The sequence below is a fragment of the Mesoplodon densirostris genome, chromosome 1 (genome assembly GCF_025265405.1).
Source record: "Mesoplodon densirostris isolate mMesDen1 chromosome 1, mMesDen1 primary haplotype, whole genome shotgun sequence".
NCBI classification, from domain to species: domain Eukaryota; kingdom Metazoa; phylum Chordata; class Mammalia; order Artiodactyla; family Ziphiidae; genus Mesoplodon; species Mesoplodon densirostris.
In genome coordinates this window covers 183,120,374-183,408,731 of record NC_082661.1, presented here as the reverse complement: position 1 = coordinate 183,408,731, position 288,358 = coordinate 183,120,374, and the positions used below count along the sequence as shown (strand labels likewise).

General features: G+C 36.0%; 1 protein-coding gene and 1 pseudogene across 1 annotated transcript; one reads left to right on the top strand and one right to left on the bottom strand.

Annotated features, from left to right (window-relative positions):
• Positions 1–17,752: 17,752 nt before the first annotated feature.
• Positions 17,753–19,011, top strand: LOC132485829 (LIM domain transcription factor LMO4-like). The gene has a single exon (XM_060092434.1). It carries the CDS (start codon positions 17,753–17,755, stop codon positions 18,248–18,250), a length of 498 nt encoding a protein of 165 aa, XP_059948417.1. The 3' UTR covers positions 18,251–19,011.
• Positions 19,012–139,380: 120,369 nt separating this feature from the next.
• Positions 139,381–142,892, bottom strand: LOC132488825 (DNA topoisomerase 2-binding protein 1-like; annotated as a pseudogene).
• Between the last annotated feature and the right edge of the window lie 145,466 nt (positions 142,893–288,358).

Sequence of the window (288,358 nt, the reverse complement as noted above, 5' to 3'; positions counted from 1 at the left end):
GGTGGGGTTGTGTTCCCATCTTGCTAGTTGTTTGGCATAGGTGTCCAGCATTGCAGCTTGCTGGGTCTTAGCGTTGAGATGGAGATCTCCAGGAGAGCTTTGCCATTTGATACTGCGTGGAGTGGGAAGGTCTCTGGTGGACCAATGTCCTGAACTTGGCTCTCCCACCTCAGAGACACAACCCTGACACCTGGCCGGAGCACCCAGACCCTGTCAGCCATACAGCTCAGAAGAAAAGGGAGAAAAGAAGAAGGAAAAAAGAAAGAAAGAAAAAATAAAATAGTTATTGAAGTAAGAAATTTTAAAAATTATTAAAAATATAAAAATAAAAGGTAATATAAAAATAAAGAAGAGAGCAACCAAACCAAAAAACAAATCCACCAATGATAACAAGCGCTAAAAACTATACTAAAAATAAAATAAAATAAAATAAAAGGACAGAAAGAACCCTAGGACAAATGGTAAAAGCAAACGTATACAGACAAAATCACCGAAAGAAGCATATACATACACGCTCACAAAAAGGGAAAAGGGAAAAAAAAAATATATATATATATATGTATGTATATTTTTTAAAAAGGAAGAGAGCAACCAAATCAATAAACAAATCTACCAACAATAATAAGCGCTAAATACTAAACTAAGATAAACATAAAAGCAGAAACAAATTAGATGCAGAAAGCAAACTCCAAGTCCACTGTTGCTCCAAAGTCCACCACCTCAATTTTGGGATGATTCGCTATCCATTGAGGTATTCCTTAGATCCAGGGTACATCAACTTGATTGTGGACACTTAATCCGTTGATCCTGAGGCTGCTGGGAGAAATTTCCCTTTCTCTTCTTTGTTTGCACAGCTCCTGGGGTTCAGCTTTGGGTTTGGCCCCACCTCTGCACGTAGGTCACCTGAGGGCATCTGTTCTTCGCTCAGACAGGACAGGGTTAAGTAGAAGCTTATTAGGGGGCTCTGGCTCACTCAGGCACGGGGTAGGGGAGGGAGGCGTATGGAATACGGTGTGAGCCTGTGGCAGCAGAGGCTGGTGTGACGATGCAACAGCCTGAGGCATGCCGTGTGTTCTCCTGGGGAAGTTTTCCCTGGATCACAGGACCCTGATAGTGAAGGGCTGCACAGGCTCCCAGGTGGGGAGGTGTGGATAGTGACCTGTGCTTGCACACAGGCTTCTTGGTGCCTGCAGCAGCAGCCTTAGCCTTTCATGCCCGTCTCTCATATCCATGCTGATAGCCAAGGCTCGCGCCCGTCTCTGGAGTTTGTTTAGGCAGTGATCTGAATCCCCTCTCCTCGCGCACTCCGAACAAATGGTCTCGTCTCTTAGGCAGGTCCACACTTTTTCCTGGACTCCCTCCCGGCTAGCTGTGGTGCACTAGCCCCCTTCAGGTTGTGTTCTTGCAGCCAACCACAGTCCTCTCTGGGGGATCTGACCTCTGAAGCCCCTACCTGCCCCGGCAGGTGAGCAGAAAAGCCTCTCAGTCTGATGAGTGCTGGTCAGCAGTGATCCTCTGCAGAAATCTCTCTGCTCTGCCCTCTGCACCCCTGTTGCTGCACTCTCCTCCATGGCTCTGAAGCTATTCCCCACCCACCCCCCATCTCCACCAGTGAAGGGGTTTCCTAGTGTGTGGAAACATTTCCTCCTTCACAGCTCCCTCCCAGAGGTGTAGGTCCTGTCCCTATTCTTTTGTCTCTGTTTTTCCTCTTTTGTTTGCCCTACGCTGGTATGTGGGGAGTTTCTTGCCTCTTGGGAAGTCTGAGGTCTTCTGCCAGCATTCTGTAGGTGTTCTGTAGGAGTTGTTCCACACGTAGATGTATTTCTGATGTATTTCTGGGGAAGAAAGTGATCTCCGTGTCTTACTCCCCACCATCTTGAAGGTCTCCCCTAAGAAGACTGTTTTGAATGTTAGTGAGAAGGCAACGAGGGAAATGATAATGGCCTGAACTACATTAAAATTTTTGGAGATGGAGAAAAAAATGTTACTCAGAACATAAAGCTCCTAACTATAACATTTTGGTATCAGGTGTAAATCACAAAATTGGTTCTCAGTAAAGCAAGGATGACATGTTTCTAAATGCATTTACCATTTAGAAAGTAGAAATGCTAAGCAGACATAACAATTCAGGCAGATATTAATGCACTGCATGTTCTATAATTGCTTGTCATCTCACTAATGATATTTTTTAATTTATTAATTTCATAAGCTCATGTTAAATGTATATATATGCATTTGTATATATGTCACCAAAATTTATATATATATATGTGTGTGTGTGTGTATATATATATATATATATATATATATATATATATATATATATATATATATGACAAGAGAGCCATGTGCTCCAACACAGGTAACTTACATATTTTTCCTACAAAGTCACATTTTTCAGATGGAAAAAGGTTAGTTTGTCTCCCTTGTCAGTTTCACGTATATTCACCTCATACATATGCAGCAGTAAACAGTCTCTGATCTCATGAAAATTATATTCTACAAATCCACGTTAGTAGAGTGCACTTACCAAAATATGAAATGTTACGAGAAATTTAAATGACAATAAGTGTTAAAACCAGATATTTACATTTTAAATTATTTTTAAGTTGCTCTTGTGAACTTTGTATAAAAGTGAAGTAGGGGCTTCCCTGGTGGCGCAGTGGTTGGGAGTCCGCCTGCCGACGCATGGGACGCGGGTTTGTGCTGCAGTCCGGGAGGATCCCACGTGCCGCAGAGCGGCTGAGCCTGTGAGCCATGGCCGCTGAGCCTGTGCGTCTGGAGCTTGTGCTCCGCGACGGGAGAGGCCACAATGGTGAGAGGCCCGCGTACTGCAAAAAAAATTAAAAAAATAATAAAGTGAAGTAAATGGTGTTTATATAAACTGTATTTACAAATATCATCATTGATTCTATTAAATGTCTAACCTCTGAATTCACTGTAGTTGTATAATGAACAAATTAAAGACCTATTGGCAATAAAATTTGAGTTGGCATTGCAGGGTGATTGTTTGCAAATACGGCTACAAAAATTCCTCCCCTCCTGCAAGCACTTCTGCAAGGTGTGCCATATGACTCTACCTCTTGCATCTAGAAGTAGAGTCTGTTTCTCCAATCCTGAATCTGTGCTGGCCATGCAACTTGCTTTAGAAAGTAGAAAATGCAGGGGAAGTTGGACTGTGGCACTTAGAAATTAAAATTAAAGAAGCCTTGCAGCTTTCATTTTTCTCTCCTGCAATCATGAGCCCACCATACTATAAAGAAGCTCTGCTAAATTCCTGGACAATGAAGGACCATGTGGAGAAAAATCAAGGCACCCCAGCAGACTGTAAGCACTGAAAGGAAGAAATGTGAGTGAGGTCTTCCTGAACCTTCCAGCCCAGACAACCCTCCAACTGAATGTAACTACATGAAGGGGTCCAGAAGAAAATGTAGAGAAACCACCACAGCATCCACAGAATTATGAAACATAATCAGTTATTGTTCTAAGTAGATTTGGTGTAGTTTATTACATCAATATAGTAATAACTATTGCTTTTAGTCATGGCTGGAACACTCTAAATCAGTATTAAAGTACCACCATTTACAAAAACCTAAAACATTTGGCGTTGGCTTTGGGACTGGGCAGAAATGGAGATGGGAACATGGCAGGGAGATCATTATTAGAAGCTGGAAGGGCAGTGAGAAAGCTGATAAAGAGACCAAAGAGGCCAAAGAAAAGGAGACCCATGCCATATATAGGCCAAAAAAATGGTAAAAAAAAATGTCACCAGTGGTAATGAAAATTATAAAATGGATGTCTGGAACTTGTATATTTGGTTAAAGGGAATTTCAGGTAGACTTTGGTTTTGTTTTCCCTTTAAAGATGCATATTACAAGGTATGAGAAAAGAATGATGAACTAACAAAAGAACTGTTCAGTTTGCAGTTAGAACTTTTAGAGAAATGTGGAAATTCTAAGGCAGAATTGTGAGAAATCAGAAATTGTTGTTTAAGCCAGTGTGCTTTGGGGTGTTACACAGAAAAGGATAATTGCCACAGCATCTAACCTTGTCTATAACAAAAGAAGAAAAAATGCATTTGTCCTTAACTAAAATCATTTGTTCAACTTAAGGTTTTTTAAAATTTGAGTAAAATATGTTATTTGCATTAGCTTGAACCACATGAACTTGCACATAGTCAACCATTCTATTCCACAGAGATGGCAATTTCATATGATTCACCCTCAAAGGTATTTCTTATTTTCTCCAACAATTTATTTCATTTTAGTACGTTCCTCTTTCTTCTTTCCTTCCTTCCATTCCACTAAACAACAAACATTTAGTCAGTATCTATAACAAAAAGTACTGTGATAATATAAAAATGCATCAGCTTCAAAGTTTCCCATAAGGTATTTACAATAGAGTAAAATATAATAATTTAATGATAGTGTGTCTTAAATCTGTAAGATATTTTATAGTATACAGCACATTTCTTAATTTTTTTCAGCATTATTTTTATATTGTCACTATGAGGTAGATGGGGACAACAAAGCACAGAGTTCCACAGGACTTACAATCTAAATTATATTATAAACGTTGCATAATTTACTGAGCTCTGTTTCCTCACGTGAAATTTATATCTCCCCCGTGTAAAAATGGAAATAATATTTCCTTCTCAAACTTAATAATGATTAATGAAAATAATGCATGTAAAAAACTTAACTTAGAGCCTAGATCTTGTTAAGTCCTCAAAATGTTAGACAGACCAAAATTTCTGCCAGTTATTATTAGTGTTATTACTTAGTATTATTATTTCATTCTTATCACCATTTCACTGACAAGGAAAGCAGGATCCAGTGAGTTTAACTAAAAGTCATAAAGTAGCAAATGTAGGTGTGAAAACCAAATCTTTTTATACCTGTCCAGTTTTTTCTCCATCATGAGAGCCACCCTGGCCTTTTGAAAACTTTAAATATTGTACTTAGATGTATTATCTCCAGAAGAGACTCTTTAAATTTGTGTGCACGTGTCAGAGCCTCTACCATCTGCCTCCCTAATTTTGAAATACATTTAGTTTAAGAAAAATCAAGATGAAGTTTGTCTTTGATGGACTTTTAAATGATAATTGCATTTTTTATAGGAAAAACAACGGATTAATTCAGGTTTTATAGGGGTTTTTGGACACTCTGAGAAAAGATGAATAATGAGTTTAGACATAACATTTCTAAACATTTTACTATGTTACAATTTGGTCTCATCATGGATTACACCCTTGATTTTATAGATTATCCTAGTAAAACATTTAAAAATAAATGCTTAATATAGATTTTCTGAGATTAATCTGGTATTTTAGTATATCAAGACTAAATGCGCCAGAGCTTTAACGGGTTTTCTTTTCTCTGATTTTATTATAAAGCCTTAAAAGCGAACTAGAAATATATATTAATAATCTATAAAAAAATTCTAGATTTTGCATTGGTTTGGCCTAATTCAGTTAACAAAACATAAAAACAGGGGAAGGCGGGGGGCTATCTCTTTCACAATATCTTCTTCGCAGCTGCTTTTTTCTCTTTGCAATTTCATCTCTATCCAATTATTCAAATACTTTAAACTTCCTGTATGTTTGAGTTAATTACCTTAAAATTTCCCTCTGCTCTAAAATTTGGTAGATTCTCTGACAATACTGCTTTTACCACTCCCTTGCTCCAAAACACTTTAGTGGCTTCCTAACCTTAACTGCTTTAGATAGAATCTCCTCTCACTGACTTTCAAAGCCATCCATGTGTATTCCACTCTTACCTAATCAATTTTATTTTGAATTCCTCCAAAATGGACCATATGCTTGGATAGTGCCAGTGTCATTACTGTTGCATAAGTAGCTTACCACTTTTATTTTAGTTCTGGATGTTGATTCCTTCATTCCTGTTGCCTTCCCCTCAAATTCCTTCAACTAAGAGGCACACTCCAAATAGCGCTCTAAGGTCTCCATCCACTCGCTGACAGTTGTGTCATTATTATTTAATGCTTTCTAAGACTGACTTCACATTCTACATTATACTTCTTTTTCTTTTTTTTCAGTAGGAAGAATGGTAATATAAAATGCAGTGTCTGACTGTGAGCCAGGGTCACTGCAAATACAGTGCTCGTTTAGTTGTACCTGGGAATCCATCCAGCTAATCCAATGTAGTCTAGTCTTTGCAGGGGTTTGTCTATAGGGGTTTGTCTGTTGGGTTCTTCTAAAAGAGAGATGTACTCATGTGTCTGCTACTTCTCTTTCCTTTCTTTTGTTTTATGGTGTTCTCTATTTTTCAAATCTCTGCTTCTTTTATCTAATTACTTATGTATCTTCTTCCCATGAAATATTAAACTCATTTAAATATTTTAGCAACTATTACCTATTCCAACATTATCCAGATTATACCATAAATATTTTATTCCTGTCATTTGTCATTGGATAAGTGTTGCCTTTTATTGTTAAAAAATAATTGGAGAATTTTTACTTTTTCTTGTAAACTATACTGTAAGATACTTCAAGTAAAAGACTTCAGCTCATCCTCCATAGTTTAATAAATGCTTAAATATTCAGACTTGACTTTACTTCTACCCCAATTTATAATTAGTAGTCCAGTTAAGAATTTTGGCAAATACATACTGCCTTGTCACTTGTTCTTACATTATGTCTTAGAATCTCGAAGATAAGGACAATGCCTTAAAATCTTTCTATACTGCCCTAAAGACCAGTGTTATGCATGTATTTGATACTTGCAAAAAACCTTGGTAGTTGACTGACTGAATTCGGTATAAATTATCTGACTAGAAGTGAGATCCTTGGAAGAATATTTAATTAAGCTTGATGCCAGGAGCTTGACACAATTTTTGACTTATTAATTTGATATGGACCTTTGTGAATGACTAATGTTTCCATTTTAAAATAATAGGAATGCCTACTAATTGGTTTGAGCCTGAGAACATTAAATTAAGTATATTATTGGAACATTTATCTGGCCACCCACATGTGGGCATCCCCAGAATCACAACAGACTTGGGTGGAAACCACATAGAAACAGTCTTACTCGTATTATCTCACTCTGTCATTCTCCACTGTGCTATTACATGCTTTACTCCTTTATCACATTACCTAGGGCATTTATTCCTTACTCTTTTTATTCTTCTTGAAAATCCCACCTTGTCTCTATCTCTTTCTTGTAACTATGCTCCTCATTTCACCTGTCAGTTATTAACACTCTTATGTTAGACATGTTTGCCTTTAACTTTATCTGTATGTTCAACCACCGTAGCATCTATCCAAGTCAGAGAAAGTAATATTCAGATTTATATCAAAGAATTTTAATTTTATCTTTGACTTTCAACTTCTCTTCCAAAATACTCAGCATCCTTATTTCATGAAATAGTCTCTATCTTCCTCTACATTTGTTTCTTCCTCTATGCATATTAGTATGTTCAAAATTTTTTCTTCCACAAAATATGCCATTTTTACATTCAGTTCCTTCTACATCCCATCACATATTTCCATCAAACTTTTGAGAATGAAAAGCCTATGCTTTAGTTAAGTCCCCAAATTACTACCTCCAATTCACCCAGTGATTTATTTTAATCTGAATTTTGTCCTCATCAACTCACAATTCTCACTAAATATCTACTATAGAAATCCAGTGATCATCCTTAAGATTCCAGTTTTCCTGATTTCATGGCAAAATTTGTCAGTGCTGACCATTTTCTCCTTTTTCAAACATTTTTTCACCCTTGGTTTCTGAGATAATTTCCCCTCTCCATGTACATTACACACCTCTGGCCTCCTACTCTCAAACTGCTTTGTGAATTCTCTTTTGCTATGCATCTCATAAGAGTTAACATTCCGAAGGTTTCAATATTTTAATTCCTTTTATCACACTACATTCTTCCTGGGAATTGATCTATATCCAGCGAGTAACTACAATCTATATTTTTAATAGCCAAATAAATTTAATCTCACTTGCAAACACTAACTGATTAGTATATTTTCTTTATTTCATTTACCCTAAAAATCAATACATGATCGAAACTTTAAATATCTGTTCAACCTATTAAGTCCTAAATATCTAATATCTACTTCAGCAGTTTAGATATTCACTATATCTTGGTTTGAAATTTTTAACAGTCTTTTCATCATACTTTTTACTTCTCTAGTCTCATCTCCTTCAATCTAGTCTCACTCTGCTGTGAGTATAGTGCTTCTTACATCCAACTATGCTCTTGCTCTCTCCTCAGTTTTTCAGTTGCTCCCTTGGCCTTCAGATAGAAATTTAAATTATTAGGTATGGCACTGAAAGCCCTTTAAAATCTGATCTGCTGTCTCACCGCCTCAATCTCCTATGGCTTCACATTCTATACTATGTAAATCCCAGTTCAATTTTGCTCTCTTGTGCTTCTATGTTTTCACTGAAATGCTCTCCATTCTCTTAGATGAAGCTGTCCCTGAGGCTCCCTAAACATCCCTTCTCCTATATCCCCCTACTCTCTATTCTTAGCCCTTAAAGTAAAAAAAAAAAAAAAAAAAAAGTTTTGTGATGTTATAAGGTTATAATATTATAACATATTTTATGTTCATCTGTCTTTATCTCATAAAATATATCCTTTAAGTCCATGTCTTATCTCTTTTAATCCATAAGAATGAACTAATTCTATAAATGGTATTGCATGCAGTGACAGTTTTAATCAACAAATACTAAAAGCACAACTATTATTATGAAGAGTGATCTCTATATTCTTTTAATCCTAAAAATGAATCCACTTAAATGCTCAAAATATTTGAGACTCAAGTACAATAGAATAAGCCTGAGTTGAGAAACAAGGAATTTGGATTAGTTGTATCTTGCCCTACTAATTTACTGTGTGATTTCCAGAAAATCATTCATCATTTCTCACCTTAGTTCCCTCCTCTGAAAAATGATGGATATATATTAAATGCCAAGAAGAATTATTTCACTTTTTTCATTTAAAATGAGAGCATGTCTATGCATAATTATCATCTTTAACCAAAATGTTCATTTATAAAGAAGCTTAAAACATATTCTCAATAGTTCTCAATTTTATATTTTATAATAATATTTTTCATTCCATGAGAATTATGGATTTTTTTAAATGAAAAAGGATAACCTCTTTTTGGTTTTACATCTAATTCTATCCAGAAGCTTTTTTGTAGAAATATAAAGGCATGTGATGACAGACTCCTTGGATGACATATATTCCATTTTAGAACAAAGAAAATGTTCAGGACTGCCTTTATTTTATATGGCTGTGCAAAGGTCAAAATATTCAGAATTATCTTCAATATTTTTCTAACCTGATATCATCTTTTTTTCATATGCAATTCAATTGTTTACCCATGAAGTTTTATAATCGAGCCAAGTTCATCTGATCAAGGGCTCATATTCTATTAATCATCCATTTGATTGCCTTTTTGTATTTTGTGTGTTCCTCACATTTCAACAAATATGAAACACTAGTCTAATGATAGAATAAAAAAGATGACAGAATAACAAAAGATGCATAAATTGAGTGTATTGGATTTAAATTATAATTATTTTGCCACTCATTTTTGTTACAAATTTTTCTAGTAGTCACTGTGATGAATCTTGTCATATACATATACTTGGTCTAATATCAGTTAGAGAGACATAGTATTTTTAAAAAACTATAATACCTGATGAAATCATTTAAATAGTTTTATACTTAGTATAATTATTAACAGAGTTGAACAATCTTATTGGGAAGAAGCCTGAATCACAACTCAGTAACTTGCTGATGTTTAAATGGTTTTGTCTGTTAGTAGTAAATATTAGATAATGACAATTTCACCCTGGAAGGTCAGAATTGTGCTCTCCCATAACCTTTATTTTTATTATAATATTTTAAATTTATTTTCAATGATTACAATTTATTAAAATATTACAGACAGGTTCTATAGTGCTATATACACACTATTTCTTGGGGTTAATTGCTCATTTTTTGGTTTGATAATTTTTTTGTCAAAATATAAATTTCCTCTTAACACATTCAAATGCATGAAATGATCTATAAATTACCTTGCTTTTTTTTTTTTTTCTCCTTGGCAACATCTCTTCCCAACCTTCTTTCTTTTTTTTTTTTTTGCTGTACGCGGTCCTCTCACTGCTGTGGCCTCTCCCATTGTGGAGCACAGGCTCCGGACGTGCAGGCTCAGCGGCCATGGCTCACGGGCCCAGCCGCTCCGCGGCATGTGGGATCCTCCTGGACCGGGGCACAAACCCGCGTCCCCTGCATCGGCAGGCAGACTCTCAACCACTGCGCCACCAGGGAGGCCCCCGACCTTCTTTCTTGAATGATTTTTCTCTAGGTCTGCTACACAGTTGCTGTTCTATAATCTGTCTTCACTATTATCCTGTAAAATCCTTTCTTATTTCTGTGTTGGATCCCATGTTTCCTAATTCCCTTGACTTCCCTTTTTTGGATTCATTCTCTTGTTTTGGTAGGGCACAACCTTTCAGTAGCTTCTAAGGAATGGGTGTACACATGGTGACATTTTTGGAAGCCTTCATGTATGAGAATGTCTTTGACAACCCTCAGTTTTCATTGCCCAGGTATGGAATTCTGCATTGGAAGTCATTTCCATTAAATTTTCAGGTATTGGGCCATAGTCTTCAAGCTTCCATCTTGTCTGTTTGAGAAAACTGACATTTTAAAGCCTGATCATTTTATAATATGTTGTTTTTATCTCCCATCTCAGGAAGTATTTAGGATCTCCCCTTAGGCACAGATGTTCTGCAATTTCACAGTAATGAGACTTGGTATAGCTCTTTTTCATACATTTTATTGGGTGGACCCATTCGGTGTGAAACACTCACATGCTTTAATTTTGTATTGTGTGCCTGAATTGTTTCATTAAAAATTCTTTGTCTTCTTTTCCTCTGTTCTCTATTCTTGGTAATTTTATTATTTGGTTATTGCGTTTTCTAGATAGTCCTTTAATTTTATTTTTCTGTTCTCTTCCAATCTATATATTTGCCCTTACATTCTCTTTCTGATAGATTTCCTCCATTTTACATTTTATTAAGGTTTTTATTCCTGCAATTGCATTTTAATTTTAAAGACATAAATCTATTCTTTGAGATTGAAGAATGTTTTCATTTCATGGTTGCAGTATCTCACTGAAGCTATCTGATGGCACTGATTTTAGTTTTTAAAGTTTTCTTTCATTACCAGTATTGTGTTTATTTTAAATTCTTTATACCATCTTCACAATTGTGGGGGGAGGGCCCACCTGTCAGTTTTTAATAGGTCTTTCTTTTTGACTACTCAGTTTTTCTAGAGAAGATACAGCAATCTCTCCTGCCTGGCAGCAAGGGGAATAGATAAGTCTGGCTGCCACCTTTCTTAACAACAAAAGGAAAAAGGAAGCTGAGCTTTTGCCAGTTAGTAGCTAGATGAATACCTAAAAATTAATAAGTGAAACAAATGAAAATAAATAATTTGTGTTATTTATGCATTTTTTTCTTTTTACCTGATATTTTGTTAAAAGGACCAACAAACCAATGGTGCCAATCACAAGGATAAGAGAAATGGTGCAGATTTCAACTAGGAAAAATATAAGTAGGTTTTTAACTTACTAGACCAATCTGTATGTGACCTCAATAAGCCTTACAGGACAATAGTTCCTCTATAAGGGCAAAGTTTTTAAATAAATTAACTATACAATTTGGATGATGTTAGCAGTGATCTTCAACTATATTTGACCATACTCCCTCCTCCAGTAGTGCGTGTGTGTATCATATACATATGATATGAGATACATATACATGAGATGGATTAATTATAAAACATACAAATAAACGAGGAAAGATGGATGCATTAGTCAGGGTCTTTCCAGAAAAGAGACAATTTTGGAACTCTGAAAACAATGAACATATTATTTACAGAGTTATGAATAAGGCTAAGGGAACCAACAAAGATTGTTGATGGAAGCATGGACTAGCAACACCAGAAAAGGGATCACTCCACTCTCTAAAGGGATCAGGGAATTAAATAGGGTTCCTAAAGCCAAGGAGGGAGCAGAAACCTTGGAAAACAAGCTGTCTAATAGCATCTGTAACTATAGAGGAAAGCAGCCACTTCCATGATCCTGGTGTCCAAGCAGAGAGCAAATAGGAGCTGGGAGAGAAATACATTAATTTCACTCTCATCTTCTGATCTCCTTCTGATCTCTCCCATTGGCTAAACCTAACTAGAATCCAAAGGGCAATGAACCTAGATGACTATGCCCTTAGACCACAGCCTACCTAAGGCACACAGCAGGACATAAAAGGATGAGGAATGGATCTCGTGGTACAAAGAGAGAATGACCAATTAAATAGAATCCAAAATTATATATAAATACAAGTTCCACTATTTTCTTCCCATGCCAAGGAAGACTTCTTACTCTAAGCATCTTACTTTGGTGAACATTGTTTTAGAACTCAGGAAGCAAAGCTGAAACTGGAAGTGAGCTGTGGTCATTGTGAGAAATCTCCTTCTACCTGAAACTTTTCTTAATGAGAAGTGATTTTACACTTTAATCACCAGGGATTTACTAAATTTAATGAATCACCAGGATTTTACTAAATTATACAATCTGATTCAGTAAATCTGGAGTGGTGACTGATTCTGCATCTCTATCCAATGTCCAGCTGATGTCAAATCTTGTGGTCAGAGGACTACACTTTGAATAGCAACTTTTAATAGGACAAAGAGTACAGGTTATCAATTACCTGCCTTATCTATTACTTTCAAAATACTTTAGCCTTAGGCAAAAATCTTAAGCCTGGCAAGTCTGCAGGTTTCCCTGTGAAATAAGAAGCTTAACCAGATAATCTCCAATAGCCTTTAAGACTAAAAAGTGTGATTCTGTGAAGTTTATAGGTAGTTTTTGTACTTTATGATTCAATCACAAATTAATAATGACTTTCCCATGTTGTGTATTATTTTAAAATAATTCAAGGAACAAGTTAACAAGGAATAGAACAATTTTAGTGAAACAATTTGAAAGACAGGCCTCATAGCTAAGAATAAGTACTAAATGAAGGGTGGTAAGAAATATATTATTTTCTTGTCATATATTTGCCATATTAAGATCGCATGTAATTAAAAATTCTATTGTTCTTTTGAATATTAATACACATTTTGGAGCAATGAAGTTACTAATATAGTATGTACATAACAATATACTGTTTGTCTAAAGAATTAGTGACATGGAAATATTATTTCCATAGTTATGGATATGGTTAAACTCTAGTGAGCTTCCACTTAAATCACAATGAGCATTTATTATATGATTCTAAGTAGACCTGTACTTGAATAAACCTATAATCTCCGTGTTTACTGATGTCTACCTCCCTCTTCTAACACTGTGAGCCTTTAGAGTCCTGGAATAGTGGAAAACACACATATAACCACATCTAACTTAAGGTATCTTTGGCTATTTTATTGGCGCCTTACATGACCTCACAAGGAATTCAGTAAAAAAGAAGAATGGGTCAGAAACTATTCATCCATTGTACTATTTCATTATATCTTCCTCATTGTCTCTTTCATTCCATAGCCATAAGAATTCACATCCTATACCATATGACAAGGCCTTTTAAAGCAAAGATGGAAAGAATATGTCTGCTAATAGGAACCCTGTCTCCAGTTTTGTCTTATAGACTAATATTATCTTCTTGGATTTTGCGACTTCTTAAAACCCACAATATTTGCCTCTGACCCCATAAGGTTTACTGTGGAATTAGGTGTTTTTTCTCTGTTTTTCATGAAAAGTTTTACTTGGTGAAAGTAAACATATACATCCTCATAGATAACCAGAATACAACATTTAGGGTCATCCTTGGTATATTGCTTCCAGGAACCCCTGCAGATACCCAAATCTGTGGATGCTCAAGTCCCTTATATAAAAGAGTGTAGCATCTGTGGATTCTGAGGGCTGACTATATATAGATCCTACCCATGAATTTGGGAAAGGTAAAATTTTAAATTAAACAAAATGATAGTATATGTTGTCCAGAGTGAATTCATTCATTGTTAAGGAATTGAATGAAATTCATTCATTGTTAAGGGTGATTACCAATAAAATCATAACAATTTTTTCTGGAAAAACAGATAATAGACATCTTTAACTTCAACAATCCAGAAGAGCACTTCTAATTCTGATCAATGCCCCTGGGCTTTGATGACACTGATTTTGGTTTTTGAAGTTTTATTCTATGCCCCTACTCATTCCATCCCTAATATTTTTCACCTTAATGTCTTCATTTGTAATATCAGAGGATTAAATGAGAAACAAAGAATCCTTCTGAAATGTATCCAATATTTTTATAGATCTCTAAATTTGTGCTTCTCTTATTTGTCAGTTAAAAATAAAACAATAAAACACTATACTCAAATAAAGGCAAGACATTTAAAGATGACCACACCTGGATCTAACCTGATCTCTTTAATCACTCTTTTCCCTTACCAAAACATCTACTGATTTGCAGTTGTAGCTTGTTTTCTTTCTTTTTCTCAGGGCCATTTTATATATAATGGCCCTGAGAAACATATATATATATATATATATTTTACCTTCTGCAGTAAGGGTTTAAAAAATACAGGTGTAAATTAATCCACTACTTAAGCACTTTTTTAAATTTCTCATTACGGTATTTCAAATAACTGTTAATTTGCATGGGGAATAGTCTGCATTTCAGATTATCATTTTGCTGTTAGCAATAAAGGAAAGGCATATACTATATATTCTGAACTTGAAGAAAATTTCCCTGAGCCAAACTGAGTCTTAAAATTATGTGTTGCCTTCCCTATCTGCCTTTTAGAGATAAATCGCAGTTAGGAGAAGTGACTTGCTCAAAGTCACAGAGTTTGCTAGTAATCGTTTCTGGACCAGGACTCAGGTATCTTGACTCACACTACCTGATGTGCTTGTGATTATCCAGTGTGTCACTCAATTTTAGTTTGCCAGCTGTAAGCATACAATAGGCATGCATACACATGGGATTTATGGCAAAAATAAAACCAGTAAAATTTGAACATCTGTTCTCAAGCTAGTGTGAGAAAAATTGCCACTTAGAACTGTAGTGATCATACTTAATGTATGTTTTTGCTTGCCACTTAGTGAAAATGATCTCTTAACCGTTTATTTCTAGTTCCTTGACTTAATCTATTAATGCCTTAGCTGTGAACTGGCATCTGTGATTTGATTGGTGTGACAGAATATAGAATTTGGTGACAGAGTGTATCAAATGCTCTGCATGACCTGACTAGATTCCTATTATTTGGTTGGTATACCACTCCCCAGCTGCTGCAACTCTATCTTCCTAGAGGCTTGAGCATATCAGATGGAAGTGGTCCCCATGGGAGATGCCTGAGAAGCTGTGGCTTATCCCCAGTGGGTGACATTTAGCCAGTCATTGACTCTGGTAGGGGCATAACCACTTGGCTTCCTTGTCTCAAGGTAAGACAAACTTTGTCTTGCAGCTCATACTGCAGATTCCCCCATGGGATTATACATGAGCTAGATTTCTCTTGCAACCGTATCTTATTTACCTTTTCTCCAACATTAGCCTGCTTTACTCACTCCCTTATCCTGGCAGAACCCCTCAATAAATGATTGGTTCAAGAATCCCTATCTCAGACTCTAGCTTTTTTTTTTTTTTGGCCATGCCATGCGGCAATGCAGAATCTTAGTTCCCTGACCAGGGATTGAACCCACACCCCCTGCACTGGAAGCGTGCAGTCTTAACCACTGGACCGCCAGGGAAATCCCTCAGACTCTAGTTTTAAGGAACCTGTGTCTCAAGTAGTGACGTGTGACATCAGTCCACAGCTGGAGAAACATGAAGGCTTCCATGCATTAGAAGTGACTCTAGCAACAATGAAATCTAAATTGACTAGACTGAACCAACTCATCCACTTAAATGGCCTGACAGAAGATATATGTCCGACTTCCGGGTAAGATGGCGGAAGAGTAAGACGCGGAGATCACCTTCCTCCCCATGGATACACCAGAAATACAGCTACACGTGGAACAACTCCTACAGAACACCTACTGAATGCTGGCAGAAGACCCCAGACCTCCCAAAAGGCAAGAAACTCCCCACATACCTGGGTAGGGCAAAGCAGAGAGATTCCCACACAGAGGATCGGTGCCGAGCGGCACTCACCAGCCCGAGAGGCTTGTCTGCTCGCCCGCCGGGGCAGGCGGCACTGGAAGCTGAGGCTCGGGCTTCGGTCGGAGCGCAGGGAGAGGACTGGGGCTGGCGGCGAGAACTCAGCCTGAAGGGGGCTGGTGTGCCACAGCTAGCTGGCAGGGAGTCCGGGAAAACTCTGGAGCTGCCAAAGAGGCAAGAGACTTTTTCTTCCCTCTTGGTTTCCTGGTGCGCGAGGAGAGGGGATTAAGAGCTCTGCTTAAAGGGGCTCCACAGTCGGGCGCGAGTCACGACTGAAAGCGCGGAGCCCAGTGACGGGCGTGGGACGCTGGGGCTGCTGCTGCCGCTGCCGGGAGGCCTGTGTGCGAGTGCAGGTCACTGTCCACACCGCCCTTCCGGGAGCCTGCGCAGCCCGCCACTGCCGGGGTCCCGGGATCCAGGGGCGGCTTCCCTGGGAGAACGCACGGCACGCCTTGGGCTGGTGCAACGTCACGCCGACCTCTGCCACTGCAGGCTCGCCCCGCACTCCGTGCTCCTCCCTCCCGCCCGGCCTGAGTGAGCCAGAGTCCCCGAAGAGGCTGCTCCTTTAGCCCTGTCCTGTCTGAGTGAAGAACAGACGCCCTCCGGCGACCTACACACAGAGGTGGGGCCAAATCCAAAGCTGAGACCCAGGAGCTGTGAGAACAAAGAAGAGAAAGGGAAACCTCTCCCAGCAGCCTCAGAAGCAGCGGATTAAAGCTCCACAATCAACTTGATGTACCCTGCATCTCTGGAATACAAGAATAGACAACAAATCATCCCAAATTGAGGAGCCAGGAGTCAGTGCTGTGCCTCTGAGGTGGGAGAGCCAACTTCAGGACACTGGTCCACAAGAGACCTCCCAGCTCCACATAATATCAAACGGCGAAAATCTTCCAGAGATCTCCATCTCAACACCAGCACCCAGCTTCACTCAACGACCAGCAAGCTACAGTGCTGGACACCCTATGCCAAACAACTAGCAAGACAGGAACGCAACGCCACCCATTAGCAGAGAGGTGGCCTAAAATCATAAAAAGTCCGCAGACACCCCAAAACACACCACCAGACGTGGACCTGCCCACCAGAAAGACAAGATCCAGCCTCATCCACCAGAACACAGGCACTAGTCCCCTCCACCAGGAAGCCTACACAACCCACTAAACCAACCTTAGCCACTGGGGACAGACACCACAAACAACGGGAACTACGAACCTGCAGCCTGCAAAAAGGAGACCCCAAACACAGTAACATAAGCAAAATGAGAAGACAGAAAAACACACAGCAGGAGAAGGAGCAAGATAAAAACCCACCAGACCTAACAAATGAAGAGGTAATAGGCAGTCTACCTGAAAAAGAATTCAGAATAATGATAGTAAAGATGATCCAAGATTCTATTTCCCAGATCCAAAATCTTGGAAATAGAATAGACAAAATGCAAGAAACAGTTAACAAGGACCGAGTACCCGAGCTGAAATTGTCAGCGGCGGTGGGCGCTGGAAAGTTGAGAGGAGCTCGTGGCCCCAGAACAAAGCTTGAGAAAAACCATGGTGAATCCGGGCAGCAGCTCACAGCCCCCCCCGGTGACGGCCGGCTCCCTCTCCTGGAAGCGGTTTTCAGGCTGCGGAGGCAAGATTGCGGACCGCTTTCTGCTCTATGCCATGGACAGCTACTGGCACAGCCGGTGCCTCAAATGTTCCTGCTGCCAGGCGCAGCTGGGTGACATCGGCACGTCCTGTTACACCCTGAGCGGCATGATCCTTTGCAGAAATGACTACATTAGGTTATTTGGGAATAGCGGTGCTTGCAGCGCTTGTGGACAGTCTATTCCTGCGAGCGAACTCGTCACGAGGGCCCAAGGCAATGTGTATCATCTGAAGTGTTTTACATGCTCTACCTGCCGGAATCGCCTGGTCCCAGGAGATCGGTTTCACTACATCAATGGCAGTTTATTTTGTGAACGTGATAGACCTACAGCTCTCATCAATGGCCATTTGAATTCACTTCAGAGCAATCCACTACTGCCAGACCAGAAGGTCTGCTAAAAGGTCAGAGTAATGCAGACTGCGTGCCTTCATCTCAGATCTTGTTCATCACAGGTGGATCCCATGTGTCTTCAATAGACAAGTCACCTTTGTAGCTAGCACCAGTGCCAGCTCCATGCCATTGCACCTTCTTTAGTCTTGATTGCCCTTCTTGCATTTATTGGTGTATTAAAATGACTGAATATGAACATTAAGGACTCCATGAACCTGGGCTAATGGGAGACTGTAGAGAAAATGAAAAAAGATCCACCGGAGGACATCTTTGGGGGGGAGGGAGCTTGGGAGGAGGGAAATGACTAATGAAGCTAATTAAAAGAAGCATTCAAATCTGCTTTCTACCCTCATTAACAATTAGCAGGGCACTGGCCAGAGTTTGTACTCTGTGTTTATACTTTAACAACATTCTATTTGCTCTTTGTATATTTAAGTGTTATAAGGAAATGTGTTTCAATCAAAACTGAACATGAGATAAAGGAAAGAGATGTGGCTTTTGTGATATTCTATCACAAACACTTTTATTGTATCTCTGTAAAATACAATGTATGTATGCATGTAAGTGTTTTCGTCATAATGTTGCTACTCCCATGGCAAAGAAAAAAAAAAAAATGAAAAAAAGAAAAAAATTGGAAAAAAAAGTCAGGCTCATAGAAGCTACTGTGTAGAAATTCCCCCCTACTTCTAATTTGCTGAATGAAGAAAAAAATCTTTTATTTGTGATATTTTCAGAGACATTTGCTCTAGTATGGTGTATTTAAATAATAAAAACTTAAAAGAAAAATATTCGATGGAAGAAAAAAAAAAAAAACAAGGACCTAGAAGAACTAAAGATGAATCAAGCATCAATTCAAAACACAATAAATGAAATAAAAAATACTCTAGATGGGATCAATAGCAGAATAACTGAGGCAGAAGAACGGATAAGTGAGGTGGAAGATAAAATAGTGGAAATAACTGATGCAGAGCAAAATAAAGAAAAAGAATGAAAAGAACAGAGGACAGTCTCAGAGACCTCTGGGACAACATTAAACGCACCAACATTCGAATTATAGGGGTTCCAGAAGAAGAAGAGAAAAAGAAAGGGACTGAGAAAATATTTGAAGAGATTATAGTTGAAAACTTGCCTAATATGGGAAAGGAAATAGTTAATCAAGTCCAGGAGGCACAGAGAGTCCCATACAGAATAAAGCCAAGGAGAAATACGCCAAGACACATATTAATCAAACTGTCAAAAATTAAACACAAAGAAATCATATTAAAAGCAGCAAGGCAAAAACAACAAATAACACAAAAGGGAATCCCCATCAGGTTAACAGCTGATCTCTCAGCAGAAACTCTACAAGCCAGAAGGGAGTGGCAGGACATAATTAAAGTGATGAAGGAGAAAAACCTGCAACCAAGATTACTCTACCCAGCAAGGATCTCATTCAGATTTGATGGAGAAATTAAAACGCTTACAGACAAGCAAAAGCTGAGAGAGTTCAGCACCACCAAACCAGCTTTACAACAAATGCTAAAGGAACTTCTCTAGGCAAGAAACACAACAGAAGGAAAAGACATACAATAACGAACCCAAAACAATTAAGAAAATGGGAATAGGAACATACATATTGATAATTACCTTAAATGTAAGTGGACTAAATGCTCCCACCAAAAGACACAGATTGGCTGAATGGATACAAAAACAAGACCCATATATATGCTGTCTACAAGAGACCCACTTCAGACCTAGAGACACATACAGACTGAAAGTAAGGGGATGGAAAAAGATATTCCATGCAAATGGAAACCAAAAGAAAGCTGGAGTAGCAATTCTCATATCAGACAAAATAGACTTTAAAATAAAGACTACTAGAAGAGACAAAGAAGGACACTACATAATGATCAAGGGATCGATCCAAGAAGAAGATATAACAATTGTAAATATTTATGCACCAAACATAGGAGCACCTCAATACATAAGGCAAATACTAACAGCCATAAAAGGAGAAATCGACAGTAACACAATCATAGTAGGGGACTTTAACACCCCACTTTCACCAATGGACAGATCATCCAAAATGAAAATAAATAAGGAAACACAAGCTTTAAATGATACATTAAACAAGATGGACTTAATTGATATTTATAGGACATTCCATCCAAAAACAACAGAATACACATTTTTCTCAAGTGCTCATTGAACATTCTCCAGGATAGATCCTATCTTGGGTCAAAAATCAAGCCTTGGTAAATTTAAGAAAATTGAAATTGTATCAAGTATCTTTTCTGACCACAATGCTATGAGACTAGATATCAATTACAGGAAAAGAGCTGTAAAAAATACAAACACATGGAGGATAAACAATACACTACTTAATAACGAAGTGATCACTGAAGAAATCAAAGAGGAAATTAAAAAATACCTAGAAACAAATGACAATGGAGACACGACGACCCAAAACCTATGGGATGCAGCAAAAGCAGTTCTAAGGGGGAAGTTTATAGCAATACAATCCCACCTTAAGAAACAGGAAACATCTCGAATAAACAACCTAACCTTGCACCTAAAGCAATTAGAGAAAGAATAACAAAAACATCCCAAAGTTAGCAGAAGGAAAGAAATCATAAAAATCAGATCAGAAATAAATGAAAAAGAAATGAAGGAAATGATAGCAAAGATCAATAAAACTAAAAGCTGGTTCTTTGAGAAGATAAACAAAATTGATAAACCCTTAGCCAGACTCATCAAGAAAAAAAGGGAGAAGACTCAAATCAATAGAATTAGAAATGAAAAAGGAGAAGTCACAACTGACACTGCAGAAATACAAAAGATCATGAGAGATTACTACAAGCAAGTCTATGCCAATAAAATGGACAACCTGGAAGAAATGGACAAATTCTTAGAAATGCACAACCTGCCAAGACTGAATCAGCAAGAAATAGAAAATATGAACAGACCAATCACAAGCACTGAAATTGAAACTGTGATCAAAAATCTTCCAACAAACAAAAGCCCAGGGCCAGATGGCTTCACAGGTGAATTCTATCAAGCATTTAGAGAAGAGCTAACGCCTATCCTTCTCAAACTCTTCCAAAATATAGCAGAGGGGGGAACACTCCCAAACTCATTCTACGAGGCCACCATCACCTTGATACCAAAACCAGACAAGGATGTCACAAAGAAAGAAAACTACAGGCCAATATCACTGATGAACATAGATGCAAAAATCCTCAACAAAATACTAGCAAACAGAATCCAACAGCAAATTAAAAGGATCATACACCATGATCAAGTGGGGTTTATTCCAGGAATGCAAGGATTCTTCAATATACGCAAATGAATCAACGTGATACACCATATTAACAAATTGAAGGAGAAAAACCATATGATCATCTCAATAGATGCAGAGAAAGCTTTCGACAAAATTCAACACCGATTTATGATAAAAACCCTGCAGAAAGTAGGCATAGAGGGAACTTTCCTCAACATAATAAAGGCCGTATATAACAAACACACAGCCAGCATCGTTTTCAATGGTTAAAAACTGAAATCATTTCCACTAAGATCAGGAACAAGACAAGGTTCCCCAGTCTCACCACTCTTATTCAACCTAGTTTTGGAAGTTTTAGCCACAGCAATCAGAGAAGAAAAGGAAATAAAAGGAATCCAAATCGGAAAAGAAGAAGTAAAGCTGTCACTCTTTGCAGATGACATGATACTATACATAGAGAATCCTAAAGATGCTACCAGAAAACTACTAGAGGTAATCAATGAATTTGGTAAAGTTGCAGGATACAAAATTAATGCACAGAAATCTCTGGCATTCCTATATACTAATGATGAAAAATCTGAAAGTGAAATCAAGGAAACACTCCCATTTACCATTGCAACAAAAAGAATAAAAAATCTAGGAATAAACCTACCTAAGGAGACAAAAGACCTATATGCAGAAAATTATAAGACACTGATGAAAGAAATTAAAGATGATACAAATAGATGGAGAGATGTACCATGTTCTTGGATTGGAAGAATCAACATTGTGAAAATGACTCTACTACCCAAAGCAATCTACAGATTCAATGCAATCCCTATCAAACTACCACTGGCATTTTTCACAGAACTAGAGCAAAAAATTTCACAATTTGTATGGAAACACAAAAAACCCCGAATAGCCAAAGCAATCTTGAGAACGAAAAATGGAGCTGGAGGAATCAGGCTCCCTGACTTCAGACTATACTACAAAGCTACAGTAATCAAGACAGTATGGTACTGACACAAAAACAGAAAGATAGATCAATGGAACAGGATAGAAAGCCCAGAGATAAACCCACGGACATATGGTCACCTTATCTTTGATAAAGGAGGCAGGAATGTACAGTGGAGAAAGGACAGTCTCTTCAATAAGTGGTGCTGGGAAAACTGGATAGGGACATGTAAAAGTATGAGATTAGATCACTCCCTAACACCATACACAAAAATAAGCTCAAAATGGATTAAAGACCTAAATGTAAGGCCAGACACTATCAAACTCTTAGAGGAAAACATAGGCAGAACACTCTATGACATAAATCACACCAAGATCCTTTTTGACCCACCTCCTAGAGAAATGGAAATAAAGACAAAAATAAACACATGGGACCTAATGAAACTTCAAAGCTTTTGCACAGCAAAGGAAACCATAAACAAGACCAAAAGACAACCCTCAGAATGGGAGAAAATATTTGCAAATGAAGCAACTGACAAAGGATTAATCTCCAAAATTTATAAGCAGCTCAGGCAGCTCAATAACAAAAAAACAAACAACCCAATCCAAAAATGGGCAGAAGACCTAAATAGACATTTCTCCACAGAAGATATACAGACTGCCAACAAACACATGAACGGATGCTCAACATCTTTACTCATTAGAGAAATGCAAATCAAAACTACAATGAGATATCATCTCACACCAGTCAGAATGGCCATCATCAAGAAATCTAGAAACAATAAATGCTGGAGAGGGTGTGGAAAAAAGGGAACACTCTTGCACTGCTGGTGGGAATGTGAATTGGTACAGCCACTATGGAGAACGGTATGGAGGTTCCTTAAAAAACTACAAATAGAACTACCATATGACCCAGCAATTCCACTACTGGGCATATACCCTGAGAAAACCATAATTCAAAAAGAGACATGTACCAAAATGTTCATAGCAGCCCTATTTACAATAGCCCAGAGATGGAAACAACCTAAGTGTCCATCATCGGATGAATGGGTAAAGAAGATGTGGCACATATATACAATGGAATATTACTCAGCCATAAAAAGAAATGAAATTGAGCTATTTGTAATGAGGTGGATGGACCTAGAGTCTGTCATACAGAGTGAAGTAAGTCAGAAAGAGAAAGACAAATACTGTATGCTGACACATATAAATGGAATTTAAGAAAAAAAAATGTCATGAAGAACATAGGGGTAAGACAGGAATAAAGACACAGACCTACTAAAGAATGGACTTGAGGATATGGGGAGGGGGAAGGGTAAGCTGTGACAAAGTGAAAGAGCGGCATGGACATATATACACTACCAAACATAAGGTAGATATCTAGTGGGAAGTAGCCGCATAGCACAGGGAGATCAGCTCGGTGCTTTGTGACCACCTGGAGGGGTGGGATAGGGAGGGTGGGAGGGAGACGCAAAAGGGAGGGGATATGGGAACATATGTATATGTATAACTGATTTAATATAAAAAAATTAATAAAAAAGAAGATATATGTCCATTTCTAGATGTAAGCTTTGCGTGCTTCAGTTTCTACTCTTATACACGATAACTGGCATTCAATAAAAAAACCATGAAAAAAAACAAAACAAGAAATAATAATAATTATTATTATTAAAGAAAACAGAATCAGACTCAGAGACAATGTAGACAGTGGAGCTATCAGACAGTAAGTATAAAATAACTATTACCAATATGTTAAAGGTTTATAAAAAAAAAGTCAGACAATGTGCATGAACAGATGAAGTATTTGAACAGAAATATGCAAATTATTAATAAGCATCACATAAAAATTCTAGGAAAAAAACACATCTAGAGATAAATAATGATAAATCATTAGCACACTCAGTAGAAGAAAGGAAAAGTTAACTTGAAGATAGGTAAGTAGAAATTATCTACATTGAGACACCAAAGAGAAGAAAAGAGTGAAAAAGAAAAGACAGGGACTTCCCTGGTGGTGCAGTATTTAAGAATCTGCCTGCCAATGCAGGGGACATGGGTTCAAGCCCTGGTCCAGGAAGATCCCACATGCTGCAGAGCAACTAAATCCGTGTGCCACAACTACTGAGCCTGCGCTCTAGAGCCCACGAGCCACAACTACTGAGACCACATGCCACAGTTACTGAAGCCTGCATGCCTAGAGCCCATGCTGCACAAGAGAAGCCACTGCAATGAGAAGCCCGTGCACCACAACGAAGAGTAGCTCCCGCTCACCACAACTAGAGAAAGCCTGCATGCAGCAACAAAGACCCAACGCAGCCATAAATAAATAAATAAATAAATAAATAAATAAATTTATTTTTTAAAAAAGACAATAAAACAGAAGAGAGCATCCAAGAGTTAGGGAACTATATCAAGTAGTATAACATTTGTGTAATTTGAGTTCCAGAAAGACAATCACTCACTCACTCACTCAATCAATCCAAACCTAAGATGAAAGAGCTCCAGTGAGATTAAAATAAAATAAAATAAAATAAGGCAAATTCTTTGCTCTTAGCCTTGGTGTTGAGATGTTTGACTCAGCATTTTTGTCAATCCTTTTAGAAACTAAACTTTACATTGTGTTTGCGGTGGTCTTGAGTGGGAGAAATTTTTCCACTTTTCCCCAAATGGTAGCACACCTCCTAAGTCTAAGAGGTTTTTCTACCCATTGTCTGGAGGCCAATGTGTTCAGTTCTACCTCTTCCTGCACCCCAACACCTGCCCCAGAAGCAGTAGCTCTTTTCTAGAAGCCTGAGGACCATAATGTTTCTTTTTTTCTTCCAGCAGTTTTCTTTGATATGAAAGAACAGTCCCCAGATGTGGGTAGTATTTTTTTCTGGTCTCTAGGAACAATCAATATCCTCACAGATACTTGTGACACCAAGGGATTCTCTCTAGTCTTCTATTTTCCCCCCAGTCTCTCTCATGAGCACCCAGTGAAAGTCTGTAAAAAAGAGTTTGCAAGTGACTCTGAACTTCCTTTGTGTCTGAAGGTCACAGTTTCTCTTCTAAACTGACATGTTAGTCCAATCTCAGCCTTTAATGGTTTATTGACATTTTAGCTGAATTCTCTCTTACCTGCTTCCGTGGCAGACACCTCTTCCATACCGCCAAATGTGAAAAATTTGCCAGTCCTCATCTCCTTTTAGAGAAGCTTGTCATGGTTTCGAAGTCAGTTAACCCAGCTGACTTGAAACCTTGGCTCTCTAATGGATACAAGAAAATGTATTTATGATTTTTGTATATTTTCCAAGTTTTACTTGTATGGTAACCATTTGTCTTGTGGCTTTCTATGTCTTAAATGAAAGCAGAATTCACAATGTGCACTTTGATTAATAAAATAGACTTATTTCCTACTAGGATACTGCATACTTCAGTACTTGATCTTTGTCCATGCCACTTTGGGAAAGGAGTTTTATTTACACCTTCCTACTCTGGTCCCCTCTTCTCTGTTTGGTCTATTGGGAATTGGTTGAGGACAGTGTGTATTAGGACTATCTAATGTTTACTGATACTTATCTTCCACTGGACTATAAGAAGTTGAAATTGTATGAATGTGTGTGTGTGTGTGTGTGTGTGTGCATGTGTGTGTGTTTGAATTAGAACAGGACAAATAGAATGTTGGAGAAGGATGGAGTATACTTTTGGGGTGGGATTGTTAAACTGGAATATTGTCATTTTAAATGAGAGAAGATAAGTAACACTTTGCAGCAGGGTTTAAAAGTGGGAAAGAACTATAGTGATATTCTGGAGATCGGAATCTTTAAATTCCTTCCTTAGGATCTGGGAAAATCAATTTCTATATCACAACATTTACATCTGAATAATTATCAGAGTTTATATAATAATCACATAGGCTAATATTCCAGTCTTACTTCTTTTCTTCTCCCCCTGTGCTTAGAACATGGCTGATGAAATAGTTAACTGCTCTGAAACTGTCAGTGCTGGTTGAAAAACATTAAGAAATTTATTTTAAACAAGGAGTGAGATATGTGTTTTTACAACTATTTTTATGTTTAATTGTCAATAATTTTATAAATTACTGAAGATTTTAAAACAATTTATTGGAATAAAATTCACTATGTCTATAGGAAAACTCATTTACTGACCTCATTTGCAATCAGGATGAAATGGGAAATGTAAAATAAAATAAAAATAGTTATTTATGCTATGCATTTCAAAGTTTATAATCTGCAAAATAAATTAATCTTCTGCTCAGCTTGTCTTCCATTCTGTATAATAGGATTTTAATTTATCATTTCTCCCAAGTATCTAAACGGGCGGGAAAATAAAAGTATCAGTTAACCTATCACTAAATCATTATACAAAATATCAAAGAAAAAGGAAAAGGAAATGTGATATGAATAAGACACAGTTTTAACTAGCATGCTGCAACTCTATTTACTTTATCAAGCACCTATTAAAGTCTTCCATGAGGTGAGGGGTTCTCTGCAGTGAGAGGGAGGGAAAACATTCTCTTCTGGAAATAAAACTCATTCCTGAAAGACATGAGAAACATTGAAATGCTCAATTTCAACAAATCTCACAGGGACTATTGCTAAGTACCTCAGCAAGAATTTGGGGGTAGGCAAAACCCTTTTGCCTCAAGGGAATGCTAGGAATCTCCTCTGTTTCCAGCATACAGGCTTCTGCCCCTCCCACCCCATCCCCCAATGCTTTGATGGGAGGGTAAGTTAAAACCCTCTGTCTCCCAGAAAAGGGGAAAACGACCCCTTCTTGGGATCAGGATTTGTTTCAATACAGACTAGAGGTCTGCTATTATTTAGGGAGGTACAAGAAACTCTTTCCCACTCAAAACCCATCACAGACATCAAGTGTTTGGTTGACAAACAAGAAGCATGGCAGGGATTCAGAGACTGTACCAAATCCAAGGTCTGGGCTCACAAAGCCTATGTAAGGCCAAGTCTCTACCAGGAAAACTGAGAGCCCACCTGGTCAAGTACCAAGTACCAAGTATCAAGTACCAAGCAGGAGGCTACAGCTCTGAGAGGGGCAAAGAGTATAGGGAGACACCCTTCTGTGACTAGCACAAGCTTGCAGGGACTCCTAAAAGCTAAGAGTAGAGTAAAAACACAGAGAAAAACCTTTCACATACTCAGGCACCACACTAAGTGAAAGGTTAAGAGCAGCCCATATACATCAATGGAACAGCATAACAATCCAAGAAATAGATTCACACAAATATATGAACTGATTTGTGATGAAGATACATAGGGGCCATTTTCTTTTTAATTTATTAGAAAAAGGATAGTTTTTCAAACAAACAGTGCAGAAACAATTGGATGACCCTTTGCAAAATGAGAACTTTGACTCATACTTCATATACACAAGTTTTAGCATGAAATGGATCACAGGCCTAAATGTAAAAGACAAAACTACCAAATGTCTTTGGGGATATCTGTGTGACACTGGGGAGTCACTGTGACACTGGAGTGTCACTGTGTGACACTTTGGGGAGATCTGTTTGACACTGACTCAGACAAATGGTTTTTAGATAAAACATCAAAAGTAGAATTTATAAAGAAAAAATAATAAACTGGACTTTATAAGAATTAAACACTTTATAAGAATTAAACACTTTTCATCTGCAGAAGATACTGTTGAATGGAACCACAGGCCACAAACTGGGAGAAAATATTTTCAAATAAAACTCAATAAAACTATAAGAAAACAAATAACTCAATAAAACATAGACAAAATACGTGTACAGACACTATACCAAAGGAGATATGTGGATGACATATAAGATGTTCAACATTATTAGTCTTTAGACAAAAATAATCACTGTACAACCACTAGAATGCCTACATTTTTTAAAAGATGGAAAATACCAAATTCTGGCAAAATTGAGGAGCAGAAGAAACTCTCAGTGAGAGTGGCAAATGATATAGTCAATTTGAAAAAGAGTGTGGTAAGTTCTTATACATTTAAACATATACTTGCTAATACATCATAGCAATTTCACTCAGGTATTTAGTGAAGTAAATGGGAAACAGGTTTACATAAAAATCTTTATATGGAAGTTTATGACATCTCTATTTATAGTCACCCAAATCTGGAAACAACAAGATGTCCTGCAACAGGTGAATAAATAAACAAACTGTGGTACATCAACACATAGAAAGATCATCAATATATCAATACATGAGTAGACAACCATTCAGCAATTTTTAAAATGTCAAACAAAACACAAACTGCAATGATAACAACAACAGCAACAACAAAAAAAATTTGAAATATTAATTTACTCAACTGCATTTTGCTTAGTGAAAGAATTCAGACTCAAAGACTACAGGTCATTAATTTTCCATTTTGGAAAAGGCAAAATAATAGGAACAGAAAACAGATCAGTAGTTGCCAAGCACTGGGAAAGACAGGAAATGCTGTGTATAAAGGAGTCACATAAGTTGCCAAACTCGTCTGTATGGTATTGTGTTGGTGGACGTTTTATGCATTTGTCAAAAATCCATAAAACTGAGCAACACAAAGAGTGAATTTTACTGTGTACAGTGTGCAAATTAAAAGAAAAAACCAACCAAAATGCCAGGTGATCACATGATGGATGGCAGACTGTAACGAATAAATCTATTATAAATGCATGGCACACCCTTTCTAAAAGAGATGCCAAAGTAGCTTAGCTAAGTAACTTTGGAAACCAATACTTTATTTTGCTATATTTCAGGATAATGTTTATATTTGTATTATGCTCAGAAAGAGGTATTTTTAAAAAAACTAACCTACTTAAGTCTAAAAAAAAAGGAAATGTACAGAATGATTCAATTGCTTGAAAATGAATATTAATGAGGGAACTTATGCTAAGTGTATTTTGGTATAGTGTAGAAGGAAACTTTCATCTATGCCTCTTAAATATTAAACTGTTTAGGGCTTCCCTGGTGGCACAGTGGTTAAGAATCCACCTGCCAATGCAGGGGACACGGGTTCCAGCCCTGGTCCGGGAAGATCCCACATGCCATGGAGCAACTAAGCCTGTGTGCCACAACTGCTGAGCCTGTGTGCCACAACTACTGAAGCCCATGCACCTAGAGCCTGTGTTCCACAACAAGAGAAGCCACTGCAGTGAGAAGCCTGTGCACTGCAACAAAGAGTAGCCCCCTCTCGCCGCAACTAGAGAAAGCCTGCGTGCAGCAATGAAGACCCAACACAGCCAAAAAAATAAATAAATAAAATAATTTTTTAAAAAAAATTAAACTCTTTAAATATATAATATCATATGTTATTTGTTTGAACAGGTATTTAATTGTGGAAGAAAGCAACCTAATATGTAAGGTAGTCATTTTACTTTCATGTAAGTTATCTGATAATTTTTAAATGGTTTATTATATAGATACTTCATAACTGAGTTTTAGCTGTCTCCTTAATTAGTTTGGGCTGCTATAACAAATTACCATAGACTGGATAGCTTAAACAACAAACATTTATTTCTGATAGTTCTGGAGGCTGAGAAGTCCATGAACAAGGTGCTTTGAAATCCAGGATCTGGTGAAAACCCACTTCCTGGTTTGCAAAGGACCATATTCTCCCACGCAGATATCAGAGTGACTAAGCAAGCTCTTCTGTTGTTCTGTCTTATTTTTTAAAGAATGGCAATGATTTCAATTATTATTATGGCTTTATTGAGGTCTAATTGACAAATATAAATTGTATATATTTAAGGTATATTTCAGGTATAGCATATATATATACACATTGTGAAATATAATTACTATAATCAAGCTAATTAACATATTCATCACTTCACATAGTTTCCTTTTCTTTTGTTGTGAGAACACAAGGTCTACACTCAGCAAATTTCAAGTACATGGTACAGTATTTTTAATTATAATCACATGACTTCTAGTTCCATTCTACTGTGGTCAGAAAAGATACTTGGAATTATTCTGATCTTCTTAAACTGGTTAAGACTTGTTTTGTGACCTAATATGTGATCTATCTTAGGGAATGTTCCATTTGTACTTGAGAAGACTGTGTATTCTCCTCTTGGGTACAAAGTTCTGTATATATCCATTAGGTCCATTTGGTCTCAATATATAAAGCAAATATTGACAGATCTGAAGGGAGAAATCAACAAGTAGACAGAATAGGAGACTCTAATACCCCACTTTCAATAATGGGTATAACATCTAGACAAGAATCTTCTTTTATTATAATTGCTTTCATGAGGGGTGCATCTACATGACTGAATTACCTCCCAAAGGCCTTACCTCTTAATACCATCACATTGCAGGGGGGGTGGTGGCTATGATTTCAACATTCAAATTTTGAGGGTACACAAACATTTAGGCATAATACTTGTTCTAATCATGAAAATATGGCTCAGTTGAATATACAAAATCTAAAAAGACTTAGCAAATATCTAATAGTTCTTAAAAAGATGGATTCTCTCTTAAAATCTACTGATAAAGATTTCCTTGTTTCCTAAAATTTTAAATCAGGGATGATTTTAAAAAACATTAGTACAAAAATAGGTGGATTCATTATAAGACTATTTGATAATAAGCAGTTTGAGAGTTCTGTTTCTCATTGGCCAGGTCTCAAAGCTCATTTTACCTGAATGAAAATGAAATCAACTAGGGAGTCTATTCTTTACATATAAAGTAAGTTATAGTAACTGAGGAATAATTTAAAACTTTTAATTAACCTTTAATGAAAAGAATGTAAAGAACATTTTCAAGTATCTATCCTAATTTCTGTCCCATGCAAAATACAGTATGTTAGTTTTTAGTACTATGTAATCATAAATCATAAAACTTGTAATGTCATGTAAAATCACCTTGATGGGATATAATGGCATTATAATGAAATTTAGGAACACAGAAATTTAGAAAGAAAATATTCTATCACTTTGAGTACTATTATGTATGTGTGTATATGTGTGTGGGAGGTGTAAGAGATAAGGACAAGCTGTTTTATCTTAGTTACTTCTTTAAAATGATTTGGTTGTACCTGATATTCTCTAAGATCTTTTCCAGTTACAAAATTGAGAGATTCAGTGCTTCTCTTGTGATACCTCAGTAAATTTCACTAAGTGAACATTGAAAGCTCTAATTAAAACAGAGATAATTAGGATCAAATTAGGATCATTTCCCTCTAAATTCCCCAAAGTCTTATTACACACGACAATAGTAAAACCATTTCAATGATATTAACTTCTTTGGTAATGACATTATCCTAATAGAAGGCATTTTATATGTAGTGTCAGGTCATTTTTTCCTTCACTTCTCTAAAATTTGTGTAGGTTCTAAGGTGGGATTTTGGAGCCAAAATGAGCTACAGACTGCTCTGAATACATATACTGTCTAATTCAGAGGGACAGGATAGGGGCAAAAGAAAACAGTGGTTACTGAATATCAATTGTATAAAAAAGGAGTCTAACCTGACTTCAGCTGCTCTTTGACTCTCATTCTGGTCTATATTTTGGTAATGCCACAAATGAATTTATGTCCAGGTTAATTTTAGAAAAGAATAAATTTATAAAATATAGTATTCCCTTCCACACTTATATACTCTGACTGTGATAGCTGGCCTTAACTTTCCTCTCGGCTTTACTAATTTTAGATAGATTTCTTCCTGACTATTGGCCCCTAATCTCTCTTCTCTTAGAGGATTTACTTTCAAAAACTTACAACTGTAAATTCTTTCTCTGCTTCTTTGAGATGCAAATCTTCTCGCAGCCTCTTGCCAGTTTTACAGCCCAGAAACATCTTTCTCAGTGACCTAGGAGCCATCCTTCTGAAATACAATCATCAAGAAAGATGGGGTCCAGGGCTTCCCTGGTGGCGCAGTGGTTGAGAGTCCACCTGCCGATGCAGGAGACACGGGTTCGTGCCCCAGTCCGGGAAGATCCCACATGCCGTGGAGCGGCTGGGCCCGTGAGCCATGGGCACTGAGCCTGCACGTCTGGAGCCTGTGCTCCACAACGGGAGAGGCCACAACAATGAGAGGCCCGTGTACCACAAAAAAAAAAAAAAAAAAGATGGGGTCCACATCTCCCAATCTTTGTGGGAGGGTAGTGGCCTAACTTCTAAAAGTCCTAATTAGCAAACACAGTTAGTCTAATTATATTGACTAACCTCCCCATTACTGTTCTCTAGTAGTTTTCTGCTAACTAATCCCAGCATTTAAAAACTCTCCTGTCTTTTATTTCTGTGGGATTGATTTTAAGCTCTTGGCCCTTTTGCAATTTTCTTAATCCCTATTGCAAGAGTTTTGAATAAATTCTTCCTTGTCTGTTTAACTTGCATGGTACAGTTTTCTTTCACAATTCCAAAGTGGAAAAAAGTACAATGCATGTTAAATTCCAATTTCCCATAGAAAGATAAAACCCAATTAATAAATTATAGGCGTTTCAGTTTTGACAAAAGTTATGATATGTAGTATGATTCCAAACTTAAAACATTCTTAACTATGTGTATTACTACATTTTCTCTAAGTAAATAATGCTATGTTATATATGTATATACACATGTAGTTGTTATTTATATTAGAAAATATATAATATAAATATATATTGTTATTTATATAGTCTATCATGTATACTGTATATTATACACATGAATAAGAACAATTTTTCTTTTAAATATCCCAAGTTTTTTCTCTCTTACTTCATAGAGCAATAATATAACTATTCAAGCATATTGACTATTTTTAACATTAGCACAATAAGGATATATGTGTTTATGTATACATATGTATGTATATATATATAAATTTGCACATTAATCCTATTATATGGTCTCTGTTGTTGAAGTCATGATGCAAATGAATAAGGTATACCTTTGAGCTTTTAAAGAGTTCTGTCTAAAGAACAAGGAGAAATTTTGAGAGAGTTAGGAAGAAAAAAACATAAATAAAACAAAGTAAAAGGATTAGATGGCAGATAGGAGCATTTATTTTGCAAAGAAGTCTTGAAGGCGTGAAGTCTTGAAGCAAGTGGCTTTGGTTTTGCTTTGATTGGGTGGGTGGGTTCTGACATTTATGTATAGGGTTCATCTAGGCTCCTTAGAGCTGTTATTTTAGGGGTACTCTGGCATAACATCATGTGGGTGAGCCCAAACCTGCTTTGAATTATTTTATTATTCATTTACTCACTTATAATACCTTTTGGAAAGTAATATATGTGGCTTTTGGAAAGTAAAATATATGGCTTTTGGAAAGTAATATATGTGGCTTAGGTTTCATGAACACCATTTTCTCATCTGACTGAAAAACTGCTTGAATTTTCTGTGTGTTTGTTTGTTTTGTTTTTCACTCAATTCCATTAGAGAATTCAGGTAACAACATGGATAATATCAAGTATTACCCCTTGGTAAAACAGTCTTTTTTAAATATCCCACAGCAGACAAGCCAAGCCTCCTTGAAGGGATGAATCATGTAGAGACCATATTTGTTTCAACAAATGACTTGTCATCTAGTGCCTATTGCACTTTTCAGGGGAAGAACAGACTAATTTTTAACCACAGGAGAGTTGGATATACTATGTATTACTCACTGACAGATATATGAACTCTGTTTCCAGCTTTTCTTTGAAGAATTGCACTTAGGAACTCCTAATTATACAATATGTCAGCTAAGAGATATGAAATGACAACTTAAAGGCTTTCTTTCAAACTATGACTGCCATTTATTTTTTTAAGTGATATTATTTATTGTAGAGGAGTAGACATTCATAGCACTTTGCACTTCTTAAAACTGAAGGAGGGTTCCAAAGACCTAAAAATCTGAGAACGTATACTAAGTATTGGTCAAGCAAATGAAAGTTCTGGTAGGTGGGAAACGAGTGTAAGAAATATCAAAATTAGTGACCAGTGACTATGCAGGAAGAAATGAGCTACAAAGACAATCTGAAGAATGTGAAAACCAATATTTAATGTGTGCTAAGAGATAAGGATGGACATATTTTGCTCTATAAAATAAGTAGTTTGGTAGATGACAAATGGTGCAACAGGAGGTAGATTGCAAAGAACTCATGGTAATGGATAGAGACCATTTGAAAGGTAAATTTTGAGGGCTGTGAGTTTCTTATTACAGAGTTCAATATTTTGGTCTTCCTTTTAGTACTGATTCTTTTATTTACCATCATGATATTTTACAGTATTCTTTATTTGGAAATTATTAATAGTGTTAATTCAGTATTTCTAGACTTTTTTACCTCTACATTTCAAATGTTACAAATGTGTTAAATAACAAAAGCATATGTGTGATTTATTATAAAGTTGTAATAAAATACATTAAAGTTTCTGAAGCACACTTACTGGTACCATATCTCCTTTTCTCTAAGTAAAGGTAGAGTGAAAAAACACCATAGCCTTTAGAACCAGATCTACTTGGGTTATACTACTATAAGGATTCTTGCTTCACTAATCTAGTGGGGTTAATTAGACTCTTTGGGTTTTATTCTTCCAATTTTTAAATATTAATTTTAATGTCAACATATTATTATTAATGAAGATGACATGTATTCCTACAGTAGAGGAGATGATCAATAAATTGAAGCTGTAGCTGCCCTTTTTCTGTCAGGTAACAGGACTAGTGATTAGGATAGCATAAACTTAAGGATGGTAGTACTCCTCAGGAAAATCTTTATAGTTTTATACAAGTTGATCTTCAACATAAAGTAAAGGAAATGTTACATATATCCATGTACTGGAGTTTCTATGCAAGCAATTTATGTTGTTTTAATTCTGCTCAAAACAGTACATAGTAACTTGTCTTATTTCCTTAAAGGAAGAGAGAGTTTAATGCATATTTTCACTGAGCTTCCTTAAGAAAATCTAGCATGTGAATTTTTCTTCTTCATCCCTTATGTTTTGTCCCAACCTGCTGATGCTCTGTTTGCCCACGTTAATTTTTTTAGTATTGATTTTTAAAGAAAAACATTGACCTAGTGGTACTATCCTTTTTTATTTTCTATTATCTCATGTCATTTTAAGTTTATCCCATTTTAAATTTTTTAAAGCAACAAATATCTGTTATATCACAGTTTCTGTGTGTCAGCATCTGAGTCTCTGATGTGGTTGCATTCAAGCTGTTGGCTGAGCTGGAGTCATCTTAAGGCTTGAGAGGGAGGATTTGCTTCTTAGCTCATTTATGGTGCCTGTTGGCAGCCCTCAGAAAGTCTGCTATCCTTTTTATAATGATCACTGCATCACTGGATAGAAACAATTGAGCTTTATTTTTTATTCTTCCAGAAAAAAAAAGTCACATGCTTGAGTTTGTAACAGACAGTACTGCTTAGCTGCTCCAATATCTGTTCCTAAATTTGTTTCTCCTAGCTACATTTTGGCTATTTGTGCATACTATTGGCCAAACGAAGTGGAAGTCTGTTTCTGTGTTCCTAGAAAAGCTTTGCTTTCTTGACATAGGTGCTATTCTACCTTCACGTTCCTGCTTCCGGCTGGAGACTGTTGTATTGACAGGAGCAATAAGTCATCAGTTCTGACAACTCAGAGCCTTTGAACCAATCCAACAGCTGACTTGATCTATACTTCTTGTTATGTAAACAAAAATAATCTATTGCTTAAGCTTGTGTTGTAAATGATGTTCTGTTACCAGCAGCTAAAAACATGACTATCTGATATATTTTGCAATATCATTTTTCCTTTCTGGCCTTGAATTTTCTCACAGATAAAAGTAAATGTAATGGTTAACTTTATATATTAACTTGAATGAGCTAAGGATTTCCCAGATAGCCCATGAAACATTATTTCTGGTGTGTATCTGTGTGTGTGCTTCTGGATGAGATTAACATTTTCATCAGTGAACTCAGTAGACTATCCTCCCCACTGTAGGTGACATCATCCAACCTATTAAGGAACTGATTAGAACAAAAGTCAGAGGAAGGAGAAATTCACCCCTTTTTCTTCTTGCCTCCATTCCTGAGCTAAATCATCAGTCTTCTCCTGCCCTTGAACAAGGATTTACACCATCAGCTCCCCTGGTTCTCTTTTTTGGACTAGGGCTGGAATTATATACCACTGGCTTTCCTGGATCTCCAACTTGCAGATAGCAGATCGTGACACTTCCCAGCCTCCATAACTGCGTGAGCCATTCCTCATTACTTACTCTCTTCCATATATATATATACATATATATATATATATATATATATATACATACACACACATACACACACACACACACACACACACATATATATATATATATATATATATATATATGGAGAGAGAGAGCAAGAGAGAGAGAACCAATACAATAAGATGTGTGTATATATATATATATATATATATATATATATATATATATCTTTCTCTGGAGAACCCTAACTAATACAGTAAGGATCTAAGGATCAGATAACAGAACATATATAGGAATTATAGTCCCAAACATCTTCATTCTTATTCTCTGTCATGTTTGCCCTGATCAAGTTATGGAAACTATCCGGAAATTGAGAAAAAGAAGCTACTCTAAAAATGAATTTTAGTTTTGATCTTGCCAACTGCATTCATCTTCTATGCATTAATGGCCAATTTTAGCAAATTTTTGTTTTGAATCAGGTTTTCTAAAAATTGAATGAGAATAATTATTTTAACTATTCTGATATGTTTCCCTGGGTACCGCATCTCATAAATTCATCTTCATGTGTGAGTTAGTAAAGAGAAATGTCTTGTAAATGAAGGAAATAATTTTGCCATCAATCTCTAGATCAATTCAAATAATACATATATAAGTTAATAGAAAATGGCCTATTGTATATGTTTTTTTAAATTTCTTCCACATCTCCATCTCTGAATTAATTATCCTTTCAAGTTAATCACATTAACAGAGGTTAAAAAAGGCACTGTTGGAATTACCTTACTTGTGCAGATTATAAAAACTTGGCAGAGAAGTTTCTATGTGATACCTCTACTATAATAATTACATATCTTGTATGCAACTCTGCTATTTTTATTACCAAGAGAGTACGATTATAGATTTACAGGAGTGAGAAATTAGACCCAAACTAAGGAAGAAGAAATTATAATGAATTTGTAGCACCAACCTCATTGAGGTGGAAAAAGAAGAATTCTTCCTTGGATTCTCTTGGCTAAATACAAGAAAAAGCTGTGAAATGTGAAAAAGAAAAATAAGGGAAACTAGGGAAGAGATATAGTAACTTATCTATGAAAGGTAGATGCCTAAGGAACAAGTGAAATGTATAATCTATGTCCCAAACAGATTAAATATGAGCCTAAATGGTTAACACAATTGCCCTGAAATATACAACATGCTAAAGATAAAGGCTGAATCACCCAAGATGATGAAAACACCATAGCAACTTGACAACTTGTTAATATAGACCTACTGAATTTGGACTAAACTTGTCTGAGGCTTAAATCTCAGATGAATTCCATCCTTTCCTCTCACATCACGCTCTTCACTAAAGTGCATGTATCTAAGGGAAACGTGTACTACAGATACCGTCTCCTGAGGCAAGAGTCAGACCTAAAGCACTCTTATGATAGACTTTTTTTTTGAACTATAGTTTTGAACTCTTTTTTGAACTACAGTTCTTCACAGTTTGAACCTTATCACCCTGCCACATTCTGCCTCACTCGATACACCTCCTTGGACCTGAGGTAGGCATCTAGATTCTTCTGTAGTTATGAAGTAGTATGATTAAAAACCTCTGCCATAAAGGAACTCCTTACACTGGTTACATATCAGCCTTTTTGGTGAGCGTTTGAGAAATACAGAGAAACTCAGTAGACAGTGGGATGATATAGAATAATGACATAAAATGAGATGGTAGCAAGCAGAACCCATGATTAAATAGAAGTGTTATAATGGTTACAATGGTATAGAAAAGAGCTATAAGTGGAACAGAAAGTGACCAAGTCACCATAATGGTGATTCATTAGATTTAGGTTTTATCACAGAATGCCATTTCAATTTCTATATGACATGACTGCACAGTCATTGATAGAGTTTCCTGTTTTCTTTATTTCCTCATGCATCCTTATCATGTCTCCCTAATTATATTAGCTTGATTATGATTCTACAGCCTGAAAAATTCTAAGTGGTGAGGTGTACTAGCATGGATCCTTATATTCTGGTCTGGGTCTAACATTTTTCTGGATGATGAATTGTACTGAGGTCAAATCCCAGGCCAAAATTGAGCTTTGCTCAGAGAGGAAATAGAGTTGCCTCTTTTTGTTGTTTGCTCTCTCTGCTCATTTGTTGGAGAGTAATATTTGTTTTGCTATCTTTTAACAAATGCTCTATTTGAAAGTCTAAGCAAAGCCACAATATTTGAAACAGAAAATATAATTAAGTTTTGATTAGTACCACTTGTTTCTCTTCCTTGGTTGACGTAATTACTATTACATGACAATTCAGATACATAGTTTAACCAAAGCAAATAGTATAATATCCCTCAGGTCTGTCATCCTATATTGTCCCCCAAATGCAAGTCACTCCTGTCATCTGTCTCTACTCCTCTCTCACCCCTTTGCTGCTATGTATTTCTTCCCTTCTGATTTAATTTCTCACTATAGGCATCCTTGCCAACCCATTCCACTACACCATCTGGAACAGCAATGCACTGTTGAAAACAAAGCAAAACAACACACAATTACATGACATCAGCATATTCACTGAATGTTCTTTACCCCTTGCTTTAAATAAAATCTTTCTCTCCTCTAAGTGTACCAGGGTCCTTACAAACCTTCTGAGTGAGTAAAGAAGATTCATTCATTCATTAAGTATATATAGAAAGATCAGAGATGATGGGGGAAGAGAAGAAGAATGGAAATTTCAGCTTTTTTCTGATTATTCCTACTGCCACAAAAGTAATCCTTTTCACATTCATGCAAAGACAATTCCATTGTAGGGTGATGAACCATCACTGTCTGCCTGGAACTGTTCTGATTTTAACACTGGAAGTCCTGCACCCTGAGAAATCCCTCAGTCACAGGCAAACCTTACAGTTAAGCATCCTAGATTTTCAAGTAATGTCACCCTACATCCCTTCTGTAAACATAATTCTTTCTTTATGGGACAACACAGTCAAATATGGCTTATATTTCTACTGCTTGACTGAAATTATTGAAAGTTTGAAAGTCTTCCCATTTAATGAAGTGCTCTCTTTCCAGGTTTATAAGACAAAATTCACTTCTGGTTTTCTCCTGTCTTTCTGGAAACTTGACAAGCACTTTAAGATTTCTCTGACTCCATGTATATTTAAGTGTTGGCATTTCCCATAAGTCTTGTCCTTTACCCCTTATTCTCATTCCACATGTTCTCCATGGATGGATTCATTTAATTCCATTTGGATTTAATTATCAGTTATATCCTAATGATCGCCAAATCTATTTCACATGTGAATTCTCCCATTTACCTATTACCTGTTAGACATCTCCACTAGAAGATGCACACTCATATTAATATGCCCTCAAATTAATTCTAATCTTTCTCCTGCTATTCTATTTCTCATTTTGGTGGGAAACACAAGCATACACTCAAAGGCTTAAGCAAAATCCATTTATCTTCCTTACAGCTACCATCCCCACTCTCCCAATCCAGTGTCCAGTCTGAAATATTCCACCTCATGGATACATTTCTTATATTCCATGCTTCTTCACATAATTTATCAACCAAACTAAAATATATTTCAAAGCAAAAGAAGAAGCTAATCAGACAAAACACTGGAATAAGAAGTGTGTCAGCTGAGACCTTTCATGGTCTTTGTGTTAGTTGACCTTTTACGGTCTTTGTGTTAGTTGAGGTTTATCAAAAAAACCCAGAACCAACAGAAACTGACAAGATTTGTGTTTCTGTGTGTTCCTGTGTGTGTGTGTGTGTGTGTGTGTGTGTGTGTGTGGAGAGGGAGGGACAGAGAGAGAGTCAGAAATTTTAAATTGTGCAGCTAAATAAAAAAACTATAAATACCTATTTCATCATCTCATTTTTAATTTGAATTCCACAGCTAACTATTGCCTTGTAGAAAATCACAGGATATACTATTGCTCATAGTGCCCTATCATTCGCTGAGAGGAGGGATTTGGTTCTCTGTTTTTTTCTTTTTTTCCCCTTGGTTCCATTTCCTTATTTATAAAAAGAAAAATGGGCTAAGGTCTCCACTGGGAAAAAATAACAAATGATCACAGATTATTGGTTATTTTTAGAATAACATTTACAGAAGTTTTACAGATGGCAATCTGTAGGAGAAATTGAAGATGATTACAGTCTGAAATACAATAGACACATTTAAATTCCAAAGAGAACACATTCTATTTCATTAAAAGCATTGAAAATTGATGGTGCTAGTACAGTAAAAACTCAATTAACTGATACCTGACTTGCCTAGAATTTTAATTAGCCAATGTTCCCCATAGAATTGATTTTCAGAAATCATAAATAAAAGGGGGAAAATTCCACACTGATATAAACTTGAACAAGGCCTTTAATCATGTCCTTTTCACATTTAAACATCTTCAGTTAGTCTTCTTGACTTCCAATTTCTTCTTCCCAATAACCTTGCACTTTTCTAATTTCTGCACGGAACTGGAGTTATCTTGTGAAATGCAAATCTCCTCCATGCCCACTGTAGTTTAAATGTTTGAAGGCTGCTCTATCATCTTAGACTCAAGACAAAAGTCCTTGAAATAATCTACAGCCTCCTCATGCCCGGCACCCCATTTCGTTTACATCATTACATTGTACCATGCACTTTGCCTTCTTCTCTTACTGCATTGGCTTTCTAGCGACCCTGAACTATATTCATGCTCATTCTTGCCAAAGGAGTGTTTTATCTGTCTGGAAATTTATTTCTTCCACCTAGCCTAGACAATGCCTAGACACTGTATACCAAGAGGAATAAAATCTATTGCATGAATAGGCTCCAGCTTAATCTGTACTTCCTTGGAGAAACTTTCTCTGCCATCTTTCATGCAATTAAACTCCACCTTATCTGCTCTCTTACTATATATTTCTCTTCATAATAATTATACTAGTAGCAATTTAACAAACATTTTGAGATTATTTTATTAATATATGGATTCCTCATTTATAACCTCACAAGGACATCCAAATGCATTTTTATTCACAATACTGTCTCCAGGACTTAACACAGTATCTGGTACATAGTAAGAGTTCAATAAGAATTAGTTGAATTCATATAGATTTCTTATATAGAGACATAGTCTCCAGAAACAAAATAAAGCTCTTGTTGTGAGGTGTTCTGAATTTCAGATATCTTAATAATGCTATTTGAGATCAGAGTGGAAGCCATTCACAATGCACCTACCCACATGTATTTATGGGACCAACTCTCATATACTCTAGACACCTACAGCTCAGAACTCTCCACCCTAACAAGTCAGATAAAATTTGGTAGAAAAGAAAAAAGAGTAACACATAAGAAGTCTACGCTTATCTAATGTGTGAGTTGTAAAAGACCTATAAATGGATTACTTTTATAGGGAAAGTGGGTAGGCCCCAGGAAAGAAAGAACAAAGGAATAGAATGGTGGGTGAAGTTGAGGGAAATGGTCAGCAATAGGTGAAGGTGAAAGGAAAGAGGATGAGATGTGAGGGCGTGACCCTGAAACCATGAGTCAAACACCATCAGCTTATGCCCACTCCCACTCCCCACACACAGCTGGACTTTGTAAGATGTTAAAACAACTTCCTTAACACTTTTGTATAGACCTCTGAGAACTTCATTGGGGACATTTTTGGTCAGGTGAAATACTGTATAGAACACATAATGACCTCTCCATAGCCAGCATTGATGGCTATTAGTAGTACAGTTATTGAGAATGAAGGATCAGAAAGGAATATCTATTCACATAGAAAAACCTAGAATATATCATATATGTATACATATATATATATTCAAATAAGATAAATTTGGCCACCTGACTCCTTTCATGCCTTATAAAAAATAGTTCTGTGGGCCTGCCACATAAATATTTTGTGCACTCACACACACACGTTCACACACATAAACTATGTACAAGCATGTATGTATTTTCACATACACACACACATACACATAGATGCAGAAATCAATATAAATACATATTCATTGAGAGACAGAGTGAACAAACCGTGATAAAATTTGATTAATCCAAAGAAAATTTTGTGATACATGTCATATATGCAACTCAATGTGGTTTATGATGAGACTAATAAAATAGATTGATTAATTTCCTGTTCTTTAATATTACTTTTTGTCCAATAGAAGCATGGGTTAAAGATGAAAATTAAAGTCTGACATAATTTTTTTCAATTTTTCTAAGGTTATGATTTTCTGAATCATATAGTTTAAATCTGAACACTAAGAAATATGTAATTAGATATTTTAAAAAACATATTTACTTGCAAGCCTAATGTATTTTGTTCTCATGAACAACAATTACTAGCTTGAGATTTAGACAAATATATTTGAAGTTTCAGAGCTGTGACAAGACTTTTGTGACTATTCACTCATTTGTTCATTCAAGTAATATTTATGGGTTGTCAATCCTATGACTGATAAAAATTAGGTAAAATATTGTATCTTTAAAGAGTATCTACATCTTAATCAAAATGTTCTAAATTGCTAGCAGGATCATGGCAATTAGTTTGAGAGTAATAATTCAGAACAGGGAGTGTCTGCCTCTAAGAGGGAGAATCAGAAAAGTTTCACTGAGTTAACAATTAGCTGAGCCTTGGAGAGTGGGCATGATTAGTGAATGCAAAAATGGATCACCAATGGATTTTTTAATGGCAGTGGAATTATTTCTTCAAACACAGTAGATCACTGGACCCTAAGAAATAGAATTGATAAATGTAGTTGGAACAGAAGTGGATGGTTGAGAACCATGATTAAAGGCTGTATCACCCAAGAGACTTCTGTAAAATCCAGATTTTCTCATCTACAGCACTGCATTTGCACATAAGGAAACTGAAGCTAAGTGTCTTAACTTGTGATCATGTAATCAGTTAAGAGTTGACAGTTAGTTAACAGCATAAAAAGCGGTAGAACTTAGATCTCCTGACATCTATTTATCAATAGAATGGAAGATGTAGAAAAACAAACAGGGATTTTTGGCCTCAGATTTTGCCATGACTCTAAACTTTGTTACTGGTTGTATGCTCTTAAGTACCATGTTTAACAACTCAGATATCAGTATACTTATCTGATAAATCAAAAATAATGTCCGGTACTGTTTGAAAGCAACATAGAAAGAGTTCCAAAATTATTGTAAAAGGCCCCTGAATTTAAACAATCTCTATTCCACATGTGAACACTAACATGACTAAATTTTTCTTAAATGAAGGAGGGTATTATATATCAGTTAATAAACACACATTTTCCCATATAATATAAATTCAGTTTGGCAGGGACACAAAACTCTGCACCACAGATGATTTGTGTTATCATTTGAATATTGTGTTAAATCTTGTCATTTTTTTAAAAAGGAAATTGATTAAATAAAGATTGAGGAGAGCTGAAACTAATGACAGTACAATTGGGAGCTGGCTTGGGATAATTAGGCATGCTGAAAGTAGTGATTTCCTAGCTGTAATCAAAGACTGACAGATGTAAAGCTGACCATATGTTCCAATTAAAGAAAATACATGAAATTCCAGAAAGCAATATGAAAGAGAATATCTCGAAGTAATATGAAGTGATAGAAAAATCAAAGAAATCTGTATAAGGATGTGAAAAATAATGATCACAAAAAAATACATTGTCTCCAAATGTAAAGAAAGGTGATCAGGTATACAGAGTGATGGTTCAAGAGAGCGTTACACAGATTTCTCTATGTAAGAAAAAATTAGTTTTCATATTTATCTTGACAAATTTTCCAAAATATAAGTGAGATTCTATCAAATTTCTCCTCAAAATTCTCCTAAAATATTATTTTCAGTCCTTACATGATAAGAATATGCATCTACAAATGTCAACATCCATTATGAAATATTACTTTAAGCAAGAAGAACTAAAATTTGAAAATATAGGTTAATTTAGAAACCTAAATAAGCATTCAAATATCTTATTTAATCATATATACATTACTATCCTGGATTGAACCTGCTTACACACCCACACACGCAGATATACACACTTGCACATGCATTTATACTTAAATCCACACTTACAAGATAGGTGTTCCTTTATCAATTTTTATAATTTCAGTATTTATACATATGCCCAGGAAATATTTAAGTATGAAAGTGGAAGATAGCTTCTTTACCTCTCTAAAAATCATGATTAATATGCAATAATTTGGTTCCCCTAAAATGCTATCACAGCAAATCATCTAATGAAGCTAGAAAAGAAATATACCTTGAACATCTTATTCTAGTTATTGAATGGGGACCCACAGAGGATAATTCCATGAAGACAAGTTGAGTGATTTTTTCATTCTGAGAAAGAATTTATTTTGAACATTTGTTGATTCTTGCTTTTAGGCAGATGCTCTGCTGCCTGAGAAGAGAGATGACCAAAGGTTCTGGGATATACATAGTATTAGTCTCACCTTCAGCAAGGCTGGACAAATCTTGTAGTGTAATGACTTTAGTTAATCTTTCACCTGTCACTTATATGAAATATAATCATTTCTTCTTGAGGGTACAGCTGAGGAAGAGTATCTCTTCACCATCCTGTCTTTACATTTGATGGAAAAGAGATGGAAAAAAAGTCAAAACAACTCAAAACAAAACAAAAGAGTAGCCTGGGACTCAGAAATTTCTAATAGTCTGGTAGTGATTCCTAATTTTTCTCGGTCTAAGTTTACCTTTCATTAAAAGGATGTGAAGAAGTGCTCAACCCTACTTTAGGGAATTGGCATTAGAATCATGTGAGTTTATATGTGGGGACATTTTGAAGAGTATAAAGTGCCATACAAATGCACTTAATACCTCTAAGTAAGAGATCCAGCACACAATAGGCTACTCCAAGAGAACTGCTTTCTGTTTTAAGAAGTACACAGACTAGAACATATTCTGAGGTTAAAAACTTGAGGTAGAGAGGATCTACTAACCAAGCCACAAGATAGTGAAGATTTAATGTGTTTAGTGAAAGGTGTTAGAAAGGTTTATGATAGTGGACTATAGAGAGAGATGGAACTAATGAGCAAGGACAGGAAAGAGATCTAAAAGATGAATCAACTGGTTTAACAAGTGGTGAGTTTACTGACATATTTGGAGCTTAAGTAGAGGCTAAATTGCCACCTGATAGTCAATAAGATCTCAGATGGGTAATGAGACTGTATGGCTGCTATGGTCCCTGCCATTCTGATTTTGAAAGGCTGTTATGAAAGACTATTATGATCACTGCATGGTTCAGTATTTTGATTATTTATTGCTATATAACAAACTATCCCCAAACTTAGTGGTCTACTATGATAATTTCTTCTCACAATTCTGTGAGTTGACTGCTGCTGGGAAGGCTGATGTTAACACATATCGGCCAGTTGCTGGTGGTCAACAGCTGGGAGGTCAGCTGCAGCTCAGTTCACCTTCATGGATGCCTTTCCACATGACAACTTGGGCTTCCCTACACACTATGATGACCAAGTTTCAAGAAAGTGTGTTCCAACAGGACAAAGTGAAAGCTCAGATCTCTTAAAACTGAGACACCAGAGTTACACAGCACTGCTTCCAGATCATTCTTTGTCAGATGAGTCACAGGGAAAGCCCAGATTCAGTGTGCCAGGAAAATGCACAAGGGCTTAAATGCCTGGAACAAGGATTATTGGAAACCATCTTGGAAAGTGGCAAAGAGAATGTAGTAACAGACACAATTTTAAACAGAGGTTTTGGAAAGCAAGAAAGGAGCCTAGAAATTATTGAAATTAATTAAAAGATTGAAAGGTAAGTTAAAACATGGATATCAGAGTTTCACTGTATTAACATCTAGATTTTAGTCAAACATAGGATGTGAGTGAAAGCAGTTTAGTCCAATTTAACAATTAATGAGGATTTATTAGGTGACAAATATGGGACTAGTTACTGAGGTAACAAGATGTGCCTTATATAATCTCTGCATTTGAGACACTTCCTGAATAATTGGGAAGCACACTGGAAAGTAGGTACCAATAACACAATATAAATGATATTAAAAAAAAAGATTTAAACAGTACTGGAGAGAAAACATTTGAAGTGACCACAGAGATGAGAAAAGACATGAACTCTTCTTTGAAAGATTAGTTAATTTATTCCAGCAGTCAAATAGAAGGATAAGCAAAGGAACTAACTTTTATTATGTGCCTACTTTGTGCCAGGTGCTATGCTAGGTGTTATTTGTCAATTACCTATTTTGTTTTTTAAATGATTCTCTTGAAGCAGATATTCCAATGCCCATTTTATACAAAGAAGAAACTGAGGCTCCGAGAGGTTAAATAACTCACCCAAGGTTAAACGTATCAAGGAGCTCTGATTCCAAAATCCATTCTCTGCTTATTGCCCCACACAGCTTTACAGTAACAAAAGGAAACCCAGTCAGTATTGACTTGGGGCACACTGAACTTGAAACATTCTCAGAATGTTAGTACCCACGCCATGAAACTGTCTGGGCACATATCATATAAAAAGTCACAATTGCATCTATACATCATCTCAAGAATTCCTCAGATCACCTCCCATGGGATTCTGTAAAAATTCCCTGTGGAAGGCTAAATTAGTCCTGTCCCTTCCTGGGTTATTTCTTCCACGTGGAAGTATCTACTACATAGGAAGTTGGAAATGCTCAAGATTTTGATATGGGTTAGAGTTAAAAGCAGAAATCATAAGCATTTAGCTAGTAGTAGCAACAGTTGAGGTAGAAAGGGCAGTAGTAGCAATATAATAATAATAGTAATAGTAAAATTAAAAATATCATTATAGTGCACCTGAATGATACAGTGGCATTACACATGCTATTCTATTGCTGGGATATTCTTCTGTACTCCTCTAACCTTTTATCTAAGTTAATTCTATACTATTGAATTCATTTGTATTTTAGCTTATACAAAATATCTGTTCAGTATATCATCCCTAATTTCTCCAGCCTAGGTACAATTCTTTTATATTCTCTTAAAGCATCATATTCCTTTCTTTTATAGAACCAACTATAATTTACTTGTATGAACATTTGATTTATTCCTGTATCATCTTCTATTGCAAAAGGTTTATTAAGTCATTTGTGGGGGGGAGCATTTTATGCCCAGCCTGAATTCAGTACCCAACATATAGTAGATATTTAGACATTTCTGAATGAATGAAGGGTCAATTACACTCTGGGCATGTACAGTGTGAACAGGATGCTGAGCAGTATCAACTTTCAAGTAGTGAATTCAGAAAGAGGTGCCCTTGAAGGAGGAAAAATAAAATATTGTCCCCTATAGTTAGAAACCTTTCTCCACAAATGTGTTAGCTTAATGTATCTGCATTTGCATGCCCATAAATTTACTAAATTGCTCTTAATCATGCACATAGGCATGCACACACACACACACACACACTCACAAAACTATTACATCATTACCAGTAGTAATCTCAGGTACTTTGTGCTACTAAATATGTTCCTAAGAAAAATTTTTTATTCAAGAGTGTAAAAAGACCATTTCACTAGCCAAAGAGACAGGTGTTAGAAGTTGAAAGAGCCAGATTTAAAAATCCAATTGAAATTGGCATTTTTTTAAGCTATGAGATGCTTTCTATAAGTTTCAAAATCTAGAAGTTGTGATGAATAATTACATGTGTCAAGTTGGGGATTGTTTGGGGATGAGATTAACACTTAAGTTGGTGAACAATGACTAAAGCTGACCATCCCCCCATAAAGTGGGTGGGCTTCATACAGTTAGTTGAAGACTTGGATAGAACAAAAAGGATGGTGTCCCAGAGCAAGAAGGAATTGTCCAGCATACTGCCTTCAGAATTCATCTGTACCATCAGCTCTCCTGAGTCTTTAGCCTGCCAGTCTTCAGACTACAGCTCGATGATTGGCTCTACAGGGTCTTCAGCCTGCTGGGCCGCATTGTAGATTTTGGAATGCCAGCTTTCATAATGGTGTGAGCCAAGTCTTTATAGTATACATAGTATTTATATATATATATATATATATATATATATATATATATATATATATATTTAGTATTTATATACATATATACATATATATAAAGTCTTATATATATGTATGTGTATATATATATATATATAGTATTGTTCTGTTTCTCTGGAAAACTCTAATACAGGTGTTGGTACCAAGAGTGGTTCTAGAGAATGCAATCTTAAGAATAAATTTTCTGAATTGCTTCTGAATTGGTTTCTGCAATTATCTTTCTAATTTGATTAGATTTAAAGATACTAATGACTCTATTTTCCGTATTAAAAAAGCATTGATAGCCCATGGCACGATCTGGCAAGAGAGTTACACAAAATATTACTAATGGATACTCCTAATCAAACACTTATAAGAAGCAAGGGTTGAGTGATAGTGTTTATGATACTTTAGAACATTTTTGTCAAACAAATGGGTGTAATGAGATTGGTGGGTTACGCCTAGTGTTAATGGAGAAAATGGGGAAAGACAAAAGATGAGCTCAGGGATTGAGATTCTCAGCTCAAATAACACATAAATAATCTAAAAGCTTCTACGTCTGCCCTGAAAGTGACCCTTTTCTCCTGTAGCCGCAGGGCTGAGATTGCTAAAAGCCAAACTCAGAATCTCATCCTGTTAGTAGCTAACAATGCAAACTGAATTCCCAGCCTCACAGGGTGTCTACTATTAAAGTGAGGGCATTCATTGGGAAGGAATGGTGATGTGTGGGAAGACACTGATGAAGGTGGGCCAATGTCCAAAGGCAGGAGTAGATGGATGTCCCAGCTCAGAGAGACCAAATTTGCCCTTCCTCCACCTTTTTGTTCTATTCAGCCTTTCAACAAATTCGATGATGCCCACCCACATTGAGGAGAAAAATTTACTTTATTCAGTTCAACAATTCAAATGCTAATCTCTTCCAGAAACAACCTCACAAACACATTCAGAAAAAAATATTTTACCAGCTATGTTAGCATCCCTTAGCTCAGTCAAGCTGACACATAACATTAACCATCACACCAGGAGACTGTGTATGATGGAAAAGGAAATAATCAGACCTCTCAGGGACTACTGGACACTGGCTCTGTACTGACACTAATTTCAGAAGACCCAAAGCATCATTATGGTCCACCACTCAGCATAGAGGCTTATGGAGGTCAGGTGAACAATGGAGTTTTAGCTCAGGTCCATCTGACAGTGGGTCCCAGCCCCAGTGGGTCCCAGTCTCAGTGGGTCCCTGAATCCTTCCTATGGTTATTTCTCCAGTTCCAGAATGCATAATTGGAATAGATATACTTAGCAACTGGCATAATCCTCACACTGATTCCCTGACCTGTGGAGTGAGGGTTATTATGGTGAGAAAGGCCAAGTGGAAGCTACTAGAACTGCAATATATCAATACCATATTCCTGGAGGCATTGCAGAAATTAGTGTCCCCATCAAGAACTTGAAGGATGCAAGGATGGTGATTCCCACCACATCCCTATTCAACTCTCCTATTTGGCCTTTGCAGAAGATAGATGAATCTTGGAGAAGGATAATGGATTATAGTAAGCTTAACCAGGTGGTGACTCCAAATGCAGCTGCTATATCAGATGTGGTTTCATTGCTTGATCAATTAATACATCTCCTGGTACCTAGCATGCAGTTTTTGATTTGACAAATGGTCTTTTTCTTAATGCTTGTTAGTAAAGACCACAACAAGCAGTTTGCTTTCAGATAGCAAGGCTATCAGTATACCTGCATTGCCCTACCTTAGGGGTGTATCAACGTTCCAGATCTATGTCATAATTTAGTTCACAGGGATCTTATTCACCTTTCCCTCTACAAGATATCACACTGGTCCATTACATTGATGACATCATGCTGATTAGAACCAATGAGGAAGAAGTAGAAAATATTCTAGAATTACTGGTAAGATATTTAGGCGTCAGAGGGTAAGAAATAAACTCAACAAATTCAGGAGTCTTTACCTTAGTAAAATTTCTAAGGGTCCAATTGTGTGTGGAGCATGTTGACATATCCCTTGTAAGGTGAAGAATAAGTTGTTGCATCTGGCCCCTTCAGAAAAAGAGGCACAATACCTAGTGGGATTCTTTGGATTTTGGAGGCAACACAATTCTCATTACTCCTAACCAGTTACTAAGTAACCTAAAAAGCTGCTAATTTTGAAAGGAGCCCAGAACAAGAGAAGGCTCTGGAAGAGGTCTGACTGCCATGCAAGATGTTCTGTCACTTGGGTCATATGAACCAGCAGATCCAATGGTGTTTGAAGTGGCAGTGGCAGACAGGGATACTGTTTGGAGTCTTTGGTTGGCTCCTATAAATGAATCACAGTGTATGCCCTTAGGACTGTGGACCAAAGCCTTGCCATCCTCTGTGGATAATAATCAGTCTTCTGAAAAACAGTGTTTGGGGTGCTAATGGGCCTTAGTAGAGACTGAATGCTTAACCATGGGCCACCAAATTATCATGTCACCTGAGCATCCCTCATGTTTTCTGACTCATCAAGTTATAAAGTTGGCGTGCAAAGCAGAATTCCATCATCAAATGTAAATAATAATTATAAGATCAGTCCCAAATAGGCACTGAAGGCACAAGTAAGTTACATGAAGACTTGGCCCAAATGTCCATGATCTTCCCTCCTGCCATACTATCTGTCTTTCCCAGCCTGCACCTATGGCCTCATGGGGAGTTCTCTACAATTAATTGATAAAGGAAGAGAAAACTCAGGCCTGGTTTACAGATGATTCTGCATTATATGAAGGCACCTGAAAGTGGACAGCCACAGCACTACAGCCCCTCTCTGGGATACCCCTGAAGGACAGTGGTGAAGGGAATTTCTCTCAATGGGCAGAATATCAAGCAGTGCACCTGGTTGTTCATTTTGCCTGAAAGGATAAATGGCCAGGCATGTAATTATATACTGATTCATGGACTATATGCAATGGTTTGGCTAGAAGGTCAGAGACTTGGAAGGACCATTCTTGGAAAATTGGTGAGAAAGAAATTTGGGGAAGAGGTTTGTGGGTAGACCTCTCTGAGTGGACAAAGAATATGAAGATATTTGTTTCCCACGTGAATGCTCACCAAAGGATGACCTCAGCAGATTAGGATTTTAATAATCAAGGAGATAGATAGGATGGCTCATTCTGCAGTAACAGCCAGATTCTTTCTCCAGCCACCCCTGTCATCACCCAATGGGCTCCATGAACAAAGTGACTACGGTGGCAGGGATGAAGGTTGTGCCTTAGCTCAGCTACATGGAAGTCCAACCCCATGCCAACTCCAGCCACTGCTCATGCTCAATCTGCCTGCAGCAGAGACCAACACTGAGTCCCCATATGGGACCATTCTCCAGGGTGATCAGCCAGCTAGCTGGTGACAGGTTGGTTACTTTGGACCCCTTAATCATGGAAGAGGCAGAGGTTTGTTCTTATTGGAATAAATATTCATGCTGGATAAGGATTTGCCTCTCATGTATTCATTGCCTCTGACAAAACTACTCTCCACAGACATAATGTTTTAATACCATCAAGATATTCCACACAGTATTGCTTCTGAGCAAGGGCCTCTCTTCACACCAAAGGAAGTGCAGCAATTGGGTTTATGCTAATAGGATTCACTGGTCTTACCGTGTTCACCACCATCCTGAAGCAAGTAGCTTGGTAGAAGAGTAGAATGGCCTTTTGAAGACTCAGCCAGCGAGGTGGCAATATCTTGCAAGGTTGGAGCAACATTCCCAGAAGGATGTGTATGCTTTGAATCAGCATCCTATATATGGTGTTGTTTCTCCCATAGCCAGAATTTATGGATCTAGGAATAAAGGGGTAGAAATGAGAGTAGCACCACTCGTTAATATCCCTAGTGACCCACTAGAAAAAAAATTTGCTTCCTATTCTCACAAGCTATGCTCTGTTGCCCTAGAGATCTTAGTTCCAAAGTGAGGAATACTTCATATTAATAATTTATTGAACTGGAAGTTAAGACTGTCACCTGGTCACTTTGGACTCCTCATGCCTCTGAATCAACATACAGGAAGGGAGTTATTGTGCTAGCTGGAGTGATTGATCCTGACTACCAAAGGAAAATTGCACTGGTGCTCTACATTAGAGGTAAGAAATGTAGGAATACAGGAGATCTCATAGGTCATGTCTTAGTGTTACCATGCCCTGTGATTAAAGTTAATGTAAAATTATAACAACTGAATTCAGGCAGAACTACTCTGGCTCAGACCCTTCAGGAATAAAGGTTTGGGTCACTCCACCATGTAAAGAACCACAACCAGCTTAGGTAGTTCCTGAAGGCAAAGGGAATATAGAATGGTTAGTGGAAGGAAGTAGTTATGAATACCAGTTATGACTATTTGACTAGTTATACAAATGAGGACTGTAATTGTCATGAGTATTCCCTTGTTATTTTGTTATGAGTATGCTGTATGTGGAGAATATATACATTTGTTTTCTTCCCGCTCTTACCCCTTTATCATATAGGATAGATGTACTGACTTTATAACACAGTATTTAAGTATTTTATCTTTACATCATAGTATTTAAGTTACAGGATATCAGGAAGAATTTACAACAACCCAGGATTTTGCATTCTTTTCTGGGGAAAGGGTTAGTGAGTTTTCAGTGGTACACATAATAGTTGTATTATGTTAGGTGGAAGTATGACCTTGTTATTGTCTTTATCTGGTAATTAAGTATGATTTAAGGAGATGTGTATGGGTGCCATTTATAAGCAGTGGACTCATGATAGCTAATTTTATGTATCAACTTAGAGGGTGTTTTTTGATGAGTTTATTGGCTTAGTATGTACTAAGCCAATAAACTTTGGGTAAAGTATATTGTTCTCCATATGTGGGTGAGCTCACCTAATCAGTCAAAGATTTGAGCAGAAAAAAAAAAAAAAAAGCCTAACTTTCCTGAGCAGGAGAGAATTCTCCAGCTGACCGTCTTCAGACTTCATCTGTACTGTCAGCAACCTGGGTCTTCAGGGTTCTGGGCTTTGGCTTGGAGCCACACTTCATGCTCTTTTGGGTCTCTAGCTTATCAGTGTGTACTGCAGATTTTGAAGTAGTCAGCCTCCATGATTATGTAAGCCAATTCCTTATAGTATATATCTTTCTATATATACACATCCTATTGGTTCTATTTACCTAGAGAACCCTGAGTAACACAAAAGCATACGCTTTTATTTTTTAGTTTATTCATCAAATAAGACAAAGAAGAAATGCTGGAGGAAGTGCCAGGCTTGGACCATAACTATATGTTGGGTTATAATTCTTGCCAACTCTATGATGAATCTATTTACAATATCACTGCTTCACTCACCAAAGCCCAAGAATACATTTTTTTGTTCTGAAATACAAGAAATCTGTTTAGTCTCTTCAAATTCTCAATGTGATTTTTGAAAACTGTGGATAAAAATGGAAGCTTACAGGATAAGAAGCCTCACTGGAACTTTATTCTGATGTATTGTTCCAGAAAGTATAAGGAGCAAGAATTTGATTGCCCATTTCTGGAAAAGAGGTTTCTACATATTGAGAAACTTCTTGCCAAATGTTGGCCTAATTAAGCCTGAGAAAGCCCATTTCTCTGCAGGCCTGGAGCTGCTGGATAAAGGCAAGCAGTGCTGCAGCATCATGAGATTTCATTACTATGTTGGCAAGATTCCTTTATTAGCAGTAGTTGGGAGGACACCTGGCTAACTGGGGTTTACAGGATATATGATTTCTGCAACATTACAGTTGGAATGGTAAAGAGCATAATGCAATTTCTGGAGAAAGATGCTCTGCAGTTGGCCAAGAGCCTTTATATTTCATAAGGATGCCAAAACCAATAACCCTCTTCTTCATGTTTGGAAGCATTCTGCAAAGTACATGAAGCATCTGAGGTGGTGGAGATGGGCTAATTCCTCAAGCTAGTAACAGCAGTTAATAGGATCAAGCCATCAAACTTCCCAGACTGATCTCCATGTATTTACTAAAATAAACAAACAAAAATCTCAAAGTACATACAGCATGATCACACTCTATAAATAACCAAGGCCAATAATAAAAATCCTTCCTCTCTACTCCAATGCTCAAATTAAATTTGGACCAGTTTCAATTTGAACCTTGAAACTAGCTTTGTTTGTCTCTTTGTAAAACACAATAATAATTTTGTTTCAGCATTCTCTAATCAGAGGATATCATCAGCGTGGCTCCTGGATTATTCACTTACTTACAAAGAATTTCATTTCTACTATGCAGATTATCTGGGTCAGTTTCTTATTTTTTTAAAAAGAGAATTTAAACTTTGTTGTTAACCTAAATGAAAAAAAAACCCTGAAATTAATTATATGATTGCTATTATTCTAGAACACAAGTTTTATCCTATTTATATTAAATCTTAGCAGTTTTATACACATAACAAACATAATCTTCTAAGAATCCTGAAAGCAAATCAGTTGTGATTTCTCAGATATTCCTTTGTTTTTCTCTCTGTAAATTCTAGTATGTTCTTCTATAATTTTAAACTAAAGGACTTTTTGAAATGTTCATATTTCATAGGTTAGATTGTGTTTTTGCCACTATATATAGTCCATCCAAGTTAGAAAGCAATGGTACTTGAATTTCTCTTTAAAGGATAACTTTTATCTGCATTTCATACATCTACTTCATTCCTTATATATGTTTCCTGATCCATCATACCCAGAGGTCAATGCTTTTCTATGTTTCCATTCAATGTAGCTTTTTAAGTAAGAGCAGTGGATGAGTATATTATTACTCTATTTATAAAATGAAAATCTTTTCAGTGGGAACCTAGCCTCATAAGAGATATTAAGATATGTGTGCTTATAAAAAATATCACTTTGTTCATATATATATAATTACTTTTAGTGTATCCGATATCCACAATTTTAAGAGAAATCACTCATAATAAATACAGTCCCTTATCATGATAAAGATTGTTTAAAATTTCTTTGCTAGCTCCTCTGTTACTTCTGAACTTCTGACATTTTATCTTTCTCCTTCAATGTTCTTTCTTGCTCATCAATCACTGTTTTCTTTCTGTTCAATGTCAGTGAGAAAAGTAGTGATGCAGTCACAAATAATGAATCTTGTACAAGCTTTTGCCATTTATATCATAAATATGACAGTGCAATACCTGCAGACAACGTTATTTCCGGTCTGCATTCCTATACACTGAAGTCAGTAAAATTGCTACTAGTCATAAAGCATGGACATGAGACATACTTGTGTGCAGTGAATCTTCTGACTGGAGAATGAATTACTGTTTCAAGAAGAGAGAATCAAGGCATCACAGCCTTTGGGTAGTAATCTGATTCTACTATATTTTGAGTTTGTTCCTTACACATCCTCTTCATGATTTCGTCTAACCCCCTAAGATTTGGATTAGTTACTCTATAAATAAAGCTTTGTCTAGATTTTTATACTCCCTTGATTCATAATGGGTTTCCTAGTCAACTTCACCCCTTTGACCACTCTCAGAAGCAAGCATAGCCCATGATCTATTTAATCCTCTTTTAAGTCTTATACTGATGTAATATAAGAAATAGCCAGTGGTTATGACTGACAAAGATTCTCTTCTTGACCAAATTCTACTCAGACTCCTCTGAGTTATCTTCTCAGTTAGGCCCTACTTTTCAGCTTCTGTGTTTCTCGCTACATTGTCCAATTCTGGCTAAGTCAAGTAAGTCAGAATCCCCCATCATTAATAACGAATCACCCTCCGTATCTGATTGGGTATCATCTTTCAGCATCCCCTAGGATGAACATCCTGGCCTGCCTTCAGCAAAAATCTTATCAGCCAGAAACCCCACCCCCATCCTTATCACTGATGCTTCTTCTACGAAGTTTTCTAACTACTAATCTCCATTCTGCTCCTTGAATATAAATTCCCACTTTTTCTTTTTGTATTTGAAGTTGAACCCAATCTCTCTCCCTCACTGCAAAACTCCACTGCAGTGCTTCCCTAAACTTATTCTAATAGTCTCCCTGAATAAGGTTTGCCTTACCATCTTTAACACATCATAAATAACTTTAACAGTTAGAATAATATTTTTGCCTTAACAGAACCAATAAACATTGAAAAATCATTATAAAATCATTGAATCTAAAATCCCAGCTTCCCCAAATTTTTACATAGTCTTTTCTCTCAATTCCTTTCTAAAGCTTATTCAATATCTATATTGACTGTACAAATATAGAAATAGCTTGTGAAAAAAATTTTTTTTGAGGCTTACACATTTTTAAGCCATACACTTCATATTTCTCCGCCTAAACTTTTTAGAACCCTGGACAGCAAGAAAGAGTAGGCATTTAGCATGTTTTATGCACCCCAAGATCAAATGGAATTTATTCTTTTATTCTCTCATTCTTGGTTCTCTCTGTATATGTCATTCCATGTGACTGATGTTCTGGTTATCCTTCCGTTGCTCCCACCCTGACTCACTAGCAGGATATTGTAGGGATGTAAGGAGATCCTCACCCTTTCCTCTCTGCCATGCCACAGTTTTTCTGATCCTGTTCAATCAATTATAACTTCTCTCTAGGGCTTTTCCCATGGCTCCAGATACACTGGTTTTGGATGATACCTTCACCACTCCATGTCAGGACAAAAAATTGCAAGGACTTCATGCTTATTCTACTTCCTTTGTGCTTCATCATTACCCTGTTGATTCTTTTAATGGTTGCCTTAAGTTATTTTCAGTTAAATTCTTTTGAATGTGCAATCCGTATCTAAATAGAACCCACATTGAATTATCTGAAGTGTTCCTCTCTTTGCCTACCCTGCACCCCTTCATATAATTAAATCTTCTTTTGAGTTTAATTTTAGCCCAATCATTACTTTCTCAGGAAAGTTTTGTCCCACCTCTCAGACTAAATATCTTCACTACTAATGCTCCCATGAAACACTGTAACTTTTCTTATAAAGTATTATATTCCTTTCCATAATTATGTTACTGTCTACCTCATTTAACTCTGTTCTCTATGAGAGCTGGGTCCAGGTCTGCCTTGCTCATCTTTCTATTTGCAGGGCCTAGCCATGCCTTCTGGCATATTGTGGGCACTCAATATATAAGTTGAAAGATAACCAAATAAGCAAATAAATTGCTATTTGATTCAAGTTAACACATACTGTACTGTTTTCTCTCATATCAGCAACTCCCCAGGCATTATTCCTTCTTTTTGAATTAGTTAACTTGGGCCATTTGCTGACTTCCCTTTGATTATGTTTCAGTACAAGATATTTCTCAAAATAAAATAAAATTATTTTGAGGAAAAAAATAGGTTTAGGCGAGCAAAGAAATCTTTAACATGATAACTGTACTCACTTGAGTGTGGTAGTTTTGCTGATCAAAATATTTGTCAATATACAAGCATCATTACTTAAAATGGCTAAGGGCACGTCTTGACAAGCCTCAAGAAATTTCTGCCACAGGAGACTGATCTGGCTTCCAGATCACTTGACTTTTCCAGATCCTTGTAAAGGTCAGGATGCAATTCCCTTGCAATTCACGCTTAGCTTAGCTCTACCAAAAGTTTTATCTCTGATTTTGAATTTAGCTAGAATGCTTTCTTCCTTTCTCTTTCATTATTCTAACAAGAGGAACCTGTTTTTGTCTTGACCGCTCACTTTGCTAAAATTTAAAAATTCAGTAAATTTCTGAATAGGTATTTACAGTCACAGCAAACATAGGAAATTCCTGGTGGGAGAAATAGTAATATCAACATGTTGTAGATGCTTACGTATTACATTACTTATTAGCATATTCAAAATCACAGTCCTTATATTGTATTTTATTTCCTCTTCAGTTTCCAAAACACCATTCCTAAATCAATTTTATACCAAAAATAATGAGATGATATTATAGCCTTTCAATAATTATATATTAACATTAAAATGATGTTTTTAAGATAGTAACTATGATTACTAATACGAATTTTTATCTTTCCTCAGACTAAATATTGACTAAACAACAAAATTTAAAAAATTAACTTACACACCATCAGTATCAGCAACAATAGTTACATACAAGTAAGCTCTATATACTAGAACTTATATTCACATTTTTAAAATAAAAATAACAATATCTAGGGCTTATTGTATGTTGGTCATTTTCCATGAATTGAGACAGGTACATTACATTTTTACTCTCTGTTTTTCATTAAAAAATATATAGGAGGGCTTCCCTGGTGGCGCAGTGGTTGAGAGTCCGCCTGTGGATGCAGGGAACACGGGTTCGTGCCCCGGTCCAGTAAGATCCCACATGCCGTGGAGCAGCTGGGCCTGTGAGCCATGACCGCTGAGCCTGCATGTCTGGAGCTTGTGCTCCGCAACGGGAGAGGCCACAACAGTGAGAGGCCCACGTACCGCAAAAAAAAAAAAAAAAAAAAAAAAAAAAAAAATATATATATATATATATATATATGTTTATCTCCACTTTATAGATACAGGAGTAGAGCTTAGAAAACTTAACAATTTGTCCAAGACACACAGCCATAATTAAAATACAGGGTTTCCTCAATCCACAGCCTCTTATGCTGCCTTAGAAGAGTTTGAAGAGCAGAACAAAAAGGTGACTAGACAGGATGGAGGCTAAATAGGTCCTACAGGTTATAGGCCTGTGTTTCAATTGCATCTCTATCAATACTTCGTAAAGTGTTCTTGGATACATTGCTTAAGTGTTGAGTCTCAGATTCTTTTGCTGTGGGGTAGGCACAATATAATTTTTTAAATAGATTGCAATGAAAATGAAATACACACAAAAAAGAAAAGGTACCTGGTATGTAGTAGGACCTCAATATGCTAGTTATCATCATTATTATTATTATTATTGTTATTTCATACTCCTTTCCCCAACCCATATCATTGAGCTATTAAAAACAGCTGCTGTTCAAATGTCAGAAATTTCCCCCATAAGATATTTTGGCTTTAGACTAGATGGAGTAAGCACACTTCAACCCGATTCTCCTGTTGATTACAACTAAAATTCTCTAGACAAGATATACAAAGCAACTACCTGAAGACTCTGAAAAGTACAAAAAAAAAAAAGATGAATTTTGGAAGGGGAAAACTATGAAAAAGCAACTTATACATGGGTAAGTTTTCCATTTTCTCTTTTTTCTCTTGCAAATTTTCCCCCAAGGGTGGGCCCAGTCACAGAGTTAAGCAGCAGTGGTAGTGCCAACGGCTAAAAACTTAGAGAAACCTTGTCTTTTTGGCCAGATTCAGAGAGATACCATTAGAAATATTCTGTTGAGGGTTTTATAATTCATATACACAATGGATACTGTTTTAATTCATTTATTAACTTTGGGATTCCTCAGATTAACACAGTTCATAACCATTTTTGGTTCCTGTTATTTATTTTAAAGCAATTGACTACAGTGTGTGTAGGAATACTGGAGTGTGCAACTACCCTATAAAGGAATTTCCCATTGTTTTAAGGTTATCAAAAGAAACTATCATCATCATCATAAAATGTGATTGTGTATTATTATTATGTTATAGGCCTTGATCTAAGCACTTCAGAAATTTTAACTCACTGAATTCATACAAAAGGAAGTAAGTTTTATTATTTTCCCCAATTTACAGAAGACAAAACACAGACATAGAGAAGTTAATTTAGTTGCTCAGTGTAACCCAGGTAAGTACATGGTGAATGAAGCCAAGATTCAGAACTTCATTTGGAATCCAGAGTTCATCATCTTATCTACTACACCAGATTGACTTAGGACAAGTCTTGAGGTGAAGTCCAGTGTAGCTAAAATGCATTTGTTCTGCCCCTAACATCAGTGTGATCTCAGACAAATTAAGTGACCACTCTCAGCCAAGTTTCATTTTCTATAAAATGTGAAATTGAACTGCAGCAAAATTGATGGCTTTTTTAGCTATTCCTTTTACTTCTATGATTCAGTTTACTGTGTATTGAAAGTTTCTTATGAGCAGGTCATGATACATATACCTTATCCACTTTATCTTGCAAGTGAGTTGTTAAGCACTTAGTAAATATTCCTTTTCTCAGAACCAGGGGGATGAAATATAGGGCAAGTACACAGAAATCTTGATGATCCTCACTTATCCAATGATGAAATTATGTAGTTGATCTGGTGGAATAAGAAAACAGATCTGACTCCCCCTCAATACTATCCTCTCCATCATTCTATCAACTATGATTGGAGAAACCCTCATCATATTTTGCAATACATGTGTATACACACATACTGAAAACACACATGCATACGAACATAAACATAGAAAACTCTAAAAAAGACATACAAATTAAATCAATTTATGGAAGATATCTATAGTTAAGGGTATTATATCAACATTTTTTTTTTCTGATGGCACCACCTTAGGAGTGTTTACAGTGACAGACCAACTACCAAATAAGAGTGGTTTTAATTGAGGTGGAGTTGGAAACATATGACTCAAAAGTTCCACTTAATGTAGAGAGTATAGTTTATTAGTCTCTTAAGTCCTGTCAATCACATGTATGAATAAATAAAACCAATCTCAACTTTGTACAAATTAGAAAAAGGTGCTCTTTTGGTAAAATGACTTCACAACATAGTATATGGATTGGCAAACAGATGGTGGTTGACATTTTATTCCCTAAGTCCACTAAGCCAACCACTTTTGTGCAGGGTGAGTACTGTACAACCACATTTGACAGCCCTAATCAATATTAAAGAGCAGGCTGTTACATTGTCCCCAATATCAAAAGTTGTTTTTTTAAAAGTATAAATTCAAAAGTGAATGCAGTAGCAGCAAATGGGTATCCATCTGTGACTTCAATTGATAAAGACCAATTCCTGTGACACACAGGTGACATGCAAAGGTCTGTTAGGTCTTATCAATTTCCCAAAAGAAGTCAAAGCCAAGCAGAGCCATGCATGACCTGACCCATTTGCTACCATTTGAGAAGAATTACAGAATGTTGGAGTGGGAAAATTGCTTAGAGATATTCATATGTACTCCTTTGTTAAATAGCAGATGAAGGAAATTGAACCTAAATGTGTTTGGAGACTTTCCTAAGATCAGTGATGTCACAAAGGCCTTACAAATGATTGACCCAAGTCTCAGTTATTGTAGATAATACATGGAGAATATAAACTATAGAAACATGAGTAAATTTAGCATCACAAATTTTTCCCCTTTTGTGTCAGCAGAAATCATTTTTTTCTGCAAACAAAAGATACTCCAAATGTGGCTAATGGCTCGATTCATTGATAGATTCATTCAATACATATTTAGTAAGTGCTTACCAGCCCATTCAAATGGCTTTTAATGTTATAGACGTCACTTTAGGATACAGACATTGCCACCTAAGACTGATCGTGTTGATTATACAATATGTCTTCTGCCAACACAATAGAGTATCTATTGAGTACAATGGGCTAATAGATGCCTATTCATCTTATGTTCCCATTCTCTTTTCTCTTTCTTCACAATATAGCATTGCAAACTAGAACATCTTGTCTCTCATATATCAGATATTTCACATTCATCATTTTCTGTTCCTCCCTCAGAGTCAAAATTGACAACTATTTTTCTGTATCTAGACCCAGGGAATTCTAACTATTAGTGTCCTTTCTACAACACAATGCCGTTTCCTAGGAGTCAGATCTTTTTTATTACAACACTTACATTTTTCTAGAAGCTATGCTAACCTAAAGGATACTTGAAGAGAGACTATAAGTGGAAAAAGGTACTTTGTCCATGATGTTCCTCTTTATTCAGGCTTCATCAAGAGGCTCCTTTCTCTCAGAATACTTTTCATTTCCTATCCTACTTTTCAGTTCCTAAAAATAAAGTGATTATTTTTGAGCTGTGGGTAGAAAAACTAATCTTTAGCATATGGTCTCATCACAGATTGTGGCAGTATTACTTCTCAGAAACAACCAAGGCGCAGTAATTACTCCTTCCATGAGTTTGATTATCTCTAGGGAACTAGAATGAAGGAAATTTTGAAATTTCTATTGGCAGTAAGCAAGGTTGCTAGAGTGATCAGAAACTTTAGTTTTTCAAAGTTTAATCCTTAGTTCAATGTTAATCTCTCATTGAGTTACATATTGTCCTGTTCTTTTTATCAGGGTCAGGAAGCTTTGCTGATTTAAGTGCTAGACTGACACTCCTGCAGACAGAAAGTCTCCCTGTTTCCTCTTGCCTCTGCCATCTTCAAGTGCCGGTCTGTACTATGTGAGGATATCCAGTAATTGATTGCTAGGGAACTACTTACATGTGCATGATATGCCATTTTTAGAGGAACTGCCATTTCAAATAAATTTATTCAGAAAATAGATCTACTGCTCAACCATACTGTTGACAAATATTAACTGAAATTACAAATTTAAGGAAATAACAGACACAAATTTCATGGTGATATGAAATAGGATTTATTATTTAAAATATTGATTTATAGAAACTGGTCAGTTCAGATGATTCAGAGTCAGAGGGATTAGCCAGATTATCCATCCTGAGTAAAGCATCCTGAGTTTCATCAGAAGTCATAGTGGTGGGTGATAATGTTGAGGTAAGTGAGGAATATATATAATATATACACTTCTCTAATCATGCCAGTTTCTGTTACGTTCCAGACATTAATCATCCTAAATATATCCACAGACCACCTCATCTGAGCCTAATATAGCTTATCAACCTTAGAAATGATATATCTATATGATATCATATATGTCAGAATTGAGAGGTACAGAATACAAACACAGTCAAATTCTTGATATTCAGGCTAGTTTCCTATAAGTCCCCATTCATTTGTTTTTTTATTTGTGCTTTCCAGCATTTTGATAGGAAATCCTGACTCTGCTCCAGGTAACTTGGTAAGGGTTATAATATGTCTTCCTTATGATTAACAAGCTAAACATTTACTGGACTTCTAGGAAATTGGTGGTTGTGTCCATTGTTTGGCATTATATTTACCTTAAGCACCAACCAGATTTTCTCCATCACTCTTCATAGTATGTGATTTGCTCACCTCCATAAATTCCTTAGATATTTCCCAGTTTTATTGTCTTTGTTTATTCTTCCTCTGGGTTAAAAGTAGTTGCTTATCACCTCCGTGAATAAACCCCACATTTATCTTCTTCAGATGTACCCTTCTCCAATTCTCACCAAGTAGATAATGATCTTTCTTGCACTCTGAAATATCAGGGAAATTTTGTCTCTCATTTGACTTTTATTACTCTCCTTTTTGATATAGCATATTATGAATTTTTCTTTATGACACTTCTCTCTTTCTTCACAATATATTGTATCCTACCCAGGATGCAGCATCATGTCTGCTGTGCTTAATATGTTCTAAATATATACATGAATATATATACATTTATATGTATTTATTCTTTTCATTTATTTATGGATAAATATGATGTCCTTGTGTTTGACAAACCTGGGACTGACTCCTCATAAAATTTCACTATTTTTGTCAGAATGAAATGGAACATTATGAACACCAAGAGACAGACCCAAAGACTCTTCATATTTACTTATCAAATGCAATGGCCAAAAAATGCACATAGATTACTTGTACTGTTCTCATTCTTGTGACTGAAGATGATCATCATCAACTGTCAGATGAAGAGTCTTGTTCTTGCAAACTCGCTTTGTTTCCTCAGTTAATTGTGTGTGGATGATGGAAGAGACTCAAAATGTATTCTTTAACTCTCTTTAGGCTCCACCAGGAAGCTCTTTCATCCAAGAAAGTTGGTCCCCTACCATAAATGGATTTCCCTATAAAATGGATTTATAGAGAAATTCTCCTTCAATGACATTTTGACTTTTATGGAAAACAATGGGACAGACTATATATATGTATAAGACATACATACAAAAATAGAAAAGAGTTTTCATAAACAAGAAAGACTTTAAAGGAGTTAGTCGGTATTATCCAATTTCTCTCAGTGCAGTCATAAAAAGGACACAACCTTGGTTAAATTCAATAGTAGTTGTCAGTATCTTAGTTTATGAGGACCTGTTGCTAAATAGCATTGCTACGAATTCTCAACGTCCCTTTGTGGATTTTCTGGGTGATCCCCAGTAATAAGTTATAATCCATAAGACTAATATCTACCAATTCAGCTTAGAATTTAATAGCACTAGATAAATTTGTCTAAGAAATTGGTGTTTCTGAGAATATTATAGATGTATTTGATACATAATCATCTGAGATATCTATATAAAACACAGCTTTCTAAAATCCATAACAGGTATTGATACAGCATCTCTGGAGTCAAGACTTGGAATTCCACCTCTTTAACAGGCTACCCTCTGATGGTGTGAAGATCACTACTCTAATACCAATTTAATTAAAACACAAATTTTGATGTTCAATTAAATTATCATTTACCTGAAATTTGATCACCATTATTAAATGCTTTTCTACATTTTAGCATGCTAATAATCTTACAACCTTAATGGTATAAGACTTTCTTTTTTAAGACTTTACTTTTTAGAGTAGTTTTAGGTTTACAATAAAATTAAGAGGAAGGTACAGAGATTTTTCCATATAACTTCTGCTCCCACACATGCACAGACTCCCTCATTATCAATATCATTCACCAGAATGGTACATTTTTTTCCAAGGAAAAACCTGAATTGACATATCATAATCACCAAATGTTCATAGTTTACCTTATTGTACACTCTTGGTGTTCTACATTCTACAGATCTGGACAAATGTATAATGACATGTATCCATTATTATGATATAATACATTCCATCACTCATACCATTATTATAGTATCATACATTCACTCCACTAAAAAGCCTTGGTCTGTATCTTTCCCACTTATTGCCCTTAGCAACCATTGATCTTTCTATTGTCTTCATAGTTTTGCCTTTTCCAGAATATCATACAGTTGGAAGCATACAGAATGTAACCTTCTCAGATTGGTTTCTTTCACTTAGTAATAGGTATCTATGGTTCCTACAAATCTTTCCATGGGATTGATTATTTCTTTTTAGTTCTAAATAATATTCCATTTGTCTAGACATACCAGTTTACCAATTCACCTACTTCAGGACATCTTGGTTGCTTCCAAGATTTGACAATCATGAATAAAGCTGCTATTAACATCCATGTGCAGGTTTTTGTGTGAGCATACATTTCAGCTTCTTTGGATAAATACCAAGGAGTGTGATTTCTGGATCTTATGGTAAGGGTATGTTGTTTTCCAAAGTGGCTGTACCATTTGGCATTTCCACCAGCAACGTATGAGAGTTCTTGTTGCTCCACATCCTCTCCAGCATTTGGTGTTCTCAGTGTTCCAGATTCTGGCCATGATAATAGGTGAGTAGTGTTATCTATTTTTTGTTTTAATTTGCATTTTGCAGACGACATGATGAGGAGCATCTTTTCATATGCTTATTTGCCATCTGTATAACTCTTTTGGTAAGGTGTTTGTTAAGGTCTTTGGCCCATATTTTAATTGATTTCTTTGTTTTATTATTGTTGAGTTTTAAGAGTTATTTGTATATTTTGAATAATAGTCCTTTATCAGATGTGTCTTCTGCAAATATTTTCTCCTAATCTGAAGCTTGTCTTCTACTTCTCTTGATATTGTCTGTCACAGAGGTTTTTAATTTTAATGAAGTACAACTTATCAATTACTTCTTTCAGGTAGCATGTCTGTGGTGTTGTATCTAAAAAGAAAACAGCATACCCAAGGTCATCTAGGTTTTCTCCTATGTTATTTTATAAGAGTTTTTCATTTTACATTTAGATCTGTGATCCATTTTGAGTCAGTTTTGTGAAGGGTGTGAGGTCTCTGTCTAGATTCACTTTTTTTGCATGTGGATATCTAGTTGTTCTGGTATCATTTGTTGAACAGATACCCTTTTATCTGTATTGCCCTTGTTCCTTTTTTTAAAGATCAGCTGACTATGTTTGTTGATTCTATTTATGAGTTCTCTATTCTGTTTCATTGATCCATTTGTCTATTCTTTTGCCAACATCACACTGCTTTGATTACTGTAGCTTTAAAGTAAGTCCTGAAGTTGGGGAGCATCCGTCCTCCAACTTTGTTCCTTCTTCAGTACTGTATTGCCTATTCTGAATCTTTTGCTTTTCCATATATATTTAGAATCAGTGTGTTGATATCCATAAAATAATTTTCTGGGATTTTGATTGGGATTACACTGAATCTATACATCAAGTTAGGAAGGACAGACATATTGACAGTATTGAGTCTTCCTTCTTATGTATAAATATGGAATATCTCTCCATTTTCTTAGATCTCTTTTGATTTCATTCATCAGAGATTTGAAGTTTTCCTCAACTAGATAATGTACATATTTTGTTAGATTTGTATTTTATTTTGGGAGGTGCTAATGTAAATGGTATTGTGTTTTTAATTTTAAATTCCACTTGTTCATTGTTGCCATATAGCAAAGTAACTGATTTGTGCATATTAATCTTGTATCCTGCACCCTTGCTATAACTGCTTGTTAGTCTCAGGAATTTTTTGTCGATTCTTTCAGATATTTTTCTGTAGCTGATCATATCAACATAGACAGTTTTATTTCTTTCTTCCTAATCTATATACCTTTTGTTTCTTTTTCTTGCCTTATAATGCATTAGAAAAGACTTCCAGTAGGATATTGAAAAGTAGTGGTGAGAGAGGTCATCCTTGTTTAGTACCTGATCTTAGAGGGAAAGTTTCAAATTTCTAACCATTAACCAAGATGTTAGGTATAGGTTTTTCATAGATAGTCTTTGTAAAGTTGAGGAAGTTCTCCTTTATTCCTAGTTTACTGAGTTTTTATCATGAATGGGTGTTGGATTTTGTCAAATACTTTTTCTGCATCTACTGATAATGATCATGTGATTTTTTTTTCTTTTTTGGTCAGCTGATGTGATGGATTACATTAATTGATTTTCAAATGCTGAACTAGCCATGCATACCCAGGATCAATCCCTCTTGGTTGTTGCGCATAATCATTTTTATCTTTTTGGGTTCAATTTGCTAATTTTTTTTGAAGATTTTTGCAGCTATGTTTATGAGAGATACTGATCTATAGTTTTCTTTTCTTGCAAGGTTGTTGTCTGATTTTGTGTTAGTGTAATGCTAGCCTCACAGATGTGTCAGGAAGTATTTCTTTTGTTTCTATCCTCTAAAAATTATTGTAGAGAATTGGTATTATTTATTTCCTAAATATTTGGTAGAATTCGTCAGTGAACCCACCTGGGCTTGGTGCTTTCTGTTTGGAAGGCTATTATTTATTTATTCAATTTCTTTAATAGATATAGGCTTATTCAGACTTTCTACTTCTCCCTATGTGAGTTTTGGTAGTTTGTGTATTTCAAGAAATTGGGCCATTTCACCTAGGTTATCAAATTTGTGGTCATAGCGTTTGTTACAGTATCCCTTTATTTATCCTTTTAATTTCCATAGAGCTATAATAATGTCCCTCCTTTTATTTCTGATATTATTGTGTTCTCTCCTTTTTTTTCTTAGGTTAGCTAGAGGCTTATCAAGTTCACTGATCTTTTCAAAGAATCAGGCTTTGGTTTCACTGATTTTCTGTATTAATTTTCTTTTTTCAATTTCATTGATTTATGTTCAAACTCTTTTTTCAAGCCTCATCTTCCTTATCTCTAAAATAATATAATGCATGAAAAGCACTTAGCAGTGCCTGGCATGTAATAAACAATGATAAATGTTAGTGATTGTTATTATTATCCCGCCTTGTTAAGAAGAACAGAGTGCTCTGAGGTATTTCAGAAATTAATTTTCCCTCTTCCTCCTGAGAGAAGCAGGAAGGGATTTTTCTTGGATATTTACTGTGAGAATCTGGTCCAGCTCCTGGAGGTAAATCTCACAATATTGTAAGGACCTCCTAATGATTGCATCCCCCTGGAGTTTTTAACAGAGTGTTAGCACTGAGCCTCCAGCAATTAGTCAATTAGAGTTAGATTTTCCTAGCCCCACACTTGTTCCCATAGGGGGTTCAGTTCTGAAGCTCTGCTCTGGTAAGCCATGACTCCCTGTATTTGCCTGCTTGTCTTTCCAATCTTAGGGCCAGGAGTTTCACCTGTGTTCTCCTCTCTCTTATGTATCCAAGTAAAAGTTGTTGATTTTTCAGTCTGTTCAGCTTTTTTACTTGTTGTTAGGACAGACAGAGTGGCAACTTCCAAGCTTTTTATATGCAAGATAGGGAACCAGAAGTCATTACAAGCATTTTAAATTCATTTTTGGGGTCATTTCTAAAAAAAATACTTCTTTCAAAGTACTTCTACCAAATTATGTGTTACAAGCAATTAATTTAATCAAATTTATAACACTCCTTATAAATTTAAACAACTATTTTACCACTGTTACTTTTTTTCCTAGTGGTTAGAATCCCTTTATCTGACTGTTAATCAAATTTGTACATACCACAGCTTTCTTTTCAGTGAAGAATTGGTATTTTGGTGAAATGAAAGGTGAGATGAATCAGTCAGAACTCTACTTAAACCTGCTGCATTTAGTTTTCAAAACCTGTAACTGATTAGATAATAGTGAATTTATAGATACAAGATGATCAAACTAATGCTATTAGCAGATGCCACAGAGGCAAAAGATAATCAATAGCAAACATTATCATTTGGTGTCCCAGCCACAGATCATCTCCATATTTTCCTCAAGGTTTTGCTATTTTTTCTGCATCAGAAGATGCCACTACTCTCTCTCTGATTTCTCCATTCATACCTCATTCTGCATTTTTCCTTTTCACTGTGACTGTCACTAAGAGTTTCACAACTGTATGCAACTTACATTCGTTAGATCAAAGGCCAGGGCAACAGTATGGCCTTCAGTGTGAAACTGTCATCTCTATAATGTATGACAAATGGGCTAAAAGGTCTGTGGTCTTCAATGAAGATTAAAACAAGTAAGGAAAGAAAAAGACAACCACAGTAATACAAACCAATTCTATCTTGCACAAAATACTGCACATGCATAAATAATTATTAAAATCATAATAATGATGATATAAATAATAATAATGAGAAGAAAGAGTGGGAAGCTTGGCTCCTCAGTGAACTAGATACAAAATGATAAAATGGAGCAAAATCAATCTAATGATAATTAAATTATAAGGGAATTGGTTATGAGGTAAAATAGCCATTCAAAAATTATGTGAGAGTCTAGACTGCATAGATGGAGCAAGCTGTTAAACCAGATTATTATATTGGCTTTGAATTCTGACCCTAGTTCACAATTAGTGGCCCAGGTTAAGAGAGTCTGTAATTATTTATAATGCCTTACATTTATATAGTACATTACAGTTTACAAAACATTTTAATTTTTTAAAAATTATATTCTCATTTTACATGTTAAAAGAGAAAGAGAGATGTCAGTTATATTTTGACTTAAGATTCATAGCTAGTGACAGAAGTGGGCCCAGAACTCAGGATTTCAGACTCTCAGCCCAGTATCTGTTACAGTACACCCCATAATCATATGCTTAATTCTTCCCCACCCATCACGGCTAAAACTTCACTAATCTCACCTCCTATAATGGTTGCTGCTTAGAAAGGATCTGGGTTCTTGTAAAGGGATCTGGACCCTGCTTGTCATTTTGTCAAGGAATTCTGATACTATGCAGTCATTGCTTGCTGGTGAGAATTCTGACAGTCTTACTCCTGAGCAGGAAGATTTATTTGAAACTGAGTATCCTGAATAAATTTTTACACTAGTAAATTTTTTACATCCAATAGCTACAAATGTGGAAAAAGTATTTTCCTATTTTTGACAGATTCTAGGTAGATACAAATTTAAATTGAGGTTCAGAGACTAACATATATTTAGACATACATAATTGTTTATCTAGTATAAAGTGCGCATATAAATTCAGCTAAACGTGGAGGAAAGTATTAAATCATTAGACTCTGAAAGAGCATTTTAACTATTCCTCAAACGTCCCTCTTTAATGAGTAAATAAAATAGTAAACGTCATCACAGCAATTTCTTATTCACCAAGGGCAAAAATTCGTAGAACAATTTGTCTACACCTGTCCTTGATTTTCCAACCAAGTTCACAGAAGCAAAAATATTGAAATTAGTGAAACTCTTTCATTAGTTATTTTTAAGGAATACTTACTTTTAGCATTAAAAATCTTCGTTTCCTTTTTTTTTTTTTTTTTTTTTTTTTGCGGTACGCGGGCCTCTCACTGTTGTGGCCTCTCCTGCTGCGGAGCACAGGCTCCGGACGCGCAGGCTCCGCGGCATGTGGGATCTTCCCCGACCGGGGCACGGACTCGTGTCCCCTGCATCGGCAGGCGGGCTCCCAACCACTGCGCCACCAGGGAAGCCCCCAAAAATCTTCGTTTCCTTTTTTTTTTTGCGATACGCGGGCCTCTCACTGTTGTGGTCTCTCGCGTTGTGGAGCACAGGCTCCGGACGCGCAGGCTCAGCGGCCATGATTCACGGGCAGGCTCCAGACGCGCAGGCGCAGTGGCCATGGCTCACGGGCCCAGCCGCTCGGCGGCACGTGTGATCTTCGCGGACCGGGGCACGAGCCCGTCTCCCCTGCATCGGCAGGCGGACTCTCAACCACTGCGTTACCAGGTAAGCCCTTTCGTTTCCTTTTTAAAACCTTGTTAACTAACTAGTTTCTAACAAACCACTTTTTTTTTTTTTTTTTTTTTTTTTTTTTTGCATGTAACTTCTAGTTTCATGAGTCAGCTAGGGCCACCAAACTATAATTTAGTGACAGATGGTTTTCTAAAGACACAAAAGAGATTCAAATTAAGCATAGCAATGAGAGGGCTCTAAAGTTAGAGGAGGCATAATACACTGCAGACACCAACGCGTTGTTCGAATATACTATAATTAAACCTGAGGTAAGGCAGGGGAAATAAAAAATATAGGGAAAGGATCATACAATAGTTCCCTCTTATCCGTGGTTTACGCTACCCTTGGTTTCAGTTACCTGTGGTCAACCGTGGTCTGCAAATATTAAATGGAAAACTCCAGAAATAAGCAATTCACACGTTTTAAACTGCACCTGCTCTGAGTGCCGTGATGAAATCTCGCGGCGTCTCCTAGGACTCCGTCCTGCTACGGGAGTGAACCGTCCTTTTGTCCGGCACTTACCGCTTTCAGCTTAGTCACTGGGGGTTGTGTAGTTCATGAGATTGACTGTTGCGGTAACACTGTGCATGCGTTCGAGTAACTACTTCAGAAGGGCCCAAAGCACACGAGTAGAGATGCTGGCAATTCAGATACGCCCAAGAGAGGCCGTTGAGTGCTTCCTTTAAGTGAGAAGGTGTAAGTTCGTGATTTAACAAGGAAAGGAACAAAAGCCTTATGCTGCAGTTGCTAAAATCTATGGTAAGAACAAATCTTCTATCCATGAAATTGTGAGGAAGGAAAAAGAAATGTGTGCTAGTTTTGCGGTCTTTCAAACTGCAAAAGTTACAGCCACAGTGCATAAGTACTTAAGATAGAAAAGGCAGGATATTTGTACAAGATACATTGAGAGAGAAGGCCAGAGAGGGAGAGAGGGGGAGGCACCAGACTCACGTAACTTTTATTATAATATATTATTATAACTGTTCTATTTTATGATTAGTTATTGTTGTTAATCTCTCACTGTGACTAATTTATAAATTAAACTTTATCAGAGGTGTGTATATATAGGAAAAAAACAGTATATATAGGGTTTTTTACTATCCATGGTTTCAGGCATCCACTGGGCATCTTGGAAAGTATCCCCCTCAGAGAAGGGTGGACTACTGTAGTCACATTATGAATTTTAATAGACAGAAGCATAATTTATAAAGAGAAATCACTTTAGAAAAGAAATAGCTTTATGTTTGTCATTTAGTATGTGGTGACTTTTCAGCTATTTATTATGTATTGCATTAAGGGCATCAGGAAAGAAACTGTCACATGTAACTTATCAGTGTATAAAAGATAAATCAAAATGGTTTTGTGGGATAGGTTTAGTACATTTAAAATCTCATATAAAGTGTTTACAAATGTCACAAGATTGGAGGCTGCTGAAATAGAAGATAAAATATCATTATTATACTTTGGAAGGAGTAGCTCAATAACATATTATAAATGCTAGTTTCTCTGAGTCCTGACAATGTTCCCAAGTTTCCCAAAGATTTTTTTTTTTGAAATCTCACTATGACTCATCTTTGTATTTAAAGGACTAACTTCAAATAATATATTATGACAGTAACTCTTAGATGTAGAAACATAAGTGATAAGAAGACAAACTTGTCATAATATCTAAGATCTAAAGCCAAGAAACATGTGGGAATATATTCTTAACATCCTTATCAGCTGTCTGTTGGGCCTTCCAATTTTGAAAGATCCATTTCCAAGTAAAATGCATTTCTGGTTATTCATTTGGTTATAGTTATAGAAAACTTTCACCTAAAGATGGATTCTTGAGCAGTAAATATCTAGAATTAAATGACTGTGATTATATGATCATGTACCCTGAATATCTAAGAAAAATAACCGAAATTTTTAGAAGAAAAGGGAAAATTCAGAAAAGGTAAATAAATATCTCTTTGTAGAAAAAAAGAGAGTAATATTATTTTATTAAATAACAAACAAAATGTAATAAAAATTATACTAGTGCTAGCAACAAAAACATAAAATACATAAAAATAAACCTTAAAATGTAATATGAAGTTCTTGCATTAGACATTAGAAAATTTGACTGGAAACGAGGTATCTAGATGAAATACAATTATGTAGTGATATATTTCTGGAAAGACTCACTATTGTTTACATGTCTACTCACAGATACATGAAGAATATTTTGAGGGCCACAGGATTTTCTTTCCACTTAAACTGGTGTGTCTGTGATATTATTTATTTATTTACCTGCTGAAGTCCCTGTGGCGTGTTTGTGGATGTAGAATGTCTCAATTTTGTACTTCCAGGAAAGGGTCTTCCCCACTGGAGAGTACAGTCTTAGAAGCTCCTTTAAGGTAAAGAGAACAAATTTCCAGGCCAAAACAAGACTCATGACTGCAAGATACTCTGGCTATTGGGGAAATTATACTAATTCAAAAAATTTTTTGAAGACTCACTCTTGACAAAGAATGCTTCTACCCAAATTCCTAGTCATATAGGTCTGGTCATTAGGAAGAAAATGAATAAATTTGCATATGGTGACAAACTCCAAGAGAGTAAATAGTTAAAACCCTGGTACCTTCCCTTTGGTGGTTCACTATAAGAAATCCTCAGGTTGATTAGAAAAGTTCTGATTGAGGTCCATTGGCAAGAAGTCACCAAGGGCTGCTCACTATGAGAAGATGGACCCTGGTCTAGTAATCCAGACACAACTACAGGATCTCAGGGGTTTGTGGGAAGATGGTTAGCTCCAGGATTATGTCACACTGAATCTGAAAGTTGCTGTGGATTAAGATACCTGATATGGTCTTGTGTTCTGGGGAAAATGTATGAGAAGTTATCTGTGAATTAAAAGAACTGAAACCTTGGAAAATGGCTCAAAAGACAAGGTTTATAACATTTTAAAGCCACTTTGGCTTTGGCTTTAAAAGATCATATCCTACTACCATCTGCAGAACTATTTCTATTGAACTCTAGGATACCTCAAGTTCTATATTGAAATTTCTTTCTATGAAATGAATTAACATTTATTTTAAGGGTACTTTTCAGGATATTATTTATTTATGCTATTCAATAGCTTCTTCATGAGCTTTCATGGGAGAATAGGTATCAATAATATTTATATTTCTCCTTGACAATTAATTAGCCTTTATCTTGTTAGGCTTTGTATATTTCCTGAATGACCAACTTTTTGGTCATTTTACACTTTGGCCCTTGGAAAATTTTTACACTTTGGCCCTTGGAAAATTTATTGCTAAATTTGTAGTCACAAGGCAGATGTTTAGAAGATCATGGTATGTATATTTATGTTTCCCTTTTCCTTTCTCTACCTTTAATATATGCTAGTTGGTGGGGTTTGATTTACCTTTGAAAATCACCTTAAATCCTTCTGTATTTCTGGTTAAATATTAGAAACCAGACACTGGCATTGATCACCACTTCCTCCTAACATTTAATAAAAATGGTGGTAAAGAATGTAAAGATAGCCCTTGACCTTGGGAGTTTATTCTCTGGTATTTAATGTGATTTTGACAGGACAGAGAGATAAATTCATACATTCAGTTTGCCTCGTTTACACAAGTCAGCACACATTTTAAAAAATAATAGGCTATAACTTATCCATTGAACTTTAATTGCAATAAAGGAATTATCACATAAAATTGGAAATAGCAACCAGTAGTAGTAATTTTAGCAACTATTTGTCTCCTGGGTGCCAAGTACTCTGATTTGCATTTTAACATATATTGACCCCAATCCCCATAGCAACACGGTATATAGGTAGTAATATTGCTTTCATTATTTGTGTTTGTTATTAGATAAGTCATTTATGAAAACATTTTTAATATAAAAATTATATTAAGACACAGATATACAGGACAGAACTCAAAGGTCACATCAGTGTCTTCATTTCTACCCTCCTCCCTGGAGATGCTGCCACCCCACAGAATCACATTAAAGAAGCAACCTGTTATTAACTACAGTGGTCCAGATGTGCATCTTGATAATTCAACTTGGTGCTGTTCACAGTCTCTGCTGAAGTGCCCTTCATCCCCAAAAGTAATTTTTTATGTTCACATCTGTTGACTGAAACTAAACTTCCCCTAGTGAGTAAGGAATATTCAAGAGGATGCATTAGCAAATTTTTCTTAGGTAGAATCTCTACTATTAGCTGTAGTTCCTTTGTTCATTTGCTGCTTTAACTTTGCTGTTGCTATTTTCCCCTTTAATTATACAGAAGACTGACAGAAAATGTATAATATTTCCTATGGATTAGACAGAGCTATAGTAACATGAGTGAGAAAGAACAAAAATTGTCCCTACCAAACACTTACACATGATTAAGTATTGCACATTCGGATAGATGATTGCACATGAAAATTGGTGCTTGCCTGTCCTGGAGGCTGCTTAAGAATATAATTACCCATTCTGCACTCAGGGTTGTGTTTTCTCCACAACTCAGACATTACTAAATGCATATTTCCACTTCACAAACTTATTTAAGTGTCCTGTTTTAGCACCTGCATTAGAAAACATTCCTGCTCATGTAAACTCCTATTTATGATAACTTTTCTCTTAGTCTTAAAATTACAAGGACTTACCTGAGTAATTTTTTAAATAAAATTTTATTCCAAAAAACACTAAGAAACCTTATCTTTTCTCTACAGTTAATCACGTTAAATTTTACAGATAAAATGCATGTTTTTAAATAAGAAAACAGTACACCTGACCCTTCTATACTAGAACCAAGTATTTCAAGGAGGATGGTGCAAATTACATTACCTCTCTAATTTCATTTAGAACCTTAACAGAAACTCTATGTGCTCTGTCAGTACACTGAGGAAAGCAATGTAGATAGCTTTGTTCCAGAGTGCCATTTGAAATTTGATGTAAAATATTCTTCAGCAACAGTAAGAAAATAAATAAATATGTTAGGTGTTATGGGCTGAATTGTTTTCCTCCCCAAATTCTTATGTTGAAGTTCTTAACCCCTGGTACCTCAGAATGTGTCTGTATTTGGAGATAGGGTCTTATAGAGTTAATTAAGGTAAAATCAGGTGATATGGATGAGGCCTAATCCAATATGACTGGTGTCCTTATAGTAAGAGGAGATTAGGACACAGAAAGAAAGGAAGACCATATGAAGACACAGGGAGAAGATAGCTATCTACAAGCCAACGAGAGAGACCCACAGAAGAAACCAACCCTGCTGACCCCTTGATATTGGAATTCTAGCCTCCAAAACTGTGAGGAAATAAATTTTTGTTGCTTAAGCTACCCAGTTCATGGTATCTTGTTATGACTGCCCTAGCAAACTAATATACTAGGCATTAAGGTAAACATGAGTACGAGTTACTAGAGAGAAAACAAAAACTAAAAATAATGCAAAGGTCACTGTTCAGTAATTGGGTATATGTTTGTAATCAGATGAATTAATATATAGGGAATAAAATGGTAATGAATTTGAGACAGAGACTATGCAATTGATGTGGAATTCCTTATTTGTTATGTCTATATTTCAAATCTACAGAGATTTCCAGGGCCCAGTTTATTGATGCACTAGCTTTGTTTAATTACTTATGTGATGAACAACATAATAAGGGACTTCTTGGATAAATAAATCTTATTTGTATAATTATAGGGTTAGAAGAGACTTTGAGTCAATTTGGAGCTTTTTCCTTTGACCGAAACTGACTGGAGTATGCTTCAAAATTCACTCATGTGAAAATGGTTGTCTGTAACTTGTGGACATGATTGCCTGTCTTCCCAATAGTAAGCCTCCTCTATTTTCCTTGATTTTATAACACTGATTTCTGCCAAACCATGTCAAATTGGCAACATTTGGGAGCATGTATCATCTGTATCTTGTTAAATATGCTGGTTAGTTCTCTGAGCTTGAAACCTAAAGTGAAGATAATATAAAATGAAAAGTAGTCTTAAAAACACAAATTCCTTTATAGAATCAGTATGTATATTGCAGAATGATCAATGGGTTTCGTACAGATGCTTTTAGTTGGATGTCCTTGGGAAACATACTTAATCTGTAATCTATAATGAATATCAAAAATGCAAAATGGGGGGCTTCCCTGGTGGCGCAGGGGTTGAGAGTCCACCTGCCGATGCAGGGGACGCGGGTTCATGCCCCGGTCCAGGAGGATCCCACATGCCGCGGAGCGGCTGGGCCCGTGAGCCATGGCCGCTGAGCCTGTGCATCCGGAGCCTGTGCTCCGCAACGGGAGGGGCCACAGCAGTGAGAGGCCCGCATACCACAAAAAAAAAAAAAAAAGGAGATGCTAATGTTTATTTCATAAGTATCTTTGTGCAGATTCCATTAGATAATGCTTGTAAAGTGCTTGCTATGGTATGTTTACATTGCTTGTTAGAATTAATACCTTGCAAGTTTGTTTTTAGAATGCAATAAGGTGACAAGTGCCCATCCAAAACATAATGGACACCTGACAGATAATAGCTTATCCTCCTTTTTCAGTTATAAAGAAAAGAAAAACAGGAAGTCTGAGTTTGTGATTTGAGATAGAAAGAGAAGAGGGAGATAGGGATGTTTTTTGGATCTTCATATTCAAACCATCTTTCTTCCATAAAACATTTTGAATTGATTTTTTTTCTCATATTTTGGTGTATTTCAGTGTTTTGCATTTAGACAATATGACTAAGCCATCCCTGACTGATTATTTTTTGATTCTTATTTAGGGGAAGTTTGCCAAGTATTTAAAAATCAGTTAAAGATAAACTTATAATTTCCCTTCATAATTAATTGGAGTCATTTATTATTTCTATACTTAATTATCTGGAAATGCATGTTCACATATAAGCCACAAATATGAAACACTTCTCTGGTATAGTTGCCATTTACCTGTATATTTCCATGTATCCTCTTATATGTTTTTTCCCTGGGGGCTATTTTCTGTTATTGTCCAGTTCAAGAGAGGTTTTTTTTCTTTCTTTGATTATATGTTTGCAAAAAAGCCAGAAATCTCCCTGATCATGGCCTGAAAGACTCTTTAATTATACAAGGAAGCAGAGGTAGAAAATATGTATGATCCCATTGTTGTAAGATATGATCAAGATAAAAATACACCTCTCAACTCAGCCACCTCTCAACTCAACTCAACTCAAGATTACTCTGATTTTTATTACCCTTATCACTAAAATTAAAGAGCTGAGAGTAATTTTTTCCGTGAGTGTAAAGGAGGAGCTAGGGAGGAATCCATGTTGGATCTAAACCCTGCACCGCAGGTAAAGGGTAGATTTCATTGATTTCAAAAGTCACTGTCCAAACCTATGGTCATCAATAAAGCAACTTTTTCCATTCTAAACTTTCAGTAAGCTGAGCAGCAAGCAGCTAACTGGAGCAAATTTCTCATCTAGAGACTGCTGCTTTTTCTGCCTTATCATGTACTCTACTTAGGCAGGTTGCTAATTAGGTAGTTTTGTGACTGCAAGTTCAAAATAATTCGAGAAAATGACAGCTATTTATCAAATCTAAAGCAGGAAGTAAAAATAGCTTCTACACAGTTTATACACTGCAAAATAAAATTCGCTTCTAAGAAAAGAGGCAATTTCTGGCTTTTAAGATGTAAAAATAATTGAGAGGTCCCAATTTCCTTAAGAGGCAGACTAGTTATTGTTGAATGCTAGTTGTGGTTGCAACTCTAATAGAAAGTGAAATAGTGTAAACATATAATGTAAAAAGTGCCTTGGGAAAGTGTTCACTGAATTTAGTATAATCGTTACTATGTTATATAATGCACTTAAATGCAACTGAGTACAAAACAGGCATGCAATAGATACCCCATTGTGAATCCTGACAATTACAGTTAGCTTTATTTTAAAATAGACGTTTATGTTTCAAAAGGAAAGAAGTTATTTGAGAGGCACTAAAATAGTCTTCCTACAATTTTTGTTACACTGAAAAGTAGAATTGTTTGTTTTGCTTAAGTTGAGGTCTATTTAGGGTTTAAAAAACAAAACAGGAATCATCACAAACCAGTTGAAACTCTTGTTTCTGACTCTATTTCTGAACAGCCTTATCTGGAATATCTATTCCATTAAATAATCTTCAAATATGTCTTTGTAAATGTGGTATCATCTGTATAAGAAAATTATAACTACTCAAGATTAGGAAATGTGTTGCTTTTCTGGGTGACATAGTATATATTTTGAGTAGGGGTATGCTCATGCATTGGAGTGCTGTGTCTTGAATGAATTCTTGATGTTGCAGAAGTTGTGGCTGCAATAGCCTCACTTCCTTCCAGCATCTGCCTTAGCTTACTGGTTTTACTAAAATCTAGGATACAAAGTGGTCCTGTGGAAAACAATATTCCTAGACCTAGGTGAGGAATAGGGCTTCTCTAAGAATTGTAAAGGTTTTGAATTTTAGGGCAGTAAGGAAAAAATAATAATGATTTCTCAGTTGCAGATCATGGACCAATATCATTAAGCTGGAATCATTCATTATGACATATAAAAAAATGAGTGATCAATTAGTCTTGTTTTAATCATTTTAATACCTGCCTATTTTTGATAAACCTTGCCATTTTGTGACCTCATTTAATTTGAAATTTCAAAAAACATCAAATAGGATATCTAAGCCTTAATCAGAAAATGAAATAGTAAACTATATATTTAATATTCAAATTACAGTACCTCTTACCCAGGACATTCTGATATATGCATCAAATAACTCCAGCTGAGTGTCACTTATTAAAAGTGAAGAGAAAATCAATATCTGGTATATAACTACCTTATGCATTTAAAAATATAATTTCATATAACATATATGCCATGTTTTATGAAACATACTGTTTAATTAATGCCTTGATATGTTTTAACTATATCATACGTATGTTAAAGTTAAAAGAACAGTTTCTAAGACATAAAATTACACAATTCTACCTTTGTAATAAGTACAAGTGGATTTTAATTAAGTAACAAAAATGATAAGAATCAAAATTATTAGCAGTAAGATATTTCTTTAGATATCAAGGGAAATGAAGAGAAAAGAAATTCTGTACATGGAAGATAGGGAATTTATAAAGATGCATTAAAAATAAAATGAGTAAGAGAAGGGACAATGAAAGAGTTGAATGTGGTGACCTACATCAGTCCCCATGCATCCTACCTTCTTTGTAGCACAAAGTTTATTCATACCTGAGCAGAACAGCCGTGTCTTCCCAGTCACTCTTTGTTTACATTAAGCAATGCATGAAAGAAACCATTCTGTAAAACCACATTCCTACAGAGTCATGCATGTTTTTACTGGTTAGACAATATTATCTGGAAGATTTCAATTGTATGCTATAATATTTAGATAGATATTGGATTGCAAAGATACTTAAACCAAAATTAAGCAGGACTTCAGAATCAGCTCAGAAAATAATTACTAATTAATCTTCTTTTCCCTAAAACCACAGAAGACCTTTAGTAAAGACTATAAATAGAATGGAATAATATTTTAGAATATGTAGCACTGGGAAGCACATTAGTGGCTCTATTGCTTAGAAATCCTCAGGCTCTTCCTGAATGACACTACTCTTTATTTCCATAATCTTATCAGCAAATTAGGGTGAAAGATTGGGAAATGCCAGTATTCCTGTTACATCACACTCTGATACTCCTTTGCATCCTCACCCTGAACAGAAGCTGGAAAGTACCACTGTATCTCTTCTTCTCCCATTTAACCAGCTTCTAATGCAAGATTGAGTAGTGAGGGTTCCCTCTTATGCAATCCTCTTTTTACAGATAACTAACTTAATGTCCAGAGTAGTTACTTCACATTCATCTAGCTGGGGTCAAGGCCAATATTAAAGCTCAGTTCAGTCAATAATTTCATTTCCATGTCAAGTTGCCTCAAGCAACCAAGTAATCAGGCAATGCATTTCACACAGAACTCATTAATAGCCATTTTGTGTATTGTCTGAAGACCATCATGCTATTTTGAGAATTTCTACCCAACAGCTATTCAGATTTTTTAACATTAGAAAATTTACTCTATAATTAAATCCATAAAAAGCATGCATTTATGACTTTTAACAGGTCATTAAAATACATGTAAGTACCACTATTAAAAAATGCTGAATCTTAGAGATACTTTTCTGGGAGTAATGTATTTTTATAAAGTATAATCAAAAATTTGCACTTGCTCTGCCAATTTTTGCTGCACACTTCACTGCACGGGCAGAAGGCATTCTTTCCACCATCAAACCCCTAAAAAAAAAAAATCCTTGCTTCATTCTTTCCATGGCATTTGCTCCCATATGAAATTATCTTGTCTGTTTGTTACTCCCTACAAAAATAGAAACTCTATAAAAGCAGAAATACTGTTTTATATTTTTCAAAGTAGTAAGTGTTATAAATGAATGAACCAGTGAATGAATGTAGGGCCACATGAGAAGAAAGAGGGACATAGCCCTCTAATTTCCTAATAAATTTCTTATGAAACTTTTATAAGATTTTGGATTGTCTTCACAGACACAGTAGAAAAATGAGTAGTAACTAGTATCTACTGGCCCTTTCCTGGAAGGTAAACCTCAGAAAACTAATCACAACTTAGCTGCCTTATTATATGTATTTGGAAAATCCACTTAACTTAACTTTCCCTGAGCTCCAGACTTGAAAAGATTGACACTTTTCTGAATTAATGACAAGATTATTACATAGATGTCTGGTTCCCTAGCGTTTGGTTCTCTTATTCTCTCCTTTCTCCTCCTGGGATCATAACCATAGCCAATTTTGACTTGGCTGCCACCATTTTGCATCTGGTCAGTACTGGGTGCCCAGGAAACATATTGTGATTTCAGATCATCTCAGTAAAAACTTGAATTGGAAATGTATAAGTTCTGTACCCTTTCAGCTTGTCCTGCTTCCAATTATATGGAATTCCTGTACCTCATAGAAACTATTCTGAGGATAGTCCATTCTAGTTTGAAAGAAGCGAGAGATCTCTTTTTTATGCACAGATGTCCAAATTAGAATCTGAGAAGATTATTTACACTGAATTTGTAGTTAAAAACTAAACCAAAACCAAACAAGAAGTCCTCCTAAAAAGAAATAAACATGCCCTTAATAGAGTTGGCATTGACTTTGATCTTACATAATTTTACCTCCAGATTGACTGATATTAGTTAGAATCAAAATTAATTTTTAGGCAATTGAAATACCACATGTCGCCTCTCACTTTTCCTTAATCTTTGAAGACTTTTCAATATACCTATGAAACTGAGAAAGAGTTCTCAAAATTCTCCAAAATAAATATTAATTTACTTTAGCTTTTTTTCATAATTAGATGTGTATGTAACTATGTCTCTAAATAGATTATAATTTTAAGGCTAGGAACAAGTTTTATTTTTTCTTGACATTTCCCAAACCGTAACATCAGTACAATTAGTAAAAAATAAGAAAATTATATTTTTAATTATAAAAATAGTTATTAATGTTTTCAGAGAGATTTCATGGACAGTAAGACAATAAAACTCTCCTAAATCCAAAAGTTCTTATAATAATTTAATGCTGCCAAGAAGAGAGTATGAAAAATAGTGCTTCTCAAGGAAACAAATCCTATTTTGTTTAAACTTGAATTCTTAGTTTGATTCATAGCAGGTTGGTCAGGAGATGAGTTCTGAATAATTTTTTTTTTAATTTTAAAATAACTTATAAGGAATTATATGTATTTTAAGTTGGCATGTTTAGACTCCCTTAATATGTGACCTTTTAAAATTCCTGAAATATTTAAGGTTATATACAGCATCAACCATCTCTGGTAGTAGATAATTTTTTTAAACAAAAGTCAAATGAAAAAAAAATTTTGAAGTTCTTATCCATTTATGTATTCACTTCTAAGTGGATACAATATATATAACATGTTTTTGTAAGTCAGAATGAACAGAGAAGTCAGTGGGAAAAGAAAGCAAAAGAGATTTTAGAAACTTATTTTAGGAACATTCTTTTCTGGTTTAAAAAATCAGGTTGATGAAATTCAGGAAGAAATTCAATTTTTAAATATTTTTAGACTTTAAACACCCACACAGAGCACCCTCAGACTCTTTAAATCAGATAAAACTAAAGTGTCCTGTCGAATATGGACCTAAAATTAAAGCATCCTCTCATATCTGTAGCAATAGTAATAAAATCAATACTGTGAGTAATTTAACTTAAACGGCTATTTTACTGTTTTATCTTGACCTGGGATGATGATACATCAATATTAATGTGATAATTAAAATATATTGTGTCTACAGGAACAGTACTCATTTCAGCAGAGTATTATCACTTTTTAAATATGCAGAGCTTGTGCAGATGTCAACACTGATAAAGTTGCATCTCTGTATGTAATCTTAATTGAACATTGAAATAGACTCTGGTTTTTTTTCTGCCAATAACAAGACAATTATGGTTCTTTTTCAGCCGAATGAGTTAATGAAATTTTGAATGAATACAGGTTTTCAAATGCCAGCATAAGAGAGAAGGAAAGAAATAATATGTTTATGATCCTTCTCAAGTTATTAAAAGGCTTAGGAAAAGTATGACATTTTGCTTCATTTGTATATTTTTTCCTATAGATACTTAAATGTTTCCCTGGGATAAGTTATAGGCAGTATATTTAGACAAAACTTCTTAAAAGTTACAAAATGTTGACTTTATAAGTGGATAAATGCTATTTTTGTATGTGTAAACTGAGTCTAATTTTAAAAGCAGAGAAAATAACTACCACATTTTAATACTATCATCAAATGATAGTATCATTAAATACTATCATTAAAAACTGAAATTGATATTTAAATTATTTCCCCCCAATTTATTGAGGTGTAATTGACATAGAACATTGTGTAACTTTAATGTGTGCATCGTGTTGGTTTGATACACTTAAATATTGCAATATGATTACCACCTTAGTGTTAGTTAACACCTCTGTTACATAACATAATGACCATTTCCTTTTTTTGTGATGAGAACATTTAATATGTATTCTATTAGCAACTTTTAATTATATAATACAGGATTGTTATCTGTAGTCACAATGCTGTGCATTGGATCTCCAAAACTTATTCATTTTCTCACTGGAAGTTTGTGCTCTTTGACCAAGATCTCTCCATTTTCTCCACCCCCCGGCTCTGTTACCCACTACTCTACTCTCTGTTTCTACGAGGTTAGCTTTTTTCGATTCCACATACAAGTGATGTCATACCGTATTTGCTTTCTCTGTCTGACTTATTTTATTTAGTGTAATGTCCTCAGGACCATCTGTGTTGTTGCAAATGGAAGAATTTTGTTCTTTCTCATGGCTGTAAAATCTCCCATTGTATATATAGACCACAACTTCTTTACCCATTTATCAGTTGATGGACTCTTAGGGTCTTTCCACATCTGGGATATGGTGAATAATGCAGTAAACACAGAGTGCAGATATTGCTCTGAGATACTGATTTCAATTCCTTTGGATACATACCCAGAAGTGGGATTACTGGATCATATGGTAGTTCTACTTTTAACTTTTTGAGAATCCTCCATACTGTTTTCCATAGTGGCTGCACCAACTTACATTCCCACCAACAGTGCACAAGAGTTCCCTTTGCTCCACGTCTTTGCCAACACTTATTATCTAGTGATTTTTTGAAGATAGCCATTCTAACAGGTGTGAGGTGATATGTCATTGAAGTTTTGATTTACATTTCCTTGATGATCAGTTAAGCATCTTTTTATGTATCTTCTGGCAGTTTGTATGTCTTTTTTGGAAAAATGTCTAACAATGTTTATTTACTTCTACCTATTTTTAATCAGAGTGCTTGTGTTTTTTTTTTGTTTGTTGTTATTTTGTATGAGTTTTTAAAAAATATACTTTGGATATTAACCCATTAAAATTAAATACAAAATGGAGACTGGACTTGAGAATTCCCTGAGCAGACAACACCATTTAAGCCATGTAAGCAAAACTAAATCTAGCATATTTTATGAACATAAGCAAAACTTAGGTTATTTCTTATAAATGCCTCTGACAATCATAAAAAAACAAACAAACCAAAAAATCAAACTTAAGTCATCTTTCTTAAAATGGTATGAGATAAACACTTTTAGCCAATGCCCTGCTGTCTGGAAATTCCCACTGTAATAACTAATCATCGTAAAAGTTAAGAATTTCCTTGTTTTCACTTCATAAGCCATCCTGTAAGTTCATACCCTTGAGCTTCATATCAGTCTTTGAATTTGGAAACTCCCAGTTTGCAAACTGTTCTTATATGCACAAACTCTTACTAAATGCTATTTATTGATTTAGTGGTTTTAGTTTTGCTGTGTCTGGATTTTTGACAACCCTTTATCAGATGCAATATTTGTAAATATTGTCTCCCATTCTATAGATTTCCTTTTCATCTTGTTGATTGTTTCTTTTGCTGTGCAGAAAGTTTATAGTTCGATGTAGCCCATCTTATTTATTTTTGCCTTTTTTGTTTGTGCTTTTGGTATCACCAAAAAAAAAAAAAATTACCAAGACCAATGTCAAGGAGTTTTTCCCTATGTTTTCTTCTAGGATTTTACAGTTTCAGGTCTTATATTTAAGTCTTTAATCTGTTTCAGCTCATTTTTTGTTAGTGATGTAAGATAGGTAGTCCAGTTCACTTTTTTGTATGTGGTTATCCAGTTTTCCCAGCATTTATTGAAGAGACTATCCTTTCCATGTTGAGTATCCTTGCTCCCTTGTCAAATATTAGTTGACTGTATATGCAGCAGTTTATTTCTGGATTCTCAATTCTGTTTCATTGGTCTCTGTGTCTATTTTATGCCAATACCACATTGCTTTGATTACCATAGCTTTGTAGTATAGTTTGAAAGCAGGAAGATTGATGCTTCCAGCTCTGTTCTTTCCTGCTGTACATTATGAGGCTTCTTAAGCTTATATGTCTTCTCTAGAATCTACAACACCCCAGGCTGGCTGGTGATAGCCTCTCTTTTGTTTTCCTGAAGGTGGCACTACAGCTCAAGTTTGTGGTTTCCCCCTTGCCAACGGACCCTGGCTGGCATGTCTTCTGTGCTTGCTCCCTGTCTACCAGAGCTCTGGCTCCTGCCTTAGGGAGTGCTCACAGGAAGCCAGCCACAGAGTAAAGGGAGGTGTTCTTTGGCATATGGCACTCTATGGCCATATACTCCTCTCCTGATCTGCTCCCTCCCCTCAGTTATGGAGCCCTCACAACAAGGTTCTGAATGCTGTGACAGAGAAAGGAGTCTCTTCAGCAGCATTCCACACAGTTGGGGAAGCCAGACATTCACTCACTGGCTTTCTCTTTCCCCTCCAGGAGAAGCCATGGGCTGTGCCATCTCAGGGGTGGTATGATGCTGGTAAAATCAAGTTGTTCCTTTTACCCACTCCAATGCATTCAAACCTTTTTTACTCTAGTGGAATGCTTTTTTTCTCCAGTGGAAACCTGAACTTTCACGAAGGCTCTCTTGTTCTTAGGTGATTCCCCAAGTTAGTGTTTTGCAGGCACTCCCATATCACAGCCAAGAGGAGCTAGAGGTGGTTCATAGTCTCCTGTAGTTTCTACAACTAATACTGAAGTCTGTCTGCTTATTACCCAATGCACAGGTGGGTGACTTCTAATTGGTCCCTTGGAATATGGTGCTGGATCCCACAACTTCCTCAAAGGCACTTCGGTTCATGGATGGATACCTAATTTTTGTTATTGAAGGGAGGGACAAAAATAAGTGATGGCTTTTGCTGCTGTGCTGTTGAGATCATTTCCAAATTAATTTTTGTTTTGTCTTATACAATTTAATCTCTATTTTTTCAGATGAAGAAATTGAAGTTTAGTTAGTAACCTCACATAGCTAGCAAATTGACAAGCTTGGATTTAACCCAGATCACCATGATTACTCAGCTAAATGAGAAAACTATAAAGTTTAAGCTCAAGAAAATATTTTCTCAAATTTGATTTTTGGCCCACCCTTGATGTCAAAACCATACCCATATAATGTGTTTAGATATAAAATCAGGAGTATTAAGGAAGGTGAATGTAGAACTCAAACCCTTCCTTTAGCTGTTTCTTTAGAACTATTCATGTTAGGGTGTCTTACTAGAAATAAAGAACAGATATCACATAGGTATTATGAACACAACTAGATATTCTATATTACCATTATCATTGTATCAATATATTATTATATTTAATGCTTGAACTACATTTTGTTAAATCCTATTATGTTTAAGCATATTGCTAAATGCTTTACTTGTGTTATATAATCATAGCAGCAAAGCTAGGATGTTGTAATTATTAACAGCCTGATTTACAAAATGAGAAAATTGTCATAGAAAAGTGAGGCAAATTGTTTAAACTGTAAAACAAATGTACCAGTAACTGATAAAATCAGAGTAACACCAAGGGGAGCTATGCTCTAGAACCTCAACTCTTAAAAACAGCCAATAATTAATGGCTTAAAAATTAGATCAATACAACTTGCTATCAACAGAATAATACAATTTGAGGGAAAAGTAATGGACAAGAATTAATTTATAACTAGGGGATAGAAACATGTTTGGCTTTTCTTAAACTTTGACTTAAAAATATTAAATACATTAAACTCAAGCATGTTGGCCCTCTTTTCTCCCCAAATAAGGACAAGAAAATGTGAGATAGAACATTCACCTTACTGATAAATGCATTAAAATGACATAGAGGGCTTTTTCTTGACTATTGAATTGGCAAGCTGATGAAAGTACTTGTTGAAATATACTATCTTTTCACAGAGCAATTTGATAATATCCATCAAAGTACTTTATTATTATTAATTTAGCATTATTAAATTAAATGCATTCAAGTATGTACATACATATGTATTCCTATTTGTATAAACACAAGAAGAATGTTATGGAAACAATTGTCCAATGTTTGATGATAATTATTTCACTTGAGATAGTTAGAAAAACTTTTGCCTTTTCTATAGTTTTTTTATAATGTTAAATTTTCTACAGTGGGTTTGTAGCTCTTTGTAAACAAAATACAAAATACAGAAATGTATTTAAAATATGTTTTGATATTTTCTGTGTACAATAATTATTTTCTTATATGTTGACATTGGTATTGTTAGGGACTAATAACAAATAGAGGAACATAAAATAACAAAAATTTTTATAGAATAACAAAAAAAGTGTCTTCATATGTTTTTCAGTTCTTAAATGTATCTTTATAGAACCTATCTTAGCAATGCTAGTTTTTCAAAAAAATTAGTGTAATTGTATTCATACCATAAAGCCTGAAATGTGTACAAATTTTAGGTTGTTTCATACACAGAAAGATTGTGTCTATAAGTACTCTGAATTCTCAGCTTTTTATTTACTTAAAGAAATGCCAATCCATTAATTCTCTGTGTCTGACCATATTAGATGGTTTTAAAGAAAAGTTGGAAAGTATTTTTATTCACGTTCTTAAGTGCTAGGTCATCTTGTACCTTGTAAATGAGGTACAATTATTGTACCTTTATCTTGTATGAGGACATGGAATTAGTCATAAAGTTTTTCAGTGTTAGCAATTATCTTATTTACTTCTTGATATTATAACTTTATGTTCCCTTTCTTCAAAATGCTGTTATCTTTCATTTTCATGAAGAGTTTGGCCTTTGGCTTGATGAAATCAGTAATAATGTTTACTGAGTATCTAATTTGTTGAGGAAGCATAGACTATGGATGTTGTGTGGGCAGCATTAATGTACCAAAGAACAACCTGTGAGGTAACGTGGATTTCACTTCTTTTGTTACCAGTCTCTAGCTACCAAACCTTAAATATACCTTTTCACATATAATATCCTGTTTCTTCATCCATTAAGTAAATTGAATCAGAATTCTTCCCTCTCTCTGATTTCTGTAAGAAGTGAAGCACAAAACAAATAAAGGGAAAGAAAGCATTTCAGACATGCTTTCTGGGCTCAGCCTGTTGAACAGGAGGTTGCTGTTTCAAACATTATCTGATTTCAACAGTAAGTATGGCATTATTTCACTCTTATGTCCAGTGCATATTTGAATACCTAACAGTGATCTAGTGTGGAAATGGTCTTTGTGCTACCTATTTAAGAAGGTAGCTACGTCAGCATATTGCAACTTTAGTGTAGAAGGGAAATGGTGTATTCTCTGTTTGAATCTCCTTTTTAATTGCTTTTATCCCCACATGGTGTGTCTGGATAAACTATTTCTTTTTATTGTCTCCCTAATATTACTTCAAAATATTCTACTATTAGTTTTCTCTAAAACCAGAACACCATAGAAATCTGTCTTCCAGGTTCCACTGGGGCACTAGTTCAAGAGTTTGAAAAGAAGAAATAGTTTTATTGTGGCTAGAGTTCTTTATATAAACACTCCTCAGCGTTTTTTCTTTTCTCATATAGAGGACCTACTTCTCAAGAAAGAAAAACTTAAGCTCCTTTAAGAAAGTTTATCCTATTGTAATAGCATTTAACATTTATTAACCAGAAATTAATGTTTTTCCATATATTAACTTGCTTTTTCCTTCCAATGATTCTCAGAGACTAAGATATAGAAATTTGAATAATTTGCCCAAAATCACAGCTATTTGATGGCAAAGTCAGGATTTGAACCTAAGCGGTCTGACCTGAGAGCACTTGTACTTATCAAATCTACTTAACTGTATTCATATCTTATATATTTGTTTCTGAAGTGAATTCATAATCTACTCATCAAACTTAATGTTAATATGATAATATTATGTTGGCAGAATCTCAGAGAAATAGGATTCCTTCCAATTAATTCTAAGTAGATGTGTGTTTATTTTGTTTGGTGGTAGCAATTTGAAAAGGAAGAAAAAATATATTTCAAGATACTTCTAGACCCACTAAAGTGGTTAATGGACTAAATATTTTTGAAAATCACTAATGTAAACTGACCAGAATGAAAACACATTTGCATACTGATAAACTAGAACTACAGTAAGATTAAGGAAACTCAAGAATGAATCAGGAAATTTATTCCCATTTTTTTCTTACTCTCCAGAATGTTTTTGTTGCTTTTAATAAAGAAGTCTATAAAATGTCTTTTACTGTGTGTATACATGCGTGTGTGCTTGTGTGTGTGTGTGTGTGTCTGGGTGTGTGCTTGAACTTGTCAAAATGTTTTCACCATGCAGTTTAATAATATCAGTACAGAATTAGAAGATGGGCAAGAATTTCTGTTCTGGTTCTGCTAGGCGGTTTGGATAATGCTACATCAAGTAAACTTGTCTAAAAAATAAAACGAATGAAAAATAAGCCAAGCAAGCAAATAAATGAAAAAACTTCATTGATATAGCATCTTAAACTGTATGAATTTGTTACACTTTAGACAATTCATACCAGTGTAGTTGGCTAATTATCAGGTCTTCACATATTTGGGTAACAAAAAATAAGAGATTGTAGAAAGTGGGGAGAGTGTTTTAGCTATAGAAATAATGAAATGCTATGTTGATCATCATAATCTCTTCCCTAAGCACTATTATCACTATTTGATTTTTATTATAATATTTTTTGTGACCTTGTGCTATTCTAAATTATTTTTTTTCCAAGGTGGAATGTGCAAAATAATTCAGAAGAGTACAGGAAGAAAATATCAAAACATCTATTTATATTGTTATTTTATCTAAATAAGAAAATGATGTTAATATTGATTAATAATACCTTCTTCAGGAAAAATATGAATTCACTTCCATCATATACATTGATGAGTAACTGGTGTGGTTTAAGATAGCAATGGTTAAGAATCATAGACTGGATCATAGTTCGGTTTAAAATGAAAAATATCATCTAAAGAAACTTTTTTAAAAGATAAACTATACTATATGAATGGATTTCACCAGTATATTTAAACCTTCCATAATAGTTTCTTTAAAAGGTTTTTAGGAGTCTTTTTATCCTGAACAATATAAAATTTAGAAAGATATTTATTCATGGAATTATATGTGTCATTCAAGTAAGGTTGGTTACTGAGTACAGAAGAAACCTTTGAATGTCCATCCCAGACTGTTTTTATTCAACCGATTTATGTTTGCATTTAAAATGATATTTATATTCAGGAAGAAGAAGCTTATAAACTGTCATTCTTATTTCTCAACAGACTGATGATTTCAGTTAAATTAATTTCCAGCTAAGTCACTGTAAAACCATTGAACATGGTGATTTGCTTCTACTTGGTGGAATAGACTTCTGTTTTTCTTATGCTGATGGTAATAAAAAAATCTATAAATTTTAAGTACATAAGTCACTCCCATGGTGTTTCGCATAATAGAATGTGTCAAACTGTCCCTCGTGATGATGACAGGTTTGGTACAATTTACACCATTTTAATGGCAGGATAAGATCTATATGTTTACTTGGGTATGAAAAAGCAGAGGAAAAAAGTGTTCCAAATGTAAAAAGCAATAAAAGAAATCACTTTTTTTTAATGAAACAGTATATAAAATTTGTTACTCATGATGGATTTATAGTCAAATAATTTGTAAAATAAATGAAGTGTAGAGATTGTACTTGAAGTATTAAAACTTACCTTGCATTACCTGTTGTGATTACTGGTAACTCTTGGTGCTTACAGAGGATTGAAATTGCCTTTGCTATGAAAGCACTGTGGTTGTTAGGTTTCATCATATTTTGGGGACTTCATCCATTCATTCAACATTTTTATTTGCTATGTGGTAATACTTCTTAATGAAGAGGCCCTTTCCTTGAAACATATATTTCTCAGAAACTTCCTATTTAGAGGAAGAATAAAACTAGATTTCCAGAGGCACATTATAGAATTTCATAAAGAGAAGGGTATAATTTTAAAAAATCCCAGTAGAAGTGTCAATAAATATCTTAGAATTAATAAGATATGTCCCCGGGATTTTAAAAATTTAACTACAGAGAAAATCATATTGGGGGGGGGTCACATTAGAGATATTTAGGGAATAATAGAAATTAGGCTCTGCTAAGAAAAAAAGTTCTGGTGAAAAATCTGACAACAGAACTGCCAAACAGAGACATGGATCCAGATCTCCTCATGAAAGTCCTCGTGATGAAGTCCTCTTGCTCAGTCAAAAGCTCCTGAGATTTTATTTTATGCAGCTCCTATGACACCACAGCTGCTTCCCCAGTTCCTCTGGAGATCTGGAGGCTGTTTGTAGAGAACAGATTTTAGATTTCCTGACCAGCTCTGTCTTTCCTTGAGTCACCCTATCGACCTGTGCTGTCCACTGTGATAGCCACTAGACAGTATGGTAGCCTCTGTAGGCACCGAACACTTAAAATGTGGCTAATCTGAGTTGAGATGCATCATATGTATGAAACATACACTGGATTTCAAAGACTTAGTACAATAAAAAATGCACAGTATCTCCTTAATAGTTTTGATAATGATAATGTTTTGAATATATGTAGTTAAGTAAAATACATTACTAAAATTAGTTTTACTGTCTATTTTTTACTGTGGCTACTAGAATATTTAAAACTACCTACAAGTCTTGTGTCATGTTTCTGTTGGACAAGTACCATAGTAGACAGTGAATACTGTAGGGTTCTCCTCTTTGGCAACTCTTATCTCCCTAGCTGACGTCGTCTGAAATCCCACTGGGCCTACAATAGTGAGAGGAAGGCAATTATAATAGAGAAGCCTTGAAGCTAATGTCTGACTGAAGTAAACATTGTAATGTGAATATTTAAAAATCACATAAAGTCAACCACCCATCTAAAAGGGGTGCAATTGATAATTCATGAGATCCTTTACTGTTCTGGCTCAAGGAGGGTCATCTGGAGTGAAGGGAAGGAAAGTAGATTATGAAGGTAAGAGGGTTTGGGATGGACTAAAGGAAAGGAGTTGATTGCAGTATAGGATGAAGAGGAAGCCTGCAGGACAGGATGCCTATGGAAGCAGATCATTTTTATTATTTCATAAATTTGGATATTTGGATATCACCTCCCTTCAGTTAGGCCCTAACAGTTGGTTGCCATGCAGGGAGGTATTCTCATCATGAAACTGCAGATCCAGCCATTTCTTCAAAGTCTTAAAATTCTGTTTAAAGACAAAATGATTTAAAGCAGAGTTCTCAGGGAACTTCTTCATCTGACAATTTCTCTTCTAGCAAATGTAAACTGTAACATGATATTAAATACAAAACTATTTTACTACACTACATTACAATCAGTATTTTATCAAAAAGCGTGATTTTTCAAGTAAATTGCTACAGAGAAGTAAAGCTCTCTAGCCCCGTACAACATGGCTGTGCTTATGCAAAGCAGATATTTCACAAATGCCAACATTTTTTCCTCCTTTATCACTGGGCAATAGGGGCTTACCAAAAGTGAGAAACAACAAACAGAAACAACAGAGCAAAAGGACGCTTCGCTTGTATGGCATATCCATGCTATGTAAGCATTTAGAGTGAAGTATAGTGAAGAAGCTGGGCTCAAAACTTCATGATTCTTTTCCTCCCTAGATATGATTATACTTATCAACTTTTTGAAATTAAAAATCAGTGGTTAAAAAGAAGTGTTGTAATAAGCTGACATTAAGGTAGGATAATAGATGTTTACTAGAGCAATATATACTAAAATACACATTTGCTACTCTTTGTGTAAATATGTCTTTTTGTATCATTGCCCAAAAAAGACATACCTGCAAAAGAAAAAAAAACCTGAATATTTATAATAATATGAAGCTCTTATGGATGTGAGGTAGAATAGTAGGAGCTCAAATCAGTTCTGATGTGGAAAGCTTTTTGAGATATATTAGGTAAGGAAAAGAAAAATGTATGTTCACATCTACATAAAATATATTGTTATATATATGTAATACTTATACATAATATACATATATTATATATATACTCTATACTTATTCATACATAAAAGTCTGGAAAAATACTCCAAAATTAAGAGTATTTTCCTATGAAGAAGGGGCTCTGAGATGAAGTCTTGCTTTCCATTTTATAATTTATATAGTGTAGGTTTCTTTTAACCATGTGTATTTTTAAATTTCAAAACATTGTCATCAGTAAGACTAGGTAGAAATACAGTAATATTTGTGAGAGAATGTGTAATGAGCATAGAATATAAACAAGAACAAAATTCCATCTCTGAAACTCTAATATAAAGATTTGCATACAAATGTAAATATATTGATGTTAGGATGGTTGGATTTGGGACATTTATTTCTGTAGTCATGTTAAAAATGCTTTGCTCAACTAAATTATAGTAACCAAATCACGACAAGATCAATATGACAGTGTTCTTACAAAAAAGGGGAAATTTGGACAGACATACACTAAGGGAAGACAATATGAAAATGGCCACGTGATGAATAAGCAGAAATTGAAATGATTCATCCTCAAGCCAAGGAATGTCAAAGATCGCTGGCCATACAGGAAGACAAAAAGAGGCAAGAAAGGATTTTATCCAGAGTTTAAGAGGAAGAATGGCCCTGCTGACAGCTTGATTTTAGACTTTTAGAGAACAGTGAAAGAATGAATTTCTGATCCTTTAACCACTAAGTTTGTGGTACTTTGTTACAGTAGTCCTAGAAAAATAACATAGTAGTTCTTTTCTTTTATTATATATTTCACACCACTCTCTTCTTGCTTACATGATTTCTAAAGAGAAGCCCCATGTAATTCTTATCCTTGCTTCTCTCTAGGTAAAATGTTTTTGTTTTTCCTTCTGGCTTCTTTGAAGATTTTCTATTTGTCTTTGATTTTCTGCAGTTTGGATATGATATGTCTAAATGTAGATTTTTTTTTTCTTCTGTGTTTATCTTCCTCAGTGTTCTTTGAACTTCCTGAATCTGTGGTTTGGTATTATTAATTTTGTGAAATTTGCAGCCATTATTGTTTCAGATATTTCTTCTTCTCTTTTCTCTCTTTGTTCTCCTTCTGGTATGCCCATTAGGTGTATTTTTTTTTTCCTGTCTATTTGGATTTGTTTTGGAAGTTTCTATTGACATTTCTTCAGGCTCAGTGATTCTTCTTCCCTATCCAGTCTATGATTAGCTTATCAAAGACATTCTTCATTTATGTTAGTGTTTATTTCTAACATTTCTTTTTAGTTTTTTTAAAAAAAAATATCTCTTTGCTTACATTATCCATCTGTTCTTGCATGTTGTCCTTTTGTTCCATTAGAGCCTTTAGTATATTAATTATAGATGTTTAAATTCCCAGTTTAATAATTAGAACATTGCTGCCACATCTGAATCTGTTTCTGATTCTTGCTCTCTATTCAAACTAAGTTTGTGACATTTAGTATGCTTTGTAATCTTTTGTTGAAACCCAGACATGATATAAGGTAGAAAGAACTCAGATAAGTAGGTTTTTAGTGTGAGGTTTTGTTTACTTAGCTTGGTGTCAGGCTGTGTTAACCATTTGCTGTAGCTGTAGGTGCCAAGATAAACATGTTCTTGATGTCTGTGGTTTTTTTTTCCTCCCATTCTATTTGGGTTTCTCTAGAAACGTCTTAAATGAGATCTGAGATGTGCAGGTTTTTTCTCAGTTATATTCTCCTTATTATGTAATATAATCATTGTATAGTCCTATGATTAGGTTTCAGTGTTTTAGTAATTTTATGCCTCTAAACTGTGACCTTATCAAATGCTTTGCAGTGTTTTTCCCCCTTAGATGAAACAGGAAGGCTAGAGGGACTGAAGATGGGTATTCCCTTCCCCCACATCATTTAGGCTATGGTAAAATCCCTGTTGGTTAGACTCTGGTAAAAAGTTTCCCATTAGAAGATGCCTTGTTGGTAGAAACAGAGTGCTCTGGACATATATCAAAATGGCTGCTCTTCCCGCATTGATGTCAAAATGTATCGGATCAAATGGGTGTTGGTTGCAGAAAAAGAACCAAGATATTTTTAAATTTTGAAAATATGTATATAATTCTATCTCCTATCTCAATACACTTTTGTTTTTCTGTTTGAGAACTCAACTCAAAAAGTCTATGTATACACTACCAAACATAAAATAGATAGCTAGTGGGAAGCAGCCGCATAGCACAGGGAGATCAGCTCGGTGCTTTGTGACCACCTAGAGGGGTGGGATAGGGAGGGTGGGAGGGAAGGAGATGCAAGAGGGAAGAGATAGGGGGACATATGTACGTGTATAACTGATTCACTTCGTTATAAAGCAGAAGCTAACACACCATTGTAAAGCAATTATACTCCAATAAAGATGTTAAAAAGAAAAGTCTATATAACCTTGTTTACAAGTAGTACACATTATGTACCTATGAGAATTATAGCTAGCTAGCTAGATTAGCTTGAATATTTAGTCAACCAGCATATTATTTTGAACCTCTCTTTAGTAACCTAGTTTGGCATATTCATTTGGCGATACATTATCTTTGTTTAACCTACAATTTATTTAAGTTAACGTACATAAAACTAGAGTAAATTTGTTAGCAGAAGTAAACTTTGAGTTTTAAATGTCTCCAATTGTGAGACTACTAATGTAAAACTCTCATCACAGTTGTTATTATGGGACATTGTTAAATAGCAATGACAAAATTATTATCCTTACATTTTCTACAAATAGAGGAAAAGGGGGCAATTTACCCATGAAATTCAGTTTTAAATAAACAATATTTATAAACACTACACTAAGAACTACAATTCTATTGAGCCTCCATTTTGGCAATTGTGTAATCACAACTACAGCAATCAAGCTGGATGCAAAAAATTCAGATTTATTTTAGAGGTGAGAAACAAGTTGTTTCTGGATCAATAAATTATATTGTTAAGTAGCAATAACAAAAATGCCACACTGTTTTACTATGAAAAACTCAAATAATTTTTTTTAGTATTTCTGAGAGAATTTTTGGTTGTATTTTATATAAGATCAGCTCTTCACCTGAATGGTTGATTGTGTCATGTGCTTTGGAAAGATTTTCCTCTCTCACTGCAGAATAAATTCTCTCTAAATTGGATGTTTGGCAAAAATTTCATTTATTTTTCTTGATTTATCTTAGGAAGGACTTGAAGTTTCTATCAGAGCTGTTGCTTCTCCTTTTCTCATGTGTGTGGGGTTTTTGGTTCTTCCTCGCCCAACTAGATTGAAGCTTTCTCAGCTTGGTGACTTGTCATACAACCTTTAAGTGCATCTATTATTTCATCTTCTTCAGTTATTTTAGTGTGCATTTGTTTCTTTCTTCCTCGAGAGTTTTCACGTAAATATTTAACTCAACTCTATCAATTTCTTCAATACATTTTTTCATCTCCTAAATGGTCTCCATTTACTGCTACATTTTGTTACACCCAAACCCAAGATCCCAGCACCTATTAATATTTCTCCAACATGTGCAGCCTAATCTTCTATAAATGTCTACCCAGAGGCTTCATAAAACTTTCTTTAGAGCTTTCTTATATTTTTTTTCCTGTATAAGTTTACTTCCCTTTCCATTCTTTAGTCTCTTTTAAAAGCACTTTTAGGCTTCTTTAATGCTAAAAAAAAGTATCCAAAACATTTTTTTTCAGATTCCTGAAGCTGTTTTTCATTCTTCTAATGGGTTAAGAAAGATGTTTTGGTGACAGCTACTTGAAACTGCACATATTCTGTTGCATTTTGTAAAGACCAATTCTCTCTTGCAGTGTCAGACATAGACCCAACTTGTTATAAATGGTGAGATTTGTCTTCTCTTAGTCCTTTTGAAAAGTGGTAATTTTCAGCCCAAGTAAAAAGCTACATTCTTGCGATAAATTTCATTTAGTGTAATTGTTTTTATATTTTGTTTAATTCAGTTTGCTAGTATTTTGCTGAGGATTTTGTGTCTATAATTCATAGGAGATATTGGGCTATAGTTTTCTTTGCTTTTGATGTCTTTGTCTGGTTTTGGTATAAGATTAATACTGTCCTTCATAGAATAACTTTGGACATGTTCCTCCTCTTATACTTTTGGGAGGCTTTATGAAGTATAGATGTTAATTCTTCTTTAAATGTTTAGTAGAAATCACCAGTGAAGACATCTTGGCCTAAGATTCCCTTAGGGTTTTTTTGTTGTTGTTGTTTATTGCTTTTTAAATACTAATTCAGTCTCTTGATTTGTAATAGGTTTTCTGTTTATTCTTGAGTCAGTTCTGTAATTTGTATCTTTCTGAGCTTTGTCCATTTCATCAATGTTATCTAATTTGTTGGCATATAGTTGTTCATAGTGTTCCTGTACAATCATTTTTATTTCTCTAAGTCAGGTAGTAATATCTCTTTTTCATGCTTGTTTTTAATAACTTGAATCTTTTTTATTTGTTTATTAATCTAGGTAATGAGCTGTCAATCTTGTTGATCTTTTGAAAGTACCAACTTTTGGTTTTATTGATTTTATTTTTTTCTTTTAAAATATTACTTGGCACAGCAAATGTTGCAACCATACAAAAAGTATATCCTTTTTTCCCCCAGTGATTCTTATGCATCTTTCAGAATCGCTGTGCTATTGAAAAAGAAAAAAGTTTGCCATTTTGCCTTTTCATTTGATGTTATCTTTAAAAACATCAATACATCAACTTCTTCATTACATGTGGACATACTATAATTATATTTTAAATTCTCCCATTGGTAGATATTTACATTTTATTCAAATTTTTGGTTATAAACTAATGATACTGTGAACATTATTAATCATATGTTTTGCTTAGATGTGCTAATATATCACTAGGATAAATTAATAGAAGTGATTTTGCCATGTCATTAAAGAACATATATTTTACATTTTGAAACATGTTGAAAAACTGGTTTCCAAACTTTTTCCCAAATGTATATCCATGGCGTTAGAATACCTTATTCTCCACGTCCTCAGCAACACTGAATAATATCAGTTTTAAAAATATTTTCTATTCTAACACAGAAAATTATGTATATTATTGATCATCAAATATGCATTTCTATAATTAGGGGAAAGGTTGATTTGTTTATGTACTTGATGGATATTTCTATTGCTTTCCTGTGATGTCCTTTGACTATTTTTCTATAAAGTTGTATACCTTTGTATTATTGATTAATAAGAATCTTTCTCATGAAAGAATATTCATTCAGCAATGTGTATCAGTATATACCATAATTTAGACAGTGTTCTGGTGGTCAGTCAGAGTTGATTCAAATCTAGTACTTTTTCTCATCTTATTTGTTATAATTTTTATGTTGTCAAGCAGTAACCTTTTCCTATATGACTGCTGGATGTTATGTCATGCTTAAAAAGACTTTCAACCACAATATTCTTAAAACAATTTACTTTTTTTTTCTAGCTCTTTTAAAGTTTTAATTTTAATAATTATTTGGTCCAAGATATTTTGGTTGGTATATAGGAAGTGACATATAGATATGTAACGTATTTATATTTTTATTCAGATGTGATCATTCAATTGACCTAATTGTCACTTCATGGTTTATTGTCTGGTAAACATGGACAATTCCATATTCTAAATAACTATACCAATATGGAATAAATTAATCTATTTGTGCTGTTTATTTAGGGACTAGCTTTACCATACTAGCTTAGTGTGATTTAAGACAATGCTGAGTAAAATTTGTGGCACATATCCCATCATGAAGACCCCACCTTCATAATCTCATCTAAATCTAATTAACTCCTAAAGGCCTCATCTCCAACTATCCTCACATTGGGGGTTAAGACTTTAATATATGAATTTTAGGAAGACACAATTCAGTCCATAGCAGAAAGTGTGCCTCTTTATTTAATTTCTCAATTCAGTAAGGATTCATCTAGTATTTTCCTATTAAATATAATTCTAACCATTTGATTTTTAATCACATACTCATTAAATAAGTATTTATAAAGGTAATGCCCAAAATTCTCTTAAGGAGCTGAAATACACAATTTTCAAACAGCGACTTTGGTCTCTAAAAACGCAATCCCCCAAAATGTAAACACTATGTTCAAGATAGTATTTATATGATAATGGTAAGTTCTTAGTTATTTAGTAGCCATAATATTGTAGGAAGACAAAGGGGATAAGAGTTCAGTGCAACTTATCAGGACAGCCTTCTAGGAGAAATGGCATTTCATCACAAATTTGATAAGCTGGGGTATTTGGGTAGTTGAATGCAAGGAAAATGAAGTCAGAGTCCAGATGAAGCTGGCAATTAAAGTTCAAAAGCATTTTGCTAATTGTAATATTTTACAATTCTTTCTTTTATTCAGAAGTTTTTTTTAAAAAAAAACCTAATTAAAAAGTATAATATTTGATTTATACATAACTAAAGTATTGAAAATTGTTAAAAATGATGAAGAAGAATTCATGTTCATATAAGAGGAATCTTGAAATTTTTGAAGGTGGAGTCAACAAATTGAAAAAAGGCATGTCTTGAACAAACATGATTGTTCTCCCAGATTGTGTCTTAGAACTCCCTGAACAGCTGCAGGTATTTGAGGTGTTTATTCTACCATTGAGTTGAAGCTGTTCAGCTTTAGTAGATAAAATAATTGACACATTTCTAGGAAAGTGTTTTACAACAATATTAAGAAATAACTTCATTTATAAGAAAATTTATTTCTTATTAAACATGTACATTTGTATTTTATACTCAAAGAATAAGTGGCATTGCTAAATAGGACTTGTTTTCCAACCAAAGGTTTTCCATCACATGCATACACACACGAATATAAAAGAGCAGTGAAGAATATAAAACACTGTGCAGTTCGGTTTTCAAGGAATCAGATAGTTATCAGCATTGTGAGAAAGACTCAGTAAAATTTAATTTCAGGAATAATGCCTATTTACCTAAACCTCAAAGTTGAATATTGTTTTCTTCTTCTCAGAATACATACAAATTGGGTTTTTAAAAATACTTCTATTTTTATTATTAACTGCTTAAATTTTACCTCATCTTTCTGTAGTTAATGTAATAATACAACTCTTGTTGGTTTATTTCTTATTTGTCTAATCTCTTTGCTTATATTTTCATTTAATTTTTTATAAGTAATACATTTTAATGGCTATATTCTTTCCAATTGCTCAAAAGTATTTTTTAAATATACTTTGAAATTATTTTTATATACTTACCCTCATTTTGTTTTTTGTTTTGTTTTGGTTTTGGCCACACCACATGGCGTGGGGGATCTTAGTTCTCCCACCAGGGATCAAACCCATACCCCCTGCAGTGGAAGCACAGAGTCTTAACCTAGTTACCTTCATTTTATTATATTTTTCTTTTGCTTGTGCTTTTTTTTTTTTTTGCTATTACAATGCTGCCATACATTTCTATTTTTAATTACTTTAATTTTATTTTTATTATTTTATTTCATTATTTTATATATTTATGTATATAAAGTGTTTACAAGAAGTACTTATAAGAGTGTTAGCAAGAATTCCCAAGGGTTACATTTCTAGAACTGGATTGTGCATTTTAAAGGTTGAATGTTGATAAATATGGCAGACACATATCATGGGTAGAAGGCCTCTCAAGTTTGGTATCACCTTATACTCTCCCCAGTGCATTTAATTTTATGAAAATTCTCTCTCTCTCTCTCCTTTTATATATATATATATATATATATGAAGAAATATATATATATAAATGTATATAGATATGCACACACACATATCCTCCTATATACTAACATATATTCATATATATTCCACATATATAATTGTATGTGTGACATATATATGTTTCAATTATATTCCAAATATATAATTTATATATTGTAGAATGTATATGTAAACAAAAAAGCATGAATATGATTATATCATACATAGTTGTATTTTTACAAGCTATTTTCATTCCCCTTCATTTCCCTTTTGCTTATTTTTTTCAATGCTTTTTTCTCTCTAATAAATTACTATTAAGCACCCAAGTATCTCATATTATCAAAGCAATGTTTTCCATAGTTTCCTGTATACTCATGTAATTATATACTACATGATATATGATATATGCTTGTGTGCAAATAAATATATACATTTTGCTTTTGCTTTTATACAAACAATATCAAATTATACAAGTTTAGTGTCCTGGTCTTTCTACTCAATATACAACATGAGGATCCCTTTAAATCACCTGATATGCTCTAATTAATTCTTCTTAAAGACTTTCTGATATTTCTAAATATGAATATAGTAAAATCCATCGAACCATTTACCTATTAGTAGGTATTAACTGTGTTTTGAGTATTTGGGGCCAACATAAATAATACTGTAATAAATATCCATATACTTATGTGCTATACTTTCTGTGAAACAGATTATTAGAAATGGAATTGCTGAATACTTTTTGTATTTTAATAGACATTGCCATATCATTTTAATTTAACTTGTGATATCAATTACCATGTATTTTATTAAAACATGTGTATACTTAAATGTATTTATTTGTGATTTAAAACTTCTGAGCTTTTAGTTTTAGTTAATAACTTTTCTCTTTTTCTAATAGTATAAGTAGCATTCTAAGATTTCTTATGAAAATTTCTTTTATTTTTTTACATTTAGGTTTTGACCAGCTTTATTTTTACATCCTCCTTTTAAGATAAGGGTGTAAATTCAGTTTCTTCGAGATAGATACCAGCATCATTTATTCAACAGTCAATAATTTTCTCCATTTATTAAAATATCATCTTCATTCTTTGTTAAAATCTCATATATAAACTGGGATTTATATTTTTATTATTCCCTATTTTGTTCCACTTAACTATTTTTTATTCCCATAACAATCTATTTGATGTGATTACAGTAGCTTTATATTTTGCTTTGTTTTGTTTTTCTGGGATATGATAAGGCAGTTCACTTATATTTGATTATTTTTTCTTCTTCTTGGGCACTTATTCATTCTTGAAAACATAAAGATTGCTTTAACAAATTCAGAACAAGAGAAAAAAACACCTGCTGAGGCAGTTTAAATCACATTATATTAATTTATTAATTAAATCACATATTAATTTAGTAATTTCACATAATCAGCACTTTTCTAATATGATATAAAATACCTTAAACTAAATCCAAGCCTGCCTTTTCATTTTTGCACAGAGAAGTTTGATGGAGTATAATATAAAACTGTATCAATAACTCATGGTACTTGATGGTGTCCACAATTATATTGATTAATACATAAATCAATAAACCAACTGTACTGAGAATGTAATAAAAGCAAAGCTCTAGACTTCAGTAACACATCACTAATGTAGAGGAGGTAAAGGTACACATGAAAAATTTAACTGACATTATAAAGTCACACATAAGACGCTGAATATATGACTAATGGCAAGCAAAGGTCAGACATTGGCAATTTAAAGCTAAGTTCTTGGGGATCAGAAAAGAAAGAGACTTCTTTGGATTAGGTATTTTCACAAAGAATTCAGTTAAGTGATGACTGTAAAGTGGATTTTGAAAAAGATAAAATTTAAATAGGTAGGCCAAAATGGGAGATACATACAGTTGGGAAGAGTATAAGTAACACTGTGGAGATAAGACCTTAAAAGTTATTTACATCAGTGGGAAACCATTTAAACTAGGTTGGAGATTGTGTTCATGTGAAGATAAGAAATTGAGATTAAGATGGTATATAAGTGCCTGATTATAGAAGTTTCTGAATCCAAGTTTACCTTGAGTAATTAATAGTTTATTTTAAACATTTTTTAAAAAATAAACTGAACAAAGTTATTATTTTGAATAGACTATTCTGGAGGCAGTGTGAGGAATTAATTGGATAAAACTTAAACTTGAGGTGTAGAGATCAGTATTATTTATTCAAGCTACAGTTGTTAAGAGAATAGAGAGTGTTGGAAATGGGAACTGAAACAGATGTGATACTTTCTGAAAGAAACATCGGGCTTTAGTATTTTTATTAGAAATGTGTTCCTTTATTATGTACTCAGACGTGTGAAAAATTTATGACTATGTCTGATGCCAAAACTTTAAATTTAAAACTGGCTAAACAGCCAGATATCATAAAATTCTTTTATATTACAGGTGTTAGAAATCATAACACCAGCCATGTTTTAGATTTTTCTAGATTTATCATATCCAGACAGCACAATTTTCTCTAACCCATGCCTCTGTCCTCGGAGATTTCTATGGTATGTATATCCAGGCCCAATATGTGCTTCAGTCTTTGTTGGGAAATAAGAAGGTCACTCTTCAATGGAAACTTTGTCTACTCTGAATAATAGTTTTTACATGAATATTAACAGTATGATATACTTTCTTGATAGATTAGGGGAAGACAAAAAATGTTATGCCATTGATTTCTGTCCTAGGTGACCAATAATAATCTCAAAAGATGTATTTGTTCCTTGAATGCACCAGTGCAGCTTCAAACCTCAGTTTTAGGGTAACTTTATAATCAGCTCTTGGTTCTTCATGCTGCCAGTTTCTCTAAGTCTCAATCTTTTTCCAATCCAAGAGCTGTCTGACTGGACATAGAGGAAATAGGGCAGGTCTTGTTACCCATCTAAATTCTAGTAAAATATGCTGCACAGAAAGAAGCTAGGAAGGAAGGAAAGAAGGAAGAATGGAAGAAAGGAAAGAAGAAAAGGAAGGGAGGAAGGGAAGAAGCTGGTCTAACTTCAAGTCAGTATTAAACATCACAATTAGTATGCACACAAAACTTATCTATAAAGAGGAAAATTTGCATTGGGGGAGTGGCAGTGGGTCTTTTTTCCTTGGATTAGCTGATTAGCATTTCCCAAAGAATATAGTTATACCAGAAGATTATATACTTTATAAGACGGCTGTTGGAAGTTTCTTGATATCAAGATGCATAAGACCCCAAAACCTTCAGTTGTCAAGGGATGTGTAATCCATTGTACTCCTGTGATTTTTCTAAGTTTAGGAGACATTTTTGCTGCAAAAATTACATGGAAATTATCCATGTGAATTCCAGTCACAAATCTAGCCAGTACATTCTGATTTCTTAGAAGGCTTTATGTAAACATGTTGGCAAGAGACAACCTGAACAGCTAAAACTTAGAGAAGAGAATCTAAAATGTAAAGAACATGAGATCTCCTTAGCTCCTTTTCCAAAGAATACATTCTACTTATGTTATGCAATGTGAAATTGAAAATTAGAAGGTGTTCCCATTTCATACAGAGCATTGACATCTCATTAGATGTTAAATGTATTTCCCCAGAATAATGTAGTTGAGACATCCAACATAACTTGTTCATTCCTATATGAGGAGAAAGTTATAATTATTTCTGAAGTCTAGTGAAATTTTTCCATTTCTTTTAAATGTGTAGTATATATGAAACTCTTACTTTTCTGTAATACCTCTTAATTTTAGTGGGACACTTGAAAATATACTTTTGTATTAAAAATATACCTTAAAATTGATATTAAGGTAACTTTTTATTTCAATGAGAAATATCGATTTCCAGAAAATTCTTTTTTTTTTTTTTAGATCTACTGCTTTTTTTTGGGGGGGGGGCTGTGTTGGGTCTTTGTTTCTGTGTGAGGGCTTTCTCTGGTTGTGGCAAGTGGAGGCCATTCTTCATCGCGGTGCACGGGCCTGTCACTACCGCGGCCTCTCTTGTTGCGGAGCACAGGCTCCAGACGCGCAGGCTCAGTAGTTGTGGCTCACGGGCCTAGTTGCTCCGCGGCATGTGGGATCTTCCCAGACCAGGGCTGGAACCCATGTCCCCTGCATTAGCAGACAGACTCTCAACCACTGTGCCACCAGGGAAGCCCTGAAAATTCTTAATATGTAGCAGGTGCAGGACATTTTCTCCTCATCTAAGTAATGGCTATCTTAGGTATTAAAAGCTGTATTTCCAAGAGGTATTTATTTCATTGAAAACAATGAAAGAAATGATTCAGTCTTTAATAAGTAAAATCATATAAATAAAATCGATAAAATAAATTTTCATAAACTGTATATGCAAGAAATATTTGTTTCATGGACTACTGTGAATTTTATTCCTAAAAACACTGTGTGTTTAATAGTTAAAATTATACTAAATAATTAAAATAATGATCTTATATTAGAGAAGGAAGAATGAATACAATTGTAATTATCATTCGAGTGATAAAATAAGGGAGGGTAAATTAAATGGTACTATATGTTTTTCTAGCTTAAGGTCATATATGTTGATTATTTCAACTAAAACATTCATTAAACGTTGAATCATAACAGGACAAACTAGACATTGTAATTTCAGGAAGGAAACATTTACAGTTACCAAGAATACATGGAGATGTAGCCTGGAATGGGCCCATTGGTTTCCTTCATAGGTACCCACAGTCAGACATCATGTTGGTATATTTACCTGATCAGCCAGCATCCCGGGTGGTGGTGGGGTGTCTCTGCATTCCTTAAAGATGGTTCACATTGACTGAGCTTCTGAGGCTAACAAATAACATTAGAATGCCAGTTTATTAATTTACGACTCAGAGTCTCTCTGTCACAGAGATCGTGTATTCTCTCCTTGTAGATACATGAACACAGGAAACCACATATTTTTTCAGAAGGTTGTTTCATGAGCATGAGATTAGAACAAGAGACTTTATTTTTATTGAAGTATAGCTGATTTACAATGTGTGAGTTTCATGTGTACAGCAAAGTGATTCAGATATACACATATGTACGTGTGTGTGTATATATATATATTCTTTTTCAGATTATTGTTCTCTCATAGGTTATTACAAAATATTGAGTATAGGTCCCTGTGCTATACAATAGGTTCTTGTTGGTTACATATTTTATACATAGTAGTGTGTACATGTTAATCCCAATCTCCTAATTTATCCCTCTCCACCTCCTTTCTCCTGGTAACCATAAGTTGTCTTCTGTGTCTGTGGGTCTATTCTGTTTTGTATGTAAGTTCATTTGTAGCTTTTTTCTTTTTTTTTTTTTTTTTTAGATTCTGCATGTAAGTAGTATCATACGATAGTTGTCTTTCTCTGTCTGGCTTACTTCACTTAGTATAATAATCCCTAGGTCCGTCCATGTTGCTTCAAGGGCCATTATTTCATTCTTCTTTATGGCTGAGTAGTATTCCATTGTATATATGTACCACATCGTCTTTATCCATTCCTTTGTTGATGGACATTTAGGTTGCTTCCATATCTTGGCTATTGTAAACAGTGTTGCAAGGAACATTGGAGTGCATGTATCTTTTCAAATTATGGTTTTCTCTGGATATATGCCCAGGAGTGGGATTTCAGGGTCATATGGTACTCTATTTTTAGTTTTTTAAGGAACTACCATACTGCTCTCCATAGTGGCTGTACCAATTTACATTCCCACCAACAGTGTAGGAGGGTTCCTTTTTCTCCACATGCTCTATACCAGAAAATTACTATCACTCATTGATGAATTCAGTAAAGTTGCAGGATACAAAATTAATACACAAAAATCTGTTACATTTCTATACACTAACAATGAAAGATCAGAAAGAGACATTAAGGAAACCGTCCCTTTTACCATCACATCAAAAAGAATAAAACACCTGGGAACAAAGCTACCTCAAGGGACAAAAGACCTGTCCTCCAATAACTATAAGATGCTGATGAAAGAAATCGAAGGTGACACAAACAGATGGAAAGATATACTGTGTTCTTGGATTGAAGAATGATTGTTAAAATGACTATACTACCCAAAGCAATCTACAGTTTCAATGCAATCCCTATCAAAATACCAATGGCATTTTTTACAGAACTAGAATAAAACGTTAAAAAAAATTGTATTGAAATACAAAAGACCCCGAATAGTCAAAGCAATCTTGAGAAAGCAAAATGGAGCTGGAGGAATCAGACTCCCTGACTTCAGACCATACTACAAAACTACAGTCATCAAAACAGTATGTACTGGCACAAAAACAGACTTACAGATCAATCGAACAGGTTGGAAAGCTCAGAAATAAACCCACAAACCTATGGTCAGTTGATCTATGATGAAGGAGGCAAGAATATACAATGGAGAAAAGATAGTCTTTTCCATATGTGATGCTGGGAAAACTGGACAGCTACATATTAAAAATATGAAATTAGAACATTCTCTAGCACCATACACAAAGATGAGCTCAAAATGGATCAAGGACCTAAATGTACAACCAGATACGCTAAAGCTCCTAGAGGAAAACATAGACAAAACACTCTTGGACAAAAATCGCAGCAATATCTTTTTAGATCTGTCTCTTAGAGTAATGGAAATAAAAAAAACAAAAATAAACAGATGGGACCTAATTAAACTTAAAAGCTTTTGCATAACAAAAGACCTACAGAATGTAAGAAAATACTTGCAAATGATGCAATAGACAAAGGATTAATCTCCCAAATACACAAATAGCATATACAGCTCAATATCAAAAAAACAAATAACCCAATTGAAAAATGGGTAGAAGATCTAAACAGATTTCTCCAAAGATGACATACCGATGGCCAAAAGGCACATGAAAAGATGCTCAGCATCACTGATTATTAGAGAAATGCAAATCAAAGGTACAGTGAGGTGTCAACTCACACCGGTCAGAATGGCCATCATCAAAAAGTCTAGAATGAGAGACTGCAGTTGTATGATTCAAGTGTTTAAGGTCATTACTTATCCGTTTCAAAATAAAGCCACCTGCCAAATGCCCTGAATCATGAATTTGCTTGGCAAGAACTTGTACTTATATGTAAAATGTTTAATTCTCACTATGATAGTCCTTCTTTCTGTTTGTTTTGTTGGCTGAAAAAACCCCCACACACACACTTTTGGAGTGACACTATTTTTAAAGAGAGCTAGTATCTTCAGGCTACAGTCTTATTATGTACTAGGTATAAATCTGTGTCCAAATTTCCATGGGATAATTTACTTCCGGTTTACTAAGGAAAATGTCAATGTGGTACCATTATCCTAATAATAGCATAAATGATGAGAAATTCATATGGTAATGAGAACCAGAATACAGGTATGTAGCAAATAGACTTTAATAATTCAACTATTCTACAATAGAATATTATTTGAAATTATGTGTGAATGTAAATTTGTTAAATTAACAAAAAAAATGTTTTTCCATGTGACAAAATTTTAAAAATTTGATGAGGACCAAGAGAAACAACACAAAATAGCAAACATCTTAAGTTTAAATATTAATATCACTGCTCCTAACATTCTTAACCTTCTATGGTTTCCTTCTTAGCTGTCACCCTCTTACTCCAGGCCACACAACAGTATCTAGGGATTAATCTCACCCTTAATGTATAAAAATATGTTTATATCTTAAATTAACAAACATAATGAACAGTGGAAATGTGTCCTGAATCTGCTTTCTGACTAAACAACAGTTACTTCATTAGGCTGTGAGTAACTCAGGAATTATTCTTTTCCTAACTCCCTCACGCCTTTCCTCCCTCCCTCCTCCTTCCATCCTTCCCACCCTTCCTCCCTCCCTCCCTTCCCACCCTTCCTCCCTCCCTCCCTTCCTCCCTTCCTTCCTTCTTTCCTTCCTCCCTTCCTTCCTTCTTTCCTTCCTCCCTTCCTCCATCCCTCCCTCCCTCACTCCCTCCCTCCCTCACTCCTTCCTCCCTTCCTCCCTTCCTTCCCAGCCTTACTCGCTTCCTCCCTTCCTTCCTTCTTTCCTTTCTCCCTCCCTCCCTTCCTCCCTTCCTGCCTTCCTCCCTCCCTCCCTCTCTTCCTCCCTCCTTTACTCCCTCCCTTCCTCCCTCCCTCCCTCACTCCCTTCCTCCCTCCTTTACTCCCTCCCTTCCTCCCTCCCTCACTCCTCCCTCCCTTCCTCCCTCCCTCCCTCCCTTCCTTCCTTCCTTCCTTCCTTCCTCCCTTCCTCCCTCCCTCCCTTCCTCCCTCCTTTACTCCCTCCCTTCCTCCCTTCCTCCCTTCCTTCCTTCCTTCTTTCCTTTCTCCCTTCCTCCCTCCCTCCCTTCCTCCCTCCTTTACTCCCTCCCTACTCCCTCCCTCACTCCTCCCTTCTTTCCTCCCTCCCTCGCTCCCTCCATCCCTTTTCCCTCCCACCCTTCCTCCCTTCTTCCTTTCTTCCTTCCATCCTGCTTCCCTTCCTTCCTCCCTCCCTCCCTGCATTCCTCCCTCCCTTCCTTCCTCCCTCCCTCCCCCACTTCCTCCCTCCCTTCCTCCCTACCCCCTCCCTCCCTTCCTTACTCCCTTCCTCCCTCCCTCCCTCCCTTCCTTCCTTCCTCCCTTTCTTTCTTCTTTCCTTCCTTTCTTTCTTTTTCTTATTTATAGTGGGCCACAAAAAGTATGTAAAATATACATGATTAACAAAGAAAGATGAAAAACCAAGATCTAGGTCAAATTTATTTAAAAAGCATACATTTTAAAATGGTATTACAAATAACTTTCTTAACTATCATTTAAAGAAATAATAAAATAAATGGTTATATATATATATATGTACAAACTTGTTCTTAAAGTTTAGTTTTTAAACATATATATATATATATATATATATACACACACATATATACACAGCCAGAGGTTTTTGTTTGTATATTCATTAAAATCCTCAATGAAGTACTTTGGAATGAGTTTTTGCAGTATGTAAAAAGGATCATATAGCATGCCCAAATATATTCATCGTATCAACAAGCTAAAAATGTTATGAAATTTTTATTGATGCACACAAAGAATTTGACAAAATTTCATGGTAATATGTTTCAGTAAAGTAGGAAGTGAAGTAGGTTTCCTCAAACTGATAAAGGCATTTATTTTTCTTTTGGAAACTTTATTTTATTTTATTATTATTGTTTTTTAAACATCTTTATTGGAGTATAATTGCTTTACAATGGTGTGTTAGTTTCTGCTTTATAACAAAGTGAATCAGCTATACATATACATATACATATATCCCCATATCCCCTCCCTCTTGCGTCTCCCTCCCACCCTAAAGACGTAGAGATAAAGGCATTTTTAAGAAACAACTACAGCTAGCATCATACTTAATGGTGAAACTGAAATTTTTCCCTCTAAGATTGTGAAAAAGGCAAGGATTCTGTTCTCACCACTTCTTCTTTTTAACATTCTACTAAACATTCTAGCTGGTTGATTAATGAGACAGAGAGAGATTGTTTAGGTATAATATACCAAATAATATATTTCAAAGACTAATGGAATTAATAAGTGGGTTTACCACGGTTATGGGCTATGAGAACAAAACACAATTGTATTTCCATATAAAATTTGTTCCTCAAACTCCTATGAAAGCCACCCTAATTTTGACTACAGTCTTTTGATTCTGTTCTACAGAATGTTGCTAGATTTTTCACGTGTTTAAGAATATGTAAATGTTAAAATAAAAATACAGAAAATAATAAATATAATTAACATTTATTTACTATACATATAAATTGAAAGTACATAAATTGTTCAAGTATTTCTGTTGTCTTCATTAGGAGGGTTGGTTCTAATTATCTGATTCATCATTCCTGGAAGAAGTCCAGAGGTCCTAATATTTCACCCATTAGATTGGGAAAAATTGCAATGTTGATAATAGCACATGGTTGGGATTGTGTGGAGAATTTATTTAATATTAGATATGCATTTTATTTAATAGAGATACAACAATTGATAATTTCACATATGGCTGAATTCCATTAATGGAGAGAAGGAGAAATAACGTCATCGTTTGTCACAATGGGACAATATACTTTATACCACCATATACATAGAAACATGATGAGACTTAATACATCCAATCAGTGATATAATTATGTCTGATTTTAATGAAATGTAATATGTAACCACAAAACAGTTCAAAATATGATGTCAGGCATTCTTGTTTTATAAATAAATTTATCAAAAAATTCCTTTAAAGAAATGTGCTCTCTAATATATTTTGTCTATTTATTTATTTTTAAAAATTGAGGTAACATTGATTTATAACATTATAGGTTACATGTGTATAACCTTATATGTCTACTTCTTTGTACCCTACAACATGCTCACCACCAAAAATTTAGTTACCAATATGAAAAGTCAATTTTTCAGTACCTGTTAAAATATAAAATGTGACTCATGTATCCACCCTAAAGCAACAACATAAACTAGTACATTTGGCATATATGAGTTTTTTCACTGCAGATTTTTTGTGATTTATAAAAGTTAGAATTAACCTAAATGTCTATCAAGAGAGGAATGGCTAAATCTGTGAATTATATTTGTAGGTGTTAAATTGAAAAGACCTCCAAAAATATAATTTTTTTAAAGGAAAGTTTTAAAATACTTGTAGTCTGATACAGTACATATAAAATATTGCATATTTTGAGGTACTTATTTTTGCTTCCTAGAATCACAGCATTTTCTCAAATAATGTGTCTTTTATTTAATTTTTGAAAATGATTACCTTTGAGTAAAGGACAACATTATTTACTCCATCCTATTTTGTGTAACATTTTATTAAAATGGTATCTTACTATTCTATATACTATTTTAAAAATTTCACCAAATTAAGTTTACTTAAGGACTCAAGGTACCTTATTTTATTTACTTGATATTATGCACTAGTTTTGATAAGCTCCCATTATTATTTGTAAAAGGTGAGAAAAGTAATATTTTATTAATCTAAGATTTTAATACATTATATAAATCTTTAAAAAAGTTTGTAAATGGAAACTTTTATAAGCAAATAAAATGATTGCAACAAATCATAGCGAGTCATCATTCAGTAAGGACTCAAGAAATTGGCATTTGGTTCATATTAAAACAATGTAAAATGTATAATCTCTGTATATAGCTCATTGACAAACTGATGTATTAAAATATTAGAGAAACTATTTCAGTTAATGTTGTATCACAGCTTTGAAGTTCCTTCAGTGATTACATGTTTACTCAAAAGAAATTTAAGATAAGTGTGTCATGCCTCCATTGAGTGATCAAAATATATCACAAGCATAAATATTTTGATTCCTTAAGAAATGAAGTTGAGCTAGCTTTATTACTTGCATTGTATATAAAATGTGAATATATATTTTTTAAATGTATGTCTTTTACTATGTGGGATTTAAACTGAAAAATGTGACAATTCAATAAAAGAATCATTAGATGTAGCTCTATATTAAGATATGTAGTTGTTTAAATTCTTCTGGTAAATCATGTTTACCAGCATGTTAAATTAAACCCTCATGTTTAATATTAATATGAAGTATCTCAAGAGTAATCCCTAGGGGGAAGTGGCATAGGAAAAAGAAGGTCCAATTAGTTTTAATACTACAGAGGATAATATATCTTATTTTCTTCAAAATAAACGATATTTGAAATACTGGTGCAAAGGTAAATTTACTGAGCTTCCTATCATTTACTTTTATATTTAAAAATATGGAGAGTGCTGGAAAAAATACTCTTGGTGAATATACAGGAATAAATGATGCAATCTAGAACACCGTCCTATTTACCTTTGAAATTAAAAAGAAGTTATATCACTGAACAAAACCAGTTGTCATAAATTCATCTTAGAAATACCTGAAAGCTCAAATATCAATGACCAAATTCAAACCAAAACTAATAAATATAGTATTATAGATTGTTGTAAGCTGAGTGCTCCATGACTGTGAAGATTTTAAAGGTAGTTCTTAGGGACTCAGGGTTGCAGAATGATCTCCAATTGATCTTAATTTCCTTGAGCAACCCACATAAATCTTCTCTGCAGAAAATGCTCTTAAGGAAAGAGCAGCAGGTACCAGCAGAAATATCACCAGAATGAGAACTGGGAGGCTGAAAGTTTTTATGTCCGTGACCTTCTTTCCTTGTCTGCAGAGGCAATTCTGCTTCAGTGCTGGAGTGCTGGAGGTAATTTCTCTAAAGCGCTGTCTCTGTATCAGTTAAGCACTTTTTTTTTTTTTTTTGCGGTACGCGGACCTCTCACTGTTGTGGCCTCTCCGGTTGCGGAGCACAGGCTCCGGACGCGCAGGCTCAGCGGCCATGGCCCACTGGCCTAGCCGCTCCGCGGCATGTGGGATCTTCCTGGACCGGGGCATGAACCCGTGTCCCCTGCATCGGCAGGCGGACTCTCAACCACTGTGCCACCAGGGAAGCCCGAGCACTTTTAAATGGAGTAATAATATCTTAAAGATCCAAAGTACCATGGAGTTTCTGCCATAAAAACAACAGGATTTAGGTGACATCTAAATGCTAAACGTTCCAGCAGAAGACAGTGGCTTCCTGTGAATTCAAGGAGTTTTTGATCTCACTTTTTCTTGTACAACTTCACAATTTACTGTGTTTTAGGGTCACTGTGTGCATGCCATTTCTTTTTTTTATTATTAGTTTCTGCTTTATAACAAAGTGAATCAGTTATACATATACATCTGTTCCCATATCCCTTCCCTCTTGCGTGCCATTTCTTGACAAATGCATTATTCTTACTTATCTCACCCAAAAGAGTGCCTTACTTATAGTTGGTGTTCAGCAGAAGTTCATTGCATGGATGAATAAAAGAATACGTGAATGAATAAGCACAACTTAGAGTCTGGCAAAAAACATATTTTGAAATAGATATATGACATAAAGACTTAAAAAGTATTATAACATGTATGAAGTACTCAACAGATTAGAAGAGCTCATTTTAATTTTAAGAGAACAATTTCCATTCTATGTCAGTTTCATAGAAGACAGACAATTTTTTTTTTAACTAAGTGAACCAGAGAGTGAATGATTGTATGAGTAGATACAATCATTTTCATGATACATAGAAAGCTTAGACTTTGATCTCTTTTATAATATGATCTGTAGTAATTGACTGCTGTATCCCACAATCAGTTTATAAATGTTACTTTAATAAGCTGTATAGCATTTGGCTTAGATGTTTGCCTTAATTGAAATTTAAATCCCATATCATTTCCCTAATATAACAGTGGAATATTGTACACAAATTATTGAGGAAATAAGTTTGTGTTTAAGAATCAAATATAGAAAGCTGGAAAAAGGAACTTCAAAACATGTAATATGGTGGGGAAATGTTGGAAGCACATCTTTCACAGAATTATGCAGAAAAATAATTGTAGAAACTGAGCTCGAATGGAAAACCTATTATACAGTATATGGGACAATGCATATTTATATGGTGTTTACAGTAGGTTGTTGCAAAACTTTTGGCCTTTAAAATCCCATAGGTCTGAGTTTAGGTTAATACTGAAATGAGATATTTAAGTATTCAGAAAAAATTAAAATAAAGGATAATTAAAGCTATTTTATTTAAGATTTTAATATCTATGGATCTGTACTGTTTTTTCTTTTTTTTTTATGTTTTTGTTGTGGTTTGGTTTTTTGCCATGACAGTTGTCATGCTATTCAAAATAAAGCACAGGATCTGAAAAAGCACACAAAAATGTTAGTATTATATACATTGTGGTACTGATAAAGTATTATACTGTACTACTTGGAAAATGGGTGATATTCAAATTATGTACATACAATAAATCCTGATAAACATAAAAGCTTGACTGCCAAGGCATATAATTTGCCAAATATGCTTAAAATTAAATTGACCTTATACCCAAATAACCCTTTCATAGGCCTATTCCTAACAGAATTATTAGAAATCTCTATTAAAAGAGGTGAGGTTCAAACTAAATATTCTAAAATCACTAGTGAAGTCCTGTGAAATACATCTTAAAAATTATAATCATGTCAGGTTGCGTTTCAGTATTTTGCAACTAATGATATAATCAAATTGTTACTTTTTTCTTTTCAAACATTTATATTATAAATAAAACTAATTTCTTATTTTCACAGCAGAGGAAGCAAATTCTATGTGTGGAATGTCCTGAACTCAGTAAAAAGACACTTTTTAATACAAGACAATTTGTATTTTCAACTTTAAATAACTTCACTCTAAAAACCATATTAGCAATATTCAAATTAATAGCTATGTAACTTGCTATGTAGTGTAAATATTAATAAGTATTTGATACTTCTAAATGCTGATCATAATTGGCATTCACTGAAAACTGTAGTTAGAATGTCTAATGAATAATTACGCTATTTTTTTCCTTTCCTCAGGCATCAGTTTACACTTTATTATTATTTTTAAATATTGGAGTATAGCTGATTAACAATGTTGTGTTAGTTTCAGGTGTACAGCAAAGTGATTCAGTTATACATATACATGTATCTATTCTTTTTCAAATTATTTTCCCATTTAGGTTATTACAGAATATTAAGCAGAGTTCCCTGTGCTATACAGTAGGTTCTTATTGGTTATCTATTTTAAATATAGCAGTGTGTATTTGTCAATTCAAAACTCCCTATCTATCCCTTCCCCACACCCTTCCGCCCTGGTAACCATAAATTCATTCTCTGTGAGTCTGTTTCTGTTTTGTAAATAAATTCATTTGTATCATTTTTTTAGTTTCCACATATAAGCAATATCATACGGTACTTGTCTTTCTCTGTCTGACTTATTTCACTTAGTATGATAATCTCCAGGTCCATCCATGTTGCTGCAAAGGGCATTATTTCATTTAATGGCTGAGTAATATTCCACTGTATATATGTACCACATCTTCTTCATCCATCCGTTGATGGACATTTAGTTTGCTTCCATGTCTTGGCTATTGTAAACAGCACTGCAATGAACATTGGGGTGCATGTATCCTTTCAAATCATGTTTTTCTCTGGATATATACTCAGGAGTGAGATTGCTGAATCATATGGTAGCTATATTTTTAGCTTCTTAATAAACCTCCATACTGTTCTCCATAGTGGCTGTACCAATCTACATTCCTACACAATGTAAATTGTGTAGGAGAGTTCCCTTTTCTCCACACCCTCTCCAACATTTATTGTTTGTAGACTTTTTGATGATGGCCGTCCTGACTGGTGTGAGGTGATAGCTCATTGTGGTTTTGATTTGCATTTCTCTAATAATTAACAATGTTGAGAATCTTTTCATGTGCCTCTTGCTCATCTACATATCTTCTTTGGAGAAATGTCTGTTTAGGTCTTCTGCCCATTTTTTGATTGGGTTGTTTGGTTTTCTTTGATACTGAGCCACATTAGCTGTTTGTAAATTTTGGAAATTAACCCTTGTCAGTCTCATCGTTTGCAAATATTTTCTCCCATTCTGTGGGTTGTCTTTTCGTTTTGTTTACAGTTTCCTTTGCAGGCTATTTCTTAATTTGGAAAGAAAACCAATGTTTCTGACAAGCATGTTCTGTTGGAGCTTTGATGGAAACAAATAGTCCAGTGGTTTTCAAAGTATGGTCCCCAGACCAGCTGCATTAGCATCATCTATGAACTTAGAAATGCAGGATCTTGAGCCCCACCCTACATATAACAAATCTTCTGGGGGTGGAAGCCGGAAATGTGTGTTTTATCAAAGTACTCCAACTGATTCTGATGCAGGCTAAAGTATGAGAAAGACTGGAATAGATAGACCCATAGTTAATATCCTTTAGCCTCCTCTAATAGAGGGAACTGATGATGTCAGTCCCACAGGGTTCTCAGTAGTCCTGGTAGAGGAAGGGCAGGAACCAATACAGTCCAGGTCATCATAAGTAGAGCACGAGGATGAAAATGGGCCCATATTGTATAGGGGCTTTGAGATCAGAGCTGGAAAAGGAATTCTAAAATCAAGGCAATCAGAATAAAGATAAGGAAACTGAGGCCTGATTCAGATACAAGGAAATTAGATTAAAGGGCCAAAAATTCCAAGGGAAAGTAATCTATGTATTATAATCAGATAAGATTATCGGCTTTGGGCACAGACTGGACATATATGCAATTTAAAAAGGGCATTTGAACTCTTTTAAAGTCTTCACCTTAGAAATGACTAATACGATACTAGTAGAATTATCATGAGGTTTATTAATAGCATTAGTTAACATGCAATGAGTAACTTCAATGTCCCAGAATTGCAGCAAGAGCTTTAATGCCTTTTCTCAATTGATCTCCGTACAGATCCTATGAGATTGTCATAAATATTGTCCCCAGTTTATAGAGCAGGAAACTGCAGCTTAGAGAGACTGAGTAGCTTGCCTAATTTCACATAGCTGGTAAATCATGGAAATGAAATTTGAACAGAGGGAAAAATACTAGAGTCTATGCTCTGCAGATAAAGTACTTAGTATATTTCTGAACACAGTAAATGTCCTGAAAAATGGAGAAGGGGAATGAGAAACGTTATCAGTTAATCACCTTCTTATGCATCAAAGTGCAGTCTTTTTCAATAATTTTCATTTATTTTGAAGGACAAGGATGAAATAAGAAATGAATCTCAATTTTTTTCTATTTGTTATCTTCAATATTATTTATTATTTTGAAATCCCTTTAACTGAATTTGGAAGATTATAACATAACTTATAAATGAATTGTTAAAGAAATACTGTCGTACAGTAACAACATACCAGTACAGTATGTTGGATTTGACTATCCATGTCTAAAAAAGTGATTGGCAGAGGCTTTATTTTTGCTCAGTCAAATTAAAATTGGGTACCAAGGAAGAGAGACTGAAAGAAAATACCATACCATGGAGATTACAACTGAATTGGAGGTCAGCAAGTGAATCAGTGTTTCTCTTTTTTATTCTCATTTCAATTGAGAATTTGTACAGACACCGTGCCTCTGTATGATGTGTAACTCTTTCTTGATGAGCAGAGGATGATCTACCATGTCCAATCAATAATTTTTGTGATTAGCTCCCATGGATCAAGCTATTGTTAAAGTAAAATCTGTCAAAGATTATTAGAGAATTATCTACTAGGATGAGGAAAATAATTTTCTACAGTCTGAGCTTTCAAATGAAGAACATTACAGTGATGTATTGCACAGAGAACAGCTGGAGTATACAAAAAAGGAAGTAAAAAGGAATTGCTGTATGCAGAAGGAGAACCTGACTTTTTTTCACAGAAGGTATGTGTTCCTGGGAAGTCTGTACGGAAGAGGGCACTGCAGGTCTGTAACACAACAGAAATGACCTCAGGGCTTTTCAATAAAGTTCTCAGTGAAAATTGGGCTAAAGGGTAATGTTACAATTCTGAGGTGTATTTGGCAGGGAGACTTTCTGCCACATCTACTGCCGTTGCATTTACAGGGCAAAATCAGAATTTTGATGACAAGCTGGCAATGATTTGTACCCCCAAAGCTCCATAATTTCCAGTCCTCCTCCTCCACTCCACCTCTACCCCTGCTCTTAGTAAGGGAAAGGGCAACACGGAGAGTTGCTTGAATTCACAAATTCTAACCAGACCTGATTCTGATGCTTTAGCCTCTGGCAAGCTACTTAATTTCTTTCTGTCTCGTTTTTCTCATTTGAAAAATTAGGATAACAGTATTTTCTTCTTTCCCAGAGTATTGGTGAAGGCTAATGCATTTCAAAGAACTTTGAAAGGAAAAAACAAGCTGTTCATGTACAGGACAGTATTGTTTTCCTTTTCTTTCAAAATAATACAAAAGCTTTCTGTTGAGCAGCAGGGGGAAAAAAAAAAGATACTTCTAGACTTAGCTTTTCAGTGGTATATTTATGCTCAGTATTTGGTTTAGTGCCCAGTAGTCTACACTAAATAAAAGCAAGGTTAGGGGATGTTTGCTGGGTTTGGCTACCAAACATCAGTTTGCCCTCATTTTCCTAACTACAGTGGAGATTTTTTTCTGGGGAACTGCTTCTTTCCCACTCTGGCGCTCTTGGTGGTGCTATGGTGCAATGTGCCCTACAACCCTTTTCCCAAAAGCACATGGTAAGCCAATTTGATACTCTCTCCTCAGATATTTTGAATATTATTCAAAGTTAATAAAAAGATATTTAAAAGAAAACAGAACTATGTAGAACATATATTCCAGTTAGTTAATTTCTGAATTTTATTTTCCTAGTTTTCCAGTCAATTCTGTGATTAACCAAATATCATTCTAATTAAAAACTGGCTTAATTTAGCCAGTCAGTGAATCAATTTGTAGCATTTGAGAACTAAAGACCCATAGGAATAAGCAAGTTCTGGCTATGGTTAATAATCAGGAAATTCCTAGGAACAAAATTTATGAGCATTCTACACCTCACATTAATGACCTGTAGTAGTTGTGTGTGTGTGTGTGTGTGTGTGTGTGTGTGTGTGTGAATTCAGGGATTAACTGAGTTGTCAAAAAGGAGTTGTAATCCTTTAACCAATTTTTACCTTTGAGTCAGTTCTACTAACTCAGACACCACTAAATAAATAGGAGATTGAGTACACCCAGGGAAGAATACTCCTATAATAATGCAAATGTCCACTGCCATTATTCTAATCTTGCCCACAAACACCTGTGGCCATTCTTGTATGTATTTACAATTCCTGAGCAAGGAGAAAAGCCAGGTGTTTTAAGAACTGCTGGATTTGGATCTGTACTTATATCCTTAGGGTAGAGTGTTACTATGGTCTCATAATCAATAGAGGAACTTATGGAAGTCAAATGATTAGTGAGATTTTAACCCTCATTTATATCTTGGAAGAGCCAATAGGACTTGAAACCCATCCTGGGAATATTTTCAGAGTTACTGATGATAGAGTTGAAATTGATACCTTCAGCAACTGCGAAGATTCAATGAATTTCTGACTTGTGAAATTGTCAATAAGGATAAGATTTTTATTGAACACTGGCCATTGCTACAAATAGTTTACAAAGTACTTGTGTGAAAATTAAAGAGCACATCAGATATTTGTCTTTCTCTGTCTGACTTACTTCACTTAGTATGATAATCTCCAGGTCCATCCATGTTGCTGCAAATAGCATTATTTCATTCTTTTAATGACTAATATTCCATTGTATATAAGTACCACATCTTCTTTATCCGTTCATCTGTTGATGGACATTTAGATTGCTACCATGGCTTGGCTATTGTAAATAGTGCTGCTGTGAATATTGTGGTGCATGTATCTTTTCAAATTAGAGTTTTTGTCTTCTCCAGATGTGTGCCCAGGTGTGGGATTGCTGGATCCCACTGGGATAACTCTCTATCCTTGCTGTATAACTCTCTTTTTAGTTTTTTAAGGAACCTCCATACAGTTTTCCATAGTGGCTATACCAATTCACATTCCCACCAACAGTGTAGGAGGGTTCCCTTTTCTCCACACCCTCTCCAGCATTTATTATTTGTAAACTTTTTAATGATGGATGTTTTGACTGACATGAGGTAATACCTCATTGTAGATTTGATTTGCATTTCTCTTATGATTAGCAATGTTGAGCATCTTTTCATGTGCCTGTTGGCCATATGTATGTCTTCTTTGAAGAAATGTCTACTTAAATCATCTGCCCATTTTTGATTGGGCTATTTGGGTTTTTTTTGTTATTGAGTTGTATAAGCTGTTTGTGTACTTTGGAAATTAAGCCCTTGTCAGTTGCATCATTTGCAGATATTTTCTTCCATCCCTGTGGGTTGCCTTTTCATTTTGTTTATGGTTTCCTTTGCTGTGCAAAAGCTTATAAGTTTTATTGGGTTCCATTTGTTTATTTTTCTTTTATTTATTTTGCTTTGGGAGAGTAATCTAAGGAAATATTGCTATGATTTATGTCAGAGAATGTTTTGCCTATGTTCTCTTGTAGGAGTTTTATGGTGTCATGTCTAATATCTAAGCCATTTTGATTTTATTTTTGTGTATGATGTTCTAACTTCATTGATTGAAATGAGGCTGTCCAGCTTTCCCAACACCACATACTGAAGAGACTGTCTTTTCTTCATTGTGTATTCTTGCCTCCTTTGTTGAAGAATAATTGACTATAGATGTCTGGGTTTATTCCTGGGCTCTCTATTCTGTTCCATTGATCTATAGGTCTATTTTTGTGCAGATATTACGGTGTCTTGATTACTGTAGCCTTGTAGTATTGTCTGGAGTCTGGGAGGGATAGTCCTCCAGCGTTGTTACTTTTCCTCAGGATAGCTTTGGCAATTCTGGGTCTTTTGTTGTTCCATAGACATTTTAGGATTATTTTCTCTAACTCTGTGGAAAATGTCATGGGTAATTTGATAGGGATTGCATTAAATCTGTAGGTTGCTCTTGGTAGTATGGTATTTAACCCAATATTAATTCTTCCAGTGCAACAGCATGGGATATCTTTCCATTTCTTTGAATCATCTTCAGTTTTCTTTATCAGTGATTTATAGTTCTCAGTGTATAGGTCTTTCACCTCCTTGGTGAGGTTTATTCTTAGGTTTTTTTTTTTATGTGATTTTAAGTGACATTATTCTTTACTTTCTCTTTCTGATATTTCATTGTTAGGGTAAAGAAACAACAGATTTCTATATATTAATCTTGTATCCTGCTAACTTGCTGAATTCATTTATTAGTTCTAATAATTTTTGTGTGGAGTTTTAGGGTTTTCTATATGGAGTATCATGTCATCTGCACATAATGACTATTTTACCTCTTCCCTTCCAATTTGGATACCTTTTATTTCTTTTTCTTGTCTGATTGCTGTGGCTAGGACTTCCAATACTATGTTGAAGAGAAGTGGTGAGAGTAGACATCCTTGTCTTGTTTCAGAATTTCACAGGAAGTCTTTTACCTTTTCACCGATGAGTATTATATTGACTGTGGGTTTGTCATAAATGGTTTTCTATTATGTTGAAATATGTTCTCTCTATTCCCATTTTGGTGAGAGTTTTTATCATGAACGGATGTTGAATTTTCTCAAATGCTTTTTCTGCATTATTGAGATGATCATTTGGTTTTTGTCATTTCTTTTGTTGATGTGGTATATCACGTTGATTGATTTGTGTATGCTGAACCATTCTTGTGACCCTGGAGTGAATCAAACTTGATCCTGGTGTATGATCTCTTTTATGTGTTGCTGGATTCAGTTAGCTAATATTTTGTTGAGGATTTTTGCATCTATCTTCAATGATATTGGCCTGTATTTTTCTTTTTCTGTAGTGTCTTTGTCTGGTTTTGATATCAGGGTGATGGTGTCTTCATAAAATGACTTCGGGAATATTCCCTCCTCTTCAGTCTTTTGGAGGAGTTTGAGAAGGATTTTTATATGTTCTTCTTTTTATGTTTGGTAGAATTCCCCAGTGAAGCCATTCAGTCTTGGACTTTTGTTTTCAGGGAGTTTTTTGTTTGTTTGTTTTTTATCACAGATTCTATTTCACTTCTAGTGATCAGTCTGTTCAAATTATCTGTTTCTTCTTGATTCCATTTTGATAGGCTGTGTGTTTCTAGAAACTTTTCCATTTCTTCTGGATTGTCCATTTTGGGGGCAAATAACTGTTCATAGTATTTTCTTATGATTTTTTTGTATTTCTATGGTATTAGTTATTTTTTTCCTTTTTCATTTCTTATTTTATTTCTTTGGGTCTTCCCTCTTGGGCCTGGCTACAGGTTTGTCGATTTTGTTTATCCTTTCCAAAAACCAGTTCTTGGTTTTATAGATTTCTTTCTATTGCTTTTTTAAACTCTATTTTATTTAATTTTTCTCTGATCTTTATTATTTCCTTCTTTCTGCTGAATTTAGGTTTTGTTTGTTCTTTTTCTAATTCTTTTGGTGGTAGGTTAGGTTGTTTATTTGAGATTTTTCTTGTTTTTTAAGGAAGACCTGTATTGCTATGAACTTCCCTCTTAGGGAAGATTATGCTTTTGTTGCATCCCATAAACATTGTATGGTTGTGTTTTCATTGTCATTTGTCTCGAGGTATTTTTGTTTCCTCATTGACTTATTGGTATTTTCATAGTATGTTATTTAGTCTCCATGTAATCTTTTTTTTTTTTTTTCCCATTTTTCTTTCTGTGGTTGATTATAGGTTCATGCTGTTGTGGGAAGAAAATATGCTTGAAATAATTTCTATCTTCTTAAATTTGTTGAGGCTTGTTTTGTGTCACTATTCTAGAGAATGTTCTGTGCGCATTTGAAAAGAATGTGTATTCTGGTTTTTTGGAAATAGCATCCCATAGATATTAATTAAGTCTAACTATTTTATTATGGCATTTAGGATCTCTTGACTTATCGACAGTTTGTCTGGACAATCTGTCCATTGATGTCAGTGGTATGTTAAAGTCTCCTACTATTATTATATTCCCATCAGTTTCTCCCTTTATGTTTATTAGTATTTGTTTTATGCATTTAGGTGCTCCTATATTGGGTGCATATATATCAATGAGTGTAATAGCCTCTTCTTGTATTGATTCTTTTATCATTATATAGTATCCTTCTTTGTCTTTCTTTATGGTCTTTGTTTTAGAGTCTATTTTGTCTGATATGAGTATTGCTACCCCCACTTTCCTGTCATTTCCATTTGCAATATATTTTTCTATTCCCTCACTTTCAATCTATGTGTGTCTTTCCCCTAAAGTGGGTCTCTTGTAGGCAGCGTATTGTAGGTTCTTGTTTTATTATTCAGTGTGCCACTATAATTCTTTGATTGAAACATTTAGTCCATTGACATTTAAAATAATTATTGATTATGTATATATTTCCATTTTAAACCTTGTTTTCCAGTTGATTTTGTATTCCTTGCTCCCTTTCTTTCTTTCCTTTTTTGTTTTTTTCTTTTGTGGTTTGATGATTTTCTTTATATTATGGTTGAGTTCCTACCTTCTTGGCTTTTGTGAGTCTGTTGTATGTTGTTGATTTGTGGTTACCCCAGTTTTCAAGTCTGTTAACCCATAACAATATAGTGAGTCCCCTACATATGAACGAGTTCTATTCCAAGAGCATGTTCGTAAGTCCAATTTGTCTGTAAGTCCAACAAAGTTAGCCTAGGTACCCAACTAACACAATCGGCTATATAGTACTGTACTGTAATAGGTTTATAATACTTTTCACACAAATAATACATAAAAAATCTTTTTTAATCTTACAGTACAGTCAGTACCTTGAAAAGTACAGTAGTACAGTACAACAGCTGGCATACAGTGGCTGACATAGAGTGAACAGGCAAGAAGAGTTACCAACTGGAGGAGGGAGAAGAGGTGGGAGATGGTAGAGCTGAAGGATCGTCAGTAGTAGGAGACAGAGGGCAAGCTGCAATTTCACTCACACCTGATGTTGATGGAATGCACATTTGTATCTTTGAAAGTTCTCAATTTGAAGGGTCATATGTAGGAGACTTACTGTATCTACTTGCTTTAGACTGATAGTCATACAGGTTAAAACATATCCTAAAAGATCTACGTTTTCTTACTCCCCTCCCCAACATTTTGTGCTTTTAATGTCCTCTTTTACATCTTCATGTTTATACTTTTGCTGTTTATTGTAGTTATAATCACTTTCAGAAATTTTTTTTGATTATTTTAAATCTATATACTGCCTTATTTCAGTGATCTTCAATCCTTTTATAAATTTGCCTTTTCTACTGTGATTTTTCCTTTCCTGCAGAGTCTTGTTTCTTTTCTATTTAGAAAATACCATTCAATATTTCTTGCAGGATAGGTTTACTATTGCTGTATTCTTTTAGTTTTTGCTTGTCTGAGAAATTCTTTATCTCTCTTTCTATTTTAAATGATAATCTTGCTTGGTAGAGCATCCTGGGTTATAGATTTTCCCTTTCAGGACTTCTAATATATCTTGTCACTCTCTTCTCCTTTGCAATGTTTCTGTAGAGAAATCAGCTGATAGCCTTATGGGGATTCCTTGTAACTGACTCTTTGTTTTTCTCTTGCTGCCTTTAGAATCCTCTCTTTATCTTTAACTTTTGCCATTTTAATTAAGATATGTTTTGGTGTGGGTCTGTCTGCGTTCATCTTTTGTGGGAGCCTCTGTGATTCCTGTACCTGTATATCTTTGCTTCTTTAGATTTGGGAAGTTTTCAGCCATAATTTCTTCAAATACATTTTCAATTCCCTTTTCTCTTTCTTCTCCTTCTGTGATCCCTATTATGTGTAGATTGGGATGCTTTATATTATCCCATAGGTTGTGTATATTGATTTCATTATTTTTCATTTACCTTTCTGTCTGATGTTCTAATTGTGTGATTTCCATTATTCTTTCTTCCAGATCACTCATTTTTCTGCATTATTTAGTCTGCTATTCATTGCATTTAGCTCAGTTTTTATCTTGGCAATTGAGTTGTCTAATTTTCATTGGCTTCTCTTTATAGTTTCTAGTTCCTTGTTACAGTGATCTACATTTCTATTGATAGTTTTTCTTAATTCCTTTAGCATTTTTATTACCTCCTTTTTGAACTCAGGGTTTGGTAGACTTGACAGGTCTGTTTCATTGTCTTTTTGTGGGGATTTGTCTTGTTGTTTTAATTGAGGGTAGTCCTTCTGCTTTTTCATTTTACTTTTATTTCTCTGACTATGAATTTAAGAGAAACAGTAATCTATTGGGTTCTTGAAGGGCGATTTTTATGTGGGAGTGTTCCTGTATAGACTGTGTGAGTCCAGTATTTTTGGTGCAAGGGCTGTTTTTGGTAGGAATGCCTACTATATCTTTCTTCAGAGTGTGATGGCTGTTGTCCTCTAGATAGGGGATGTGGTTAGTGTTGTGGTGACCAGATGCTGCATGGGATGTTCAGCGGGGCCTCCTCTTTGTTCAGTGGCTGTCACAGACCTGTCAGGGACACTATCTGCTCTTCAGTTGTTGGAGTAGAAGGCCTCAGATCCAGTTCTAACCTGTGGTGTGAGGTAGGTGGGACCAGAGAACCCCCACTGCATATTCCTCCACAGGAGCTTTCCCCCAGGACATGTGACTCTGTGAGTCCACCCATCACCCAGTGTGTGCACCCACAAAGTCCACTGCTGCTGGTGCTACCCCTGGAACTGCCCCTGCTGCAGGAATCCTGATAATCAGTTAGAGTATCAGCCTTGCCTCTGGTGCATGCATGCTCCCAAAGCCTACCTCAGCAGGGGCCACACCCTGCCATGAGCATGCTGACAGTGAGGCTCCTATGGCAGACCCATGCCCCACCTTTTGTGTGCTGATAATGAGGCTCCTATGGCAGACCCATGCTCTGTCCTACGTGTACCCCCATTTGTGGCACAGACCACACTCCAGGCCCTTTGAGCTGTCTCCATACAGTCTTCTCCCTAGGTCTATCCTCTAAAGCTCAAGTTTCAGCACCCAGCCCCTGAGCAACCAGCAGTATGTATATCATTAAAATGACTTTATTTGTTTTATTAAATGTTTTTATCTTGTGTGTCTTTTGTCACACAAGTTATTCTTTTGTTATTTACTTGGGTTTCTATATTTTTTGTACTTTCATAAGCCTTTATTTTTATTATTTATCTACCACTTTTTTATAGGGGTATGCTTGTATAGTATTGAGGATACTGTCTGGTATAGGCCTGGAAGAGATAAATGTTGAATGAGTTACTAACTACACACAATTTAAATATTCCATTCTGTAGGTGTATTTATTTGAAATTAATAGTGCTTTAGGTTTTTGTTTGTTTGTTTTAATAAACTTCCAACAGTTTTCTGAAATACTACTGAAATTTAGTATTCCATTCTGTAGGTGTATTTATTTGAAACTAATAGTGCTTTAGGTTTTTGTTTGTTTTTAGTAAACTTCCAACAGTTCTCTGAAATACTACCAATGAGAAGTGGCATAAACAGGAAGAGCTATTTACCTTTTCAGTACCCCCTTGGGGACTAGCCTGGGGGAAAATGTAGGCTCTCTTTCGTGTGCCTTATTGTTATTAACAGGTCCATCTACACTTGTTTCTCAAGCACAACATTTAATCACAAGAACTTCTATCCTTTCATTAACTGAGGCCAAACTTGACACGAATATATGAGAGAAGGTGCAACATAATAAAGGGCTGATATATTTAAACCCAATACATTATTTGCATGCTGAAAGATTTTCACTTGTTGACTTAAAGATCTGGTACTTTGATTATGTTTGATATTCTGTGTGATACTTTTAGTCACATTTTTTTAAAAAAATTAGCTCAACCAAGTGTTGTGTTTTGCATGAGTATTTGAATTTCAATTCTATATCACTTTTTCAGAGATCATTCCTTGAATTATTAAATTTTGTTTATTATTCAAATGGGAAGAACAAATAATGAGAACTAAAAAATTCAAGTCATTTGGGGATATAACACTTGAGCCTGGAGACCTGGTTTCAGGTGAAAGAAAAACTTTATTATATAATATTTTCCAAGTTAAGATTCATCTTTTATATCCTCACTTTTTTTTTTTTTTTTTTTTTTTTTTTTTTGCGGTACGTGAGCCTCTCACTGTTGTGGCCTCTCCCATTGTGGAGCACAGGCTCCAGATGCGCAGGCGCAGTGGCCATGGCTCACGGGCCCAGCCACTCTGCAGCATGTGGAATCTTCCTGGACTGGGGCATGAACCCATGTCCCCTGCATCTGCAGGCAGACTCTCAACCACTGCGCCACCAGGGAAGCCATATATCCTCACTTTTATAATGTAATTTCATCAGGAAAATATCCCTTTACAATTATTTTTGTGAGGAAAAAAGAGCCAAAAACATTCTTGGGTGGAGAGGTGATTTCGGTTAAAAGCAGGAGCTAGATTCATTGTTTTGTGGAATGAACAGCCTCATATAATATGGTGGGGATTATTGTTTGCTTTTAGCAATTTAATTAAAGCTCAAACAAGTAAAGCCCACAGGGGATTTCTGCCAGAGGCTAATTTATTGCTATATGCTCTTCTGAGTAGTACAGCTCAGGAAGTAGTATGTCTGGTGTAAGTAGCCTAATTAATGACGGGAATTAATAAATTTAGGAATTCTTAGAAGGTATACCTTTCTATGTTGCACATTCTCTCAAATATTCACGTCAGATTTGTCCTCACTTAGTGAGAGGATAGAAATTCTTGTGATTAAAGGTTGTGCCTGAGGAACAAGTATTGGTGGACCCATTAACAACTTTTTAACTGAGTCTTAAAAAGGCCATTCCCCCATTCTCTCGAGCCAGGATATTGGGAAACACAGTAAGATCAATGAATTACATGATTATGGGCCCATTGTCACACTTATTTTGGTGTGAAGAGAGTTTCTTCATCAGAAATAATGCTTTGTGGAATAACAAGAGTGTGGATAAGGTATTCTGTAAGTCCACAAATGGTAGTTTTGACAGAAGCATTTAATGCAGCAAAGACAAATCCAAATACAGAGTAGGTGTCTATTTCAGTGAGAACAAAATGTTTCCTTTCCACGATAGCAGTGGTCCAATGTAGTCAGTCTTCCACCAGAGAGCTGGCTGATGACTCAGACAGTGGTGCCATATTGGGGAATCAATGTTGGTCTCTGCTGCTGACAGACTAGCACTCAGCAGTAGACATAGTCAAGTCAGACTTGGTAATTGGAAGTCCATGTTGCTGAGCCCAGGCATAACCTCCATCCCTGCCACTTTGTTCTGGAGCTCATTGGATGATGATTGGAGTAGCTGTGCGAAGAGGCTGACTGGTATCCACAGTATGTGTTATCTAGCCACTTAATTATTAAGATCCTCCTCAGCTGAGGTCACCTCTTTGTAAGCATTCACGTGGGATCCAAATATCTTTATGTTTTTCCCCCAGAGAGTTGTATTTATTGACAGGTTTGGAGAGAAAGGCATATCTCATTGAAATGCTTTTTAAATACCTGTCTAATGTTTGGACAATATTTTAAATGTTATATGGATTAAATATGAATATTTAATTACTCCTCTATTGTTGAAGATTGCATTTGATTTCTAATTTTTTTGCCATGAAAATAATGTACTGTCATACACTTTTGCCTGGGTTTTGGATAGTTTTCCCTAGGAGAAAGTTATCCAACTGTAATTACTGGTTCAAAAACAGTAAACATTTTAGCAGGCTTTGACACACATTTTTAAAATGCTTCATGGAAAGATTGAATAGATTTAGATTCCAACAAATAGGTGATGATAGCCTCACACATACTTGCCAGCATTAAATGTTGCATTGTTTTCTTTTTGCTAATCTTATAGTAAAGATTTCATTTATTACTAATGAAATTGAATATATTTATGAATTATCTGATTTTGTACTTTCTGTCTTGTGTCCTTTTCCAGAACTTTATTGGGGTCTCCATGTTTGATGGTCTTGAATGACTAAGGGGTTTCCCATGCCTAGTTCAGAGAGATGGATAATGAGAAATTTATTCTGGTTAGCAATTAATTGAGAGACATGGATATTAGTGGAAAGATCTGGGAGAAAGAAGTAGAATCCAAATGTAAATATTTTCTTGAGCTTCTAGGAATGTTGAGGATCATACTCCCTAGAACTTTACTTATCTGAGAATTAGCACACACTTTTCCAAAGGAAGCATCATCAATAGTTTCTCATCAAGGTAGGGAGAAGACACATTTTAATCTAATATTAGAAAGAAAATTTGAGTGATTAGATATGAACAAGGAAAGTATGATCTTCACATTACATTTCTTATAGAAAATATTTATGATTATGCAGCTCGATAGATTTGAAGCACTTTTATATTTACTATCTCATTCAATATTTATAATAATTACAGGAGGCAGAGAGAGAGAGAGAGATAGATAAAGAGTATATAAAAGAGCATGGGTCCATCTATCTTATGGAATTATGGAACATTCCATCTCCCATGTTGTGAAACAATAATGGTTTTGGAAGATAACAGCACACTGAGAAGAGAAAAAGAAATGACTAAATGTGGTAAACATGACAATGTCTGTCTTTAAACCAACTGCTGTACCCTCTCCCTAAGAGAGAAAGCAAAGAGGGAGGGAAATTCTCCTTTTCATTTTACAAGAATATTAATAGTCACATGAATAAGCAGAGATCTGTGGAGAGAGGGACCAGTGGAAATGCCTTGGTCTCATTCAGAGCACAACCCCTGCAATGGTACTAGGGCCAAGGGCTGTCATATCTCTGCTCGGCTAGTGCTAACATCAGTAATGGTGAGATAACTCTAACTTGATGAGAAATAAGGCTGTGTGAGGGATGGGGGCTTAGCAGCAGAGAACTGCGAAGCAAAATCCACTGTTGTGGTTGGCACTTTTATGGAGCTGTGAGAGCCAGTGACCACAAATTCCTGGTTTGGCTAACTTGAACAGACAACAGGAACCATACTTTTTTCATGGCTAGGAATAAGGCACCTCTGGGGGTGGGGGGTTGGATGGGGTGTAAAATCATTTTGGACAGAGGAAGTTTGTAAGGGGCCAAAGTTCCATCCAGCCAGAGGCATCAAGGGCCATTGTAATTTCATTATTATAGAAATCACTTCTTTGAGGATCTTCACAGCTCAAAATAATGCCCTTAATTTCTTCTTGCATGCACAATCGTTTATCATAATTATCCATATTTTTGCCAAGTAGCCCCAATCTCTTGGGCATTGCTGATCAACAAAACAGAGTAAGCATATGACACAAACCATGAAGATCACTGGAATGTGGATAATATATGCCAGGAAACTGTGGGATGTCAGCTTTTCATTTACTTTGTGAATTTTGGCTGCTTGGATTCCTAGGATACTGACAGCAATTTCAGCCCTGGTTCTGGCCCCTTTATAGGTTAGCTACAACCCTGCTCTTGAAGCCTACAGTCTTTTGGTGACTTCATCATCTTGGGTTACAATAGATCTGTTTGGTTCATGTGTTTTGGGAAAGCACATAGTCACAACTAATTTTATATTAATGTTAATGTTACAACAACTTGATGAAACATGGAACATTTGGATCATGTCATATCATATTATTATATTGGCATTTGTTTTTTTTCCATATCATTACCTCTCTTTTACATTGTGAGTTTCTCAGTCTAGTACAGTGTGTTATATTTTAGCTAGATCTTCATGTAACTATGTAATATTTTAGTACATATTAAATTTTTATTGAATTTTCCTCCTATTAAATAAGAATAGCGCCTTTTAGACTTAAGTCCAGGTTTGGAGTCTGGAGACAGTTTTCATTTTTGACGACCTAAGTAGTAGGAAGCTATTTTATCTGGAATGTTATAAAGGTAGTCAGCCATTAGTTGGGAGATGGACACATGAAATTTAAGATCTATATGCCCCCTAACACTCTGCATCTAAGTGAGCTATTACATATTAATTTAATTTTGAATTTTATTTCACAGGAAAGATATTTATTGTTATTTGTGTTCAAATATAGGACAAATTGAGAAAATATAAACTTCTATGGAAAAGACTCAGTATTTAATATCAGCATTCTAAGTGGGTAGAAAACAAATGAAGAAAAAAACCAGTGTCTCTTCAAGATGGGAACAAACCTAGACAAGCTAACAGCCTTGAATGAACTTTTATCTACAGCAGAAGCTTCCTGCAGTTACTGACTTCACAGAGACAGAGGGGTAATGAAATTCCTGCAGAGGAACAGAGCAGACTAAAGGTAGATTCATTGAGCCCAACGTGGCTGCTATGCATTAATTTTCAGATAATGGAGCATAACTAAAATAGGTGCAGGCTGAGAGCTGCAGTCTAGGCTTCATGTTAAGAGAAAGTCAGTGAGACTTGAAGGAAGAGACAGTCCTCACTGCCAGAGTTTTTAAAAAATACTCTGGGCAGATGTTATTAGAATCAGATGGGTTGCAATGACAAGCTTAATAGCTGTGTTTTAGAAAGATAAAATTGTATAATGAATTTATATAAAGACATTGAATATACACATAAACACTACTTTGGTGTAGAGTCAAATTTTTTCTAATGGAAATTTTATAGGATATTTGTTCCTTTATTCAATGAACATAAATACAATTAAATAGTTGCCATATGTCAGGCTCTAAGCAAAGAGAGATGAACAAAACCCTGTTCCTAGCCTCTAGGAGCTCAGTTTACTTAGTGAAATAAAACACCAGTGATTCCAGAAGAATATGGAGAGTACTGGCGTCGAGCATGTACAGAGTGTTGACGTACAGAGGAGATGACCTCATTGGACTCAGACTGGGAAAGGGATTTTCGGAAAGAATGTTTCATGGAATGATCCTTGGCCTCAATGTTTCTCACAGTGGGTAACGCCCTTTTATTTTTTTAATTGCACAGCCAAAATATGAGGGGGAACTTACAGTTTTAACTTAGTTTCTGCATTTTTACTTAAGTGTAATATTCTTGGATTCTGTGGTAAACTCAAAAGATTTTTTAAGAGAAGCACATACTCCACAAAGGGTTTATAGTTTCTTTCTCAGTGAGTCTTAAGGATTAATAAAAATGACTCTAACTGGATTATGTCAATTAGCTCATACACTAATTTCCCCAAATTTCAGCACACACAGAGGTATGTGAATGTGTATGTATATATATATATGTGTGTGTATATATATATATATACACACACACCCACATATATATATACACATATATGTTTATATAATTAAATATATATTTATGTATATGTATATACATGGAATATTGAAATTAAGGTGGATCTGAATATTTTTTTCCAAGTCAGATAAAAGGTAGGCTTGCTAGAAATAAGTGTTCAATGGTGACAGGTTTCGATCCCCCTCATTAGAGGTGGATTAAACATAAAATGTGCTCTAAATAATCAAGTTTATAAATGGAAAAATAATAACTTTACAGGGGAGAAACTTGGCAAACACTTTAACCAGTGATATCATGTGTATATCAGGTACACCCTGATATGATATGATGAGAAAGGCATTCATTTCTTTGAGACTCTTTCCAAAAAATAATAGCCTCAATTTAATCATGAGGTAAATATTACACAAATCTAGAATGGAGGACATTCTACAGGGTATCTGGATAGCAATTCTCAAGAATGTTAAGGTCTTGAAAAACAAGCAAAAGCTGAGAAACTGTCACAGACCAGAGGAGATGGAGGAAACAAGATTAATAAATGCAATGTGGTACCCAAGACTGGACTCTGTAACAGAAAGAGGGCATCCACGGAAAGACCCGTGAAATCTAAATAAAATCTGGAGTTTAGTTAATAGTTACCAATGTGGATTTATTAGTTTTGACAAAACTTAGTTTGTACCACAGTAATGTAAGGGGCAAATAATAGGCCAAGTTGAATGAGGTGTATATGTGAACTTTGTACTATCTTTGCAATTTTCCTGTAAATCTAAAAATTCCCCCCAAATAAAAAAATTTCCTTATAGAGTGATATCTTATGTGACAGTGCTAATGCTTGATTTCTAATATATTATTTTTTTTTAGTTTCACTTCAAGCCAATCTAAGAAATTACCAAAATGTGTTGTAAGTTAATGAGAATGTTTCATCGAGACTTTGTAACTGTGGGTGAAAAAGAACCCACGATAATAAGTGACAGAAATTTTTTAATACCCACAAATGAACAGATAAAAGCACCTCATTGAATTGAAATGTGCCCTCAAAGTTTGGGTATTTTTTTTTCCATTTCTTTCTCCTGTTATTTTTTAGCTACAATTAGTAATGTGATAGAGATAGGGGATGGCAATCTACAAAAGTCATTTAAATGTATTACAGAAATCTTTCTAACACCCTTCAAATGCTGTCAATCCAACAAATTAAAAAAATAACAAAAATGTACAATTACACCATATTTCTCTCTTAAAAGTGCTATCTTGTCTTAGAAAAAAGTAATAATTTATAATTTTTTTTATTGTTTATATATATATATTACCCAAAATAGGTTACAACAAAATCAACACAGCTTCATGCAGTTATTATATTATATATGCTCTATTATATATATATAATATTGATATGTTATAAGTGAGGTGGCTTTAAATGAGGGCTTATATATATAATATATATATAGGCTTATATATATATTTTAGGTGTACTTCTTTCTTAATTTTCTTAACTTCAAACCCTCAAACCCTCATTTAAAGCCACCTCACTGTAAGTACCTTGCAAGCATTCTTAGGGGCATCAATAAGCAGACTTTAGAGACTCACAACAATCTCTGATTACCAATCCTTGACATGCACAATTTTTCTGACTCTAATTAACTGTTAAAGTCATACCTTGGATCTCATCAGGACATTCTTTTCTCTTGCATCGCAGCACCTATATGTAGTGTGTTGTCATAAAAAGGACTAGAACAACATATTAAGTTAAACTATCTGAAAGCACAAGTATCAACCAGCTGTGATGAAGACAAAAATAGCAATTTCATGTAGTACAGCCTAATATATAAGTATTATAGTATCATTAACCTCATATCTTTCTACTTTTTTCTGATCTACTGAAATCACCTTTATCAACCCTGAAATTTGCCTTGCACTAGTCTCTGGAAATCAAGAAAAATGATGGAAGTAATTTAGAATTTTTAGCCTGTGTAAGATGAGTATAAAATCCTAGAATCATGGCTCTTCTTTTCATTAATGGTATAATTTGGTAACATATTTTTACGGCTCTCTTAGCACAGTTTGTTCACTGGGAAAAAGGAAACATGGATAAAACATGTTTATCCTTAACGTGTCTCTGTGAATATTATGTAAGGAAAAAACAGTAGCAATGTGTAGTAGATTACTGATACGTGGTAATTCCCTTTCTTTCTCTAGACCTTCTGGTGTCACTGTCAGCCTGAGTCTTAAGGTCAAGCATTACAACCATTACAATCCTTCATTAGAAATAATTCCCTTAACAAGTAATTGATGAACTCCTATGTTTCTGGCACTATGCTGTGTTCTGATGATAATTGGTAAATAAGCAATTACTGACTTTCATTGAGCTTACTATTTAATAAGAAAACTTGGCAGAAAATGAGTAAATAAACACATGAAAGCAGAATTATATTAAACAAGGGATTTGAAGAAAGAAAACAGGGTGCATTAGAATAATAGAATAAAAGTAGTGACTCAGTAGTAGTTTTCTCTCTCTCTCTTTCTCTCCCTCTCTCTCTCTCTTTCTTTCTCTCTCTCTCATTCTGACTTAGCTACTTGATCCAACATCTGTTTTCTCACTGCTGCTTCTGAGTTGGTTAATTTTGCTAAAGAACAGTCCAAATATGTGGCTGACTGTTTTAACTATGATGTATACTGTTTGAACCTTACTACTTTCACAAGCCGTAAATAAAAGGACTGATAACTAACAAAGGCCTTTTTCAACAACTTCTTAAATATCCTGCCATATCCAAGTGATGTGGATTGGGGAGCTGAATTACTTCATCGAAGTTTCTTACTTCTGAAAAGCTGTTTTGAAGAAAGAGATTTGACCTTAAGATTCAGGGTAATAATGACACCAGAATTGTCTCTTAAAGTAGAGGAGGAGCAGAATGCAGGAGAACAGCAGGTACTGGCCAGAAAAGGACATTTGGGGTCTGCTAGAGGGAAAGTTGGGGACAGTGAGATCACACAGAATAACCAGCCCCTTATTTCAGTCTTCAATTGTGTCCTGCTAAGTGCTACCCCACCCTCCTTTTGCTCATTTTAGCTTGGTGTTTGTGTGGTGGTCCTAAGAAAACAATCTTTTGAAAGTTTGCTTACCCATAATTTCCTGCAGCTAAAATTTTCCTTTTGTTTGGGCCTTCCCATAAACTCTGTATCCTCTCTAAATTCACATGTTCATTTATTTTTCTGTTTCTTAGAATTTTCAACCTTCAGCTGTCATTGCTCAGGTATATGTATCATTTCTTTATGAGACTTTATCTCTTTGAGATCGGTGATCATAGTTTATATGTCTACATCCTTCAAGGTGTCTGTTGTGTTGCCTTGTGCAAGATAGATATTAAAAAGGGTTTGAAAGAATAAAGTTAATACAATAAATGTTTATCCATGGTTCTTTACTTTCTGATCATCAGTAAAAGACAATATATCTACATCAGCAATTAGATTGTTTTCTACATCAAAAATCACTTTAAAAAAGGTGCTCTGTTTAGGTTGTGGCTCCACTTTGGACTAAAGAAATTTTAAGATGTCAGATATGGCTATAAGTGAATACAATTTTTAACAAGGTTAAAATTTAATTGAAACAAAGGATTCCTTCACTAAAAGAACTCTGAAAATGCATGATATTCTTTAACTGATAGAATTAAACTATTTCCAACTGGGAATTACTTCTCAGGTTTTCTCTACTTAGCTGGTGTCTGAAATAATTGATATGTACCTGTCTACACAGTGGTCCTCTGGGCAATTACTATACAAAAAGACAGAAATGTATCCCTGACTCCAACATACCTACCTCTTTCCTTTCCTCCTTGCTTCCTTTTTGACACACTTCTTGCTTCTTATCTCTAATCCCTTCATGTATCTCAAACTTGTCATTGGCGTGTATGGGGGACACATTGCTATTTAGGAATAAATTGATCATGGACCTTTATTCTGAGTGTTATAATTTGAGACTGTACTTCAGAGTTTATTTCTGACCCACAGAGGAGAAGAATGAGCAGTAAGTCTCATTTATTTGCTCTGATCCCTCCTGAAAAGTACTGAGATAACTCTTTCAACATCCTTGCTGGTCTCATGGCCCACACCCTATATACTCCTCCTGAACATGACTGAAGAATTAGGCGTCATTTGTCCATCTGTCATCATTTTGTTCCCGGTAGTATTATCTTTGTTACAGCTGAGGAAATTTTTTGGTAAGTGACTCTGGATAAATAACTCTCCCAATTTATCCTAGTAGAAAAATTTGGCAAATATATTCTACTTTTTCTTTTTTCCAAATTGATATGAGATTGCTAATATAAACATTTATGTAAATGATACATATTAGCAGCTGACCTTGAAGAATAAAGCATTTCCCACATATAGACAAGTCTCCACTTGGCACTTTACTGTGATAATGATCCAGAACAGGTGTTAATTCTCAATTTGCAGGTTCATTATAGATCTATTAAAGTTTAGAAGTTGAGCATTTCTCTCATGTGATTCCAGTTTTTGCTATTTTTATCTATATAGTGGGTTGATGTTCTCTTGCTTCCAAAGAACATATGCTCTACAATGGTAATATCCATGTCATATTCAGTAGTATATAAACATTCTTACTCTTGAAGCATTTGCCTACAAGTGTGATATATTCTTAGCTCCCCTCTTCATTTTCCAAGTTCATTTAGATGACAAAGTGTGGATTTCTTCTCAATGCTTTTACTTTTTCCCCCATGCACTTTTATAAAAGTTTGTGTGCATTTCTTGTGCTGCAGTCTCAAGAGCATTTATTTCCAACCACATGGATAGATGTATTGCTACCTATTTCAATCTTTTGCTTTGTTTTCTACAAGGGAGGGAGTAATCAAAAAACAAAGTATAATTAGTCATAAAAGCTTTATCAAAATGGAAGTAAATCATATATTCATAAATACATTGTTGCACTTTGAAATGACCAGCAGTAGGTACTAGTCTTTTTATAAATACAATGATACAAATTTTTTAAGCTGTTTTACAAATCTTTTATTGCTTCAACAAGAGAATGGATACCAGAATGCTTTTCTTTTTTTGTTTTTTTGAATTTCATTTTATTTATTATTTATACAGGAGGTTCTTATTTGTTATCTATTTTATACATATTAGTGTATATATGTCAATTCCAATCTCCCAATTCATCCTACCACCACCAGACCCCCCGCCACTTTCACCCATTGGTGCCCATACATTTGTTCTCTACATCTGTGTCTCTATTTCTGCCCTGCAAACCGGTTCATCTGTACTGTTTTTCTAGTTTCCACATATATGCGTTAATTTATGATATTTGTTTTTCTCTTTCTGACTTACTTCACTCTGTATGACAGTCTCTAGATCCATCCACATCTCTACAAATGACCCATTTTCGTTCCTTTTTATGGCTGAGTAATCCATTGTATATATGTACCACATCTTCTTTATCCATTCATCTGTCGATGGGCATTTATGTTGCTTCCATGACCTGGCTATTGTAAATAGTGCTGCAATGAATGTTGCGGTGCATGTTTATATTTGAATTATGCTTTTCTCTGGGTATATGCCCCAGAATGCTTTTCTTTTTAAAAACATCAATTTGAACAACTACTTTGAGTCACTACTTTCATTCTTTGTTTTTGTTTTCCAAGTTTTGTCACCTAAACTTGGCAAACATCATATTCATGTATATGAATATAGGTGTATACACACGCATTTAAGTTGAAAGCCTCAATTCCTCATTAAACCTTGTGCCCAGGCTCCTGTTAAAAACAGGTAAAATGGTGAGAAGCTAAAAATCAGGGAAAACATTAATAAATCTCAATTGACAACTTCCTTGTTATGAATTAAAGCAGACATTTTAAGGCAAAATCCATCACCTTGCTAAATCTTCCACTAAGCTACAGACTCGGATATTTACAAGAAAATAACAAAAAGCCCTGTACACACGTCAATATGGTTTAATGACAAGCTAGCTAAGGAGTTGTGTTTTGTTATTTCAGGTAACTTCCCATTCAGGAATAGTTAATATTTCAATGATTAAAATTTCAGATGTTTGAAACTAACTTCAAGCAGGCTCATCGTTACACTGAAGCTGAATTCTTCAGGTTCTTGTCTTTAACTTACTATACAAATCCATCACAGTCACATTCAAGCTATTAATTTAAAAAACATTTAATGTTTGGTACCTAAGTAAATACAATTACTATACTCTATGTCATTCGATTTTATTTTTCTGTGTAGGAGCTGACCTCTTTTGTGAGAATCCAGTCCCAGGTTCCTTATTATTATGAAGAAATGAAACAGCTTCTGGTAGACAGTAATTTTCTATTTGAGGAGGGGATTCCTGCATAAGAAAATCAGTAATGTATTACGTTTTCAAGTAGTACACATTCTGGGCAGCAGCTTCTTCTATATTAACTCCCGAGTCATCTGGTTTCAGTTTATTAAAGTCACAAAAGAGATGTGCAGCTTCTTTAAATAAAGATACAGGATGACCACGTAGCACTTTTGCTCCTCCTGACTGAAGAAGGCATTTGAATCCTGCTTCTCGGGACCTATCAACATGTGAAGTAATCTTCCACCTGCTAAATGCTCCCTCAACAATGCGCGATTCTTGTCTTTGCTGGATTTTTTTCCTCCGTCTCATTGCTGCAAGTGCTACTTTTCGTTGCTGTACATTGATTCCAGTCAAAACATCAAGTATGGAACTGCTTCCCCGTTCTTAGCCTTCTGGCATGAAGCGCCCAGCAGTCCTGCAAGCTTCAAGGTAGGAGCGATAAAGCACCCACTTCCCAGCTGCCACTGAGGCTAAATACTTCTCGTTTTGACGTGGATGCCCTAAAACCGTGTGTGTACAGTTAGGATCAAAGCACTGCTTCTCAATCACTAATCCACCTAGCTTTTCAATCAGATGACAATAATCAATACGTTCTTGAGGATTCAGAGATGACAACTGAAATATGTACTGTTTTTTTAAGTCTTCGTGAGTCTCCTTTACCGTTGTCATCTTTTCTCTAGGGTGTGGAGCCACAGGTGGGTTGGCTAGGGGGAAGGCAATACTCGGGGCTTGAGGCGTAGGGATCAGGGGGCTGTCTTTTATTGGAATTTCCAGTTCTTCAGAGATCGGGTGTTTGGGGGCTTCAGTCACACATATATTCCCAGGATCACAGCCTGTTCAGCAATTTCTGAATCATGTAAAGTCTCCTGGAAAGGAGAATCCTCCAATTTTTTAACGTCAACCTGAAGCTCAGAGTACTGTGTGGGACAACTAGGCCACCGCAGATTGCTGGCAAGTCTCGCTCTCTCCTCCCTGGCTGTGGCGTCATCCCAGATGATCTGTTTATTCTGGGAGGGCTCTGTGTTGACAACAGGTACTGTTTGGCGAGACTGCCTCAGTGCCTTCAGGACTCTACTTTGTCGGCTGTGGGCAGAGTGAGTGTGGTCAGGGGTTGAAGAGGCACTGTTACAACCATTTCTTGAGAGGGAAGTCCTCTGCCTTTGGGGTTTCACTACTGAAGTTGCAGACATTATCTCCAGCAGCTGCTTTGGAAAGTTGTCTCTCATCTCCAAGGTCTGTGTCAGAGCTCCTTTAGTCATTCCTTCCATTTCCATTAGAATTTACTGATACTTTATTACTGGTGGTCATATTGTCTATATCATTTTTTCTATGGGCAAATGGTCTGGCTCATCATCCTTCATTGTTGAATCAGCTGAGGTTTTTACAAAGTCTGCCATTTTGCACTTCACTGATATCCAAGCTCATTTTGGGACTAAGAGTATGTGGATAAAGAGAAAAAGGTTTTAAAGGAGGCTATTTTTCTTTTTCTTTTTTTTTTAAATTGAAGTGTAGTGGAGTTACAATGTTGTTGTGTTTCAGTTATACAGCAAAGTGATTTCAGGTGTACAGCAAAGTGTATATATATATATATATATATATATATATATATATATAAAATACATATGTATATAAATATATATATATTCTTATTCAGATTCCTTTCCCTTATAGATTATTACAAAATATTGAGTATAGTTCCCTATGCTATACAGTAGGTCCTTGTTGGTTATATATTTTATATATAGTAATGTGTGCATGTTAACCCCATACTCCTAATTTATCCCTCCCCCCGCTTCTCCTTTGGTAAGTATAAGTTTGTTTTCTATGTCTGAGGGTCTATTTCTGTTTTGTAAATAAGTTAATTTGTATCTTTTTTTTGATTCCACATATAAGCTATGTCATATGATATTTTTCTTTGGCTTACTTCACTTAGTATAATAATCTCTAGGTCCATCCATGTTGCTGCAAATTACATTTCATTCTTTTTTTTTATTCTGAGTAATATTCCATTGTATATATGTACCACATCTTCTTTATCCATTCATCTGTCTATGGACATTTAGGTTGCTTCCATGTTGTGATTATTGTAAATAGTGCTGCAATGAACACTGGGATGCATGTATCTTTTCAAACTATGGTTATCTCCAGATATATGCCCAGGAGTGAGTTTGCTAGATCCTATACATGTAAAAGAATGAAATTAGCACATTCTCCAACACCATACACAAAAATAATCTCAAAATGGATTAAAAACCTAAGTGTAAGGCTGGATACTATAAAACTCCTAGAGGAAAACATAGGCAGAACACTAACATAAATTGTAGCAATATCTTTTTGGACCCATCTCCTAAAGTAATGGAAATAAAAACAAAAATAAACAAATGGGACCTAATTAAACTTAAAGCAAAGGAAACCATAAACAGAATGAAAAGATAACCTACAGAAAATATTTGCAAACAATGTGACTGACAGGGATTAATTTCCAAAATATACAAACAGCTAATACAGCTCAATATCAAAAAAACAAACAACCCAATCAAAAAATGGGCAGAATATCTACATAGGTATTTCTCCAAAGAAGACATACAGATGGCCAACAGGCACATGAAAAAATGCTCAACATTGCTACTTATTAGAGAAATGCAAATCAAATCTACAATGAGGTATCACCTCACAAAAAGTCTACAGACAAAAATGCTGGAGAGATTGTGGAGAGAAGGGAATCCTCCTACAGTGTTGGTGGGAATGTAAATTGGTACAGCCATTATGGAGAACAGTATGGAGTTTCCTTAAAAAACTTAAAAAAAAGAGACTATTTTTCAAGATGAATCATGGAAAGCATAATAAAGTTACCTGGTGAATCTTCAAAATGTTGGAAACTGGAACTCTAACTAGAGTTAATGAGATAACTTTTTGACCCAGTATGAGACAAACTGAAGTGTAAGGATGTTAGTATATTGGAAAAACAACATATTGGAAATGTGATTATCAAGCAGAATAGAATTAGAAGTGATTACTGTATATGACAAAGCCAAGAATATTAACATATAGATATCAAGTCTACAAGTCTACAATGAATATAAGTAAAAAGCATAAATGAAATAATTTGATGCAGAAGTGAACCATTTAAATATGGTTATTTTAGTTTACAATGAAATATTTGGGTGCTTGAAATAGTCTCACATATTTTGCTATTTTAAATATTTTTGAATCAAATAAGAGTTTACCATTTAATTAAAAGTATATGAGAAATGGTTTCTGCAAGAGAAACAAAACAAGAAATAAAGCTGTTAAATGCCTACTGTGTGCCAGATACTCCTTTAGAAATTTTTACATGAATTTTTCTAGTTAATCCTCACAAATAGCCTGACAGGTAAAAATACTGTCATTTCGCAGATAAAGCATTTGAAAATTTGAAAAGTTTGATTAACATAACTGAATGCTCACAAGCACTGAGCAGAGGATTCAAACTCATCTCTTTCTTATTCTACCATTTCAAATTCTTTCCAGAGGAATTCCACTGACGTCCAGTTGTATAGAAATATATGTGCTTGCATGTAGGAAGGATCTGAACCTGCATTAAGAAACAGTCTAAAACTATTTCAGTTGGAGCAGCCATGAGGCAGAGATATTAGATTTTTCATAGTTATTAATTACAGTGGGAGGAAGAGCTGCTATGTTAGAGGAGATTGAGTTCAATAAAAGCTGTTCATCGCAGAGAAAGCAGAAATGGTTCAGGAAAAAGCCTGCAGAGACACCATAAGTACTTTTTTCCTCGCACATTTGACTCCTAAGTAAGAGCTCTCACTGAAATGATAAAGTCTGAAGACCAGGTAAAGCTTAGTGTCTGAGGAACAGGGAGCAGATGCAAAATCCAGTTTTCACATGCTTTCACAATTAAACAATGAAAAAGGTACATTTTGGAAAGATTTGTTTGCTCCCTTGTTTTAATTAAAGACAGCAAGTGCAGAAATACCTTGAATTCTGAGCTCCTAAGAGAGCCAAAATATCCTGAAGGCCTTTTCTACCACAAAAGTTAATGCTGCTTATAAAAAAATAGTCCAGAACCTCAAACTTATTACAGCATGAGAGTTATGAGGTTAATAGAGAAAAAAGTGTTCAACGATAAGCAGTGAATATCAGAAAATTGATTACAAAACAAAGCCTTCCAAAGGTCCTACCTCAGGGAGTGGGAGGAAGGTATTGACTTAAATAGGGCTAATGTCACGAATTCATTTTCCACCCACTGTGCAACTGGCACCTAGTTTAATGGGAGATGATTTTTCCATCCACCTACCTATCTCATGGATAAGCAAGAAATTATTTGGAGAACATGTTTTAGAATTAGAACATTTGTGAAATTTTATTTATGATACATTTGGAATTCTCTAGTAATGTTAAAGATTTTCATCTGCTTGAACAAGAATTTCCATTCCTAGTTATATGTACTACAAGGAAACTCATGCACATATGCATGAGGAAAAATATACCTGATAGTGAATAACAGAAAACAATTTAAATGACCATCAGCAGGACAGTGGGTATTTATATGGTGGAATACCTTATAGCAGGTAAAATGAATGAGCTAAGCCATTTCTAACAAAATAGTTGAATCTGAAAAAAGTGAAAAAATTAAGTGGTGATATACATTAGAAAATGTTAAATGTGCAAAATGATATTCTACATTATTTATAGATATGTTTTGTAAAAATGATATATTTATAATTTACATTATTTATAATGTATAATTTACCTTGTAGATATATATATATATATATATATATATATATATATATATATATATATATATAATATTATATATGAACACAGATTTCCTTGAGGAGTGAATTTACCTCTGGATTAGGCATATATAGAATTAAGGAAGATATAAAGGGATCGCAACTTTGTAAATGCTGTGTGTGTGTGTGTGTGTGTGTGTGTGTGTGTGTGTGTGGCACAAGTTGCACTCTTTGAGAAGTAAATTCTGATCCAGAATTTATTGTTTAGGGTGTGTATTAAGGAGTGTCCTTGGGAGGCTTTTTTTACCCCAGAATGAATCAATCATTAGTTATTGGCCACTCCAGAAGGACCTGTCTTGCAGCGAACAAATAAACTGAAGCTGAGGCAATTCATAGGAAATTGACAGCTAAAGACTCTCAACTAACAGCCCCCCAGGCAGCAGTTGGGTCAATGAATTGTTTTTTTGAAGGGGATCTGGGCACAATTAGATAAAGCAAGTCAAAAGACAAATGAGTAATTAAACTGCAAATAAATATGTGCAAAGAATATGGCTAACAAAGGATTAATATCCTTGGTACTTAAAGATTTCTTGCAGCTCATGAGAAAAAAAGTAAATCAAACGATCTATTGGAAAAATGAACAGCAGACATAAACAGACTATTCACTTTCTCCATACAGACATATTCACATGCACAAAAACAGGCAAATAACTACTCAGTGAATGAAAAGATGATATATCTCTTAAGGTCAAAGACATACAAATTAAAACCATAATTAAAAATCTTTGTTTAATAATAGCAAAGATGCTTTTTGTTAGCAAAGAGATGTGAAATACCTTCTATGATCTATTGATAAAAATGACTTAAAATGTATGAGGAAGAGTTTAGCACTATATATCAGAACTTTTTTAAAAAGCTTATTGCTTTTGATCCAGAAATTTCCCTTCCAAAAATACAGCCAAAGTATACTGACGTATCTGCACAGAGACTATTTGATCAAATTTTAAAGTATAAACAAGCACTGAAAATGAATAACCAAAATCTCTAACACTCTGAAACTTGAAATTATTCTAGAGCCATACAACAGAACAATATGCAGTCCTTTAAAAATAATATATCTTTTGTTATGTAAAATGAAAACCTAAATATATAGTAAATAATGAGAAAACACTGTATATAATGCCACTATTTTTGTTTTCTCTCTTTATATAAATATTCATTCAACTAACACACACTCAGGCACACACACATTATGCCTGTTTATATGTAGAATCTCATTGCAAGCACACATTACAAGTAACACTATTTGTTATGGGAAGAAGGGTTAAGACACTCAAAGTCAGGGAGAGAAGACTTACTTTTCAAATGTGTAATGTTCAGTTATTTTCCCTATGAATTCATTGTGCATTCAGAATCTCTTGGGTTTTCCAATGATCAACAAATAAATGAAAACAAAACAAAAACTATGTGAAAGAAATAGACCAGAATCCAAATAATTTTTTTCTTATAGTGGCAAGATTTTTATGTTGTTATTTTTTGCAATGGATATATTATATGAACATATAAGAATGTACCTCTGAAAGATGAATCTATTTTTCAAATATAAGGAATTTTACAGTTTGGGGTATTAGAGAGGGAACATCAAGGCTTTGCCTAAGTTTAATGATTTTGTAAATTTTATTTCAAAATTTTTTATATCACTGTAGGCATTTAGAATTTTTAAAATGCAAATTAATAAATGTTTATAAAATACAGATGCCCCCCCAAAAAGAGAAATGCAAACTTTTCTAAATGGCCACCAAAAGAAAATGACTAAAGAATTAATAGTTTTGTTGATATCATCTTTTGATGTGCATATGTGTTAGTTATACTCATTTTTACATTTTTGGTATATAATCCACCATGAACATTTCCATGTTCTTTATATTTTTTGCTCATAAAGTAATTACTATTTGAGTTTCTATTTTAATATAATTATATTTTTGTTTTCTATTTTATAAAAAGAAATGATTTTGCCTTTTGCACTAAGCTGCTCATATTTAAGAATATTCTTAAGACTATATTTTATGTGCCCTTAAATATTAAAAATATATTGCATGTGTTCCAAAAGAAGTTACCTCTGCCATTTATTTTTTAATATTTTTATTAAAGTATAGTTGACTTCAATATTATATTAGTTTCAGGTGTACAACATAATGATTTGATATTTTTATACATTGAAAGATGATCTCCACAATGAGTTTATTTACCATCATTCACAGCACAAATTTATTACAAATTGTTGACTGTATTATCTGTGCTTTGCCTTACATCCATGTGACTTATTCATTTTATAACTGGATGTTTGTACTTCTTAATCCCCTTCATCTATTTCACCCATTCCCCTAACCCCACCCCTCTAGCACCACAAATTTTTTCTCTGTAGCTGTGAGGCTGTTTCCAATTATTATGTTTGTTTGCTTTTTTATTAGATTCCACATATAAGTGAAATCATATAGCACTTGTCTTTCTCTGTCTGACTTACTTTACTTAGCATAATACCCCATTGGCCCATCCATGTTGTCACAATAGCAAGATTTCATTCTTTTTTATGGCTGAGTAATATCCCATAGTATAGGTATATCACACCTTCTTTATCCATTCATCTCTCAATGTACACTTAGGTTACTTCTATGTCTCGACTATTGTAAATAATGCCGCAATAAACACTGGGGTAAATATATCTTTTTGAATTAGTGTTTTCATTTTCTTGGGATAAATACTCAGGAGTGGAATTGCTAGATTGTATGGTAGTTCTATTTTTAATTTTCTGAGGAATCTCCATACTGTTTTCAGTAGTGACTGCACCAATTTACATTCCTGCCAACAGTGCATGAAAATTCCCTTTTCTCTGCATTCTTACCAACACTTGTTATTTGTTATCTTTTGGATAATAGCCATTCAGACAAGTGTAAGGTGATATCTCATTGTGGTTCTGATTTGCATTTCTCTGATGATTAATGATGTTGAGCATCCTTTCATGTGCCTGCTGACCATCTGCCTGTCTTCTCTGGAAAATATCTATTCAGATCATCTGCCCATTTTTAATTTTCTTTTTATGTTGAGTTGTGTGAGTTCCTTGTTCATTAGATATTAATCACTTATCGAATATATTGTTTGCAAATATCTTCTCCCATTTAGTAGGTGGCCTTTTTCTTTTTCTTGATAGTTTTCATCACTGTGCAAAGTCTTTTTAGTTTGATGTAGTCCCATTGGTTTATTTTTTCCTCTCTGGCCTCTGCATGAGAAAACAAAGCCAAAAAAAATATTGCTAAGACAGATGTCAAAGAGGGTACTGCTTATGTTTTATTCGAGGAATTTTATGGTTTCAGGTCTCACATTTAAGTCTTTAATCCATTTTGAGTTTATTTTCGTATATGGTGTAAGAAAGTGGCCCAGTTTCATTCTTTTGATTGGAGTGGTCCAGTTTTCCCAGTGCCATTTATTGAAGGAACTGTCTTTTCCCCACTGTATATTCTTGGCTCCTTCCTGTCGATTAATTGTGTATATCAGTGTAGGGTTATTTTTTGTTCTCTATTCTGTTCCATTGATCTGTGTGTCTGTTTTGTTTGTTTGTAGTGCCAGAACAATACTGCTTTGTTTACTCTAGCTTTGTAAATACAATTTGAAAAAGAGCATGCTGCCTCCAAGTTTGCTTTTATTTCTCAAGATTGTTTTGGCTATTCGGGGTCTTTGTGTTTCTATACACATTTTAGAATTATTTATTCTAGTTCTGTGAAAAATGCCATTGGTATTTTGTTAGAGATCGTATTAACTATGTAGATTGCTTTGGGTAGCATGGATATTTTACATGTATTAATTTTTCTGATTCAAGAGCATAGTATATCTTTTCACTTATTTGTGACATCTTTGATTTCTTTTATCAACGTCTTATAGGTTTTCAAGTACAAGTCTTTCACCTCCTTAATTAGATTTATTCCTAGGTATTTTTTTTGATACAATTGTAAATGTGATTGTTTTCTTAATTTCTCCTTCTGACAGTTTGTTGTTAGTGTATGGAGACACAACAGGTTTCTGCATTTTAATTTTGTATCCTGCAACTTTACTGAATTCATGTATTCTATGGTTTGTTTGGTGGAGTCTTTAGAGCTTTCTATACGGTGTCATGCCATCTACAAATAGTGACAATTCTACTCTTCAATTTTTGATTTTATTTATTTTGGCCCTCTCTATTTTTTCTTGACAAGTCTGGCTAAAGGTTAATTTATTTTGTTTATCTTTTCAAAGAACCAGCTGATAGTTTTATTGATCTTTTCTATTGTTTTCATAATCTCTATTTTTTCTGCTCTGATCTGGTTTGTTTCTTTCCTTCACTAACTTTGGGTTGTGTTTGTTCTTTTTCTTTGGGTTAACTTTGGGTTGTTCTTTTTCTAGATGAGATTGTTTATTTGAGATTTTTCTTGTTTCTTGAGGTAGGCTTGTATTGCTGTAAGTTTCCCTCTGAGAACTGCTTTTGCTGTCTCTGATTTTGGATCATTTTGTTTCCATTTTCATTTGTCTCCAGTTACTTTTTGATTTGTTCAGTAACCCATTGTTTGTTTAGTAGCACATTGTTTGGCATTCACATGCTTGTTTTTTGCAGTTTTTTTTTCTTGTAGTTGATTTCTAGTCTCATAGTGATGTTGCCAGAAAAAGATGCTTAATATGATTTCAGTCTTCTTAAATTTATTGAGACTGTTTTGTGATCTAAGAAGTGAGCTATCCTGGAGAATGTTTTGTGTGCACTTGAAAATAATGCATATTCTGCTGCTTTTGGATGGGATGTTCTATATGTATCTATTAAGTTCATCTGGTTTAATATGTCATTTAAGCCACTGTTTTCTTATTGATTTTATGTCTGGATGATCTGTTCATTGATGTAAGTGGGGTTTTAAAGTCCCCTACTAATATTGTGTTACTGTCAATTTATCCCCTTATGTTTGTTAATATTTGCTTTATGTATTTAAGTTCTCTTATGTTGGATGCATATATATTTACAATTGTTATATCTTCTTGGATTGATCCCTTTATCATTATGTAATGTCCTTCTTTGTCTCTTATTACAGTCTTTGTTTTAAAGTCCATTTTGTCTGATATAACTGTTGCCACCATGGCTTTCTTTTCATTTTCATTTCCATGGAATACATTTTTCTATCCCCTCATTTTTAGCCTTTATGTTTAGATCTGAAGTGAGTGTAGGCAGCATATATATTATCTGTTTTTTTTTTTAATCCATTCAACTACTTTATGTCTTTTAATTGGAGCATTTAGTTCATTATATTTAAAGTGATTATTGATAGGTATATACTTCTTGCCATTTTCTTAATTGCTCTTTGGTTATTTTTGTATTGATTTTTGTGCCTTCTTATATTTTTCTCTCTTCCTTTGTGATTTGTTGACTATCTTTAGTTTTATGTTTGGATTCTTTCTCTGTTTTGTGTGTGAATCTATTATAGGTTTATGGTTTGTGGTTACCATTTGTTTCTTATGTAAATATATACATATACCTATGATTATTTTAATTTGATGATCTCTTAAGTCTGAACACATTCTAACAACTCTGCATTTTTATTCCCCCTGACATTTAATCTTGTAACATTGTCTTTTACATTTTTTATTTTGTGTATCCTTTAAAGTGTCTTCATGTGGACCTCTTTGAGTTCATCTTGTTTGGCACTCTCTGTGCTTCCTGGATGTGGATTTCTGCTTTATTTCCCTGGTTAGGGATGTTTACAGCTATTATTTCTTCAATTAATTTATCTGCCCTTTTCTCTCTTCTCCTCTGGGACTCCTATAATGCAAGTGTTAATATGCTTGATGTTATTTCAGAGGTCTCTTAAACCATCCTCATTTTTTAAATTCTTTATTCTTTTTTTTCTGTCCAGCTTGAGTGATTTCCATTACTCTTACAGTTTGCTGATCCATTCCTTTGTATCATCTAATCTAGTGTTCATTTCTTTTAGTGTATTTTTTAGTTCATTTATTGTATTCTTCAACCCTAATTATTTCTTGCTTATATTTTCTAACTCTTTTTTCAAGTTCTCATTGTGGTTCTCCATTTTTTCCTAGTGACAATCTTTGTAACCATTGCTCTTTATCAGGTAAAATACTTACCTTTGTATTACTAACTTTTTTTTCTTGGATTTTGTCTTGTTCATTTGTTTGGAACAAATTCTTCTGTCTTCTCATTTTGTTTGACTTTCTGTGTTTATTTCTATGAATTAGGCAAAACTTTTACCTCTCCTAGTCTTTAGGTATGGCCTTGTGTAGGAATATCTCTATGTAAACTGCTGTGCCCAGTGGCTTTGGCTGGAGGGCTGAAGTTGGAATGGATGTGGGCCAGGGCTTTTCTCAGAGCACACCAGGGGCCACCATCTTGTAGGGTGGTCTAGACATGGTCCCAGGTACATCACAAGAATTTTCCCTGGGTGCACCTGGGGCTGCCAACTAGTTGGAATGCTAAAGCTGGAGCCAGGCATGGGCCAGAGGGCATGCTAGGGTGGTCTTGCCAGGCCTGCTAGATCACCAGGTACATTTCAATCAGCTGCCTCTGCACTGGAACTCAAAATAAGTAGATTTGTGTGCAAGCCCTTTAAAAGCAGAGTCTTGGCTTCCTACTACCCTCTGGCTCTCCGTTTCATAAAACCTAGTGGTTTTCAAAGCCAGTTATGGGGCTCATCTTCCCAGTGCTAGTTCCCATGGCTGAGGGGCACAATGTGGGGCTTGAACCCTTCCCTTCTTAGAGATGACCTCTGAGTTTGTAATATACCCTCTCATTTATGGGTGGCCATGCTGAGCATATGGGTTCTGACTAAATTGCATCTCTTTCCCTCCAACCCTTCCCAATGTGCTTTTTCTTTATGTCCTTAATTGTAGGAGAGCTGTTCTGCTAGTTTTATGGTCATTCTCAGAGAAAGTTGTTCTACATGTAGTTGTAGCCTTGGTGCTCATGGGAGGAGGTGAGCTCAGGATCTTCCTACCCTGCCATCTTGATCCCACCTCACTATCTCTGCCATTGAATGACAACCTCCTGGAAATAGTAGCATGAGCTCACTATACATGATTGTAATTGCTTGAGAAATGGCCTAGAAAATTCAGCTCAATATTAGCAATTGCAAAAAATCACAGTATGAAAATGTTAGAAAGTAAACAACTCTTATAAGGAATCTAAAATGAAAATTACTAGGTAATAAAACTTTGTAATCTTTGAAAATATGCAAAGAAAAGCACTTCAGAACATTGAATTCATATTCAATGTAATGATTTGTCTCTGAAAGTGAGCAGTGCATACAGAAGACTTTGGGGACTTGGTTTGAATTACAGGGGATGCGGTGATCCTCTGCCATGAAATGTTTTGGGCATGTATTCTAGGCATTAACTTATGGTAATTGAAATGGGAAAATGTCTGTAGCCTTTCTCAATGTGTTTGGGTTAGTTGCACATGAACATCTGCTTTCCTATTATAACCTGAGACTGGAGAAGAGCATCAATTTGCAGGCATTAACTTCTGCTCACAAAGCAGCAGACAACTCTCTGTTGGACCACCACACCATCCAGTGTGCTCTGGGAACAGTCTCTAAGCACTTACACCAACGTCAAGCCCAATAATGCACTTGCTGAAAAGCAAAGGGATTCATATTCAGGCGTTTTGTGTGGATTTTTCTTTCTTCCTCTTTCCCTCTCTCCCAGTCCATTAGTAGATGCAAGAGGTCATATTTTTGCCATTTTAAATTATAAATGGCAAGTTATTAAAAGTAAAATGTTTATAATATATTAATATGGCTAAAAGATATCCCAACTCACTCATCCTAACTTATCTTACTCCCTACAAAAAAAATAGGGTATCTTTTCATTTCATTTTCCTGTATATAATATACAATATTATTTCTGTACCTAGATTTTTCCATTCATATATATTGACATAAGTGTGATAAACATGAAGGAAGTACACCATTTCAAAGGACACACACTATTCCATTTAGGGCATAAAATAATTATGGAATTAATCTTCTATAAAAATTTTTTTCTAATGTGAACAATATTGTAATTTTACAAATGCCTTTTTATCCATGCACAAATGGTATTTGTATGATAATTTTTTTAAAACATCTTTATTGGAGTATAATTGCTTTCCAATGGTGTGTTAGTTTCTGCTTTGTAACAAAGTGAATCAGCTATACATATACATATATCCCCATATGCCCTCCCTCTTATGTCTCCCTCCTACCCTCTCTATCCCACCCCTGTAGGTGGTCACAAAGCACTGAGCTGATCTCCCTGTGCTATGCGGATGCTCCCCACTAGCTGTCTATTTAATATTTGGTAGTGTATATATGACCATGCCACATTCTCACTTCATCCCAGCTTACCCTTCCAATTCCCTGTGTCCTCAAGTCCATTCTCTATGTCTGCATCTTTATTCCTGTTCTAGCCCTAGGTTCTTCATGACCTTATTATTATTTTTTTTTAGATACCATATTTATGTGTTAGCATACGGTATTCATTTTTCTCTTTCTGACTTACTTCACTCTGTATAACAGAGTCTAGATCCATACAACTCACTACAGATAACTCAATTTCATTTCTTCTTATGGCTGAGTAATATTCCATTGTATATATGTGCCACATCTTCTTTATCCATTCATCTGTCAGTGGACACTTGGGTTGCTTCCATGTCCTGGCTATTATAAATAGAGATGCAATGAACATTGTGGTACATGACTCTTTTTGAATTATGGTTTGCTCAGGGTATATGCCCAGTGGTGGGATTGCTGGGCCATACGGCAGTTCTATTTTTAGTTTTTAAGGAACCTCCATACTGTTCTCCATAGTGGCTGTATCACTTTACCTTCCCACCAACAGTGCAAGAGGGTTCCCTTTTCTCCACACCCTCTTCAAAATTTACTGTTTGGAGATTTTTTGATGACAGCCATTCTGACCAGTGTGAGGTGATACCTCATTGTAATTCTGATTTGCATTTCTCTAATGATTAGTGAAGTTGAGCATCCTTTCATGTATTTGTTGTAATGTCAGAATATCTTCTTTGGAGAAATGTCTATTTAGGTCTTCTGCCCATTTTAGGATTGCATTGTTTGCTTTTTGATATTGAGCTGCATGAGCTGCTTGTATATTTTAGAGATTAATCCTTTGTCAGTTGCTTCATTTGCAAATATTTTCTCCCCTTCTAGGGTTGTCTTTTCATCTTGTTAATGGTTTCCTTTGCTGTGCAAAAGCTTCTGAGTTTAATTAGGAGCCAGTTATTTATTTTTGTTTTAATTTTCATTACTCTAGGAGGTGGGTCAAAAAGGATCTTGCTATGATTTATGTCATAGAGTGTTCTACCTATGTTTTTCTCTAAGAGTTTTATAGGATCTGGCCTTACATTTAGGTCTTTAACCCATTTTGAGTTTATTTTTGTGTATGGTGTTAGGGAGTGCTCTAATTTCATTCCTTTATATGTAGCTGTCCAGTTTTTCCAGCACCACTTATTGAAGAGGCTGTCTTTTCTCCATTGTATATTCCTGCCCCCTTTATCAAAAATAAGGTGGCCATATGTGCGTGGGTTTATCTCTGGACTTTCTATCCTCTTCCATTGATCTATATTTCTGCTTCTGTGCCAGTACCATACTGTCTTGATTACTGTAGCTTTCTAGTATAGTCTGAAATCCAGGTGCCTGATTACTTCAGTTCCATTTTTCTTTCTCAAGATTGCTTTGGCTATTCAGGGTCTTTTGTTTTTCCATACAAATTGTGAAATTTTTTGTTCTAGCTCTGTGAAAAATGCCATTGGTAGTTTGATTGGGATTGCATTGAATCTGTAGATTGCTTTGGGTAGTATAGTCATTTTCACAATGTTGATCATTCCAATCCAAGAACATGGTATATCTCTCCATCTGTTTGCTTCATCTTTCATTTCTTTCATCAGTGTCTTATAGTTTTCTGCATACAGGTCTTTTGTCTCCTTAGGTAGTTTTATCCCTAGGTATTTTATTCTTTTTGTTGCAATGGTAAATGGGAGTGTTTCCTTAATTTCTCTTTCACATTTTTCATCATTAGTGTATAGGAATGCAAGAGATTTCTGTGCATTAATTTTTGTATCCTGCTACTTTACCAAATTCATTGATTAGCTCTAGTAGTTTTCTGGTGGAGTCTTTAGGATTCTCTATGTATAGTATCAAGTCATCTGCAAACAGTGACAGCTTTACTTCTTGTTTTGTGACTTGGATTCCTTTTATTTCTTTTTCTTATCTGACTGCTGTAGCTAAAACTCCAAGAGTATGTTGAATAATAGTGGGGAGAGTGCACAACCTTGTCTTGTTCCTGATCTTAGTGGAAATGGTTTCAGTTTTTCACCATTGAGAACAATGTTGGCTGTGGGTTTGTCATATATGGCCTTTATTATGTTGCGGAAAGTTCCCTCTATGCCTACTTTCTGGAGGGTGTCTTTTTTATCACAAATGGGTGTTGAATTTTGTCGAAAGCTTTCTCTGCATCTATTGAGATGATCATATTGTTTTTTTCCTTCAACTTGTTAATATGGTTTATCACATTGACTGATTTGCATATATTGATAAATCTTTGCATTCCTGGGATAAACCCCACTTGATCATGGTGTATGGTCATTTTAATGTGCTGTTGGATTCTGTTTGCTAGTATTTTGTTGAGGATTTTTGCATGTGTGTTCATCAGTGATACTGGCCTGTAGATTTCTTTCTTTGTGACGTCTTTGTTTGGTTTTGGTAACAGGATGATGGAGGCCTCATAGAATGAGTTTGGGAGTGTTCCTCCCTCTGCTATATTTTGGAAAAGTTTGAGAGGATAGGTGTTAGCTTTTCTCTAAATATTTGATAGAATTTGCCTGTGAAGCCATCTAGTCCTGGGCTTGTGTTTGTTGGAAGATTTTTCATCACAGTCTCAATTTCAGTGCTTGTGATTGATTTGTTTATGTTTTCTATTTCTTCCTGGTTCAATCTCAGAAGGCTGCTTTTCTAAGAATTTGTCCATTTCTTCCAGGTTGCCCATTTTATTGGCATATAGTTGCTTGTAGTAATCTCTCATGATTCTTTGTATTTCTACAGTGTCCGTTGCTACTTCTCCTTTTTCATTTCTAATTCTATTGATTTGAGGCTTCTCCCGTTTTTTCTTGATGAATTGGCTAATGGTTTATCAATTTTGTTTATCTTCTCAAAGAAGCAGCTTTTAGTTTTATAGATCTTTGCTATCATTTCTTTCATTTCTTTTTCATTTCTTTCTCATCTTTATGATTTCTTTCCTTTTGCTAACTTTGGGGGTTTTTTTTTGTTCTTTCTCTAATTGCTTTAGGTGTAAAGTTAGGTTGTTTATTTGAGATGTTTCTTGTTTCTTAAGGTAGGATTGTATTGCTATAAACTTTCCTTTCAGAACTGCTTTTGCTGCATCCCATAGGTTTTTGGGTCGTTATGTTTTCATTGTCATTTGTTTCTAGGTAGTTATAGATTTCCTCAGTAATCTCTTGGTTATTTAATAGTGTATTTTTTTAGCCTCCATCTGTTTGTCGTTTTTAGAGATTTTTTTTCCTGTTATTGATATCTAGTCTCATAGCACTGCGGTTAGAAAAGATACTTGATGTGATTTCAATTTTCTTATATTTACCAAGGCTTAATTTGTGACCCAAGATATGATCTATCCTGGAGAATGTTCCATGAGCACTTGAGAAGAATGTGCATTCTGTTGTTTTTGGATGGAATGTCCTATAAAAATTAGTTAAGTCCATCTTCTTTAATGTTTCATTTAAAGCTTTTGTTTCCTCATTTATTTTCATTTTGGATGATCTGTCCATTGGTGAAAGTGAGGTGTTAAAGTCCCCTAGTATGATTGTGTAATTGTCAATTTTCCCTTTTATGGCTGTTAGCATTTGCCTTAGGTGTTGAGGTGCCCTATGTTGGGTGCATAAATAATTACACTTGTTATTCTTTATCTTGGATTGATCCCTTGATCACTATGTAGTGTCCTTCTTTGTCTCTTATAATAGTCTTTATTTTAAAATCTATTTTCTCTGATATGAGAATTGCTACTCCAGCTTTCTTTTGATTTCCATTTGCATGGAATATCTTTTTCCTTCCCCTTACCTTCAGTCTGTATGTGTCCCTAGGTCTGAAGTGGGTCTCTTGTAGACAGCAGATATATGGGTCTTGTTCTTGTATCCATTCAACCAGTCTATGTCTTTTGGTTGGAGCATTTAATCCATTTACATTTAAGGTAATTATCAATATGTATGTTCCTATTACCATTTTCTTCATTGTTTTGGGTTTGTTATTGTAGGTCTTTTCCTTCTCTTGTGTTCCCTGCCCAGCAGAGTTCCTTAGCATTTGTTGTAAAGCTGGTTTGGTGGTGCTGAGTTCTCTTAGCTTTTATTTGTCTGTAAAGGTTTTAATTTCTCCATCAAATCTGAATGAGATTCTTGCTGGGTAGAGTAATCTTGGTTGTAGGTTTTTCCCTTTCATCACTTTAAATATTTCTTGCCACTCCCTTCTGGCTTGGAGAGTTTCTGCTGAAAGGTCAGCTGTTAACCTTATGGGAATTCCCTTGTATGTTATTTGTTGTTTTTCCCTTGCTGCTTTTAATATTTTTTCTTTGTATTTAAGTTTTGATAGTTTGATTAATATGTGTCTTGGTGTGTTTCTCCTTGGATTTAACTTGTATGGGACTCTCTGTGCTTCCTGCACTTGATTGACTATTTCCTTTCCCATATTAGGGAAGTTTTCCACTATAATCTTTTGAAATATTTTCTCAGTCCCTTTCTTTTTCTCTTTTTCTTCTGGGACCCCTATAATTCTAATGTTGGTGCATTTAATATTGTCCCAGAGGTCTCTGAGACTGTCCTCAATTCTTTTCATTCTTTTTTCTTTATTCTGCTCTGCAATAGTTATTTCCACTACTTTGTCTTCCAGGTCATTTATCCATCCTTCTGCCTCCGTTATTCTGCTGTTGATTCCTTCTAGAGAATGTTTAATTTCACTTATTCTGTTGTTCATCATTGTTTTTTGTTGTTGTTGTTGTTCTTTAGTTCTTTCAGGTCCTTGTTAAATGTTTCTTGTATTTTCTCCATTCTATTTCCAAGATTTTTGATCATCTTTACTATCATTCCTGTGAATTCTTTTTCAGGTAAACTGCCAGTTTCCTCTTCATTTGTTTGATCTGATGGGTTTTTACCTTGCTCCTTCATCTGCTATATGTTTTTCTGTTTTCTCATGTTGCTTAACTTACTGTTTTTGAGGTCTCCTTTTCACAGGCTGCAGGTTCATACTTCCCATAGTATTTGATATCTGCCCCCAGTGGCTAAGATTGGTTCAGTGGGTTGTGTAGGCTTCCTGGTGGAGGGGACTGGTGCCTGTGTTCTGGTGGATGAGTTTGGATCTTGTCTTTCTGGCTGGCAGGGCTGCATCCAGTGGTGTGTTTTGGGGTGCCTATGACCTAATTATGATTTTAGGTGGGCTCTCTTGTAATGGGTGGTGATGTGGTCCTGTCTTGCTATTTGTTTGGCATAGGGTGTCCACCACTGTAGCTTGCTGGTCATTGAGTGGAGCTCGGTCTTAGCGTTGAGTTAGAAATCTCTGGGAGAGCTTTTGCCATTTGATATTACATGGAGTCAGGAGGTCTCTGGTGGACCAATGTCCTGAACTCAGCTCTCCCACCTCAGTGGTACAGACCTGACACTTGGCTAGAGCACCAAGACCTTGTCAGCCACATAGCTTGGTTTAACAATATATGTATATTTAATTTTTATTGATATAGCAAATTTTATTGCAAAAATTGTCATTAGTTAACACTTTTATTTATAGGTGTGAGGGTATCTTCTTTTAAATACATTCAACAAAATTTTATACAGTTGTACATTTTGTTAGATTTGATAGTGGAAGAAGAATGAAATTTCGTGTTTTGAATTTATATTTATTTGAATGAATTAGAGCATCTTATTACATAGCTATTAGCCATTTGAATTTTTATTGGCTTCATTTTTTATATTCTATGTTTATATATCTAATTAATATTAATATAATTAATTAGAGACAGGAAAACTGAACATCATACTGTTGAATTTTGTTTCTCAGTTTCTAAGTAGGTTATTTGTTTTAAATTTCTTTAATGGTATGTGATGTTATAGATTTCTTATAGTACATAGTTTCATTTGTTTATATTTTTTGTGAAATTTCAATGGGTTCTCAAACTTAAAATCATTTCCATGATGTGTGTGTGTATATATATTTCCCCCTGTGGCTAGTTTATTCATTCATAAAATGTGAATAATAGTACTCACTATAAATTCTAGAAAGTGTTGATAATAGAATTTTATTTATTTTCCTGACTGGGATGCTAGTTGTTGACATCCAATTTATAATAATGCTGGTTTCCCCTGCATATTTTAATTTTCTCATCTATTAGATAGCAGTTTTTACATCATCTTCTGTTTATTTCTGTGTTTTATTCTGTTTCATTGATTTATCTCTTTTTTATATTGCTTTGCTGTAGAACCTTAATAATTCATTTCCTTATCTGGCAAGGCAACTTTCTTCCATTGTAAATTGTTTTACTTTTAAAGTAGAGCAATAAGGTATTCTTACTTCTAAATTCAATGCATAAAAGTCTATACCAATATATGTAAAACCCCTCTTATATGTGTTATTTTATTATTTTCTTCTTTATTCATCATTTTCATTCTCATGACTATTCACTGTATGTTCTTACAGTTCTTTTCCAACCATTTATTTAGAATTATTTCCTTTCTTTAAAATATATTTAGCGTGGTTGTATATACAAGTTCTTAATTTTACATAAATGTTATCATATTACAAATCTCATCCATTTTCTGACATGTGATAAGGCATAAAGAAAAATAAAGGAATAAGAAAGAGAAACTTTCTTTTGGTTGAAATAGCTGAATGAATCTTCAGTTAAACTCTTATAATTCATAAATGAATTGAGCATGCTCACTGGAAAATGATCATTACATAAAAATTAATTTTATTTTTATATACCAGCAACAAAACAAAAAAGATAAAATTAAATTTGAAGAACCATTTCCAGTTTTGTCAAAAATACCAACAACTCAGGATTAAATCTAGTGGATGGTGTGAAAAGTATAAAGCACTATTGAAAGAAATTCAGAGTCCACATGAATGTAGGGATATACCATGAATACAATGTATGTGTATTTGTATATACATATCTCATATATGTGTGTGTATATATATATATTTTCTCATACACATTGTCTCTATACATTGTATGTATATGTATATATACACACAATGAATGAGATTAAATATTTTAAATATGTTAATTCTTCCTAAATTTATCTTTAGATTCAATGCAATCCAACCAAACCTGAAACAGTTTTTATTATTGTGATTATTAATTGATGAGCTGATTCTAAAACATGAAAACACAAAGGGCAAAACTTAGCAATGGGTATGTTTTTCCCCATTCCTCTTCAAAGCTATAGGACACTATCTGGTTTCTGACCCTACACTTGGTGCAAAGGCCTCCCTCACTGCCCTGGTCTAAGGGAATAAGAAGACGAATGTGTAGGCAGATTCATACCAGTCTCTTTATGCTCTGAACATCTAACACTTCCATCCTTCGCTTGCACCTAGAGGGGTACCTGCCTTTTCTCACTGCTGTCTCTGAAAATATGTTGTGCTGTGGTCCCTTCTTTAATCAGATCTCATGGCCCAATATCCTTCAAAGAGTACTTGTAGTTCCACTTTTATTTATTCATCTGATTATAAATTCATTAATTTAAACATGACTGTTCTACCTTTCTAGAGATTTAGAATGGAGAGAGCCAATTGCAATATGTAGTTACAATTTTGATCCAAGTTTCCTAAGTCAGTTTTTCCTTAAAAACTTTTGCAATAAAAATTAGTTATTGAGTACTCTAAATATAATATCTTAACACAACAACATCCCAAAACAACAGGATTGTTGAGTATTCAAATCAGTAAAATCTTATGCCCTCTTTTTTTGCCAAAGCAAATTTAAGGGTAAACAATAAGCTATTACAAATGTTTGCAATAATACATATCTATAATTTTCATGAGCTGTCTTCAGCTTCAGCTCTACATTTATAACACTGATGACTTTCTTGAGAAGTCCTTCTAGACTCACGAAGTAACTGGCAGAATCTCCAGCTAATTTGACATAGAAACGGTATTCCCATGATGAGTTAGCATGGACATTCAATCTCTAACATGAGGACTGTGGGATCAGTTAAAAATGATTTTCCTGAGTCCTATAAATCAGCAATCTACTTGGAAGGAAATAGCTTACAGTTTTGTTTATTGGTTTCCTGAGGACACCAAACTCTAGATTTTGCTTTTTCAGTTTATCGACTACTTTCCTTTGCATACATCATTTTTATACACATATTGCTTATGAATCTAGTATGGTTTTTTTCCTTTAAAATACCCTAACTCATATGGCAGTTCTATTTTTAGTTTTTTAAGGAACCTCTATACTGTTCTCCATAGTGGCTGTACCAATTTACATTCCCACCAACAGTGTAGGAGGGTTCCCTTTTCTCCACACCTTCTCCAGCATTTATTGCTTGTAGATTTTTTGATGATAGCCATTCTGACAAGTGTGAAGATACCTCATTGTAGTTTTGATTTGCATTTCTCTGATAATCAGTGATGTTGAGTATCTTTTCATGTGTTTGTTGGCCATCTGTATGTCTTCTTTGGAGAAATGTCTGTTTAGGTCTTCTGACCATTTTGGGGTTGGTTTTTTTGTTTTTTGATATTGAGCTGTATGAGCTGCTTGTATATTTTGGAGATTAATCCCTTGTCAGTTGTTTCATATGCAAATATTTTCTCCCATTCTGAGGGTTGTCTTTTCATCTTGTTTATGGTTTCCTTTGCTGTGCAAAAGATTTTAAGTTTAATTAGGTCCCATTTATTTATTTATTTTTTAATATCCATTACTCTAGAAGGTGGGTCAAAAAGGATCTTGCTGCAATTTATGTCATAGAGTGTTTTGCCTATGTTTTCCTCTAAGAGTTTTATAGTGTCTGGCCTTACATTTTGGACTTTAATCCACTGTGAGTTTATTTTTGTATATAGTATTAGGGAGTGTTATAAGTTCATTCTTTTAGATGTAGCTGTCTAGTTTTCCCAGTACCACTTATTAAAAAAACTGTCTTCTCTCCATTGTATATTCTTGCCTCCTTTGTCATAGATCAGGTGACTATAAGTACATGGGTTTATGATCCAGGAATCCCAGTCCTGGGCATATACCCAGAGAAAAACAGAATTCAAAAAGATACATGCACCCCAATTTTCATTGCAGCACTATATGCAATAGCCAGGACAAGGAAGCAACCTAAATGTCCATCAACAGATCGATAAAGATGTGGTACATATATACAATAGAATATTGCTCAGGCATAAAAAGGAATGAAATTGTGCCATTTGCAGAGATGTGGATGGACCTAGAGACTGTCATACAGAGTGAAGTAAGTCAGAAAGAAAAACAAATACTGTAGAATATCACTTATATGTGGAATCTAGAAAAATGGCACAGATGAACTTATTTTCAAAGCAGAAATAGGGACACAGATGTAGAGAACAAATGTATGGATACCAAGGTGGGGGTGAAGTGGGATGAACTGGGAGGTTGGGATTGACATATATACACTACGATAAAGAAAATGGGCAATGAATGAGAACCTACTGTATAGAATAGGGAACTCTACTCAGTGCTCTGTGGTGACCTAAATGGTAAGGAAATCCAAAAAAGAAAGGATATATGTATACATATGGCTGATTCACTTTGCTGTACAGTAGAAACTAACACCACATTGTAAAGCAACTATACTGCAATAAAAATTAATAAAATAAAAAATAAAATACCCTGACTCATAAGTGGCATTATAAAGTACATATTAGCAGTGGGATATTCAGAGAGAGAGAGAGAGACAGAGACAGAGAGACAGAGACAGAGAGAGAGAGAGATTCTTAGAAGCTTAGATATAGTTTAAAGAGTTACCAGTGTATCATCTCTATTAAAGGTAGCTCAGAGTCACATGCCAAGGAAAAAATGGCAAAGAAAAGAACAACAGAAATAAGAGTAGTGCTCTGAGTGGAAACTAAAAAATTTGAAATGAAAAGGCAAAAGTAGACAGAAAATGAATGTTTTCAATTTATGAAGGCATGAAAGAAGTGATGAAAATATCTCATTGTTCTACATGACTAAGTATAATTCACTTTACTTTCATTACAATTTATGGTCACTTCTCTAAACAGTTGTTTCATTTAATATGTGATTGACAAGTATTTTCCTTTTTAAAATAAACATGCACTTTAGCTTCAGTTATACATTTGAGGAAAAGAGAGACTTTTTTTAAATTTCATTTTTTATTTGTTTTACTTCTTTATAATCACAGAAGTGTTGGACTTAAAGTCAAAAATAAATAATATTTCATTTGATGCTGTCTTATCTCAAAGATGCATGAAAGGATTCACAGTGATTTTCTGGATAATGACATTTTGCAGGTATGTTATGACCCAGAATTTTAAGTTCTTTTATTTTCAAATGTACTGTTTATTTAAGTACACCAACATGATTATCAATAGGTTTTATGTATTATTAATAGGATGAAAATGAGGAATATGTTGGTCTTATAATGCATACATTATTCATCTTATGTCATTTCATTTACTCTTGAGCAAAACAAGATGTGACCTTAATGTTTAGGGTAATAGCTGACTGGCTTCCTTAACAAGAAGTGTGCCTGCATATCGAAGTTAACTTTAATCCCTTAGATATATCTTTAAAAGTTACTTTTTTATTTTAGAAAATTTCCAAAAGTTTTTTGTATACTCTGAACACTTAATTAACAGATATTGCTAAAAGAATAAGTGCAATTTACACCAGAGAGGTAACACGGCAAATCCTAGAACCGTAGATATTATCAAATCTAAATATATGTAACATTATATACTGCAAATCTGTTTGACAAGTTCAAGTACAATAGCTTTACAATTCAACTTGCATTATGCTAGTGTTAATTTAGAATCTAACTCAACTCACATAGAATCTTTACTAAGCACACACATATACAGACACCCACATATTAAAATATATCACTTAATATTGTAGGCTTTCATATTATAAATATTATATAAAATTTTGATTTCTTAATAAAACTTCAAGAGACTTAATTTGTCTAGACATAAGTACAATTGATAGTATTGTGTCTAGACAATATTATAAAGCTTGTATAAGAAAAAAATTAATAATAAAACATTCACTTTTTAGGTGTCAGTAAATCTGTATAGAATTGAATATTTCAGAAATATTGTGATGACTAATTATGACACCTCTGCTTATACCTTTTGTTCCCTCTAAGAGAAATTGTGTCCCTTCTTAGGTTGGCAATTATCTCTCCACCTATATGTTTGTACTCATATATAATATTCTCCTGGCCTCTAAGGATTGTTGTTTCTTCATATTACCCCCTTCTTGTCTAAATTTTAACTTGTCTACACTCACTGGCTCTTTGCAGAAGGCCCTAAACATATGCTATATTGCAAATCTTCCATATTATTGTTATCATTATTTTACTACATTTATTGTGGTTCCTCCAAAGCTATGTTCCTCTCTCTGACCTTTGCTTTCCAAATTCTTGGAAAGAACTTTCTTCCTGTTGATAATTCCCATTTATATTTTTAGTCTCTGGTTTAAGAATCTACCCCTGAAATTTCATTGTACTGGACTGCAGCTACCAAATTTAACGAATTCTTCATTTTTAATATTGTTCCATCCCATGAGATATATCTAATAAGACATGAACTCCTATTCTGCTTTTATCAAACCATTTCATATCAGTCTTTGCTGGTGTCTTTGTATTGTGTCAACAGGGCTGGGGTGAACTACATTTCATTTCCCAGAATACCCTTCATTGTATATTTTATTAAAATGGGTCACAAAAGAGATATTTTAGAGATTAGAAGGTAAAAGTGAAGCACAATTTTTTTTTTTTTTTTTACTGTTTACAGTGTTGGTGCAAGGGCAGCAAGAAGTCTTATATCTCAAGCATGTTGTCACCTACCTGTTAGTTTGTCTCATTGACTTGAGGCATCAATTGCTCCACCTTCTCTCAGGTCTGTCTTCAACTTCTCCAAGTCCTGGGATAAGGGTTTTTTAAGTTCATGTGTAAGAGCACGATTTTCTCCTGAGGACAGCTATGTCATAAAGTTGGAGTCAGTAAGACACTTAGGTTCCAGTCTGTCCTGTGAGTTCCAGCCTATGTTCATGGGTTCCAGTTTATCTTTATTCTCCCCCCACTTCATATACATCTTCTGTTTCTCACAGGCTGCCCTACGGATTTCAACCTCTAGGATCAGATGTGAATACAACAATCTTTTTTTTTTTTTTTGGCTCCTTTGAGTCTTTGTTGCGTGCAGGCTTTCTCTAGTTGTGGCGAGCGGGGGTTACTCTTCGTTGCAGTGCACAGGCTTCTCACTGCAGTGGCTTCTCTTTGTTGTGGAACATGGGCTCTAGGCATGTGGGCTTCAGTAGTTGTGGCTAGTGGGCTCTAGAGTGCAGCTCAGTAGTTGTGGTGCACGGGCTTAATTGCTCCATGTCATGTGGGATCTTCCTGGACCAGTTATTGAACCTGTGTCCCCTGCATTGGCAGGCAGATTCTTAACCACTGCACCACCAAGGAAGTCCAGTACAGCAATCTTAACACAGCCTCTTTAACCAACTCCCACAGTTGTGCAAGGGCAGACTTTTCTAATACATTTTGTAAGTATATTTACCTCTATCTCATCTATCTATATCTCTATATATCTCTCATCTCTCTATCTATCTAATCTGTCTCTCAATCCATCCATCTCTCCTAGTGATTCTGCTGCAATTATAAAAGCCAGAATGAGAGTCCTGTGATCCCTTAAGAATTCTTGTCTTTGATAGGGATTGCATTGAATCTTTAGATTGCTTTGGGTAGTATAGTCATTTTCACAATGTTGATCGTTTTAATCCAGGAACATGGTGTATTTCTCCATCTGTTTATATCATCTTTCATTTCTTTCATCAGTGTCTTATAATTTCTGCATTCACGTCCTTTGTCTCCTTAGGTAGTTTATTCCTAGGCATTTTATTCTTTTTGTTGCAATGGTAAATGGGAGTGTTTCCTTAATTTCTCTTTCACATTTTTCATCATTAGTGTATAGGAATGCAAGAGATTTCTGTGCATTAATTTTGTATCCTGCTACTTTACCAAATTCATTGATTAGCTCTAGTAGTTTTCTGGTGGAGTCTTTAGGATTCTGTATGTATAGTATCATGTCATCTGCAAACAGTGACAGCTGTACTTCTTCTTTTCTGATTTGGATTCCTTTTATTTCTTTTTCTTCTCTGATTGCTGTGGCTAAAACTCCCAAGAGTATGTTGAATAATAGTGGTGAGAGTGGACGACCTTGTCTCGTTTCTGATCTTAGTGGAAATGGTTTCATTTTTTCACCATTGAGAACAATGTTGGCTGTGGGTTTGTCATATATAGCCTTTATTATGTTGAGGTAACTTCCCTCTATGCCTACTTTCTAGAGGGTTTTATAATAAGTGGGTGTGGGATTTTGTCGAAAGCTTGTTTTGCATCTATTGAGATGATCATATTGTTTTTCTCCTTCAATTTGTTAATATGCTGTATCACATTGATTGATTTGCGTATATTGAAGAATCCTTGCATTGCTGGGATAAACCCCACTTGATCATGGTGTATGATCCTTTTAATGTGCTGTTGGATTCTGTTTGCTAGTATTTTGTTGAGGATTTTTGCATCTATGTTCATCACTGATATTGGCCTGTAGTTTCTTTCTTTGTGATATCTTTGTCTGGTTTTGTTATCAGGGTGATGGTGGCCTTCTAGAATGTGTTTCAGAGTGTTCCTCCCTCTGCTGTATTTTGGAAGAGTTTGAGAAGGATAGGTGTTAGCTCTTCTCTAAATGTTTGATAGAATTCACCTGTGAAGCTCTTGGTCCTGGGCTTTTGTTTATTGCAATATTTTTCATCACAGTCTCAATTTCAGTGCTTGTAATTGGTCTGCTTATATTTTCTATTTCTTCATGGTTCAGTCTCAGAAGGTTGTGCTTTTCTAAGAATTTGCCCATTTCTTCCAGGTTGTCCATTTTATTGGCATATAGTTGCTTGTAGTAATCTCTCATGATCCTTTGTATTTCTGCAGTCTACAGATTCAGTGCAATCCCTATCAAACTTCCAACGTCATTTTTCACAGAGCTAGAACAAAAAATTTCACAATTTGTATGGAAACACAAAAGACCCTGAATAGCCAAAGCAATCTTGAGAAAGAAAAACAGAGCTGGAGTAATCAGGCTCCCATACTTCAAACTATACTACAAAGCTACAGTAATCAAGACAGTATGATGCTGCACAAAAACAGAAATATAGATCAATGGAACAGGATAGAAAGCCCAGAGATAAACCAACGCACATATGGCCACCTTATTTTTGATAAAGGAAGCAGGAATATATAATGGAGAAAAGACAGCCTCTTCAATAAGTGGTGCTGGGAAAACGGGGCAGCTACATGTAAAAAAATGAAATTAGAACACTCCCTAACACCATACAGAAAAATAAACTCCAAATGGATTAAAGACCCAAATGTAAGGTCAGACACTATAAAACTCTTAGAGGAAAGCATAAGCAGAACACTGTGTGACATAAATCACAGCAAGATCCTTTTTGACCCACCTCCTAGAGAAATGGAAATAAAAGCAAACATAAACAAATGGGACCTAATAAAAGTTAAAATCTTTTGCACAGCAAAGGAAACCGTAAACAAGATGAAAAGACAACCCTCAGAATGGGAGAAAATATTTGCAAATGAAGCAACTGACAGAGGATTAATCTTCAGAATTTACAAGCAGCTCATGCAGCTCAATATCGGAAAAACAAAAACCCAATCCACAAATGGGTGGAAGACCTAAATAGACATTTCTCCAAAGAAGATATACAGATTGCCAACAAACACATGAAAGAATGCTCAACATCACTAATCATTAGAGAAATGCAAGTCAAAACTACAATGAAATATCACCTCACACCAGTCAGAATGGCCATCATCGAATATCTACAAACAATTAATGCTGGAGAGGGTGTGGAGAAAAGGGAACCCTCTTGCCCTGTTGGTGGGAATGTAAATTAGTACAGCCACTATGGAGAACAGTATGGAGTGTCCTTAAAAACTAATAATAGAACTACCATACGACCCAGCAATCTCACTACTGGGCATATACCCTGAGAAAACCATAATTCAAAAAGAGACATGTACCACAATGTTCATTGCAGCTCTATTTACAGTAGCCAGGACATGGAGGCAAACTAAGTGTCCATCGACAGACGAATGGATAAAGAAGATGCAACACATATATCCAATGGAATGGTACTCAGCCATAAAAAGGAATGAAATTGAGTCATTTGTAGTGAGGTGGATGGACCTAGAGTCTGTCATACAGAGTGAAGTAAGTCAGAAAGAGAAAAACAAATACCATATGCTAACATATATAAAATCTAAGGGGAAAAAAGGCTCTGTCGAACCTAGGGGCAGGACAGGAGTAAAGACGCAGATGTAGAGAATGGACTTGAGGACACTCGAAGGGGGAAGGGTAAGCTGGGACGAAGTGAGAGAGTGGCATGGACTTACATACTACCAAATGTAAAATAGATAGCTAGCGGGAAGCAGCAGCATAGCACACAGAGATCAGCTCAGTGTTTTGTGACCACCTAGAGTGGTTGGATAGGGAGGGTGAGAGGGAGATGGGAGAGGGAGGAGATATGGGGATATATGTGTATGTATAGCTGATTAACTTTGTTATAAAGCAGAAACTAACACACCATTGTAAAGCAATAATACTCCTAATAAAGATGTTATTAATTAATTAATTAATTAATTACAAAAGAATCCTTGTCTTTTCTGACTTCGATTATTATAATCTTCAAATTGGTCTTTCTGTCTCCAGTCTTCACCTCTTCCAAGCATTCCCTACTGCTCTAAAACTTAATTTTTTATGAAAATCTCTAAATGTACTTCCCAAAGTAAAAATCTTTTAGTAGTTTCAAGTCACTTTTATGGCACAGTACCGACACCTAGGTATGATCTCCAAAGCTTTATGATTTCTGGCATTTCTTTATCTCTCTACCCTTATTTTTCACTTTAACCTCATCTAGAAGTATCATATACATATTTTAAATCCAGCCATGCCTAACTACCATTAATTCTCTAGAACATTATTTTTACTCATGTTTCCCTCCTCCCTGTATTCTTTATGACTATATATTCATCTTCATGTCTTAGCTCATGGAATATCCTTACAAAATTTTTCCTGATCATCCTTTCAGGTAGATAACTTATTCTTCTCTCATTTATTTAGCTGTGGATGGAGACTGTCCATATAGCCCGTCCCAATGATAAAAGGAAAATTTACTAGCTTCACTGATTCTTCACCTTTCTAGTGTGGCCCCTTAACATATTAATAGGATCAGAGAGAGTGTGTTGGAAAGTTAATTTGGAATAACCTTGTATAGTACTCCTTAGTCAGCCAATGCAGGTATGTAAAATATGTTGAACTCCACGCTGGGGGTGTCTTCATGTCTGATAAACCTGTAATAATAAGTGTGCTTTGCTTCTGTGTGGTCAGCATTTCCATTCCTATGGACAGTGTTTCTGACTCTTAATAATTTTAGTCAGTATAGAGTAACCTATCCATTTTTTAGCTTTTTAATTCTTATATGGCAAACACTCTTTACAACACCTTTCAGTGTATGTTTTGTTCATTTACTTCCTTGACCCTTTCTCTGGACTTGTGGCTACCACATTTCACTCTGTACTAAATTCTACTCTTCTAAATTTGATTATGTGCAAACATGCAAAAACAGCCAAGGATCATTTATTCCTCTGTTCTACAGCTATTCAAAGCTTGGGATCTAATTATCTCAGATGATGTATGCCATGACTGATGTTCAAGATAAGTGGGATTCCTGTCCAAGGTGTCAACTCTGAGAGAAGTGGTGAAGGTGAAAGAGGGCCTTACTAACTGAAATGTTAGGATTAGCTACTTTCCTCATATTATACCCTGTACCATTTCAATATAGAAAAGGAGCACCTAGTGAGACAGAGGGGTCTCATGTTAAAGCACAGGGTTCTGAGCCAGCTTGTCTGCTCTTGATTCTTGGTTTCACTATTTACCTCTTATGTGAGTTGAGCAAGTGTCTTTCTCACCTACAGTTTAAAATTCTGCTCCTAGAAAATGGGTATATTGCTACCTACCTCATAAGGTTGTAGTGAGTAATTTAATAAGTTTAATGCCAAGCTTAGAATGCTGAGTGGAGTGAAATTCCCTATAAAAAAAGATGAAGAGACCATGACCTCAAAATTCCTTTATCTGCTATTTGGAAAAAATAGAGTGCTATAAATAGTTTCCCATCCTTTCTTTCTTCCTTCTTACCTCTCCCCCCTTTTCATTCTTTTGTTCTGCCTTCAACGTCCAAAAATATAAGAGAGTATGACCCATCACTGGAGATTTTTGTATGGAACCCAGAGAATGGGGCAAATCGGTTATTTTCTCCTGTAGGTTCAGTTCAATAAATCCACAGTGAAGAGATACAAGAGAACTGCTTCTTCTGTGTCCCTTTATTTTCTCTCATTTCTCTTGGTCCCTTATCTCTTAACATCACCACATTCCCCCACAGGGTCCTTTTATCTCTAAGCCTGTGCCTCTTCTGCAGGTGTTCCTTTCTTTATGGTATCTCCTTTAAAATATTTGCATATGTGGGAGGATTGAGAGCCTCACAGCCACTAAATATGTGTAAAGCATGAGGGAAAGCTGTCCTCCCTTAACTGAGAGAATACTCTATAGCAGAAACATGCATTTCTAATGTTGAGATTTAGTATAATAGTATAACACCAGTTATTATGCCAAAAAAGGATTCTGTTTCTTCTATGTCTTTCCAAAGTCCTTTAGTATTACTTTATCTTTATATAGCCCAGAGCACCATAGTAGGAGTATAAAACTTGCCTAAGGGGAAGAAGTACCCTCTCACTTTTTAGTTTTTTGTTTCTGTTTTTGTTTCCCTATGTTTTGATTTGTTTTGATTTGCCTTTATGGCAAAGGCAGAGAAACAGGCCTATTATTTCTAGGCAGGAGCTTTGCTTATAGTGGACATGATAGTGAATGTTCAAGAGCAGGGACAACCCGTGCTGTATGAGTATGAAGGCCACCTTCAACTCTGAGTGCTTAGTATAGAATGCTCAACCAGGTAAGTATCAAAAAATAGTCATTTGACAACTGAGTAGAGTTGACATTGATGGGACACTGGTAAGAGTGGCAGCAAAGTTAGAGCAATGTTCCTGAAAGCAATAATCCAGGCTGCACTAATGGCTACATTTCTGGTTTCCTAGGAGCTACTGAAGAGTCTAAGTGTCCACAGCGATAACTGTGACTGTGGCCTGACCAAGATGACCTTAATACTCCCCCCAGCCTGACGAAACTTCAGACAGATTTCTTCCTGATTCCAGGCCTTTGACCTCCTTTTTCTTAGAGCATTTACTTTTTTTTAGTAAATTTATTTATTTATTTATTTTTGGCTGCATCGAGTCTTCATTGCTGTGCTCAGGCTTCCTCTAGTTGCGGCGAGCAGGGGCTACCCTTCCTTGTGGTGTGTGAGCTTCTCATTGCGGTGACTTCTCTTGTTGTGGAGCACAGGCTCTAGGTGTGCGGGCTTCAGTAGTTGTGGCTCTTGGGCTCAGTAGTTGAGGCTTGAGGGCTCTAGAGCGCAGGTTAAGTAGTTGTGGTGCACGGGCTTAGTTGCTCCGCGGCATGTGGAATCTTCCCCAACCACAGGTCAAACCCGTGTCCCCTGCATTAGCAGGTGGATTCTTTTTTTTTTTTTTTCTTTTTTTGCGGTACACGGGCCTCTCACCGTTGTGGCCTCTCCCGTTGCGGAGCACAGGCTCCGGACGCACAGGCTCAGCGGCCATGGCTCACGGGCCTAGCCGCTCCGCGGCATGTGGGATCTTCCCAGACCGGGGCACGAACCCGTGTCCCCTGCATCGGCAGGCAGATTCTCAACCACAGCAGGTGGATTCTTAACCACTGCACCACCAGGGAAGTCCGGAGCATTTTCTTTAAACTTGTAATTGTAAACCCTTTTTTACCCCTTTGAAATGTGTGTAAATTTTCTTCCGGGCTTTTGTCAGTTTTACAACCCAGGACTGAGTTTCTCAGAACTCAGAACCTGGGAGCCATCTCTTTGAATTGCAATCACCAAGGAAGATTGCACCCCTGGGTTCCTCTTTCTGTGGGAGGTAGGGGCCTGAAAAGGGACTTGCCTTGTTCCAAGTTGTAAAACTACCTCCTGTCATGAAGATAAGAGAATGTTTACTTTTCCTTTGGGTAAGGCTAGTTACCAAATACAGATGACCAGGAAGCCTGCCCACCTCTCTTTGTACCCCTGCCTAACTCTTAAAAATTCTCCAGCTTTTTGTCTCTGGGAAATTGGGTATTCATAGTTGCTCTATGCTCTCTCCTCTATCAGTGGCAATGGTATCATAAAATTGACTTCTGTCTTCTCATCATGTCTGGTACAATTTTTCCTTAACAGACCCAACCAGGAGAGTGCAACATGTACAACTGGTCACTTGAAGATTTGTCTTCAAGGAACAAAAGCAGGCCAGCAAAGCATCTGAAGCAGCTTCAGACATGGGAACCATAGAGCAGAGAGTTACCCGGACATTACTACAACTGGAAGAAAAAGACATCCAGGTAAATAAGACTTAGTAAAAATATGTGTGGGGAAAAAAGAAGCAGCCCCCTTACAGTGCACATGCACATACGTTTAGGAAAGCATGAGGTAATTGTAACTGAAGCTGCTACCTAGAAGAAACTCTCCTCTGACTGTGAGTGCGACTGCAGAATAATCTAGAGCTCCTATGGACAAATATATTGAACAGCCTGTTAGTCTCACCTTTGGCTCCTTAACCAAAGAGGAAATCTCCACCTTTCACCCTATTTATTAAACTTTCTTGTTGGAGCACAGCGAAGTCTATAGAGGGACCTTCTTTCCCTCCTGCCTTGTCCTCTCTGATACCTCAGGCCCTGGCAGTTTGTCTCGTGTCCTCCTGATGCTATGTTGCAGAAACTTTATTTTTCTTCTGTCATTCACCTTACAACCCCACTCACTTCTCAGTCTTCACTTATTCCTTTTTTCCAATAAAAACAGTCTCTTCAGGATTTTTTTTGTAACTGTAATTTCTATGACAACCATAGAATTAACTAATTTAGAAAGAATCAAGGAGAGAATAGAGACAGGAGAGAAAAGAAGGAGAGGAAGAGTAAGTGTGAGGCTAAAGTTATAAACTGACCAAAGCTTCAGATTATAACAGAAGGGGGTAAGGTAAGTAGGGATGGGACATACATACAGACTAATGCAGGTGAGCAAGGGCAAAGGCATAGACAAAGAGGCATAGACAAGGCATAGACAAGACATCACTTGTTCCAGAAGATGTCAGAGGCATAGTTCAATGCCAGCCATCATCAATTGGCCCCATGAGGTTTATAAGTATTTAAACACATTTATTGAAACTACACCTTTTGTGTTCAGTGAAAATGTAAGGCCTTTGTTTAATTTTGGACTAATCAAGTCTTTGTCTCAAGTTTTCACAAGATAACTAGAGGGATTGGGGATTCGATTTTCAGTACTATCATGTTCAAAACTGGTAACTTCAATAGTTTATTTTATGCAATACTCAGTCACAAATAGGAAAACTTCCTAGTCTTGCAGAGATTCAATTTCCTAATGCCTTCCTGGCTTCTCTCTAGGATGGCATCTGGGTATGTGGAGGATGAGAAGAGTGCTTTTACATTTAAAGTGGAGGCTAATATTCTGAGTGTTTGTGGTTGGCAAAGCTGGTTTCCAAAGCTACCCTGAGGTGAAGATCCTTGTCCACCCTGTTGTCGCTTGCCTGATAACATTTTGTGGTTGAGGCATGTGGCTTTATAACTCATCTGGAACCTTTTGTGGAGCTCAGAGCTCAGAATTGCTTCCTGACTAACTAGTGCCCACCTCTGGTCTTGCTCATTGAAGAATTCACAGTTTTCATTTGGATACATGTTATCACGTAATGAGGCATCCAAATGGGTATAAAAAAACATTGCCTAATTTGGTGTTCTTTGTTCAGGACTTTACTGGGTACTGTGGGAACTGTGAGATTAATGAAAAAGTGTTTCTAGAGGTGTAATATAAACTTCAGAAGGAATAGATGTTTCTAAGTCTGGAAAGTAATTCGATATACATGTGCACCTGAGGTTGCAAAAGAGAAAGCGTTACAAAGCCATAACTAGAGAATTTAGGCATAGATTTTTTTTGTAGCCAGACTGCATAGATCCTCCATTTTTTAGCTGCCTGTCTTTAGGTAGGTGACTTAACCTCTAGTCTTTATTTTTCTTAACTATAGGATGTATATAATTCTAGTGCTAATTTCATAAAATTGTAATGAGGATTAAGATACATACAGCACTACTGTTGGTGGGAATATAAATTGGTATAGCCACTCTGAAAAACAGTATGGAAGTTCCTCAAAAAAAAAAAAAATAGAAGTACCATATGATCCAGAAATTTCTGGGTATGCATCAAATAATACAAGAACACTAATTTGAAAAGACATATGCACCCCTATGTTTATTGTAGCTTTTTTTTTTTTTTTTTTTTTTTTTTTTCTGTATGCGGGCCTCTCACTGTTGTGACCTCTCCCGTTGTGGAGCACAGGCTCCAGACGCGCAGGCCCAGTGGCCATGGCTCACGGGCCCAGCCACTCCACGGCTTGTGGGATCCTCCCAGACTGGGGCACGAACCCGCGTCCCCTGCATTGGCAGGCGGACTCTCAACCACTGCACCACCAGGGAAGCCCTATTGTAGCATTTTTTACAAAAGCTAACATATGGAAGCAACATAAGTGTTCATCAATAGATGAGTGGATAAAGAAGATGTGATACACACACACACACACACACACACACACAATGGAATATTATTCAGCCATAAGAAAGAATGAAATCTTTCCATTTGCAATGACCTGGATGAACTTAGAGTATATAATGCTAAATGAAATAAGCCAGACAGAGAAAGACGAATATCATATGATTTCACTTGTATGTGAAATCTGAAAAACAAAACAAGTGAACAAACATAACAAAATAGAAACAGACTCATAGATTCAGAGAAGTGGTGATCACCAGAAAGGAGGAAAGTAGGAGGGTGGGTGAAATAGGTGAAGGGGATTAAGAGGTACACACTTCACAGGGGTGTAATGTACAGGATAGTAAATATAGTCAATAATATTGCAGTGATTTTTGTATGGTGACAGATAGTTACTAAACTTGTATTATGGTGATCAACTCATAAGGTATATAAATGTCAAATCACTATCTTATACTAGAACATATAATATTGTATGTCAATAATACTTCAATTAAAAAAATGAAAAATTGATACTTATAGCACTTAGTGCCTGTCATATCGTAAGTGATCATTGTTAGCTACCAAAATCATTATCTTTGTCACTGTCATTGTTTTTAATCTTTATTATTACGCCTCAGCTATCAGTTGAAGGATAAAGGACTCAGGAGGATTTTCCTAGTTCGATTATCTATGCGTACAGAGAGGTCACGTATGAGTAGGTCAGTGCAATTACTTCATGTGACCCAAATAATTAAACTAAGTTTTGAAGACAGGTAGACATTTGTTCAGAATTGTCAATTTAAACATCAGACCCCATCCCTGCTATTCATGTAAAATATCGATAGCATTTTAATATGTGTCCTCATGAAGTGATAGAGAATTCAGGGCAATAATACTGGACTCAGAATGAGAAGTTATAAATCTGAGACTGATCCTCCATCCTGTTCATTGAGCAATTTCTGGAACTTTCTTGAATCTAAATTTATTTCTCAGTAAAATGATGGCCTTGCCTGCCATACAATCAAGTGAGATAATATATGATTATATACTTTAAAGTCCTATAAGGATTGTCAATATTCATTTAAAAATTATTCATAAAGTTCTTACTCTGTTAAACATTGAGAGTTACTTTTATGGTTTTTTTCTTCTTCACCATAATTCCAAATTGTTAATCTTGGCTATTTGCTTCTGATGAGAGTGGGCAATAAAACCTTGAAAGAGAAATACCCTGTATTCTTAAAGGCTATGGAAACATTTTTATTCACCAAAGGAAGAAATTCATTGTAGGAATTTAATAGCAAACTTCATGAAGCACAGAAAACCACCTTTAAATCAGTTTTTTCATCCTCAGTCCTAAATCTAGAGCACACAGAAATACAAACAGACAAAATACGCTCTTCAGAGTTTGCTCTGTCCTAAGGAGGAAAACAGATTTTTTCTGATTTGTTTGTACTTTCCTGGAAATCTACGTATAATAAATGTTTTAATAGTGTACCAAAGACTCCAAGAGCCTGTTACAATAGCAATGCAGGTAAACAAATTTTGCTTGTTTCTCTTTCGATGTGTGATTTATTTGGAATCCTAGTTTTATTGAAGAACAGATTTTTTTTTATGCTGGATCTACAAGTCTCTAACATAAAATAAAGAATAACATATTCATTGTGTACAGCACAGTCATGTTTCTGTTACAGACAGCAGACTCTTAAGACTTTGTATCTTAAGACTGCACACACACCATTATTATGTGGCATTTGAAATACATAGCTCAGTGGTCTTAAAGCTCTGTGATGCTCTGGACTACATGCTTCCCATATACAATTTTGCCATCTGCAGTATCCTGATAGGAATCTCTATATCCAAGTACTGCAGTAAGATTAGGAGCTACAATAACATAAACAGATGCTATGCACTTTCTTTTTCAGTTATTAGAAAATTAATACATATTATGAAGATTTTAAATTTTCTAGGTGGCAATTAAATATTTTTATAATGTAACATTATCCTTTATCAAATAATATGTGGAAATAGTTTTAAAAATTAAATAGTTTTATATAGTTTATTTAAAAAAAGGAAAACAATTTCCTTCTCCCCGTCACTCCCCTTCCAGTCCTTGATTCCCACTCCACGGAAGTAACCACCCACCGCTAATTTAGCTCCACTTTAGTGCTCATTTAGTTCTTCTGTTTGTCCATATTCTTATGTAATATGCTTGTACTATTTAGTAGATTTTTATTCAAATATAGTTACTTTCTACTAACCTTACTTTGTATTCGTATATCAACGTCATCTCCTAACTTCACATTTTATGTTTTAGATATAATAACTATTTTCTGTTATTTAGACTTTCATTCTTAAGATACCTAAATTTTCTTTCAAGGATATATCATATATCACTGGACATTTCTTACAATTATTTTTTATTATTGATGGTTTTCCTTTTCTTGTTCTGAATTGGCTCTGATTATTTTTAATTCCCCCTTTTTTTGTTTGTTTGGGTCTCTGTATTTCATGCCACAGCTTTTCTCAAGTATCTGGCAATCCTTGATTATCTAATATATTAAGAATGAAGCACTGAAAAGCTGATTGGAACCTCTTAGTATATGGAAAGAATTTCTCAGTAGCAAGTGGCAGTACAATTTGAAAAATCTCTCATGAAATTTTTGGACGATGTCTGATTTTCAAAATCTACAGATTATTTTGCATTTGGGATGGTAAATTCCTGTGAGAGAATTCTCCAGTCTCTTGCTTAAGGGGGAGAATCTTGCCAACATCCTGAGAGCAATAGCAAGAAATGGCCTTTAGTATCATGGATTGGAATATAGTCCTTCAGTTAATCCCCTTGTTCCAGTGTTGCTTCCAGTCACTAGTAGTATCTGTCGTCCCTGGATTCAGTTTCTTGGGCTCAGTATCTCGAGAAAGTAAGCTGCCAGTCTTCTGCTGGAATGAGGATAGGTTATTTCTTTGCTGTGTGGATTGACGGGAAGGGATCTGTTAGGCTAATTGCTTTCAATTCCATTGGCACTTTCAGAGCTATTTAGGGTGCACTGTTCTTGAACCCTTCTATGGTTGTGCAGGTAAGGCATCTTGTGTCAGAGGTTTTCTCCACTCTCAGCTCTGGTTTCAGATTTATTTTTCTAAGTCAGCTAACTAACTCCTTTCCATTTGCCTCTCAGCTTCAGTAATGCTGTTTTGTTATTCTCCTTTTACTTTTACTTGGAGTATATTCCCTTTGAAAACATTTTCATCATCAATTTAAAGGAGTTTAGAAGGCAACACAAGTAAACAAGTGTTTAATATGTCATGTTTAAACAAAAGTTCACACTGTCCTTCTTTCATGGGGTCTAAGCATGATCCTTGAGGAGTATTATGGAAGAAAGAAAATTTCAAAAAATTTACAAGTTACATGGCAGAACGTTTGATAGTTTTTTTCCTATTTAAAGCATCAAATCACTATTCAGTCTACCTTAATTTGGTCACCAAGTCTTAATGTTTTGGAGAAAACTTTAGCCATATCATCGATAGGCAGTGAGTCACTACTTCTCACTGTTGTCACTTACAAAGTATTCCGCCCTTTCTATTCACATCACCAGATTTTTCTATACAATCCAAAGCATGATATTGATTATCAAGTTATTTTCTGTGGACTCTGAGTGTCTTTTGTTTGACTACTTTGTAGTTTTATTTAAGGGATTTCCATTGCTTCTTATAAACTCTCACTTGTGCTTTGAATGTTTTCCCCTTTCCTAGGCTGTAAAACTATTAATCTACTGAACCAGAGAATAAAAACTCTGAATATTGATCTACGAATTTAAAAGGCCACTGGTGAATCCAACAGATAGATTCAAATAAAAACTTGTAGAGAGGATTTTTCTACCACCAGACTAGAGGAAAGGTCCTAAAGTTGAAGGAAAAGGTGAAAAGGAGGGAAACAGAGCCAAGATTGAGTTAGAGAGAAAAGCTTGAGGTCGGCAAGCAGAGAGCCTCCTTGGAGTCCTATTGGCTGCTGCCTGGTGAGAACTGCCATGGAGCGCAGCCAGTGAGCACCGACCTGCAGTGACACGGATCTGTGGGGCATGAAGCCCCACTTGAGTGGCTTAGGACACCCATGAGATGCCTGAAACTGAGATTGGGACATGGACCAAAGCACTGTAAATGGATCATTCTAGTAAAGACTCTATTAAGAATCAAATTATTCTTTTCTCCTTCTTTCTGAGGATAAAGGGGGAAAAATATCTTGGCTACTTTCTTCCAGTAACAGATTCCCAAAGTGTAGTTAATGGATTTGAACATCAAAATCTTTTGGTGGGACTTTTATAACATATGCTGCTCAGCCCCACTGCAGCACAATCTCTGGAGGTGGGGCCAAGGGTTCTGCACTTTGAAGAACTGCCCTAGGTTGGTGTGATGCACACTAAAGTTTTAAAGCCTCTTCTATGATTATCTCTATTTTGAATGATTTCCAGGAGGGAGAGTATTACTTATATGAATTAATGAAGAAATTCAAATGTTTCTGTATGTGGTTTGGTAGATTTTGACCTACATTTGCATAAAGGATCTTTATTAACTGGTCACACTTTAATCCCCTACACATGACCTTTATTTTCTAATTATTCCTAACTATAAATTTACTATCTATTCATCCATCCACCTATCCATCCATCCATCCATCCATCCACCCATCCCTTTCTCTTATTAAATTGTTCATTTATGAATTTAACAGGCATTTATTGACCAAAATTATATATTAAGCATTTGGGAGATGTTGACTACCAAAAGATATAAAAGAAAGGATCAGGGTTTAAGAAATACATACCTGGGTATGAATCCTACATATGTTATTCATAAACTACGTGAGTTTAGTCAAGTTAATTTATCTCTTTACGTTTATATCCTCAAAGTCAGTAGGGAAATAATGATTTCTACTTTTCAGGGTAACTGAGAACTGTAAGTCATATAGCTAATATAAACTATGCAGTGCAATGTGTAGTATATAATACTAAATCTTCTTGTATTATTGTATAATCTTCTTGTGTTATTGTATAATCATTTAAATTATTATTCCTGTACACCTTGTGTAATTAACCTCTACGGAATTATACTGTGGGTGAGGATTTAACCCTGACATGTCTTGTAGGCTTTGGTCTGACAGGGATTTGTTCCAGTTGTAAAGTATAGAGCTTGGGAGTAACTTTAAGAAGTAACTTCATGATTATATTTTTACGTCAGTAACAAAGTGGACATTTAGGCACAAGTTTATGGACTCTAAACAGAGTAAAATAACAAGAGCAAAGTAATATATAAAGACAAGAGCACTGGAAAATGAGGGACTTTTTGGATGAAGAAATTCAAAAAAGTAAAGACTGAAGAAATTCTGAACCAAAATTTCAGAATTGGTCATAAATATGGGGTGCCATCACTGTAGGCAGAGAGGAAAGTAACAATGAAAAGAACACTTTTTCTGATGTAACTCATAGCTCCGTGAGGGAAAAATCCATGAAGATGAGTAACTAAAACAGCACATGAAAATGTAACTATAGAAGAACATACAAAGTATTATGAAATCACAGAGATGAAGAAAACAGTTAAATTTAGAGACTGCAGCTAAAATACCTGGTATAACAAACACAAACCCACTCCCAATATTTGCAAGGCTCAGGCAAGAGCACAAATAGAGACCTGCACACTGTTTGCCTAAATATTTAAAAGTTAAGAATCAAACTAACAAAATTTTATGCTAAATATGTTTTAAATTCTAGCTACTAAAACCATGGACTTGTATAACTGTTTGGAGAGCCCAGTACTAACTGAAATTCTTTTAGCTCCAGTGAGTTTCCTATGGGAACTTGGTGGTACTGGATTAAAAAGCTACAAGCTCAATTCCAGAAACCCCTTTTCTTTTACTATCCCACTCTCCAACTAGCATAGCAAGGGCCTGTGGACATCCTGGCATGTACTGTTAAACCTCTACCCACCACCATCCCCAAAAGCCACCCCTTGGTCACTCCCCATGCCTTGGCTTGTACATACTATTGGGTTAAGATATTTGGACAGGGAATTCTGGATTTCTGCATACCCTGGACATTCTCTAAGCATGGAAGAAATGGGTTCTTGTTACAGGATGGCCACATCCATGACTCTTTAAAACATGGGGCTTAGAGCAGGGGACCATCTCTCTTGGGTTTCAGTTAATTTTAAGCAAGTGTTTTATGGAAAACTTGAATATTGATGAGATAAATGTGGGCTGGAAGAACACACAAGAGTTCATCTGAAGGAGAAGATAAAGGTTCTTCTAAGAAAATGGAACAGTATGAGCAAATGCACAGAGATGCAAAAGAAAATGGTTTGTGTGAAAGGAGTTAACCTGGCAAACCTCACAGTGGAAAGCTGCTTGCTCCACAGCAGACTTGGTCCACAGCAAGTGTACTGCAGACTCTGTAGAGAATCACAGTCAAGGATTCAGGCCCTCATGCATATCTACATCCCCAGCCTAGTGCTCCATTTGGAGGCCATTTATGTGAGGCCTCCTTATGGTAGGTCTTGACTAAGACCCTGTTGAGACATCTCTGCCAGGACCTCCTTATAAGACGAGCGAGGGGAGCTTGAGAGCACTTAACTTTGATTCAGTTCTCAGTACTCTTCCACTCCTAGCCCTTCCCCCTCAACCTCCTCCAGCCCCGGGGGTCCATAAAATGTTAGGAGCCTTCCCTCTGGGACTTAGTGTCTCCCCAGCAGTGAGATGATCCTGCTGTGCTCTGCCCCACCCCTGCCCTTGCCTCAGTTTGCATGGTCACCTCTAACCTCTGGCCTCACCCAGGGCCGTGCCTTTGAGAAAAATGCTATTGTAGGGATTCCTCTGTCATACAGGACTAGCAAATGCCCTTTTAAACTCCACTCTACCCTTGTTTTTCTTTCCATGGTAAGAAAGCAATTTTATATTACAGCATTATTAAGAGGAATTCTCTTCTATGTGTTGAGAAATGTTATGTTTAAGAAGAGGCAGAACCTAAAGAAAGTTTAAGAATTACTGAGTGGAGTTTCCCTGGTGGCACAGTGGTTAAGAATCCACCTGCCAATACAGAGGACACACGTTCGAGCCCTGGTCCAGGAAGATCCCACATGCCGTGGAGCAACTAAACCCGTGCACACAACTACTGAGCCTGCGCTCTAGAGCCGCGAGCCACAACTACTGAGCCCACGTGCCTAGAGCCCATGCTCCGCAACAAGAGAAGCCACCGCAATGAGAAGCCCACGCACTGCAATGAAGAGCAGCCCCCGTTCGTGGCAACTAAAGAAAGCCCGCATGCAGCAACAAAGACCCAACACAGCCAAACATAAAATAAAATAAATAAATTTTAAAAGAATAAAAAAATTTTAAAATAAAATAAAAGTGACTTCTCAGAGAAGGTCTCTCCTATCATACCATTAAAAAAAAAAAAAAAAAAGAATTACTGAGTGTACCCTCCCAGCACTGGCTGCTTGTGACTCACACCTGCTTTATAAAAAAGGACTTTGGAGAAAACTCATGCAAATGTCTCCTGATAGATGCTTAAAAGGAAATTCAGTAACCAAAGGCAAGTTTCGTTTAAGTGTTAATGTAAAAGTAAGCATTATTGGAACTGCACAAATTAAGTGATCACTATCTTTGTAAAAAGAAAAAAAATATGGAAGTTGTTCCAATATAAAAAAGGTTAAAATTTTCATTTTAAGATAATTTATATTGTTCATGGATAAGTCTGCTCTTGTCTCTTTTTCTGGGTATCAACTACAATGAAAAGTAAAGGCCCTGATTAAAACACATAACTTCCCCTCTGTCAGAATAATTTTATGTTTATTAAAACTTTTTGATTACAAGTAAGTGCCAGAATTTTCTTATTCTCCTTTATGCCTTATTTTTCTGGCTTCCCATCTGCTCTGGTTCCTCCAGTTTGGCAGTATATCAGCTTTTTTTGATTCACAACCCTGCTGTTCTGCCTCTGCCTTAGGATCAGCAGTATACATTGCAGCATAAATAAGTGTAGCCTGAGCTCCTATGAAGTCTAGGCGGGGAAAGGGGGAGACATCCATAGGCCTTTCTAGCAGCCTTCATCTGTGGATATCCTGATTCTAAGGGTTCCAACCAGGCTGACCTAGAGATTTAAACACAAGTTATACACACAAGATCCAGGTGCCTGGGGATATGGAACATGGGCAGTAGCTGATTTTTCAAAGTCAACCTCAGAATAAAAATCAGAAAAAGAGAGAAGTTGTAAAAGAAATGAAGCATATGGAATGTGGAGAAAGAAGGTTTGTGGATAGGAACAGAGGCAGCTCAGGTTTTACTGGCTTTGTAATCCCAAACCAGTTCCCTATGTTACCTGTAGATGAGATAGGAGTGCAAAAATATGACTAAGCTTGGCTTTCTTTAGAGCAGTGACCATAAACCCAAATGTCTGCAGAAGAGAGATACACGAATGAGTGAGGCAAATCCTGTGTAAGAGCATCGTGATCACATTGAGGAAATGGGGAAAACTGGCACATTATCTGGTAAGAAGAACTGTTACTCAGGTGCAGGCAATTATTGCCATTTGGAAATAAGGTCCAGTGTTGCCATCTATAGATTTATGAGGAGCTGTGTATCTAAAATTTAGGTGAAATCTCCTGTTAAAAATGTTGGCAGAAATTAAGAAAGGAGAAAGAGTACTCTATGTATAGCAGCAAAACAAAGTCTGCACTTGGTTGCAGACTACCAGTTTGAGAGATCTATTTAGATAGTAAGGAAAGCTGAGTTAGCAAATCAGTCTGATCCTGACCATTTTGGACAATCTCTGTGGACACTGGCCTAATGAAGCGTCTATAATGTTGAAATTTATTAAATTCTGTTGTCAAGAGTAAAATGACTTTCCCCCACTCCAGTAGTTCCTATATGGATAAAATTTTCTTAAATGCACGCCTGGCCTCTATCTGTACTATTACTCACTTGGCCCCAAACGGTTGTGAAGTGAAACTTGATTAGTGAGTATGGGAGCAAGACCTTGATATGCATGACTCTTCTCTTCCTTTCTTCCTCCTGAGGATAAACTGCTTATAGGGCAAAGTTAGTTGCCATTGTTACTCTAGGTACTTCTCCATCACTGGGAAAATTGCAGCACACAGACCTGCATGGTTTGGCCCAAGGGGTTGAATAGCTTGACCAATTTGGGGATCCTGTTCGAGCAAGTCTACTTGTCCAGTATAGAATAACGTTCCATAATCTGAGCATCCTTCAGGTTATATTTTTACTTCCATATACTACTCCTTCATTTTGTTTCTCAGATGAAATCATATGGGGAAGAGAGATGCTATTTATCAGCTGCCTTTTGAGAGACCTCAATGAATGTGTGCCAATTTTGTTTTACCAGCAAATAGTGTTCTATTTGATTATCTATTAAACATATCATTGAACACTATTTTGAAAGTATTGATTTTGTCCAATATTCTTTATTGCATACATAGAAGCCAGTATACTGATTTATATAAGGTTATCTGGAAATTATTGTCAAATCTATGGTAAAAAAGTAAGATAGACTTCTAGTTTCCTTTCTGACATGTAAAGAACTTGGAAGTCATCTCTCCCATTTTTACAAAAGGAAAACATGCTGAACAATTTGTAAAATAACAACTCTTTTTAGATCCATCAGAGAATTGAGGTCATGGAGTAAGCTGTCACCCTAAAAAATGCAGAGGAAGATGGATCCTGAGAATCAGAGCTGACCAGGAGCAGAAGCTCACCTCTGAGGACAGCATTAGCAGAAAAACGCTGTGATTGATGAACTGCTGGAGGCTCAGTATGGACAAGCTTGAGTTAGGTATTCTGGGGGCCCAGTCTTAGGAGGACCCCTACAGTTTCATGAGTTTTACCTCCAGGAACCCAAGCATGTGAAGATTCTCTCAGGGTGAATATTGGAGAAAAATCCCCTCATGTTTCCAGCACAGGGAGGGAAAAAAATAGTCATTTTAAAATGTATTCAGAGCATTCTGTTCTTACTAGAGGCTGCTTTCAAAGGAACCTCTTTTGCCGGATTCTAATTGACTTGAGGTTATCAGAGCAAAGGCCATTCAATAGAGTAGGATCATCTTTTCAACAAATGGTACAGGAACAACTGAATATCCAATTAAAAAATGAATCTAGATACTTTGCACAAAACTTAACTCACAATGGATAATAAACCTAAATGTAAACTGCAAAACTATAAAACAGCTAGAATATAACATAGGAGAAAATCTTGAGTTTGGTGAAGAGTTTGATACAACACCAAAAACACTATGAAATAGAATACCGGTAAAGTGAACTCTGTCAAAATTAAAAACTCCTGTACAAAAGGCACAGTTAAGAGAATGAAAAGACAGCCATGGGCAGGAAGAAAATATTTGCAAAACGCATATCTGATAAAGGACTTGTATCTAAAATATGCAAAGAACACTTAAAACTCAACAATAACAAAACAGACAGCACAATTTTAAAAATGGGAAGAAGATCTAAACAGGCCCTGCACCAAAGAAAATACACAGAAGTAAATAAGCATAGGAAAAGATGCTCGACTTCGTATGGCATTAGGGACTTGGAAATTTCCTAATTTCCACTATTTGTTTTACTAACCTAGAATTGCTCTCTTACCATACCTATGAAGCAGTCCAAATTATGGAATTTGTTTTCCTATTTTAGAGGTAAGGAAGCATACAACCATAGCTCCTTTAATTAATTGGGCTATTCCCTCTTTTCATGACTTGGTTATGGTGGAATACTCCAAAAAGCAGCATTGCAGTGTGGTTGTTCTCCAGGGGCCAGAAATCTTAATTGTGGTTAAGCTCACCAATGTTATTTCATTCTGCACATCTAGCATACATGAATAAACAAAGTAGTATCAGCCCTGAGATTCAATGAACAGATATGCTGTTAACCATATATATGTCCTCTAAAGACCCAATGACGTAAATAATGAAATGTTACCACAACATAAAAGTAAAATCTTTGCAAATAAGTACATGAAAACACTCAAAAATATTTACCAATACTTATCTTAAATTTTGAATTTACATTTTATGTTAACATTAAATTCAGAAGGATAAAATCTGTACTTCAAATTCTTAGAGTAATTCTGGCATTTCCACTGCTTAATAGCTGATCAACAGAATGAACAGTGTGTTTTTACAGATATCTGCTGTTGAAGGAACCTGCTGTGCAAAAAGATGTAGATTTTTTCAATTTGGGGAAATTACTAGATTTTATTGTCTCCCTTTTATTATTTCTTCTTTTTTTCATGAATCCAATCATGAATATGTAAGAATATTGGCAGTCTATTTGTAGGTACAAGGAAATTGCAAAATAATATTCTATTCAGAGAATTTTCTATTAATAATATCACCTTTAAGTTAATGTATAAATGAAACACCTCACACAATAAGAATTCTTAGCATCTTTTGTTTATATGTGGAAAATCTCCTTTTTCAGACTCCTGTGAACATATGTGTGTATGTACACATTCATAAGTCCACGTTTGTATGTGTGCTGTATTAAATGGGTCAGGGAGATCTGGAATACAGTGCACACTCAGTGTTAGTACTAACATATGGAATTACTACAACTTCATTGATATGACCAAATATTTACATGAAGGCAAATGTATAGTTTTGGTGTGTTTCAATGTCAAGCAACAACAAAGAACTAAAACTTTGACATGCAGATTCTTGAAGTTTAAACTGCTAAGATATTTCTGGAGAGAATTTGATAATGTCAATAATGTGCCTTAAAATTACTCACAATTTTAGTCAGATAATTCTACTTCTAGGAATTATCCAAGGGAAATAAGCAGAGATACTCAAAAAGATGCATCTGCTGAGAAATCCACTGTCGTATTATTTGTTGGAGTGATAGAAAACAAACCAAGATCCTAATAAAAGGGTATATGTAATTTGATGAGATACTATGAATGAATAAAAATATGTTTTGGAAGAAAATTAATTATGATGTGAGAAACTGTCCTTGTAATATTATGTGGGGTAAAACAAAGCACAAACTTTATACAGAGTGCGATCATGATTTTGTCTTAAAACACATTTGTCTACTCAAATGGTAGAAGGAAATATTGTACATTAAAAAGTTAATAGTGACACTCTTCTATTGTAAAATTAACGATACATCATATCTTAGTTTTATAACCAATTTACTGAATGAAATAGAATGTACAAATTATTTTTAAATTAGCATATACGTTATAGTACCTAGTTTAATAAAAGCCACAAAATCAAGAGAAGTTTCAAAATCCTTGGATTCCAGAAGTAAATAGTTAAAAACTATAGAACTTACTAAATAACATCTAACCATGACAGCTTCTGATGAGAAGACATGAAAAATCAAGAAGGACTGTTAAATTCATGTGAACCTTCAAAGCCAGATGCTGGAGAATGTCCCATTTCATAACTCACCCATGTCCCCCATTGTTAACTAGGTGGTTATTGAAAGCCTATGTCTGATACTTACAGAGAAAAAAAGAATCAAGGAAATAGAAAGAATGAAATGATATAAAAGGTATATAAACCATGAATTTTTGTCATTAAAAATATTAGAGGCTATTGCATGTTTCTCAAAGCCACGTAATTAGTGTAGAGTTACCCAGAGTGTCTAATTAAATTCAGCAGATAATAGTGGAGCATACTCTTCACTCTGTGAAGAGGTGAATGCAAATGGCTCTTGCTTCTCAGAGGTTTTCACTGTAACAAGGGGTTAATTTTTCTGTATTTTTCTTTGGCTATAAGAGCAAAATCATACTATTACCTACCATTGATAAATCAAATACATATACAAAATATTTATATACATGTTTAGAAGTATACTTTGTGTCATTAACTGAAGATAATTCTTAGAAGAACAAAATGGAATTGTTGAATTAGTAAAGTAGATATTTGGAATTGGCATAAAAACAATATTGTGGGAATTTGGGAGGAATAAATAGGAACTGGAAGGCATGGTTCATGACTCTCTGCTGTTTACCATCTTCTTGAAGAGAGAAAATATGTATAGGAAGTGTCATGAACACAATGAAAAATAATGTACCTCAAGAACACAAAGAGCATGCAAGCATTTTGTGTAGGCATTAAAACAGGTTGGGCAAGATAGTCATTTGAGTTTTGTGGTAAGAAAATCAGGATGGCATTTTTTTTTCTAAATAACAATGAAACGAGATTAAAAACAATGCCTAGCTCAGTGATATGTTATGCAGACGTGAACAGCATACTCTCAAATAATGTTCTTGAGTTAATGCACAAAAGCAGTTTTTAAAAAGAAAAATTTATGTAGAAACTAATGGTTTGTCTTTGCAATTTCCCTTACTTTGATATTCTAAAAAATGAATGTACTTTATTAACTAAAAAGGTGTGCATGGTTGCGGATGAGTTACCTACCTATAAAATATCTCATACTAACTGGTAACTGGGAAAACAGGAATCCTCATAAGATTTTGAACTTGAATCTACCTCAGCAATCCTATTAAAAATCCAATTATACTTGTCTCTCCTTTTCTGTTTCTTTTGGATGTTTTTATCCTGAGCTTCAACTCAGGCAGTCAGATCTCCTCTCCTTTCTCAAAACCTTTTCTTTACCTGACCCTTATAAATCTTTGGAAATTTCAAAAACTAAAATGTTTTCATAATTAACTGAGCACAGCGGGGGCATATGTGCTTTTGCTTACTGGGAACATAATGGTCGTGTTAATATATTTCCTGTCTCTATAAAAAGGTGTAAAGATCTAAATGTTTTCTTTATTTAATTGCTGTCAAATAATTCAGTTAGTTACTTATTTAACTTGAAAACTGTATTCTTGAAAAACATAAGTGGTCACTTTTTTAGCCTCAGACAGTTAGATAATTCATAGTAAATAATTAGAGGGACTAATTAATTACTCATGTCTCCTCTTCTTTTTAATGTGGATGTATGTATATCCCCACTTTGTTCCAAAAATAACAGAGGCAAATCAATGATGTTAGAAGACCCTTAACTCTGATAAAATGTAGTTGAGGTGTAAAAATAAGGAGAAATTTATAGAATTATAGAGACTGCAGTTTGGAAATGACCTCAGAGGGCATCTAATTTAACTAGCTGCCTTGTGGATTGATGTCTCCTGAAAGGCTCAGGAGTTGTGGCTGTATAGTTTCTGCTTGAATACCTCTAGAGAAAGGAAACTCATTCCTAATGCAATTAGGCTTTTTCAGTTTCTGGAGAGAATAGTTATAAAGCTCTTTATATTCTTCAGATCTATTTTATAACCCAAAACCAGAAGTCCTGCATTTTTTATAAATGTAACTTTCCTCTTCATAGTTTTCAAATTGAAATCAAAATGTGTACCAGAGGGCCTCACTGCAAGGGAATAATATTCAGTCCCAAAGGTACATGGTATTTGACATTTCTGCTTTAGTGAAACTGACTTGTTTTCTTCTTCTTCTTCTTCTTCTTTTAAGCAAGTTTTTTTTTGTTTGTTTGTTTGTTTTGTTTTGTTTTTAAGCAAGCAATACACAGAGCTAGGGCCTGACAATGTCTATATTCAGATATTCAAAGTGTTTCTTACACTGAAATTGCCTCGTTGGTTAAGATAACTAAGGGACATTGTAGGAAGTTAAGAAAAGTCATATTAGTTGAGGAATGTGTGGCTATTATGTGTGTGTGTGTGTGTGTTTGTATAAATGTATCTGTGTGGTTGTGTCTATGTTTATTGTGTGTCTGGAGAAGTGATTGTGTATATGAGTAAGAAAGGAGTACAAAACAGAGATTTATTATTGGTTCTGACTTCTTTGAGTGTCATTTAAACTTAACCCCCAGTAACTTTTAGCAATAGAGGAAGACTTTTAACTGTTTCACCTGCATCTTTGAATCATCTTGTGTTTTCACTTGAATATATAAGGCATAGGAAAAGTAAAAATTCATAAATAGCTTTAGGTGAATTGTGCATAATGTTGAATTTGTATATTAGACCAACTTTGTAGAGATTTTCTGATTTCAAGTATGTGTGTCTTTGTTGGAATAAGCGTGGTATTTTTTTGTTTGATGGTTTTGGAGGAAGAGAAATAATCATTTGTTTGAGCAGTTATGTGACTTGGCAATATGTAGTACTCCTGGACTGAATTAAATATTCTGAATTTTGTATATGAGAAGTGAAAGATTTAATTTGCAAAATGTGAAAAGAAAATTATTAGATTTTGTGAGCACATACTGTTACCTTCTGCAACCATATTTGGGGTATTTTTAAAAATAAAGAACACCATTTATAAATTTGGAATTCTATCTTTCCTGGGTACCCAGAAAATAAAGCCAAAGGATTCATTTAAAAATACACTGGTAACTTTACTAATTAAATGTTCTATAAGTAAATCAGTGGTACCAAAGACATGGAGCTTTTAGAAAACCTTATTGTTATAGGAGTACATATTCAATTGTCTATTTGGCTCTATTTTATGTGCTAAAATTACCAGGCATCCTGAATATAGTGTTCATTACATGAAAAATTAATTTTCTAACACAAAAATCATAGTGATTATTGAGTTTTACCTTTTCTGTCATATGAAGTATGCTTAGTATGCTTTTGTTTGCAAGACAATTTTAGAAATATTAAAGAGACATTTAAAAAATCAAACCTTTAAATACATAGAGGCTCTGAAGTGACTTTTTTCTTCATGTTCTCTTCTAAGGTTTTTAAGTTTCTGGTACTAAGGAGACCTAACTGGCTTTTCTTGGCCCTGATATTTCTTTTGATCCACTGTGCTTTAGCATACTCTTTAATACATTCATTCATTCATTCATTCATTTTGTGGTACGTGGGCCTCTCCTGTTGCGGAGCACAGGCTCCAAACGCGCAGGCTCAGCGGCCATGGCTCACGGGCCCACCCACTCCGTGGCATGTGGGATCTTCTCGAACTGGGGCACGAACCCATGTCCCCTGCATCGGCAGGAGAACTCTCAACCACTGCACCACCAGGGAAGCCAGACTTTTATTTTTTAAAAAAGCAAAAAAACAAGAAACGACTTTCTAAGCTTGTGCTCCACATTTTCCTATAGATAACTTGAAACTTAGCCACAATCATTTATATTAATTAAAATCCAAATCTTAAAAATATAAGATTTGGATTTTAATCTTAAAAATATAATTATCTGAAGAAATCATATTTAGAATATATAAAGTACTCATACAAATTAATAATTAAAAGGCAAGTAACTAATTGTTCTAAGTGTGCAAAAGAATTCAACAGACACTTCACAAAAGAAGATGTTAAAGTGCCCAATAAATACATGAAAAGCTGCTTAACATCTTCAGTCAAGAAGGAAACACATATTAAAACCACAATAATATATCGTTGTGCAAAGAAGCTGTACATACCATTTCACCCTCCAACCAGAAATATATAAGATTTCCACCTATTACACATCCTTGCCAATATTTTGTATTGTCAGTCTTTCCTCCAATTCTAATTGCCTGAATTAGTATGTCATTGCTAAATAATATTATTATACATTTTTTTTTGCATGCAGCAGTTTCTTATGAAGATAAACTTATACCTGTCCAATGATTAAGCAATTCTACCCCTGGGTATTTTTTCAAGAGAATGAAACATACATATGTCCACAAAAAGAATTGTACAGAATGTCATGACAGCCTTATTCGTAATAACTGAAAGTGAAAGCAATATAAACATTAATGAATAGCAGAATCATTAAACAAATTGTACTACAACTACTAAGTGGAATACTACACAGCAGTAAAATGGGAAACAAAACTGCAAATGCACACAATAATGCGGATGAATCTCAAAATTATTATGAGTAAAAGAAGCCACTTTCCAATGTTGCAGGCTGTTAATTTAAAGAGTACATTTCTATTGTTTCTTGCCGTGTTCTAAATATGTTCTGTACAATATGTCCAATAGCTGCATGTCAGTGGCCACTACCACTGACCTGTAGCTGTTAAGAATTTGAAATGTGGTTAGGTTAGTGTGATTAAGAAAATGAATTTTAGATTTTATTTAACTTTAATTAATTAAAATTGAAGACTAAGTAGCCACATGTAGCTAGTGATTGGTTACTACATTGCACAACACCATTGTTTATTTTAGGTGGTGGTTAAATGGGTGTGTACAATTGTCAAAACTAATCAATGTAAAATCCTAATACTTTATTAAATTTACATTATATCTCACAAAAATGCAGAGGTTGCAAAGTTTGTGAACATTTCTATTTAAACAACAAACAAAAACTAAAATTTAAAACACATAATGACACATTTTTCAGAGGATACTTAAGAGGGCAAGAGGGGGGCTTCCCTGGTGGCACAGTGGTTAAAAATCTGCCTGCCAGTACAGGGGACACAGGTTCAAGCCCTGGTCCAGGAAGATCCCACATGCTGCGGAGCAACTAAGCCCGTGCGCCAAAACTACTGAACCTGCGCTCTAGAGCCCACGAGCCACAACTACTGAAGCCTGCGTGCCTAGAGCCCGTGCTCTGCAACAAGAGAAGCCACCACAACTAGAGAAAGCCCACGCACAGCAACAAAGACCCAATGCAGCCAAAAAGAAATTAATTAATTAATTATAAAAAAAGAAGGCAAGAGGAATAAAACTTCATCTATCTTCAAAATTCAAATAATCCCCAACAAATTAAACTAATGAAGGAGAGCCTTCAGGCCCAACTCAGTCTCTGTCTGTCCTAGCCTTTCTTAAAAATTTTTAAATTTATAAGCTGAACCCACAGTATGCCATCTATTTCTTCCAATGAGTTACATATGTGATTAATTGCATAACTTTAATTAAACAGCAGATAGCTTGGGTTGATCACCAAAACCTCCAATCAGATTAGTTCTGTGAACTCCAACTCTCTTATTGCAATTAATGCCACTCTTTCCACAGGCTCCTAAGAGAATCCTAATATGACCAGTGTCAAGAGGTAAAAGGGTTTGTGAGTTTGCGTTGCTTGCAAACTAACAATTTAGCCTGTCACAGTTTCCTGGGTGCTGGCAGAAGACATGAAGCTCATGGGTCATAGACAAAGGACTTTATTACTTGTAGCAAAGCAAGAAACATGAACTTCATTGTTGACCTGAAACAAGTAGACTGCTAGATATTTCCCCAGAAAAGATTGGTTTATTTGGGATCAGCAGAGAATTGCAATTACGTGTCTGTGTCTGCAGCCATGGCAAGCAACATGCAAGTCCCCACAAGGGAAGGGAAGGAGAACGCTTTTATAGAGAGGAAAAAGAAGTTGGGAGGCTATATAAAACAAAGAGTCCGTGCCTTTTCATTGGCTGACTCCTTGCCAGGAAAGAAGAGTATTTCTTCTTTCTGTTGGGCTCTGCTATCACTGAAGGGCATGAGAGCTCCCCATTTTGGACTCCCATCTCTATTTAATTGTGGTTTCTGTTTATTTATGTTTTATATTTCCTCCTTTTGATCAAGATCTTTCTCTAAATTATCACTGAACAAGAGTCAGGTTTTCTGGTTTTAGAGTCTTTTTGTCCTTTGTCCTTTTTGTCTTTTTGTCCTCAGAATTCTTCCTGAGTGTAGTGTCTCATGTTGGAGGGAAAGTGCAAGGGTTGGGCACCTATTAAATTCACATCTGAGTAGCAAGGAGTAGTCTCAGGTACTTTTAATCTAAAGTCCATATGTTATCAAGATGCTAGACATTGGAGATCACCTAAAGTGTTACGCCATTATCAAAACTTTGACAACAAACTTCCAACAGACCTGTTCTGGATATCTTGGGAAAGCTCTCTCATCAGATGTTATCTGCTTCAGTTCTGGGACGTCTTTACTTTCAGATCACCAGGTAATGTGCAGTTACAGTCGTGTTTGACACCTTTAGGTGCATCATGTGAATCCAAGTGTCTGTTCCTTGGAGTTTGTCGGCACAATGTTTGGTTAGTACTACCTGATAGGGACCCTTCCAGCCACATTGAAGAGAGTCCTAGAGGTTTCTTTTCCAATAACTAAAATCTTCAGATTGCAAAGTATGACACTTAAGGTCTTCATCTCCCAAAGGCTCACTGTGAAAAGATTGTTCTACCAAAATATGGTTACTTTTAGGAGAAGCAACACTACAATTAAGCCTTTGCAGTATCTCTCCTTTCATCAGTTGTGAGTCAAAAGAAACAGGAATCAAGTGCATTGGGAACCCTGTGACTATCTCAAAGACTGGGAGTTTATAAGTTCCAAAAGAGGTTGCTCTGAGATTTAGAAAGACCAGTGCTTTTGGCCAGAGTATTGGAGAGCTCCTACAAATTTGACAACTGAGTCTTCTTCTTTTTTTAAAAAATTATTATTAGTTTCTGCTTTATAACAAAGTGAATCAGTCATACATATACATCTGTTCCCACATCCCTTCCCTTCTGCGTCTCCCTCCCTCCCACCCTCCCCATCCCACCCCTCCAGGCGGTCACAAAGTACCGAGCTGATCTCCCTGTGCTATGCGGCTGCTTCCCACTGTCTATCTACCTTACGTTTGGTAGTGTATATATGTCCATGCCTCTCTCTCGCTTTGTCACAGCTTACCCTTCCCCCTCCCCATATCCTCAAATCCATTCTCAAGTAGGTCTGTGTCTTTATTCCTGTTTTACCCCTAGGTTCTTCATGACATTTTTTTTCTTAAATTCCATATATATGTGTTAGCATACGGTATTTGTCTTTCTCTTTCTGACTTACTTCACTCTGTATGACAGACTCTAGGTCTATCCACCTCGTTCCAAATAGCTCAGTTTCATTTCTTTTTATGGCTGAGTAATATTCCATTGTATATATGTGGCACATCTTCTTTTTTTTTTTTTTAGTTTATTTATTTTTTTTATTTTACAAATTTAATCAGTTATACATATACATACATTCCCATATCCCCTCCCTTTTGCGTCTCCCTCCCACCCTCCCTATCCCACCCCTCCAGGCAGTCACAAAGAACCGAGCTGATCTCCCTGTGCTATGCGGCTGCTTCCCACTAGCTATCTACCTTACATTTGGTAGTGTATATATGTCCATGCCGCTCTTTCACTTTGTCACAGCTTACCCTTCCCCCTCCCCATATCCTCAAGTCCATGCTCTAGTAGGTCTGTGTCTTTATTCCTGTCTTACCCCTATGTTCTTGATGACATTTTTTTCTTAAATTCCATATATATGTGTCAGCATACAGTATTTGTCTTTCTCTTTCTGACTTACTTCACTCTGTATGACAGACTCTAGGTCCATCCACCTCATTACAAATAGCTCAATTTCATTTCTTTTTATGGCTGAGTAATATTCCATTGTATATATGTGCCACATCTTCTTTACCCATTCATCCGATGATGGACACTTAGGTTGTTTCCATCTCCGGGCTATTGTAAATAGGGCTGCTATGAACATTTTGGTACATGTCTCTTTTTGAATTATGGTTTTCTCAGGGTATATGCCCAGTAGTGGGATTGCTGGGTCATATGGTAGTTCTATTTGTAGTTTTTTAAGGAACCTCCATACCGTTCTCCATAGTGGCTGTACCAATTCACATTCCCACCAGCAGTGCAAGAGTGTTCCCTTTTTTCCACAACCTCTCCAGCATTTATTGTTTCTAGATTTTTTGATGATGGCCATTCTGACTGGTGTGAGATGATATCTCATTGTAGTTTTGATTTGCATTTCTCTAATGAGTAAAGATGTTGAGCATCCTTTCATGTGTTTGTTGGCTGTCTGTATATCTTCTGTGGAGAAATGTCTATTTAGGTCTTCTGCCCATTTTTGGATTGGGTTGTTTGTTTTTTTGCTATTGAGCTGCATGAGCTGCTTATAAATTTTGGAGATTAATCCTTTGTCAGTTGCTTCATTTGCAAATATTTTCTCCCATTCTGAGGGTTGTCTTTTGGTCTTGTTTATGGTTTCCTTTGCTGTGCAAAAGCTTTGAAGTTTCATTAGGTCCCATGTGTTTATTTTTGTCTTTATTTCCATTTCTCTAGGAGGTGGGTCAAAAAGGATCTTGCTGTGATTTATGTCATAGAGTGTTCTGCCTATGTTTTCCTCTAGGAGTTTGATAGTGTCTGGCCTTACATTTAGGTCTTTAATCCATTTTGAGCTAATTTTTGTGTATGGTGTTAGGGAGTGATCTAATCTCATACTTTTACATGTCCCTGTCCAGTTTTCCCAGCACCACTTATTGAAGAGACTGTCCTTTCTCCACTGTACATTCCTGCCTCCTTTATCAAAGATAAGGTGACCATATGTCCGTGGGTTTATCTCTGGGCTTTCTATCCTGTTCCATTGATCTATCTTTCTGTTTTTGTGCCAGTACCATACTGTCTTGATTACTGTAGCTTTGTAGTATAGTCTGAAGTCAGGGAGCCTGATTCCTCCAGCTCCATTTTTCGTTCTCAAGATTGCTTTGGCTATTCGGGGTCTTTTGTGTTTCCATACAAATTGTGAAATTTTTTGTTCTAGTTCTGTGAAAAATGCCATTGGTAGTTTGATAGGGATTGCATTGAATCTGTAGATTGCTTTGGGTAGTAGAGTCATTTTCACAATGTTGATTCTTCCAATCCAAGAACATGGTACATCTCTCCATCTATTTGTATCCTCTTTAATTTCTTTCATCAGTGTCTTATAATTTTCTGCATACAGGTCTTTTGTCTCCTTAGGTAGGTTTATTCCTAGATATTTTATTCTTTTTGTTGCAATGGTAAATGGGAGTGTTTCCTTGATTTCACGTTCAGATTTTTCATCATTAGTATATAGGAATGCCAGAGATTTCTGTGCATTAATTTTGTATCCTGCAACTTTACCAAATTCATTGATTAGCTCTAGTAGTTTTCTGGTAGCATCTTTAGGATTCACTATGTATAGTATCATGTCATCTGCAAACAGTGACAGCTTTACTTCTTCTTTTCCCATTTGGATTCCTTTTATTTCCTTTTCTTCTCTGATTGCTGTGGCTAAAACTTCCAAAACTAGGTTGAATAAGAGTGGTGAGAGTGGGCAACCTTGTCTTGTTCCTGATCTTAGTGGAAATGGTTTCAGTTTTTCACCATTGAGGACGATGCTGGCTGTGGGTTTGTCATATATGGCCTTTATTATGTTGAGGAAAGTTCCCTCTATGCCTACTTTCTGCAGGGTTTTTATCATAAATCGGTGTTGAATTTTGTCAAAAGCTTTCTCTGCATCTATTGAGATGATCATATGGTTTTTCTCCTTCAGTTTGTTAATATGGTGTATCACATTGATTGATTTGCGTATATTGAAGAATCCTTGCATTCCTGGAATAAACCCCACTTGATCATGGTGTATGATCCTTTTAATGTGCTGTTGGATTCTGTTTGCTAGTATTTTGTTGAGGATTTTTGCATCTATGTTCATCAGTGATATTGGCCTGTAGTTTTCTTTCTTTGTGACATCCTTGTCTGGTTTTGGTATCAAGGTGATGGTGGCCTCGTAGAATGAGTTTGGGAGTGTTCCTCCCTCTGCTATATCTTGGAAGAGTTTCAGAAGGATAGGTGTTAGCTCTTCTCTAAATGCTTGATAGAATTCCCCTGTGAAGCCATCTGGTCCTGGGCTTTTGTTTGTTGGAAGATTTTTTATCACAGTTTCAATGTCAGTGCTTGTGATTGGTCTGTTCATATTTTCTATTTCTTCCTGATTCAGTCTTGGCAGGTTGTGCATTTCTAAGAATTTGTCCATTTCTTCCAGGTTGTCCATTTTATTGGCATAGAGTTGCTTATAGTAATCTCTCATGATCTTTTGTATTTCTGCAGTGTCAGTTGTGACTTCTCCTTTTTCATTTCTAATTCTATTGATTTGAGTCTTCTCCCTTTTTTTCTTGATGAGTCTGGCTAATGGTTTATCAATTTTGTTTATCTTCTCAAAGAACCAGCTTTTAGTTTTATTGATCTTTGCTATCGTTTCCTTCATTTCTTTTTCATTTATTTCTGATCTGATTTTTATGATTTCTTTCCTTCTGCTAACTTTGGGATGTTTTTGTTCTTCTTTCTCTAATTGCTTTAGGTGCAAGGTTAGGTTGTTTATTCGAGATATTTCCTGTTTCTTAAGGTGGGATTGTATTGCCATAAACTTCCCTCTTAGAACTGCTTTTGCTGCATCCCATAGGTTTTGGGTCGTCGTGTCTCCATTGTCATTTGTTTCTAGGTATTTTTTAATTTCCTCTTTGATTTCTTCAGTGATCACTTCGTTATTAAGTAGTGTATTGTTTAGCCTCCATGTGTTTGTATGTTTTACAGCTCTTTTCCTGTAATTGATATCTAGTCTCATAGCATTGTGGTCGGAAAAGATACTTGATACAATTTCAATTTTCTTAAATTTACCAAGGCTTGATTTGTGACCCAAGATATGATCTATCCTGGAGAATGTTCCATGAGCACTTGAGAAAAATGTGTATTCTGTTGTTTTTGGATGTAATGTCCTATAAATATCAATTAAGTCCATCTTGTTTAATGTATCATTTAAAGCTTGTGTTTCCTTATTTATTTTCATTTTGGATGACCTGTCCATTGGTGAAAGTGGGGTGTTAAAGTCCGCTACTATGATTGTGTTACTGTCGATTTCTCCTTTTATGGCTGTTAATATTTCCCTTATGTATTGAGGTGCTCCTATGTTTGGTGCATAAATATTTACAATTGTTATATCTTCTTCTTGGATCGATCCCTTGATCATTATGTAGTGTCCTTCTTTGTCTCTTCTAGTAGTCTTTATTTTAAAGTCTATTTTGTCTGATATGAGAATTGCTACTCCAGCTTTCTTTTGGTTTCCATTTGCATGGAATATCTTTTTCCATCCCCTTACTTTCAGTCTGTATGTGTCTCTAGGTCTGAAGTGGGTCTCTTGTAGACAGCATATATATGGGTCTTGTTTTTGTATCCATTCAGCCAGTCTGTGTCTTTTGGTGGGAGCATTTAGTCCATTTACATTTAAGGTAATTATTGATATGTATGTTCCTATTCCCATTTTCTTAATTGTTTTGGGTTCGTTATTGTAGTTCTTTTCCTTCTGTTGTGTTTCTTGCCTAGAGAAGTTCCTTTAGCATTTGTTGTAAAGCTGGTTTGGTGGTGCTGAACTCTCTCAGCTTTTGCTTGTCTGTAAAGGTTTTAATTTCTCCATCAAATCTGAATGAGATCCTTGCTGGGTAGAGTAATCTTGGTTGCAGGTTTTTCTCCTTCATCACTTTAAGTATGTCCTGCCACTCCCTTCTGGCTTGTAGAGTTTCTGCTGAGAGATCAGCTGTTATCCTGATGGGGATTCCCTTGTGTGTTATTTGTTGTTTTTGCCTTGCTGCTTTTAATATGATTTCTTTGTGTTTAATTTTTGACAGTTTGATTAATATGTGTCTTGGTGTATTTCTCCTTGGATTTATTCTGTATGGGACTCTCTGTGCCTCCTGGACTTGATTAACTATTTCCTTTCCCATATTAGGGAAGTTTTCAACTATAATCTCTTCAAATATTTTCTCAGTCCCTTTCTTTTTCTCTTCTTCTTCTGGAACCCCTATAATTCGAATGTTGGTGCGTTTAATGTTGTCCCAGAGGTCTCTGAGACTGTCCTCTGTTCTTTTCATTCTTTTTTCTTTATTTTGCTCTGCAGCAGTTATTTCCACTATTTTATCTTCCACCTCACTTATCCGTTCTTCTGCCTCAGTTATTCTGCTATTGATCCCATCTAGAGTATTTTTTATTTCATTTATTGTGTTTTTAATCGATGCTTGATTCGTCTTTAGTTCTTCTAGGTCCTTGTTAACTGTTTCTTGCATTTTGTCTATTCTATTTCCAAGATTTTGGATCATCTTTACCATCATTATTCTGAATTCTTTTTCAGATAGACTGCCTATTACCTCTTCATTTGTTAGGTCTGGTGGGTTTTTATCTTGCTCCTTCTCCTGCTGTGTGTTTTTCTGTCTTCTCATTTTGCTTATGTTACTGTGTTTGGGGTCTCCTTTTTGCAGGCTGCAGGTTCGTAGTTCCCGTTGTTTTTGGTGTCTGTCTCCAGTGGCTAAGGTTGGTTTAGTGGGTTGTGTAGGCTTCTTGGTGGAGGGGACTACTGCCTGTGTTCTGGTGGATGAGGCTGGATCTTGTCTTTCTGGTGGGCAGGTCCACGTCTGGTGGTGTGTTTTGGGGTGTTTGCGGACTTTTTATGATTTGAGGCAGCCTCTCTGCTAATGGGTGGCGTTGTGTTCCTGTCTTGCTAGTTGTTTGGCATAGGGTGTCCAGCACTGTAGCTTGCTGGTCGTTGAGTGAAGCTGGGTGCTGGTGTTGAGATGGAGATCTCTGGAAGATTTTCGCCGTTTGATATTATGTGTAGCTGGGAGGTCTCTTGTGGACCAGTGTCCTGAAGTTGGCTCTCCCACCTCAGAGGCACAGCACTGACTCCTGGCTCCTCAATTTGGGATGATTTGTTGTCTATTCATGTATTCCACAGATGCAGGGTACATGAAGTTGATTGTGGAGCTTTAATCCGCTGCTTCTGAGGCTGCTGGGAGAGGTTTCCCTTTCTCTTCTTTGTTCTCACAGCTCCTGGGTCTCAGCTTTGGATTTGGCCCCGCCTCTGCGTGTAGGTCGCCGGAGGGCGTCTGTTCTTCGCTCAGACAGGACAGGGTTAAAGGAGCAGCCTCTTCGGGGACTCTGGCTCACTCAGGTCGGGCGGGAGGGAGGGGCACGGAGTGCGGGGCGAGCCTGCAGCGGCAGAGGTCGGCGTGACATTGCACCAGCCCGAGGCGCGCCGTGCGTTCTCCCAGGGAAGCCGCCCCTGGATCCCGGGACCCCGGCAGTGGCAGGCTGCACAGGCTCCCGGAAGGGCGGCGTGGACAGTGACCTGCACTCGCACACAGGCTTCTTGGCGGTGGCAGCAGCAGCCCCAGCGTCCCACGCCCGTCCCTGGGCTCCGTGCTTTCAGCCGCGACTCGCGCCCGTCTCTGGAGCTCCTTTACGCGGCGCTCTTAATCCCCTCTCCTCGCGCACCAGGAAACCAAGAGGGAAGAAAAAGTCTCCTGCCTCTTCGGCAGCTCCAGAGTTCTCCCGGACTCCCTCCCGGCCAGCCGCGGCACACCAGCCCCCTTCAGGCTGAGCTCTCGCCGCCAGTCCAAGTCCTCTCCCTGCGCTCTGACCGAAGCCCGAGCCTCAGCTCCAGCGCCACCCGCCCCGACGGGGGAGCAGACAAGCCTCTCGGGCTGGTGAGTGCCGCTCGGCACCGCTCCTCTGTGCGGGAATCTCTCTGCTTTGCCCTACCCAGGTATGTGGGGAGTTTCTTGCCTTTTGGGAGGTCTGGGGTCTTCTGCCAGCGTTCAGTAGGTGTTCTGTAGGAGTTGTTGCACGTGTAGCTGTATTTCTGGTGTATCTGTGGGGAGGAAGGTGATCTCCGCGTCTTACTCTTCCGCCATCTTACCCGGAAGTCTCTGTGGCACATCTTCTTTATCCATTCATCCGATGATGGACACTTAGGTTGTTTCCAGCTCCGGGCTATTGTGAATAGAGCTGTAATGAACATTTTGGTACATGTCTCTTTTTGAATTATGGTTTTCTCAGGGTATATGCCTAGTAGTGGGATTGCTGGGTCATATGGTAGTTCTATTTGTAGTTTTTTAAGGAACCTCCATACCGTTCTCCATAGCGGCTATACCAATTCACATTCCCACCAGCAGTGCAAGAGTGTTCCATTTTGTCCACACCCTCTCCAGCTTTTATTGTTTCTAGATTTCTTGATGATGGCCATTCTGACTGGTGTGAGATGATATCTCATTGTAGTTTTGATTTGCATTTCTCTAATGATTAATGATGTTGAACATTCTTTCATGTGTTTGTTGGCAGTCTGTATATCTTCTTTGGAGAAATGCCTATTTAAGTCTTCTGCCCATTTTTTGATTGGGTTGTTTGTGTTTTTGCTATTGAGCTGCATGAGCTGCTTATAAGTTTTGGAGATTAATCCTTTGTCAGTTGCTTCATTTGCAAATATTTTCTCCCATTCTGAGGCCAACTGAGTCTTAATGCCATTAGTGTGTTCAGGTGAACCAGAGGATTGAAGGGTGGTAAAAGCACAGCAACAGTGTTGTAAGACCAGCCAAACAACACAGACCTGTCAGAGTGCCTGGGCAGTAAAATGGATTTCTTGATCATTATGCAATTTGAGTGAAGTTCCCCAGGTAGAGATAATCTTTTCCAAAAGGACTTTAGCCACAAGAGGCAATAAGCTTATCTGCAAGGAAAGGTCAGTCCAGTGTGAAAACATACCGAACGTGACTAAAACATATTTATATCCATTGGATGGAGGAAATTGTCCAAATTCCAATTGTCAGACCTCAAATTGTCAATTAGGCAGTTTAAAATGTCCAGGAGCAGTAGAAACAGGCTTCCTCGGTTGTACTTAGGACAAGGGGTACGAGGGAGGTAGGCACTTTTTTCAGCTTTGTTAATTTTTCCCCACCAATATTGATTTATAAAGACTATCATTTTGTTGGTAAACCAATGGTTTAATGCAGGCACAGTGGTAAGCGGGGAGAATTTTAGATTCTACAGCAGTACTGGGTTGTTATTAGGTCCAACTCAGAACTTTCTCTTTTTATCAAACCAACGATTGTTGAATTTCCAATCTTGTTCTTTTTTTTTTTTTTTTTTTTTCCTGAGTCCAATTGTTGGCCCTTTCCAGCCAGTTTTTCTAAGTTGTAATTTGGGGAAATATCCCTTTGTACCATGACAGAGGTTTGTCTGCTGTTGGTCCCTTTAATGGCAGCATTCCTTGCAGAAGTATCAGTAAGCTGATTTCCTTTAGCTTCCAGACACTCAACTTTAGAATATGCAGGAAATTTAATGATAGCTAAAACAACAGATAAAAGTATCACATTCAATAATTCCTGAACATAAGGACATTTTAAATCTTATTTCCAGTGGAAGTAAGGAAACCATATTGCCTCTGCAACATTCCAAAATCATGAGCTATTCCAAAAGCATATCTACTATCAGTATAAATATTGACAGTTTTGTCCTTGGCTAAAGTACAAGCCCTTGTAAGAGTGTATAATTCAGCAGGTTGAGCTAAAGTAGCCATAGGCAAAGATGCTGCCTCAAGAACATCAATAGGAACTGTAATAGTACACCCAGCACATTATTTGCCATTGTCACCTTTTAAGTAACAACCGTCAGTGAACCGTGAGAAGTCAACTTTACCCAGTGGATTTTCCTGTTATGAGGAGTCAGGAGGTGATCCATTAGCATTAAGCAGTGGTTATGATGGACTTTCTCTGCGATGAAGGAGAAAACAGTATTTGGGTTAACGTTATTACAACATAAAAGAGTCATGTGAGGGGAAGTTAACAAAAAGACATTATGAGAGGTGAGGTGGCTAGCTGAGAAATGTTGAGGGAGATGAGAATTCAGGAGAGCTTTTACTGTATGAGGTACAAAAAAATGTTGACCCTTGAACAATGTAGGAGTTAAGAGCACCAACACTCTACACAGTCGAACATCCGTGTATAATTTATAGTCAACCCTTTTGTATACACAGTTCCTCCATTATCCACAGTTCCACATCTGCAGACTGAACTGCGGATCCTGTAATACTGTACTATTTACTATTGAAAAAAATCTGCGTATAAGTGGACCCATGCAGTTCAAGCCCATGTTGTTCAAGGGTCAACTGTATTAAATCCCTCAGCAATTCTGTGAGGATCTAAGGTTACTTTGGGGAAATATTTGACTATGGCTCACAGTTCAGCTTTAGTCCAGAGAGTATAAGAAATTAAGGGTTTAGCTTTAGGTAACTCAGAAAACTTAATTTTAAAGGGACTGGTTTTGACAAGTTCAGAGGAAAAGGAAGTGGGGAGAGTTTTATGGAAAAGGGAAAGTTTGGCAAGAGAATTAATATGGGGGAACTGAGGGTATAGTAGAGGCATGGCTGGTGTAGAAGGGAAAAGAATGATTCCACTTGAGGCAGGGTCTGGCCATGAGGAACTGAGGGAGAAAGATAAGGTGGTGCCAGAGGTGGAGCCTGAGACAATGAAGCCAAGGAAGAAGAAACTGAGGCTTTGGGAAGCATTTTGCTTTCTTTAACTTTTTGTTTGCCTCAGTTAATTTTAAAATCTTATTTTGCAGAGAGGCAATTTTAGACTCCTGATAATGCTTGGAAGCCTCAAAATACCAATCTAAATAAGCATTCCACTGGGTTTTAATTTTTTTGAGCTATTTTTAAGGAAATAAGTTTGGAGAGTTCAAAGTTAAGGTTTTAAGGAAATTAAGTTTGGAGAGTTCAAAGTTCACCATAATGGCCATTGATATTTTGAACTGCCTTTGATCAGGTTGGTTCATTTAGTTAGAAATTCACATGAAGAGGGACCAATGTTTTTAAACATAAGCCAGAGTTCCTGTATGAGGGGAAGGGACACCCTCAAAACACTTAGATATCTTGGATCCCATTTGTAGAGGTTTTCCTCTATAGAAAAGAATAATTTTCAAACAGCTCATAGCACAAACTACTCAACTCAAATAGCTTGCAAGCCAATTCCAACCAGTCCTAAGGAGATAGTTTGGTCCCAGAGGAGCCTGGCTAAAGACAGCCTTTCCAAAGGAATAGGCTGAAAGCCATATGGGCACAGTTTCATTTAAAGCAGCTTTGGTTGAAACTGTCTGACCTCAAGATCAGACTGAAGTGCCAAAGGAGTACTCTCATATTGAACAAGGCTTTAACCAGAAAGATGAATTCTTTAAGTAGATGCCAAATTAAATCTGAAGATCTTCAAATGCAAAGAGGGAATGAGCTCAGATTTTATAATGGCCTGCAAGCAAACCTGCCCAACGTTTGCCCTGGATGGAGACTTTATCTTCATCTTCCAAGGCTGTTGACAGTACATCTATGTTTGAAAAGATGTTCCAAAACAAAAGCTGGGTCTGTTCATGACTGTGATAAGGGGACAACATTGCAGATCTGGGACTGCTGTCCTTAGAAGATCTGCTTGCAAGATTGACCCTTGGCTGGCATCTGAACACATGAATGGTAAACAGTTCTATACACTGACATAAATTTTTCCCTAAATTATAAGAGTAACTCACTGGAACTAGACAGTTTGTACAAACTGAATGCTTACCTTCCTTCTGAGAATCTGGAATCTTGATACATGCGTGGCAGAAGTTACCTCCTGACTAGCTCTCAATAAAAACCCTAGGCAGGGCTTCTCTGGTGGCGCAGTGGTTGAGAGTCCGCCTGCCGACACAGGGGACACGGGCTCGTGCCCCGGTCCGGGAAGATCCCACATGCCTCGGAGTGGTTGGGCCCGTAAGCCATGGCCACTGAACCTGCGCATCCGGAGCCTGTGCTCTGCAACGGGAGAGGCCACAACAGTGAGAGGCCCACGTACCGCAAAAAAAAAAAAAAAAAAAAAAAAAACCTAGGCAGTGAGTCTCTAATGAGCTTCCCTTCTAGACAGTCACACTAGTAGACACACTTTGTCAGCAGCTAGTTTCTGGGGTAACTGAGTCCTGTGTGACTCCACTGAGAGAGGATTCTTGGAAGTGTGTGTGCCTGATTTCCTCTGGACTTTGCCCTTTGTGCCTTTTCCCTTTGCTGATTTTGCTTTAAATCTTTTCACTATTATAAATTATAGCTGTGAATACAACTATTTCCTGAGTCCTCCTAGTGAATCATTGATTATGGGGGGGTCTTAATTATTCCCAACACAACGAGAAACATAAGAAACCCGTGGAGAATTATGTCCCAAAAACCTGGAGCTAAATTTTCTTAAGAATCATGGTACTCATGCCCCTCCTGGCACACCTTTGCACCATATCACTGTGGCATGAAGAAGATAAGCACAGCTCCTACCAACTTCCACTCCTCTAACCTCTAATTCAGGAACCACAAGCATAATCAAACCATCATCAACCTATGCTTTTGGTAACATTAATCTCAAGTGAGTCTTTCTGACACTTCCCTGCTCATCTCAGGTTCCCTGACACATTGTGCCTTTGAGAATCCACTTCATGCATTGTCACTTCCCAAGTTTCCATAGATTAAGTTTTTCCTACCTGCCTCTTTTTATTAAAATGTATTTGCCTCATATCAGGTCAATAACCTCCAAGAGTGAGTTAGTTATTTGATAAATAAATCTGGATTAATACATTTATACATGCTGAGACACATCAGTTTAACTAGGGTGAGTTCAACTGAACAAAAATAGATTGCATGTCATTTAGGAGCCAGTCATTGTTATAGATGATATGAACAATGCCTTATAGTCTCCAAGTTAAAAAGATAGCATCATACATTAAGAAAGGAACAAGATGTAATAAATGGATGCTTGCCCAAAATTAGACCAAATAGATTCTAGACTGTAACTGTTTGAGTGAGATTGGGCAAATTACTTTGTCCCCAAGTTTTAGTAGTCCCTTCTATAAAATGAGGAAATTGGGCTAGAATGTTCCAAAAGTCCATTTCAGGTACAAACTTCTACTCAATAACATAGTTTTTTCCTCACTTATTATATAGTTTAATAATTATTATAGTAATAATAGATACTGATTATTTAGCATCAATTACATGCCAGAGACGGTCATGAACACAATATTAATAGTACCCAAAAAAGCAAATATTTAGTCAATGCATACTAAGAGTTGGGAACTATGCTTTTCACTTTATTGACACTGTTTCATTGATTTCTCATGTCAAGCCTGAAAAGTAACTTATTAATCTAATACAAGTATTAGAAAATTGAGACCCAGAGTTAGAGTAATTTGCCAGAGTCACACAGCTACTGAGTGTGTGTGATATGAACATAGACTTTTTCATCTCAGATTCTCCCTGATGAATGGTGTAGGAATGTACTACAAGCAAGGAATTGACCTCCCCTCCATCCTCAGGCAGAAAGCACTTTGACTCTGAAACATGCCATCACCACCGCAGATCAATACAGAAAATTATGGTCCCAGTGGCTGCTCGGCTTGCAACATTATCCCCCACTGATATTCATTCACCTGTTCATCCATTTATACATTTTGATTAGATACCAATTTTTAAGGTGTTAGGTGAGTATATGGAGTGATTTTTATTTTCAATTCAATTTGTTTGGAGTACAAATAAGGTCAGATGGAATCTCACAAGCATAATGTTGGTGACTTCTTGGTAACAGGACTCAATCTACAGTCACAAATTTAAGTGGAGACTATTTTTTTTTTTACTTAATTGTGCCACATATAAATTATAAATTTAATGATTTCTAGTTGATTTTGTTTTTTGGTTTTTTTTTTGCTTTTGTGGGCCACAGTGTTTCAAAGTCATATATCACTTTGCAGAAATATGATTTACTGACAGTCTTATCAACCAATTTACAAGTTAGTACTCAAGACTGGTTATGTCTAGATCAAGAGCTACACAGAATTTATGTGTTTTATTGTTCTTGTTCTTGTTGGCCAGAGTGATCCATATAAAGACGTACTACTTAAGGAAAACTATTTTCAACCAATCTATTCTGAGATCTACCAATGATTCTGAAATGTTCCTATACTCATTCTGAAATGAGTTTTTTCCTAGACTCGTAATAGTATTCTACTATAATTAAATATCCTTTATATAGTACTACAGTTTGGAATCATAATATATGTCTACATTTTTCCTACCTTTAAAGTTTTCAATTTCTTGAAATGTCATACATGATATTAAATCAGATCTTAGCTACTCATTTAAAATACACACACCCAGCTTGAATTAATGAATAGATGGTTGAACACTAAATTATCACACATCTATTTTTATCATTACAATTTCTACTGATAAATTCCCTTACAGATTTAGACACAGCACAATAGAGTGGAGCCAGCCAGGTGGCTTGAATTTGAATCTTCACTATCTTATTCATCCACTACTCTGTATATTTGAGCATACTTGCATAGCCTCTCTGTACCTCAGTGTTTATATCAGCAGGAGACATCACATTCATGTGTGATTTGAGAGCTGCATCTCTGAATACCTAGATTAATCATTGTTCATCCTGCCCTAAGCTAAGCTTTTCATAATTTATTAATAGTTTAACGTTAGATTCTAATGAATTCCTCTTCCTTCCATTAAATAAATCTTTCTCAGTTGCTTTAAAGAACATTTCCATTGTGTTAGGATATTTGCCTAAGAATACTTGTAACTTAAGAGATGGAAAAGAGAAGGGAACTATAATTAGATTGCTATCTATGATTTGGAAAGTTTTCATTGTTTTAGTAAACAGCACATTTTCACTATTAAGATAGTATTTCTGAATCACATTTGCAAATAGTGGAATATGTACCAATAGCAATCGTGTTATACTAAACAGAGAATGTGTTTTTCTCATTCATATTGGTAAAATAACTGCATTAAATCAAAACGCTATTGTGTCATAAAAAGAGTTCTGCGTTTTGTAGAATTTCTTTTTTTCTTTACTATTTTAGAAGCTATCTTAAATATTCAACTATTTCTATCTTTTTTTTAAAAAATAGAGCTTTATTGGAGTATAATTGCTTCAAAATACCGTGTTAGTTTCTGTTGCACAACAAAGTGAAGCAGCCATATGCATACACGTCCCCATATCCCCTCCCTCTTTAGCCTCCCTCCCACCCTCCCTATCCCACCCCTCTAGGTCAATGCAAAGCACCTGTGCTATGCTGCTGCTTCCCAAAAGCCAACTAACTATTTTACATTCGGTAGTGTATATATGTCGATGCTACTCTCACTTCGCCCCAGCTTCGTCCTCCCACCCTATGTCATCAAGTCCATTCTCTGTCTAACTCTTTATTCCTGCCCTGCAACTAGGTTCATCAGTACATTTTTTTCTTATTTTTTTTTAGATTCCATATATTTGCATTAACATATGGTATTTGTTTTTCTCTTTCTGACTTCAATCTGTATGACAGACTCTAGGTCCATCCGTCTCACTACAAATAACTCAATTTCATTTCTTTTTATGGTTGAGTAATATTCCATTGTATATATGTGCCACATCTTCTTTATCCATTCATCTGTTGATGGACATTTAGGTTGCTTCCATGTCCTGGCTATTGTAAATAGTGCTGCAATGAACATTGTGGTGCATGTCTCTTTTTGAATTATGGTATTCTCAGGGTATATGCCCAGTAGTGGGATTGCTGGGTCGTATGGTAGTTCTATTTTTAGATTTTTAAGGAACCTCCATACTGTTCTCCATAGTGGCTCTATAAATTTACATTCCCACCAACAGTTCAAGAGGGTTCCCTTTTCTCCACACCCTTTCCAGCCTTTATTGTTTCTAGCTTTTTGATAATGGCCATTCTGACTGGTGTGAGGTGATACCTCATTGTAGTTTTGATTTGCATTTCTCTAATAATTAGTGATGTTGAGCATCTTTTCTTGTGCCTCTTGGCCATCTGTATGTCTTCCTTGGTGAAATGTCTATTTAGGCCTTCTGCCCATTTTTTAACTGGATTGTTTGTTTTTTTGATATTGAACTCCATGAGCTGTTTGTATATTTTGGAGATTAATCCTTTGTCTGTTGTTTCATTTGCAAATATCTTCTCCCATTCTGAGGGTTGCCTTTTTTTTTTCTTTCAAGATCCTCAGTTTAATCACATCTGCAAAGTTCTCTTTGCCTTTTTTTTTTCTAACATCTTTATTGGAGTATAATTACTTTACAGTGTTGTGTTAGTTTCTTCTGTATAAAAAAGTGAATCACCTATACATCTATACATGTACATATATCCCCATATCCCCTCCGTCTTGCACCTCCCTCCCTCCCTATCCAACCCTCTAAATGGTCACAAAGCACAGAGCTAATCTCCCTGTGCTATGCGGCTGCTCCCACTAGCTATCTATTTTACATTTGGTAGTGTATATATGTCAGTGCCACTCTCACTTCATCTGAGGATTGTCTTTTTGTCTTGTTTATGGTTTCCTTTGCTGTACAAAAGCTTTTATGTTTAATTAAATCCCACTTGTTTATTTTTGTTTTTATTTCTGTTACTCTAGGAGGTGGGTCAAAAAAGATCTTGCTGTGGTTTATGTCAAAAAGTGTTTTTCCTATGTTTTGCTCTAAAAGTTTTATAGTGTCTGGTCTTAAATTTAAGTCTTTAATCAGTTTGGAGTTTATTTTTGTGTATGGTGTTAGGTAGTATTCTAACTTCATTCTTTTACATGTAACTGTCCAGTTTTCCCAGCACTGCTTATTGAAGAGGCTGTCTTTTGTCCATTGTATGTTCTTGCCTCCTTGTCATAAATTAGGTGCCCATATGTGTGTGGGTTTATTTCTGGGCATTCTATCCCTGTACCATTGATCTATATCTCTGTTTTTGTGCCAATGCCATGCTGTCCTGATTACTGTAGCTTTGTGGTATAGTTTGAAGTCAAGGAGCCTGATTCCTCCAACTCCATTTTTCGTTCACAAGATTGCTTTGGCTATTCAGGATCTTTTTTGTTTCTATATGAACTGTAAGACTTCTTGTTCTAATTCTGTGAATGATGCCATTGGTATTTTCATAGGGATTGCATTGAATCTGTAGATTACTTTGGGTAGTATAGTCATTTGCATGATATTGATTCTTTCAATCCAAGAACATGGTATATTTCTCCATCTGTTTATGTCATCTATGATTTCTTTCATCAGTGTTTTATAGTTTTCTGAGTACAAGTCTTTCGCCTTCTTAGGCAGGTTTATTCCTAGGTATTTTATTCTTTTTGTTGCAATGGTAAATGGCAGTGTTTCCTTAATTTCCCTTTCTGATTTTTGTTGGTGGTGTATAGGAATGCCCGAGATTTCTGAGCATTAATTTTGTATCCTGCAATCTTACCAAATTCATTGATTAGATCTAGAAGTTTTCTAGTGTCATCTTTAAGATTTTCTATGTGTAGTATCATGTCATTGGCAAACAGTGACAGTTTTACTTCTTCTTTTCCAATTTGTATTCCTTTTATTTCTTTTTCTTCTCTGATTGCCATGGCTAGGACTTCAAAAACTATTTGAATAAGTGTGGTGAGAGTGGCCATCCTTGTCTTGTTCCTGATCTTAGTGGAAATGCTTTCAGGTTTTCACCATTGAGTATGATGCTTGCTGTGTGTTTGTCATATATGGCCTGTATTATGTTGAGGTAGGTTCCCTCTATGCCCATTTTCTGGAGAGTTTTATCATAAGTGGGAGTTGAATTTTGTCAAAAGCTTTTTCTGCATCTATTGAGATGATCATATGGTTTTCATTCCTTAATATGTTAATGTGATGTATCACATTGATTGATTTGCATATATTGAAGAATCCTTGCATCCCTGGGATAAACCCCACTTGATCATGGTGTATGATCCTTTTAATGTGCTGTTGGATTCTGTTTGCTAGTATTTTGTTGAGGATTTTTGCATCTATGTTCATCAGTGATATTGGTCTACAATTTTATTTTTGTGATATCTTTGTCTGGTTTTGGTATCAGGGTGATAGTGGCTTCGTAGAATGAATTTGGGAGTGTTTCTTCCTCTGAATTTTTTTGGAACAGTTTGAGAAGGATGGGAGTTAGCTCTTCTCTAAATGGTTGATAGGATTCACCTGTGAACCCATGTGGTCCTGGACTTTTGTTTGTTGGAAGATTTTTAATTACGGTTTCAATTTCATTACTTGTGATAGGTCTGTTTATATTTTCTAAATCTTCCTGGTTCAGTCTTGGGAAATTGTAAGTTTCTAAGCCTTTGTCCATTTCTCCGTGATTGTCCATTTTATTGGCAATATAGTTGCTTGTAGTAGTCTCTTATAATCCTTTGTATTTCTGCAGTGTTAGTTGTGATTTTTATTTCTAATTTTATTGATTGCATCCTCTCCCTTTTTTTCTTGATGAGTCTGGCTAAGGGTTTATCAATTTTGTTTATCTTCTCAAAGAAGCAGCTTTTAGTTTTATTGATCTTTGCTATTGTTTTCTTCATTTCTATTTCATTTTTTTCTTCTCTGATCTTTATGATTTCTTTCCTTCTACTGACTTTGGGTTTTCTTTGTTCTTCTTTCTCTAGCTGTTTTAAGTGCAGGGTTAGATTGTTCATTTGAGATTTTTCTTGTTTCTTGAGGTGAGATTGAATTGCTATAATATTCAATAGAACTGCTTTTGCTGCATCCTGTAGGTTTTTGGGTCATCATATTTTCATTGTCATTTGTTTCTATGTATTTTTTAATTTCTTCTTTGATTTCTTCAGTGATCTCTTGGTTATTTAGTAGTGCACTGTTTAGCCTCCATGTATTTGTGTTTTTTATAGTTTTTTTCATGTAATTCATTTCCAATCTCATAGCGTTGTGACCAGAAAAGATGCTTGATATGATTTTAATTTTCTTAAATTTTCCGAGGCTTGATTTGTGACCCTACTATTTCTTTCTTAATGATCTGTTGTGCTCTTTCCTTGAGTTAGATCACTTCCAGTTTAAGGATGATTTTTTTTTTTTTTTTTTGCAAATAAATAGTTTAGCTCCTAAAAGGCACAGGTGAGAAGCAGGATAGTCCACCTTAACATTGTATAATCTTATTATGTTTTAGCAGTTAGTTAGAATTTTGTCAATACATTAAAACTACAAATATTCTGAATATTTTATACAAAGATAAAAAACATTTTAAAACTATTTCTTTATCACTCAATATTATTGAGTCTAAATAGTTTTCCTGTCATAATTTAAAATTAAATTATTTTGTAGTCTCTAAGGCCTTCAAAATTTGAATTTACTAATTTGCCAATCAAATATCATTATTTTTATCATTCAGGTATTTTTATTCACTAGTGCTACTAACCTAAGGATGAGCAATGAAATTTAGGATTTAGTTTATTAGGCCTAAGAAAATGAAAACTTTTAGAATGTAAAAGGATGTTGATCTGAAACTAACTTACTCTGATTTAATCTCCAGGGATCCCAGAAAGAAGTTTGTGATGGTTTTGGAAGAGCTACTTGTTCATGCTCAGGCCATTCAGACATAGTAATGTTGGGGTCAGGTTTTAACAGTGCTGTAATACAAAATCCATAACATAGTTAATAATGATTTAGACAGTAGTCTAAAATGATGGACTCCTTGTATTAATACTAGATATACTGTGACTTAGAGAAGAAAAAATGTGTAGTTAAGTAATATATATTTTTTGCTACTAGCAAAAAAGCAATAACAACCAACACAATCCTGGACTGAATTTGTGAGAGTCCTTGACACTAGGAGGGCTATACCAAATAGCTGTTGTAGCCTTAGAAAAAGATTGTATCAGAAAATGGAAACCCATTAGAGGATAGTAATGATACCAATGTTTACCAAAAACAGTTGTTTCTGCATCAAGAATGGATCGCAGCCATGTGATATCTAATTTCTGGTAAAGGGCTTTGCTAAGCACAGTGATTAACTATGAACATGTAAAGTTTTCATTTTAGCTTAGCTACCACTTCTCTGTCAGTGGGTTACAGATTACTGAATCAATAAAGAGTTTGCTAAACAGTATATAAAAAAATCATTTGAGCAGATTCATTAAGAATTTATCTACTTTCTTAGGAAAATAGTAAACCTAAATAAAATACTAGACAATTATACAAGGTTACTGAGCAAATAGAGTAAAACTCTTTATAAGACTTATGAAAAGATGTCACAACACAAAGAAAAATATATAAGTCAACAGGCAAAAAGGAATATTTTTGAAATTGATATTGCAAGGAATTAAAAATAAACTTCTCACTAACTCATTTTACTTAGTATAATACAATTTTGGTCTATCCATGTTGTCTCAAATGTCAATATTTTGTTCATTTTATGGCTGAGTAATGTTCTATCCTGTGTATACAACATCTACTTTATTCATTCATCTATCAGTGGACACTTAAGTTGCTTCTATATTTTGGTTATTGTAAATAATGCTGCAGTGAACACTGAGGTGCATGTACATTTTCAAATTAGTATTGTTATTGTCCTTGGAAAAATACACAGAAGTGGAATTTCTGGATCATATGGTACTTATATTTGGAAATTTTGGAGGAACCTAAGTACTTGTTTTCATAGTGGCTGCCCCAATTTACAATCTTACCAAGAGTGCACAATGATTCTTTTTTCCACATCCCCACCACTACCTGTAATTTGTTGGCTTATTGATAATAGCCGTTTGACAGATGTGAGGTGATATATCATAATGGTTTTGATTTACATTTCCCTGATAATTAATGATATTGAGCATTATTTCAGATGTCTGTTAGCTATTTGTATGTGTTCTTTAGAAAAATGTCTATTCAGGTTCTCTCCATTTTTTATTTAGATAGTTTTTTTTGAGTTGGGTGAGTTCTTTATATATTTTGGATATTAACCTCTTATTGGAAATATATTGTCCCATTCAGTAAGTTGAATTTTTTAGTTGTTTATGACTTCCTTCACTGTGCAAAAGCTTTTTAGTTTGATGCAGTCCCATTTGTTTATTTTTGCTTTTGTTGTCCTTGTCAAAGGAGAAAGATCTAAAAAATATTAAGAATGATATCAAACAGCATACTACTTATGTTTTCCTCTAGGAGTTTTATGGTTTCAGATCTCAATATGTCTTTGATCCATTTTGAGTTTGTTTTTGTTTATGGTGTAAGCAAGTGGTGCAGTTTCATTCTTGTGCATGTCGCTGTCCAGTTTTTCCAAAACTACTTATTGAAGAGGCTGTCTTTTCACTATTTTATATTTTTGTTTCCTTTGTCATAGCTTAATTGATCATATAAGTGTGGGTTTATTTTGGGGCTCTCTATTCTGTTCCATTGAGCTGTGTGTCTTTTTGTGTCAGTATTATACTGTTTTGATTACTATAGCTTTGTAGTAAAGCTTGAAATCAGGGAGCATGATATTTCCAGCTTTATTCTTCCTTCTCAAGATTGCTTTAACTATTCAAAATCTTTTGTGGTTTCATACAAATTTTTTTTCTTTTAAAATATTCATTTATTTATTTGGTTGCATTAGGTCTTAATTACAGCAGGTGGGCTCCTTAGTTGTGGTGTGTGAACTCTTAGTTGTGGCATGCATGTTCTCACATCTAGTTCCCTGACCAGGAATCAAACCTAGGCCCCCTGCATTGGGAGTGCAGAGTCATATCTACTGCACCACCAGGGAAGTCCCTCAGACAAATTTTCAGATGGTTTGTTCTAGTTCTGTTGGAAAATGCCGTTGGTATTTTAATAGGCATTGCAATGAATCTGTAGATTGCTTTGAGTAGAATAAACATTTTAACAATATTAATTATTCCAATAGGTAAGTACAGTATATCTTTCCATTTTTTTGTATCACCTTCCATTTTTTCATCAGTGTCTTATAGTTTTCAGAGTGCATGTCTTTTACCTTCTTGGTTAAATTTATTTGTAGATATTTTATTCTTTTGACACAATTGTAAGTAGGATTTTTTTCCTAATTTCTCTTTCTGATAGTTCATTGTAAGTGTATAGAAGTGAAACAGGTTTCTGTACATTAATTTTGTACCCTGCAACTTTACTGAATCAATTTATTAGTTTTAATAGTTTTTGGTGGAGTCTTTGTGGTTATCCATATATAAGATCATGTCATGTGCAAATCGTGACAATTTTACTTCATTCTTTCTGATTTGGATGTCTTTTATTACTTTTTCTTGCCTAATGACTGTGGCTAGAACTTCCAATACTATGTTGAGTAAAAGTGGCAAAAGTGAGCATCCTTATCTTGTTCCTGATCTTAGAGGAAGATCTATCAGCTTTTTACCATTGAGTATGATGTTAGCTGTGGGTTTATCATATATGGCCTTTATTATGTTGAGATATGTTCCCTCTATACCCATTTTGTTCAGAGTTTTTATCATAAATAGATGTTGAATTTTACCAAATGATTTTTCTGCACCATATGATTATTAGTCTCTGTTTTGTTAAAGTGATGTGTTATGTTGATTGATTAAGAAATGTGAAATGATCCTTGCATCCCTGGTATGGATCCCACTGATTATGGTATATAATCCTTTTAATGCATTGTTAATTTGGTTTGCTACATTTTGTTAGGAGATTTTTTCATCTTTTTTCATCAGGATTTTTGGCTGGTAATTTTCTCTTTTTGTGGTCTGTCTGATACTGGTATTGGGGTAATGCTGGGCTCATGAAATGAATTTGGAAGTTTTTTTCCCCTTCAGTTTTTTGGAACAGTTTAAGAATGATAGCTATTAACTCTTCTTTAAATGTTTGGTAGAATTCATCTGTGAAGCCATCTGGACCTGGACATTTGTTTTTGGGGAGTTTCCTCATAAAACTAAAAATGAACTACCATAAGATCCAGCAATTCCACTTCTGGATATTTATTCAAAGAAAACAAAAACTCTTATTTGAAAAGGTATATGTACTTTTGTATTCATTGCAGCACTATTTATACTTCCAAGATATGAAAGCATCCTGTGTGTCCACTGATAAATAAATGGATAAAGAAGAGGTGTTATATAAGTACACACACACACACACACACACACACAGTGGGGTACTATCCAGTCAGAAAAAGGAATACAATCTTGCCATTTGAGACAACGTGGATGGACCTTGAGGGTACTGTGCTAAATAGAATAAGTCAGGCAAAGAAAGACAAATACTGTATGGTTTTACTCCAATGTGGAAGCTAAAAAAACAAAACAAATGAACAAACAAAACAAAATAGAAAAGAGTTATAGATGGAGAGAACAAACTGGTGGTTGCCAGAGGGAAGGGTGGGTGGATGGAGGAAATAGGTGAAGAGGATTAAGAGGTACAAACTTCCTCTTAACACATAAAATACGTAAGTCATTAGAATGTAATGTACACATAGGGAGTGTAGTCAATGATATTGTACAACTTTGTATGGTGATGGATGGTAATTGTACTTATTGTGGTGATTATTTCATAATGTATAAAAGAGTTGAATCACTGTTATACCCCTGAAACTAATATTATACTGTATATCAAGTATAATGACTTAAAAAATAATAAACTTACTGAGTGATTATTTTAACTGCCACCAGCGGCTTTTAACTTCCCACTGTTCTTAGAGAAAAATATATTTAATTACCTTTGCATAATAACTCAATTACATATAACTAAGTATTCTTCCTATGGCCATCTCAAAGTTAATGTAATTTAAATCAAAATATGTGTAGAACACAACAGCTGAAACAGTTTTTTTAAAGCATTTCCTTAAATGTTAGATCTTATGTTGGTTCTATTTCCTTCATCACTTCTCTCGAACTTTCAGTTCTCAATCAGATGCTGAAATTGAATGAAACTAGCTTAGTAATTTTAACACTTGAATATCAATTAAATATTACACAGTCCCTGAAATATGCATTTCATATATTGTACTATGCCTGAATGTGATTATCCAAATAGAGAAGTTTCTATATTAATAAATATCTTTGACTATTTATAGAGAATATTCTAGGTTGTCTTTTTTTTTAAATCTTGCAATTTTTTGCTTTGAGTTAAACAAAGAATGTTAAGCATACTCCCAACATCCTGATAATTCATTCACCACATTTCAAAGTTAAATACATGTCATACACTGATACAATAATGACCTTGTGTTTTAGCTTTCCCCAGCATTTTCTCTCTGGTTTTAAACTTTTTTCTCATATGCTGTCTACTGTGATCTAGTTAAGAAAGTAAAATTTTCCATTGTACTACTAAGCTGATAAACAGTTTTATTCCTTGAATGAAACTGTTTTCGAAATTTTACTGTTTATCAGATATAGTGAGTGTGCAAAAATACGTCAAACATTTATTTTCCCTTAAGGTAATCACATACATGTTATCATATATATCTAACATTTCTGTTTTAAATTGAAAGTCATTGTCACGAGGTCTATAACACAACCTCATGCATCCAATTATGGTGGCACAAAAAGGAGGAATAAACTTCACTTTCAGCAAAATCGCAAGTTGTTTAGGTAAAGCTGCACCAAGAAGATGCTTAAGAGCATTCTTGGAGAGTAGCATGTGCAAACATTAAAGTGCATAGAAAACAGAGAGAGAAAGAGAACTAACATTTTTTTTAATGCCTATGATGTATGAGACACTGTGCTAAGTGCTTTACATGGATTATATTCTGACAATAGAAAAGCGGTTTGAATTTTATTTTATAATGATCATTCTTGTTGCTGTAATTTGGAGAACTAGTATGGAACCAGGAAAAGCAATTAGAGGCTATCACATATATCAGGGGAGAGAGGATGACAGCTTGAATAAAGATAGCAATAATGGAGACAGGGGACCGATGTGTTATATATTTTGATGTAAAATTGAAGGGATTTGGTAATTTATTGTAGTAAGAGTTAGAAAAAGAGATAAATCAAGGCTGGCTCTTAGTATTTGTTTAAGCAATTGTGGGTATGATATACTAATTACTGAGATGAGGAACACAAAGGAAGTAATCAATTAGGTCAGGAGAGAAGGAAAAGATGGAAAAAGAAAATTATAGTTTTACTTTAAATATGTTAAGTTTTAAGTGACTCTATGGGCATTTATGTAAAGAAGAAAAGGAAGCTGTAGCAGTAAAGGGCCTGGAGTAGTTTAGGATAGGACTTAGGACTAGTTAGAGAGAACACTGAAAAGGCAAAAATCAAGAGAATGAAGTATCACAAAGAGGAGGGTATTTCAGGAGAAGAAAGGTGATCAAGAATGTCATTTGCTCTTGAGGGAATGAAAAAAACACTCATATTTAAAGCCCTGACTATTCCTATGTAAATCTATCATTTTTTTGGAGAGTAGTTTTCTAGGTTTGTTCCAGGGTAAGTGATGTGAATCAAGGTAACAGTTCCAAAAGCAGTACATCACTCACCCGCTTCAAGTTCTGTGCCTTTTCCTACACCCAATCTCTGTATCTTTTCACTACTTTATTGTGGGCTTTACAAAAGTTGGATTTTTGGTGATAAGGTAAAATTTGAATGCACCTGTAATAGTCTTAACTTACTGTCAGAAAGTAATTTGCTCAGGAGGGTGCTCTGCATTGTCATTGTAGAAAAGAATAGGTTAATGAATAAATGAATGAAGGAATGGATAAATGAATAAATTTTGAGTAACTAATGTGTGTCAGTTACTAAGGTTAGATCTTTCATATGTATAATCATTTAATGTGTTAATATATTTCTATGAGTTAAATGTTCATATTCTCATTGTGTATAAAGAATGAAAAACACAAGGTTAGAGGCTCACTGCCATGTGGGTAGTAGGTTGAAGAAGCAGAATTTAAGCTCGGATTCCCTAACTTGGAGGGTTTTTTTCCATTGCACCATAACTATCTCAATGTAGCAAACAAAGACACCAACTCATGAAAATTCTATTTCTTTGATAACTAAATTTAAAAATAAATATTTTGACAATATAAAAATAAATTAAATTGAAACTATTGTTAAATAAGAAATGCATGTAAGACACAGCTTTACCTTTTTACCTTTAAAGGAAAAAAAGCCCCACAATCTGTGTAAACTGAGATAAGGAAAAACATAGGCAGAAAATATTTTCAAAATTTCTACAAAAGGCTTGTTGGCACTATAGAGATAACCATCAAATTTTGTTCAAAATTGTTTGCAATCATTGTATTACACTTTTATCAATAGCATTTCTATTAAATAATTAATTTAATAATTAATATTTAATAAAAATAATTTTGTGGAAAAATATGCTGGAGGAAATGCCCAGAGAGTAGGTACTTGTGAGCTGGTTCTTTAGGAATCCAAGAAGAAAATGGAGAGAAAAGATTGGGAGCTTCAGTGAGCATGTCAGCAACATATTGGGATGTTTCATAGTACAGTTCAGCTTCATGAGAGTTTATGGAAAAAATTAAATCAAAAAGTAACGCTGTGAAAAATAAAGTTTTTGGTGTCACTACCTTCAGGATACTCCCTAGAAGCTGTGGACTTGTTTAGAATCATACGACCATAGAGAGAGTAGATATTAGCAGTTAATGATAGGATATCACAAACCCAGACAAAAGAATAAACTATGTCCAAAATTAAATTATACTCTATCTCCATGTTATAATATGTTCTCTAAACTCTTACAAATTTAATTCCCTCCCATCACCCTAATGACCCATACACCATAATGAATAATTAGAATCATATTCAGAGAGGCAAGAAAGAAAAAGAGATGCTTGTCTCCACAGTCCATCAGGGGCATATATCTTGCTCTTGAAATTGTTTATGTATTGGGAAATGTGGCCAATATTTGTATAAAACAACTCTGAGAAATTCAACTGCTCTGCTCATTTTGGAGTCAAGCATACAACCTAAGCCTATGCATGCCCCCCCCCAGTGTCAAGAAACTACATTACATATTTAGACAGAAGAGCTTAACACTACTTTAGCTTTTCTATCTCTTGCACCCTGACTCCCCAGATTACTGCGTATGACCCAGAATGATAACTTAATACTAAACTGAATCCTTGACAATTTTAAACACACACACACAAACACATGCACACCCCAATGGTGTGTTTTATTTTTTAATATTGAACTGAATATTAGTTGTCATATCCCAGCAGTCTACTTTTTACTTTGTATCAAGCACTCTCATTTTCTTTCTCCTCCCCAACTCAGAAATAAAACAAATATCTTGTCTAATTTCATACATATTGTTTAGTGATTACTTTTTTTGAATTTAAAAATATCCCAAGATTTTATATTTCCATCCTATTCTTTTTCAAATAAATTAGTGCTTTCCCTAAGAAAATGTGAAGAATAAAAATTGTTTCCATCTAAATATATACTTTTCATATATCTAGTTTCAATAGTTTTAAAACTCTGCTTCTCTTAACAAAAATAAGAAATGAAAAAGAGAATAGCTGTGAGACGGAGATTAATTATGCTTTGGATATGCTAAAGATTAAAGAGAAAAGAATGTACAGTGGATATCCAGGTTTGTGATTAGAAATATAGGACTGGAAATATGGAAGTATTTGAAGGCTTTTGATATACATGAGTAAGTTAAAAAGATGTATGTAGCAGCTGGAATAAGGTTACTGAGAAAAAGTTAGCCATTGAGAATATATTGGATACTTTCATTTTTATAGAGAGGAAAGTATATGGACATCTAGAGAAGTAAATAGTAAGGAAGAATTCAAGATATTGAAAAGGAACCAAGAAGTTAAGGCAGGAGTAAGGGAGAAATAAGAAATATGGAGTAGCCCTCAGCTTTAAATACTAATATTGTGCAAGAAAACATTGTGTATTAATCCATTCCTTTGGCTAACAATTTTTGTGTGACTAACATGACATATATACTGTTCTAGGCTCTGGGAATACGAACTTGCTTAATTTTTTGTCTCTTACCTTTATGAATTTAAAAATTATGGAGAAACTCAATAATGCACCATAACTGCAATACAATTCGATAAGAGCCACAGTAGAAAGTGCTTTGGAAGAAGCACTGTGACAGAGACTGGCTTTTCTTCTTCTGGAGAAGATGGAGAAATCACTGCATAGAATAAGCCTGAACCCTTGAATCAGTGCTTGAAGGAGAACTATTCAAGAGAGCAGAAGTACCAGGAATATCGATTTATACTTGTTTTTCAATATGTGATAAAAAATGTTTGCTACATCCCTGAGATTCAGGAAATCATTTGTGACTGTAGCATAGTATTGTATAGCTTAGATAGATTTTAATATTGAGAAAAGGTCATTGGATCTGGAAAGTATGAGATCGGAAACCATTGAGAGAACAGGTTCCATTAAGGTAGCAGAGTTCAGATTGCAAAGGACAAAATGGTATGTGTTTTATGAAAGTGAATTAAGGAAATAAAGATGATTAGAGTCAAAATATGTTATTTTTAAAATCTGTTTTTTAAAGAAAGAAGAGATAATTTGGAAACTTGGTATGGAGCAGGGAAAATCAAAAGGAACGGCAGCAGCATGGGTAAAACTTGGATGTAACATAGTAGTCTTTATAATTGAGGCAAATGTACCATAAAGCTAGGTGTTTTATGGCTCTTTGATGAGCACATTAAAATAACTAAAATTGAGCTTCCCTGGTGGTCCAGTGGTTAAGACTTTGCCTTCCAGTGCAGGGGGTGCAGGTTCGATCCCTGGTTGGGGAGCTAAGATCCCACATGTCTTGCACCAAAAAACCAAAACATAAAACAGAAGCAATATTGAAACAAATTAAATAAACACTTTAAAAATGGTCCACATCAAAAAAAAATCTTTAAAAAATTAACTAAAATTAATAAAAGAAAATATACTTGTTTGGAAAGCTGTGCACCAAGTGGCAAAACAATTAAGAAGATAAAAGAATGAACTGGAGTTCAAAAGGCAGTGATAAAGAAGATGAGGAATGACAATGGATTTTTTTAAAAATGTTAGTACATGTTTTCAGAATAAAGGCCTAGACTAGAGGCTGTAGTGAAGATCAGAGTATGTTGGTCCTCTTTTTCAGTCCTGTGACCAGAAAAAATAAGAGAAAAAGTAAACTCTTTCAGAGTTGGTTCCAAGGATAAACAATGTTATCAGGATATTGCAGGTTTTGATACATGTGAAAAGATAAAAAGAGTGTTTGTGTTTATATCAAATATCCTGGAATGATGGGTTTACAAAGAACTTTCAAACAGCATGGTGAAAGTTGTCAAACTTCAGGCTGAATTGGATGGGGATGTTAATACAAAACGTAATATGATTTGTACAAATGACACCATGCTACCTTGCTATGACCTTACCCATACTCTTCCTTTCTCCCTGGTGCCAGTCCCTTCTGTCACCCTGTCCAAGGCACTCTGACATACTATTGATTGAAATTCACAGCAAAGGTACAAATTATATATAGCAGATAACAAATTTGGAATGTGGGCAAGAGAAATGAAGTCATTAAGAGGTGAGGTGGTCAGCTATAGAAATATGCTTAGACCTCTGGAGTTCTTTTCTGATTTTTCAGTTTTGTTAAATTAAATTTGGAACTTTGGAGCAGTGTATGAACACCAGGTACAGTTTGTACTGTTAAGACAGCTACATTTGTCTGCTTTATTTTTGCACACTTTATAATCTAAATTACTGTGGAGAGAAGGAAAACAGGAAAAAAAAAACTACTGTTAGTCTTATTTAAAATATACAGCATTATCTTTGGAAAGATGGGTTGACCTCTTTTCCTAGGTTTCTTCTTTTGAAAAAAACATCACTTTACTGATTGTTACCTAGCAATATTGCAACTTAAATTTCTTATCAAATTTCTTGACCCAAAGTTCCAATATCAAAAGAGAATTTAACGTATACTGAAATATTTATTTTGAAAAGTAGAACATCTTATCAACCAAACATGGGCTTAAGTAACATAAGTGCCATGATCTATAAGTCTGGTAAGGAAAAAAAGAATTTAACTTTCCTCCCATGAAAGCATTTGCCTACACATGGAGACATAGCTAAGAGCACCACATAGGAAAAGATGCATGCCCGGAATGAGAAGGAGAAACCCCCATGTCTGTTGAATTTACCACCCTCTTAGTCTATCCAAGAGAACTTTTCTGGAAAAAAAAAATGAAATGCAGCTGTTAAAGGATTAAGCAGATTTTCTCACAATGTAATCTGAAAGAGGAGAATGAAACCCAATACTTCTGCCCGAATGTGTAGGGCACAACAGGGAAAATTAAACCTAATACTGGAGAACTAAAACTGAATTTACAAACCTGAAATCATTCTATAAAGCCAAAACCAATGATGTCAGAAAACCCCACACATGAATGTTTGTTATTCTTCTAAGTTAAAGATGGTTGATAGGGAGAAAAAGTGGGTAGTTTTAAATTCTTTAACTTATTTTTCTAGTGCTTCAAAGGGGGATAGAAGAGTCTACTAGAAAGGTGACACTGAGCAAGTAGTTATAAGAAATGTAGAGTGGTCAAAATTAACATTAATAGCCATGTTATTAGTAGGTACTCTTAATATGATATAATGAAAATGGCACGTACCTCTGTGGTCTTTCTCCCAAAAACACATAACCCCAATCTAATCATAATAAATATACCAAACAAATCCCAACTGAGGGACATTCTGCCAAATATCTGACCAATATTTCTCAGAAATACTACAGTCATCGAAAACAAGGACAGCCTGCGAAATTGTCACTGCTAGGTGTAGCCTAATGAGAATGATTACTAAATGCAATGTCTTATCCTGGATGCCATCCTCCAGTTCCTGCTAATATATCAATATTGGTTCATTCACTGCAACAAATATACCATACAAGTGAAAAATGTTGATAATAGAAGAAAGTAGATGCAGGGCACATGGATTCTCTCTCACAATCTTCTCAATTTTTTATAAACTTAAAACTGTTCTTAAAATATAGTGCCTTTTAAAAAAAGTATGTACAATGTATTGGTAGAGTTTAAAAAGTAAGAATAATAGTAACATCTGTGTACCCAGTGCCTGATACAACATAGAAGAAAATGACTAGTAACTTTGAAATCTCCTGAGTGCTCTTCTCCACTAGCTTTCCTCTACTCCATTCTCTTTATGATTTATGGTGTGTTACCTATAAAACATAGAGTTGAGATTTTCCCCTGTTAAAATTTATATGAATGGCATTATTTTGCTTTTTTTGTTTAATGCTGTGCTTTCAAGATATTCATGTTGATGCAACTAGCTATAGCTTTTTTTTTTCCTTCCATAAAATTGTTAATTTTAAGCTTCTTCCTCTCTGGTTTGTACTTTTTGTCATTTTTCAGAATTACATTCCTCTTCAAAAAAAAAATCTTTGTGTTTTTCAGTATTAGCTTCTTTTTTGCTTTCCATGCACATTTCTTTGATCTACCTTGAATCAATGCTGTTTATGATGTGAGGTAGGAATAATTTTTATTGTTATTATATGTATAATAAAATCTCTCAGCGCTGTATATTTGGTAGTCCGTCTTTTACTACTGGTTGGCAATGCTGCCTGACAATATATAAAATCTCCATGTAGGCATAGGTTCATTTCTTAGCTTTTTATTTACTTTCATTGGTCAGTTGTTATATTCCTATTTCACTAACACATGTTAATTTGTTCTCTGTTCTTTTAGATGATGGTCAGTCAGGTGCAGTTACAAGGGGAACACAGAAGAGGCACAGAAAAAACAAAAAGCTTACTATACTCAGAGGTCCTAGACAGAGTCACTGCCGTCCAAGAGTGGGTCTCATATAGGAGGGAGCACCAAGAAGCAGGCTCAACCAAGCAGATAGGAAGCAGAGAGAGCAAGCGCCTATGGGTAAATGCCTTTACCGGAGATCAGTGCGCAGTACACAGGAAGAGACATGAGGGAATTTCACTGATGTGTTCGCATGTCATTGGGACAGTCAGGGGAGGGAAGGAAGGAGAACTTGTGGCAGGGACCAGCCTTATTACATTTGGTGCATCTGGTCGCTAGCAGGATGCTCACAGCATGTTTGTGAGGATGCTGAGAGAGCAGGAAAAAATGAGGTTTCAAAATTTACAATGCAAAATTTGTATAGCATTATAAAAACTTTATGATATTGGGTGAGGCAGTCTCACCCAAATGTTAATCTTCTTTAGGAGTATCGTATTTATACCTTGCCTTTCATACTTGAATATATTTTTTCAAACTAACTTGTCAAGTTTCTAAAAATCAATTATATGATCATTTTGATTGAGATTGTATTAACGAGTTTATTTTGGCAAAAATTGATATATTTTTAATTTTGAGCCCTCCTATATATAAACACGGTATGTCTGTTTATTTATTTACACAATCTCTAAGGTCTTTAAATAAAAGGTGTGACTTTTGCATATAAATTATTGCATATTATTTGTTTGAATTAGAGTGCCATTGCTATTAAAAGTGTTTCTTTTTTAAAATTACTTTTTTTCTGTATGGTGGTTATGCAAAAAATTAAACAGAGAATTACAATATGATAATATCTAGCAATTCCACTTTTAGGTATGTAACCAAAAGAATTAAAAGCAGGGACTCAAACAGATATTTGTAAACTGCTATTTATAGCATTATTCACAATAGCCATATGTGAGAACTATTCAAATATACATTAAATGCGGTATGTACATAAATTGAGTATTATTTAGCCTTAAAAAGGAATGAAATTCTGACACATGCTGCAACATGGATGGAACTTAAAGACATTACGCTAAGTAGAATAAGCCAGAGGTACCTAGAGTAGTCAAATTGGTAGGCACAGAAAGTACAGTAGTGCTTGTCTGGAGCTAAGAGGAGGAGGGAATGGGGAGTTATTGTTTAATAGGTAATCGAGTTTTGGTTTGAGAAACTGGAGGTGTTCTTGAGATGATGGTGGTGATAGTTGCACAACAATGTGAATCTACCTAATGCTACTGGAATTTATACTTAAAATGACTAAAATGGTAAAGTTTATATCTGTATTTTACCATAGTAAAAAGCATATTTTCAAAAAACTGAAATGAATGGAAGTGCAAAGTTTCCGAATTATGCCTTTTTGTTACGCTTCTTTTCCTCTGTCATACCAATGTTGCAGATATGGGTACTCTGGGTACTATGGCACAGCCCTCAGACTACCTGTCATAAACTTGAGGCATCTAGGTCAATTTCAGTCCATTTTTAACGCCAATTCTTGCATTCCTAGTTTCTAAAAGTTTTACATATTCCTTTTTCAAATGTTCTGGCTATTCTTTGTAGCCCCTTGCAATGTAATAATGTAGATTTTTCCTTTTTATTTATTAAAACACACTTGTATATTACATGTAACAGTTTTATTATTTGTTTTTAAGGCTCTTCTTTTGTAGCTTGTTGTTTCTTTTTGGTTTTGCTCAGGATACATTGTGTTTTGTGGCGTTTTTGAGCTCATGTCTCTAAGGGAACAGGTTGAGGTTTGTGTTATATTGCCTTTATCCAGAGAAGATTTGCCTTTGCTTCCCCCAAGTGTCTGGGGGCACCACCTACCTGGGACTAACATCAACTCTATTATCTATTATCTATTTTGTGTTTTAATATCAAGAATTAGTGTAAATTCTAGCTTCAAATCCATGTAAGGGCAAGGTAGTACTTCTTAAGTCTTCCTAGAATTTTTCTTTTAATTAATGTTTGTATGTGTGTGTGTCTGTGTGAGTGTCTGTGTTTTGATTTCCTACACAGAATCAAGGCTGAGTAAAAAAAGCATCCCCATTTTTCCCCTAAACAAATAAGATCTACCCTACTGTACATATTAAGTGTTATATTTTAACACAGTAGGCGCCAGAATCTCTGGTCCAATCTTTCACTGTGCTTGCGTCAATCTTTGTACCATGCCCCAGATGTACCCATTGAAAACCAAGTTCAGGGCCACTAGACAGAGGTAGATGCCAGCTTCAGTGCTTGCTTGCCTCTCTAGATTTGTGCTTTCTTGTTATTTTCTTTCTGTAAGCATTTTTCTTCCTTTCCCCTCAGCCCAACCTAATATTATAGTCTCTTTTTCTTTTTTATCTGCAACATTGCAGGCGTTCTCTTCTAGGCTTTTTTTTTTTTTTGATAGCTTGTTTACCATATTGATGGAAAGATTATTCCCCTTTAATGATTTGATTTCTTCCTTTGGTTTTGAGAGATGTTTATTTTTTTTAATTTCTTTATTTACATATCATTGTACAGCACTGGACAAGCAACCACAAATGCTCTTTAGAAATAGAGAAGTTATAAGTAAAATAATTATGCAATCAGTATGAATAAATAATTTATAATTCCTCATTTAATTAGCCTAATATGTAAGAGGACTAATTTGAAAAATCTTTTAGAAACAATTTATCTATGTGGTTATACGATGGGTGAATTAAGGAAATAGTCTATTGTTTGACAAACTAGTTATGTTTATATTCTGATTATCTCTTATTCACTCCATTGGTTAAGGAGGGATTCCCCTACCTTAAATAGTAGTAGATAGCCAAACTCATGACACCTGATATTGGACAGATGAGACTGAAGGTAGTTTATTATTCACATATACTCAGCCCAAGAGAAGAGGATACCAAACACCACACAGGACCACATGGATGTTATACTGAAGAGCAGAGTGAAATAACAGAAGCTCTGGGTTGCAGGGTTTGTAGTGACAAGAGGATGGGATAATTCAGTGGGCTGACAAGGAACTGAAATCCCCTATGTTGAGGATTATGTAGGGTATAGCTGGTCTGGCTGCTAAGAGTACTAGCTGGACAGGGAGCCTTTCCCACTGAGTGGGGAGCATATCCGGAAAGAGCAAGAGAGCTCATTTCTAGGTCTTTGGGAGGCTGTGAGACTCAAAGATATCAGGTCAGCAGACATAATTTCAGGTCTTATAATCCTGTTTGACAAGGGGTGTCAAAACCCTAGTATAGTTGCTATCACTCCTCTAGTCAGCAACCATGGTATACCTTGCTAATCAATTGCAGTCATATGTATCTGGACACTGAAGATGGCCTTAGAATCCTTCTCAAGACAGCACACTAACCAGACACTGTTGAAATATTTTAGTTACTGAGTCTCATGAAGCCTATTAATCTTTCCTAGTCAAGATCACTCATATGACAAGTACTTTGTATTAATTTCAGCATATAGATGGCTTGAACATCTATGCAAGGAACAATATCTAAGATAAGTAGACATCTCTCTACTTGACTTTGCACATGATTAACTTTTCATACTCTGGATTTTTGTTTGATGGGTGTGTGTGGGTATGTTTTTTTGGGGGGGGTTGTTTTTTTTTTTGCGGTACACGGGCCTCTCAATGTTGTGGCCTCTCCCATTGCGGAGCACAGGCTCTGGATGCGCAGGCCCAGCAGCCATGGCCCACGGGCCCAGCCGCTCCGTGGCATGCGGGATCTTCCCAGACTGGGGCACGGACCCATGCACCCCGCATCGGCAGGCGGACTCTCAACCACTGCGGCACCAGGGAAGCCCATGGGTATGATTTAGATAGATAGATAGATAGATAGATAGATAGATAGATAGATAGATAATGGAAAGTCTACATATCAATTTTGCATTGAATTGCTTTCCAGTTTAATCATCTTTGGTATAACCATGTTGGACATTTCTGTCTTCACTGAACTTCCCACCTGAATTTTATGAGGCTTAAACTAACAGTGTTAACATATTTAAAATGTGTATCTCTATAGAAAGTCACTTTTAAATGAAGTCACTTGTGACTATGACCATTGTCGACACATATTATTATGAAGAAATGCCCAGTGAACCTGAAAGCTGGAGTTTTGAAGTTATGATAAAGCCACTTTGGAATCTTTCAGGCCAATAGAATCCTGAAATGTCACTAAGTTTCATTCCCCCAGTACAAAATAACTACATGTGCTTTATTTTTGCATTTTTGAAAAATATTGATGATGTTGAAATCTTATTTATTTACAGTTTCAATAAAATTCTACCCTAGATACTCTATTTGACAAAAATTTCACTATTTTTCAAAGTGCACTTCATACATATGCATATGTGCATACCAAATATGCACATATGCATATGTGTGTATATTTGTGTGTGTGTGAGGCAGAAAGAGACAGAAGGACAGAGAGATTGAGAGACAGATGAAAAAGTTGTTTCTAAAATGCCAGGAAGCCAGAAAAGCATTTTTAAAGCCTGTGAGGATTGAAAAATACTTGCAGTTTCACTCATCTAAATGAAGTTTAGACTCAGTATATATTTATTTATAAACAAACGAATGAATGATTAAAGGATGGATTGAGAACTTCTAGCATATAAATTCATTGCTGCTGCCACTGTATGTTATTTTAATGATTTTTTATTGGAAGTATGAATTGTTAGTAATTTACTAAGTATTTGATCCTCTGGTTCCCGACTCAGACACTGAGACCTTCGTGCAGTATGTGCACAGAAGTGCTGACTCAAAATCTAAGAGACTAAGTCAAATATAGAGAAAACAAAACATCCTGAAATAAAGTAAAAATCTCAGTGGAAATCAAAAGGGGCCACTATAGCACTAATGAGGCAGTGTTAGGCTCCCTCGGTACATTTCTGGAAAAAAACAAAAATATTATTGAGAAACTAGGGAATGACAGTAAAGAAATTTTCAGGCATGATGATCTTGTCATCTACTTAAGAAATGTGCTGATAGTACTATGTATACTAAACACTTTAAATGAAGGAAAGAAGTCTACTTTGGGGATGGATGTTCTTGTAAGTGATAGGATGCCAGATGTTCCTGTAATAAAAAATCTGGGCCAGCCGCACTTTCTTTAAAGTTATTGGATATTTACTAGTGTGGCAATCTCAGTATACAGATATTTTAGGAGGATGTTAAATAACTTTGTTTAAAAATACATATAAATTATCAATTTTTTTTTATGTTGGGGGTAGGAGTTTATTAATTTATTTTTGCTGTGTTGGGTCTTCGTTTCTGTACAAGGGCTTTCTCTACTTGTGGCAAGCGGAGGCCACTCTTCATCACGGTGTGTGGGCCTGTCACTATCGCGGCCTCTCTTGTTGCGGAGCACAGGCTCCAGACGCACAGGCTCAGTAGTTGTGGCTCACGGGCCTAGTTGCTCCGCGGCATGTGGGATCCTCCCAGACCAGGGCTCGAACCCGTGTCCCCTGCATTAGCAGGTAGATTCTCAACCACTGTGCCACCATGGAAGCCCCAAATTATCAATATTTTTTACTTAAATAAGGAATTTTTATTTTTAATGTGTATCAAATCTTTCATTATTGGAAAACAAAGTCTTGGGAAAACGTGTTTAAAATATTTATCTGTATAAGAATAGAACTGGCAGACATTTTAAATTTCCTACACAACTATTCCAAGTTTGTGAATTCATATTTAAATTTAAGAAGCATTACTTGAACGCATATACTTTATAGCATTATAATGTAATGAGTGATCTCTCTTAGACAAAATAGTAAGACGAAATCTTTTCATACTGATGGTCATAAATTTTCCTGTTTGTTCAGTATTTCTCAGTTCACAGGAACCAATCAACAGCCAAGGTTGAATACTGTAAAATGCATGGCTGCATTTTACAAATTCCAGAGGAAACTTATATAATAAATTTCTTTATTCTTTTTTTTTTTTTTTGCGGTATGCGGGCCTCTCACTGCTGTGGCCTCCCCCGTTGCGGAGCACAGGCTCCGGACGCGCAGGCTCCGGACGCGCAGGCTCAGCGGCCATGGCTCACGGGCCCAGCCGCTCCGCAGCATATGGGATTCTCCCAGACCGGGGCACGAACCCGTATCCCCCGCATCGGCAGGCGGACTCTCAACCACTGCGCCACCAGGGAGGCCCTCTTTATTCTTTTTAAAACACATGGAATAGAGAAAAACATCTTCTTGGAAAGCCTTGTTAGTACACTGTACTGAGGAATAAATATATATCACCTCTGTTTCAGCTAGGAATTTGTCATACCTAATTTGGATTTAACAGAATATGATGATCATTAATAACACTTGCCAAACAGTTATGGACCTCCCTGCTTCTTGGATTATGATGGGATAGTCTTTCTGTTAGTTATAGTATATAATTTAAATCTGAAAAAATGTAAATCTTTACTTCAGCTGTACTATCATAAGTTGTCTATACAAATACAGTTAGCCAGTCAGTATGAAAGGTTAGTAAATTAATGTGAACTCTGGTTGGCTGATCTTTTCTAGGCAGTATAGAAGCAACCATACCATATGTATTAGAATTGTACTAATTTATATTTTCTTGGCATTCATCATGTTCGGCTATAACCTGCCTGGAGACAGTGGTTTAAATTAGTGTTAATAAGAAGCAAATGCCAATGCATATAGACAATTCAGTGTAAATATTTCTCCTCTATTTTGATTGTATTAGAGGTGGAAATAATGAGAACATAAATAGCTGCACAACAGTTCCAAACATCAGTAAAGTGCTAGCCTTTCTCAGGAAGACTGTGAGACTTACATTTTTTAGGCAGTAAATAAGCAAACATGAGGCATCATGCTGGGCAATAATTTTTAGTCTTAGAGGATTTTAACTATCTTGCACTGACATCAAAATTATTTGATCGAATTTAGGTGCATTTTTCAGCCTTTGGGAGAATCATGGATATATATAGAGATTTATCTTAAGTTTGCATCCTACTTAAGCTATATTTTTCATTTTATAACCCATTTTTAATATTCTGTTATATGTCAGACACCATTCTAAGTATTTTATAAGAATTATTTATTTTATCTTCATAATGATTTCATCAGGTAGGTGTAATTGTCCCTGTTTTTTTGATTGAAAAACAGGATCATAGATATTAATACAAGATCATTTAGTAAATGACAAATGTCTAATGCAAAGCCAAGTCTTTATAAATCCAGAATCCATATTCATGGCCACTGTGCTCTACTGTCTCTTTGTCACTATGCCATTTTTATTAGTATACATCTTCTTATATCTAAAGGAACTGCCATTACTGAATAGTGAGCCCCTCCTATTAAGGAAAAGAGAGAGAGAGAGATGGAGAACTGATAGTTCAATATGGGAAAATAATGAAGGATGATAAGATCTTTTCCATGAAAATTAGAATTAAAGAAAGAAAACAAAGAAAAGGCAAACCTAGATAATTGGACTTTCTTCCTCAATCTGTTCTGTGAGACAGAGCATAGACCTCTTTTGATGATGCTTGTCTGAATTTGGGTGGCAGAAGTAAGCATTTTATGATCGTAAAGCCGATCGGGCTTTGAATACGTTCAGTAACAGAAAAATCTGAAAAATATTTTCTCTTAGTGTATATATTATGTTCAACAAAAATGAATTTATAAGTACTTCATTGAAATTATGAGAGATTCTGAAACCCTTATGTTAAGAATAAATAAAAGTATTATATTGGGTGTGTTATCACTAAAATAAAAAGCTTAAAATTTCATTGGAAATTCTCATAGTGTGATATTCTTATTCTTTTATTTTTGTGTAAAATAAAATTAAAATAGCTCTCTTAAAGTGACTGCTAACCTAATTCCCTCTTTGTCAATAGTGTTAGTCTTCGACCCTAAATATTTCTGTTGAAGGATTTTCATGAATGCAATAAACCCAACAAGAAAGGAATTAGAATTGCAAAATCTTAGAGCTAGAGGAGACATTGGAGGTCATAGTCTGATCCATAAATGCATTCTGTGATTTGATCAATCTCTGTAATCACTCCAGAAAATGACCTAGGAGTTACTTTTTTGAATCAGTGACTTGCCCCTCATCCAGTTTTCCTGTCCTCCCATTCAGAGCCATAATTTTCACTTAAGTCTGATGCCTTACTCCTCCATGGGCACTTTGCTATTTACGCCTACTCCCCCTGGCTTCTTGGTCTGCTTCCCCACACCCGCCCCGCCCCAAGCCCTTTCTTCTGTACTCCTACAAGTTCTGTCAGGTATGTCCATCCTATTTCCCATTTCCCTAGATCTTGTTCTGGAATAAAAGTAATTTTTAGAAAGATGTTAATTACCATTGGTTTATTATTTCCATAACCACCAATTACATTTCCATTTTTATAAATACTTTTTTTTTTTGTGGTACGCGGGCCTCTCACTGTTGTGGCCTCTCCCGTTGCAGAGCACAGGCTCCAGACGCACAGGCCCAGCGGCCATGGCTCACGGGCCCAGCTGCTCCATGGCATGTGGGATCCTCCCGGACCGGGGCACGAACCCATGTCCCCTGCATCGGCAGGCGGACTCTCAACCACTGCACCACCAGGGAAGCCCTATAAATACTTTTAAGTTACAAATACTACAAAGTGCCTTTCCCCAAGATCATGGGATTTGAGGCTGGAATTTAGGGTATGTCAGTTCGGAAAAAAAAATGTTTATTGGGAACAAGAAAGGTAAAAATATTGGTGATACATATTCACTGAGAAACAATGAGGAGCTTCTTTCCAGAGAGATGAGGAAACCATAACTAAAAATATGCAGTAAAATATGGGGTTCATGGTCATAGGTGCCATCATAGGCACCTAATTCAATTTTTTAAATTTCTCACATCCATGATGACTTTTGCTCTGGGGTTTCTTAAAGGTACAATTAGGCCTCTGACAAGAGAAAATAATTTGGAAAAATTTGTGGTTTAGAGAGCTTTAGAATTCCTAACATTAAACTTGATTATTCACAGAAATTATTAATTATAACAATTTATACAATATAATCTTATGTCATCTACCTTTATGGTAATTAATTACTTATTTATTCACAATTATTACCTCTACTTCCATCATTTTTACCTTTCTTTTCTTCTCCATCCCTGCCTCAGGGCTTTTGCATTTCTATTTTCTCTATTTTCTATTTTCCCAATTGCTTCTCACTGGATTTTGCATGGTTAAATAATCTTCTCAGAGAGGCCTCCCTCTACAATAATTCTATCTAAATATCTTTGGTGCAGGTCACGTGATCTCAAGGAGCAAGAGTGATGGAGCAGTGAGAATGAGAAACGGAAGGAAGAGAAGCCAATTAAAAGTAGGTTGATTATCACTGTTGAAAACATATTTAAACCTGCTCTGACCCTCCTGCTCCAAGGAAACATCTAGACTGTGCCTCAGAATTGTTTCATCAAAGAAAAGTCAGGAGACTGTGTCACTGATCCATTAATCCTGTCACCTGTCTTAGGGATGTTAATTTTTCTCTTTTGCTTGCATTTCTGGCTTTCCTGCACATAGGTTCAATGGAGTTTGATAGCTTCTGAAGATGCTCTCAGGAGAGCAAATAGAGAGATAGGCAGGTGGATTAGATGGGATGCTAACAGCATGCAAAGGCCCTATCTACCAGAGCAGCAGTAGAGGGAACTGGGGCAGCCCACGAAGAGCACCTGCTATATGAATAGAGACAAACCATCCAATCAATCAATTGTTTTTTAATTATCATGTTTTATTTTCTTTACTGCCCTTACCACTTTCTTAAATTGTTTATTTTCAATTAACAATCAACTTCTCCAACTCAAAGGCAAACTTGGTGAAAACCAGAGCATCATCTATCTTACTGATTACTCTATGCCCATCATGTAGAACAATGTTTAACACATAAGAGATACTCAGTATGCACTAGCTGAAACAATGAATGAATGAACATCTATAAAGGGAAAAATGGAGTAAAAAATCTCCAGGCAAAATTCTGACAAAACTTAACACTAATCATATTGCCTAAATCATAATCCAAGTACCTTACTTAACCTGACAACTAAGCCCCTGCAAGAACACATCAAAATGTTTTATTCAATCTACTGAAGGCCTTCTATACTTTAGCCATTTCAAACTAATCATTATTACTTAAGAATTTCCTGCTTCTGAGAATTTGCTGATGCTACCCCTTCTCTCTAGTATTACTTCACACTGGTTTCTACTCTTTAAAAACTTACCCGTTCTTAAGTGTCTGTTTCAAGTACACTTCTTCTGTTAAGGCCATCTTACTATCTAATATTACTCTATCTCTCCTTTATGTTTCCATAACATATTTATCTCCATCACTGTACTTTTCTCATTCTGCTTTGTATACAAGTCTGTGCCCATATCAGATGGACTCTTGAAAGCAAGAACATGGTCATATCACTTAAAATTGTTTCTGAAAAAAGAGGGATAATAAGTAATTGTTAGTCATCTTTGTATCTCACTTCTATATGTCTAGCATAATGTAGGACCTAAGTAAATATTAATTGAATTAAATGATTCAAGTCTGGAGTTTTGAAAGAAATTCCTAGCCATAAGTTACAAATGATCACCAAGTGACTTAATCTTTTCAGAGCAAATTATCCATCAATCTATTTCTATTGAGCATCTCATTTCCATTTTTCCCTTTTCTCTTTCCCTGGTGTTTTTCAAACCATATAAAATGCCACAGTCTTGGGATGGGGTTAAATATTCTCTATTTGAATAATGTAGTGGACACCTTAAAGAGTAGAGTGCCATTTCTGCCCTTGGAATTGAGATCTTTTGAGTAGGTAAATGGATAATGGCATTTCTAAATGACCATTGCTATTTAGTGGCCTTTTTCTTTTCCATAATTGAGATGGCTGTCTCACTCAGTTTTAGCTCATACAATCTGCAATTTGTACCTAATTCATTAGTAAGGGATTTGGTTATAAGGAAATTAAATGTAGAATGTTCAGTTTGGGGGCAATCTAATAGACTTGGTCTATTGTGGTTGCTTCTTAATAAAGATATTAGACTTCATAGAGTTTCCTCCAGCTATCTCTGTTAAGTATCTTCAAGCAGAAAGACACTTCATCAGTATTTTAAAGCTTTTGTATTTTTATTGTGTTTGGAAAATGTTTGAGACATTCTAACAGTAATGAAAAATTGAAGCTATATAACAATTCTAGGGATAGTACTGCCTTGTCTTTTTCAAGATGTATGATTTTGTCCCCCTTTCAAATAATCTTAAGTTTCTTAACTCCTTTCCCTTAATAAATTTTGAATTTTTAAGCATTCAAATATGAACTGTTATCATATAAGATCTTCCAAATAGCTGAAGACAAATAGCTGCCTAGATTGCTCCACTAACTATTTTCTCCAGAAATAGGGAACAAGGAGGGAAAATATAACACTACCAAAAAAGCTCAGTATAACTTCAAGACAAAAGATGCTCAAACACCAAATTACCTAAAAGTAAAAATAGGAAAATGCCAAGTTCTGGCATGTTATCTCTAATGCTCCCACCCAGTGCCAATCTTTGAGGCAAGCAAAGGCAGATTGAGAAAAATGCAGGGAATGGAGAAGGAAGTAAGCAACAGGACCTATGTTTGATCTAAAACCACTGTCAGGAAGACAAATTCACCCTAAGTATAAAAATACTAAAACATATCAGGGAAGATGTGACAGAAAATAGGTAAGATAATTAAAAGTATACGCAATCTTAATAAAACTTTGTAGCTTCTGGAGGAGGAAAAAAGTGGAAAAGGGGGAATTAGAAGCACCTTTTGGTAACTGAGTGGTTAAGGGAAAAGAGAAACAATGTGAGAAAATGTATGGTCCTGAAAAGCAAAAGAGAGCTAAAAATTCAAGAGGTACAATTTCTCCATCCACCAGAAGAACAAACAAAGAAACAAAATTCATTAAAGTACCTTGATCTTGCTGTATTTAGAGGAGAGTCAAGAATTTTGAACCCTCCTTATAAGAAAAAAAATCAGGAAATGACTAATAGATTGATCAGAAAACAAAACTCAACATACATCAGTTAAGGAAAATTCCTCCTTAACCATAAAGCAGAAGAAAACTGTAAGAAACACACCAAAGAAAAATAAGTATACTAAAATAAATAAGTAAACTCTATGAAAACCCACTTGAAATCAGAAATTAGTACACTAAGGAAAAAATGGACAAAATATAGGAAAAAATGAAAATAGTATTGATTAAATACAGGAAAGAAAGGGGTGAAAATGACACAATTATCTTAGAAATAAAGAATAAATTGCAAAATAAATGAAGAATCATCTTACAGATACAGAATGAATTACCTAAAATAGAATAGACTTAAGTGAAACTTCAATTTTAAAAAAATTGAAGAAAGGCACAAAATAACCAGGACAATAAAAATAAAATAAAGAAGTAAAAAAGGGTCTGAAAGAAAATAATGAAAATGGAAGACAAGCAAAGAAAAGATAACATTTGTTTTATTGGAGACCCTGAAAAAAAGAAAATAGGACAAAAATGCATACTTAAAACTTTAATTCAATAAAATCTTCCAGAATTAATGAAATATTTAAATATACATATTTGAAAGGTCCATCAGGTACTTGGAAAACTAAAACCAAAACAAACTACTCAGACACATATCGTAGTAAAATTATTAGATTAAAAATATGCAACCTATAATAACTTCAGGCAAAAAAAGAAAAAGAAAAAAATGACTTAAAATGGCAAAAGATTAATGAATAACAACATGGATAAGAAAGCAGCCATTGGGTGGTATTTTTTAACTCAAATAAGGTCTGAACCTTATTTATAAACTTAGTGCTTTATAAATTTATAACCTTATTTATAAAGTATTTTATATATAACCAAACTGTCCTTCAAGTATCAAGGCTATTGGGGAGAATATATATATATATATATACACACACATACACACACACACAAAAGTAAAATGAAGGAAGGAAATATATGGAATTTTTTTCACCCTGTCATATTTTAACTGATGTAAATATCATTGACTTTTGCACTGGACACATATAAATCTTAGTTTTGCCAACAAAATCCCTTGAAGCAATTATGAAGATGTCTCTGAATTGATATTCACATTCTGACTCACTTGAAAAATAGCCACAGTATTCAAAGAAGGATCAAAATATTACCACTATTGCTGGTAAACCAAGTGAGAAAATGCTGCCTGGGTCTGTCATCACTTTAAAGACTTCTAGAATTCAGGGCCTTCATTAGAGCCCCTTTGCAAAGCTAAAACTCTACTAAATATTTGCATAGAACATGAGGGGCTGACTTTGCCCTGCTCTCTTTCCTGGTGCTAGAAGTCAGAAACTGGACCTAATCTATGTGCCTGTAACAGAGGAGAATATTTCTGTGTCCCAGCAAAGTATCTAGAAAAATAGAGATCAGAAAGGACTAACTCAACAGGGTCATTTGTTTTCCAGATCTTACTGATCAGATGAGTCATTCTTCCTTCCTTATGAAGTTACTGAGTAAGGAGTAAGGGCAAGTATTCTCAAGAAGACTTAGTTTATACTTTATCTATTAGCAGGAACCTGGGAGAGGGTAAAGAATTGTTATCTGTAATTAAATTGGCCATATATCCTAGCTTGCACCATAATATATCAGTTTCCACAGGAATGAATAAAATGTTACATAATGTTCTTGTGAATATTTTTTTCTTCAGACAGATCATCAGCTTTTCACTTTATCTGTAGTTTATGAATTATTGCTAACATTAATCAAAATGAGTCATTAACCAATATGATGGTAAAACTTCCTGTCTAGATTAACTATTTGATTAAAAATAGTTTCTTAGGGTTCTAGAGACTTGTTTTTTGACATCAATCCCCTCCTATTTTGTTGCTCTATAGAACACTCTCTGACCCTAGGTAAGGAGGAAGACAAGCGTGCTCACTCTCACTATTCCTATTCAACATAGGACTGGGACTAGTTCAACATAGGACTAGTTAGAGCAATCAGGAAAGAAAAAAAAAAAGCAACCAAATAAGAAAGAAAAATGTATAATTGTCTTTGTTTTCAGATGCTATGATCTTACACATAGAAAATCCTAAAATCCTAAAGCACAAAATTGCTAGAACTAGTCAATATATTTAGTAAAGTTGCAGGATACAAAAATCAATGTACAGAAAGCAGTTGCTTATACATCAACAACAAACATCAGAAAAAGAAATAAAGGAAATAATCCCATTCACAATAGCAACAAAACTAAGAAAGTGCTTAGAAATAAATTTAATCAAGGAAGTAAAAAATCTGTAAACTGAAAAGTACAAGATTTGATAAAAAATAGAGGAAGACACAAACAAATGGAAAGCTATCTCCTATTCATGAGTCAGAGAAATAATATTGTTAAAATGTCCATATTACACAAAGCCATCTGTAGATTCAATGAAATCCCTATGAAAACTCCAATGACATTTTTCACAGAAATAGAAAAAACATTCCTAAAATCTGTATGGAACCACAAAAGATTCCAACAGCCAAAGCAATCCTGAGAAAAAGAAATAAAGCCAGAGGCATCACAATTTCTAATTTCAAACTATACTGCAAAACTATAGTAATCAAAATAATATTATGTTGGCATAAAAATAGACATTAGACCAATGGAACCCAGAAATAAACCCTCCTGTATATGTCAACTAATATTTGATAAGGGGGCCAAAAACACACAATGGAAAGAGGATCATCTCTTCAATAATTGGAGTTGGGGAAATTGGATAATCACATGCAGGACAATGAAACTGATTCTTTATCTTACAGCACTCACAAAAATTAACTCAAAATGGATTAAAGACTTAATCATAAGACCTGAAACCATAAATCATAAGACCTTAAATGCAAAACCTGAAACTGTAAAACTCCTAGAAGGGAACGTAAGGAAAATCTCTTTGACATTGTTCTTAGCAGTAATTTTCTGGATTTGACACAAAAAGCACAAGCAACAAAAGCAAAAATAAATAAGTGGGATCACATCAAACAAAAAAATCTCTGCACAGTGAAAGAAACAATCAACAAAATTAAAAGATAACTTACAGAATGGGAGAACATATTTTCAAATCTTGTATCTGATAACAGTTAATCTCCAAATATATAAAGAACACATAAAAGTCAATAGCAGGGCTTCCCTGGTGGCACAGTGGTTGGGAGTCCACCTGCCGATGCAGCGGACACGGGTTCGTGCCCTGGTCTGGGGGGATCCCACGTGCCGTGGAGCGGCTGGGCCCGTGAGCCATGGCCACTGAGCCTGTGGGTCTGGAGCCTGTGCTCCGCAATGGGAGAGGCCACAACAGTGAGAGGCCTGCGTACCGAAAAAAAAAAAACAAAAAAACAAAAAAAAAGTCAATAGCAGAGGAGACCTTCAGGATGGCAGAGGAGTAAGACATGCAGATCATCTTCCTCCCTGCAAATACATCAGAAATACATCTACATGTAGAACAACTCCTATGGAACACCTACTGAATGCTGGCAGAAGACCTCAGACTTCACAAAAGTCTAGAAACTCCCCCACGTACCTGGGTAGGGCAAAAGAAAAAAGTAAAAACAGACAAAAAATAGGGACAGGACCTGCACCTCGGGGAGGGAGCTGTGAAGGAGGAAAAGTTTCGACACACTAGGAAGCCCTTTCACTGGTGGAGACTGCGGGTGGCAGAGGGGCAAAGCTTTGGAGCCATGGAGGAGAGCCCAGCAACAGGGGTGTGGAGGGCAAAGCCGAGAGATTCCCGCACAGAAGATCAGGGCCGACCAGCACTCACCAGCCCGAGAGGCTTGTCTGCTCACCGGTCGGGGCGGGTGGGGCTGGGAGCTGAGTCTCTGGCTTTGGAGGTCAGATCCCAGGGAGAGGACTGGGGTTGGCTCTGTGAACACAGCCTGAAAGGGGCTAGTGCACCACAGCTAGCCGGAGGGTGTCCAGAAAAAGTCTGGACCTGCCTAAGAGGCAAGAGGCCATTGCTTCCGGGTGCGAGAGGAGAGGGGATTCAGAGCACCTCCTAAACGTGCTCCAGAGATGGGCGCGGACAGCAGAGAAGGGAATGAGACTCTAAGGCTGCTACTGAAGCCACCAAGAAGCCTGTGAGCAAGCACAGGTCACTATCCACACCTCCCCTCCCAGGAGCCTGTGCAGCCCGCCACTGCCAGTGTCCTGTGATGCAGGGACAACTTCCCCGGCATGACACACGGCAAACCTCAGGCTGGTGCAACGTCATGCTGGCCTCTGCCGATGCAGGCTTGCCCCGCATTCTATACCCCTCCCACCCCCTGGGCCTGAGTGAGCCAGACCCCCTGAATCAGCCGCTCCTTTAACCCCCTCCTGTCTGGGCAGGGAACAGACACCCTCAGGTGACCTACATGCAGAGAAGGGGCCAAATCCAAAGCTGAACACCAGGAGCTGTGTGAACAAAGAAGAGAAAGGGAAATCTCTCCCAGCAGCATCAGAAGCAGCAGCTTAAATCTCCACAATCAACTTGATGTACCCTGCATGTCTGGAATACCTGAATAGACAACGAATCCTCCCAAAATTGATGTGGTGGACTTTAGGAGCAAATGTAGACTTGGGGTTTGCATTCTGCAAATAATTTGTGTCTGGTTTTAACTTTATCTTAGTTTAGTATTTATAGTTTATTATCACTGGTAAATTTGTTTATTGATTTGGTTGCTGTCTTCCTTTTTTATTAATGTGTATATATATATATTTTTTTCCTTTTTCTCTTTTTGTGACTGTGTATGTGTATGCTTCTTTGTGTGAGTTTTTCTGTATAGCTTTGCTTTTATTATTTGTCCTAGGGTTCTGTCTGACCATGTTTTTCTTTTCTTTTCTTTTTTTTAAGTATAGTTTTAAGCACTTCTTATCATTGGTGGATTTGTTTTTTAGTTTGGTTGCTCTCTTCTTTCTTTCTTTCTTCCTTTTTTAATTTTAAATTATTTTTTATGTTTAATATATTTTTTATTTTAATAACTTTTTATTTTATTTTACTTTATTTTTTTCTTTCTTCATTTCTTTTTTTCTCCCATTTCTTCTGAGCCATGTGGATGACAAGGTCTTGGTGCTCTGGCTGGATGTCATGCCTGTGCCTCTGAGGTGGGAGAGCCAAGTTCAGGACATTGGTCCACCAGAGACCTCCTGGCTCCATGTAATATCAAATGGCAGAAGCTCTTCCAGAGATATCCATCTCAATGCTAAGACCCAGCTCCACTCTTTGACCAGAAAGCTACAGTGCTGGACACCCTATGCCAAAGAGCTACCAAGACAGGAACACAAACCCACCCATTACCAGAGAGGCTGCCTAAAATCATAATGAGATCACAAACACCCCAAAATGCACCACCAGACGAGGTCCTGTCCACCAGAAAGGCAAGATCCAGCCTCATCCACTAGAACACAGGCATCAGTCCCCTCCACCAGGAAGCCTACACAACCCACTGAACCAATAGCCACAGGGGGAAGACACCAAAAACAATGGGAACTACGAACCTGCAGACTGTGAAAAGAGACCCCAAACACAGTAAGTTAAGCAAAATGAGAAGACAGAGAAACACAACATATGAAGGAACAAGGCAAAAACCCACCAGACCAAACAAATGAAAAGAAATAGGCAGTCTACATGAAAAAGAATTCAGAGTAATGATAGTAAAGTTGATCAAAATCTTGGAAATAGAATGGAGAAAATACAAGAAACGTTTAACAAGGACCTAGAAGAACTAAAGAGCAAACAAACAATGATAAACAACACAATAAATGAAATTTAAACTTCTCTAGAAGGAATAATAGCAGAATAATTGAGGCAGAAGAACGGATAAGTGACCTGGAAGATAAAATAGTGGTACTAACTACCACAGAGCAGAATAAAGAAAAAAGAATGGAAAAAACTGAGGACAGTCTCACAGACCTGGGGAACAACATTAAACATACCAACATTCAAATTATAGGGATCCTAGAAGAGGAAGAGAAAAAGGAAGGGTCTGAGAAAATATTTGAAGAGATTATAGTTGAAAGCTTCCCTAATATGAGAAAGGAAAGAGTCAATCAAGTCCAGGAAGCACAGAGAGACCCATACAGGATAAATCCAAGGGGAAACATGCCAAGACACATATTAGTCAAACTATCAAAAATTAAATACAAAGAAAAAATATTAAAAGCAGCAAGGGAAAAGCAACAAATAACATACAACGGAATCCCCATAAGGTTAACAGATGATCTCACAGCAGAAACTCTGCAAGCCAGAAGGGAGTGGCAGGACATATTTAAAGTGATGAAAGGGAAAAACCTACAACCAAGATTACTCTACACAGCAAGGATCTCATTCAGATTCAACGGAGAAATTAAAACCTTTACAGACAAGCAAAAGCTAAGAGGATGCAGCACCACCAAACCAGCTTTACAACAAATGCTAAAGGAACTTCTCTAGGCAGGAAACACAAGAGAAGGAAAAGACCTACCATAACAAACCCAAAACAATTAAGAAAATGGTAAAAGGAACATACATATCAATAACTACCTTAAATGTAAAAGGATTAAATGCTCCAACCAAAAGAGACTAGCTGAATAGGAAAAAACAAACAAACAAACAACAAAAAAACAGACATAGACTGGCTTAATGGAAACAAAAACAAGACCCATATATATGCTGTCTACAAGAGACCCACTTCAGACTTAGGGACACATACAGACTGAAAGTGATGGGATGGAAAAAGATATTCCATGTAAATGGAAATCAAAAGAAAGCTGGAGTAACAATTCTCATATCAGACAAAATAGACTTTGAAATAAAGACTATTACAAGAGACAAAGAAGGACACTACATTATGATCAAGGGATGAATCCAATGTGAAGATATAACAATTGTAAATATTTATGCAACCTACTTAGGAGCACCTCAATACCTAAGGCAAATGCTAACCACCATAAAAGGGGAAATTGACAGCAACACAATCATAGTATGAGACTTTAACACCCCACTTTCACCAATGGACAGATCATCCAAAATGAAAATAAATAAGGAAACAAATTTTAAATGATACATTAAACAAGATGGACTTAATTGGTATTTTTAGGACATTCAATCCAAAAACAAGAGAATACACATTCTTCTCAAGTGCTCTTGGAACATTCTCCAGGATAGATCATATCTTGGGTCACAAATCAAGCCTTGGTAAATTTAAGAAAATTGAAATCACATCAAGTATATTTTCTAACCTCAGTGCTATGAGACTATATATCTATTAGAAGGAAAAACCTGTAAAAAATACAAACACATGGAGACTAAACAATAAACTACTAAATAACCAATGGATAACAGAAGAAATCAAAGAGGAAATAAAAAAATACCTAGAGGGGCTTCGCTGGTGACGCAGTGGTTGAGAGTCTGCCTGCCAATGCAGGGGACACGGGCTCGTGCCCTGGTGCAGGAGGATCCCACATGCCACGGAGCGGCTGGGCCCATGAGCCATGGCCGCTGAGCCTGCACGTCTGGAGCCTGTGCTCTACAACAGGAGAGGCCACAGTGGTGAGAGGCCCCCATACCTCAAAAACAAAACAAAACAAAACAAAAAAACCTAGAAACAAATGACAATGAAAGCATGACAACCCAAAACATATGGGATACAGCAAAAGCAGTTCTAAGAGGAAAGTTTATAGCAATACAATCCTACCTCAAGAAACAAGAAACATCTCAAATAAACAACTGAACATTACACCTAAATCAATTAGAGAAAGAAGAACAAAAAAACACCAAAGTTAGCAGAAGGAAAGAAATCATAAAGATCAGATCAGAAATAAATGAAAAAGAAATGTAGGAAACAATAGCAAAGATAAATAAAACTAAAAGCTGGTTCTTTGAGAAGATAAACAAAATTGATAAAACATTAGCCAGACTAAACAAGAAAAAAAGGGAGAATACTCAAATCAATAGAAATAGAAATGAAAAATGATAAATAATAACTGACACTTCAGAAATACAAAGGATCATGAGAGATTACTACAAGCAACTATATGCCAATAAAATGGACAACCTGGAAGAAATGGACAAATTCTTAGAAATGCACAACCTTCCAAGACTGAACCAGGAAGAAATAGGAAATATAAACAGACCAGTCAGAAGCACTGAAATTGAGACTGTGAAGAAAATTCTCCCCACAAACAAAAGCCCAGGACCAGATGGCTTCACAGGAGAATTCTATCAAACATTTAGAGAAGAGCGAACACCTATCCTTCTCAAACTCTTCCAAAATATAGCAGAGGGAGGAACATTCCCAATCTCATTCTACGAGGCCACCATCACCCTGATACCAAAACCAGACAAAGATGTCACAAAGAAAGAAAACTACAGACCAATATCACTGATGAACATAGATGCAAAAATCCTCAACAAAATACTAGCAAACAGAATCCAACAGCACATTAAAAGGATCATACACCATGATCAAGTGGGCTTTATCCCAGGAATGCAAGGATTCTTCACTATATGCAAATCAATAAATGTGATACCCCATATTAACAAAATGAAGGAGAAAAAACATATGGTCATCTCAATGGATGCAGAAAAAGCTTTCAACAAAATTGAACATCCATTTATGATAAAAACCCTCCACAAAGTAGGCATAGAGGGAACTTACCCTAACATAATAAAGGCTGTCTATGACAAACCCACAGCCAACAACATTCTCAATGGTGTAAACCTGAAACCATTTCCTCTAAAATCAGGAACAAGATAAGGTTGTCCACTCTCACCAATATTATTCAACATAGTTTTGGAAGTTTTAGCCACAGCAATCAGAGAACAGAAAGAAATAAAAGGAATACAAATCAGAAAAGAAGAAGTAAAGCTGTCACTGTTTGCAGATGATATGATACTGTACATAGAGAATCCTAAAGATGCTACAAGAAAATTACTAGAGCTAATCAATGAATCTGGTAAAGTAGCACATACAATATTAAAGCACAGAAATCAAGGAAACACTCCCATTTACCACTGCAGCAAAAAGAATAAAATACCAAGAAATAAACCTACCTACAGAGACCACGACCTGTATGCAGAAAACTGTAAGACACTGATGAAAGATATTAAAGATGATAGAAACAGATGGAGAGATATACCATCTTATTGGATTGGAAGAATAAACATTGTGAAAATGACTATACTACCCAAAGCAATCTACACATTCAATGCAAACCCTATCAAACTACCAATGGCATTTTTCACAGAAGTAGAACAAAAAATTTCACAATTTGTATGGAAACACAAAAGACCCCAAATAGCCAAAGCAATCTTGAGAAAGAAATAGAGAACAGGAAGGATCAGGCTCCCGGACTTCAGATTATACTAGAAAACTACAGTAATCAAGACAGTATGGTACTGGCAGAAAAACAGAAGTATAGAGCAATGGAACAGGATAGAAGGCCCAGAGATGAACCCACGCACATATGGTCACCTTATTTTTGATAAAGGAGGCAAGAATATACAATAAAGAAAAGACAGCCTCTTCAATAAGTGATGCTGGGAAAACCGGACAGGTACATTTAAAAGAATGAAGTTAGAACACTCCCTAACACCATATACAAAAATAAACTCAAAATGGATTAAAACCTAAATGTAAGGCCAGAAACTATCAAACTCTTAGAGGAAAACATAGGTAGAGTGCTCTATGATGTAAATCACAGCGAGATCGTTTTTGACCCACCTCCTAGATAAATGGAAACAAAAATAAACAAATGAGACCTAATGAAATTAAAAGCTTTTGCACAGCAAAGGAAACCAGAGACAAGACCAAAAGACAACCCTCAGAACAGGAGAAAGTATGTGCAAATGAAGCAACTGACAAAGGATTAATCTCCAAAGTTTACCAGCAGCTCATACAGCTCAATATCAAAAAAACAAACAACCTTATTCAAAAATGGACAGAAGACCTAAATAGACATTTTTCCAAAGAAGAAATACAGATTGCCAGCAAACACATGAAAGGATGCTCAACATCACTAATCATTTCAGTATTGCAAATCAAAACTACAATGAGGCATCACCTCACATCGGTCAGAATGGCCTTCATGAAAAAATCTACAAACAATAATGCTGGAGAGGGTGTGGAGGAAAGTGAACCATCTTGCACTGTTGGTGAGAATGTAAGTTGATATAGCCACTATGGAGAACAGTATGGAGGGTCCTTAAAAAACTAAAAATAGAACTACCATATGACCCAGCAATCCCACTACTGGGCATATACCCTGAGAAAACCATAATTCAAAAAGAATCATGTACCCCAATGTTCATTGCAGCTCTGTTCACCATAGCCAGGACATAGAAGCAACCTAAGTGTCCATCGACAGATCAATGGATAAAGAAGCTGTGACACATATATACAATGGAATATTTCTCAGCCATAAATAGAAACGAAATTGTATGACAGACTCTAGGTCCATCCACCTCACTACAAATAATTCAAAGTGAAGTAAGTCAGAAAGAGAAAAACAAATACCGTATGCTAATACATATATATGGAATCTGAAAACAAAATGATTCTGAATAACCTAGGGGCAGGACAGGAAGGAATGAAGATGCAGTCATGAGAATGGACTTGAGGACACAGGGTAGGGGAAAGGTAAGCTGGCACGAAGTGAGAGAGTGTCATGGACATATATACACTACCAAATGTAAAATCAGTAGCTAGTGGGAAGTGGCCACATAGCACAGGGAGATCAACTCGGTGCTTTGTGACCACCTAGAAGGATGGGATAGGGAGGGTGGGAGTGAGATGCAAGAGGGAGGAAGTATGTGGGATATATGTATATATATGGCTGATTCACTTTGTTATAAAGCAGAAACACACCATTATAGAGCAATTATACTCCAATAAAGATGTTAAAAAAAGAAAAAAAGTCAATTGCATAAACAAAAACAAAACCTCGATTAAATCCTGGGCATGGGATCTGAATAGACAGTTTTCCAAAGAAGACATTCAAATGGCTATCAGGTACAAGAGAAGGTGCGCAACATCACTAATCATCAGAGAAATGCAAATCGAAATGACAGTGGGATATCCCCTCACACCTGTTCGAATGGCTAGCATTAGAAAGACAAAAGTGTTGTGGAGAATATGGAGAAAAGGGAGCTCTTGTGCACTGCTGGTGGGAATGTACATTGGTACAGACATTTATGGAAAAACAGTATGAATATTATTCCTAAAATTTTTTTTTGAAAATAGAACTACCGTGTGATCCAGCAATCCCCCTTCTGGGTATATATGCAAAGGAATTGAAGTAAATATCTCATAGAGATATCTACAACCCAGTGTAACTTTCAGAATCATCTGTGAAAGTCAATTGGAAACGATATAAGTATCTGTCAACAGATGAATAGATAAAAAAGCAGCAGGATATATGTACAATGGAATACTATTCAGCCATGGGAAAGAAGGAAGTCCTGCCATTTGTAACAACTTGAATAAAATTTGAGGGTATTATGCGAAGTGAAATATGTCAGAGAGAGACAAATACTGTATATCACTTATATGTAGGATCCAATACAACCAAACTCAGAGAAACTGACAGTAATGTGGTGGTTACCAGGGGCTAAGGGTTGGGTGAAATTGGAAGATATCAGTCAAAGAGTACAAACTTTCATTTATAAGATTAACAAGTTCTGGGGATCTATTGTACAGCCTGGTGATTATAGCTAATAATAATGTATTACATACTTGAATGTTGCTGAGAGTAAATCTTTATAATGTTCTCACCACAAAAATGAAATTGTAATTGTGTGCCTGGATGGAAGTGTTAACTAAAGCTGTGGTAGTAATCATTTTGCAATGTATAAATGAATCAAATCAACACCTTGTATACCTTAAACATATACAATATTCTATGTCAATTATACCTCAATAAAGCTTGGGAAAAAGTTAAAATGACTCTGTAAGTTTCTGATTACAAATACAATCAGTCCCCTGTATCTACAACTTCTGCATCCATGGATTCAGCCATCCTTGGATCAAAAATATTTTTTAAAAATTCCAGAAAATTTCAAAAAGCAAAACTTGAATATACCATGCACTGGTAACTATCTATATAAGATCTATATTGGGGCTTCCCTTGTGGCACAGTGGTTGAGAGTCTGCCTGCTGATACAGGGAACACGGGTTCGTGCCCCGGTCTGGGAAGATCCCACATGCCGCGGAGCAGCTGGACCCGTGAGCCATGGCTGCTGAGCCTGCGCGTCTGGAGCCTGTGCTCTGCAACGGGAGAGGCCACAGCAGTGAGAGGCCTGCGTACCGCAAAAAAAAAAAAAAAAAAGATCTATATTGTATTTACTACTATTTATGAAACATTTACATTGTATTAAGTATTATAAGTAACCTAGAGATGATTTCAAGTATAGGGGAGAATGTGAATAAGTTATATGCAAATACTATGCATAATTTTATATAATGGCATCCTCAGATTTTGGTATCTGTGGTGGTGGTGGGGGTCCTAGGACCACTCCCAGAGGATACCACGGACAACTGTAAATTACATTATATTGGAGGAAGAATCTAACAGTATCTAAATAAGTATATGATAATCATATCCATTGCAATAATTGAAAATCATTATTTAATGTGCATTGGGTCATATGTGCTAGGGTTCATTGAGAAATAAGACACACATGGTCTTTACAATTAGTATGTGGATGTAATTATTTTGAACATGTATGTGCACAATAGAGGCGAAGTGTTAGATGACTTTGTAGGAAGAGAGAACCAAATAAGCTGTGAGGAAATGTGACACTACATCAGGTGTATATTTGTGACCACATAATGTTTAAATTGGCCATTTGGTAATGTAATTATGGAATTTTGCTCAGTGCCCTTAAAAATATGTTAACCAAAATGAATAAAGGTTTATGCTCCATCAGAATCATGAGTGAGTAGTTTGAAGGTGTCCACCTAATTTATTTATCTGCCACTGATTGAGAAAATAAAATGTGTCAAAAACGGTTATTTCTGTAAACATACAGAAATGTTCTTTACCTCAATACATTATAAATAGAGAAAAAATAATGATTGAGACCACAATATGGGATGATAGCTATGTACAATTTGTTACCATTAGGCTTAAGTATACTTAAGTCTACATAAGCACAATGAAATATTAACATATTTATAACATCAATATGATATTAATTTTCTATTATAATTCCAGAGAACTTCCTATACCAAACTTAAGTATGGGAAAGAGTAGGCTCAATTGCATTTCTAGGCCCATTTATTTTCTCACATCTTCCAAGTTCAAATGATCCCTTCTTGTTGACCCATCTCTTTTTTCTTGTCTCCTATTGGTTAGTATCAGAATGAGCACTTCTGTTATCAAGGTCTGCATTTGCAAGCGAGTTTAACCTTATTGTAAAACAAGAAAATTAACTAGAGGAGATCAGGAAAGAATGCAAAAAAAATTCCATACATATGCAGAGGAAAGAGAACAAAGGGAAACTTTTTTTTTAATTTATTTATTTATTTTTGGCTGCGTTGGGTCTTGTTTGCTGTACGCGGGCTTTCTCTAGCTCCTGCAGGCAGGGGCTACTCTTTGTTGAGGTGCGCAGGTTTCTCACTGTGGTGGCTTCTCTTGTTGCGGAGCACAGGGTCTAGGCACAAGGGCTTCAGTAGTTGTGGTTCATGGGCTTCAGTAGTTGTGGCTTGTGGGCTCAGTAGTTGTGGCACATGGGCGCAGTAGTTGTGGCTCATGAGCTCTAGAGCACAGGCTCAGTAGTTGTGGCGCACGGGCTTACGTTAACATGTTGCGTGTGCTGTTCCATGGCATGTGGGATCTTCCCAGACTAGGGCTCGAACCCGTGTCCCTTGCATTGGCAGGCAGATTCTTAACTACTGCTTTACCAGGGAAGCCCCGAGGGAGACTTTTAAAACTAAAACATTTCTAACCTCTCATAATTTAGCGTTTATAGCCTGGGACTTTAGTTTCATAAACAATTGCTGGTCCCATGATGAAATTTGCTGTCTTTCCCTTGCAGGTTTAAAGGGTATTTTCATTCTGTTTCTTTCTCTTTCGAACACAAGCAAAAAGTTACACAAGCTGAAAGTGAAGCAAAAATCAAAGCCTAGAAGTATGTATCCTTCCCTCCAAACCATGGTTAATCACTAATTTCCTCGGAATAGTCAGCAGAGACATTAAAAACAGCAGAGGAGATGGACTTCCAGAATGGCAACAAGAGGACCTGAGTAAGTTGTCCTCCCAGAAAAATAATGAAATTACTGTCAAAAACAGTAAAATTAACTATTTCAGCATTCAGGAAATTAACAAACGAAACAGAATAAACTGAAAAATCCTTATTCAAGAAAAATTACTGAACCTCTGTAAGAGAGCATTGCTTGTGGTGTTTCAACTTGGGTCTATTCCCATGGCCTTTCAGTTTTCCTCCTACCCCACCTCTCAGGTGCAGTAGCTCTGGAAAACTGGTAGTCTCACAGCCAATGGGGATCACTAACCTCTTTTGGATCTCAGTTATAGGACCCACCCCCCATTAGCAGTGAACTTTTCCACTGAACTCCATTTCCAAGATATGTGGCTGTTTGCCATGACTCACAGCTCATTTCAGTAGGAAGGGGAAAAAAGCCCTATCCCCTGGGCATTACTAAAAAGTATAGCAATCACCCTGCAAGATCATGGATGTTTAAGGCTGTGATTTCCGTTGTGGTAAACAAAAACCCAGCATTCCCCCAAAAACATTAAAAGAAGGTAGTAGTGAATTAGATAATCACAGGGGACTTTAAAAAGCTTAATGTATTTCTAAAGATCTAGAAGGCTACACATAGGCAAAAGATTGTATACATTTCCAGGATAGAACTGGGATAAGAAAAGACCACTGTCATTTACCGCTGGCTGACCTTGAGTCTATACCCAAGCAAGAAGTGAAAGCTAAAGCTGGCTTATAAACTTCCTGAAGTTCAAAGGTGTGCCTTCACACAGAGCTCTCTTTGGCAAAAGATGGAAATCAAGGCTTTTAAGGAAATTTCCTGACCAATTAATGAATGACCACTAAATTATAGTGACCCAATGAACCCTAGGAAGCCAGGCTTAAAAATTTTTTAAATGCAAATATTAAAAAAAAAAGAACTCCATGCTGTGTACCACAGACAATGCACAATCTACAGAATTCATACAGAAGAGTGGCTAAACAAACAGAAGTCACAAGAAAAATAACAACAAAGATAAATATTGAGGGAAGAATTTATCTGAGAATAAACCTTGGAGGAAGGGATCTGACCCTAGAATTGTTAAAATATATTACAAAAATGTCCAGTTTTCAAAAAAAATTACATGACACCCAAAGAAACAGAAAAGTATGCTACATACACAGGAAAAAAAAAATAGCCAACAGAAAACGTCCCTAATCTAAAAGTGTGTGGGCTGTATTTTTAAAATGGAAAAATTTTATGGTATATAAATTTTACCTCAATAAAACTATTAATAATATAACATATACATTTAGATGTTCAAATTAGGCTTACTTTACACTACCATCATTGCATAGAATTACAACTCTGCCTAAACTGAGGATAATGAATTATATATAATTTTCAATAGCCCATGTAAAAAAGAACATAGGGATTTGCAAAGGTTTATGTTTTAAACATTACAAAGCCATAAAATGAATGTATACCAACATTTTGTCTGCTACCATTTAGGTGAGCATTTCAATTGACACTTTTTGCTTAGTGATTTTAGTGATTTTCTTAAAAAAGAGTAAATTAGACCCCTTAAACATTGAATATGCATTTCTATGCTTTAACACATAGACTAGCCCTCCATTTTATACCTTTGGTAGATAATTGTTTTCGTACATGAGTATGTAAAAGTAACACACAGTTTTGATCCAGTTTTGCATTTTAAACTATGATGGAAGGTGGATTTTTTTCTTCTAAAGGAACATATCAATCTTAAAATGTACCACACTGTAAATAGTGTGCGTAAAATTGTGTCTCAGCAGGATAACCAGACTGAAAGTTTGGGGACTGATATGTTCCTCTGGTAAAAAATGCAGTTCAATGAGTTAGCAAAATTTAAGAGTAGAACAATAAGAGATAATGTAACATGTTCTAAGTACATTGTGAAAAAATCATGTTCTCCTTTTCACCTCCACCATGTAGCCCGTCATCTGTGTACCTAGCTATACTAATCAGAGACATTTGTTTAAAAGGCAGTGATGGTGAAATGTAAACATATATTCCAAGCTGCAGAGATATAACCATGGAAATCCAGATAATGTGCAAGATAATACATAGTTATCATTCACGGGCCATTTGAACAAAGAAATAAGTTTTTTTTTTAAGAAAATAAAGCTGTAAAGTTACATCTGAATTATAAAATGAAAGTTAAAGCTTGATCTTTGCATTTGAAAATGTCAGAAATTATTTAAGGTGCCCGGAAGTCAGGTAGAAAATATACCACAAGCCCCCAGGAATACTGAGAAAGTATTTGGAAAATGGAGGCAGCGGCTTGCAAGATATTTTAATGGATTTATAAAAGCTCATGTCTCTACGAGACTTTTCTTTACTCAAGAAAATGTCATGGAGATGTATGTTTCAGACAGTGCTTATGAAAAATAGAGTAATTCATAGCTTCCTTTCTGCAATTCCTGTGGTCTCTTTGTCAAACTGCTTGTTTACATGTATGATTGTCTCCTGACATATGAAGTTAGGTGACAATACATATGAACTTGTGTTGCTCATACAGCTTTCACACACCAACTGGCTTAGAAGTATCCTTAATCTAAAGAATCTTTATGTAGTTGTTCAACTAAAGATTGTAAGAAAAAATGTAGATAGTTTTAAATTAGCCGTGGATTGAAAGTAAGTACATAGCTGTAATTCACTTATTAAACTTCTCACTTGCCCTCTTGACATTAAAAAATAATATGTTTATTTGAGTGGAAATGTATTGATAATTTACCTTAAATTAAGTTAAAATAGAAAATAAGAGAGGGACAAAGAGGCAGAGAAAACAGTCTAGTGGCTTTATGGCTTGGATATGCTTCCAAAAGTGTATTATTTGAAGGATTTTTCTCCCTGGCATTTATAAGGAAGGAATTTAGTTCAGTAACTTCATCGTTAAGACCTACAGAGTCAGATACACCAGAATTACAGCTACACGTGGAACAACTCCTACAGAACACCTACTGTACGCTGGCAGAAGACCTCAGACCTCTCAAAAGGCAAGAAACTCCCCACGTACCTGGGTAGGGCAAAGCGGAGAGATTCCCGCAGAGAGGATCGGTGCCAACCGGCACTCACCAGCCCGAGAGGATTGTCTGCTCACGTGCCGGGGCAGGCGGCGCTGGGAGCTGAGGCTCGGGCTTCAATCGGAGTGCAGGGAGAAGACTGGTGTTTGCGAAGTGAACACAGCCTGGAGGGGCTAATGTGCCACAGCTAGCCGGGAGGGAGTCTGGGAAAGTTTGGACCTGCTGAAGAAGCAAGAGACATTTTCTTCCCTCTTTGTTTCCTGGTGCGCAAGGAGAGGGGATTAAGAGCGCTGCCTGGAGGAGCTCCAGAGACGGGCGCGAGCCGCGGCTAAAAGCGCGGACACCAGAGACGGGCTTGGGATGCTGGGGCTGGTGCCGCCACCTCGAGGCCTGTGTGCGAGTGCAGGTCACTGTCCACGCCCCCCTTACGGGGAGACTGTGCAGCCCATCACAGCCGGGGTCCCGGGATCCAGGGACGGCTTCCCTGGGAGAATGCACGGCGCACTTCAGGATGGTGCAACGTCATGCCGGCCTCTGCTGCTGCAGGCTCCACCCGCACTCTGTGCCCCTCCCTGCCCCCTGGCCTGAGTGAGCCAGAGTCCCCGAAGCAGCTGCTCCTTTAACCCTGTCCTGTCTGAGTGAAGAACAGACGCCCTACAGTGACCTACATGGAGAGGTGGGGTCAAATACAAAGCTGAGACCCAGGATCTGTGAGAACAAAGAAGAGAAAGGGAAATCTCTCCCAGCAGCCTCAGAAGCAGTGGATTAAAGCTCCACAATCAACTTGATGTACCCTGCATCTGTGGAATACATGAATAGACAATGAATCATCTCAAATTGAGGAGCCAGGAGTCAGTGCTGTGCCTCTGAGGTGGGAGAGCCAACTTCAGGACACTGGTCCACAAGAGACCTCCCAGCTCCACATAATATCAAATGGCAAAAATCTTCCAGAGATCTCCATCTCAACACCAGCACCCAGCTTCACTCAACGACCAGCAAGCAACAGTGCTGGACACCCTATGCCAAACAACTAGCAAGACAGGAATACAACGCCACCCATTAGAAGAGAGGCTGCCTAAAATCATAAAAAGTCCAAAGACACCCCAAAATACACCACCAGACGTGGACCTGTCCACCAGAAAGACAAGATCCAGCCTCATCCACCAGAATACAGGCACTAGTCCCCTCCACCAGGAAGCCTACACAACGCACTGAAACAACCTTAGCCACTGGGGACAGACACCAAAAACAACGGGAACTACGAACCTGCAGCCTGCAAAAAGGAGACCCCAAACACAGTAACATAAGCAAAATGAGAAGACAGAAAAACACACAGCAGGTGAAGGAGCAAGATAAAAAACCACAAGACCTAACAAATGAAGAGGTAATAGGCAGTCTACCTGAAAAAGAATTCAGAATAATGATGGTAAAGATGATCCAAGATTCTATTTCCATGATCCAAAATCTTGGAAATAGAATAGACAAAATGCAAGAAACAGTTAACAAGGACCTACAAGAACTAAAGATGAATCAAGCATCGATTAAAAACACAATAAATGAAATGAGAAATACTCTAGATGGGGTCAATAGCAGAATAAATGAGGCAGAAGAACGGATAAGTGAGGTGGAAGATAAAATAGTGGAAATAACTGATGCAGAGCAAAATAAAGAAAAAAGAATGAAAAGAACAGAGGACAGTCTCAGAGACCTCTGGAACAACATTAAATGCAACAACATTCGAATTATAGGGGTTCCAGAAGAAGAAGAGAAAAAGAAAGGGACTGAGAAAATATTTGAAGAGATTATAGTTGAAAATTTCCCTAATATAGGAAAGGAAATAGTTAATCAAGTCCAGGAGGCACAAAGAGTCCCATACAGAATAAATCCAAGGAGAAATACACCAAGACACATATTAGTCAAACTGTCAAAAATTAAACACAAAGAAATCATATTAAAAGCAGGAAGGGAAAAACAACAAATAACACATAAGGGAATCCCCATCAGGTTAACAGCTGATCTCTCAGCAGAAACTCTACAAGCCAGAAGGGAGTGGCAGGACATAATTAAAGTGATGAAGGAGAGAAACCTGCAACCAAGATTACTCTACCCAGCAAGGATCTCATTCAGATTTGATGGAGAAATTAAAACGTTTACAGACAAGCAAAAGCTGAGAGAGTTCAGCACCACCAAACCAGCTTTACAACAAATGCTAAAGGAACTTCTCTAGGCAAGAAGCACAACAGAAGGAAAATACCTACAATAATGAACCCAAAACAATTAAGGAAATGGGAATAGGAACATACATATCAATAATTACCTTAAATGTAAATGGACTAAATGCTCCCACCAAAAGACACAGATTGGCTGAATGGATACAAAAACAAGATCCATATATATGCTGCCTACAAGAGACACACTTCAGACCTAGAGACACATACAGATTGAAAGTAAGGGGATGGAAAAAGATATTCCATGCAAATGGAAACCAAAAGAAAGCTGGAGTAGCAATTCTTATATCAGACAAAGTAGACTTTAAAATAAAGACTATTAGAAGAGACAAAGAAGGACACTACATAATGATCAATGTATCGATCCAAGAAAAAGATATAACAATTGTAAATATTTTTTCACCCAACATAGGGGCACCTCAATACATAAGGCAAATACTAACAGCCATAAAAGGGGAAATCGACAGTAACACACTCATAGTAGGGGACTTTAACACCCCACTTTCACCAATGGACAGATCATCCAAAATGAAAATAAATAAGGAAACACAAGCTTTAAATGATACATTAAACAAGATGGACTTAATTGATATTTATAGGACATTCCATCCAAAAACAACAGAATACACATTTTTCTCAAGTGCTCATGGAACATTCTCCAGGATAGATCATATCTTGGGTCACAAATCAAGCCTTGGTAAATTTAAGAAAATTGAAATTCTATCAAGATTTTTACGACCACAATGCTATTAGACTAGACATCAATTACAGGAAAAGATCTGTAAAGAACACAAACACATGGAGGCTAAACAATACACTACTCAATAACGAAGTGATCACTAAAGAAATCAAAGAGAAAATAAAAAAATACCTAGAAACAAATGACAATGGAGACACGACGACCCAAAACCTATGGGACGCAGCAAAAGCAGTTCTAAGGGGGAAGTTTATAGCAATACAATCCCACCTTAAGAAACAGGACACATCTCGAGTAAACAACCTGACCCTGCACGTAAAGCAATTAGAGAAAGAAGAACAAAAAAAAAACCCCAAAGTTAGCAGAAGGAAAGAAATCATAAAGATCAGAGCTGAAATAAATGAAACAGAAACAAAGAAAACAATAGCAAAGATCAATAAAACTAAAAGCTGGTTCTCTGAGAAGATAAACAAAATTGATAAACCATTAGCCAGACACATCAAGAAAAAAAAGGAGAAGACTCAAATCAATACAATTAGAAATGAAAAAGGAGAAGTAACAACTGACACTGCAGAAATACAAAAGATCATGAGAGATTACTACAATCAACTCTATGCCAATAAAACGGACAACCTGGAAGAAATGGACAAATTCTTAGAAATGCACAACCTGTCAAGACTGAATCAGGAAGAAATATAAAATATGAATAGACCAATCACAAGCACTGAAATTGAAACTGTGATTAAAAATCTTCCAACAAACAAAAGCACAGGACCAGATGGCTTTACAGGCAAATTCTATCAAACATTTAGAGAAGAGCTAACACCTATCCTTCTCAAACTCTTCCAAAATATAGCAGAGGGAGGAGCACTCCCAAACTCATTCTATGAGGCCACCATCACCTTGATTCCAAAACCAGGGAAGGATGTGACTAAGAAAGAAAACTACAGGCCAATATCACTGATGAACATAGATGCAAAAATCCTCAACAAAATACTAGCAAACAGAATCCAACAGCACATTAAAAGGATCATACACCATGATCAAGTGGAGTTTATTCCAGGAATGCAAGGATTCTTCAATATACGCAAATTAATCAATGGGATACACCATATTAACAAATTGAAGGAGAAAAACCTTATGATCATCTCAATAGATGCAGAGAAAGCTTTCGACAAAATCCAACACCCATTTATGATAAAAACCCTGCAGAAAGTAGGCACAGAGGGAAATTTCCTCAACATAATAAAGGCCATATATGACAAACCCACAGCCAACCTCATCCTCAATGGTGAAAAACTGAAACCATTTCCACTAAGATCAGGAACAAGACAAGGTTGCCCACTCTCACCACTCTTATTCAACTTAGTTTTGGAAGTTTTAGCCACAACAATCAGAGAAGAAAAGGAAGTAAAAGGAATCCAAATTGGAAAAGAAGAAATAAAGCTGTCACTGTTTGCAGATGACACGATACTATACATAGAGAATCCTAAAGATGCTACCAGAAAACTACTAGAGCTAATCAATGAATTTGGTAAAGTAGCAGGATACAAAATTAATGCACAGAAATCTCTGGCATTCCTGTACACTAATGATGAAATATCTGAAAGTGAAATCAAGAAAACACTCCCGTTTATCATTGCAACAAAAAGAATAAAATATCTAGGAATAAACCTACCTAAGGAGACAAAAGACCTGTATGCAGAAAATTATAAGACACTGATGAAAGAAATTAAAGATGATACAAATAGATGGAGAGATATACCATGCTCCTGGATTGGAAGAATCAGTATTGTGAAAATGACTCTACTACCCAAAGCAATCTACAGATTCAGTGCAATCCCTGTCAAACTACCACTGGCATTTTTCACAGAACTAGAACAAAAAATTTCAAAATTTGTTTCGAAAAACAAAAGAACCCGAATAGCCAAAGCAACCTTGAGAACAAAAAACGGAGCTGTAGGAATCAGGCTCCCTGAATTCAAACTATACTACAAAGCTACATTAATCAAGACAGTCTGGTACGGGCACAAAAACAGAAAGATAGATCAATGGAACAGGATAGAAAGCCCAGAGATAAACCCATGCACATATGGTCAACTTATCTTTGATAAAGGAGGCAGGAATGTACAGTGGAGAAAGGACAGCCTCTTCAATAAGTGGTGCTGGGAAAACGGGGCAGCTACATGTAATAAAATGAAATTAAGAACACTCCCTAACACCATACAGAAAAATAAGCTCAAAATGGATTAAAACCTAAATGTAAGGCCAGACTCTATCAAACTCTTAGAGGAAAACATAGGCAGAAAACTCTATGACATAAATCACAGCAAGATCCTTTTGGACCCACCTCCTAGAGAAATGGAAATAAAAACAAAGATAAACAAATGGGACCTAATGAAACTTCAAAGCTTTTGCACAGCAAAGGAAACCATAAACAACACCAAAAGACAACCCTCAGAATGGGAGAAAATATTTGCAAATGAAACAACTGACAAAGGATTAATCTCCAAAATTTATAAGCAGCTCATGAAGCTCAATAGCAGAAAAACAAACAACCCAATCCAAAAATGGGCAGGAGACTTAAATAGGCATTTCTCCAAAGAAGGTATACAGACTGCCAACAAACACATGAAAGAATGCTCAACATCATTAATCATTAGAGAAATGCAAATCAAAACTACAATGAGATATCATCTCACACCAGTCAGAATGGCCATCATCAAGAAATCTAGAAACCATAAATGCTGGAGAGGGTGTGGAGAAAAGGGAACACTCTTGCACTGCTGGTGGGCATGTGGATTGGTACAGCCACTATGGAGAACAGTATGGAGGTTCCTTAAAAAACTAAAAATAGAACTACCATATGATCCAGCAATCCCACTACTAGGCATATACCCTGAGAAAACCATAATTCAAAAAGAGACATGGGGCCTCCCTGGTGGCGCAGTGGTTAAGAGTCCGCCTGCCGATGCAGGGGATACGGGTTCGTGCCCCGGTCTGGGAGGATCCCATATGCCGCGGAGCGGCTGGGCCCGTGAGCCATGGCCGCTGGGCCTGCGCATCCGGAGCCTGTGCTCCGCAACGGGAGAGGCCACAACAGTGAGAGGCCCGCATACCGCAAAAAAAAAAAAAAAAAAAAAAAAGAGACATGTACCAAAATGTTCATTGCAGCTCTATTCACAATAGCCCGGAGCTGGAAACAACCTAAGTGTCCATCATTGGATGAATGGATAAAGAAGATGTGGCACATATATACAATGGAATATTACTCAGCCATAAAAAGAAACGAAACTGAGCCATTTGTAATGAGGTGGATAGACCTAGAGTCTGTCCTACAGAGTGAAGTAAGTCAGAAAGAGAAAGACAAATACCGTATGCTAACACATATATATGGAATTTAAGAAAAAAAAAATGTCATGAAGAACCTAGGGGTAAGACAGGAATAAAGACACAGACCTACTTGAGAATGGACTTGAGGATATGGGGAGGAGGAAGAGTAAGCTGTGACAAAGCAAAAGAGAGGCATGGACATATATATAGTACCAAACGTAAGGTAGATAGATAGTGGGAAGCAGCCACAAAGCACAGGGAGATCAGCTTGGTGCTTTGTGACCGCCTGGAAGGGTGGGATGGGGAGGGTGGGAGGGAGGGAGATGCAAGAGGGAAGGGATGTGGGAACAGATGTATATGTATGACTGATTCACTTTGTTATAAAGCAGAAACTAATAAAAAAATGTAGTTCATAAAAGAAAAAAAGACCTACAGAGTCTTAGACAAATTCAATTTTGATACTTCTTTCTAAAGCTTATTAAGTGTATAAAAATTTAACATTTATTAAGTGTGTTTAAATTTTTCATTCTTATTTTTACCATGAAAAATATTGTGTTAATAACCGTGCACAGTTAGGTGGGTTAATGGAGGTGTAAAGTCATTGTAACGATACCTGATGCATAAATTGTTGGTATGATTATTATTATTAAGGTAGTTCACCCTAAGTGATGGTTAAAGTAAGTGAGGTTTGCCTTAGTTCTCTCTCATCTTCCTTTTTATCAGTCTTTTCCTTTCTATTCCCTGTCCCTCAATACTTTTCTCTTGATTACTTTGTATTTATTTCAAGGATATTGATCTCCTTGGTAACTATTTCCTTTATCCAAAAAAAAAAAAATTAAGAAAACAATTCCATTTACCATAGCATAAAAAAGAATAAATTATTTAGGAATGAATTTACCCAAGAATGTAAAAGATCCATACACTGAAAACTACAAAACTTTAATGAAGATAATTGAAGAAGCCACAAATAAATGAAAAGATATCTCCTTGTCTGTGGATTGGAATAATTAATATTGTTAAAATATTTCTAATACCCAAAGTGATTTACAGATTCAAAACAATTCCTATCAAAATTCTAATTGCATTTTTCACAGAAATAGAAAAAGCCTAAAATTCATATGGAACCACAAAAGACCTCAAATATCCAAAGCAATCCTGAGAAAGAAAAACAAAGCTGGAAATATCACACTTCCTAATTTCAAATTATATCAAAAAGCTATGGTAATCTAAACAGTATGATAATATTATAGACATATAGGCCAAAGGAACACACTAAACAGCTCAGAAATAAACCCATAAGTATACAGTCAACTAATTTTTGACAAGCATGTCAGAAATACAAAATGCAGAATGCATAGTCTTTTCAATAAATGATAATGGGAAAACTGTATACCCAGGTGCAAAAGAATAAAATTAGACCCATACCTTATATCATACACAAACATCAACTCAGAATGAATAAAAGGCAAACTTAAGACTTGAAACCATAAAATTCCCAGAATAAAATGGGGAAAAAACTCCTTGACCTCAGTCAGCTATAAAACAACATGGATGAAACTTAAGGGTATTATTCTAAGTAAAATAGGGAGTCACAGAAGGACAAATACTGCAGATTCCACTTATGTGGCATCGAAAGTAGTCAAACCCATTGAAGCAAATAATAGAATGCTGCTTGGTATGGACTGGGGATAAGGAGAAATGGGAGTTGTTAATCAATGTGAATTAAATTTCTGTTGAACAAGTGAGATCTGTTGTATATCTATCTGCCTATAGATAACAATACTATATTATACACTTAGAAGTCTAAGAGGGTAAATCTACTCTTAAGTGTTCTCAAATAAATAAATATTTTAAAAACTTTAAAAAATAATTGGAAACAAAATTACTAACGGCAATAAAGAATTACACATGAACAGGATTGAAAAGTGATTTGAAGATGTAAGTCTAGGCACGGCACTCTTAATCTTAGGCAAGTAATTTAACTGCCTAACTCCCATATCTTCATCTTTAAATAGGATAGAAAAAGTAGATTATCTAAGGCCTATGTTATAAAATTGAGAGTCTATAACTATCATTTTATAAGAACAATCCACATAGGGAATATGTTTCTTTTATGATAAATGTTGACATTTTTAATATTGTTATAAAATACTTTTCCTTTCTGGAAGGACAGTTGTAGATCAGGATAGCTACCAATCTAAGGCACTATTTTAAAGTCAAGTGAGACACATTTTCAAAGATAAAAACCCTGTACAATTCTGGTAGGAAAAAAATTGTGATTTTTCACTTATTACAGGGAATACTGAGTGTTTAGCAATATGGGTGTCCTCTATCTGATCCTAGGAAAATCCTAGAATAAACAAATATGAATAGACAGTAAGTGGCCATTATTATTAATACTATTAATAATTTCTCTTCTTTAGTTTATATGATTTCAGTGACTTATGCCACTGAAATATCTTACCTATTAAAATGATAATATGATAAGTCTTTTTGTGTAATGCCTCAGCAACAAATAACCTCATATTTTCAGTGTCTAGTAAGACAGTTTATTTCTCACCCATATAATATATCATATTTTATGGATTGGTTGTAGATATGATTTGCAAATCCAGCACCCTTGATACTGTACATGCTGATTTGGTAGCATAGGAAAAGTGCAAGGCAGATGATAGAAACATAGTAGCTTTTAATGCTTCTGCTTAAATGTTGTGTATGTCATATGTGTTCATGACTATTGGCCAACATAAATCATGTGACTAAGCCCAATATCAGTTGGGTAAAGAGGTATACCACTTCCTAAAGAGGCACTACAAAAGATATGTCAAGGGGTAGGTATGATGATTTCAAATGAAGGGGGATTAATATTTGACCAATAATAACAATCTACCATAGCTACTTTTCCCCAACTTAATCAATATTCTTAAGTAGGCACAATTTCAATGGTATCTTATGTATTACTTCAGAGGTATAGATTTTTGTTTATTCACTTATAAGGTCTCAACTTATAACACCTACTGAATTTGAATTTGTGCTAATGTTGCTGATTTGATATGGATTCAGACATTTAATTTAAAAGTGCAGTTTTGGATTTAAATATTTATATTTCAAGATATTCCTGATACACATTTGTTATAATTGACATTTTAAAGAAGTTAATTTATCTAAAACCTGAGGGTATCTTAAATTTTGTACCCTTCTTATTCTTTAAATGGAAGAAGTAGTATTTCTTCTTGAGGGATTAGAACCAAAAGGGATTTGACTCAAATTTCTTCCATTTGACTTTGAAGAAGGAAGTCTAAATAAGAGAAGCTATGTCCTGGAAATGTAGGCTCTAAAGAAGAAATTAATACATCACATTTTCACAGAAACTATTTTAATTATAATCAGAGAGTTAGCGAATTCAGTTTATGTAGGATTTTTTCCCCCTAAGGCAAGCACGAAGCACATACTTAGGGTTGTAAATATAAGCCTTAAAATGTAAATTTCTAAGCAGAGTATGGCAAAATAGATGAAAGGGTTCCATTAATGTCAGTGGGAGCCATGGAGTTAAATCCTTTTTCCATTTGCCTCAAAAAATGAAGCCCTAAGCAAATTTTGCAAATGGCAAGTTTTGCAAATGGCAAGTTTTGCAAATGGCAAGAGAAATAACGTCATGAAATAATAGTCATGAAACTATTGCTCTTAGTGTAAATGTATTAATTCATGATACCAACTTCTCTTCTAAAGTCATTTTCTAAATGGTTTCTCAGCCAAAATGCCTGGCATGATGAAAATCTAGATTTTGGTTGTTTCCTTTACCCCCATATTTTGGTAATTCTTTAAAAAATACCCTGCATCAAATCGTTTTCCAAAAAAACGTTTTTCCAAAAAAAGTCTTTAAAATGTATGACAGGTTTATTATTTGATAATGTTTTTCATGATAAAAAATAAACCAACAGAATGTGAAGAAAATTCACAATTGTAAATGCTAAGAAAATTTTAATTAAATTGAGTCATTGTGATAGCTCTAGAACAGGGATCAGCAAACCCTGGCCTTCAGTCTGTTATTTAAATAATGCGTCATTTGTTTACATATTATCTATAGGCTCTACTTTCATGCTACAATGGCAAAGCTGAAACAAAGAAAGGGAAGGGAAGGGAAAGGAGGGGAAGGGAAGGGAGGGGAGGGGAGAGGAAAGGAGGAGAGGGGAGGGGAAGGGAGGAGAAGGGAAGGGAAGGGGAAGGGAGGGGAGGGAAGAGGAAGGGAAGGGAGGGAATGGTTGGAAGGAGAGGGAGGGGAAGGGAGGGGAGGGAAGGGAAAGAATGGAAGGGAGGAGAAGGGAGGGGAAGGAAGGGAAGGTAAAGGAGGGAAGGGAAGGGAAGGGAGGGGAGGGCAGGGAAGGGAAGGGAAGGGGAAGGAGGGGAGGGGAAGGGAAAGGAGTGCAGGGAAGGGGAAGGGAAGTGGAAAGGAAGGAAAGGGAAAAGAGGGGAGTGGAGGGAAGGAAAGTGAAGGGAAGGGCAGGAAAAGAAAGGCAAGGAAATGCAAGGCAAGTCTCCTTTTTCTGTAGGACACAGATACTTGGCTATGTGTCTCAAGCTAAATGATAGAGCCATTCTGTACTCAGCAGACATTTTTTCTTTCTACCCAGATTCCTATCATCCCATAAAATTGGAACTTCATCCTTTTTAATGGGAAAAAGCTTTACCTCTTCCATTCATTATTAATTGGATGTGTCAGTAATAGGGACATAGTTTGTCAGCCACACCTCTGTTCATATTTCTCTTTGTTAAAATCACACATCTCTTGGTTTCTTTGACCCTTTTGGGGACACAGAGTCTGAGATGATAGTATCTTCCATATGGCTCATTTGATAAATGTCTGCTATGAAAAAACAAATCTTGCCACATGCAAGCACAAAGGTTAATTTTTGAGGAAAATAATATTAAACTTGATTTTAGTCTCCAGTCCAAGTCCTTCAATTCAGCATTTGTAGAAATGTTCAAAATCACTGATGTTTTGATTCCTATTGATTCTTACTGAAATTACTCAGTTGACTGAAAATTTGGAGAGAAGAGAGGAGTGAATAAACATCATTCTCTAACTTCTACACCAGCACTTGAACCCCAGCACTCCTGGAGCTGATCAGGAGTCTCTCCTGTGTCCCACACCTGGCAAGGAAGAATTGTACTACAAAATGCCCAATGTTTGGTAAAACCAATGTGGTAAGTGGACAAAAATCTGTAAATACACAAAAGAGATATTTCTCTCCCAATAGCACACACTGTGCAGCCCCCAAAACAGGAACTTTTTTTTTTTGTAGCATTGAGAAGATAGCTGCTGCTGTTCCATCACTCAAATCTTCCCAAGGGGACTATTTTGCTTGGTCAGAAAGAGAAAGAGGTCTTATGAGCCTGTGGAGTAAGCCCTTCTTGGTTCTCTATGATTTGCTTTTCTGAACAGAGAAGAGGCTCTCCTCTTACTCTCACTTCCTTGAGTTATACAAACCTGGATCAAGACCCAGACAAGGCCTAGGTCTCTTCAGACTCTCTTGGGCTCAAGGGCACACTTGACTGACAAGTGAAAAGGTCAAGATTCTTTTTGTGGCTGAATTAGAAACCCCATCTCCTGGAGTCTGGGGGAGAATGGATACATGTATATGTATAGCTGAGTCCCTTTGCTGTATACCTGAAACTATCACAACATTGTTAAACAGCTATACTCCCATATAAAATAAAAAGTTAAAAAAAAAAACCATCTCCTGATTAATGAATTCCACAATTTACATGTAAAGAATGGGAAGACAGGGCCATTTCATGGATGAGTGACCTATGCAATTGCAGAGGACCCCATGATTAGAAGGGCCCAGTGTTAATGTTCTACTATTATTTTGAATTTCTAAATCTCTTTAAAAACAAACGATGCTGCATTTTCATGTTGCATAGAGTCCCATAAATCATGTAGCTATCCTGAAGAGAGGTATTAGAAGTCACACTCTTTTTGTTACCAACTCTTCCCCAACAAGGGTCCTCCTGCTTGGTGTCATATGAGCCAGTAGAATGAGGTCGAGTTCAGTTCAGAAGCAAAGGAAATTTTTATTCTTTGATTTAAGAACGGAGAGAGCCTTAGGGTTAGGAATGTCGAGGAGGGATAAATTGGGAGATTGGAATTGAGATATACACACTACTATACATACAATAGATAACTAATTAGGACCTACTGTGTAACACAGGGAACTCCGCTCAATACTCTGTAATGACCTATATGGAGAAAAGAATCTAAAAAAGAGTGGATATATGTACGTGTGTATAACTGATTCACTTTGCTGTACACGTGAAACTAACACAACATTGTAAAGCTACTCCAATAAAAATTATTTTTTAAAAAATAGAGGTTTCAGTTTGACCTCTTGAGGCCAGACGGTCCCTGAAAGGCTGTGGGCAGGGCTGCTTTATCGGGTTTTTTCCCGCGGGGCGGGGCGGGGCGGGGCGGGGCGGGGCGGAGTTCCCGCGGGGCCGAGCTCTCCTGGTGCCGGGCGCACCTGTGCTGCTCAAGCCTCCGGATCCTCAGCTCCCAGTGTGGAACGCAGCACGTCTCCACGCACCCACGGAGCTAAGGTGTCGGTGCAGCCGTTTTACACTAAGAACTCTGGTCTGAAGCGCCGAGACAAGGCCTGTGTGTCACCCTAGGAGCAAGTGAATCTAGATGAAGCGAAAAGGAAAAAAAAAAGGTTAGACTTTATGTTATTACCCAGATTCTATTTTTATTCCCCAGGAATTATTAATGGGCTTTACCTCCTTGGTCTCTTGTCCTGCTCGTCATCCTTGAGAGGAGCTGAGGGGCACTGGTCCATCTTCTGAAACTGCTTTCTGCTGACTTGGGGTGTTGTCATAACCGTGGGTAGAGCGGAACTTCTCCCAGCTGCCTTTACACGTGTTTGATTATCATCGGGTTTCAGCCCTGATTATTGCTGAGCGACCACCACTTCTCTAACCTTCTGGAGACAAAGGACACCAGATAATTTAAAATTCATGGACCAAATATTAACAGGAGAATAGTGGTCACATGTCAACTTTTTGCTAAAAATGCAGGTTTCTAGGTCTTTTGTCTGTAGGCGAAAGTGTGCCCTGATGTGGAGGCTCACTGCCCTGGCCAGAATCTCCCTGGTCACACTTTTGTTGTTTTTTGAGAAGAGAAGCTTCAGGGCAGAGAGAGTAGTCAAGGGGGTTTGTTGCCCCAGGTTGTCTTCCGGAGGTTGGGATGCTCTTCACTCAAGTGTGAAGCACCCACAGAGTGACCCCCTGCAGCTTTGGGGCAGAGTGGGTGGTTAGGATCACCCAGTGGACTCTGCTCCACTTAGGAGTGAGCTGGTCTTGCAGACCACTGGTTTTCCAGGTTTTTAGGTTCACCCAGTCTCCTTGCTGGAGGGGATGTAAGGCCAACTTAGTACTTGCCAGCACCCTGTTACCATATTCCATGAGAGCTTTCATGGTTTCTCCTACCTGAAGGGCATACTGAGTTGTTCCATTTCAAGGGGGGTTAAGGTGTCCCTTCTCTCAGGCTTGGGGAATGAGTTGAAAAGCGCTTAGCTTTAACCCCTTGGGGCTAACTGCATGTGGAGCAGGGCAATCAGAAGTAACTGAATCCAATTTTCTTGAGTTTCCTGACATAGCTTGAGTAAGGCCTATTCCACAGTCTGACTGGATCTCTCTACTTTCCCTGATGATTGGGGTCTCCAGGCTGAGTGCAAAGTCCATTTTATGCCCAGGGCACTCGTTTGCCACTTAGTCACTTGAGACACAAATGTTGGACCATTATCTCTTTCTAGGGATCCTGGGAGCCCAAACCTGGGGATTATTTCTTTTAGTAATGCTTTAGCCACTTCAGCTGCTGTTTCAGTTCTAGTGGGGAATGCTTCTATCCACCCAGAAAATGTGGCTGCTAGCCCTAAAAGATACCTGAAATTGCCCGATGTTCTCGGTGTGACAGTGAAATCAATCTGCCAGTCCTCTCAGGATATGTCCCTCTGGTCTGAATAGGCCTTATCGGGGGTCCTCTCATGTTGGGGTTGTTACTTTTCATGCTAGGAGCTAACATGACCTCAACTAATCAGTTATATAGGGCTTCCCTCCTGTAGTGAGTTCCTTGATCAGCCTCCCTGATGGTTTGACAAGCTGCAGTTGGGGGAAAGAAGTATTGCCCACGTTCGTTAACTAGCCACCCATGGCCTCCTAGATCTCTCTTACAGCCACATTTTGGGGATTTGTCTAATTCTTCCTTGGTGTAGATTGGGGAATAATTGGATGGGACTTGTCTTCAGGGCATGAGGAGTAGTTGCCAATTTACTGGTTTTAGGGCCACCCTTTTGGCAGTTGTGTCCACTTTGTTGTTTCTCTTTATTATCTCTGCATCCCCCTCTGGTGACCCCCTACAATGAATCACTGCCACCTTTTTTAGAAGCTGTGTGCTGCTTCTAAGAGCTTCCATATGCTTAAGCCATGTTTCACCAGTTTATTCTCCACAGTAAGCATAGCATTTAAGATCTTCCCTGGCTCCAGCTCTAAGGCTCAGGTGAGGGCTATCAGCTCCACCTTTTGGACAGAAGTTCCTGGGGGTAGGCTTCTTGCTTCTATGACTTGGGTCTGGGAGGTTCCTGCATATCCCACCAGGCTTTTCCCTCTCTAGTGAAACTGTTTCCATCTGTGAACCATTCCTCTTTGATGTTTGGGAGAGGGTCACTTCCTAGGTTGGGGCGACTGGAATAATCATGTCTATGCTTTCTGTACGATCATGCTCCAGGGACCCATTTCTGTGGGGAGCAGGGTGGCAGGATTTAGCATGTGACAGGTTTTTATGGTAGCCACTGGGTTGTCTAAAAGCATAGCCTGAACTTGAATCAACCTTCTGGGGGATAGCCTTTCTGTTTCCTTAGAACTTGCTAAAGCCTGAACCTAGCATGGAGTCTATAAGGGATTGGCTGACCAAATGTTAACCTCTCAGCCTCCTTTAGCAGAGTTGCAGCAGCTGCAATGCCTGTAGGCGAGGAGGCCATCCCTTAGCAGTTTGATCAAATTGTTTAGAGAAATAAGCTACCACCCAAGTAAGCTAATACTCCAAGGGCAATTCTGCTTCTCTCATGAATGTAAAAGTCAAAGGGTTTAGCCAAATCTGGGAGGGCCAGGGCAGGGGGCTGAAGTAATTGCTTTTTTTTAATTCTTGAAAGGCCCCTTCACATTCTGGATTCCATTCAAATGGATCATCATCCTTTCCTTTCAAGTTTTCATATAGAGGCCTAGCTATCCCTAGTTAGGGATCCAGATGTGGCAAAACCTGGAAACCCCTAAGCTGTCTTCTATTTTTAGGAGGGGCAAGGCTAAAAACGGCTTCTTTTCTTCCCTGGGGTAGGCTTCTCTGAGAATGAAACCTAGGTAGATCACCCTAGTTTGTGATATTTGAGCCTTTATCTTGGACACCTTATATCCTTTATTGGCTGGGTGATTCAGGGTAGTTACAGTATTTTAAGTCAGAGTTCTCCTTAGTAGGGCTGGCAATCAGAATGTCACCTGCATACTGGAGGAGGATCCCCTTCTCTTTTAGGTCTTTAGCTAAAGTTTTCCCAAAGATGGCGGGGGAATTTTTGAACTTCTGGGGCAGAACTATCCAGCAGAATTGTTTTTGTTGTGTTTGGGTCCTGCCACTCAAACGCAAAAACTTTTTCTGACTCTGGGGCTAATGGAATACAGAAGAAGGCATATTTTAACTCTAATACAGAACACCAGGTCTGAGGGATGGTAGAATGGCCAGCAAGGGGTAGGGATTAGGGACTAGTGGATATATATCCTGTGTGGCTTCATTGACTGCCCTGAGATCCTGTACCATATGGTATTCCCCATTAGGTTTCTTTATGGGGAGAATGGGAGTATTGCAAGCTGACTGGCATGGTCTAATAGGACCCTGGTCAGTAAGGCTCTGTATGGCAGGGGCAGTGCCCAACAAGGCCTCCCAGCAGAGAGTACTGTTTTCTTTTGGGCCATGTGTGTCTGGGATTTAGATGGACTCTCACTTACTCCACCGGTCCCTAGGCCCAGACCTTGGGATTTACTCCAGGGAGGTCGACTTGCTCTGTCTGAGGAGGTTTGTCCTCAGTCATTAACATTGTCATCTTGTGCCTTTGTCCAGGGGACACCAATCTCCAGTTTGTCTCCCATTAGGTAGATAGTAGCCCCCAATATACATAAGATATCTCTTCCTAGCAGGGGCATAGGGCATTCAGGGACATACAGGAAGGAATGGGTGAGCTTGTGTTCACCCAAGTTACATTCTATTGGCTCTGTGAATGCCTGCTCTTGGGCCTTCCCTGTTACTCCCATACTTTTACAGCTCTTGCGACCAAGTTTGCCTGATCTGGTGTTTAGAACCAAGTAAGTGGCACTAAGTATTGACTAAGAATTTGATAGGCTGTGCCCCTATGTCCAATATCAGCTGGACTCCTCTGGGGCCCATCGGAGTGCCAGCTTAGGAACCCCCTGATCCCATAATTTTAATCTATTTGGGCCATCCGCCTTCCAGGGGAGTGGCCAGGAACTGCCATTTCCATCTCCCTTTGGGAGCAGTAGGGAATTCTCTCTTCCAGTGTCCCTCTTGTTTACATTTGGCACACTGACTGGGTCCTAATTTCCTTGGCTTGCTATCCCTCCATGGGGGCTAGGGGTCACTCTCCAGAGTTGAGAATCTCCATGGGCAGTTAGTCCAGATTCCTATGCCAACCAGTTGACATTGGAGGGCAACAACCAGTGGGTGGGCTTGCCTCTGGGCCTTTTCATCCTCTAACTTTTCCTCCTCTATATCTCAGTTATTAAACACCTGGTAGGCAACCTCGACCAGGTAAGAGGTAGGAGGTATCTGGTTCTATTTCCAGTTTCTGAAGTCTGTGCCTAATGTCAGGAGCACTTTGGGAAATGAAATACAACCTCAGGGTTGCATTCCCTTCCAAGGACTCAGGGGCAATGGTAGTATAAATTCAGAGGCAGTCCCTAAGGCTCTCTAGGACTGGGAAGTGTTTTCTTTTGGCTCCTGATTGATTTTCCTTATCTTATCCCAGTTGACAGGTTTCTTTCCTGCTGCCTGGATTCTCTTTAAGATCATATTTTTATAATGGGTCAGCCTCTGTCTTGCACCCCATTCTCCATTGTCTCAGTGGTCCCAGTTAAGTTTGTTGTCTGAGATCTCTTGATTCCCCAATCTGAACATAGCATAACCTGAATCGTTTCTGTTCTCTTTGTTTGCTTCCTCTCCAGCTTTTGAAAAGACCATGGCCTTTTCTTTCTCTGGTAGGGGTACATTGAGGAGGCTCTGGATGTCAGCCCAGGTGGGGTCATGGGTCTCAAAGCTTCTCCTAATCTGAATCTTTCCTCAACTCTTTACCATGACTTTTCCAGTTATACAGATCAGAAGTGGTAAAGGGGATGTATACCTGGACGAGCCCTCCTTCTCCATTGGGGACCTGCCTCAAAGGGAGTTGTTTTTTCTGAATTTCACCCCATTTCTTTTGTCTCTGGCATATCAGGCCCAATTGTAAAATGGTGTTGTAATTTAGAGACCCATGGTTAGGCCAACTTTCCCCATTTCCCAGATGGTATTGAGGCGAGGCTGTATTCCATAGGAAGATACAATGTTTGGGGATCAAGGAGTGATACCCGAAAAACTTCCAGTTCTGGAGGATATACCCTAATGGGCTATCTTTCCATATGGTAGATATTTGGTTCCCCATATCTTAGATGTTGTTTTGGATTTGTTTCCATCTACCGAGGGGGTGGCTGGAATAATTTGTTGGCTTGCAAATGTCACAAGATTTAACCCAAATAAGATTTCCAGTTCAGGAAATTTGGAACCAGCGCCAAACTCATAATGGATTCCTCAAAAGATCAAAATAGGAGATGTCCAAATGGCGTGGTGGACTCTGGTATAACTGGGGGTCCCCCTTTAATTCGTAGCAGCCCATTCTTGAGACAGCCCCTCCTCAGTCAGAACATCCCACAGGTGGTGAGATGAGACCACCTCCAGGCCAGAGCAGCTTAGCCATATTAGTTCCTGACCAACTTGGTCCGTTAGGCAGTGGCACAGCTATCTGAGGTGGGGGGGGGGGTCTTCGTTTTCCTCCTTTTGCTTGAAAAGGAGGAGTTTTCAGACTTCCCACTGGGTGAGACCTAAAAGCACAAGGGATTCCCAATGGGTACTCACCAAGTCGCTGGGCAACTGGTATTCTGTACTGATACTGGGAGGAGAGCCCATGGAATCTAGGTCAATAAAGAATCACCCAAGGTTCACCTCACAGAGTGGTGGGGAGGGGGGCAGGGGGCAGGCAATGAATGTTTCCTGGTCTTTCCAGCAGCTCACAGGGTTCCCCAGCCCACTTCAGAGAAACTAGCTCTGATTGGAAGAGGTCAAGTCAGCAGTCATGTACCTACCTTGGGACCCTTTCACACATGGGCATCCACAGTGCCTTTGCCTGAACTGGACTGAGCATCCTGTTCTGTTTTGTCAGGTGGTCCTTGTTATCTGAGCCTTTTCCTGGTCTTGCCTCTTGACTCACAGAGCTGGACATTTTCCTTTACCAAACCAAAAGTGACTATGAAGAGTGCTACTGTTGATGCCTGGAGATTGGCAAGGAGGGAGAAAAGGCCCCGGTGTGGCTGCTACTGACTTGTACAGGGGTCAAGCAGACAGCACTACTGGCAAGACAGTGGGCAAGACTGCTGTGGCTCCCTCTTGTCCACAGGTCCCCACTGTCCCTTGGGCTTCTGATACTGTGGGAAGGACAGCCAGAGGAAGGGGGCAGACACAAGTGAGTTTTAGTCTCTGATCCCCAGTGATGCCACAGTTTGATCCCCTCACGGGAGTACAGTCTGAATGACTCTGGGGGCTACACGGTGTGTGTGCGCCACACCTGAGTGATTGCTGGGCAGAGCTGCTCTGAATTTGGCCAAAAGCTGCTGCCACTCTACCCCATCAGAGTGTACACAAAGACCAGAGCCAGTCATCCACATGCGAACCTCCCAGAGCTTCTGCCATCCTCCTGCTGGAGCCCGGGTGAGCCCAGAGCCTAGTGGATAGGTGCAGGCAAAAAGGAAAAGGTCACGGTTCGTACCATCTGGGGTGCGGAAATTTGTTACTGACCCTTTTGAGTCAGGCCCCCACAAGGGTCCTCCTGACTATTGAGCCAATAGAAGGAGACCTAGTTCAGTTCAGAAGCAAAGGAAAGTTTTCTTTTTGATCAGAGAGCTCCTTGTGCTGTAGGGTACATGCTCTCCCTGAAAGCTGCTCTATAGGTGGAGCTGCTTTATAGGGTTCTTATTAGTGCAGAGGGGGTCCAAGTTCTTGCCAGCCAGGTTCAGGGGTATTGATCACAGCCCTTCAGATCGCAGTGCCGGGCACAACATGTCTGGACCTGTCCGGGCTGGCCATTTCACACTAGAAACTGGTCTGAAGTACTGTGCTGGGTGTAAGGCCTCTGAATGTGGCACCCTATGAGCAAGAGAGACTAGACTGAACACAAAGGAAAAGAAAAAAAAGGTTAGACGTCATTACCCAGATGCTGTTTTTATTCCCTGGGGATTGTTAATGGGCTTTGCAGGTAACATTTTGTCAAGTTCAACCAGAAATAAAGATTACTTTGATTTCTGTGTTGTCCCTAAGTGTATTTCCCAATTGCCCCATTACTCAGTTGAAAAAGACTAGTGTCCCGCCTGCCTCACCACCGCTAGGAATAGTTTACCCAGAAATCTCAAGCAGTTTGTTCAAGCAGATCATCAAATGTCTGTCCATGAATACCTTCCTATAGTCTCAAACTTGCATAATCATGTTTCTAGAAGTAAATCCCCAGCTCTGCTCTATACACACATTCAAGGTTCTATATTTCTTTTACTTTGTCGCTGTGCCATTTTTGTAAGGAGTTGTCCTTGACCCAGCGGTTGAGGCTGGCATACTGCTGTGTACACATTCCTGTCCGTAGGTTAGAAAAAGATCTGTCAAAGACGAAAGGCTTCATTTTTGAAGAGGGAGCCTGCAAGTGCATGTGTGCCTTTTTCCTAAGGTATTATTTTCCCACTTAGTCATGACACTGTAACTATGAGGGGAGTAGCAGCTGTGGTTCACGTGCCAACTAAAAGTGACTTCTCTTAGAAGAGAAAGAGGAAGAGGACAAAGGAGGAGAGGAGAAACCATATGAGGGTTATAATTAGTGCTACAGTATCTGAAGTGTCGAAGTATTTATTGTTGCTAACACATAGTTCTAATAGGGTCCAAAATACATAAAGGATTTAATATGTAAAGCATGGTAGTTAATTGTTAGCATTGTTCTCTTTCAAAGTTGGTTGCTAGCAAATAGAAAAATATTACAACCAATGTATTTATTCAGTATCCTTTTTTCCTTATTTTTATATTTATACTCTTTCAAGAATTTGATATTAAAATATATTTTTATTTATAAAATTACAATGATATAGGTTTTGCTTATTATTGTTAATTCCATATTTCTAAAGTATAAGTTGGTAATCCATAGTGGTGTTCTGTTTAAAAAATAAATAAACAAGTAAGGATTAAAAATACAGATGAGCCAAAAACATTGTGACTAATAATATGAGGAGTAAATGGAATTTTTCTCTCTAATGTGTTTATATTGCACAATGCACCTCTGAAAAAAATTCCAAGATAAAATCATATCTTTAGAGTATTAAGATAATTTAAGAATCATCTAGATCAAGAAACAACACAGAAGCCTTAAAGAATTTGTGCAAGTTTGTCCAATTTAGTAAAGGCATTTCTGGCCCTAGAACAGTAGTTACCAGCTCATTTTTTTCTTTTTTTATTTTATTTATTTATTTTTATTTATTTATTTTTGGCTGTACTGGGTCTTTGTTGCTGCACACGGGCTTTCTCTAGTTGCAGCAAATGGGGGCTACTCTTCGTTGTGGTGCATGGGCTTCTCATTGTGGTGGCTTCTCTTGTGGATCACGAGCTCTAGGCATGCAGGCTTCAGTAGTTGTGGCAGATGGTCTCAGTAGTTGTGGCTTGCGGGCTGTAGAGTGCAGGCTCAGTAGTTGTGGTGCAGGGGCTTAGTTGCTCCACAGCATGTAGGATCTTCCCAGACCAGGGCTCGAACCCATGTCCCCTGCATTGGCAGGCGGATTCTTAACCACTGTGCCACCAGGGAAGCCCTTCATTTTTTTTTTCTTATTTCATAATAAAAGTAATGCTTCTGTTAAAACAGTATTGCTCAAAGTACAGAAAGTAGAACACAGTTCCACTGAATATCGTTTTTTACAAAATAAATTGGAGACCATGTCAAATAAGTTCATAAAAATCTATAGTAACAATTAAAGAATGGAGCTAGCTTGTAGGGCTTTACCCAGTCTTCCCTAAACTAAAATCCTTTGTGAGTCATGAGAGGGATAGAAGACAGAGCATTTCACATAGGTCCCTGGTTTTGAAACATCACTTTACGTTTACTCTCTGAGAACACTTTTTGAGAAATGTTTCTCTCTTGGAAATGGTTTTATCAAGCAGTCAACAGAATTTCAAAAGTCCTATTGTATTAATACATTTCAAATTCACAAAAGCCTTATGATTTGCCATACACCTTATGCGTAATATGCAGCACACTGACAAACTATTAACTGAAAATCCATGGATATGAGTTTAGGGTTCAAGGAGTACAAATCACTGTTTACTTTTTTGTTCTTATGGAATCTTTGTACTAAAGTAAAAAGTATAGTAATTCAGGACACTCACCTTTAAGTTTTTGAACAGCATTTGATGCATAATATGTGCTAAAGAATGCGTAGCATGAATCACTTGTGAAAGCTGCCCACTTTAGGTTTTTAGGATTTGTCATTAGGTGATTGAAAACACTAGAGGCACATCTTCCCTCTTTAGTCAATGACAAACAAAGAAACAAGAAAAGTCACACACACACACAATTGAGGAGGTGATTGGAACTACAAAAACTATTGATAGCAGGTTATCCCTTTTTCCATTTGTACACAATTTTATCTAGTTTTTCTGATTTAGTGTTTTTTTTTTTTAATTTGGGTCCTCTTTTCCAGTGCTCTTAATTTCCCATTGCTCTTTTTTTTGGTAAATGTGCATTATTTTTTTCACTCTATTACCCATAAATAGAACTCATTCTAATTGACTCACAAATGATCCCAGAGCACAGAAATATCTTTAAAAGAATATATCTGAAGTTCAGAGGGTTTTATTTTTATTTTTTTAAAGTGAAACAATGAATACTCTGTATCTGGGCTTGTTTCACGTTTTACAAGAAGATTAATAGAGATGTCATTAGAGTCAGGTAGTAAGTATTTTTTGGAAAGTGGTTTGGTGTTAGTTTCACATCTCATATTAGCAGATTTGTTTGGTGTTAATAAAGTTCCTCTATTGGGATTTGTCTGATATTTTTCTCATGATTAGACTCAAGTTTTGTGTTTTGGGAAGAAAGTCACTGAGGTAGAGTGCCATTCTCATCTAGTCATATACAAAGTAATACATATTGTCGAGATGACTTATTATGGTCCCTATTGACCTGAGAGAGTGTTTGTCAGGTTTAATCACTTTAAAGTTAGGGGTTTTTTCTCCTTACTTTTCTATACTATATTCTTTGGAAAGAAATTACTATTTACAGCCCATGCTTAAAGGAGTGAGATTCATGATCCACCTCTTGAGGGCAAGGAATCTAAATAAATTATATAGAATTGTTCTGCAAGGGAAAAGCATCTCTTTTTCACCACTTATTCATTCATTTATTTATGTCAGTTTTGACTCATAGATATTTATTTTATTCTTTGGGTTATACTCCAATAACATTTGATTTATTTTGTTGCTCAAATTGTCCCAGGTTTAACCATTGGGAACTCTCTCAGTTGGTTCCTCTGTCTCCTTAATATACCCCCATAATTGTGGGTTTTTTCGTTGTTGTTGTTTTTGGTTTTCTTGCACAACTCTTATGTTTCATCAGTACAAGATACTCTGGGATCATCTTGTGCATTCTCTACACAGTCTTAGAATCTGCCATTTCTCCAAGGAGTCCTGATTTATTTTATTGACGAATGGTATTCGAAACTAAGATCGGAATGCTATGTATTTGTACATTATTTGATACAACTACTCTTTCCCCACTTAAAAGTGATATCCCATGTAAATTCTTGCAATAATGCTGGATAGTATTTATTGAGTAGTTGCTGAGTTCTGGGCAATGTTCTGATTACTTTATCTATATCGCCTCAGTCTCTAAAATAATCCTTTGTTATTGGTACTATTGCTTTCCCTACTGTATCCAAGATTGCTCAAGCTCACACAGAATAATAAATTATGTGATAGGTATTCACACCCATGCAGTCTGACTTGTCTGATGTCATTCTAATCCAAAAATGCTGGTTATTTACTATACTTTTTAAAAATGACATTTAGTTCTTTCTCTTTCATCATATTACTTTGTATATATAACTATCAGCTTATTATATTTAGAAATTAATTTCTAATTTTGTGGAAGCCTTCCCTAGAAACCCCAATAATATATAGAAATTAGGTGCCATTCTTCTATTTGCAATACTGTGTCACTATATTGTAATTGTACACGTTTAAATCTCTCTCTTCACTAGTTAATAAACTCCTTAAGTGCTGGAATTCTGGCTTGTATATCCCAAGTCCTGTCGTAATTTATGGTTTTAGTATATTTGGATAAATGTACATCTTTATGAGGCTGCAAGCAACTAATATAGTTGATTCATATTAATAGTTTTAGAAGTAATTTGCAGTCTTTTGGCCAACTTGTAGTTGTTCAATAATTGTTGAGTGAATGAATATGGATTTATGAAATAAGTCCTATCACTCCTTATGTGGACTCCTTATTGAATTGTTTCTCAAATAGAAAATAAATACAGAAGGGCTAGGTCTAATTTCATCTAGGTCTTCATGCTAAGAATTTGTATCTCTAAATAGTATGTGATACTTCTATCATTTGAAATTGTTTTAAGGTTCATGGAAGTTTGTTTTGTTCTGTTTTTGTGTGGAATTAATAATTCTTTATTGACCTAATAAACACAAAACTTGTTTTCCTGCATATTTTAACCAAAATAAATGAGAATATACTTTAAAAAAGATTGGGTAAATGGTAAATTTAGAAGAGTTAGGAATACTGGAACAGAAGAGAATTATTTCTGGTACTTAAATATTTATTCATGATTTCTTGTCTCTGGCAAAAAGAAAGGGAGGGGGAGTTAAAAATCAAAGTGGATTTAATTCTTTATCATTATTCAACAAATTCAGTGAACAGAAAAATATAATGGATCTTCTAGGAACAACTTTTGTTATTTGGGAAATGTTAAAATAGGTTAAAAGAAAAATAGTTATTGACCTAAATATCTCCAGTGTTAGAAGATTTTTTCCCTATTATTCAGAAATAAATACTTTGCTAAAATCTGTAAGTAAAATGGTCCTGTTTTTATATTATATTTGAAGAATTCACTTTTGATGCAGTTGATCAATCCAAGATGATTTTAATCTATTGAAAAAAATTAGAGAGTCATGTTTATTAGATGTTTAACTCTGCATGAGAAAGGATTTCTTATTCAAGTTCCTGCCAATTTTTGCACCGTAGAGTGCCTAGCCCATAAAAGTCACTGAATAAATAGTTACTAAATGTCTGCATAACATATTGGTTAAAATTGAGCTTTAAACCAATTTTCTCATAGGGAAATACTCTGATTAAGAAATAATATTAAGTAATGCAATACTTAGTTATTGAGATAATAGTTATTGAATGTAAATATTATTCCATCCTTTATTGGATGGAATTCTCTTTAAAATAAAATCATCTATTCAACTGCTATTGTACCCCCACCACTTTGAGGGGGAAGAAGTATCAATTATAATATGCAAGGGAATCATTTTGACAAGAAATAAGTGACTGATAAAGTCAGTCTTCTGAATTTCACTTGGAACTTTATTTTCAAATTTAATAATAAATTTTCATAAGGATGAACAAATGGGTCATAAAATTTTTTAAAAAAACTTATAGCATACTAGTAAAACTGATGCTTTCCTCAAAATTCTTAAGTTCTGTAACAGAAATAAAGCCAGTGATTTGGAAATTTTGTAGTATATTTTTGCCCTTAAAATAATAAATAAAAAATATACTCAGATTTCCTTTTATGTTTACATTATGGACACTGTTTTTCTGAAATGCTAATTTCAAGTTCCAGCATCTAGTCCACTAATTAGACATGTATAATAAATATTTGTTGAATTAAAGTTTACCCTACGTTAGCATCAGTTTGTGTTAGAAGGGTGATGTAGTAAAGTTCTACAATAAATGATATTAATATTCTCATTGAATTCTAATAAAGTTCTATGCATAAACTTTTTTACTATTTTAACCACCCTGAGAATCAAAATACTTAGCCCTCATGTATTGATATTTTAAGTCTCATTCTAGAGACTGGTCAATTCAGTCAAAGCTATTGCTTCACAATACCAATAAATAAACTTCCTTGTGTTAAAGGAATCTAATGTACCATATAGATTTACACTCAGTGGAAACCAACAAATAAATTCAATATATAAAATTGTTTTCTGACAGTGTGCCCAGAATGTTCTAATATTTCATTTATTATTTCTTTAAATGAGTTGTAGAAATCTAGTTTACAAATCATTACATTGGCCATTAGCATATTATAATTCTCAACTTACTCCATCATGCATGAAGAAAAAAATGAAGTCTTAAAACTAATGCATAAATAAATTCATACCAGTGACTCTAGAAGAAGTAACAGCATTTGTAATTTTGTAAATAGTCCAGTTTATGGCAATAAGCCCATGTTAAATCATTCAAAAAGGATTTGTTGAGTTTATATTAAATCATTCAAAAAGGATTTGTTGAGCTTATATTTTCTTTGTGCCTAGCATAGCTATAATATATGATCTCCTTCTCCCTCTCCTTTTCTCTCTCTCTCTCTCTCTGTATGTATATATATATATATATATATACACACACACATATATACACATATATGTATATATAATCTATATTTAATATCCAATATATACAAATATATACATATATATATATACTTTGCTCTTTTTATATTTAATATTACATACACTTTCACAGCATGATCATCATAATGCTGGTATTTTTCAGGTAAAGAAAAATCCTCTTCTTTCAAGGTCATCAACAGAATCCCCAGACTCTCCCTGAAGCCTTGCTTATTATCACAAGGGAGACCAGGCAAAGACTATTAAGTGCCTCAGCCCTGCACAAAAATCAGTTCAGGGTTCATATTCTACTGAGAGTGAAGCCAGGAATTCCAGAGGGTCATGTTATATTTTATAGTAATGATTCCACTTTCTTTTGCTTTCTGTCTGTGTGTGTACACACACACACACACACACATATTGTACTGGGCAAGAATAGACTAAAAGGATTTTACTAAAAGAAGACTAAATTAGAAAATGTATCAGATTTGCATGTAAGGGGAAGAGGCCAATAATGAAAAAGGGAACTAGCGCTTGGAAATATGGAAATAGCCCTTAGCAAACCATAGTAAACTATTCAATTTTGAATTGACAATTTTATCTTGGGGTAGGTTCTCAAAGTTGTGGTTTTAGATTCACACCTTTAAAAATCATTATGTATCAACAATACCTTTTGGTTTTGTGGGTTATACTTTATGATCTTTACCATATAGAAATTAAGACTGAGAAACTAAAATATTTATTATTTAATTTAAAAATAACATTTAGAAACCCATTTCACATCAATAAAAATGTGGTTTCTATTAAAAAATAGAATATAAACAACAAAAATAATTTTATGAGAATAATGACATTGTTTCACATGTTGACATATCTCTTTCATGTATAGCTTAATTTAAGACACCTGGATACTCATACTGCTTTGGAATTCATCCTGCTGTGATATTTTGTCTTGGTTCAAGTATATGAAGAAAATATAAACTCACACACACACATATATATATATATATATATATATATAGTTGGAAAATGGAGGAATATTTTAGTAACCTTGTCAGATAGTTGCAGACAGTCTAATTTGATGCTATATCAAACCTTGATAAATGGCAGTTTCTTAATGGTTAGTTGCTATTTGGAATGTGAAATCATATCAATGAGCTCATATTCTGTTAAATTCCATTAATATGTCTTGGACTTAAAATAGATTTTGTGTGTGTGTGTGTGAAATCATTGGTCATTTGAAAAATATTGTTTTACTGGGCAATGTAGACTTCCCAAAAGTTGATACATTTCAGGAAAACAAAATTTAAAAATCACATGCTAATATCATTTAGCTCATAAGAAAAATTTTCACATCTTAAGAAGCAATGGTGCTCATGATGGTAGATAAAAATTTTCCAAAATTCAAATATTCCCCTGAAATTAAATCATTGGCAACACATACTTTAGCTGTTTGTTTTCCTTGAAGTAACAAGTAGTGTTCCTTCATTTTTGAGAAAATATTTCCTAAGCACAAAATTCTAAATAACAATAGTTTTTCAGTCCTTCTTTTAAATTAAATGGTATTTAACAACAATAAAGTGGTTAGTTCAGCTCACAACTCAAACAATTTCTTGGGTGGGCAGCAGAAGTGCTTTATTGGTATATGTACTTCCCATTTCATCACTTAGAATATTAAAAAGACATGTTCTCAAAGTAAATATTTAATAAAATTAATAATTATCAAAGATATTCTTAGGTGAAAACAACTATTTTTTTTCCATGTTTGTGTAGCAGGTAAAGTTACGACATTTTGTACAATTTGGCACCACTGCCTTGAGTTGTGTTAAGACATCAGCTATCTACACACCACTGCTTTTATACCATCAGTACAAATATCTACAAATGAAAGCAAATACTATCTTAGTATTGTTAAGAAAAGAATTTTCTTGGACTGCCTGAAAGTGTCTCAGTGAAATCTGAGGACAAAAACTGCACTTTGATAACTATTGTTCTAACAATATCAACTCAAAGCCGATAGTATTCTATGGAATTGAAAGCAAAGTCACTATTGACTGCAGTATCTCCCATACATGCACCAAGAAAAAAATTTTGAATCAGAGAGAAATTTGTTTTCTGGGGGGATTTTTGCTTATTGAGCATATTTTGGAGGGTACATTCTTATTATGTGAATTTAATACAGGGCCATTTGTATCTTAATTCATCATTTCTTACAGGTTCTTTTATGTTTCTATTCACCCCTACTACCTTTAAAGGAACATCTAATTGATAGACATTCAGGGTTCATATTATAACTTATACCTAATAATGAAACAGTACTACCTTTAAAGGAACATCTAATTGATAGACATTCAGGGTTCATATTATAGCTTATTCCTAACAGTGAAACAGTACCTGTTTCTCATGACAATAAATAAACTTTACTTACATCTTACTTTACAAAGCCCCTCAACTTAGCAGATACAGTGTGGGAGAGCATACCACCTTCTCTTTTCAGAATCTAAATTTGTGTATTGAAAGGACTTTAAGAATCAGTTCAAATCATTCTTATGTAGAGGATGAAAATGAATTAAATATTTATATAAGTTGATATAATATTTACAGTCAAGTTATAATGTATATACTGTGTTTTGCTGGAGCCAGCTCATAATGGCTCACAAGAGTCAAGTGTATATCTGTCTTCCCAATTCTACATTCACTGATGTTACCAAAACTTAAGCTGAGATTTGCTGAGTTTACCATAAATCAAACTTTTCATTAGGAGGTATTCCTGAAGATAAAACATCATTGAGTCCAGAGGAGGTACTTACATGATCATGTTTGATACCTCTACTATTGATGATGATGGTGATGATAATGATGATGATGACAGTAATTTTAATAATATGCACTTTTGCCAAAGCGTCTGACACAGGGTTGTGGTGAAGGAATGTGCAGCGTTTATTGCAAGGCCAAGCAAGAAGTACAGGTGGCTAATGCTCAAAAGACAGAACTACTAAATGGCTTTCAGGAAAATGTGAGGGAGAGGGTTGTGGGGTGTGAGATCAGCTTATAGACATTCTTCTGATTGGTTGGAGTGAGGTAATTGGGAGTCAAGGTCATCAGCCTTCTGGTTCCAAGGGGTCTGGGTCTAGCTGCTTATGGTCAGCATACTGTTTACTTCTTCCACCTGGTGGGGATTTCTGTATATGCAAAATAGCTCAAGGATATGGCTCAGAATACTATCTATAGCCCTTGAGGAGGAGGTAAAAGTCCTTGATTTTGTTTAGTGTCTGAACTATTATTTTGTCCTGCTTGACTATTTTCCATTGTTTCTGCATTTTCTCCTTTGATTAAATTTGTTCTTTGGAACTTGGGGAAGGCCTTAGAAGGCTTAAGCTTTTGTACAAACAAGATACAAGTGGAGGACATAGGTGTGTCTGTCCTGAGAAGGCCCCTTAGGGTCCTGCTCGGTTACAATCTCCCCTTTTCTTTGATACTCTCAATCTTGAGGGGTAACAAGTGCAGGACAAGGGAGTAAAGTTTGGGATATAGAGGTTAATCATAAACTCAGCAGAGGAACTTGTCCTGTATGAGACTTAAATCTTAAAATAGATGTAAATATTTTTATTTAAGCATTTTAGCAAATTTTTCCAGTGCTTTGGATGGCATCATAGGTATATTGGGTAATATTTACTAAAGGATGTCAAAATCAAAAACATTGGAACTTTGGCAAAAATCCAGCTCAGTTTTGGTATCAGAGTTTATCCTTTTTTCCCAGTTCAAATAAATTGCTGATTATCTTTAGCAAAAATGACTTCTATATTTTCACAGAATTTTGTTAGTGAAGAAATATTAAAAACCCATGTGGGGGTGGTTTAAAAGTAATATACAATAATTCTTTAATAGGGTGAAAAAATCTCAATAACTAGAACTACATGAGAAAATAGCACTAGCACAGTTCATGGTGGTAAATCAATAAATAAATACTGATTAAGAGAAGTTTCCGACTTCCGGGTAAGATGGCGGAAGAGTAAGATGCAGAGATCACCTTCCTCCCCACGGATACACCAGAAATACAGCTACATGTGGAACAACTCCTACAGAACACCTACTGAACGCTGGCAGAAGACCCCAGACCTCCCAAAAGGCAAGAAACTCCCCACATACCTGGGTAGGGCAAAGCGGAGAGATTCCCGCACAGAGGAGCGGTGCCGAGCGGCACTCACCAGCCCGAGAGGATTGTCTGCTCCCCCGCCGGGGCGGGCGGCGCTGGGAGCTGAGGCTCGGGCTTCGGTCAGAGCGCAGGGAGAGGACTGGGGCTGGCAGCGAGAACTCAGCCTGAAGGGGGCTAATGTGCCACAGCTAACCGGGAGGGAATCCGGGAAAACTCTGGAGCTGCCGAAGAGGAAGGAGACTTTTTCTTCCCTCTTGGTTTCCTGGTGCACGAGGAGAGGGGATTAAGAGCACCGCGTAAAGGAGCTCCAGAGACGGGCGCGAGTCGCGGCTGAAAGCACGGAGCCCAGAGACGGGCGTGGGACGCTGGGGCTGCTGCTGCCACCGCCAAGAAGCCTGTGTGCAAGCGCAGGTCACTGTCCACACCGCCCTTCCGGGAGCCTGTGCAGCCTGCCACTGCCGGGGTCCCGGGATCCAGGGGCGGCTTCCCTGGGAGAACGCACGGTGCGCCTCGGGCTGGTGCAACGTCATGCCGACCTCTGCCGCTGTAGGCTCGCCCCGCACTCCGTCCCCCTCCCTCCCGCCCGGCCTGAGTGAGCCAGAATCCCCGAAGAGGCTGCTCCTTTAACCCTGTCCTGTCTGAGCGAAGAACAGACACCCTCCGGCGACCTACACGCAGAGGCGGGGCCAAATCCAAAGCTGAGAACCAGGAGCTGTGAGAACAAAGAAGAGAAAGCGAAACCTCTCCCAGCAACCTCAGAAGCAGCGGATTAAAGCTCCACAATCAACTTGATGTACCCTGCATCTGTGGAATACATGAATAGACAACAAATCATCCCAAATTGAGGAGCCAGGAGTGAGTGCTGTGCCTCTGAGGTGGGAGAGCCAACTTCAGGACACTGGTCCACAAGAGACCTCCCAGCTCCACACAGTATCAAACGGCGAAAATCTTCCAGAGATCTCCATCTCAACAGCAGCACCCAGCTTCACTCAACGACCAGTAAGCTATAGTGCTGGACACCCTATGCCAAACAACTAGCAAGACAGGAACACAACGCCACCCATTAGCAGAGAGGTGGCCTAAAATCATGAAAAGTCCGCAGACACCCCAAAACACACCACCAAACGTGGACCTGCCCACCAGAAAGACAAGATCCAGCCTCATCCACCAGAACACAGGCAGTAGTCCCCTCCACCAAGAAGCCTACACAACCCACTAAACCAACCTTAGCCACTGGGGACAGACACCAGAAACAACGGGAACTACGAACCTGCAGCCTGCAAAAAGGAGACCCCAAACACAGTAACATAAGCAAAATGAGAAGACAGAAAAACACACAGCAGGAGAAGGAGCAAGATAAAAACCCACCAGACCTAACAAATGAAGAGGTAATAGGCAGTCTACCTGAAAAAGAATTCAGAATAATGATGGTAAAGATGATCCAAAATCTTGGAAATAGAATAGACAAAATGCAAGAAACAGTTAACAAGGACCTAGAAGAACTAAAGATGAATCAAGCATCGATTAAAAACACAATAAATGAAATGAAAAATACTCTAGATGGGATCAATAGCAGAATAACTGAGGCAGAAGAACGGATAAGTGAGGTGGAAGATAAAATAGTGGAAATAACTGCTGCAGAGCAAAATAAAGAGAAAAGAATGAAAAGAACAGAGGACAGTCTCAGAGACCTCTGGGACAACATTAAAAGCACCAACATTCGAATTATAGGGGTTCCAGAAGAAGAAGAGAAAAAGAAAGGGACTGAGAAATTATTTGAAGAGATTATAGTTGAAAACTTCCCTAATATGGGAAAGGAAATAGTTAATCAAGTCCAGGAGGCACAGAGAGTCCCATACAGAATAAATCCAAGGAGAAATACACCAAGACACATATTAATCAAACTGTCAAAAATTAAACACAAAGAAATCATATTAAAAGCAGCAAGGCAAAAACAACAAATAACACACAATGGAATCCCCATCAGGATAACAGCTGATCTCTCAGCAGAAACTCTACAAGCCAGAAGGGAGTGGCAGGACATAATTAAAGTGATGAAGGAGAAAAAGCTGCAACCAAGATTACTCTACCCAGCAAGGATCTCATTCAGATTTGATGGAGAAATTAAAACGTTTACAGACAAGCAAAAGCTGAGAGAGTTCAGCACCACCAAACCAGCTTTACAACAAATGTTAAAGGAACTTCTCTAGGCAAGAAACACAACAGAAGGAAAAGAACTACAATAACGAAACCAAAACAATTAAGAAAATGGGAATAGGAACATACATATTAATAATTACCTTAAATGTAAATGGACTAAATGCTCCCACCAAAAGACACAGACTGGCTGAATGGATACAAAAACAAGACCCATATATATGCTGTCTACAAGAGACCCACTTCAGACCTAGAGACACATACAGACTGAAAGTAAGGGGATGGAAAAAGATATTCCATGCAAATGGAAACCAAAAGAAAGCTGGAGTAGCAATTCTCATATCAGACAAAATAGACTTTAAAATAAAGACTACTAGAAGAGACAAAGAAGGACACTACATAATGATCAAGGGATCGATCCAAGAAGAAGATATAACAATTGTAAATATTTATGCACCAAACATAGGAGCACCTCAATACATAAGGCAAATACTAACAGCCATAAAAGGAGAAATCGACAGTAACACAATCATAGTAGGGGACTTTAACACCCCACTTTCACCAATGGACAGGTCATCCAAAATGAAAATAAATAAGGAAACACAAGCTTTAAATGATACATTAAACAAATGGACTTAATTGATATTTATAGGACATTCCATCCAAAAACAACAGAATACCCATTTTTCTCAAGTGCTCATGGAACATTCTCCAGGATAGATCATATCTTGGGTCACAAATCAAGCCTTGGTAAATTTAAGAAAATTGAAATTGTATCAAGTATCTTTTCCGACCACAATGCTATGAGACTAGATATTAATTACAGGAAAAGAGCTGTAAAACATACAAACACATGGAGGCTAAACAATACACTACTTAATAACGAAGTGATCACTGAAGAAATCAAAGAGGAAATTAAAAAATACCTAGAAACAAATGACAATGGAGACACGACGACCCAAAACCTATGGGATGCAGCAAAAGCAGTTCTAAGAGGGAAGTTTATGGCAATACAATCCCACCTTAAGAAACAGGAAACATCTCGAATAAACAACCTAAGCTTGCACCTAAAGCAATTAGAGAAAGAAGAACAAAAACATCCCAAAGTTAGCAGAAGGAAAGAAATCATAAAAATCAGATCAGAAATAAATGAAAAAGAAATGAAGGAAACGATAGCAAAGATCAATAAAACTAAAAGCTGGTTCTTTGAGAAGATAAACAAAATTGATAAACCATTAGCCAGACTCATCAAGAAAAAAAGGGAGAAGACTCAAATCAATAGAATTAGAAATGAAAAAGGAGAAGTAACAACTGACACTGCAGAAATACAAAAGATCATGAGAGATTACTATAAGCAACTCTATGCCAATAAAATGGATAACCTCGAAGAAATGGACAAATTCTTAGAAATGCACAACCTGCCAAGACTGAATCAGGGAGAAATAGAAAATATGAACAGACCAATCACAAGCACTGAAATTGAAACTGTGATAAAAAATCTTGCAACAAACAAAAGCCCAGGACCAGATGGCTTCACAGGCGAATTCTATCAAGCATTTAGAGAAGAGCTAACACCTATCCTTCTCAAACTCTTCCAAAATATAGCAGAGGGAGGAACACTCCCAAACTCATTCTACGAGGCCACCATCACCTTGATACCAAAACCAGACAAGGATGTCACAAAGAAAGAAAACTACAGGCCAATATCACTGATGAACATAGATGCAAAAATCCTCAACAAAATACTAGCAAACAGAATCCAACAGCACATTAAAAGGATCATACACCATGATCAAGTGGGGTTTATTCCAGGAATGCAAGGATTCTTCAATATACGCAAATCAATCAACGTGATACACCATATTAACAAACTGAAGGAGAAAAACCATACGATCATCTCAATAGATGCAGAGAAAGCTTTTGACAAAATTCAACACCCATTTATGATAAAAACCCTGCAGAAAGTAGGCATAGAGGGAACTTTCCTCAACATAATAAAGGCCATATATGACAAACCCACAGCCAGCATCATCCTCAATGGTGAAAAATTGAAACCATTTCCACTAAGATCAGGAACAAGACAAGGTTGCCCACTCTCACCACTCTTATTCAACATAGTTTTGGAAGTTTTAGCCACAGCAATCAGAGAAGAAAAGGAAATAAAAGGAATCCAAGTGGGAAAAGAAGAATTAAAGCTGTCACTGTTTGCAGATGACATGATACTATACATAGAGAATCCTAAGATGCTACCAGAAAACTACTAGAGCTAATCAATGAATTTGG

What these genes read in the sequence shown, in the direction of transcription:
- LOC132485829 (XM_060092434.1), top strand. Translation starts at nt 17,753, where the DNA reads ATGGTGAATCCGGGCAGCAGCTCACAGCCCCCCCCGGTGACGGCCGGC.